General features: G+C 41.7%; 1 protein-coding gene and 424 non-coding genes across 425 annotated transcripts; 241 read left to right on the forward strand and 184 right to left on the reverse strand.

The window, feature by feature from the left end:
- Positions 1-18,910: 18,910 nt before the first annotated feature.
- Positions 18,911-61,589, forward strand: LOC149073516 (neuropeptides capa receptor-like). Its single transcript, XM_089246580.1, has 5 exons — positions 18,911-19,024; positions 38,700-39,329; positions 53,913-54,443; positions 55,773-55,907; positions 59,662-61,589. The coding sequence occupies exons 2-5, from the start codon at positions 38,924-38,926 to the stop codon at positions 59,991-59,993; spliced, it is 1,404 nt and encodes a 467-aa protein (XP_089102706.1). The 5' UTR covers positions 18,911-19,024; positions 38,700-38,923; the 3' UTR covers positions 59,994-61,589.
- A 587-nt stretch (positions 61,590-62,176) lies between these two features.
- Positions 62,177-62,249, forward strand: TRNAR-UCU (transfer RNA arginine (anticodon UCU)). The gene has a single exon. It is a non-coding gene; the product is annotated as a tRNA-Arg (tRNA).
- A 90-nt stretch (positions 62,250-62,339) lies between these two features.
- TRNAR-UCU (transfer RNA arginine (anticodon UCU)) lies at positions 62,340-62,412 on the forward strand. Its single transcript has one exon. It is a non-coding gene; the product is annotated as a tRNA-Arg (tRNA).
- Positions 62,413-62,502: 90 nt separating this feature from the next.
- On the forward strand, positions 62,503-62,575 carry TRNAR-UCU (transfer RNA arginine (anticodon UCU)). The gene has a single exon. It is a non-coding gene; the product is annotated as a tRNA-Arg (tRNA).
- Positions 62,576-62,665: 90 nt separating this feature from the next.
- On the forward strand, positions 62,666-62,738 carry TRNAR-UCU (transfer RNA arginine (anticodon UCU)). The gene has a single exon. It is a non-coding gene; the product is annotated as a tRNA-Arg (tRNA).
- A 90-nt stretch (positions 62,739-62,828) lies between these two features.
- Positions 62,829-62,901, forward strand: TRNAR-UCU (transfer RNA arginine (anticodon UCU)). The gene has a single exon. It is a non-coding gene; the product is annotated as a tRNA-Arg (tRNA).
- Positions 62,902-62,991: 90 nt separating this feature from the next.
- TRNAR-UCU (transfer RNA arginine (anticodon UCU)) lies at positions 62,992-63,064 on the forward strand. The gene has a single exon. It is a non-coding gene; the product is annotated as a tRNA-Arg (tRNA).
- Positions 63,065-63,148: 84 nt separating this feature from the next.
- TRNAR-UCU (transfer RNA arginine (anticodon UCU)) lies at positions 63,149-63,221 on the forward strand. The gene has a single exon. It is a non-coding gene; the product is annotated as a tRNA-Arg (tRNA).
- Positions 63,222-63,305: 84 nt separating this feature from the next.
- Positions 63,306-63,378, forward strand: TRNAR-UCU (transfer RNA arginine (anticodon UCU)). Its single transcript has one exon. It is a non-coding gene; the product is annotated as a tRNA-Arg (tRNA).
- A 90-nt stretch (positions 63,379-63,468) lies between these two features.
- TRNAR-UCU (transfer RNA arginine (anticodon UCU)) lies at positions 63,469-63,541 on the forward strand. The gene has a single exon. It is a non-coding gene; the product is annotated as a tRNA-Arg (tRNA).
- A 90-nt stretch (positions 63,542-63,631) lies between these two features.
- Positions 63,632-63,704, forward strand: TRNAR-UCU (transfer RNA arginine (anticodon UCU)). Its single transcript has one exon. It is a non-coding gene; the product is annotated as a tRNA-Arg (tRNA).
- Positions 63,705-63,794: 90 nt separating this feature from the next.
- Positions 63,795-63,867, forward strand: TRNAR-UCU (transfer RNA arginine (anticodon UCU)). Its single transcript has one exon. It is a non-coding gene; the product is annotated as a tRNA-Arg (tRNA).
- Positions 63,868-63,957: 90 nt separating this feature from the next.
- TRNAR-UCU (transfer RNA arginine (anticodon UCU)) lies at positions 63,958-64,030 on the forward strand. The gene has a single exon. It is a non-coding gene; the product is annotated as a tRNA-Arg (tRNA).
- A 90-nt stretch (positions 64,031-64,120) lies between these two features.
- Positions 64,121-64,193, forward strand: TRNAR-UCU (transfer RNA arginine (anticodon UCU)). Its single transcript has one exon. It is a non-coding gene; the product is annotated as a tRNA-Arg (tRNA).
- Positions 64,194-64,283: 90 nt separating this feature from the next.
- TRNAR-UCU (transfer RNA arginine (anticodon UCU)) lies at positions 64,284-64,356 on the forward strand. Its single transcript has one exon. It is a non-coding gene; the product is annotated as a tRNA-Arg (tRNA).
- A 90-nt stretch (positions 64,357-64,446) lies between these two features.
- TRNAR-UCU (transfer RNA arginine (anticodon UCU)) lies at positions 64,447-64,519 on the forward strand. The gene has a single exon. It is a non-coding gene; the product is annotated as a tRNA-Arg (tRNA).
- A 90-nt stretch (positions 64,520-64,609) lies between these two features.
- Positions 64,610-64,682, forward strand: TRNAR-UCU (transfer RNA arginine (anticodon UCU)). Its single transcript has one exon. It is a non-coding gene; the product is annotated as a tRNA-Arg (tRNA).
- Positions 64,683-64,766: 84 nt separating this feature from the next.
- Positions 64,767-64,839, forward strand: TRNAR-UCU (transfer RNA arginine (anticodon UCU)). The gene has a single exon. It is a non-coding gene; the product is annotated as a tRNA-Arg (tRNA).
- Positions 64,840-64,923: 84 nt separating this feature from the next.
- On the forward strand, positions 64,924-64,996 carry TRNAR-UCU (transfer RNA arginine (anticodon UCU)). The gene has a single exon. It is a non-coding gene; the product is annotated as a tRNA-Arg (tRNA).
- Positions 64,997-65,086: 90 nt separating this feature from the next.
- Positions 65,087-65,159, forward strand: TRNAR-UCU (transfer RNA arginine (anticodon UCU)). Its single transcript has one exon. It is a non-coding gene; the product is annotated as a tRNA-Arg (tRNA).
- Positions 65,160-65,249: 90 nt separating this feature from the next.
- Positions 65,250-65,322, forward strand: TRNAR-UCU (transfer RNA arginine (anticodon UCU)). The gene has a single exon. It is a non-coding gene; the product is annotated as a tRNA-Arg (tRNA).
- A 90-nt stretch (positions 65,323-65,412) lies between these two features.
- Positions 65,413-65,485, forward strand: TRNAR-UCU (transfer RNA arginine (anticodon UCU)). The gene has a single exon. It is a non-coding gene; the product is annotated as a tRNA-Arg (tRNA).
- A 90-nt stretch (positions 65,486-65,575) lies between these two features.
- On the forward strand, positions 65,576-65,648 carry TRNAR-UCU (transfer RNA arginine (anticodon UCU)). Its single transcript has one exon. It is a non-coding gene; the product is annotated as a tRNA-Arg (tRNA).
- An 84-nt stretch (positions 65,649-65,732) lies between these two features.
- TRNAR-UCU (transfer RNA arginine (anticodon UCU)) lies at positions 65,733-65,805 on the forward strand. Its single transcript has one exon. It is a non-coding gene; the product is annotated as a tRNA-Arg (tRNA).
- An 85-nt stretch (positions 65,806-65,890) lies between these two features.
- Positions 65,891-65,963, forward strand: TRNAR-UCU (transfer RNA arginine (anticodon UCU)). Its single transcript has one exon. It is a non-coding gene; the product is annotated as a tRNA-Arg (tRNA).
- Positions 65,964-66,047: 84 nt separating this feature from the next.
- TRNAR-UCU (transfer RNA arginine (anticodon UCU)) lies at positions 66,048-66,120 on the forward strand. Its single transcript has one exon. It is a non-coding gene; the product is annotated as a tRNA-Arg (tRNA).
- A 90-nt stretch (positions 66,121-66,210) lies between these two features.
- TRNAR-UCU (transfer RNA arginine (anticodon UCU)) lies at positions 66,211-66,283 on the forward strand. The gene has a single exon. It is a non-coding gene; the product is annotated as a tRNA-Arg (tRNA).
- Positions 66,284-66,373: 90 nt separating this feature from the next.
- TRNAR-UCU (transfer RNA arginine (anticodon UCU)) lies at positions 66,374-66,446 on the forward strand. Its single transcript has one exon. It is a non-coding gene; the product is annotated as a tRNA-Arg (tRNA).
- A 90-nt stretch (positions 66,447-66,536) lies between these two features.
- Positions 66,537-66,609, forward strand: TRNAR-UCU (transfer RNA arginine (anticodon UCU)). The gene has a single exon. It is a non-coding gene; the product is annotated as a tRNA-Arg (tRNA).
- A 90-nt stretch (positions 66,610-66,699) lies between these two features.
- On the forward strand, positions 66,700-66,772 carry TRNAR-UCU (transfer RNA arginine (anticodon UCU)). The gene has a single exon. It is a non-coding gene; the product is annotated as a tRNA-Arg (tRNA).
- Positions 66,773-66,862: 90 nt separating this feature from the next.
- TRNAR-UCU (transfer RNA arginine (anticodon UCU)) lies at positions 66,863-66,935 on the forward strand. The gene has a single exon. It is a non-coding gene; the product is annotated as a tRNA-Arg (tRNA).
- Positions 66,936-67,025: 90 nt separating this feature from the next.
- Positions 67,026-67,098, forward strand: TRNAR-UCU (transfer RNA arginine (anticodon UCU)). Its single transcript has one exon. It is a non-coding gene; the product is annotated as a tRNA-Arg (tRNA).
- A 90-nt stretch (positions 67,099-67,188) lies between these two features.
- TRNAR-UCU (transfer RNA arginine (anticodon UCU)) lies at positions 67,189-67,261 on the forward strand. Its single transcript has one exon. It is a non-coding gene; the product is annotated as a tRNA-Arg (tRNA).
- Positions 67,262-67,351: 90 nt separating this feature from the next.
- Positions 67,352-67,424, forward strand: TRNAR-UCU (transfer RNA arginine (anticodon UCU)). Its single transcript has one exon. It is a non-coding gene; the product is annotated as a tRNA-Arg (tRNA).
- Positions 67,425-67,514: 90 nt separating this feature from the next.
- On the forward strand, positions 67,515-67,587 carry TRNAR-UCU (transfer RNA arginine (anticodon UCU)). Its single transcript has one exon. It is a non-coding gene; the product is annotated as a tRNA-Arg (tRNA).
- A 90-nt stretch (positions 67,588-67,677) lies between these two features.
- TRNAR-UCU (transfer RNA arginine (anticodon UCU)) lies at positions 67,678-67,750 on the forward strand. The gene has a single exon. It is a non-coding gene; the product is annotated as a tRNA-Arg (tRNA).
- An 84-nt stretch (positions 67,751-67,834) lies between these two features.
- Positions 67,835-67,907, forward strand: TRNAR-UCU (transfer RNA arginine (anticodon UCU)). Its single transcript has one exon. It is a non-coding gene; the product is annotated as a tRNA-Arg (tRNA).
- Positions 67,908-67,997: 90 nt separating this feature from the next.
- On the forward strand, positions 67,998-68,070 carry TRNAR-UCU (transfer RNA arginine (anticodon UCU)). The gene has a single exon. It is a non-coding gene; the product is annotated as a tRNA-Arg (tRNA).
- Positions 68,071-68,154: 84 nt separating this feature from the next.
- On the forward strand, positions 68,155-68,227 carry TRNAR-UCU (transfer RNA arginine (anticodon UCU)). Its single transcript has one exon. It is a non-coding gene; the product is annotated as a tRNA-Arg (tRNA).
- A 90-nt stretch (positions 68,228-68,317) lies between these two features.
- Positions 68,318-68,390, forward strand: TRNAR-UCU (transfer RNA arginine (anticodon UCU)). Its single transcript has one exon. It is a non-coding gene; the product is annotated as a tRNA-Arg (tRNA).
- An 84-nt stretch (positions 68,391-68,474) lies between these two features.
- Positions 68,475-68,547, forward strand: TRNAR-UCU (transfer RNA arginine (anticodon UCU)). Its single transcript has one exon. It is a non-coding gene; the product is annotated as a tRNA-Arg (tRNA).
- A 90-nt stretch (positions 68,548-68,637) lies between these two features.
- TRNAR-UCU (transfer RNA arginine (anticodon UCU)) lies at positions 68,638-68,710 on the forward strand. The gene has a single exon. It is a non-coding gene; the product is annotated as a tRNA-Arg (tRNA).
- Positions 68,711-68,800: 90 nt separating this feature from the next.
- Positions 68,801-68,873, forward strand: TRNAR-UCU (transfer RNA arginine (anticodon UCU)). The gene has a single exon. It is a non-coding gene; the product is annotated as a tRNA-Arg (tRNA).
- A 90-nt stretch (positions 68,874-68,963) lies between these two features.
- TRNAR-UCU (transfer RNA arginine (anticodon UCU)) lies at positions 68,964-69,036 on the forward strand. Its single transcript has one exon. It is a non-coding gene; the product is annotated as a tRNA-Arg (tRNA).
- Positions 69,037-69,126: 90 nt separating this feature from the next.
- Positions 69,127-69,199, forward strand: TRNAR-UCU (transfer RNA arginine (anticodon UCU)). Its single transcript has one exon. It is a non-coding gene; the product is annotated as a tRNA-Arg (tRNA).
- Positions 69,200-69,289: 90 nt separating this feature from the next.
- On the forward strand, positions 69,290-69,362 carry TRNAR-UCU (transfer RNA arginine (anticodon UCU)). The gene has a single exon. It is a non-coding gene; the product is annotated as a tRNA-Arg (tRNA).
- A 90-nt stretch (positions 69,363-69,452) lies between these two features.
- TRNAR-UCU (transfer RNA arginine (anticodon UCU)) lies at positions 69,453-69,525 on the forward strand. Its single transcript has one exon. It is a non-coding gene; the product is annotated as a tRNA-Arg (tRNA).
- A 90-nt stretch (positions 69,526-69,615) lies between these two features.
- TRNAR-UCU (transfer RNA arginine (anticodon UCU)) lies at positions 69,616-69,688 on the forward strand. The gene has a single exon. It is a non-coding gene; the product is annotated as a tRNA-Arg (tRNA).
- Positions 69,689-69,778: 90 nt separating this feature from the next.
- TRNAR-UCU (transfer RNA arginine (anticodon UCU)) lies at positions 69,779-69,851 on the forward strand. The gene has a single exon. It is a non-coding gene; the product is annotated as a tRNA-Arg (tRNA).
- Positions 69,852-69,941: 90 nt separating this feature from the next.
- On the forward strand, positions 69,942-70,014 carry TRNAR-UCU (transfer RNA arginine (anticodon UCU)). Its single transcript has one exon. It is a non-coding gene; the product is annotated as a tRNA-Arg (tRNA).
- Positions 70,015-70,104: 90 nt separating this feature from the next.
- On the forward strand, positions 70,105-70,177 carry TRNAR-UCU (transfer RNA arginine (anticodon UCU)). Its single transcript has one exon. It is a non-coding gene; the product is annotated as a tRNA-Arg (tRNA).
- Positions 70,178-70,261: 84 nt separating this feature from the next.
- Positions 70,262-70,334, forward strand: TRNAR-UCU (transfer RNA arginine (anticodon UCU)). Its single transcript has one exon. It is a non-coding gene; the product is annotated as a tRNA-Arg (tRNA).
- Positions 70,335-70,424: 90 nt separating this feature from the next.
- On the forward strand, positions 70,425-70,497 carry TRNAT-UGU (transfer RNA threonine (anticodon UGU)). The gene has a single exon. It is a non-coding gene; the product is annotated as a tRNA-Thr (tRNA).
- A 90-nt stretch (positions 70,498-70,587) lies between these two features.
- On the forward strand, positions 70,588-70,660 carry TRNAR-UCU (transfer RNA arginine (anticodon UCU)). Its single transcript has one exon. It is a non-coding gene; the product is annotated as a tRNA-Arg (tRNA).
- A 90-nt stretch (positions 70,661-70,750) lies between these two features.
- TRNAR-CCU (transfer RNA arginine (anticodon CCU)) lies at positions 70,751-70,823 on the forward strand. The gene has a single exon. It is a non-coding gene; the product is annotated as a tRNA-Arg (tRNA).
- A 90-nt stretch (positions 70,824-70,913) lies between these two features.
- TRNAT-UGU (transfer RNA threonine (anticodon UGU)) lies at positions 70,914-70,986 on the forward strand. The gene has a single exon. It is a non-coding gene; the product is annotated as a tRNA-Thr (tRNA).
- Positions 70,987-71,076: 90 nt separating this feature from the next.
- On the forward strand, positions 71,077-71,149 carry TRNAR-UCU (transfer RNA arginine (anticodon UCU)). Its single transcript has one exon. It is a non-coding gene; the product is annotated as a tRNA-Arg (tRNA).
- A 90-nt stretch (positions 71,150-71,239) lies between these two features.
- TRNAR-UCU (transfer RNA arginine (anticodon UCU)) lies at positions 71,240-71,312 on the forward strand. The gene has a single exon. It is a non-coding gene; the product is annotated as a tRNA-Arg (tRNA).
- A 90-nt stretch (positions 71,313-71,402) lies between these two features.
- TRNAR-UCU (transfer RNA arginine (anticodon UCU)) lies at positions 71,403-71,475 on the forward strand. Its single transcript has one exon. It is a non-coding gene; the product is annotated as a tRNA-Arg (tRNA).
- A 90-nt stretch (positions 71,476-71,565) lies between these two features.
- TRNAR-UCU (transfer RNA arginine (anticodon UCU)) lies at positions 71,566-71,638 on the forward strand. Its single transcript has one exon. It is a non-coding gene; the product is annotated as a tRNA-Arg (tRNA).
- A 79-nt stretch (positions 71,639-71,717) lies between these two features.
- On the forward strand, positions 71,718-71,790 carry TRNAR-UCU (transfer RNA arginine (anticodon UCU)). Its single transcript has one exon. It is a non-coding gene; the product is annotated as a tRNA-Arg (tRNA).
- Positions 71,791-71,874: 84 nt separating this feature from the next.
- TRNAR-UCU (transfer RNA arginine (anticodon UCU)) lies at positions 71,875-71,947 on the forward strand. The gene has a single exon. It is a non-coding gene; the product is annotated as a tRNA-Arg (tRNA).
- Positions 71,948-72,026: 79 nt separating this feature from the next.
- TRNAR-UCU (transfer RNA arginine (anticodon UCU)) lies at positions 72,027-72,099 on the forward strand. The gene has a single exon. It is a non-coding gene; the product is annotated as a tRNA-Arg (tRNA).
- Positions 72,100-72,339: 240 nt separating this feature from the next.
- Positions 72,340-72,412, forward strand: TRNAR-UCU (transfer RNA arginine (anticodon UCU)). Its single transcript has one exon. It is a non-coding gene; the product is annotated as a tRNA-Arg (tRNA).
- A 90-nt stretch (positions 72,413-72,502) lies between these two features.
- TRNAR-UCU (transfer RNA arginine (anticodon UCU)) lies at positions 72,503-72,575 on the forward strand. The gene has a single exon. It is a non-coding gene; the product is annotated as a tRNA-Arg (tRNA).
- A 90-nt stretch (positions 72,576-72,665) lies between these two features.
- TRNAR-UCU (transfer RNA arginine (anticodon UCU)) lies at positions 72,666-72,738 on the forward strand. Its single transcript has one exon. It is a non-coding gene; the product is annotated as a tRNA-Arg (tRNA).
- An 84-nt stretch (positions 72,739-72,822) lies between these two features.
- TRNAR-UCU (transfer RNA arginine (anticodon UCU)) lies at positions 72,823-72,895 on the forward strand. The gene has a single exon. It is a non-coding gene; the product is annotated as a tRNA-Arg (tRNA).
- A 93-nt stretch (positions 72,896-72,988) lies between these two features.
- Positions 72,989-73,061, forward strand: TRNAR-UCU (transfer RNA arginine (anticodon UCU)). The gene has a single exon. It is a non-coding gene; the product is annotated as a tRNA-Arg (tRNA).
- A 90-nt stretch (positions 73,062-73,151) lies between these two features.
- On the forward strand, positions 73,152-73,224 carry TRNAR-UCU (transfer RNA arginine (anticodon UCU)). Its single transcript has one exon. It is a non-coding gene; the product is annotated as a tRNA-Arg (tRNA).
- Positions 73,225-73,314: 90 nt separating this feature from the next.
- On the forward strand, positions 73,315-73,387 carry TRNAR-UCU (transfer RNA arginine (anticodon UCU)). Its single transcript has one exon. It is a non-coding gene; the product is annotated as a tRNA-Arg (tRNA).
- Positions 73,388-73,471: 84 nt separating this feature from the next.
- Positions 73,472-73,544, forward strand: TRNAR-UCU (transfer RNA arginine (anticodon UCU)). The gene has a single exon. It is a non-coding gene; the product is annotated as a tRNA-Arg (tRNA).
- A 90-nt stretch (positions 73,545-73,634) lies between these two features.
- TRNAR-UCU (transfer RNA arginine (anticodon UCU)) lies at positions 73,635-73,707 on the forward strand. The gene has a single exon. It is a non-coding gene; the product is annotated as a tRNA-Arg (tRNA).
- An 84-nt stretch (positions 73,708-73,791) lies between these two features.
- TRNAR-UCU (transfer RNA arginine (anticodon UCU)) lies at positions 73,792-73,864 on the forward strand. Its single transcript has one exon. It is a non-coding gene; the product is annotated as a tRNA-Arg (tRNA).
- An 85-nt stretch (positions 73,865-73,949) lies between these two features.
- Positions 73,950-74,022, forward strand: TRNAR-UCU (transfer RNA arginine (anticodon UCU)). The gene has a single exon. It is a non-coding gene; the product is annotated as a tRNA-Arg (tRNA).
- An 84-nt stretch (positions 74,023-74,106) lies between these two features.
- On the forward strand, positions 74,107-74,179 carry TRNAR-UCU (transfer RNA arginine (anticodon UCU)). The gene has a single exon. It is a non-coding gene; the product is annotated as a tRNA-Arg (tRNA).
- A 90-nt stretch (positions 74,180-74,269) lies between these two features.
- TRNAR-UCU (transfer RNA arginine (anticodon UCU)) lies at positions 74,270-74,342 on the forward strand. Its single transcript has one exon. It is a non-coding gene; the product is annotated as a tRNA-Arg (tRNA).
- Positions 74,343-74,432: 90 nt separating this feature from the next.
- Positions 74,433-74,505, forward strand: TRNAR-UCU (transfer RNA arginine (anticodon UCU)). The gene has a single exon. It is a non-coding gene; the product is annotated as a tRNA-Arg (tRNA).
- A 90-nt stretch (positions 74,506-74,595) lies between these two features.
- TRNAR-UCU (transfer RNA arginine (anticodon UCU)) lies at positions 74,596-74,668 on the forward strand. Its single transcript has one exon. It is a non-coding gene; the product is annotated as a tRNA-Arg (tRNA).
- Positions 74,669-74,758: 90 nt separating this feature from the next.
- On the forward strand, positions 74,759-74,831 carry TRNAR-UCU (transfer RNA arginine (anticodon UCU)). The gene has a single exon. It is a non-coding gene; the product is annotated as a tRNA-Arg (tRNA).
- Positions 74,832-74,921: 90 nt separating this feature from the next.
- TRNAR-UCU (transfer RNA arginine (anticodon UCU)) lies at positions 74,922-74,994 on the forward strand. Its single transcript has one exon. It is a non-coding gene; the product is annotated as a tRNA-Arg (tRNA).
- A 93-nt stretch (positions 74,995-75,087) lies between these two features.
- Positions 75,088-75,160, forward strand: TRNAR-UCU (transfer RNA arginine (anticodon UCU)). Its single transcript has one exon. It is a non-coding gene; the product is annotated as a tRNA-Arg (tRNA).
- A 90-nt stretch (positions 75,161-75,250) lies between these two features.
- Positions 75,251-75,323, forward strand: TRNAR-UCU (transfer RNA arginine (anticodon UCU)). The gene has a single exon. It is a non-coding gene; the product is annotated as a tRNA-Arg (tRNA).
- A 90-nt stretch (positions 75,324-75,413) lies between these two features.
- TRNAR-UCU (transfer RNA arginine (anticodon UCU)) lies at positions 75,414-75,486 on the forward strand. The gene has a single exon. It is a non-coding gene; the product is annotated as a tRNA-Arg (tRNA).
- Positions 75,487-75,570: 84 nt separating this feature from the next.
- TRNAR-UCU (transfer RNA arginine (anticodon UCU)) lies at positions 75,571-75,643 on the forward strand. Its single transcript has one exon. It is a non-coding gene; the product is annotated as a tRNA-Arg (tRNA).
- Positions 75,644-75,733: 90 nt separating this feature from the next.
- Positions 75,734-75,806, forward strand: TRNAR-UCU (transfer RNA arginine (anticodon UCU)). The gene has a single exon. It is a non-coding gene; the product is annotated as a tRNA-Arg (tRNA).
- Positions 75,807-75,890: 84 nt separating this feature from the next.
- On the forward strand, positions 75,891-75,963 carry TRNAR-UCU (transfer RNA arginine (anticodon UCU)). The gene has a single exon. It is a non-coding gene; the product is annotated as a tRNA-Arg (tRNA).
- Positions 75,964-76,048: 85 nt separating this feature from the next.
- On the forward strand, positions 76,049-76,121 carry TRNAR-UCU (transfer RNA arginine (anticodon UCU)). The gene has a single exon. It is a non-coding gene; the product is annotated as a tRNA-Arg (tRNA).
- An 84-nt stretch (positions 76,122-76,205) lies between these two features.
- Positions 76,206-76,278, forward strand: TRNAR-UCU (transfer RNA arginine (anticodon UCU)). Its single transcript has one exon. It is a non-coding gene; the product is annotated as a tRNA-Arg (tRNA).
- Positions 76,279-76,368: 90 nt separating this feature from the next.
- Positions 76,369-76,441, forward strand: TRNAR-UCU (transfer RNA arginine (anticodon UCU)). Its single transcript has one exon. It is a non-coding gene; the product is annotated as a tRNA-Arg (tRNA).
- A 90-nt stretch (positions 76,442-76,531) lies between these two features.
- TRNAR-UCU (transfer RNA arginine (anticodon UCU)) lies at positions 76,532-76,604 on the forward strand. The gene has a single exon. It is a non-coding gene; the product is annotated as a tRNA-Arg (tRNA).
- A 90-nt stretch (positions 76,605-76,694) lies between these two features.
- TRNAR-UCU (transfer RNA arginine (anticodon UCU)) lies at positions 76,695-76,767 on the forward strand. Its single transcript has one exon. It is a non-coding gene; the product is annotated as a tRNA-Arg (tRNA).
- Positions 76,768-76,857: 90 nt separating this feature from the next.
- On the forward strand, positions 76,858-76,930 carry TRNAR-UCU (transfer RNA arginine (anticodon UCU)). Its single transcript has one exon. It is a non-coding gene; the product is annotated as a tRNA-Arg (tRNA).
- A 90-nt stretch (positions 76,931-77,020) lies between these two features.
- On the forward strand, positions 77,021-77,093 carry TRNAR-UCU (transfer RNA arginine (anticodon UCU)). Its single transcript has one exon. It is a non-coding gene; the product is annotated as a tRNA-Arg (tRNA).
- A 90-nt stretch (positions 77,094-77,183) lies between these two features.
- Positions 77,184-77,256, forward strand: TRNAR-UCU (transfer RNA arginine (anticodon UCU)). The gene has a single exon. It is a non-coding gene; the product is annotated as a tRNA-Arg (tRNA).
- A 90-nt stretch (positions 77,257-77,346) lies between these two features.
- Positions 77,347-77,419, forward strand: TRNAR-UCU (transfer RNA arginine (anticodon UCU)). Its single transcript has one exon. It is a non-coding gene; the product is annotated as a tRNA-Arg (tRNA).
- Positions 77,420-77,509: 90 nt separating this feature from the next.
- Positions 77,510-77,582, forward strand: TRNAR-UCU (transfer RNA arginine (anticodon UCU)). The gene has a single exon. It is a non-coding gene; the product is annotated as a tRNA-Arg (tRNA).
- Positions 77,583-77,672: 90 nt separating this feature from the next.
- Positions 77,673-77,745, forward strand: TRNAR-UCU (transfer RNA arginine (anticodon UCU)). Its single transcript has one exon. It is a non-coding gene; the product is annotated as a tRNA-Arg (tRNA).
- Positions 77,746-77,835: 90 nt separating this feature from the next.
- Positions 77,836-77,908, forward strand: TRNAR-UCU (transfer RNA arginine (anticodon UCU)). The gene has a single exon. It is a non-coding gene; the product is annotated as a tRNA-Arg (tRNA).
- Positions 77,909-77,998: 90 nt separating this feature from the next.
- Positions 77,999-78,071, forward strand: TRNAR-UCU (transfer RNA arginine (anticodon UCU)). The gene has a single exon. It is a non-coding gene; the product is annotated as a tRNA-Arg (tRNA).
- Positions 78,072-78,155: 84 nt separating this feature from the next.
- On the forward strand, positions 78,156-78,228 carry TRNAR-UCU (transfer RNA arginine (anticodon UCU)). Its single transcript has one exon. It is a non-coding gene; the product is annotated as a tRNA-Arg (tRNA).
- A 90-nt stretch (positions 78,229-78,318) lies between these two features.
- On the forward strand, positions 78,319-78,391 carry TRNAR-UCU (transfer RNA arginine (anticodon UCU)). Its single transcript has one exon. It is a non-coding gene; the product is annotated as a tRNA-Arg (tRNA).
- Positions 78,392-78,475: 84 nt separating this feature from the next.
- Positions 78,476-78,548, forward strand: TRNAR-UCU (transfer RNA arginine (anticodon UCU)). The gene has a single exon. It is a non-coding gene; the product is annotated as a tRNA-Arg (tRNA).
- Positions 78,549-78,638: 90 nt separating this feature from the next.
- On the forward strand, positions 78,639-78,711 carry TRNAR-UCU (transfer RNA arginine (anticodon UCU)). Its single transcript has one exon. It is a non-coding gene; the product is annotated as a tRNA-Arg (tRNA).
- Positions 78,712-78,795: 84 nt separating this feature from the next.
- Positions 78,796-78,868, forward strand: TRNAR-UCU (transfer RNA arginine (anticodon UCU)). Its single transcript has one exon. It is a non-coding gene; the product is annotated as a tRNA-Arg (tRNA).
- A 90-nt stretch (positions 78,869-78,958) lies between these two features.
- Positions 78,959-79,031, forward strand: TRNAR-UCU (transfer RNA arginine (anticodon UCU)). Its single transcript has one exon. It is a non-coding gene; the product is annotated as a tRNA-Arg (tRNA).
- Positions 79,032-79,121: 90 nt separating this feature from the next.
- Positions 79,122-79,194, forward strand: TRNAR-UCU (transfer RNA arginine (anticodon UCU)). Its single transcript has one exon. It is a non-coding gene; the product is annotated as a tRNA-Arg (tRNA).
- Positions 79,195-79,284: 90 nt separating this feature from the next.
- Positions 79,285-79,357, forward strand: TRNAR-UCU (transfer RNA arginine (anticodon UCU)). Its single transcript has one exon. It is a non-coding gene; the product is annotated as a tRNA-Arg (tRNA).
- Positions 79,358-79,447: 90 nt separating this feature from the next.
- TRNAR-UCU (transfer RNA arginine (anticodon UCU)) lies at positions 79,448-79,520 on the forward strand. The gene has a single exon. It is a non-coding gene; the product is annotated as a tRNA-Arg (tRNA).
- Positions 79,521-79,610: 90 nt separating this feature from the next.
- TRNAR-UCU (transfer RNA arginine (anticodon UCU)) lies at positions 79,611-79,683 on the forward strand. The gene has a single exon. It is a non-coding gene; the product is annotated as a tRNA-Arg (tRNA).
- An 82-nt stretch (positions 79,684-79,765) lies between these two features.
- On the forward strand, positions 79,766-79,838 carry TRNAR-UCU (transfer RNA arginine (anticodon UCU)). Its single transcript has one exon. It is a non-coding gene; the product is annotated as a tRNA-Arg (tRNA).
- Positions 79,839-79,928: 90 nt separating this feature from the next.
- TRNAR-UCU (transfer RNA arginine (anticodon UCU)) lies at positions 79,929-80,001 on the forward strand. Its single transcript has one exon. It is a non-coding gene; the product is annotated as a tRNA-Arg (tRNA).
- Positions 80,002-80,091: 90 nt separating this feature from the next.
- Positions 80,092-80,164, forward strand: TRNAR-UCU (transfer RNA arginine (anticodon UCU)). The gene has a single exon. It is a non-coding gene; the product is annotated as a tRNA-Arg (tRNA).
- Positions 80,165-80,254: 90 nt separating this feature from the next.
- Positions 80,255-80,327, forward strand: TRNAR-UCU (transfer RNA arginine (anticodon UCU)). Its single transcript has one exon. It is a non-coding gene; the product is annotated as a tRNA-Arg (tRNA).
- A 90-nt stretch (positions 80,328-80,417) lies between these two features.
- On the forward strand, positions 80,418-80,490 carry TRNAR-UCU (transfer RNA arginine (anticodon UCU)). Its single transcript has one exon. It is a non-coding gene; the product is annotated as a tRNA-Arg (tRNA).
- Positions 80,491-80,574: 84 nt separating this feature from the next.
- On the forward strand, positions 80,575-80,647 carry TRNAR-UCU (transfer RNA arginine (anticodon UCU)). Its single transcript has one exon. It is a non-coding gene; the product is annotated as a tRNA-Arg (tRNA).
- Positions 80,648-80,737: 90 nt separating this feature from the next.
- TRNAT-UGU (transfer RNA threonine (anticodon UGU)) lies at positions 80,738-80,810 on the forward strand. Its single transcript has one exon. It is a non-coding gene; the product is annotated as a tRNA-Thr (tRNA).
- A 90-nt stretch (positions 80,811-80,900) lies between these two features.
- Positions 80,901-80,973, forward strand: TRNAR-UCU (transfer RNA arginine (anticodon UCU)). The gene has a single exon. It is a non-coding gene; the product is annotated as a tRNA-Arg (tRNA).
- Positions 80,974-81,063: 90 nt separating this feature from the next.
- Positions 81,064-81,136, forward strand: TRNAR-CCU (transfer RNA arginine (anticodon CCU)). Its single transcript has one exon. It is a non-coding gene; the product is annotated as a tRNA-Arg (tRNA).
- Positions 81,137-81,226: 90 nt separating this feature from the next.
- TRNAT-UGU (transfer RNA threonine (anticodon UGU)) lies at positions 81,227-81,299 on the forward strand. Its single transcript has one exon. It is a non-coding gene; the product is annotated as a tRNA-Thr (tRNA).
- A 90-nt stretch (positions 81,300-81,389) lies between these two features.
- Positions 81,390-81,462, forward strand: TRNAR-UCU (transfer RNA arginine (anticodon UCU)). The gene has a single exon. It is a non-coding gene; the product is annotated as a tRNA-Arg (tRNA).
- A 90-nt stretch (positions 81,463-81,552) lies between these two features.
- Positions 81,553-81,625, forward strand: TRNAR-UCU (transfer RNA arginine (anticodon UCU)). Its single transcript has one exon. It is a non-coding gene; the product is annotated as a tRNA-Arg (tRNA).
- A 90-nt stretch (positions 81,626-81,715) lies between these two features.
- On the forward strand, positions 81,716-81,788 carry TRNAR-UCU (transfer RNA arginine (anticodon UCU)). The gene has a single exon. It is a non-coding gene; the product is annotated as a tRNA-Arg (tRNA).
- Positions 81,789-81,878: 90 nt separating this feature from the next.
- TRNAR-UCU (transfer RNA arginine (anticodon UCU)) lies at positions 81,879-81,951 on the forward strand. The gene has a single exon. It is a non-coding gene; the product is annotated as a tRNA-Arg (tRNA).
- Positions 81,952-82,030: 79 nt separating this feature from the next.
- On the forward strand, positions 82,031-82,103 carry TRNAR-UCU (transfer RNA arginine (anticodon UCU)). Its single transcript has one exon. It is a non-coding gene; the product is annotated as a tRNA-Arg (tRNA).
- An 84-nt stretch (positions 82,104-82,187) lies between these two features.
- Positions 82,188-82,260, forward strand: TRNAR-UCU (transfer RNA arginine (anticodon UCU)). Its single transcript has one exon. It is a non-coding gene; the product is annotated as a tRNA-Arg (tRNA).
- Positions 82,261-82,339: 79 nt separating this feature from the next.
- Positions 82,340-82,412, forward strand: TRNAR-UCU (transfer RNA arginine (anticodon UCU)). The gene has a single exon. It is a non-coding gene; the product is annotated as a tRNA-Arg (tRNA).
- A 240-nt stretch (positions 82,413-82,652) lies between these two features.
- On the forward strand, positions 82,653-82,725 carry TRNAR-UCU (transfer RNA arginine (anticodon UCU)). Its single transcript has one exon. It is a non-coding gene; the product is annotated as a tRNA-Arg (tRNA).
- A 90-nt stretch (positions 82,726-82,815) lies between these two features.
- TRNAR-UCU (transfer RNA arginine (anticodon UCU)) lies at positions 82,816-82,888 on the forward strand. Its single transcript has one exon. It is a non-coding gene; the product is annotated as a tRNA-Arg (tRNA).
- A 90-nt stretch (positions 82,889-82,978) lies between these two features.
- TRNAR-UCU (transfer RNA arginine (anticodon UCU)) lies at positions 82,979-83,051 on the forward strand. Its single transcript has one exon. It is a non-coding gene; the product is annotated as a tRNA-Arg (tRNA).
- Positions 83,052-83,135: 84 nt separating this feature from the next.
- TRNAR-UCU (transfer RNA arginine (anticodon UCU)) lies at positions 83,136-83,208 on the forward strand. Its single transcript has one exon. It is a non-coding gene; the product is annotated as a tRNA-Arg (tRNA).
- A 93-nt stretch (positions 83,209-83,301) lies between these two features.
- TRNAR-UCU (transfer RNA arginine (anticodon UCU)) lies at positions 83,302-83,374 on the forward strand. Its single transcript has one exon. It is a non-coding gene; the product is annotated as a tRNA-Arg (tRNA).
- Positions 83,375-83,464: 90 nt separating this feature from the next.
- On the forward strand, positions 83,465-83,537 carry TRNAR-UCU (transfer RNA arginine (anticodon UCU)). The gene has a single exon. It is a non-coding gene; the product is annotated as a tRNA-Arg (tRNA).
- A 90-nt stretch (positions 83,538-83,627) lies between these two features.
- TRNAR-UCU (transfer RNA arginine (anticodon UCU)) lies at positions 83,628-83,700 on the forward strand. The gene has a single exon. It is a non-coding gene; the product is annotated as a tRNA-Arg (tRNA).
- An 84-nt stretch (positions 83,701-83,784) lies between these two features.
- On the forward strand, positions 83,785-83,857 carry TRNAR-UCU (transfer RNA arginine (anticodon UCU)). Its single transcript has one exon. It is a non-coding gene; the product is annotated as a tRNA-Arg (tRNA).
- A 90-nt stretch (positions 83,858-83,947) lies between these two features.
- On the forward strand, positions 83,948-84,020 carry TRNAR-UCU (transfer RNA arginine (anticodon UCU)). Its single transcript has one exon. It is a non-coding gene; the product is annotated as a tRNA-Arg (tRNA).
- Positions 84,021-84,104: 84 nt separating this feature from the next.
- Positions 84,105-84,177, forward strand: TRNAR-UCU (transfer RNA arginine (anticodon UCU)). The gene has a single exon. It is a non-coding gene; the product is annotated as a tRNA-Arg (tRNA).
- An 84-nt stretch (positions 84,178-84,261) lies between these two features.
- TRNAR-UCU (transfer RNA arginine (anticodon UCU)) lies at positions 84,262-84,334 on the forward strand. The gene has a single exon. It is a non-coding gene; the product is annotated as a tRNA-Arg (tRNA).
- Positions 84,335-84,413: 79 nt separating this feature from the next.
- Positions 84,414-84,486, forward strand: TRNAR-UCU (transfer RNA arginine (anticodon UCU)). Its single transcript has one exon. It is a non-coding gene; the product is annotated as a tRNA-Arg (tRNA).
- Positions 84,487-84,576: 90 nt separating this feature from the next.
- TRNAR-UCU (transfer RNA arginine (anticodon UCU)) lies at positions 84,577-84,649 on the forward strand. Its single transcript has one exon. It is a non-coding gene; the product is annotated as a tRNA-Arg (tRNA).
- A 93-nt stretch (positions 84,650-84,742) lies between these two features.
- Positions 84,743-84,815, forward strand: TRNAR-UCU (transfer RNA arginine (anticodon UCU)). The gene has a single exon. It is a non-coding gene; the product is annotated as a tRNA-Arg (tRNA).
- Positions 84,816-84,905: 90 nt separating this feature from the next.
- On the forward strand, positions 84,906-84,978 carry TRNAR-UCU (transfer RNA arginine (anticodon UCU)). Its single transcript has one exon. It is a non-coding gene; the product is annotated as a tRNA-Arg (tRNA).
- Positions 84,979-85,068: 90 nt separating this feature from the next.
- On the forward strand, positions 85,069-85,141 carry TRNAR-UCU (transfer RNA arginine (anticodon UCU)). Its single transcript has one exon. It is a non-coding gene; the product is annotated as a tRNA-Arg (tRNA).
- A 90-nt stretch (positions 85,142-85,231) lies between these two features.
- On the forward strand, positions 85,232-85,304 carry TRNAR-UCU (transfer RNA arginine (anticodon UCU)). The gene has a single exon. It is a non-coding gene; the product is annotated as a tRNA-Arg (tRNA).
- A 90-nt stretch (positions 85,305-85,394) lies between these two features.
- TRNAR-UCU (transfer RNA arginine (anticodon UCU)) lies at positions 85,395-85,467 on the forward strand. The gene has a single exon. It is a non-coding gene; the product is annotated as a tRNA-Arg (tRNA).
- A 90-nt stretch (positions 85,468-85,557) lies between these two features.
- Positions 85,558-85,630, forward strand: TRNAR-UCU (transfer RNA arginine (anticodon UCU)). The gene has a single exon. It is a non-coding gene; the product is annotated as a tRNA-Arg (tRNA).
- A 90-nt stretch (positions 85,631-85,720) lies between these two features.
- On the forward strand, positions 85,721-85,793 carry TRNAR-UCU (transfer RNA arginine (anticodon UCU)). Its single transcript has one exon. It is a non-coding gene; the product is annotated as a tRNA-Arg (tRNA).
- A 90-nt stretch (positions 85,794-85,883) lies between these two features.
- TRNAR-UCU (transfer RNA arginine (anticodon UCU)) lies at positions 85,884-85,956 on the forward strand. Its single transcript has one exon. It is a non-coding gene; the product is annotated as a tRNA-Arg (tRNA).
- A 90-nt stretch (positions 85,957-86,046) lies between these two features.
- Positions 86,047-86,119, forward strand: TRNAR-UCU (transfer RNA arginine (anticodon UCU)). Its single transcript has one exon. It is a non-coding gene; the product is annotated as a tRNA-Arg (tRNA).
- Positions 86,120-86,209: 90 nt separating this feature from the next.
- TRNAR-UCU (transfer RNA arginine (anticodon UCU)) lies at positions 86,210-86,282 on the forward strand. The gene has a single exon. It is a non-coding gene; the product is annotated as a tRNA-Arg (tRNA).
- Positions 86,283-86,361: 79 nt separating this feature from the next.
- Positions 86,362-86,434, forward strand: TRNAR-UCU (transfer RNA arginine (anticodon UCU)). The gene has a single exon. It is a non-coding gene; the product is annotated as a tRNA-Arg (tRNA).
- Positions 86,435-86,518: 84 nt separating this feature from the next.
- TRNAR-UCU (transfer RNA arginine (anticodon UCU)) lies at positions 86,519-86,591 on the forward strand. Its single transcript has one exon. It is a non-coding gene; the product is annotated as a tRNA-Arg (tRNA).
- A 90-nt stretch (positions 86,592-86,681) lies between these two features.
- Positions 86,682-86,754, forward strand: TRNAR-UCU (transfer RNA arginine (anticodon UCU)). The gene has a single exon. It is a non-coding gene; the product is annotated as a tRNA-Arg (tRNA).
- Positions 86,755-86,994: 240 nt separating this feature from the next.
- TRNAR-UCU (transfer RNA arginine (anticodon UCU)) lies at positions 86,995-87,067 on the forward strand. Its single transcript has one exon. It is a non-coding gene; the product is annotated as a tRNA-Arg (tRNA).
- Positions 87,068-87,157: 90 nt separating this feature from the next.
- Positions 87,158-87,230, forward strand: TRNAR-UCU (transfer RNA arginine (anticodon UCU)). Its single transcript has one exon. It is a non-coding gene; the product is annotated as a tRNA-Arg (tRNA).
- A 90-nt stretch (positions 87,231-87,320) lies between these two features.
- Positions 87,321-87,393, forward strand: TRNAR-UCU (transfer RNA arginine (anticodon UCU)). Its single transcript has one exon. It is a non-coding gene; the product is annotated as a tRNA-Arg (tRNA).
- A 90-nt stretch (positions 87,394-87,483) lies between these two features.
- Positions 87,484-87,556, forward strand: TRNAR-UCU (transfer RNA arginine (anticodon UCU)). The gene has a single exon. It is a non-coding gene; the product is annotated as a tRNA-Arg (tRNA).
- Positions 87,557-87,646: 90 nt separating this feature from the next.
- On the forward strand, positions 87,647-87,719 carry TRNAR-UCU (transfer RNA arginine (anticodon UCU)). The gene has a single exon. It is a non-coding gene; the product is annotated as a tRNA-Arg (tRNA).
- Positions 87,720-87,803: 84 nt separating this feature from the next.
- On the forward strand, positions 87,804-87,876 carry TRNAR-UCU (transfer RNA arginine (anticodon UCU)). The gene has a single exon. It is a non-coding gene; the product is annotated as a tRNA-Arg (tRNA).
- Positions 87,877-87,966: 90 nt separating this feature from the next.
- On the forward strand, positions 87,967-88,039 carry TRNAR-UCU (transfer RNA arginine (anticodon UCU)). Its single transcript has one exon. It is a non-coding gene; the product is annotated as a tRNA-Arg (tRNA).
- A 90-nt stretch (positions 88,040-88,129) lies between these two features.
- TRNAR-UCU (transfer RNA arginine (anticodon UCU)) lies at positions 88,130-88,202 on the forward strand. Its single transcript has one exon. It is a non-coding gene; the product is annotated as a tRNA-Arg (tRNA).
- A 79-nt stretch (positions 88,203-88,281) lies between these two features.
- On the forward strand, positions 88,282-88,354 carry TRNAR-UCU (transfer RNA arginine (anticodon UCU)). The gene has a single exon. It is a non-coding gene; the product is annotated as a tRNA-Arg (tRNA).
- Positions 88,355-88,438: 84 nt separating this feature from the next.
- TRNAR-UCU (transfer RNA arginine (anticodon UCU)) lies at positions 88,439-88,511 on the forward strand. The gene has a single exon. It is a non-coding gene; the product is annotated as a tRNA-Arg (tRNA).
- Positions 88,512-88,601: 90 nt separating this feature from the next.
- TRNAR-UCU (transfer RNA arginine (anticodon UCU)) lies at positions 88,602-88,674 on the forward strand. The gene has a single exon. It is a non-coding gene; the product is annotated as a tRNA-Arg (tRNA).
- Positions 88,675-88,914: 240 nt separating this feature from the next.
- Positions 88,915-88,987, forward strand: TRNAR-UCU (transfer RNA arginine (anticodon UCU)). The gene has a single exon. It is a non-coding gene; the product is annotated as a tRNA-Arg (tRNA).
- A 90-nt stretch (positions 88,988-89,077) lies between these two features.
- TRNAR-UCU (transfer RNA arginine (anticodon UCU)) lies at positions 89,078-89,150 on the forward strand. Its single transcript has one exon. It is a non-coding gene; the product is annotated as a tRNA-Arg (tRNA).
- A 90-nt stretch (positions 89,151-89,240) lies between these two features.
- On the forward strand, positions 89,241-89,313 carry TRNAR-UCU (transfer RNA arginine (anticodon UCU)). The gene has a single exon. It is a non-coding gene; the product is annotated as a tRNA-Arg (tRNA).
- A 240-nt stretch (positions 89,314-89,553) lies between these two features.
- Positions 89,554-89,626, forward strand: TRNAR-UCU (transfer RNA arginine (anticodon UCU)). The gene has a single exon. It is a non-coding gene; the product is annotated as a tRNA-Arg (tRNA).
- A 90-nt stretch (positions 89,627-89,716) lies between these two features.
- TRNAR-UCU (transfer RNA arginine (anticodon UCU)) lies at positions 89,717-89,789 on the forward strand. Its single transcript has one exon. It is a non-coding gene; the product is annotated as a tRNA-Arg (tRNA).
- Positions 89,790-89,879: 90 nt separating this feature from the next.
- Positions 89,880-89,952, forward strand: TRNAR-UCU (transfer RNA arginine (anticodon UCU)). Its single transcript has one exon. It is a non-coding gene; the product is annotated as a tRNA-Arg (tRNA).
- Positions 89,953-90,042: 90 nt separating this feature from the next.
- Positions 90,043-90,115, forward strand: TRNAR-UCU (transfer RNA arginine (anticodon UCU)). Its single transcript has one exon. It is a non-coding gene; the product is annotated as a tRNA-Arg (tRNA).
- A 90-nt stretch (positions 90,116-90,205) lies between these two features.
- Positions 90,206-90,278, forward strand: TRNAT-UGU (transfer RNA threonine (anticodon UGU)). The gene has a single exon. It is a non-coding gene; the product is annotated as a tRNA-Thr (tRNA).
- Positions 90,279-90,368: 90 nt separating this feature from the next.
- TRNAR-UCU (transfer RNA arginine (anticodon UCU)) lies at positions 90,369-90,441 on the forward strand. The gene has a single exon. It is a non-coding gene; the product is annotated as a tRNA-Arg (tRNA).
- A 90-nt stretch (positions 90,442-90,531) lies between these two features.
- TRNAR-UCU (transfer RNA arginine (anticodon UCU)) lies at positions 90,532-90,604 on the forward strand. Its single transcript has one exon. It is a non-coding gene; the product is annotated as a tRNA-Arg (tRNA).
- Positions 90,605-90,694: 90 nt separating this feature from the next.
- Positions 90,695-90,767, forward strand: TRNAR-UCU (transfer RNA arginine (anticodon UCU)). Its single transcript has one exon. It is a non-coding gene; the product is annotated as a tRNA-Arg (tRNA).
- A 90-nt stretch (positions 90,768-90,857) lies between these two features.
- Positions 90,858-90,930, forward strand: TRNAR-UCU (transfer RNA arginine (anticodon UCU)). The gene has a single exon. It is a non-coding gene; the product is annotated as a tRNA-Arg (tRNA).
- A 90-nt stretch (positions 90,931-91,020) lies between these two features.
- Positions 91,021-91,093, forward strand: TRNAR-UCU (transfer RNA arginine (anticodon UCU)). The gene has a single exon. It is a non-coding gene; the product is annotated as a tRNA-Arg (tRNA).
- Positions 91,094-91,183: 90 nt separating this feature from the next.
- Positions 91,184-91,256, forward strand: TRNAR-UCU (transfer RNA arginine (anticodon UCU)). The gene has a single exon. It is a non-coding gene; the product is annotated as a tRNA-Arg (tRNA).
- Positions 91,257-91,349: 93 nt separating this feature from the next.
- TRNAR-UCU (transfer RNA arginine (anticodon UCU)) lies at positions 91,350-91,422 on the forward strand. Its single transcript has one exon. It is a non-coding gene; the product is annotated as a tRNA-Arg (tRNA).
- Positions 91,423-91,512: 90 nt separating this feature from the next.
- TRNAR-UCU (transfer RNA arginine (anticodon UCU)) lies at positions 91,513-91,585 on the forward strand. The gene has a single exon. It is a non-coding gene; the product is annotated as a tRNA-Arg (tRNA).
- Positions 91,586-91,675: 90 nt separating this feature from the next.
- On the forward strand, positions 91,676-91,748 carry TRNAR-UCU (transfer RNA arginine (anticodon UCU)). Its single transcript has one exon. It is a non-coding gene; the product is annotated as a tRNA-Arg (tRNA).
- A 90-nt stretch (positions 91,749-91,838) lies between these two features.
- TRNAR-UCU (transfer RNA arginine (anticodon UCU)) lies at positions 91,839-91,911 on the forward strand. The gene has a single exon. It is a non-coding gene; the product is annotated as a tRNA-Arg (tRNA).
- A 90-nt stretch (positions 91,912-92,001) lies between these two features.
- On the forward strand, positions 92,002-92,074 carry TRNAR-UCU (transfer RNA arginine (anticodon UCU)). Its single transcript has one exon. It is a non-coding gene; the product is annotated as a tRNA-Arg (tRNA).
- An 84-nt stretch (positions 92,075-92,158) lies between these two features.
- TRNAR-UCU (transfer RNA arginine (anticodon UCU)) lies at positions 92,159-92,231 on the forward strand. The gene has a single exon. It is a non-coding gene; the product is annotated as a tRNA-Arg (tRNA).
- Positions 92,232-92,318: 87 nt separating this feature from the next.
- Positions 92,319-92,391, forward strand: TRNAR-UCU (transfer RNA arginine (anticodon UCU)). The gene has a single exon. It is a non-coding gene; the product is annotated as a tRNA-Arg (tRNA).
- An 84-nt stretch (positions 92,392-92,475) lies between these two features.
- On the forward strand, positions 92,476-92,548 carry TRNAR-UCU (transfer RNA arginine (anticodon UCU)). The gene has a single exon. It is a non-coding gene; the product is annotated as a tRNA-Arg (tRNA).
- An 89-nt stretch (positions 92,549-92,637) lies between these two features.
- TRNAR-UCU (transfer RNA arginine (anticodon UCU)) lies at positions 92,638-92,710 on the forward strand. The gene has a single exon. It is a non-coding gene; the product is annotated as a tRNA-Arg (tRNA).
- Positions 92,711-92,794: 84 nt separating this feature from the next.
- Positions 92,795-92,867, forward strand: TRNAR-UCU (transfer RNA arginine (anticodon UCU)). Its single transcript has one exon. It is a non-coding gene; the product is annotated as a tRNA-Arg (tRNA).
- Positions 92,868-92,957: 90 nt separating this feature from the next.
- TRNAR-UCU (transfer RNA arginine (anticodon UCU)) lies at positions 92,958-93,030 on the forward strand. Its single transcript has one exon. It is a non-coding gene; the product is annotated as a tRNA-Arg (tRNA).
- A 90-nt stretch (positions 93,031-93,120) lies between these two features.
- On the forward strand, positions 93,121-93,193 carry TRNAR-UCU (transfer RNA arginine (anticodon UCU)). Its single transcript has one exon. It is a non-coding gene; the product is annotated as a tRNA-Arg (tRNA).
- A 90-nt stretch (positions 93,194-93,283) lies between these two features.
- Positions 93,284-93,356, forward strand: TRNAR-UCU (transfer RNA arginine (anticodon UCU)). The gene has a single exon. It is a non-coding gene; the product is annotated as a tRNA-Arg (tRNA).
- An 84-nt stretch (positions 93,357-93,440) lies between these two features.
- TRNAR-UCU (transfer RNA arginine (anticodon UCU)) lies at positions 93,441-93,513 on the forward strand. Its single transcript has one exon. It is a non-coding gene; the product is annotated as a tRNA-Arg (tRNA).
- Positions 93,514-93,603: 90 nt separating this feature from the next.
- TRNAR-UCU (transfer RNA arginine (anticodon UCU)) lies at positions 93,604-93,676 on the forward strand. Its single transcript has one exon. It is a non-coding gene; the product is annotated as a tRNA-Arg (tRNA).
- An 84-nt stretch (positions 93,677-93,760) lies between these two features.
- On the forward strand, positions 93,761-93,833 carry TRNAR-UCU (transfer RNA arginine (anticodon UCU)). Its single transcript has one exon. It is a non-coding gene; the product is annotated as a tRNA-Arg (tRNA).
- A 90-nt stretch (positions 93,834-93,923) lies between these two features.
- TRNAR-UCU (transfer RNA arginine (anticodon UCU)) lies at positions 93,924-93,996 on the forward strand. The gene has a single exon. It is a non-coding gene; the product is annotated as a tRNA-Arg (tRNA).
- Positions 93,997-94,080: 84 nt separating this feature from the next.
- Positions 94,081-94,153, forward strand: TRNAR-UCU (transfer RNA arginine (anticodon UCU)). Its single transcript has one exon. It is a non-coding gene; the product is annotated as a tRNA-Arg (tRNA).
- Positions 94,154-94,243: 90 nt separating this feature from the next.
- On the forward strand, positions 94,244-94,316 carry TRNAR-UCU (transfer RNA arginine (anticodon UCU)). The gene has a single exon. It is a non-coding gene; the product is annotated as a tRNA-Arg (tRNA).
- Positions 94,317-94,400: 84 nt separating this feature from the next.
- On the forward strand, positions 94,401-94,473 carry TRNAR-UCU (transfer RNA arginine (anticodon UCU)). The gene has a single exon. It is a non-coding gene; the product is annotated as a tRNA-Arg (tRNA).
- A 90-nt stretch (positions 94,474-94,563) lies between these two features.
- Positions 94,564-94,636, forward strand: TRNAR-UCU (transfer RNA arginine (anticodon UCU)). The gene has a single exon. It is a non-coding gene; the product is annotated as a tRNA-Arg (tRNA).
- Positions 94,637-94,890: 254 nt separating this feature from the next.
- Positions 94,891-94,964, forward strand: TRNAR-UCU (transfer RNA arginine (anticodon UCU)). Its single transcript has one exon. It is a non-coding gene; the product is annotated as a tRNA-Arg (tRNA).
- A 90-nt stretch (positions 94,965-95,054) lies between these two features.
- Positions 95,055-95,127, forward strand: TRNAR-UCU (transfer RNA arginine (anticodon UCU)). The gene has a single exon. It is a non-coding gene; the product is annotated as a tRNA-Arg (tRNA).
- Positions 95,128-95,209: 82 nt separating this feature from the next.
- TRNAR-UCU (transfer RNA arginine (anticodon UCU)) lies at positions 95,210-95,282 on the forward strand. The gene has a single exon. It is a non-coding gene; the product is annotated as a tRNA-Arg (tRNA).
- An 82-nt stretch (positions 95,283-95,364) lies between these two features.
- Positions 95,365-95,437, forward strand: TRNAR-UCU (transfer RNA arginine (anticodon UCU)). Its single transcript has one exon. It is a non-coding gene; the product is annotated as a tRNA-Arg (tRNA).
- Positions 95,438-95,521: 84 nt separating this feature from the next.
- On the forward strand, positions 95,522-95,594 carry TRNAR-UCU (transfer RNA arginine (anticodon UCU)). The gene has a single exon. It is a non-coding gene; the product is annotated as a tRNA-Arg (tRNA).
- Positions 95,595-95,684: 90 nt separating this feature from the next.
- Positions 95,685-95,757, forward strand: TRNAR-UCU (transfer RNA arginine (anticodon UCU)). Its single transcript has one exon. It is a non-coding gene; the product is annotated as a tRNA-Arg (tRNA).
- A 93-nt stretch (positions 95,758-95,850) lies between these two features.
- On the forward strand, positions 95,851-95,924 carry TRNAR-UCU (transfer RNA arginine (anticodon UCU)). Its single transcript has one exon. It is a non-coding gene; the product is annotated as a tRNA-Arg (tRNA).
- A 90-nt stretch (positions 95,925-96,014) lies between these two features.
- Positions 96,015-96,087, forward strand: TRNAR-UCU (transfer RNA arginine (anticodon UCU)). The gene has a single exon. It is a non-coding gene; the product is annotated as a tRNA-Arg (tRNA).
- A 90-nt stretch (positions 96,088-96,177) lies between these two features.
- TRNAR-UCU (transfer RNA arginine (anticodon UCU)) lies at positions 96,178-96,250 on the forward strand. Its single transcript has one exon. It is a non-coding gene; the product is annotated as a tRNA-Arg (tRNA).
- Positions 96,251-96,334: 84 nt separating this feature from the next.
- TRNAR-UCU (transfer RNA arginine (anticodon UCU)) lies at positions 96,335-96,413 on the forward strand. Its single transcript has one exon. It is a non-coding gene; the product is annotated as a tRNA-Arg (tRNA).
- Positions 96,414-96,504: 91 nt separating this feature from the next.
- Positions 96,505-96,577, forward strand: TRNAT-UGU (transfer RNA threonine (anticodon UGU)). Its single transcript has one exon. It is a non-coding gene; the product is annotated as a tRNA-Thr (tRNA).
- An 84-nt stretch (positions 96,578-96,661) lies between these two features.
- TRNAR-UCU (transfer RNA arginine (anticodon UCU)) lies at positions 96,662-96,740 on the forward strand. Its single transcript has one exon. It is a non-coding gene; the product is annotated as a tRNA-Arg (tRNA).
- A 91-nt stretch (positions 96,741-96,831) lies between these two features.
- TRNAT-UGU (transfer RNA threonine (anticodon UGU)) lies at positions 96,832-96,904 on the forward strand. The gene has a single exon. It is a non-coding gene; the product is annotated as a tRNA-Thr (tRNA).
- An 84-nt stretch (positions 96,905-96,988) lies between these two features.
- Positions 96,989-97,067, forward strand: TRNAR-UCU (transfer RNA arginine (anticodon UCU)). Its single transcript has one exon. It is a non-coding gene; the product is annotated as a tRNA-Arg (tRNA).
- A 91-nt stretch (positions 97,068-97,158) lies between these two features.
- On the forward strand, positions 97,159-97,232 carry TRNAR-UCU (transfer RNA arginine (anticodon UCU)). Its single transcript has one exon. It is a non-coding gene; the product is annotated as a tRNA-Arg (tRNA).
- A 90-nt stretch (positions 97,233-97,322) lies between these two features.
- TRNAR-UCU (transfer RNA arginine (anticodon UCU)) lies at positions 97,323-97,395 on the forward strand. Its single transcript has one exon. It is a non-coding gene; the product is annotated as a tRNA-Arg (tRNA).
- An 82-nt stretch (positions 97,396-97,477) lies between these two features.
- TRNAR-UCU (transfer RNA arginine (anticodon UCU)) lies at positions 97,478-97,550 on the forward strand. The gene has a single exon. It is a non-coding gene; the product is annotated as a tRNA-Arg (tRNA).
- An 82-nt stretch (positions 97,551-97,632) lies between these two features.
- On the forward strand, positions 97,633-97,705 carry TRNAR-UCU (transfer RNA arginine (anticodon UCU)). Its single transcript has one exon. It is a non-coding gene; the product is annotated as a tRNA-Arg (tRNA).
- An 84-nt stretch (positions 97,706-97,789) lies between these two features.
- On the forward strand, positions 97,790-97,862 carry TRNAR-UCU (transfer RNA arginine (anticodon UCU)). Its single transcript has one exon. It is a non-coding gene; the product is annotated as a tRNA-Arg (tRNA).
- Positions 97,863-97,952: 90 nt separating this feature from the next.
- Positions 97,953-98,025, forward strand: TRNAR-UCU (transfer RNA arginine (anticodon UCU)). Its single transcript has one exon. It is a non-coding gene; the product is annotated as a tRNA-Arg (tRNA).
- Positions 98,026-98,115: 90 nt separating this feature from the next.
- Positions 98,116-98,188, forward strand: TRNAR-UCU (transfer RNA arginine (anticodon UCU)). Its single transcript has one exon. It is a non-coding gene; the product is annotated as a tRNA-Arg (tRNA).
- A 93-nt stretch (positions 98,189-98,281) lies between these two features.
- On the forward strand, positions 98,282-98,355 carry TRNAR-UCU (transfer RNA arginine (anticodon UCU)). Its single transcript has one exon. It is a non-coding gene; the product is annotated as a tRNA-Arg (tRNA).
- Positions 98,356-98,445: 90 nt separating this feature from the next.
- TRNAR-UCU (transfer RNA arginine (anticodon UCU)) lies at positions 98,446-98,518 on the forward strand. The gene has a single exon. It is a non-coding gene; the product is annotated as a tRNA-Arg (tRNA).
- A 90-nt stretch (positions 98,519-98,608) lies between these two features.
- Positions 98,609-98,681, forward strand: TRNAR-UCU (transfer RNA arginine (anticodon UCU)). Its single transcript has one exon. It is a non-coding gene; the product is annotated as a tRNA-Arg (tRNA).
- Positions 98,682-98,765: 84 nt separating this feature from the next.
- TRNAR-UCU (transfer RNA arginine (anticodon UCU)) lies at positions 98,766-98,844 on the forward strand. The gene has a single exon. It is a non-coding gene; the product is annotated as a tRNA-Arg (tRNA).
- Positions 98,845-98,935: 91 nt separating this feature from the next.
- TRNAT-UGU (transfer RNA threonine (anticodon UGU)) lies at positions 98,936-99,008 on the forward strand. The gene has a single exon. It is a non-coding gene; the product is annotated as a tRNA-Thr (tRNA).
- A 90-nt stretch (positions 99,009-99,098) lies between these two features.
- On the forward strand, positions 99,099-99,172 carry TRNAR-UCU (transfer RNA arginine (anticodon UCU)). The gene has a single exon. It is a non-coding gene; the product is annotated as a tRNA-Arg (tRNA).
- A 90-nt stretch (positions 99,173-99,262) lies between these two features.
- Positions 99,263-99,335, forward strand: TRNAR-UCU (transfer RNA arginine (anticodon UCU)). Its single transcript has one exon. It is a non-coding gene; the product is annotated as a tRNA-Arg (tRNA).
- Positions 99,336-99,417: 82 nt separating this feature from the next.
- On the forward strand, positions 99,418-99,490 carry TRNAR-UCU (transfer RNA arginine (anticodon UCU)). The gene has a single exon. It is a non-coding gene; the product is annotated as a tRNA-Arg (tRNA).
- An 82-nt stretch (positions 99,491-99,572) lies between these two features.
- Positions 99,573-99,645, forward strand: TRNAR-UCU (transfer RNA arginine (anticodon UCU)). The gene has a single exon. It is a non-coding gene; the product is annotated as a tRNA-Arg (tRNA).
- Positions 99,646-99,729: 84 nt separating this feature from the next.
- On the forward strand, positions 99,730-99,802 carry TRNAR-UCU (transfer RNA arginine (anticodon UCU)). Its single transcript has one exon. It is a non-coding gene; the product is annotated as a tRNA-Arg (tRNA).
- Positions 99,803-99,892: 90 nt separating this feature from the next.
- TRNAR-UCU (transfer RNA arginine (anticodon UCU)) lies at positions 99,893-99,965 on the forward strand. Its single transcript has one exon. It is a non-coding gene; the product is annotated as a tRNA-Arg (tRNA).
- Positions 99,966-100,049: 84 nt separating this feature from the next.
- TRNAR-UCU (transfer RNA arginine (anticodon UCU)) lies at positions 100,050-100,122 on the forward strand. The gene has a single exon. It is a non-coding gene; the product is annotated as a tRNA-Arg (tRNA).
- Positions 100,123-100,204: 82 nt separating this feature from the next.
- TRNAR-UCU (transfer RNA arginine (anticodon UCU)) lies at positions 100,205-100,277 on the forward strand. Its single transcript has one exon. It is a non-coding gene; the product is annotated as a tRNA-Arg (tRNA).
- Positions 100,278-100,367: 90 nt separating this feature from the next.
- Positions 100,368-100,441, forward strand: TRNAR-UCU (transfer RNA arginine (anticodon UCU)). The gene has a single exon. It is a non-coding gene; the product is annotated as a tRNA-Arg (tRNA).
- Positions 100,442-100,531: 90 nt separating this feature from the next.
- Positions 100,532-100,604, forward strand: TRNAR-UCU (transfer RNA arginine (anticodon UCU)). The gene has a single exon. It is a non-coding gene; the product is annotated as a tRNA-Arg (tRNA).
- A 254-nt stretch (positions 100,605-100,858) lies between these two features.
- TRNAR-UCU (transfer RNA arginine (anticodon UCU)) lies at positions 100,859-100,932 on the forward strand. The gene has a single exon. It is a non-coding gene; the product is annotated as a tRNA-Arg (tRNA).
- A 90-nt stretch (positions 100,933-101,022) lies between these two features.
- Positions 101,023-101,095, forward strand: TRNAR-UCU (transfer RNA arginine (anticodon UCU)). The gene has a single exon. It is a non-coding gene; the product is annotated as a tRNA-Arg (tRNA).
- A 90-nt stretch (positions 101,096-101,185) lies between these two features.
- TRNAR-UCU (transfer RNA arginine (anticodon UCU)) lies at positions 101,186-101,259 on the forward strand. The gene has a single exon. It is a non-coding gene; the product is annotated as a tRNA-Arg (tRNA).
- Positions 101,260-101,349: 90 nt separating this feature from the next.
- TRNAR-UCU (transfer RNA arginine (anticodon UCU)) lies at positions 101,350-101,422 on the forward strand. Its single transcript has one exon. It is a non-coding gene; the product is annotated as a tRNA-Arg (tRNA).
- Positions 101,423-101,504: 82 nt separating this feature from the next.
- TRNAR-UCU (transfer RNA arginine (anticodon UCU)) lies at positions 101,505-101,577 on the forward strand. Its single transcript has one exon. It is a non-coding gene; the product is annotated as a tRNA-Arg (tRNA).
- A 390-nt stretch (positions 101,578-101,967) lies between these two features.
- TRNAR-UCU (transfer RNA arginine (anticodon UCU)) lies at positions 101,968-102,040 on the forward strand. The gene has a single exon. It is a non-coding gene; the product is annotated as a tRNA-Arg (tRNA).
- Positions 102,041-102,130: 90 nt separating this feature from the next.
- Positions 102,131-102,203, forward strand: TRNAR-UCU (transfer RNA arginine (anticodon UCU)). Its single transcript has one exon. It is a non-coding gene; the product is annotated as a tRNA-Arg (tRNA).
- A 96,665-nt stretch (positions 102,204-198,868) lies between these two features.
- TRNAN-GUU (transfer RNA asparagine (anticodon GUU)) lies at positions 198,869-198,942 on the reverse strand. The gene has a single exon. It is a non-coding gene; the product is annotated as a tRNA-Asn (tRNA).
- A 524-nt stretch (positions 198,943-199,466) lies between these two features.
- Positions 199,467-199,540, reverse strand: TRNAN-GUU (transfer RNA asparagine (anticodon GUU)). Its single transcript has one exon. It is a non-coding gene; the product is annotated as a tRNA-Asn (tRNA).
- Positions 199,541-199,618: 78 nt separating this feature from the next.
- On the reverse strand, positions 199,619-199,699 carry TRNAN-GUU (transfer RNA asparagine (anticodon GUU)). Its single transcript has one exon. It is a non-coding gene; the product is annotated as a tRNA-Asn (tRNA).
- A 534-nt stretch (positions 199,700-200,233) lies between these two features.
- Positions 200,234-200,307, reverse strand: TRNAN-GUU (transfer RNA asparagine (anticodon GUU)). Its single transcript has one exon. It is a non-coding gene; the product is annotated as a tRNA-Asn (tRNA).
- A 78-nt stretch (positions 200,308-200,385) lies between these two features.
- Positions 200,386-200,459, reverse strand: TRNAN-GUU (transfer RNA asparagine (anticodon GUU)). Its single transcript has one exon. It is a non-coding gene; the product is annotated as a tRNA-Asn (tRNA).
- Positions 200,460-200,537: 78 nt separating this feature from the next.
- Positions 200,538-200,611, reverse strand: TRNAN-GUU (transfer RNA asparagine (anticodon GUU)). Its single transcript has one exon. It is a non-coding gene; the product is annotated as a tRNA-Asn (tRNA).
- Positions 200,612-200,689: 78 nt separating this feature from the next.
- TRNAN-GUU (transfer RNA asparagine (anticodon GUU)) lies at positions 200,690-200,763 on the reverse strand. Its single transcript has one exon. It is a non-coding gene; the product is annotated as a tRNA-Asn (tRNA).
- A 68-nt stretch (positions 200,764-200,831) lies between these two features.
- Positions 200,832-200,905, reverse strand: TRNAN-GUU (transfer RNA asparagine (anticodon GUU)). Its single transcript has one exon. It is a non-coding gene; the product is annotated as a tRNA-Asn (tRNA).
- A 78-nt stretch (positions 200,906-200,983) lies between these two features.
- On the reverse strand, positions 200,984-201,057 carry TRNAN-GUU (transfer RNA asparagine (anticodon GUU)). The gene has a single exon. It is a non-coding gene; the product is annotated as a tRNA-Asn (tRNA).
- A 78-nt stretch (positions 201,058-201,135) lies between these two features.
- On the reverse strand, positions 201,136-201,209 carry TRNAN-GUU (transfer RNA asparagine (anticodon GUU)). Its single transcript has one exon. It is a non-coding gene; the product is annotated as a tRNA-Asn (tRNA).
- Positions 201,210-201,439: 230 nt separating this feature from the next.
- On the reverse strand, positions 201,440-201,513 carry TRNAN-GUU (transfer RNA asparagine (anticodon GUU)). Its single transcript has one exon. It is a non-coding gene; the product is annotated as a tRNA-Asn (tRNA).
- Positions 201,514-201,591: 78 nt separating this feature from the next.
- On the reverse strand, positions 201,592-201,665 carry TRNAN-GUU (transfer RNA asparagine (anticodon GUU)). The gene has a single exon. It is a non-coding gene; the product is annotated as a tRNA-Asn (tRNA).
- Positions 201,666-201,743: 78 nt separating this feature from the next.
- Positions 201,744-201,817, reverse strand: TRNAN-GUU (transfer RNA asparagine (anticodon GUU)). The gene has a single exon. It is a non-coding gene; the product is annotated as a tRNA-Asn (tRNA).
- Positions 201,818-201,895: 78 nt separating this feature from the next.
- TRNAN-GUU (transfer RNA asparagine (anticodon GUU)) lies at positions 201,896-201,969 on the reverse strand. Its single transcript has one exon. It is a non-coding gene; the product is annotated as a tRNA-Asn (tRNA).
- Positions 201,970-202,047: 78 nt separating this feature from the next.
- On the reverse strand, positions 202,048-202,121 carry TRNAN-GUU (transfer RNA asparagine (anticodon GUU)). Its single transcript has one exon. It is a non-coding gene; the product is annotated as a tRNA-Asn (tRNA).
- A 230-nt stretch (positions 202,122-202,351) lies between these two features.
- TRNAN-GUU (transfer RNA asparagine (anticodon GUU)) lies at positions 202,352-202,425 on the reverse strand. The gene has a single exon. It is a non-coding gene; the product is annotated as a tRNA-Asn (tRNA).
- Positions 202,426-202,503: 78 nt separating this feature from the next.
- Positions 202,504-202,577, reverse strand: TRNAN-GUU (transfer RNA asparagine (anticodon GUU)). Its single transcript has one exon. It is a non-coding gene; the product is annotated as a tRNA-Asn (tRNA).
- Positions 202,578-202,655: 78 nt separating this feature from the next.
- TRNAN-GUU (transfer RNA asparagine (anticodon GUU)) lies at positions 202,656-202,729 on the reverse strand. Its single transcript has one exon. It is a non-coding gene; the product is annotated as a tRNA-Asn (tRNA).
- A 78-nt stretch (positions 202,730-202,807) lies between these two features.
- On the reverse strand, positions 202,808-202,881 carry TRNAT-GGU (transfer RNA threonine (anticodon GGU)). The gene has a single exon. It is a non-coding gene; the product is annotated as a tRNA-Thr (tRNA).
- Positions 202,882-202,959: 78 nt separating this feature from the next.
- On the reverse strand, positions 202,960-203,033 carry TRNAN-GUU (transfer RNA asparagine (anticodon GUU)). Its single transcript has one exon. It is a non-coding gene; the product is annotated as a tRNA-Asn (tRNA).
- A 78-nt stretch (positions 203,034-203,111) lies between these two features.
- Positions 203,112-203,185, reverse strand: TRNAN-GUU (transfer RNA asparagine (anticodon GUU)). The gene has a single exon. It is a non-coding gene; the product is annotated as a tRNA-Asn (tRNA).
- A 78-nt stretch (positions 203,186-203,263) lies between these two features.
- TRNAN-GUU (transfer RNA asparagine (anticodon GUU)) lies at positions 203,264-203,337 on the reverse strand. The gene has a single exon. It is a non-coding gene; the product is annotated as a tRNA-Asn (tRNA).
- A 78-nt stretch (positions 203,338-203,415) lies between these two features.
- Positions 203,416-203,489, reverse strand: TRNAT-GGU (transfer RNA threonine (anticodon GGU)). Its single transcript has one exon. It is a non-coding gene; the product is annotated as a tRNA-Thr (tRNA).
- Positions 203,490-203,567: 78 nt separating this feature from the next.
- Positions 203,568-203,641, reverse strand: TRNAN-GUU (transfer RNA asparagine (anticodon GUU)). Its single transcript has one exon. It is a non-coding gene; the product is annotated as a tRNA-Asn (tRNA).
- Positions 203,642-203,719: 78 nt separating this feature from the next.
- On the reverse strand, positions 203,720-203,793 carry TRNAN-GUU (transfer RNA asparagine (anticodon GUU)). The gene has a single exon. It is a non-coding gene; the product is annotated as a tRNA-Asn (tRNA).
- A 78-nt stretch (positions 203,794-203,871) lies between these two features.
- Positions 203,872-203,945, reverse strand: TRNAN-GUU (transfer RNA asparagine (anticodon GUU)). Its single transcript has one exon. It is a non-coding gene; the product is annotated as a tRNA-Asn (tRNA).
- A 78-nt stretch (positions 203,946-204,023) lies between these two features.
- Positions 204,024-204,097, reverse strand: TRNAN-GUU (transfer RNA asparagine (anticodon GUU)). Its single transcript has one exon. It is a non-coding gene; the product is annotated as a tRNA-Asn (tRNA).
- Positions 204,098-204,175: 78 nt separating this feature from the next.
- TRNAN-GUU (transfer RNA asparagine (anticodon GUU)) lies at positions 204,176-204,249 on the reverse strand. Its single transcript has one exon. It is a non-coding gene; the product is annotated as a tRNA-Asn (tRNA).
- Positions 204,250-204,327: 78 nt separating this feature from the next.
- TRNAN-GUU (transfer RNA asparagine (anticodon GUU)) lies at positions 204,328-204,401 on the reverse strand. Its single transcript has one exon. It is a non-coding gene; the product is annotated as a tRNA-Asn (tRNA).
- Positions 204,402-204,479: 78 nt separating this feature from the next.
- On the reverse strand, positions 204,480-204,553 carry TRNAN-GUU (transfer RNA asparagine (anticodon GUU)). The gene has a single exon. It is a non-coding gene; the product is annotated as a tRNA-Asn (tRNA).
- Positions 204,554-204,783: 230 nt separating this feature from the next.
- On the reverse strand, positions 204,784-204,857 carry TRNAN-GUU (transfer RNA asparagine (anticodon GUU)). Its single transcript has one exon. It is a non-coding gene; the product is annotated as a tRNA-Asn (tRNA).
- Positions 204,858-204,935: 78 nt separating this feature from the next.
- On the reverse strand, positions 204,936-205,009 carry TRNAN-GUU (transfer RNA asparagine (anticodon GUU)). Its single transcript has one exon. It is a non-coding gene; the product is annotated as a tRNA-Asn (tRNA).
- A 382-nt stretch (positions 205,010-205,391) lies between these two features.
- On the reverse strand, positions 205,392-205,465 carry TRNAN-GUU (transfer RNA asparagine (anticodon GUU)). The gene has a single exon. It is a non-coding gene; the product is annotated as a tRNA-Asn (tRNA).
- Positions 205,466-205,543: 78 nt separating this feature from the next.
- TRNAN-GUU (transfer RNA asparagine (anticodon GUU)) lies at positions 205,544-205,617 on the reverse strand. Its single transcript has one exon. It is a non-coding gene; the product is annotated as a tRNA-Asn (tRNA).
- Positions 205,618-205,695: 78 nt separating this feature from the next.
- TRNAN-GUU (transfer RNA asparagine (anticodon GUU)) lies at positions 205,696-205,769 on the reverse strand. The gene has a single exon. It is a non-coding gene; the product is annotated as a tRNA-Asn (tRNA).
- A 78-nt stretch (positions 205,770-205,847) lies between these two features.
- On the reverse strand, positions 205,848-205,921 carry TRNAT-GGU (transfer RNA threonine (anticodon GGU)). The gene has a single exon. It is a non-coding gene; the product is annotated as a tRNA-Thr (tRNA).
- A 78-nt stretch (positions 205,922-205,999) lies between these two features.
- On the reverse strand, positions 206,000-206,073 carry TRNAN-GUU (transfer RNA asparagine (anticodon GUU)). The gene has a single exon. It is a non-coding gene; the product is annotated as a tRNA-Asn (tRNA).
- Positions 206,074-206,151: 78 nt separating this feature from the next.
- TRNAN-GUU (transfer RNA asparagine (anticodon GUU)) lies at positions 206,152-206,225 on the reverse strand. The gene has a single exon. It is a non-coding gene; the product is annotated as a tRNA-Asn (tRNA).
- A 78-nt stretch (positions 206,226-206,303) lies between these two features.
- Positions 206,304-206,377, reverse strand: TRNAN-GUU (transfer RNA asparagine (anticodon GUU)). Its single transcript has one exon. It is a non-coding gene; the product is annotated as a tRNA-Asn (tRNA).
- A 230-nt stretch (positions 206,378-206,607) lies between these two features.
- Positions 206,608-206,681, reverse strand: TRNAN-GUU (transfer RNA asparagine (anticodon GUU)). The gene has a single exon. It is a non-coding gene; the product is annotated as a tRNA-Asn (tRNA).
- A 78-nt stretch (positions 206,682-206,759) lies between these two features.
- On the reverse strand, positions 206,760-206,833 carry TRNAN-GUU (transfer RNA asparagine (anticodon GUU)). Its single transcript has one exon. It is a non-coding gene; the product is annotated as a tRNA-Asn (tRNA).
- Positions 206,834-207,215: 382 nt separating this feature from the next.
- Positions 207,216-207,289, reverse strand: TRNAN-GUU (transfer RNA asparagine (anticodon GUU)). Its single transcript has one exon. It is a non-coding gene; the product is annotated as a tRNA-Asn (tRNA).
- Positions 207,290-207,367: 78 nt separating this feature from the next.
- On the reverse strand, positions 207,368-207,441 carry TRNAN-GUU (transfer RNA asparagine (anticodon GUU)). Its single transcript has one exon. It is a non-coding gene; the product is annotated as a tRNA-Asn (tRNA).
- Positions 207,442-207,519: 78 nt separating this feature from the next.
- Positions 207,520-207,593, reverse strand: TRNAN-GUU (transfer RNA asparagine (anticodon GUU)). The gene has a single exon. It is a non-coding gene; the product is annotated as a tRNA-Asn (tRNA).
- A 78-nt stretch (positions 207,594-207,671) lies between these two features.
- On the reverse strand, positions 207,672-207,745 carry TRNAT-GGU (transfer RNA threonine (anticodon GGU)). Its single transcript has one exon. It is a non-coding gene; the product is annotated as a tRNA-Thr (tRNA).
- A 78-nt stretch (positions 207,746-207,823) lies between these two features.
- Positions 207,824-207,897, reverse strand: TRNAN-GUU (transfer RNA asparagine (anticodon GUU)). The gene has a single exon. It is a non-coding gene; the product is annotated as a tRNA-Asn (tRNA).
- Positions 207,898-207,975: 78 nt separating this feature from the next.
- TRNAN-GUU (transfer RNA asparagine (anticodon GUU)) lies at positions 207,976-208,049 on the reverse strand. Its single transcript has one exon. It is a non-coding gene; the product is annotated as a tRNA-Asn (tRNA).
- A 78-nt stretch (positions 208,050-208,127) lies between these two features.
- TRNAN-GUU (transfer RNA asparagine (anticodon GUU)) lies at positions 208,128-208,201 on the reverse strand. Its single transcript has one exon. It is a non-coding gene; the product is annotated as a tRNA-Asn (tRNA).
- A 78-nt stretch (positions 208,202-208,279) lies between these two features.
- On the reverse strand, positions 208,280-208,353 carry TRNAN-GUU (transfer RNA asparagine (anticodon GUU)). Its single transcript has one exon. It is a non-coding gene; the product is annotated as a tRNA-Asn (tRNA).
- A 78-nt stretch (positions 208,354-208,431) lies between these two features.
- Positions 208,432-208,505, reverse strand: TRNAN-GUU (transfer RNA asparagine (anticodon GUU)). The gene has a single exon. It is a non-coding gene; the product is annotated as a tRNA-Asn (tRNA).
- A 230-nt stretch (positions 208,506-208,735) lies between these two features.
- Positions 208,736-208,809, reverse strand: TRNAN-GUU (transfer RNA asparagine (anticodon GUU)). Its single transcript has one exon. It is a non-coding gene; the product is annotated as a tRNA-Asn (tRNA).
- A 78-nt stretch (positions 208,810-208,887) lies between these two features.
- On the reverse strand, positions 208,888-208,961 carry TRNAN-GUU (transfer RNA asparagine (anticodon GUU)). The gene has a single exon. It is a non-coding gene; the product is annotated as a tRNA-Asn (tRNA).
- Positions 208,962-209,191: 230 nt separating this feature from the next.
- Positions 209,192-209,265, reverse strand: TRNAN-GUU (transfer RNA asparagine (anticodon GUU)). The gene has a single exon. It is a non-coding gene; the product is annotated as a tRNA-Asn (tRNA).
- Positions 209,266-209,343: 78 nt separating this feature from the next.
- On the reverse strand, positions 209,344-209,417 carry TRNAN-GUU (transfer RNA asparagine (anticodon GUU)). Its single transcript has one exon. It is a non-coding gene; the product is annotated as a tRNA-Asn (tRNA).
- Positions 209,418-209,495: 78 nt separating this feature from the next.
- TRNAN-GUU (transfer RNA asparagine (anticodon GUU)) lies at positions 209,496-209,569 on the reverse strand. The gene has a single exon. It is a non-coding gene; the product is annotated as a tRNA-Asn (tRNA).
- A 78-nt stretch (positions 209,570-209,647) lies between these two features.
- Positions 209,648-209,721, reverse strand: TRNAN-GUU (transfer RNA asparagine (anticodon GUU)). Its single transcript has one exon. It is a non-coding gene; the product is annotated as a tRNA-Asn (tRNA).
- A 78-nt stretch (positions 209,722-209,799) lies between these two features.
- Positions 209,800-209,873, reverse strand: TRNAN-GUU (transfer RNA asparagine (anticodon GUU)). Its single transcript has one exon. It is a non-coding gene; the product is annotated as a tRNA-Asn (tRNA).
- A 78-nt stretch (positions 209,874-209,951) lies between these two features.
- TRNAN-GUU (transfer RNA asparagine (anticodon GUU)) lies at positions 209,952-210,025 on the reverse strand. Its single transcript has one exon. It is a non-coding gene; the product is annotated as a tRNA-Asn (tRNA).
- Positions 210,026-210,103: 78 nt separating this feature from the next.
- On the reverse strand, positions 210,104-210,177 carry TRNAT-GGU (transfer RNA threonine (anticodon GGU)). The gene has a single exon. It is a non-coding gene; the product is annotated as a tRNA-Thr (tRNA).
- A 78-nt stretch (positions 210,178-210,255) lies between these two features.
- TRNAN-GUU (transfer RNA asparagine (anticodon GUU)) lies at positions 210,256-210,329 on the reverse strand. The gene has a single exon. It is a non-coding gene; the product is annotated as a tRNA-Asn (tRNA).
- A 78-nt stretch (positions 210,330-210,407) lies between these two features.
- Positions 210,408-210,481, reverse strand: TRNAN-GUU (transfer RNA asparagine (anticodon GUU)). The gene has a single exon. It is a non-coding gene; the product is annotated as a tRNA-Asn (tRNA).
- Positions 210,482-210,559: 78 nt separating this feature from the next.
- On the reverse strand, positions 210,560-210,633 carry TRNAN-GUU (transfer RNA asparagine (anticodon GUU)). The gene has a single exon. It is a non-coding gene; the product is annotated as a tRNA-Asn (tRNA).
- Positions 210,634-210,711: 78 nt separating this feature from the next.
- Positions 210,712-210,785, reverse strand: TRNAN-GUU (transfer RNA asparagine (anticodon GUU)). Its single transcript has one exon. It is a non-coding gene; the product is annotated as a tRNA-Asn (tRNA).
- Positions 210,786-210,863: 78 nt separating this feature from the next.
- Positions 210,864-210,937, reverse strand: TRNAN-GUU (transfer RNA asparagine (anticodon GUU)). Its single transcript has one exon. It is a non-coding gene; the product is annotated as a tRNA-Asn (tRNA).
- Positions 210,938-211,015: 78 nt separating this feature from the next.
- On the reverse strand, positions 211,016-211,089 carry TRNAN-GUU (transfer RNA asparagine (anticodon GUU)). The gene has a single exon. It is a non-coding gene; the product is annotated as a tRNA-Asn (tRNA).
- Positions 211,090-211,167: 78 nt separating this feature from the next.
- TRNAN-GUU (transfer RNA asparagine (anticodon GUU)) lies at positions 211,168-211,241 on the reverse strand. The gene has a single exon. It is a non-coding gene; the product is annotated as a tRNA-Asn (tRNA).
- A 78-nt stretch (positions 211,242-211,319) lies between these two features.
- On the reverse strand, positions 211,320-211,393 carry TRNAN-GUU (transfer RNA asparagine (anticodon GUU)). The gene has a single exon. It is a non-coding gene; the product is annotated as a tRNA-Asn (tRNA).
- Positions 211,394-211,623: 230 nt separating this feature from the next.
- TRNAN-GUU (transfer RNA asparagine (anticodon GUU)) lies at positions 211,624-211,697 on the reverse strand. Its single transcript has one exon. It is a non-coding gene; the product is annotated as a tRNA-Asn (tRNA).
- A 78-nt stretch (positions 211,698-211,775) lies between these two features.
- TRNAN-GUU (transfer RNA asparagine (anticodon GUU)) lies at positions 211,776-211,849 on the reverse strand. The gene has a single exon. It is a non-coding gene; the product is annotated as a tRNA-Asn (tRNA).
- A 78-nt stretch (positions 211,850-211,927) lies between these two features.
- On the reverse strand, positions 211,928-212,001 carry TRNAN-GUU (transfer RNA asparagine (anticodon GUU)). Its single transcript has one exon. It is a non-coding gene; the product is annotated as a tRNA-Asn (tRNA).
- A 78-nt stretch (positions 212,002-212,079) lies between these two features.
- Positions 212,080-212,153, reverse strand: TRNAN-GUU (transfer RNA asparagine (anticodon GUU)). The gene has a single exon. It is a non-coding gene; the product is annotated as a tRNA-Asn (tRNA).
- A 230-nt stretch (positions 212,154-212,383) lies between these two features.
- TRNAN-GUU (transfer RNA asparagine (anticodon GUU)) lies at positions 212,384-212,457 on the reverse strand. The gene has a single exon. It is a non-coding gene; the product is annotated as a tRNA-Asn (tRNA).
- A 78-nt stretch (positions 212,458-212,535) lies between these two features.
- On the reverse strand, positions 212,536-212,609 carry TRNAN-GUU (transfer RNA asparagine (anticodon GUU)). The gene has a single exon. It is a non-coding gene; the product is annotated as a tRNA-Asn (tRNA).
- A 78-nt stretch (positions 212,610-212,687) lies between these two features.
- Positions 212,688-212,761, reverse strand: TRNAN-GUU (transfer RNA asparagine (anticodon GUU)). Its single transcript has one exon. It is a non-coding gene; the product is annotated as a tRNA-Asn (tRNA).
- Positions 212,762-212,839: 78 nt separating this feature from the next.
- TRNAN-GUU (transfer RNA asparagine (anticodon GUU)) lies at positions 212,840-212,913 on the reverse strand. Its single transcript has one exon. It is a non-coding gene; the product is annotated as a tRNA-Asn (tRNA).
- Positions 212,914-212,991: 78 nt separating this feature from the next.
- Positions 212,992-213,065, reverse strand: TRNAN-GUU (transfer RNA asparagine (anticodon GUU)). Its single transcript has one exon. It is a non-coding gene; the product is annotated as a tRNA-Asn (tRNA).
- Positions 213,066-213,143: 78 nt separating this feature from the next.
- TRNAN-GUU (transfer RNA asparagine (anticodon GUU)) lies at positions 213,144-213,217 on the reverse strand. Its single transcript has one exon. It is a non-coding gene; the product is annotated as a tRNA-Asn (tRNA).
- Positions 213,218-213,295: 78 nt separating this feature from the next.
- TRNAN-GUU (transfer RNA asparagine (anticodon GUU)) lies at positions 213,296-213,369 on the reverse strand. The gene has a single exon. It is a non-coding gene; the product is annotated as a tRNA-Asn (tRNA).
- Positions 213,370-213,741: 372 nt separating this feature from the next.
- On the reverse strand, positions 213,742-213,815 carry TRNAN-GUU (transfer RNA asparagine (anticodon GUU)). The gene has a single exon. It is a non-coding gene; the product is annotated as a tRNA-Asn (tRNA).
- A 78-nt stretch (positions 213,816-213,893) lies between these two features.
- On the reverse strand, positions 213,894-213,967 carry TRNAN-GUU (transfer RNA asparagine (anticodon GUU)). The gene has a single exon. It is a non-coding gene; the product is annotated as a tRNA-Asn (tRNA).
- A 78-nt stretch (positions 213,968-214,045) lies between these two features.
- On the reverse strand, positions 214,046-214,119 carry TRNAN-GUU (transfer RNA asparagine (anticodon GUU)). The gene has a single exon. It is a non-coding gene; the product is annotated as a tRNA-Asn (tRNA).
- Positions 214,120-215,403: 1,284 nt separating this feature from the next.
- TRNAN-GUU (transfer RNA asparagine (anticodon GUU)) lies at positions 215,404-215,477 on the reverse strand. The gene has a single exon. It is a non-coding gene; the product is annotated as a tRNA-Asn (tRNA).
- A 68-nt stretch (positions 215,478-215,545) lies between these two features.
- Positions 215,546-215,619, reverse strand: TRNAI-GAU (transfer RNA isoleucine (anticodon GAU)). Its single transcript has one exon. It is a non-coding gene; the product is annotated as a tRNA-Ile (tRNA).
- Positions 215,620-215,697: 78 nt separating this feature from the next.
- TRNAN-GUU (transfer RNA asparagine (anticodon GUU)) lies at positions 215,698-215,771 on the reverse strand. Its single transcript has one exon. It is a non-coding gene; the product is annotated as a tRNA-Asn (tRNA).
- A 220-nt stretch (positions 215,772-215,991) lies between these two features.
- On the reverse strand, positions 215,992-216,065 carry TRNAN-GUU (transfer RNA asparagine (anticodon GUU)). Its single transcript has one exon. It is a non-coding gene; the product is annotated as a tRNA-Asn (tRNA).
- A 68-nt stretch (positions 216,066-216,133) lies between these two features.
- Positions 216,134-216,207, reverse strand: TRNAN-GUU (transfer RNA asparagine (anticodon GUU)). Its single transcript has one exon. It is a non-coding gene; the product is annotated as a tRNA-Asn (tRNA).
- A 78-nt stretch (positions 216,208-216,285) lies between these two features.
- TRNAN-GUU (transfer RNA asparagine (anticodon GUU)) lies at positions 216,286-216,359 on the reverse strand. Its single transcript has one exon. It is a non-coding gene; the product is annotated as a tRNA-Asn (tRNA).
- A 78-nt stretch (positions 216,360-216,437) lies between these two features.
- Positions 216,438-216,511, reverse strand: TRNAN-GUU (transfer RNA asparagine (anticodon GUU)). The gene has a single exon. It is a non-coding gene; the product is annotated as a tRNA-Asn (tRNA).
- Positions 216,512-216,741: 230 nt separating this feature from the next.
- Positions 216,742-216,815, reverse strand: TRNAN-GUU (transfer RNA asparagine (anticodon GUU)). Its single transcript has one exon. It is a non-coding gene; the product is annotated as a tRNA-Asn (tRNA).
- A 231-nt stretch (positions 216,816-217,046) lies between these two features.
- On the reverse strand, positions 217,047-217,120 carry TRNAN-GUU (transfer RNA asparagine (anticodon GUU)). Its single transcript has one exon. It is a non-coding gene; the product is annotated as a tRNA-Asn (tRNA).
- Positions 217,121-217,198: 78 nt separating this feature from the next.
- On the reverse strand, positions 217,199-217,272 carry TRNAN-GUU (transfer RNA asparagine (anticodon GUU)). The gene has a single exon. It is a non-coding gene; the product is annotated as a tRNA-Asn (tRNA).
- A 220-nt stretch (positions 217,273-217,492) lies between these two features.
- Positions 217,493-217,566, reverse strand: TRNAN-GUU (transfer RNA asparagine (anticodon GUU)). Its single transcript has one exon. It is a non-coding gene; the product is annotated as a tRNA-Asn (tRNA).
- A 68-nt stretch (positions 217,567-217,634) lies between these two features.
- On the reverse strand, positions 217,635-217,708 carry TRNAN-GUU (transfer RNA asparagine (anticodon GUU)). Its single transcript has one exon. It is a non-coding gene; the product is annotated as a tRNA-Asn (tRNA).
- Positions 217,709-217,938: 230 nt separating this feature from the next.
- Positions 217,939-218,012, reverse strand: TRNAN-GUU (transfer RNA asparagine (anticodon GUU)). The gene has a single exon. It is a non-coding gene; the product is annotated as a tRNA-Asn (tRNA).
- Positions 218,013-218,090: 78 nt separating this feature from the next.
- Positions 218,091-218,164, reverse strand: TRNAN-GUU (transfer RNA asparagine (anticodon GUU)). The gene has a single exon. It is a non-coding gene; the product is annotated as a tRNA-Asn (tRNA).
- Positions 218,165-218,242: 78 nt separating this feature from the next.
- TRNAN-GUU (transfer RNA asparagine (anticodon GUU)) lies at positions 218,243-218,316 on the reverse strand. The gene has a single exon. It is a non-coding gene; the product is annotated as a tRNA-Asn (tRNA).
- Positions 218,317-218,394: 78 nt separating this feature from the next.
- TRNAN-GUU (transfer RNA asparagine (anticodon GUU)) lies at positions 218,395-218,468 on the reverse strand. The gene has a single exon. It is a non-coding gene; the product is annotated as a tRNA-Asn (tRNA).
- Positions 218,469-218,698: 230 nt separating this feature from the next.
- TRNAN-GUU (transfer RNA asparagine (anticodon GUU)) lies at positions 218,699-218,772 on the reverse strand. The gene has a single exon. It is a non-coding gene; the product is annotated as a tRNA-Asn (tRNA).
- Positions 218,773-218,995: 223 nt separating this feature from the next.
- Positions 218,996-219,069, reverse strand: TRNAN-GUU (transfer RNA asparagine (anticodon GUU)). The gene has a single exon. It is a non-coding gene; the product is annotated as a tRNA-Asn (tRNA).
- Positions 219,070-219,147: 78 nt separating this feature from the next.
- Positions 219,148-219,221, reverse strand: TRNAN-GUU (transfer RNA asparagine (anticodon GUU)). The gene has a single exon. It is a non-coding gene; the product is annotated as a tRNA-Asn (tRNA).
- Positions 219,222-219,298: 77 nt separating this feature from the next.
- Positions 219,299-219,372, reverse strand: TRNAN-GUU (transfer RNA asparagine (anticodon GUU)). The gene has a single exon. It is a non-coding gene; the product is annotated as a tRNA-Asn (tRNA).
- A 78-nt stretch (positions 219,373-219,450) lies between these two features.
- Positions 219,451-219,524, reverse strand: TRNAN-GUU (transfer RNA asparagine (anticodon GUU)). Its single transcript has one exon. It is a non-coding gene; the product is annotated as a tRNA-Asn (tRNA).
- A 230-nt stretch (positions 219,525-219,754) lies between these two features.
- Positions 219,755-219,828, reverse strand: TRNAN-GUU (transfer RNA asparagine (anticodon GUU)). Its single transcript has one exon. It is a non-coding gene; the product is annotated as a tRNA-Asn (tRNA).
- A 78-nt stretch (positions 219,829-219,906) lies between these two features.
- On the reverse strand, positions 219,907-219,980 carry TRNAN-GUU (transfer RNA asparagine (anticodon GUU)). Its single transcript has one exon. It is a non-coding gene; the product is annotated as a tRNA-Asn (tRNA).
- Positions 219,981-220,058: 78 nt separating this feature from the next.
- Positions 220,059-220,132, reverse strand: TRNAN-GUU (transfer RNA asparagine (anticodon GUU)). Its single transcript has one exon. It is a non-coding gene; the product is annotated as a tRNA-Asn (tRNA).
- A 78-nt stretch (positions 220,133-220,210) lies between these two features.
- On the reverse strand, positions 220,211-220,284 carry TRNAN-GUU (transfer RNA asparagine (anticodon GUU)). The gene has a single exon. It is a non-coding gene; the product is annotated as a tRNA-Asn (tRNA).
- Positions 220,285-220,514: 230 nt separating this feature from the next.
- Positions 220,515-220,588, reverse strand: TRNAN-GUU (transfer RNA asparagine (anticodon GUU)). The gene has a single exon. It is a non-coding gene; the product is annotated as a tRNA-Asn (tRNA).
- Positions 220,589-220,811: 223 nt separating this feature from the next.
- TRNAN-GUU (transfer RNA asparagine (anticodon GUU)) lies at positions 220,812-220,885 on the reverse strand. Its single transcript has one exon. It is a non-coding gene; the product is annotated as a tRNA-Asn (tRNA).
- A 77-nt stretch (positions 220,886-220,962) lies between these two features.
- Positions 220,963-221,036, reverse strand: TRNAN-GUU (transfer RNA asparagine (anticodon GUU)). Its single transcript has one exon. It is a non-coding gene; the product is annotated as a tRNA-Asn (tRNA).
- A 78-nt stretch (positions 221,037-221,114) lies between these two features.
- TRNAN-GUU (transfer RNA asparagine (anticodon GUU)) lies at positions 221,115-221,188 on the reverse strand. Its single transcript has one exon. It is a non-coding gene; the product is annotated as a tRNA-Asn (tRNA).
- Positions 221,189-221,266: 78 nt separating this feature from the next.
- TRNAN-GUU (transfer RNA asparagine (anticodon GUU)) lies at positions 221,267-221,340 on the reverse strand. The gene has a single exon. It is a non-coding gene; the product is annotated as a tRNA-Asn (tRNA).
- A 78-nt stretch (positions 221,341-221,418) lies between these two features.
- On the reverse strand, positions 221,419-221,492 carry TRNAN-GUU (transfer RNA asparagine (anticodon GUU)). Its single transcript has one exon. It is a non-coding gene; the product is annotated as a tRNA-Asn (tRNA).
- A 78-nt stretch (positions 221,493-221,570) lies between these two features.
- On the reverse strand, positions 221,571-221,644 carry TRNAN-GUU (transfer RNA asparagine (anticodon GUU)). The gene has a single exon. It is a non-coding gene; the product is annotated as a tRNA-Asn (tRNA).
- A 78-nt stretch (positions 221,645-221,722) lies between these two features.
- Positions 221,723-221,796, reverse strand: TRNAN-GUU (transfer RNA asparagine (anticodon GUU)). Its single transcript has one exon. It is a non-coding gene; the product is annotated as a tRNA-Asn (tRNA).
- A 229-nt stretch (positions 221,797-222,025) lies between these two features.
- On the reverse strand, positions 222,026-222,099 carry TRNAN-GUU (transfer RNA asparagine (anticodon GUU)). Its single transcript has one exon. It is a non-coding gene; the product is annotated as a tRNA-Asn (tRNA).
- Positions 222,100-222,329: 230 nt separating this feature from the next.
- On the reverse strand, positions 222,330-222,403 carry TRNAN-GUU (transfer RNA asparagine (anticodon GUU)). The gene has a single exon. It is a non-coding gene; the product is annotated as a tRNA-Asn (tRNA).
- Positions 222,404-222,785: 382 nt separating this feature from the next.
- On the reverse strand, positions 222,786-222,859 carry TRNAN-GUU (transfer RNA asparagine (anticodon GUU)). The gene has a single exon. It is a non-coding gene; the product is annotated as a tRNA-Asn (tRNA).
- A 223-nt stretch (positions 222,860-223,082) lies between these two features.
- Positions 223,083-223,156, reverse strand: TRNAN-GUU (transfer RNA asparagine (anticodon GUU)). The gene has a single exon. It is a non-coding gene; the product is annotated as a tRNA-Asn (tRNA).
- A 78-nt stretch (positions 223,157-223,234) lies between these two features.
- TRNAN-GUU (transfer RNA asparagine (anticodon GUU)) lies at positions 223,235-223,308 on the reverse strand. Its single transcript has one exon. It is a non-coding gene; the product is annotated as a tRNA-Asn (tRNA).
- A 78-nt stretch (positions 223,309-223,386) lies between these two features.
- Positions 223,387-223,460, reverse strand: TRNAN-GUU (transfer RNA asparagine (anticodon GUU)). Its single transcript has one exon. It is a non-coding gene; the product is annotated as a tRNA-Asn (tRNA).
- A 230-nt stretch (positions 223,461-223,690) lies between these two features.
- On the reverse strand, positions 223,691-223,764 carry TRNAN-GUU (transfer RNA asparagine (anticodon GUU)). Its single transcript has one exon. It is a non-coding gene; the product is annotated as a tRNA-Asn (tRNA).
- Positions 223,765-223,842: 78 nt separating this feature from the next.
- Positions 223,843-223,916, reverse strand: TRNAN-GUU (transfer RNA asparagine (anticodon GUU)). Its single transcript has one exon. It is a non-coding gene; the product is annotated as a tRNA-Asn (tRNA).
- A 78-nt stretch (positions 223,917-223,994) lies between these two features.
- TRNAN-GUU (transfer RNA asparagine (anticodon GUU)) lies at positions 223,995-224,068 on the reverse strand. The gene has a single exon. It is a non-coding gene; the product is annotated as a tRNA-Asn (tRNA).
- A 78-nt stretch (positions 224,069-224,146) lies between these two features.
- On the reverse strand, positions 224,147-224,220 carry TRNAN-GUU (transfer RNA asparagine (anticodon GUU)). The gene has a single exon. It is a non-coding gene; the product is annotated as a tRNA-Asn (tRNA).
- Positions 224,221-224,298: 78 nt separating this feature from the next.
- On the reverse strand, positions 224,299-224,372 carry TRNAN-GUU (transfer RNA asparagine (anticodon GUU)). The gene has a single exon. It is a non-coding gene; the product is annotated as a tRNA-Asn (tRNA).
- A 223-nt stretch (positions 224,373-224,595) lies between these two features.
- Positions 224,596-224,669, reverse strand: TRNAN-GUU (transfer RNA asparagine (anticodon GUU)). Its single transcript has one exon. It is a non-coding gene; the product is annotated as a tRNA-Asn (tRNA).
- Positions 224,670-224,747: 78 nt separating this feature from the next.
- TRNAN-GUU (transfer RNA asparagine (anticodon GUU)) lies at positions 224,748-224,821 on the reverse strand. The gene has a single exon. It is a non-coding gene; the product is annotated as a tRNA-Asn (tRNA).
- Positions 224,822-224,899: 78 nt separating this feature from the next.
- Positions 224,900-224,973, reverse strand: TRNAN-GUU (transfer RNA asparagine (anticodon GUU)). Its single transcript has one exon. It is a non-coding gene; the product is annotated as a tRNA-Asn (tRNA).
- Positions 224,974-225,196: 223 nt separating this feature from the next.
- Positions 225,197-225,270, reverse strand: TRNAN-GUU (transfer RNA asparagine (anticodon GUU)). Its single transcript has one exon. It is a non-coding gene; the product is annotated as a tRNA-Asn (tRNA).
- A 374-nt stretch (positions 225,271-225,644) lies between these two features.
- On the reverse strand, positions 225,645-225,718 carry TRNAN-GUU (transfer RNA asparagine (anticodon GUU)). The gene has a single exon. It is a non-coding gene; the product is annotated as a tRNA-Asn (tRNA).
- A 223-nt stretch (positions 225,719-225,941) lies between these two features.
- TRNAN-GUU (transfer RNA asparagine (anticodon GUU)) lies at positions 225,942-226,015 on the reverse strand. Its single transcript has one exon. It is a non-coding gene; the product is annotated as a tRNA-Asn (tRNA).
- A 521-nt stretch (positions 226,016-226,536) lies between these two features.
- TRNAN-GUU (transfer RNA asparagine (anticodon GUU)) lies at positions 226,537-226,610 on the reverse strand. Its single transcript has one exon. It is a non-coding gene; the product is annotated as a tRNA-Asn (tRNA).
- Positions 226,611-226,688: 78 nt separating this feature from the next.
- TRNAN-GUU (transfer RNA asparagine (anticodon GUU)) lies at positions 226,689-226,762 on the reverse strand. Its single transcript has one exon. It is a non-coding gene; the product is annotated as a tRNA-Asn (tRNA).
- Positions 226,763-226,840: 78 nt separating this feature from the next.
- TRNAN-GUU (transfer RNA asparagine (anticodon GUU)) lies at positions 226,841-226,914 on the reverse strand. The gene has a single exon. It is a non-coding gene; the product is annotated as a tRNA-Asn (tRNA).
- A 78-nt stretch (positions 226,915-226,992) lies between these two features.
- On the reverse strand, positions 226,993-227,066 carry TRNAN-GUU (transfer RNA asparagine (anticodon GUU)). The gene has a single exon. It is a non-coding gene; the product is annotated as a tRNA-Asn (tRNA).
- Positions 227,067-227,144: 78 nt separating this feature from the next.
- TRNAN-GUU (transfer RNA asparagine (anticodon GUU)) lies at positions 227,145-227,218 on the reverse strand. Its single transcript has one exon. It is a non-coding gene; the product is annotated as a tRNA-Asn (tRNA).
- Positions 227,219-227,296: 78 nt separating this feature from the next.
- TRNAN-GUU (transfer RNA asparagine (anticodon GUU)) lies at positions 227,297-227,370 on the reverse strand. Its single transcript has one exon. It is a non-coding gene; the product is annotated as a tRNA-Asn (tRNA).
- A 78-nt stretch (positions 227,371-227,448) lies between these two features.
- On the reverse strand, positions 227,449-227,522 carry TRNAN-GUU (transfer RNA asparagine (anticodon GUU)). The gene has a single exon. It is a non-coding gene; the product is annotated as a tRNA-Asn (tRNA).
- A 223-nt stretch (positions 227,523-227,745) lies between these two features.
- Positions 227,746-227,819, reverse strand: TRNAN-GUU (transfer RNA asparagine (anticodon GUU)). Its single transcript has one exon. It is a non-coding gene; the product is annotated as a tRNA-Asn (tRNA).
- Positions 227,820-227,897: 78 nt separating this feature from the next.
- Positions 227,898-227,971, reverse strand: TRNAN-GUU (transfer RNA asparagine (anticodon GUU)). The gene has a single exon. It is a non-coding gene; the product is annotated as a tRNA-Asn (tRNA).
- A 223-nt stretch (positions 227,972-228,194) lies between these two features.
- TRNAN-GUU (transfer RNA asparagine (anticodon GUU)) lies at positions 228,195-228,268 on the reverse strand. Its single transcript has one exon. It is a non-coding gene; the product is annotated as a tRNA-Asn (tRNA).
- A 78-nt stretch (positions 228,269-228,346) lies between these two features.
- TRNAN-GUU (transfer RNA asparagine (anticodon GUU)) lies at positions 228,347-228,420 on the reverse strand. Its single transcript has one exon. It is a non-coding gene; the product is annotated as a tRNA-Asn (tRNA).
- A 223-nt stretch (positions 228,421-228,643) lies between these two features.
- TRNAN-GUU (transfer RNA asparagine (anticodon GUU)) lies at positions 228,644-228,717 on the reverse strand. The gene has a single exon. It is a non-coding gene; the product is annotated as a tRNA-Asn (tRNA).
- Positions 228,718-228,795: 78 nt separating this feature from the next.
- Positions 228,796-228,869, reverse strand: TRNAN-GUU (transfer RNA asparagine (anticodon GUU)). Its single transcript has one exon. It is a non-coding gene; the product is annotated as a tRNA-Asn (tRNA).
- A 78-nt stretch (positions 228,870-228,947) lies between these two features.
- Positions 228,948-229,021, reverse strand: TRNAN-GUU (transfer RNA asparagine (anticodon GUU)). Its single transcript has one exon. It is a non-coding gene; the product is annotated as a tRNA-Asn (tRNA).
- A 78-nt stretch (positions 229,022-229,099) lies between these two features.
- On the reverse strand, positions 229,100-229,173 carry TRNAN-GUU (transfer RNA asparagine (anticodon GUU)). Its single transcript has one exon. It is a non-coding gene; the product is annotated as a tRNA-Asn (tRNA).
- A 78-nt stretch (positions 229,174-229,251) lies between these two features.
- TRNAN-GUU (transfer RNA asparagine (anticodon GUU)) lies at positions 229,252-229,325 on the reverse strand. Its single transcript has one exon. It is a non-coding gene; the product is annotated as a tRNA-Asn (tRNA).
- Positions 229,326-229,403: 78 nt separating this feature from the next.
- On the reverse strand, positions 229,404-229,477 carry TRNAN-GUU (transfer RNA asparagine (anticodon GUU)). The gene has a single exon. It is a non-coding gene; the product is annotated as a tRNA-Asn (tRNA).
- A 78-nt stretch (positions 229,478-229,555) lies between these two features.
- On the reverse strand, positions 229,556-229,629 carry TRNAN-GUU (transfer RNA asparagine (anticodon GUU)). The gene has a single exon. It is a non-coding gene; the product is annotated as a tRNA-Asn (tRNA).
- Positions 229,630-229,707: 78 nt separating this feature from the next.
- Positions 229,708-229,781, reverse strand: TRNAN-GUU (transfer RNA asparagine (anticodon GUU)). The gene has a single exon. It is a non-coding gene; the product is annotated as a tRNA-Asn (tRNA).
- A 78-nt stretch (positions 229,782-229,859) lies between these two features.
- On the reverse strand, positions 229,860-229,933 carry TRNAN-GUU (transfer RNA asparagine (anticodon GUU)). The gene has a single exon. It is a non-coding gene; the product is annotated as a tRNA-Asn (tRNA).
- A 223-nt stretch (positions 229,934-230,156) lies between these two features.
- On the reverse strand, positions 230,157-230,230 carry TRNAN-GUU (transfer RNA asparagine (anticodon GUU)). The gene has a single exon. It is a non-coding gene; the product is annotated as a tRNA-Asn (tRNA).
- Positions 230,231-230,460: 230 nt separating this feature from the next.
- Positions 230,461-230,534, reverse strand: TRNAN-GUU (transfer RNA asparagine (anticodon GUU)). Its single transcript has one exon. It is a non-coding gene; the product is annotated as a tRNA-Asn (tRNA).
- A 78-nt stretch (positions 230,535-230,612) lies between these two features.
- On the reverse strand, positions 230,613-230,686 carry TRNAN-GUU (transfer RNA asparagine (anticodon GUU)). Its single transcript has one exon. It is a non-coding gene; the product is annotated as a tRNA-Asn (tRNA).
- Positions 230,687-230,764: 78 nt separating this feature from the next.
- On the reverse strand, positions 230,765-230,838 carry TRNAN-GUU (transfer RNA asparagine (anticodon GUU)). Its single transcript has one exon. It is a non-coding gene; the product is annotated as a tRNA-Asn (tRNA).
- A 223-nt stretch (positions 230,839-231,061) lies between these two features.
- On the reverse strand, positions 231,062-231,135 carry TRNAN-GUU (transfer RNA asparagine (anticodon GUU)). The gene has a single exon. It is a non-coding gene; the product is annotated as a tRNA-Asn (tRNA).
- A 374-nt stretch (positions 231,136-231,509) lies between these two features.
- On the reverse strand, positions 231,510-231,583 carry TRNAN-GUU (transfer RNA asparagine (anticodon GUU)). The gene has a single exon. It is a non-coding gene; the product is annotated as a tRNA-Asn (tRNA).
- A 223-nt stretch (positions 231,584-231,806) lies between these two features.
- Positions 231,807-231,880, reverse strand: TRNAN-GUU (transfer RNA asparagine (anticodon GUU)). Its single transcript has one exon. It is a non-coding gene; the product is annotated as a tRNA-Asn (tRNA).
- A 521-nt stretch (positions 231,881-232,401) lies between these two features.
- Positions 232,402-232,475, reverse strand: TRNAN-GUU (transfer RNA asparagine (anticodon GUU)). Its single transcript has one exon. It is a non-coding gene; the product is annotated as a tRNA-Asn (tRNA).
- Positions 232,476-232,553: 78 nt separating this feature from the next.
- Positions 232,554-232,627, reverse strand: TRNAN-GUU (transfer RNA asparagine (anticodon GUU)). The gene has a single exon. It is a non-coding gene; the product is annotated as a tRNA-Asn (tRNA).
- A 78-nt stretch (positions 232,628-232,705) lies between these two features.
- TRNAN-GUU (transfer RNA asparagine (anticodon GUU)) lies at positions 232,706-232,779 on the reverse strand. The gene has a single exon. It is a non-coding gene; the product is annotated as a tRNA-Asn (tRNA).
- Positions 232,780-232,857: 78 nt separating this feature from the next.
- Positions 232,858-232,931, reverse strand: TRNAN-GUU (transfer RNA asparagine (anticodon GUU)). The gene has a single exon. It is a non-coding gene; the product is annotated as a tRNA-Asn (tRNA).
- A 78-nt stretch (positions 232,932-233,009) lies between these two features.
- TRNAN-GUU (transfer RNA asparagine (anticodon GUU)) lies at positions 233,010-233,083 on the reverse strand. Its single transcript has one exon. It is a non-coding gene; the product is annotated as a tRNA-Asn (tRNA).
- A 78-nt stretch (positions 233,084-233,161) lies between these two features.
- TRNAN-GUU (transfer RNA asparagine (anticodon GUU)) lies at positions 233,162-233,235 on the reverse strand. The gene has a single exon. It is a non-coding gene; the product is annotated as a tRNA-Asn (tRNA).
- A 78-nt stretch (positions 233,236-233,313) lies between these two features.
- TRNAN-GUU (transfer RNA asparagine (anticodon GUU)) lies at positions 233,314-233,387 on the reverse strand. The gene has a single exon. It is a non-coding gene; the product is annotated as a tRNA-Asn (tRNA).
- Positions 233,388-233,610: 223 nt separating this feature from the next.
- TRNAN-GUU (transfer RNA asparagine (anticodon GUU)) lies at positions 233,611-233,684 on the reverse strand. The gene has a single exon. It is a non-coding gene; the product is annotated as a tRNA-Asn (tRNA).
- Positions 233,685-233,762: 78 nt separating this feature from the next.
- Positions 233,763-233,836, reverse strand: TRNAN-GUU (transfer RNA asparagine (anticodon GUU)). The gene has a single exon. It is a non-coding gene; the product is annotated as a tRNA-Asn (tRNA).
- A 223-nt stretch (positions 233,837-234,059) lies between these two features.
- On the reverse strand, positions 234,060-234,133 carry TRNAN-GUU (transfer RNA asparagine (anticodon GUU)). Its single transcript has one exon. It is a non-coding gene; the product is annotated as a tRNA-Asn (tRNA).
- A 78-nt stretch (positions 234,134-234,211) lies between these two features.
- On the reverse strand, positions 234,212-234,285 carry TRNAN-GUU (transfer RNA asparagine (anticodon GUU)). Its single transcript has one exon. It is a non-coding gene; the product is annotated as a tRNA-Asn (tRNA).
- Positions 234,286-234,508: 223 nt separating this feature from the next.
- Positions 234,509-234,582, reverse strand: TRNAN-GUU (transfer RNA asparagine (anticodon GUU)). Its single transcript has one exon. It is a non-coding gene; the product is annotated as a tRNA-Asn (tRNA).
- Positions 234,583-234,660: 78 nt separating this feature from the next.
- TRNAN-GUU (transfer RNA asparagine (anticodon GUU)) lies at positions 234,661-234,734 on the reverse strand. Its single transcript has one exon. It is a non-coding gene; the product is annotated as a tRNA-Asn (tRNA).
- Positions 234,735-234,812: 78 nt separating this feature from the next.
- Positions 234,813-234,886, reverse strand: TRNAN-GUU (transfer RNA asparagine (anticodon GUU)). Its single transcript has one exon. It is a non-coding gene; the product is annotated as a tRNA-Asn (tRNA).
- A 78-nt stretch (positions 234,887-234,964) lies between these two features.
- On the reverse strand, positions 234,965-235,038 carry TRNAN-GUU (transfer RNA asparagine (anticodon GUU)). The gene has a single exon. It is a non-coding gene; the product is annotated as a tRNA-Asn (tRNA).
- A 78-nt stretch (positions 235,039-235,116) lies between these two features.
- TRNAN-GUU (transfer RNA asparagine (anticodon GUU)) lies at positions 235,117-235,190 on the reverse strand. The gene has a single exon. It is a non-coding gene; the product is annotated as a tRNA-Asn (tRNA).
- A 78-nt stretch (positions 235,191-235,268) lies between these two features.
- On the reverse strand, positions 235,269-235,342 carry TRNAN-GUU (transfer RNA asparagine (anticodon GUU)). Its single transcript has one exon. It is a non-coding gene; the product is annotated as a tRNA-Asn (tRNA).
- A 78-nt stretch (positions 235,343-235,420) lies between these two features.
- Positions 235,421-235,494, reverse strand: TRNAN-GUU (transfer RNA asparagine (anticodon GUU)). Its single transcript has one exon. It is a non-coding gene; the product is annotated as a tRNA-Asn (tRNA).
- A 78-nt stretch (positions 235,495-235,572) lies between these two features.
- TRNAN-GUU (transfer RNA asparagine (anticodon GUU)) lies at positions 235,573-235,646 on the reverse strand. Its single transcript has one exon. It is a non-coding gene; the product is annotated as a tRNA-Asn (tRNA).
- A 78-nt stretch (positions 235,647-235,724) lies between these two features.
- On the reverse strand, positions 235,725-235,798 carry TRNAN-GUU (transfer RNA asparagine (anticodon GUU)). The gene has a single exon. It is a non-coding gene; the product is annotated as a tRNA-Asn (tRNA).
- Positions 235,799-235,876: 78 nt separating this feature from the next.
- Positions 235,877-235,950, reverse strand: TRNAN-GUU (transfer RNA asparagine (anticodon GUU)). Its single transcript has one exon. It is a non-coding gene; the product is annotated as a tRNA-Asn (tRNA).
- Positions 235,951-236,028: 78 nt separating this feature from the next.
- TRNAN-GUU (transfer RNA asparagine (anticodon GUU)) lies at positions 236,029-236,102 on the reverse strand. The gene has a single exon. It is a non-coding gene; the product is annotated as a tRNA-Asn (tRNA).
- Positions 236,103-236,180: 78 nt separating this feature from the next.
- TRNAN-GUU (transfer RNA asparagine (anticodon GUU)) lies at positions 236,181-236,254 on the reverse strand. Its single transcript has one exon. It is a non-coding gene; the product is annotated as a tRNA-Asn (tRNA).
- Positions 236,255-236,332: 78 nt separating this feature from the next.
- On the reverse strand, positions 236,333-236,406 carry TRNAN-GUU (transfer RNA asparagine (anticodon GUU)). Its single transcript has one exon. It is a non-coding gene; the product is annotated as a tRNA-Asn (tRNA).
- Positions 236,407-236,484: 78 nt separating this feature from the next.
- Positions 236,485-236,558, reverse strand: TRNAN-GUU (transfer RNA asparagine (anticodon GUU)). Its single transcript has one exon. It is a non-coding gene; the product is annotated as a tRNA-Asn (tRNA).
- A 78-nt stretch (positions 236,559-236,636) lies between these two features.
- Positions 236,637-236,710, reverse strand: TRNAN-GUU (transfer RNA asparagine (anticodon GUU)). The gene has a single exon. It is a non-coding gene; the product is annotated as a tRNA-Asn (tRNA).
- Between the last annotated feature and the right edge of the window lie 15 nt (positions 236,711-236,725).

A 236,725-nucleotide genomic window follows, 5' to 3' on the forward strand; every position in this document is an offset into this window, starting at 1 on the left:
ATTCACTGCAAAATCAAGGATTAAAAACATTTTCTTAAGTTTTTACGAATTACTTAATGATAATTACGACTGTGATGAATGGTTATCTCATATGTTTATCCATGGTGAAGAGTTTTTTTTATAATTGCGTTCATTTCAATCCTTGTTTGGGGGATGATTTGCAGTAGTTCAATGTTTCCCATTATTGGCAATTTCAAAGTGGTTTTATCAATAATTGGCAACTTATCTCATCTTTGGCATTATTTTTTATGACGATTGGTGATTTCTCGTATTTGGGGCATCCCAATTTCCCATATTTTTCCCTGGGAAACATGGTCAGCCTGAAGATAAGAAAAATTACAAAAGTCAGCAAACCACAAACCACGTTGTTGCACCGTACCGAGAGAAAAAATATGTGTTTATATTGAAAGGGGACTGGAGTTTTCGTACATCCTCCCACACGCACGTGTGTACCCGACATTCCAGTTGAGGGGAGATAATGGAGGCCTGCATCAGGGAGAATTTCTTTTAAAAATACACCCCTTAAATCTCCAACGCGTGGTCACCCCATCGAGCAAGCTAACTGTCGAAAATATGAAGGAATTCTAGACGGTTGCGGAACAAATGTTGGCGTTCGACTAGCACGCGAGTCGCCATGTGACTCCATTGCGTAGGATATTTTGTCGCCAATACAGTAATATCCTCGTGTGAGGAACTCTGTAGAAATGTACGAGTTGATCCACTGGATATACACTGCTCAAAACAATTAGAGGAGCACATGGTTTTAACAAAATTACGCAAAGATGTATACCGATAAGTAACATAAAATGAATCATCCATAATTTAAAGCCGAGCAGAAAACGAAAGAAGAAAACTTCATATGCAAATCAAAGTTCATCACGTCAAAAACCAGAAAAAGGAGATAAGGCCAGAAATCGGGATGTTGCAGAAACGTCTGTTTTACTGCCGTAACTGTGAAATTCGATTGCGCAGTATTTTTTTTTGAGACAAGGTGACTTGAGGATGTCTCAACAACGTGATTTACCGGAATCCATGGCATGGCGTGTTATAGGCAGACTGGAATCCGGGCAAACACAACGTAGTGTCGCGGACACTGTTGGAGTCGCCAGAAGTGTTGTTGCAAGGCTGTGGAATCGATTCCAAGAAACAGGAAATGTTAGACGTCGACCAGGGCAAGGTCGGCCACGCGCCACTACAGCAACTGATGACCGGTATATACGGTTAACAGCCCGTCGAAACAGAACAGAGAATGCCACGCAGCTGCAAAGACGGTTGCTCTTGGCAACAGGTGTGTCCAGTCAAACAGTACGTAATCGGCTTCATGAGGGAGGGCTCTATGCACGTAGGCCAATGGTCTGCATTCCGTTGACCCCACGCCACCGTGCGGCCCGAAGAAGATGGGCTGCTGAACATCGAGATTGGGAGCAACATGATTGGATCCAAGTGCTGTTTACAGACGAGTCCCGATTCAGTCTGGAGTGTGACACCCGACGTGTTATGGTGTGGAGGGACAGGGGCACTCGAAATAACCCCGCATTCGTTCGTGAAAGGTCACAATACAGACGAGCTGGTTGGATGGTATGGGGTGGAATCAGCATAGGCGGACGTACGGACCTGTATATCATTCGGAATGACACTTTGACGGCCCGAAGGTATGCAGACGAGATACTGCGACCTCATGTCATCCCTTACGCTGGAGCCATTGGAGATTCCTTTGTTTTCCAGGATGATAATGCCCGACCGCATAGAGCTCGTCTGGTGGAGAACATGCTTGAAGCTGAAACAATACAGCGTATGGAATGGTCAGCGTGCTGTCCTGACCTGAATCCAATCGAGCATGTTTAATCGAGCATGTTTGGGACATGCTCGGACGACGCATTGCTGCGTGACCAAGGCCGCCTGTTACTGTCCGAGACTTGCAGATTGCACTTCTTGAGGAGTGGAACAGTATTCCCCAAAGTCTGATCGATAACCTCATCGCATCCATGGCAAACAGGTGTGCAGCAGTCTTAGCTGTTCGAGGAGACCACACGCCCTATTAAAACTCATGCATCATGTCTAAACAGTACTTTTTTTTTATCATTTACATGTAACCAAATTGTTGCCCTAAATCATCTTTTCATGTTTTTTCCATATTTTCAAAGAATTAAAGCTTAATTCCAAATTTTTTTACGTCTTTTTTCTGTATTGCGCATTGATACGCGTGTACTATCCATTGTATGCCAATACGTGGCTGTCTCGCACGGTTTTCTTCACTTTTTTGCTTGCTCCCCTATTTGTTTTGAGCAGTGTATATACGGTGTCTCCTATCAGTTTCCAAACTTTTGTATCCCCGTGTGAGGAGGCCCTGTATAGGCGATAAATGTGGAAGACGTGTTCCACGTAAAAAAAAGGAAGAAAGGGAATTAAGTTGTTTTGTAGAAAAGCCTGAATATGTCACAAGTTTCACATGCATGAACAACTCCAGTACGGAGATATGGGGTCTTAGAAGAGTATCTCGAGTTGTTTTCAGAAAAGGATGTTACGGAGGTGATCGTTTTGCTCGATTTGGCAGGAGCACTACCGTGCTCTCCAGATCTTCGACCAACAAAAAAATAAAACAAAAAATTGGGGTAGGCTGTGCCACTTACACTGCCGTAAATTTTGCCGTGAATACGTTCTTTGTTCCTACTTTTCCTTGGTAGGTACTGACATAATGAAACTGATATCATCGGATTTGTCTTTGGAATATTTAACAGACGGTACCATTGTCTTTTATTTTCGTTGTGAGTCTCGCGAGATATAGCATAAAACAATTTCGGTACGAAAGCAGGCCGCGAGCGCGGTGCCCAGACCGGAAGAGGTATTAAAACCAGAGTAGTATCATTGGGGGATTTGTCTTAAAGAAATCTCTCCACCCATAGACATCAGAAACACTGACGTATTCTGAAAAATTCCCGAGATAATGAGCATTTAAAGAATTTCATTAAGCAACTTTTTTTGAATGTATCCAGTATCGTCATATGATTTAAAAAACGTATTCATGTCAAAAAATGTTGAAATACACATGTTAACATTATGAACAATGAAAATTTATTAATTGGTCAATACCTGAGCAATTTCGGAAAATTTTTAGTGGTAACAGAGTACACGTCGTAGTCGACTTAAGCGGGATTAGCCATCTTGTGTTGAGTTAGAGAGGTTTCTCCCCATTGAATAGTAATGTGCCAACCTCGGGAATGATAAATTTCGATTTACCGAGGTAGTCGAGTTATCCAAGTTCTACTGTATTCACTATGCAAGGTCCAGCCTCAAGTATATTTAAGCTATGCAAATTGTTCACATTTTAATTCCCTTGGTAGAGGAGAGAGATGGATTTTTGTCTCTCATCTCATTCTTGAGTGCATACTTTGAAACACCTATATCACGAATTGCATTAGTTGATTTTTCCGGCCGCTGGGGACTCGTATATCGGCAAAGTTATTTTATGATCACCCTGTATATACAAGTTTCTGGCCCGTGAGTGGCCACATATCTGGCCCGCGGACTAAGAAAATTGTGCATCCCTTCCATAGAGCATTGACCATCATGAAAATTTTAATTCTGGTTTGTTCACACATACAATGATATTCCCTAGAAAATCAACAGGTGACTTGTGCAAGAAATTGGCCTATAGATTGTTTTTGTTCCACTCATTAGGCGGGAAATTAAATTATTACTATTAAAATGATTGGTATTGATAAGCAACATCTGCACATGGGAGGGATGCCGAGGAACCTCACTTCCTCTTAATTTCTCATTCCTTTTAAGCAAGACCAAAACCTACAGGGTGTCCAAACATTCCGGTATAATCAATTATCTTCACATTTATGAGAATTTTTTTTTTTAAATTTATTGTTTTTAATAACCAACATATCTAGTTAGTATTCATTGCCACCTCAGCACTATTTCAAAAGTGAAACTTTCTTTATTTTCAAAGATTTACTCAGGTATATTCCACGTTAATTTTTATAGCCTCCAAGAAAATACTACAGAAAAGACGCAAAAAAAGTGTTAATATAAATTTTATATTCCTCCATCTGCATACGGTCTGCAGTCATGCATAAGTCATGAAGATTGGCTTCTCTAGGTTCCGTGGGGGCCATAAAAGAAGCCTTTTTCTACTCCGGATCTTTAGTTGCCTAGAACTTTCAATTCAGGCAAAATTTTACGTCCTATACATTTTCTTCAAGATATTTACTGGAATAAATACACTCTAAGTGATTAAGATAATTGAACAAAACGTACCAAGTCTTCCTAGAAGAGTCCGACACGTTTGCAGTATCAATGTTAAATTAAATGCGACCAAAACGTTGAATCATTCATGGATACCATCTTATCTCTAGGGAAGTATAAATTACTCCCAATCATGAGGCGTTCTCTACTCGTATCTTCGAACCTACGTTGGATTACTGATCAACAAATTAATGTCCGGGTGTCTTTTTCGCTATGGATACTGAAAAAGAGAAATTGGGAAATGTATAAGGCGCTATATGAATATATAACGCGTTTTACCACTAGTACGAGGAATGTTTCCTGTTTAAGATATCGCCAAAGATTGGTAAGTCTCATTTGATAAATACAAATACAAATACACAATCCGTAACAGCCAAATTGCCCAACGAGGTGGCTGAAAAAAGATGCCCGTAAAAAATATGGATGCCAAATACAATGAAACCTGGATATAACGATACTCTGCGGACCAAGAAAAAATATCGTTGTAGGGAGATTAACGTTATATCGAGAGACAGTAGTTTAACATTAGAGTATAGACATTTCCAAACAAGACGAAAAAATATCATGGTAGAGAGATTTATCGTTACTTCGAGAATCGTTCTAGCGAGGTTCCACTGTATAACCAAAATACAGCAACTCAATATAAAAGCATATATCACGAAAAACGAATAATTAATACTATATAATACACTGCCCATAAAATAGGTTATGGTTTTTTATATAAGTATGGACAACTTTTCAATTTTACCTACTAACTTTATCGCACTTCTTTTTAAAAGTGTCAATTGTGTTAGAATTCGCGACCACCGGAGGTAAGCTCTATTCCATTCATTAACAACCCTATTAGAGAAAAACTCCCTGCGACATCACAACCTGGAGTTGTCGCTTACTAAATGATAGTGGTGTCTCCTCGTCGAATCAGTTGGTTGACAGTGTATTTATTAATAACTCATGGCCCATCCTATCCATCCAGTTGAAAATTTCTTCGATCATATCCTCTCGACACCTACGCTCTTCCAATGTAAACATACTCAAGAAATCAAGTCTCTCTTCATAGCCCGTCTCGTGTACCAACAAGAGCATGCGTAGCTCTTCTCCGCACCCGTTCAACCAAGTCTATGCCCCTCTGTAGCTTTGGTCTCCAAAACCTTATGGCATACTCTAGCCCAGGACAAACTAAACCACGAAAAAGTGAAAGAATGACTTCGGAAGAACGCGAAGAGACCTTCTTTTTAAGAATGAAACTGAGCATTCTATTTGTTTTTCTGACCACCGCTAAAGAATCTTCAGAAAACCTAAGCCACTCGTCAATATTGGTGACCCTAGTTGCATCCGGGATAGTATATAATACCATTCAACTCACACGTAAGTGAAACGTGGGTTGTTCGAAATGTTTTCACATGCTATACGTTTTAGACGCTACGATATTTTCCATAGGGTATGAATGCAAAAACTGAAAGCCTCACTCTTTTGTGTTTTAAAATGTCAGCTTATCTTCATTCCGGCTCATTACAGAACTCGAGCGTCGTCTCGATAAGGTTAAATCAACCTAAATAATCGAAAGATGTTTATTAGTTGGAACCATGTTGAAAGCATGTGCTTATGACTCCGAATCTTCCACTGATAAATATAGTCTAGAGAAAACGTATTAGTACGAATTCGAACCTCAAAGTTTTGCAGCAGCGAATACATAAAATTGAAATATATGATGTTTAGCTATTGCTGGTGGTCGGGGTCAATTAATAGGTTGATCGGTTAAACAGTAACACGTCAATTTGAATAATGGCTTTTTCCTGATTAGAGTTTTCGCCGTTGGGTTTATAGCTAAATGGCGAAGAGGAGAATGGTATCCGTTTCTGGTAAAATGAGGAAACCCTTTCATTAGGTTATCACATTCTGAGAAAATCTAGTTTGAGAAAGATTTAAATTAGAATGATAAATATATGAATCATGTGTTTCATTGCTTATAGGGCGCCAAGATTCGATAATTTAACCACTTATCGCACTTGTTGTTGATTTCATTGTTCCCAATTCCTATCCTATTGAATTCGATTACTTTAGATACAGTAATGATCAAAATTAAAAGTATGAACTGAATATTTTCGAGTATCTGAGAAAATAACGGATAGAACTAATGAAATTCGTTATCGATCCAGTATAAAAATTGATTATACCATTTCATAGTGAAAGAATCCGGTCGTTATCGGAAGAATTGCCCATAAGAGCAATATTGTCCAATACAAGATAGCACCTGAAATGTAGGTAATAGAATGTACGGTCACCTTGAGAAGAGATACTATATAAACCTCTGATCTGTTGATCAAATGCATTGATGAATGGTCCACTCACACAAAATTAAAATATTACCTTGAGCTTAAAAGTACTAAATTTCATTGAAATATAGAAACGTTTCTTAAGTCACCTTTTAGAAAATTGAAAATCATGCAACAAGACCCTATAACGTGTTTCCAAGAAAGGAATTTGTCACGATCACAAGAAAATGCATTGCTTAGATTAATTTTAAAATGGAAGACTCGACAATTTTGTTTTTGTAAATTTTAAATTTGTAGAAAAATTAATTTAAAAGAATAAAAGAAAATATATTTTATATACCTTTATATACCTCTCAACAGGGCCATCCTAACACATAGGTGCAGTCGGTGAATGCCTCGGAGCAGTCGTGAAACGAACGACTCCACGATAACCTTGAAATGGAACTGGCATCGATGGTATCGGGCTTTGAAAGGAACCACGTACATTCATACTATTAAAAAATGGCACTGTTTCCCACCCTAATCTCCTCAGTAGAAGGTTTCCTGAAACTTGTCTCCGAATATTTCTGCAGCGTTGGCCACAAGAGAGCACCCTTCATCGTCGAGCATAAGCCTTTCCCAGTTACCAACTGCAAACACTGGACGAGCGGAATAACGACGAGTGATGGGGCAGCCTCCCTGCTGGTTAGACCGGGTTCGGGCCCCTGTACTTCTCGTCTCTCTCTGGTACCCACCACTACAGATGTCCTCTGAGACTTCATTCAACCTCCCAGAGATTTCCCAAAGAAGCTAGATTTGCTTGCATATGCGTATCCAACGCATAGAATGGACAAGCCTCCATAGCATGGTTTAATATGCTAAGGTTCATAGAGCTTCTTTCCCAACCCCATTGATCTTATCTACAACAGTATTCGTCATACTCTATGTATACGATCACCCAACCCAGTATAAGAATTGCTTCTTTAACCTGCAAGTGTATCTAACCTCTAATGAATCGGAAAGTTCCAATGACGAATTGGAGATGAACTCAAGGATGCACGTCTATTTATACTTTTCCCTGATGTCGATAACAATGAAGTAAGTCATTGTTGCTACTTCCTCCCATTATTGTCGCTCGCTCTATTCTGATTGGTTCATCCAACAAACGATTGCAACAATGAAATAGAAAAATGAAAGAAGTATATAAACGAGTGTTTTCCATTGTTGTCGTTCATTTGTGTTCTGTCCGAACTGTGAGGACCTCTTCAGCCAACACCACACCACAAATATGTCTTTAGTGTGATGTTGCTTCAGCTCCCCTTGTGAGGAAGGCGCTACTTTTGCATTCCGTGTTCGATTCCCCCGCAAGGGCAGTTTTGAATTTTGTTTCTTTCCTAAATTCATCTTCGTATCAGCCAGCTGTTAAAATCCTTCGTATGGATAGTGGAGAGTGACGTTATCCTCGGAGAAGTTGAACATGTCGCCTGGTTTCCTCACTAATGAGGTATAAACATAACTGAACTTTTATGGAGTATTTTGGAGACCAGAGTGTGTATTTCCCGTGCATGAACAATATCTGAACTACAGTAAAACCAGCTCTGCTAAATATGGGGGCGTATTCCCTCGAACGCGCAAGACCTGCTTCCACTTGACGGGACTGGTTTGAACTCGAAGTGACTGAGACGCGCGGCCTGCGTTAATGCAATATCGGCATGTTCCCCTAAAGCAGCGGTTCTCAACCGGTGCTCCGCGGAGCCCTTAGGGCTCCGTGTGAACTCCCATGGGCTCCGCGGCCGCTCGAGGAAAATAAAAAACCCAGTAAATTTGAAAAAAAAAATGATTATTAATATTTTTGAATGATAAAAATAAGTCAGAAACTTTGATGAATAAATAAAAAACAGGCGTCCGGTTCTCCGCCATAGAAATTGCATACCGAAAAGGGCTCCGTGGGTCGAAAAAGGTTGAGAACCGCTGCCCTAAAACAAAAGAAGGCGGGCATGGATTTTTTTGTTGACACAGTTAGACCAAGACCATCTGTAGCAGGCCTCCGAACGAAGTTCGTGACGTCACTTAAGTAGGCCATTTCCCCTGTAGCCATTGGATATATCAGGCCGACGTATGCGCTATCTTTACCTTTTTTGCAGTATATCCAATGGCTACAGGTGAAATAGCCTACTTCGGTGACGGCACGAACTTCGCTCGGAGGCCTTCCGCCATAGATGATGTTGGTTAGACGCACACTTACGACGTGATTACTTTACCACACAATTCCCGCCATATCGCTGTTTACTATCATTTACGAGTTGGGTAGGAAATGAAGTTGTCATTTTTATCGGAGGCCGCCTCAAGTTAGTTAGGGAAAATATCTTATCTATATTCTTCCCCTGGGATCTGACGGTGATAGACATCTTGAACACCACGCCACTCTGGAACACACTTGACGCGACTACTTTACACACACCAACTCCAGTCATATATCGCCATATGGCAATTTCCAACTAGTGTCGTTGGGTGGGAAATGGAGGTGCTGTCTGTCGGTGGTCGCCCCAGGTTCGATAGGTAAAGAACTTTTTCTGATGTTCTTTTGGCTGGATTCGAACTTATGGACCTTGACGACAACGTTCATAGTGGAAGACGAGCATCTTACCACTGCGCCACTCGGGCGCACTTGACGTGACTGGACGTATCTGGTGTGAAAGCACCCTCAGTCACTTCCGATTTAAACCAGTTCCGGTTTGATTTTAATGTGTGAGTTAACTCATTCCCGTCACTTCCAGTTGGCAGAAAGAAAACTGACTTCTATCAAACCCAAAAGCGTACAAAGGAGGCTCTTGCCCCCCTTCCCCCAATTTAGAGGAAACCTACAATTTAGAGAAAAGCCTACCAAAAATTAGAGGGAAAAAAAAATATATTGGTGAAAAAATTGACATATCGAAAGAAATTACCCTTCATATGCTATATTAACCAATTTCTGTGAAGTCAAACGCCTTTTGTGAAAGGTGGTAAATCAAAATTTATCGGGATGAAAATTTTTGCGCCCCCCCCCCTAAGCCTTTTGTGTCCCCCTTCAAAGGTCGATCCTGCGTACGCCCCGATTCATCCCCCTTCCTTTCTCCAGGGGACTTGACTGGACTGGGCGGGCTGTGTGTGACTCTTGCAACTTGAACCTGGGATGTCTTGCCTCCAATTCACCAACGATTCTCCACTCCATTCGTCATCTGAACATTGGTAGCTAGTCATTCCTAATAATCTACCACACTGTTTAGGAAATTTAAAAAAATTGCACACATCATGAAACTGGTATTGCCACGAAAGGCTCACTAATAGTTTTCGCGTTCATCTTGTTTCAACGCCAATCTCATCTCCATGATCTCTGGAGCATTCTAATCGTATAACCATCGAGAAAACATGCAAGTCCGGGTACACACTGGACCGACACGATAAACGATATTAACTGCAACTGTACACGGATAAGTTAAAAAACCGGAATTTCGCTTTTTGACGCCCCCTTTTAATGTAGAAAGAGAGGTTTCAGAATGAAATTTTTGCACCCGCGGGGCACGAGAACCGCCTGTTCCCCCTAGCTGCAGCGCTGGAGAAAACTATTCGTATCGGTGAAAGAGGTCCCGCGTCTGATCTATGCGGCTACGAATAGCGCAAGAATTTGAAAGCTCTTATCAAAACTACCTGATCAAAATAAATCTACACTTTTCAGTAAAAAAATCGCATAAATGGTACATAAATATTCATCCCTTGAACATCAGGTCTTGATTACAAGTCCCTACTGAGAGCGTATTATTCTTACAAAGGTTTTTAACAGCTGGCTGGAAAATTCAACTGCCCCTGCGGGGAATCGAACCTACGTCCTTTCACTTTCCGGGTAAACGCCCTAGACTACAGAGGCAACGAATATTTCAATCTTTCCTTGGAGCCCGCGTGCACTGAACGGGACCGTACATGGACGGTGGGACATTACTCGGGCCAAAGCTCACAATTGCTGACAATGTCACCAGATCCCACCGGACGAGAGAGCACTCGTCCGGCAAACGAGAGACCGGGGTTTGCTTCCAGAACACTCTCCGTATTGTGACTGTTGGCGTTCTTCGACTAATGTGTGGCCAGACGGATTGGAAGATCGGGAAGGACGGTGACACACCTTTTACTTAGGTTAGAAGACGGAAGGTACTGGTCGTTGTGTTCGACCAAGCATTCCAATATCTTCCAGCCTCCAACATATTTGGGTTCGCACCCCAACATCGTGACAGTGGTGGTCTGCTGAGGATGGTTTTCTGTGGTTTCCAACTTCAGGGCGGGAATGCGAGCTGATCTCCCCGTTAAAAAGCCCAGAGAGCTACAGTCCTAAAACGATACAATTATTTAATGATAACACTTAACTCACAGTTGGAAAAATTGATGGCAGATGGCAGCACTACATATAATAAGCACTACACAAAAACAAACTTCACTAAAATAAATTCTTAAATAATTTCTTACATTTGTTCTGAATTTCCATGATTTTCATTCTCTGAATATTTTCGATTCCCCTCTCTCACAGAAGAAGAAAAAAAAAAAAATCGAGCTATAAGGGGCCCCGCTATAAAATTTCCGCAACGGGCCGCGCGTCTGGAAAGGGTGGGCCCTGGCGCTCATCGTATCGATCCAATGTGAACTCTTGCCTTAAGAAACAATCACTGACTGATATTCGACTTCGAACAAAAGTGATATTTTCGATTTAAATGCTGTCAAACATGATAAAATAAGATCATGATATTTTTTTTCAATCTTTAAGCATAGGAACATAAAACCAAAAAGGAAACACGAACTGAACCGTAACCATGTTTTATAAAACGCATTTTTGGAGATATAAGTTGGAAGCCAAATAAAATATCAACCATTCTGGTTCCGGGAAGAAAAAGACATTGAAGCAGATGGTGGACAAATTGAACATAAAACAAAAAAGAATTTAGGATCGGTATCCGGGAAAAGTGATAAAGCTTTATGCAAATTCAAATCTCGATGCATTATTTAATATCGGTTCCATCAAAAGACATAAAATTTTTTGATTTTTTATCGATCCTAATAAAAATAAAAATAATCAAAATAAGTGAAAAGAAACGAAACTTTTTACGTGGAAATTTCATTGACTACAGTCTTTTATAGTCATTTTCATTTCAATATCGAAACATTTGAAGATAATCGGATTCGATGATATTTTGGTTTTTTTTTCCCGTTTTTTATCAATTTTTTTCCCGAAAGGAAAAAGGCGAGCTGTAAGACGAACAGGAATTCTGTCTAATTTAGACATTCAATGGAGGCGACGATGGCTTTTAATTTTTGTTGTGATTGTTTCTGTCAGGTTGTTTACGCCGTGATGCCGGCTGACGTTCCGACAGTAACTGCGGCAACGACGGCATTAGTTATACCAAGGTGCTCAACCTTTTGGAGACTGCGGGCCACTGCTTTGGTTTGAGAACGTGCCGCGGGTCACTGAAGTGATCTGGAAATGTGCCACGGGGTATGCATGCATTGGTGACGTTCGAGCGAATGTAATCAATAGGTTTATTGGTTTTTTTTCTTCAAGTTTTGTAAAAGATCTGTTACCAAACTTTTATAGTGTGATCTTGGCCTAAGAAGCGATGATTTCGTTACCAATTACCCACACTGGCTTTTGTCTTTCCGTTGGAAGGTAGAGTTTTACTGGATCTTTAGATGGCTTAATTAGTACCTGTACATGAAGGAACACTACTCAAGAAATATTCAAGTTTATGTGTGTATGTGTGTGTGTGATATTGAACTCCACATATGGAATATTTAAGCGGCACAGCAAAAATCACTAAACCCCCTTTGAAATGCTGTATGTTTTCAATGAAGTAGGATTTCTTCCGATTTTCAGCAGGTGCAAACTAAGGCATGTAGGGAAAAGTGTTCCATCGAGAAATCAATTTTACAAAATATCTGGGCTTGCCAATGCTAAAATAAGAGGTTTTTAAGGAGGCGTGATATCTCGTCAATGCCGCTTAAATGGTTAAACGTCAAAGTGCTGAAATCCTAGTTTTTTGTCTGGTAAAATGTATTCAAGATTCAAGTCTCTAGCATTATTGTTCGTACATTTTGGAATATCAATGCATAGCCTAGTGACATTTCTCACCATGTTCAAACGAGGTTCATAGGCTTGTTTACTTCTAGAAAAAAAAATTAGGTTGAATTACGGATGCGGACATTGGTGAAGAAGTAGAGAATAAAGTAAGTCATATATATATATATATATTGAATCTTCTCATTAAAAAGACGAACGAATCTAAGAAAGCAACAGAAAAGTCCCTTTTCCGAAACGTGCATAGGCTACGGACATGTAAGAAAATAAAAAGGCCGTTGAAGTTTTTAAGTCGCTTCTTTCATTCTCTAAATCATGCATGCTCAATCCGTGGTCCTCCGAGTCATCTGATGTGACACACAGCACATTTCCAGATCATTTAAGCTACCAACGGCACATATCCGGATCACTTAAGCGACCGGCTGCACACGTCCAGTTAACTTAAGTGACTCGTGGTACATTTGCGGATTACTTGAGTGGCTGGCGGCATTTGCACATCACTTAAGCTGCCCGTGACACATTCACAGTTCACATAAGCTATCCGCGACACATTCACAGTTCACATAAGCTATCCGCGACACATTCACAGTTCACTTGAGCGGCTCGAGGGGTTGTTATAGATCACCTAAGCGACCCGAGGTATTGTTATTGATCATTTAAGTGGTTCCTTTTATATTCCTACATCATTTAAGTTGCTCTTAGCGCATTTCCAAGTCACTTAAATTGCCCGCGGCACATTTACAACTCACTGAAGCTGCCACACTAAAGCGGCACACTTTCATATCACCTGAGTGACTCGAAGTGCATTTCCAAATAACTCAAGTGCCGTGGCCGGCTGCACGTTTCCAAACCAATGAAGTGGCCCACACTCTCCAAAAGGTTGAGCACCCTTGCTCTAAATAAACTTTGAAGATTTTATACAATGTTTAAGAGCATCCAAATGAAAATTACAAACAAAAAATACGAATGAAATAGTTTTTGTGATCGTTTACGTTTTATACAAACACTAGTTGCTACAGTGAAGAAACTGCATGGTAAAAAAGTGATACCATTCAACACATTTTTTTCATTATCAAGAGTTTTTGCCTTTTCATGAAAGTTTTGTTATCCTATATTGATGAATTGGATAACTCGAATTTTGGATAATTTGAAATTTTCTGCTGTCCCCTTCAGCTTCGAATTATCCAAGTTCTACTATATATACAGTAAAGAATATCGTTGTAGAGGGATCATTGTTATATTGAGAGGCAACATTACCATCATGTCCCACCAAATTTATGCTCTTGTGGTAATCTTCCTCAAATCCGCATTGTAAGTACCACTAGAAAATGCGCTTTCGAGTGTTTATTCGCAGCGAAAAATTGCAATCGATAAGTTGAGCATTGTTATTATACAAATACAAATACAAATACAAATACAACGCCACAACAGGCAAAATGCCCAACGAGGTGGCTGATAAAAAGATGCCCATAAAAATATGGTTGTCATATGTTTCAAAAATACAGCAACCCAATTAAAAATGCAATTAACACAAATTACAAACAATATATACACATGATAAAATATTATACAATGCCCATAAAGAATACTTATGGTTGTCTTATTCTAAGAATGGATAGCTTCTCGATTTACCCCAACATGTTTATCGTATTTCTTTTTAAACGTGTCAATTGTGTTACAATTTACTACCTCCGGGGGTAAGCTATTCCATTTATTAACAACCCTATTGGAGAAAAATTCCCTGCGACACCATAACCTTGCATTGTCCCTCACCAATCGATACTGGTGTCCCCTTGTAAAAGCAGTCGATTGGCGGTGTACTAAAAGTTCATGGTCCATCCTATCCATCCCATTGAAAATTTTGAACACTTCGATCATATCTCCTCGACACCTGCGTTCATCCAATGTAAACATATTCAAAAAATGAAGTCTTTCTTCATAACTCAAGCCCTGTGTGCCAATAAGGACACGCGTAGCTCTTCTCTGCACCCCTTCAACCAAGTCTATGTCCCTCTGTAGGTATGGTCTCCAAAACCTTACAGCATACTCCAGTCCAGGACGAACTAAGCCTCGAAAAAGCGGAAGAATGACTTTAGGAGAACGCGAAGAGACCTTTTTGAAAATGAGACCAAGCATTCTATTCGCTTTTTTGACAACCGCTGAACAATGTTCAGAAAACTTAAGTCACTCGTCAATGAGAATTCCCAAATCGGTGACTCTAGTTGCATGCGGGATAGTGACACCATTCAACTCGTAAGAGAACCGTGGGTTGTTCGAACCAAAATGAGCGACCATGCACTTATCTACGCTAAACGTCATGCTCCATTCATTTGCCCATGCTGCAATCTTGTTTAAGTTGGTCTGGAGCAACTCCCTATCGCTTTCATTTCCGATTACCCCATTAGCTTCACATCATCTGCGAATTTGCTAGTAATTCCATCGATACCCTGATCGAGTTTGTCGATAAAAAGTGAAAAAAGTATGGGGCCAAGGACACTGGCCCCCCCCCCCTGGTTGGACAGACGTCCAGAGAATTCCCCGTTCACCATAACTCGTTGCGACCTATCTCTTAACCACGATTCTATCCAACTCAGCAAGTTGCCCCCTATTCCAATCTCGTGTAAACGCTTCAAGAGTTTGCCATGTTGGACCCGATCGAATGCCTTCTGGAAATCAAGGTAAACAACGTCGACATTTTTGCTCTTACCCAAAGTCTTAGTCACGTAATCATAGAAGCAAAGGAGGTTAGTTACACATGACTTCCCCTTCCTGAACCCATGCTGATTATCCGACAATACATTATTCTCGTCTATCCACTTCACAAACTGCCTTTTGATGATAATTTCCAAAATTTTCGAGAGGGAGCTCGTCAAACTCACTGGACGATAATTAGACACCACTTCTCTACTACCCTTCTTAAATATCGGAACAACGTTAGCCAGTTTCCAATCTCTCGGGACGATACCCTCAGCAACACTACTCCTGTATATCTGTGCGACTGGCCCCAACAATTCATTAGCACCTTCCCTGAGAACCCTGGGATAGATATCATCTGGTCCTGGTGCTTTGCTTGCACATACATTTCTTAGAAGATTTAGGACCTCCACGTCTTCCACTTGAATATCGTTGAGCGTTTTATTACCCCATGCAACACCCGTATATCGAATATCATTATCTCCATTAAAAACCGACGCGAAAAAGTCATTGAAAGCACTACACATGCCTACATTGCTCTCTACTTTTGAGCCTCCTATCGAGAGGGGGCCAACTGTCCCCTTACATCCATTATTGACGTATCGAAAAAATGATTTTGGGTCAGAGCCAATGTTATCTGCCAACCTAGATTCAACTTGCTTTTTACTATCCCTTATCGCTTTCTTCAACAGTCTTCTTTTATCAGTAAACAATGATAGGTCACCTCGTCCACTTTTATACTCCCTGAATGCTCTTTTCTTTTCAAGATAAAGGTTCCGCACGCTATCCGTGAACCATAGAGGGTGTGATGTACAAACACGCTTTTTTCGAACAAAGGGTATGACGTCGTGCAAAACAGAGGACAGCTTCGTACTAAATTCTTCCCATTGACTTACCACCCCTACTGATTCCAACCGGTCTTTGAAAACTTCCGCTAACCTTCTTCGCAAAACATCAAAGTTAGTTCTCCGAAAACAAGGAACCAGTCTTTTGTTATCAACCTTACCCGAGGAAAAGTTACAGTGAAATCTGACGATACGATGATCACTGGAAGACAACTCTTCCCCCACCGAAACATGTTCAACTAGATCCTCAGAACTAGTAAGAACTAAATCCAAAATAGCAGTACCCCTAGTGGCTTCTGATACATGCTGATACAAAAAATTTTCGAGCACCAACTTAAGAAAGTCTCTTTCATACTGATTTCCAGATGAAAGGTTCTCCCAATCAATACCCGGGTAATTGAAATCCCCTAGTATGAGGACCCTCTTTCGCTTACACATGTAGGAAATTTCATCATGCATTTTGGCGATGTAGTTTTGATCCCTATTCGGTGGATTGTAACAAACCCCAACAATAAGCTTATGACGTCTTTTGTTCTCAAGTTCAACCCATATGGTTTCAATATCACTTCTCTGCACGTTACACTCTCTAGCCTTCAAATTAAAGCCTTCAATGCATCAAATTAAATTCAATTAGATGCATTGCCCCTGTAATGAGGTTTATCGAATTTCACTTTTGTGTCTTACACGGAAAGTAGCAACACTAACATCTTCAACAACACTTTTGGTGATCATGCGGTGAGAAATAGCGATGTTATTAGAAAAACAGAGGAAGAGGTTAAAAATTATTTAAAGTGATTTTGAGCAAGATTTAAAAAAAATCGTTGTAGCGGTTTCAAAATTTCTTCAAAAAATATCGTTATATATAGAGAGAGGTTTATCGTAGCGAAGAGCATCGTTGTACCGAAAGAAGTTTAACACCAGAATATAGGTAATTCCAAACAAAATTCGAAAAAAATATCGTTGTAGACGGATTTATCGTTATATCGAGTACCGTTGTAGGGAGGCTTCACTGTACTATTAAGATTATACTTTTTTCTTTCTATATTTACGAAAATTACGAACTAGACACTCTCATAAAACTTGTGAAAATGATATTTTGCGTCATTTTATATAATTTATGTTTCGGGGTCACGTAATCTTACTTGAATAGCTCCGAAAGTAGATAGTTGTTTGAACGAAATTGAGTAATTTTAATTAGTTGTTACTAGTCTACAAATTTAATTTGTATTTCTTGCATTAAGGATGGTCTTGAACTATTATTTTATTATTAATTACTGAAGTCGTTTTTAGCCTAAAATCCATAAAAAAATTTCTCAAAGAGTAAAAATGACTATCTTGGGCTTTTATGGCTAATAAACTATAATGTAAAAGTTTATTGTCGCGGGATGAATGGAAAATCACGATAAATAACACAAATTAATTAAAAAAACTTAGAAAATTAAAATTTTTTTTTTTCAGAAACCTTATCTATTGAGTCTGAACAACTATTTAAAAATTTTATTCAAACTTGAGAAAGCTCAAATATATACTCTACAACAGCGTTTATCAACCTATGGTCAACTGCGATGGATTAGTGATCCGCAGGCAGACTTGATAAAAATTATTCACCAGTTGTAATTAATATTAGTAATATCCATATTTGGGTTCAAATAAAATTATACCTTCATACTTAGGTACACCACCGCTGTATGTCTCTAGGGGCGGGACAGCAATATATATGATTGATGATTGATACTTAGGTACACCAGTCATCATCGAAGACAATGCAGAAAATCACGATCCTAAATGCGGAATGTCCCTAAGTTTTGTGAAAAACTGCAATTTATTGTTTTAAATGCAGTTTGCTAATTACTGCTAAAATTGTTAAAGATTGTGGAAATAAAGGGCTGCTACAAATCGCAGTAAACAAAAATGTATTTCACGAAAAAAATATTTAAATGATCTGATGAACATATTTGATTGAGAAAAATATGGTAAACTGGGATCTTAAATAATAATCCGTAAAATACGGGACATCCGCAATTGCCATCAAAAACATTGTAAGAAGTAGACATAATCACTAATCGTAATTAAAAATGCAAAAAAAATTGAAAACAAAACTTTGAACCTACAAATATGAGTCCGACTTTACAAATTCATATAAGTATCGTTAAAGAGAGAAAACGGGACAGATGTATAGAAAAAAATCGAAACAACGAAAATTACAGGAATGTCCCATAATACGGGACACAAGTGGTCCGTCAAATCATTTCAAGCATTTTAATGGTGCTTGTTTTCAGAAAGATTGAGAAACACTGTTCTACAATACACACACAACTTATTCCTAACTTCATCGATAACCACAAGTACGACAAAAGTTCCCACCGATATCATACTTGCAAATAGTACGCAATATACACGGACATCTAATTTACGGGCCATCTTATGAATACATCCGGACATTGAATAACCCCCCCCCCCCCACACTCTCACACACGACAGAACGCAAAGTTCATTCCGGCTGTTGAGAAGCACGTGCTTTGGATTGGATGATTCCAGAGGCATCCGAAGCGAAGAATCTGTCACTTGAAGATGCGCAGATAACTTTTGTGCAATCAATATCTGAAGAGTTTTGTGCTTTCTCTTTGGATATATATATATATTTTTCGCGGAATAGATGGGAGGAAAGAGGATTCATGTCATCATGGCGCATGCGTCTAGGATGTTGCATGCTTCCGAGCTTCAAATGAAAAGCTTCTCCACAGCATCCGAACCGAGCAGAGCAACTACAACTCTGATCGGATCAACACAATAGAACAAACAAATATCGCCAACTTTTAGTCCAAGTCCCCGCTCTTCAGGGAACGGCCACCGCACAAGTTGGACTTTCTATATAATATTATCCAGTAAGTAATGAATGAATTTTAGTTACTTGTTGAGAATTTATTCCTTAATTAGTTAATTAATTAGTTGATTAAATAGTTTTCGTTAAACTTTGACTGCGAGATTTCTTGGAATGCGTTTGGTTTTCCTTTGATTTCTAAAATTTTTGGTTCTCGAAAAAATTTAATTATTTTTTTCCATTGTATTGTGCGTATTTTATTAAAAATGTTATTTAATTAATAGATAATTTCAATTGGTTTTTGGTATTATTATAATTATTTTTGAAATTATGTTGTACTTGGAATATATACGCTCGTTAAAAAGTTTGATTTTATCTTCATTATATCAAGATTTCTCAACGTAAAATTTGCTGCTTATAAAATATTTACTTCATACTAATTATTATTGTAATTAAAAATACAGTCGACGCTCGTTATAACGATTCCTATCGTTCCGTCGAAAACAGACGTCATATTGGGTGGTCGTTATATAGAAAGGGAAAATAAATAGGTACTACAGGAAATTACAGGAAAAACATGTGGGACTTATCCTACCGGACGTTGTAATGAAATGGTCGCTATAACGTGGGGTTGTCATTGTAACGAGCGTCGACTGTAATTGCAAATTAACTGATAAGAGTTTATTTATATCTGGTGAGTTTTTTAAATTGTTCAGGTATGAATTTTTTTACCACCCTAATGCGCTATAGGATGTTTCTAGAGTAGATGTGTTAATGAGTTTAGAAATCTAGGGCTCAAAAATTACTGGGATACTCGAGCCTAATTTATTGAGAAACTTTTATATAGATTTATATGTAATTTACATTCATTTTTATGGGCACTATTTTTCATTTTTTTCAACCATCTCGTTCAAGGTTCTCTTTTTCGGTTGGGGGGGGGGCCTTCAATTTTGTATTTATAAAAATCTAAAATAAATTAGGAACCCCTGGGTCCCGGCACCGTTGTCACGTTTAGATACTACTGTTGTGATTTCAGGGAACCGGTCAACCCATTTACCTAAGAGGTACTAGTTACACTCGAGGAAAAAAGATGGCGCTAAACGATTCTTTAACAAATGGCTACTGTGCCAACCTCATAGAGACTTGAAAGACTAGGGATATAAAAAATGTAGGTCCCGGTTGAATCAGCTCTGATGTGTATAAACTGATGCGACAAAATGATCACAGACTACTATTCAGAAAATATAAACGTGACTTACTCTGTATTTTCCTGCGTGTAACCCGTAGGTTACACGTTAAAAACATCGAAACTTCTTAATGCGGATTATATTATACCATTCGTCTTATACGTGCAGATTTTTTTCTCTGTTTTCTGAGAGGATGAAATAGAAATGAATGTCTTCAAAATATAAATTTGTGAAAAATAATTTTTTAAAGATTTATAGATAGGGTGTAATGTACTTATAGATATGCGAGTAGAAAAAAAAATATATGCATATTTTCAACACAAAAACATTACATGGTGGTATGGTATTTTGTTGAAACTAGATATATAGGATATATGGGCCATGGGCAAAAGAAGGATTCAATAAAAAAAGAGTTAAATTTTTGATCTCAAGGTGAAAAAGTGGCGCTTTTTTTTATCATATCTTTTCTCCATAGTCCAAATAACGTATATACCAAGTTTCAATGAAATACGTTCACCACAACGGGCGCTACATAGGTCGGAGTAGTGTCGGTATAATTCAACTGCCAACTACTCAGATTAATTATACTGAAACTTGGTTTTTACGTTATTTGGACCATGGAAAAAAGGTAACTGCGATAAAAAAGGAGCCCCTTTTTTCTCCATACGTCTGAGTAGTGTCAGTTTATAACCACCCTGTACAACACTGAGGACTATACGATGATATTTCTTCTCAAAGAAGCGAATTTCGCATCCACAGATTATACGCAGGAAAATACGGTACGCCCACTGCACTCAGGGGCTATTATCATAACGAAGTAAGCGAGTGTGTACTCGAGATAACATTTTTGGTGCTCGGAATATTTCGTATTTTTGCATATTCATTACATTAGAGCTTCAAGTCCCGGAAGAGAATGAACAATGATAAGCCATGCAATGATACAACTTTTTCAAATCAGCAATCACGTCGTAATATATTCCACAGAATGTTACGCACAGTCGCTATTTTTAGACTCGAATATGCGGGGGAAATTGTTTACGGCACAATACGCAAATATCTCGTTCAAACACTGACTTGTTGAATTAATTGTAAAAATATAAATTTCCGCGGAAACAGCCATTGCTTGGACGAGCATTCTTATATATTCCAATTACCGTAATTTCCGGTGATAAGCCACATATATGTATAAATCGCTCATAGAAAAATAATAGGAAAAAATTATTTATTCATCTCTGAGGGCTTATACTTTTTTTCCTGCATAGAAATATAGAGGCTTCGATCAATGTTCTTCGAAATCTGCGTATGCACTAAACAAGATCTGACATTGCCCTCTAGGCAGGGCAGTCTCTCGATACCCTAGAGATGACTATACAGTGATACCTAGGCTAACGAAGATGCTAACGTTCCTAAACACGTTCGTTAGCCGAAACGCGATTTGCCATAGGTTTCTTTGGAAAATCGTTTAGCTCGTTCCAGACATGGCCCAAAATTTATAGCTACGTTTTTTAAAACACCAAAAGAGCGATATAAAAGGACAAAAACCGACCGAAGGCTTAAAACTTCAAAACTAAATAAATGGGAATTAACAGGAAGATGAGGTACTGAAATCATTTTATTTTGCACCATGCGCACAACCAACACCAGGTTAGTCTACAAATATCATATACCCAGGGGCGTCGGAAGTGTTTCGAAACTGTGGGTGCTCGTCTTTAGTTTTATATCGGAAATTTTAATTTCTGAATCAATTCTGGGGGTGCTCGGATGCATGACACAAATTATCGTGGGTGCTTGAGCACCCACAGCACCCCCGGCTCCGACGCCACTGCATATACCTTCAGTTTACTGAAGCTGGTCGCACAACCCAGTCGTAGTTGTGGAACACCATTTGTATTCCCACCCATTTGTGATTTGTTCAGCTCATTTCTTGGTCTGATACATGCAGATGGAAGAGACAAGCCCTTAGAATGTCCAGACTGTTTCAGTTTTAATCTTGCACTGAAAGAACGCGTGTTCTGAAAACATAAGCTCATTTTTTTCTAATGCATTTTCTGTTAGCTGAATCTTAATTTTCCTGAAATGATTCAAAAACGTTCAGAAAGAGAAGTGGAGGTACATCTGGGAAAAAGATTCCGAGGTGGACGTAAGTTAATCGGGCTCGAGTGACAGTAATTCTGATGATCATTGCGCTAAAATTCAGCTCACGACGCGACTGTTTTATGTTGGTGCGTGTATCTGCATCAGCTAAAATGTCCGTTAGCCGAATCCGTATTCGTTAAACGAGGAAGAAAAATCACTAAAAAAAATCTTCGTTAGCCGAAAAATTCGTAAGTCGAGGTATTAGTTAGCTGAGGTATCACTGTATTTTGCATATTTACAAGGGAGAATTATTTCAAATAGTTATTATTATTATTATTATCATCATCATCATACAAATACAATATGAGAAAAGGGAGAAAAAAAAATTAAAAAGGGGTCAAGAAAGATGACCCATTCTGGTAAATGCTAATTAAATTGGTAATGGACAAAAAAAAATGATGAACGGGGAAAAAAATTGAAAATATACAGGGTGATTCAGAAAAGATGGGAAAAACTTTAAGATGTGATAGTACACACCAATACAAAGAATTGTCATCAAAGAATACATGGTCTAACATGAAACGGAAACGCGCAAGCACGTTTCGAAACGGCCGCTCCACAAACGTTAAAACGGCATTGCTGTTGAAATTTATCGTTAGAAAAAGAACACCACGCATGCAAATGCAACCTGGGGAAGAAGAAGAAGAAACCGTATGCATCCGTTCTGGCAGTCCTTTTACGACCTGCATCAGATCCGGAAGCAAGAAAGGATCGCGTTTTGCACAGCTGCCGATGCAAACGCGCAAATGTTTTCGGATTGCGCAACCACCTGGGGGAAAATTCTCACCGTACATTCGTGGTGCCTCTGTGGTACTTCCGTTTGTGGCTCCGCAAATGTCTGCTTTTTCAGTATTACTGAAGTCCGCCATTATCAAGTACGTTAGAATGCTGGAATAACTTCACAGGGCTGGCGTCCGCACCTTTTATTCACTGTGATGCAGATTTGCATACGGTTTCTTCTTCTTTTCCAGGTTACATTTGCATGCTTGGTGTTCTTTTTCTAACGATAAATTTCAACAGCAATGCCGTTTTAACGTTTGTGGAGCGGCCGTTTCGAAACGTGCTTGCGCGTTTACGTTTCATGTTAGACCATGCATTTTTTGATGACAAACGTTTGTATTGGTGTGTACAATCACCTCTTGAAGTTTTTCCCATCTTTTCTGAATCACCCTGCATAATACTGAATACATAGGAAATTTATGGCAACAGAGGAGTGCAATTTATATAGTAACAAATTCACATATTACATCAAATATAATTTTAAACATTTGGTATGCTAAAAATATTAAAACAACAAGATGCGGCATGCAAATAAATTCAATTATTACGTTCAGTGTTCGCTAATACGCATCTACACTGGTGTAAGAAATTAAGAGAATTTGCAGACTTGGTCGATTATCTCTAGAACTACTGTACCCATTTTAATGAAATTTGATATGTACATACATTGATACAATACAAAACAAATAACCATTCAATAATTGTAATACACACGCATGATCGTGCGTAACACTCGTTGGAGTCGGAAGGTATGAAACAGCGGTTGCAGAATAAACAAAAAAATGGGTTAATAGATGGGTTAATAGGGGGTATGGTCCCCTCTTACAGATATACAGGTCTCGCAGCGTGATTTCATACTTGAAATAAGGCAGTTTATCATTTCCTGTGGCAATTGGTCCCACTCGTTCAGCAACGCTGTTTTCATTCCCTGGATGGTTCCCGGAGGGGGGTTGCGAGTTGCAATTGCCTTCCCTAGAGCGTCCCAGACATGCTCTTTAGGATTAAGGTCTGGACCTCTGGCTGGCCAATCCATCCGGCGAATATCCTTATTCTCTAGAAAATCGTCAAGCAGAAGAGCTCTATGTGGCCTCACGTTATCGTCCATTAAAATGAACTCAGGGCCAACTGCACCCCTGAAAAGGCAAACATAGGGCTCCAAGACCTCATCCCTATACCTCACACCAGTCACAGTGCCTCTTTCAAAGACATGGAGAGGTGTGCGGCCATCCAACATGATGCCTGCCTAGACCATTAAACCTCCTCCGCCATAATGGTCGATTTCGCGGACATTGGAGGGTAGGTAGCGGGTCCCTGGTTCTCTCCATATGAACGTACGGCGAGAATCGGTGCTTAGGCTGAACCGGGACTCATCAGTGAAGAAAACGGTCGCCCATTGATCCATACTCCAATCTCTATGCTCTCTGCACCATGATAAACGGATTCTCCTGTCCCTAGAAGTGAGCGGGACGCAAACAGCAGGTCTTCTTGCAAACAACCCTCTCTCATGAAGTCTTTTGGAAACAGTCACCCTTGATACACGGGTTCCTGTGGCTGCATACAAGTCACGAGAGAGCTGAGAAGCTGTAGCACTCCTGTTACGCTTCGCTATAATCGACAAATGGCGATCTTCTCTGGCCGTCGTGGCTCTTGGACGACCTTGCCCAGGCTTTCTCTCGATGGATCCGGTATCCTGGAACTGTTTCCATAAGTTACACACGACGCTGGGCGTTAAATTGAACTCTCTACAAATCTGGACTTGAGATTGGCCTGCTTCTAGCCTCCCCACAATTCGCCACCTCATTCCATCACCTAAACGTTGGTGGTTACTCATTTTTACTGTTAAAATTTGAAATTAAGCGATTGCCGCAAAATAACACCAAGAAATTCGCCGAGGTGTGCTAGCGAACGAAATGCGTCTTAACTTACGCGCGCTTATAAAGCCTGTTTCTCTACTGGCTCCGCCTACACACACGTGTACGCTTACGTATTTGACGTACAAGATTTGCATTTTTGTCTAGAAGCACTGGCTATTCAGTTCAGTTCTTTTCATGAAATTCGATAAAATATGCAAATTCTCTTAATTTATTTCACCAGTGTAGATGCATCTAGAATCACGCATCAAAATTCAATTTTACTCCTCCAAATTTCGTTGAGGAGTGAAAATACTCCTTCAAATTTTAGGTAATTGTTTTAATAGACTTACATATTCCTCACTGATAAATAAAAAATACCCCTTAAAATTTTGGAGAGGAGTGAAATTACTCTTCAAATTTATATTTTCGGGTAACACTGATTACGTTAGAAAAAAATCTGTATGAGCAACAGAGAAACATTAAAACAAATTTTTTACACCATCAAGTGAGATTAAGTAGTGTTTGATAAGTTTTTAAAGGATGATAAATTTTAGTATTGTCAGTGATTTCTTGTATTGCAGAGTTTTGGGATGAGATAAGTAAAATGTATTTTCAAAACTGTTTTATGAACTAATGGTAGTGAAAACGAATTATTTAGTCCATTTGAAGGCTGAGAAGTATTTAGATGTAATGAGAATATTGACCTCCGAAGAGTAGGAAGATAGATTTGAAGAAATATAACTGACGTAAAGTAAGTATTCCAAGACATTGGGAGAAGTGTAATTTACGATTACTATTTAACACTAAATGATGAAACTTCCTACCGTGCTTCAGGCGAAGTATGTTGAAACACCCAGCTTACATCAAGCTCTAAGAGACAAATTATAATTTTTCATTTACCGTGCCATTCGAAACTTTCATTAGTCTTTCATCATAGAAACTTGCGTCAAATAGTTTGATTCCCTACACAAAAGGTCTAGTGCAGATGCAGACAAAACGTCGAGAGATGTTTGCTTCCCCACAAATCAGAGTGATGTGTTTGAAGAGGCTATACCTGTTGACTAAGAACTTTCTCTAATCCTCCGCCGCTACTAAGTAAAAGTTCACCAATTTCTCTGCACGAACGGAAATACTCAGAAAATCACCAACGAATAAAGCAAATATAAGGAAAATACAAAACTCCTAATTGGGGGATGGTCCGAATAATCGCTTCGGTTAATCCATCAATTGCCAATCGCAGTTAAAAATTTTACTTGAGTTAATCGACTCGATCAATCCGATCAAAAATCGATTAAAATTTAACTTGATTTATTTTTACGTTCCTATACAAAATATTTCAGATAAATGTATTTAAATAAATATTTAAATCAATATTTTGATCAAATTTTTCGACATGGAGGAAACACAAGTCGATTCAACGAAAACTAGTGTTGATTTCTAAAATTACCAAATTAAAAAAAAAGACAAGATATATGACAAGAATGTGCAGCATATCGTCTCCCTTATGCCAGAGTAATGAATGCGCAAAAATTTAGGAGGAGAACATCCATAGAGTAACATGGGTAGAGTAAAAATTCAAAAGTCGTTTTGCAGGTTTTAGAAATTTGTACATTCATGTTTCTGGTAAAGGGGGAATGATATTAAATAGCTTCAAGAAGGCGGCCTTTATTTCTTAATCTATTTCTATATTTGTTTACATCCATTCAGTGGACACATGCGTGAAATGAATAGAATATATTTTTATAGCATCAATTAATATTACGTAGTTACTAACACTACGTTTGCTAATGAATAGCATTTGAAAATATTCGATTAAAATTCGTTGTTGCCTAGAAATAGTTATTGCCCTGTCTCTCCTGAGGCAAAAAAAAAAAAAAATCCACGTTTCTAAGTGCAATATTCGACTACTGGTTTGAATCGACGGCAAAAGAGCAAAAAAATTAACCTTTTAAAAGTGTATAAGTTGCATCTTCATTGCGAGAAATTACGGTAAATATTCAATATAATATTAATGTAAAATATTCAGCACTGTTGATGTGATAATCGGATTATTGACGAGAGAATGTTTACGAGACCTCCAGAAAACAATTATCTCCATAATTTGAGTTTCCAAGGACACACTCCTACGCAACTTTTTCAATGCGTTTAGATTACGGATCTCGACATTATTCTATGTCGTTGCTAGAAATAAATACGGTAGTTATTTCTGGAATGTCCATGACCATTATGGTCCAGTCGATTGTCAGATGATTAACACAAGGTTTCTCTGTAATTAGTCTTTTCCTTTTTTCTATAATCTACTCTCAGCTTTCAATGACATAATAACGACATCTGTTCAACGTCTGATAATGTTTGGGCTAGAATTAGGAAAATTGGGATGCGTGTGGGTGCGTTTACATGATTATTAATCCATATTATTATTACTCGAAACCAAAAATCAATGACCCGATGAATGGTAAATTTGATTATTTATTCGTTGGATTGTTGTTTTGATTGGAGAGGGAACTTTCTGCCGTAGGCTTATAAATCAGGGCTACACTCGTGCCAAGCCTGGCCCAACAGTCATTCGCAAACATTTGCATTTCCCCTGATGCAAAGAAGCAGCAGCGGCATAGGCTGGCTACACACTGGCCCAGCTTGACCCAATATTCTTTGACGAATATTTGCTAAAAACAAGAACAAAACCGGTTTTTCCAGAACACTCACGAGCCCCGTTCACATAGGAAATAGAAAACCCGCTTCAAGAATTTTCACCAATGACTGCTCTCCATTTCTCTCCTTACGAAGGAAAAAAGTCGTCAAGCGGGTGGTAGAACTGCCAATGCTACCGCAATATTTGCACGTGTGAACGGGGCTTTGGTGTCGCGGTTGTGGACGTTTTTCGACCAATGTGTGGCCCAGTGGGATTGACAGATCGGGAAAGAAGGAGGATCTCTTTTTTTTAAATACATCAGATTTGATAACGGTTTTCAAATTTATTAAAGGTTAAATTTATTATATATATAAAGGTTTCCTACGGATATGAGGCGCGGCATGAGTTAAGATGTCCTCTGGTTCTACGGACAGCTCCGCTGGATTCCGAAAGTAGTCACATTTTCCTCACCATATTTAACGTGAAAACACTATATATATTTCTCACATCTCTTTCCTTCATCATTTATCGTGGCTACCCTTTCATCTCACCTGTGGCTACCCTTTCATCTCACCTGTGGCCCCCCTTAGAATATTCCAGGACCACAAAGGGGTCATAGGTGAGGACAACTGGGTTTGGGCCATCTTTCTTCCTTAAGTGGAAGTAGTTATTCTGAGTTGAAGAAGATTCTTAAAAAAGTTGAATCGATGTTTCATACTTATACTCTGGTACATTAGACCCAGGAGTTTCCAACGTAAAAATTTTCGAGGAACCCTTGATGATAATGAGTCCGTTCTACGGAACTCAAACAAATTTTTGAATATTTAATTCCAAAAGGAATGTGTGTAGCTACTTCCACCTCAACAGCATCATAGCTCCAGGGCAAAATGAAAGAGGGCTTAGGCACCACCTCCTAATTTACATATTTATTAGTCATAAATCATGGGCCAAATCTTATCGTGGAAGCCCCTATGGAAATGAGATCTCCGTGCCATGCCCGTGTGGGACTCGTATGTTATAATGACAATGCTTATCCCGTAAAATATATATATAATTTCTGCAATTCAATAATCCTCACTTCTCTAGCGGATAGAAAAATTCCAAAAAAACATTTTTTTTCAACTTACAATTTCCTGATAAAACGAAAAATGACATTCATAAACTTTTGGAGCTTCTGGTTTGAACATTAGATGTGGAAAAATGTAATGTCACTGTTTTTTGAAGTTGAGCCATCCAAGTGGTCTGATCTTTTTCAAGCGACACTATCTCATTAAATTCAAAATAAATAACACTTTTTCGAGTATTGGTAACAAGAAAGTTTTCTTCTTTGAAAGCCCTCTGGGTTCCGGAATTTTTGAGGGTTCCGTGGCGTTTGATATTGTGGATCCTAAAAAAAGCTGTCACGGAACAGCAGTTGGAAACCCATGAATTAGACTAAGGGTCCTCAACCTTTTGGAGAATGCGGGCCATTTCATTGGTTTTGAAACGTGGTCACTTGAGTTATCTGGAAATGTGCCGCTAGTAACTAAAGTGATCTGAAAGTGTGCCGCCAATAACTAAAGTGATTTGAAAATGTGCCAAAAGTAATGCAAGTAATCTATAAAAATGCCACGGTCCACTTAAGTGAAGTGTACATGTGTCGGGGGCAGCTTAATTGATCTGTAATTGCACTGAGAGCCACTCAAATGATCTCGAAGCGTGCCGCTCTGGCCACATAAGTGAACTGGAAGTGTGCCGTGGGCCGCTCAAGTGATTTAAGCATTTGGGAAATGTGTTTGAGGTCACTTGAGTGATCTGGATATGCACTTAATGATTAATATAAATAATTATAAATATAATAAGATCACAAAAATGATTTAAAAGTGAGCCGCGAGCCACTTAAGTGATTTGATAATCTATCGTAGATCACTTGAGTTGTTTGGCTCATTTGTCGTGGGCCACATCAGATGATTCCGAGGGCCACATTTAGCTCGCGCGTCATGGGTTTAGCATATTATGCATTAGACAGATGCTCTTTAAACCTAAATTTATTCGAATGTTAGAAACCTACTGTTTCGCCTAAGGTTTCCGAATCCATTTTGAAAAAAATTTCTCGGAAAAAATTGTTTGTTTTTCTCTCGAATTTTCCTATAAAATTTGATTTGCATGTTACCGAATTCTTCCAATGTATACTTACTTACTCTTTCATGGCGCGTGTGCATATGTGTCGCACATATATCCTTAATTCAATAAGAAAAGTTTATACTCTCGTCTTGTTTCCTCTTATTTTTTGCCTTCTGTGTTCGAGAATTCCAATTTACCACTCGATTGGTGGGAGAAAAACTACAAGAAGACGAGTTTGAGTTTAGTTTGGATCCCCGGAAGAGATCGGGAATTGAATTTTGCCGAGTGAAAATTTGCGGAATTCCGAGTCGGGTTGTGTGAAGAGAAATTTAGGCTCGATGTTGGGGTTGTATAAGAGGCATAAATAGGAGGTACTTCTTCGTAGAGAAAATATTGACAAAACTCTTTTTCGCAGTATTTTACGGGTTAGACTATATTAAATTTTAAGAGCGTCATCTGTTTAGAGTAACTCAGAGATAGAAAAGTTTGGCTCTTTTATTTATTTATTTGGCTCCGTCATCGTGAGATGGTATACGATTATCTTTTATACATCGTAAAAGGATCAAGAGAATCACTTAAGAAAGAGAACTCGAGTGAAACAACTCTTCATTCGAGATGCATACAAATAAAGCGTCCCGCTTTTGAACGCTTTCAAAACTCGAGAGCGGAGCTTTTTTTTCCTTTTCTTGTGTAAGATAACATATTCAATTCCAAGAAAAACGAGAATTCGAATTTCACAGAATTAAAATTGTTATTATTGTAAGTCTCTGCGAGGAGTAGTTTCACTTTTCATTTTCCTGATGGTCCTTCACGGTTTTTCGAGTGAATGGCGGCGAATGTAAATATAACAATATTGTTAAAAGCAAAACGCTATTGGAAATTCCTGGAAGCAAAAAAAAAAAATCCCTTTGTGTTTGTTTCATCAACAATTCGAGAAGAATTCCTATCACTGAAGATTGATAATAAAACTAATAGGAAACTGAAGTGCTTTCAGACTTAATTTTAAAAACGTCATTATATTTATTCATTTAACCGTTTCACTGCGAATCTCTCTTTTCGGTTGGGATAACCTTCTCGGAAAGTTTCATGTCCAGCAGATTCCTAACAAAGGCGTTGTCAATACCTTAGCGACAAAAAAACGTCACTGAAAAGATACTTTTTAGAGACATTTGAAAGCCTTTTCGGCTAGTTTTAAGGCGATGGATGGACCTACATCTACAGACACTCTCCGTGTCGCGTTAAACACGGCAATCATTCTTTAAAATAAAAAGTTCTGTCTGCGTCTGCGCAGTCACGATACGATAGATATGAATACGGTCATTAATTTATGGTAAAGCATGTTTAACGTGTCTGACACGACACGGTAAGTGTCTGTAGATGTAAATCCACCTTAAGGCGTCAGTAATAAAAAGCATTGTTCAAGCTTTGGTTGCAATATCCCATTAGGAAAACCTGTTCTCTAGTTTTGCAGTTAATGCGTTACTAACAGAGGCATTATCACCACTTCGATTACAAAAAACAGTCACAAAAAGAAAATTTATGATACCCTACCAGGAAAACTTTTCGGTTAATTTGAAGCCTAACGTATAGGGTCGACTGATGTCTGGTATTGTACATGGCAGTGGTTCTCAAAGTGTGCGTCGCAGCTCTTTACGGCATAGCGAATAGCTGGTGTATTGATGTAAGTCCATTCCGTGCTTCTGAGATGCCACGGATTAACGATGAAAAGGCCACCAAGAGAGTCGCGGGTAAGAAAAGTTTGGGAGCCCCTGATAATAGGATTGGCCCGTATTCCAAAGAAATATCCTAATGTTTTATGTACGTTTTAATTTGATGCAAGAATGTAAATTACTGTTCGCAAAATGTTAATGGTGCTTCCTGGAGAAAGATGTATTTTTTTTTGAAAGAAATAAAACCCTTTTGGGAATTCCGTATGAAGAATCATATTCGCGAGGCCGAGGTTAAGTATCTCATCCTAATGTCCAAAAAAATTATTCGGCAGCACAGCACTTGTTTACGCCACATCTTAGTTTTTCTAGAAAGACGCATTTCGAATTACTCATAGCAGCTTAAAGAAGTTCAAAGCCCTTTTATGCTACTTATATACAAAAATTTAGAGGTGGCCCCCTAAGTGAGACAAATTTTACTTAACTGGAGGATCAGTGAAAATTTGGTTATTGTGAGCTTTACACAATTTCCAACCACGGCCATGGTCTGGGAAATTCACTTCCTGAAGTCTCATCCATCGAGGGGTTAGCGCACCAACCTCTCGATGAGCATAAAAAACAAGCCTGCCGTTCGGAATCAGCAATAAATTGTAGGTCTCGGTTTAATTAGCCCTCGTGTGCAGAAATTGGCCGTGATGCGACAAAAATGATCAATGATCAAATGAAGTCTCATCCACATCTAGACATCTTCAGTCCAGTTACGCCAAGGCCGTAGGGGGTTCGATCCGGGAGTTAGCCTCCCGAAATGTTAGAAAATGACAGATACTGTATGCCATTTAGTGCTGTAGTGGTGGGTTGGTAAGATGCGGATTTAGAGATGGGAAGAGTTCAGGGTATATGAGTTCAAACCCACCCACCTCCAGAAAACTTTTTGCCGCTGTGGTGGTCGAGTAGTTATAGTGCCGGACTCGTGATGCGAGGATCCGGATTCGAACCCCACAGTGGTGGTCGGCTGAAGTTGGTTTTCTGTGGTTCCCAACTTCAAGGCGCAAATGCGAGCCGATCTCCCCGTTAAAAAGTCTCGCCACAGAGAGCAACAGTCCTACAACGGTAAATCATTCAACCATAACACTTCACTCATAGTTAGTAAAACTGGGGGCAGATGACAGCACTACACATAACAAGCATTACACAGAAACAAACTTTACGTCAGGTTGCACTACACGTGCACGCACATTCCCGCATGTACCTATTCGTTGGGAGGTTCCGCGTGGGGGGGGGGGTGCATGTGTGGTGTAGCAGTAGTAGGTAGAGGCTCGAGGATCCATGATGTTCTTAAGTCAGCCACCTCGTTGGGCAATTTGCCTGTTGTGGCGTTGTATTTGTATTTGTATATATATGGAATAACGTCTACGTGTCAATTTTTACATCACTTTTAACTCCTACTCCCCTCTTCCTAACCAAATCATGGCCAGCCGCTCTGTCTTAATGAAGAGATATAAGCAAGTGATCGAAGACCGGGTCATACTAGAAAATGCGCGTGTACGTGTTGTTAACCTAAAGTGAAGTTTGTTTATGTATAATGCTTGTTACAGTACTACCATCTGCCATCAATTTTTGTAACTATGAGCGAAGTGTAATGATTAGATATTTGTACCGTTGTAGGCCTATTGCTCTCTGTGGCGAGACATTTTAACGGGAAGATCGGTTCGCATCCACACCTCGAAGTTGGAAACCACAAAAAACCAACTTCAACTCCTACCCCACCCGCCGAAATGCTAGTCGTCCCTCTCCGAAATAAATTTTTGGCTACGGCCCTGAGTTACTCGTGGATCTATGCAGCAAGCGAGAAGAGCATCTGTGCAGAGCTTGTTACAGAAACCCACGTGTAACTACGTGACATCTCAGAAGATGCCTGCCACAGACGAGAGTGAAACGTCAGAAAGTGACTTTTCCATACCACAACCAGATCGCCCGAAAGTTTCTTCAGTTCACCAAACATCGTCCAAAGTCGCCCCAAGACACCATATTTGGTTGCTGTAGTGGTGCCATCTGCTGAAGACAGAGAAGCAAGGATATTTCGCCAAATTTGCCAACTAATGAGCTTGAGTAGATATATTTGTCACTACCATATTTCTGCAACTATCTACATATATTTCAAGTTAAGAGCTCTCCGAGTAACATGTGTCCCGTATTTAAGTTTTTGATTTCCGGCAACAATGAGCAATTCTTTCATAACGTAGGTGTTGTCAGCACATTGATTGCTAATAAAGAAATAAATACAGTCAACCGTCGGTTCACGAACTTTAGTCGATGACCTGCTGATCCATGGGCTGGATGAGAGAAGTCGTATTTGGTGGCAGGAATTTTATTCTGATGAAAGATAATTCTTCCACAAAATTCTATCTAAAAAGAAATTGTCATCTCAAACTTGTGAAATATATGCTTTTCCCGGGATTTAGACCGTTTGGCGTGTTCGTAAACCAGGATTAATTCGTAAGCCGAATCAATTTTTGTTGTTCATAAATCGAATTGTTCCCAAACCGAGGGTCGACTGTATACTGTATGATACTCGATGAAGAAAACCCTATCGGCTAGTTTTAAGAATAATGCATCCCTAAAAAAATGCGTTATCGCCGATTTGGCGATGGAACGATCACCAAAAAGGAAAAGCAATTGCTCACATTAAGAGAAATACATACTGAGAAATCTTGAAGAAGAGAACATACTGTGGATCGTAATGCATAACCACACAAAGCCGTGTTAAAAAACATCAAGAATTTCACAGAGACGGAACGAGTTAATAAAATGATAAACACACATACGCGGCATCATTTTCTTTATCAGATTTCAGGGAAATTTCTGGAATTCCTTACACTAACTAATGGTTGGTTATAGTTAATTACGACGCTGAAATTTCAAGCACGTAGAAAAACTATCAACGACGTAAAAAATGAATGAGCCGTAGAGAAGAGAGAAATTTAACATATACAAGCAGCGTGTTTTTGCTCATTTCATCAGCATAACCATCAGAAAAAGAGAGACTACGATCTCTGTTTAATTTCTCCTTGGAGAGTTTCATCATAAAAAGAATAAGGAATTGATGGTAAGAATCTTGAGTGAGTATTTGCCTAAAAAAAAAGGATCTTCTCCAGAAAAGTTTCATCAAATCGATTTCGAGAGATCATTATTAGCATTTTCTTCATTTTATTCTCGCACCTTATTAAAATTCATGAGTCCTAGTATATATTCACTATTGCGCCAGCAAAGAAAACACAATTAGGAATCTCTAATCTGCATCCAAGTACGAAATTCTTCCGCATATCCGGATATTCTCTCATGGTTGTCAACGATTTGAACTGTCCTAATATACGGAAAATATTAAATTATTTAGATAATATACGATTGATCCGTTATGTTATTTTTTATGGTTCACGTTATACTGCATGGAGGTAGGAGGAATAAAAACCAGAGAGAGTGAAACTACACGGGCTATCGCATCAGGCAGCCATTTTGTTGCTTGCCCAAGACGCCATCTTAATTTGATGTCCTTTTTTTAGTTGTTAGTCTAGCGATTTTATCGGAAATATACGCTATTTTATCGAAAGTATCTGAGAGTTTGAGTTCTTCTGCATTTGGGTAAAAAGTTATTATATAGATGGTTCCGACTTTTTATGTAATAGCAGCCGTCTCTCTATCAGGAAGGTCATAAATTTTTGGTATGTTGATGATGGAATCGTTTGTAGTTTCGGCAAAAAAGTTGTGGTCAGTTGATTTAATGATGGTGTGGCCTTGTTCGCAGCCGGCACTTTGATTCATCTTATTGGTGTTCCACAGGACCGTCATTTCAACTTTTTCCGGGGAGGGGGGAAAGAACATATACTCTCAATGTGTGTGTATATATATATATCCGGGTCGTAACTAGGCTGGGGAAACCGGGACACTGCCCCTGGGCCCCTAGCCGAATGGAGGTCCCACAAACGTTTACAGTGGCTTTGCATAATAATAATAATAACCCTTTCAAGCGGGGCCCCAAGGAAAAGTCTGCCCCTCGCCACGATAAGGCACACTACGGCCCTGATATATATACCATTTGTAGTGTATTTTTAAAGCCGGGGGACCCCCCCCCCCCTCCTCCCCAAATGACAAGCCTAGTGTTCCATGGGATTGAGATCCACAATCTGAGCAGGAAAAGCCAATTTCTCAATATCGTCATCACCAAACTAGCTGTGCACTGCCCAAACTGTATGGACAGAAGCTCGTATAAGAGTACGAATAAGCTCACACCATAGCTGTTGTTAGAATGTGCAGTGCCGTCTTAACGCATGGGTCCACCCGGGTACGGCCCGGGGGCTTCAAGAGAGGGGGCTCAGAAAAATGAAAAGTAGTTGAATTTTTCGAGAATTTGCCAGGTAGGGCCTCAGAAAAATCACTTGGCCTGGTGACCCATGATGCTCTTAAGACGGCCCTGAGAATGTGGGCATTGGAATTGTTTAAAACATCCAGATAATCTTTAGTGTTTCCACACAGAATTCAATGAGTCAATCCCGACTACTGAAGCATTGGGCTCAATCGGAAGTCATTTGTTTTCGAGATTCACATCACAGTAAGCAGCACTTGGCATTGGAAGCGGTAGTTTTCGGTCTTAATGCCGTAAGTTGGTCATGAAAACCAGTAGGTCGAAGCTCAAAGTCTATGAAGTCTTCTGACAAAGCAGGAAAAAGTATACAATTCAGATGAAATTAAAACACCATCATTTCATGCTTTGTTTGAGACTATAATAATTAGTCTTATTATTAGGTCTGTGATATTGACAGGATAGTAAGGACTCTCATCGAACTGATATATGACAAAAATCAAACAAATTGCACTAAAGCAGTGCTTCCCAAAGAGGGAAATATCGCCCCCGGGGACGATAATAATTACGGATGAAATATAGGATCTTATGGGATCGCTCAAGAAGGGGGACGACGAGAAAAAAAATTCTGAGATGGGGCGATGAACAGAAAAGTTTGGGAAACTATGCACTAAAGCAAGATTGGGAAGAACTCATTAGTTCCACAAATTGTCAATCTTCAACAAAATAGATATAAGACATCCACCCCATCCTTTGTCATTCATTCATCATCATTTATTTACAACAATGTAAAAAATACTGAAACGTAACAGTAAATCAATTTCGAAGAAACGACACCCAAACTTGGTAGAACGGAAAGTCCATTAAACCGTCCTCGTATCAATTTTCTCCCATGTCTTTTTACGGAAAACGACCACGAAACCCATTGAATTGATGAATCTTCGATGAAACGTCATCGTCACTGTATTGCAGCTTCCTAACAGTCAGTTCATTGTCACAACAATGGAAAAGGAGATGCCTTTTGTACAACTTTCCTTACACTAAATTGCTCAGGCAGACGCAATACCACGTGGTATCGCAAACAAAAGATTAAGTGGAGGTTAACAAAAATGTCATTTTCCTCGCCGGAATGAAGACTTCACAACAAAAGGAGGCGGCCAACAATAGATTTACTCGCACCCATTCCTCTTTACGTTTACTATAAATCTTTTGGACAGCTAAGTCAATAATAATTCATTGAAACAGCGGCAAGGTAATCGCTAAAAGCCATGTACATAGGCATCCACCAAAGCGAAAGATACTGAGGTTTATTTTTTCATATATAAATAGCTTAACGCTTTATTACGTTGCGATTTTCTTGCATTAATTGACTTAATTATCATCCCATGTTCTTTAATTTTGTAAATTGAATGCTAGCGATTATAATTAGTGAGGCTCCAAATGGAAATTGCACTCCTTACGTAACGTGATGTGTTCTTTTACTGGCTTTTGACGGGCTTTTAAGGTTAATTAACTGTTTTTCATGGCATCGCTTTCAATCTGGGCTGGAGCATCACGTGATGAATAATTATAGGTTCCACGAGAAATTTGCATATATACTCGTACATGCAAATCAAGTTTTTAAGCCATCGGCGGTCGTGTTAATTCATGACAATTCTTGAATCAATGTCCTTTGCAACGTTATCAAACAGAAATTTGCTTCTAATTTTATTCACAACGAATTTATGCGTGAAAAGCAAACTACATACTGTCTATATTCATGTACATTTTATGGTTAGGACTTTTTCTTATTGTGTCATTGCCTTTCCCGACACGTCTGACACGGATTTCGGACTCGCTACTGAAAAATATATACGTATTTTGTATTTGTGTGTTAGTCTTCTCTCTCTGTTCTTATTATAAAATAACAAAAATTTATATTGCAACGTGCCCTGATTTTTGTTTAGTACATAAAATACATCGTGAAATTCGCCAAAACGTATCAAAACTTCACAACACGTACACATCAGTATTAATAAATTTTTATTTCTCATTGATTTTATGTCCATTCAAACATTATATGAGTATTTCGACCGAAAGTAAAAACTCTGAATGAAAAAGGAAAAGGAAAATAACGCCCTCACTTTTTTTGGGTGGCGTTATCATCATTTGGCTACAAAATATCTCATCGCCAAAATCAGACTTTAGTTAGTCATGCAAGACTTAAAACTAATCTGAAAGAATCGAGTTTGAAAGTAATTTTCCTATACGGAACTGAAAATTTTCTTCAAAAACATTTGATTATTTTTTACCATATTTTTCTCGTATCACAGTTACTTTACGCATAACCGGGATTTTCATCTAGGCGCTTCTTCCCTTGTTTCCCATCTACCGGTAACACACCAGTTTTTACAGCAATATTGCGGTCATCTTGGCACCATCTCTCATCTGCAACTAGAAACAGTATCTCTGACCAGAAAATATTCCAACAAGAATTTTCGAACTCACTTAAAACTGTCCTGATTTTGTACTCTTTCTCGTCCTCTTTTGGACTATATTCTTCTTTGTTGTACATGATATACAGGAGAGTTCCTTGTAGAAAAAAACGCGATGCTTCTCTCCACGGTTCATAAGAAGTACGAAAGACTGGATACCAAGTGGTTTTTCGAACCTTGTAAAGTTCTTTTAACCTGAAATAACTAGCGAACTGAGAGAGAGTTAGTCTTTGCAACTTAGATAACGGTATTATACCCGATGAGATTCAACAAGTAGATTGAGAGAAATATAAAAATTAAAATGTTCATAAAACACGCCCTCAATCAAACAAATTGCAATTAATAAAATTAGTGACTCTCTTTAATATACCGAATGAAATTTCATCTGAAGAAAAATTCACCGAGATATCGATGATTGAAATTCTTGATTTTTTTGCCCTTTTTTTGTAATAGTTTAGTACTTAAGTCTAGACAGGAATACGGAGATTGTTATAAAATGTGGAATTGAAAGTTTTAACAGTGTTTTTATACGAGAAATGTCGTATTTTAGGTTCAGCTGGATCACCGTCGTTTGCAAAAATTCCATGCAAGCACCCTTTCGCGTCCTACATCATGGAAGTAGTTTACATGTGATGCAAGAGTACACAGCACACTGCAATAAGGGTTTCTCACCAAAGTTCCGTTTTAATTAAATTATTAGATGTTGCCAATGTTACAGAAAACGGAAAACGAGCTTGGTGATCATTCAATTGCCCGTCATTAACGTCCAATGATATGATAATGATCGCCATGGAATCAGCTTCAAATACTTCACTCTACATGGAGGATTACATAACAGCCTATTCCCTAGGAAACGGCTCAAGAACGAATTCCACATCTCCTCTGTTGCAGATCGCACCGATAATTTCGCAACTTGGAAGTCAAGAGCCACCAGACCTTTCGGACTTCGTCCTGAATGCTACTCTAATATCCGAATATCTGGAAGCGATGCTCGGCCCACAGAGACTAAGAATGACGACGTTATTGCCAATTACGGTAGTCTACGCCGTAATACTCATCATCGGCCTGGTTGGCAACCTCTGTACATGCTACATAATCCTACGGAGTCCTCACATGCAAACGGCCACTAATTTCTACTTGTTCAGCCTATCTGTTGCTGATATCGTCAGCCTCATTTTAGGTAAGTGATTGCATCTAGTTTTCCTTTAATTGATTTCAATTTAAATTTTGAATCTCGAGTGAATCTAATATTATTACGTACTCTTTTTTTCTACAAAATTCTGCGCAATCTAAAAATAATTAGAAATGTCTTCAATTTTGATCCGGATTACGATTTTAATTATTGATGACGAAAACCAACAACTAATTAACGTTTGATAATTAGTGTATTTTTCTTTTTAAATTCAATAGGACGCTTTTTTTAGGTACACGCAGCCGAAATTAAATGAACAGAGTTGACGCAAGACAACGGAAGAGAACCCTGATTAACATCAAGAACTACAAAAACGCTAAAAATTAACATTTTACCTCCTCAAGGGAAATTTCCTCACTTTTAAGGAAAAAAAAAAAACTTAAACTTATATTCAAAATAGACTTTTATAAAGGTCTAACAAAAAAAAAAAAATTACCCGGATGAACTAAAAATGACGGATTATATTGGCACGAAATTATTTGCATTTTAATGACAGAAAATATTAGCATTTTTGTTATTTGAAAATAGTTACAACTTTAATTTAATGTTCAAAATATAAAAAAATAATTGATTCGGTAATTGAGCCGTCTAATTTCAAAACCAGAGAGATCTATTATTTTCAATTTTCAGATTTATGCCATTTATTTATAGTTTTCCTACAGATCTATCGGTAGGAGAAATCATAGCATTCGAAATCAGCTAGATGCTATTCGTTTTGCCGTGTGAAGGTAGCGGTTGGTTGTAAAACCAGAGTAAAGAAATTACTTTCAAAAGCGGGGGTAGATCAAGATGCGCGTAAGCATAGATAGATCGCATGGCTTGGTTGCCAAACCAGATAGATCCCAAAACTTGGTTGCCGAACCAGATAGATCCCAAAACTTGGTTGCCGAACCAGATAGATCCCAAAACTTGGTTGCCGAACCAGATAGATCCCAAAACTTGGTTGCCGAACCAGATAGATCCCAAAACTTGGTTGCAAAACCTGCAATGTTGCCAATTTAGTTATATTTCCCAAATCTTGTCTTTTTTTCGGCAATTTTAGTTGGAAAAAATTTCCATCTATTTGTTTTTCTAGTCTGTTTCAAAAAGTTTTCCCGAGCAGTAGTAGTTTATTATTAAATTACGTGAAAATACGGGATGTTATGATCATCTAAATAATGACTAAAATTAAATTAATTCTGGTTTTTTTAGCCCGGTATCTAGTTGTTTTCGATGAATAATCTAATTGGAAAATTTTCTGACTGTTGGCAACACTGAAAACCAGGTAAAGATCCAAAAGAATTTTTTTTTCTCTCAAATATATGAGCCGTCTAGTTTCAAAACCAGATAGATTCATTATTTTTCGATTTTCAGATTATGACATTTATTTTTATTTTTCCTACAGATCCATCAGTAGGCGAAGTCATAACATTAAAGAAGTGGCTATATGCTATTCATTCCGCAGTGTGAAAGTAGCAGTTGTTTGCCGAACCAGATTCACACACAGGGGTTGGACAAAATAATATGAACACTTGTGAAATGAGACAAAATCTTTATTAATAGGCTGTTGGCCTTCCTTTTGCATTAATTACAGCTTGTATCCGTCGTGGGATGGACAAATACAAGTCATGCACCACAATCACGGGGACACGTAGCCACTCGTCCTGCAAAAAGGTCACTAATTGGGAACGTGTCTTTGGAGGTGGAAACCTACTGCACTTTGGCCTCCGAAATACCCCACTAAGGTTCAATTATATTAAGATCAGGGGACTCAGCGGGCCACACAAGGTGTTGCAGTTCATCACCGTGTTCATCAAGCCAGTCTCCGACAATTCCAGCAGTGTAAACGGGTGAATTATCATATTGGAAGGATGACCTAATATTGCACCATTGGATGAAGATGGTCGGCCAGAATACTGACATAAACCGATGCATTAACCCGCCCATCCAGGACAACAAGTGGGCCCCACAGCATCACTGATCCCCCTCCATGCATGCTTAACACTAGGAAGGAGACAATCAACGTCATAGGCTTGTGCTGGCGTTCTCCAAACGTAAACGCGTCCGTTAGTCTGGAATAATGTGAATGACGATTCGTCTGACCAGATGACATTCTCCCATTGTTGTTGTGTCCAGTTCTTATGTTCGTCGTTTTAAGGCATTGCATGGTGTCACCAATGGTTTTGGAATAGCCGCTCTACCGTGTATGTTTGCTGCATGCAGTTCACGGCGGATAGTTTTTGTCGATACACCTTCCTGTAGATGTGTGTTCATCTCAGATGTTATCTGGGATGCGGTTATCTTGTGCTTTCTGGCCACAATCCGTTTCAAAACCCTTCTGTCTCTATCAGCCATCTTCGACTTTCGGCCTCTGTTATGCTTGGTAGATGATGTCTTACCCTGTTTGCAATAGGCTGTCATTACCGTCGACACGGTACTTCTACCGACACCAATAAGGATGGCCGCTTTCGTTACTGTGGCCCCGGCAGGACGGGCTCCAACAATCATGCCTCTTTTGAAATCTGTGAGGTCAGCCATAACGAAGTTTTAACGCCTCAATATCATTGCATCCGAACGCTATCACTGCTACGACTAGACTGATGTGTGCACATTCTCGCCCGCTAGGTGGCACTTTTCCACACTAGAGGGCCGGAGTATACGACAGGTTCCCTCGAGTGTTGTTTTTTTCACAGGTGTTCATATTATTTTGTCCACCGCCTGCAATTAAAGAAATCAGTTTCAAAAGCAGATCAAGATGTGCGTAGGCACCGATAGACCCCCCATAACTTGGTTCAAGGCCGTAGCGAAGGGGGGACGGGGACTTGGGGGGTCTGTCTCTCCCCCGCAATGTGAGAAAATGATCGAAAAAAAGGAAAAAGTGGGTCAAATCTATTGTTCTATCACTTTGCCCCCCCCCCTGGAATGGAAGTGGTCCCCCTCGGAACGAAATTTCTGGCTACGGGTCTGACTTGGTTGCAAAACCAGATAGATCCCATAACTTGGTTCGCAAAACCAGAGATAGATCCAAAAGAAAACAAAATTTTCTCTCATAGTAATATTTATACAGAGCTAAAATGCGGTGAAGACCTCTGTCTATCTAATAGCAATTTGTAAAAGAAAAAGAAGACAAAATTATTCCAAAAAAAATTTCAGTTAATTAAAATTTTGTTTCTCTTGAAAAATTTGTCAAAAGTGATCTATATCTGGTTTTGAAACTAGACGGCTCAATTTAAGAATGCGCTTAATTACACAATAATTGATTTACTTCATTAATCGGAAAGTTTTTATCAGCTAAAAGCATTTTTATGAATAATAAATAACCACAGGCAGCAAAGATTAACTCCACGTGGATGTAAAGGAATATAAAGTCATTTAAAAAGCCTTTAAAATTTTACGATGGAGTCAATAAGAAGGATATGTATATGATAATACTTCATAAAAGTCACGGTTTCATAGCCCTAAAAATGGATGGATCATTTCCTATATTACTATATTGAAAGACACAGAATATAGAGAGCATTTGGCTCTACTTCAAAATAAGTCATATATCAGGAGACGAAAGCCATATTTGATGGCAAAGAATAGCTTAAAAGAGAGAGAGAAATGAATGGTATTCGATTGGGAACGAAGGACAAAGATGGCTTCCACGCGAGTTATGGGTGAAAAAAAAGAGCATTTACCATTGTTAGAAGATGATAGAATTTTTTCAATTCTTCATCGCTATATACTTTATTTAAGACTTGATTTTTTGGAGAGATATTCATTTTTTTTTTTGCTTTTATTGTCCAAATGCTGCCATTTATCCATATATAAGAAGCATTCAGATGTAAGTGAGAAAAATCTCGAAAAAAAGACCATTTTTTTGCCGAAAAAGTTCCGTAAAAAAGCCATTTTTTTTTGGCTTCATGCCAGATATTTTTTTTTTTGTGGGAGTTTATTGATGTTTTTTTACTTACGATGTGTTTTGCATTTTTTTTTTCATTGAAATATACGATTAGAATGCGAGAAATGGTTGATGTTTGATTATTTTAGCTTTGGCTGTATGGAAATGTGTAAGAGTTGTTGCTATCTATGGCAGTTATTTAAAGGTTAGCGTGTTTGGTTTGGGTCATCGTGTGTCCTCCTGGGAGGTCGTGTAGTTAGTTGGCCGTCGACCTTCTGTTGGTGATTTTGCCATTCGGATAATTTATTTTCGGTCGGGATTTCCATGGAATGTCCTACTGGATGCATCCCTTGGGCCCCGTTTTCGTCACTGATACCGATTTCATGGTGACGTAGCCATTAATGATTCCAGCACTTCTGATGTCTGAAGACGAGACAGATATATTTTTGTATTTTATTCGTATCAGATTGATGTTATATTTCACAGATGAACTGTGGAAGCTGGATATTATAGACATGCGACGAATATTAACTAACAGAGAGGTAAGTGAACTTCTCATTGATTCACAAATGGTGTGTGGAAATATTCATTTCAACTAAAGTAAGTCTTTTACGAAAACTTATGAGCAATGTTATTAAACACAAATATAAATTTAATAAATTTAATATATTATATATTTTAACACATATAAAAAGAAATGTTTCTTGTTTATCCTTTTTGTTCACGTTCGACAACGGCACCCATTAGGTGACCGCAACGCGTCAGGTGTTACATATTCTTGTATTAGCTGTCTTTAACAGCGTTGTGAATAAATTTTTCATATATTAAGAGTGAGTGTTGCCATTTTTCAAGTTGCTTTTGTCCATGCATGAAGACATAAATGGAGTGTTGTATTTCTCTGGAGGAATTCCGATGATATTTCGTTTGAGGAAAGTATTTCTCCATCAACTTGTGAATGTTTTTTAGACTTCCCATAACATACAGGTAAGATTCAGATGTTAACACTGAAGTAACTGTCGTACGAAATCCAATCCAGATGAGTCGCTACAAAAGTTTATATCAAATCGAATTGGTATAAAAGTGTATCGAAAGAATATACAGTTGGAAAAAAAGTAATGGCTAGCGCATACGTCGGACCCGAATCTTATTGATCATGCTTTTGGGTGCCTTAGTCAGTCGCCTTACAGGATACCAGACTCCTACTGGAATCCTTCAGGAAATCAGATTAGCTATCTAAGAGGGGGAATATGAGATAATTTAATGGACAGTTCCATCAACAGCTAAGAAGACAATACTGTATTTCAGTCCATCAATCGTAATGACTATTTCTTTCAGGCAATAGGGGAGGGGGGTAACTTTTATTTTACCAATTTACCAAGCGATAGTTCATGAGTTCAAATAGCCGAATTCCTTGGGTATTTCTTTTAGACATGAAAGATGCGGATAGCATTCGATACAGTTTCAATGTGTAAATAAAAACAGCAAAAGAGAGAGAGAGAGAGAGAGAGAAATGAGAACACTTTGGCTTAAGGCCGGGATTACACTATAAAAGTTTTATAAAAGTTCGTTTATAAAACCTGAAACATGCAACCAATAGGCGGATCAGTTAAGTTTGCTCGAATGTAACAGATGTGTTTATTGGTTAAATTTTTCAAGTTTTATAAAAGAATTTTTGTCAAAGTTTTACAGTGTAATACCAGCCTAAGACCTACTTTTTTGGGACGTTTCAAGAAAATACGTCAAAAAACTTTGCTTAAGCTCCTTAGCAAACCTACAAAAATAAAGGCGAGTTTTCATAAAATATTTGTCGTGTTTATGTTTATGCTAAGGGAAATTGTGCGAATATAGGGGAATACAAGGGAAATATCCAAAATGCATTCCATCACAAAGTGTAAAAACATCCATATTTCGCGAAATATATTAGGTATACAAGCACTCATTTAAGCTTTCACAATCTTATTTCGCTCTTAACCCATTAACGCCAGTTGGTAAGAAAATTTGCCATTCGAAATTTTAATTTTTTTTCTTTGCCAATAAATGGTGGAAGAGTAGTTGCACTCAGTATTTTTGTCTTTCAAAAAAATCAAAGTTGGCTTTAATGGGTTAACAATGGAAACTATACTTATAAAGGTTCTTAAAAATCATACTTTCAATTTGTCTTTATAAATGATTGTTGACACATTTACCAATCTCATACATGATTCGATCGTTAATATAGGTTGACCTTATCTTAATCATAACTAGACGGCATTGACCAAGTAGGGCTAAATTTCCCATTTGCATGAACATCCGACTAAAAATAGAAATACGAAGGTTTTTAACAGCTGGCTGATGCGAAGGTATATTTAGGAAAAAGAGAAAATTCAACTGCCCTTGTGGGCAATCGAACCCACGTCCTTTCAGTGAACCAGCCAGCTGTTAAAAACCTTCGTGTGGAAAGCGGAGAGTGACATTATCCTCGGATAAAATTCGAAATGCCTGCCAGGTTCGTAAGTACGTAACTCGAACTTTATCCCACGAAGAAGGAAACAGGGAACCATTTTTTTGATTGATGTAGCCCACAGAGTAATAATACTTATATTATATTTATATCTTAAGTCTATGATGTAGCCCTAGCATCTTTCTAGTTACCCACTCGTTGTGATTTACGCTGACATTGGCGTTCAACAGGCTAAGTATTTATGTTACCGTCTTCCTTTAAAACGTCATTTTGGAAAAAAATATCGATTTTTTAATTTTTTTAAAATTTTTTTATGAAAGCTTTATTTTTTGTTATTCCAAAACGGGCCTTGTTTCCTTTATAAGACGCATAGAACTGAAGTTACGTTCGATTTAGGGTCGAGTTTTCACATACAAGTGAATCGTGAACAAAAAACTTTGAACGCGTTTTACAAAGGATGCTATTTTTGACATTTTACTTGAATTTGAAACATGATTTCTAAATATCTAATGATTGTATGATTACAAAGTTTTAATATGATATTTTGCCATGTATTGTTAATGTTTTGCACTAAAATCTAACGTCTATTAAACACATTTGTTAATTACATTGTTTTATACACGATAGGTAGAATGAAGTTTACAAAAATTCACGTCATTAAATCAACAGATTTGGGTATAACTTATGAGCATACCGCATAATCCTTTAAAATTTAATACCACAAATCTGCATCATTACTAGCTAAATCTTACTGTGAAAAAAAACAAAACATTTCATTCATAGAATTTTTTGCAAGCGTGTTTCGGATATTACATGACTTTTGCTTAAAATTTGACATAAACATGAGATTTTGATCAAAAATGACATAGATAGTGCAAAATTTGTTGTTGCTTTCACCATTTTGAGACACTTTCTATCAAAAAATTCTATTAAAGTTCACTCCAGTACCATTTTATAGAAAAGTGACAAGAAAGGTAGTCAAATACCTCAAAGGATTATAATTAGGTTTGTGCAATCAACATTTTTTTACTCATTTAAAACCACATCATTGTAAAAGAATAAATATTTTCGATTTAAATCTTCCATTTAAGAACAAAAATTTGGCCTGATTTCAAATTTAATTGCAATCTAACTCCACATTCTTACACGCATGCATATTATTCCGTTTAAATTTGAAAATATCAATGATAAAGAAAATTTTTAGAGGAAGGAACAACAAACGATTTTTATCCACATTTATCAACGACTACAAACAAACTAACCACAAGTCCATGCTAATTAATATTTTTGCTTGTTTGTTCCAGGAAGGCGACGACGCAATAAATTCTCCTTTAAAAATGCCATTTATTTGAAAAGGAGTATTTTAAAAAAAAATTAACGATTAAGATTTTCGTTTCTACTAAATAAAAATGACACGAAATTTAATTACTATTTCGTCAACGGGGTTTGAAGATATTTAATATTTCTACCAATAAATTGAACTGTCAAAAATTCAGAGAATGATTGGAAAGAAAGAGCGCGAGAGAGAGGATTAAGATTCCTATTGGGAATCTTAATAATATCATTGCTACAGTTTTCTAAATGAAAAACAGGAAAAAAGTTTAAAAAAAATGTGGAATTTTAGCATAAGAATTAGTAACGGGAGAGGATATTTCTTCCCGATTGCATTGTGATGAAATATTATTGGATGTTCGTGAAATTTCTTCCTTTTATTAGGCAGAGAAAAAAATTATTTCTTAGAAATTGAATATAAAAATTTGCTGAGACATTATTGATTGAAATCTTTGTTGGTTTTTGCCACTTTTTGAAGACCTTAAATTTTGTGAAACTTCGTAAAATGCGACAAAGATTGAGAATTTCAATCGCTGATGGTTCAGCGAATTTTCATCCAATTGTTAGGGGCAATATTTTTTACATTATAATTGAGAAATGTGTATTTTTTTTGTTTCTGTTATTTTTGGTTGATAAGATAATGGGGTATCAAAGAAAACTTAAAAGGTAAGTCAAACGTACAAAATTTAATTTCTTTCAATTTTAGTGTTTTTCGCTCCGTTATTAAATGAAAAGCATTTACGGCTATCAGACATAAATTTGGAGTAGGAATTCGATTTTTAGTTCCATTTTACAAGAAAATGCACGAAACAAATGTTGATGAAAATGCATAAAAATCCCTCGAAATCAGAAAAAAGTTATTGGATAGACTACGGCTATGAATTAGCCGCACAAGAGCTAAAAACGAACTTTTAAATCTATATGAAAAAAAATTTCGAAACTGTGTGTGACATTTTTACAATTGACATTTGCACAAAAATTTAATCTTGGTGTTTTCGCCATATTAATCATTTTGGAAGGGGATTCAACTCTCACAGAATAATTTTGCTCTCTATCTGCCGATCATTTTTCATAGTTTCCTTAAATTTTGTAATGATAAAAATAGAATTTTTGTATTCTTCTCGAACGCTTCTGGTGAAAAAAATCCGTCAATATTTCATTAATTTATTTATTTGAAAAGATAATGCAACAGGTTGAAACCCAATTACAATTTGCAGTACAAATAAAAATTAGCACGACTGCAATAAATCATAAAAATGCACAAAATACGTATAAAGTAACAAAAAATTTACCAGTTAATAATTAGCGTCAATAATCAATCAAAAACTTACGTCAATTATTTACGTCAGCAATCCGTCAATAATCCGTCAGTAATTTATGTCAATTAAAATACATTTATTTGCAGAAAAAAACATAAGGTATTGACCATTGTTATACCCAAAAAAAGTCATTTGTTGCATTGATGAATTTGCTTCCAGCCGGAAACGCTATCAAAGTAATTTGCGAGACAAAATAATCTGGTGTTTCAGTGTCAGCCTAAATACGGACGCAATTAAAATTTATCAGCTAACACTGAGCACATAATTTCACTTTATCCTCCGGTGTAGTAAATTGCTGTCCGTACGTAAATGCCGGAAGTAGAGCTTCCAACAACTTCCTTATTGAACAACCAACACGTCAATTGGAAAGCCGGAGAAGAGAGATATCGATGTTCTCTATCTTCCTTGCTGCCGTATCCCAAGAAAAGAGATTCCCCACACAGAAAACCATTAGATCCATAATTTTCTCGTGTCGTTTTTATGCCGAGAGTATCCAATACAGGTATCCCTCACTTTAAGCGGTTTCGCTTTACTCGATTTCACTATAACGCGATTTTGAACAGTTAATTTTAGAAATTGCGAACCGCAAAATTTGGTTTGCAGTTGGATTTTATCCAAGGGTGATGTCATTCTCCACTATCCATACGAAGGTTTTCAACAGCTGGTTGATGCGAAGATGAATTTAGGAAATTTTTGTGAACTTTGACCAGAGTTAAATCCGACAGTCCCGTTCAGAGCACACGACCTCTAAGGAAAGATGGAGATTCGTTGCTTTTGTAGTCTAGTGGTCATTCACCCGGCAAATGAGAGGACGTCGGTTCGATTTCCCGCAATGGCAGTTGAATTTTCTTTCTTTCCTAAATTCATCTTGGCATCAGCCAGCTGTTGAAAATATTCGTATAGTTAGATTTTAATCCTAAAATTGGACTTGTGCAAATTTTTAGGATTAAAATATAACTACGAAGGTTTTCAACAGTGGAGTGCCGAGATATATGACATACCGCATATACTCGTGTCTAAGCCGAGTTTACTTGTTCAGAAAATCTTTCATTTTGCAAAGATCAGCTTATACACGGGTCATCAGCTTATCACGTAGTAATGAGGATCATGGCACAATTCTAATGATGACTATAGAACCACCGGGAAACCTAAGGCAGACAATTGTATAAACATAGCCCTAAGTAGGATTGCTAGCTCGGCGTCTGATTGACAAAAACAAACTCACATGGCTTTATGGCTGGAACGAGTAATTTATGAGTATATACACGGGTGTGTTTTTGAGGAAAAATATTCAGCCCAAATTTTACCCCGCTCCGCCTTACCCTATAACGAAGTGCACTAATTCTGGCCCGCCAAGCGGGGTCAACCAACACCAGCTGTCTCAAAACCAGCAGTAATAGACAGCAGCTGGTGTTTGGTTCATCTCAGCCCACGAAAACAAACCCACGTTTCAGCATCATGGGGGAAAAAGGGGTTGCCCTCTATCCTAGCGATACACTGAGACTCCTACCAATCGGACACAATTTATGATAACTGCTATGGAAGGTCTCTCTCTCTCTCTCTCTCTCTCACCAATCCTGTTGAAATTTATCGAGAGAAAAAGAACACCACAAGCATGCAAATGTGACCTGGGGAAGAAGAAGACACCGTATGCAAATCTGAGTCGCAGTGAATAAAAGGCGCGGACGCCATCCCTGTGAAGTTATTCCAGCGTGCAACCGTTCTAACAGTTATAACGTACGGGATAATGGCGCACTTTAGTAATACCGAGTTCAGGTCTTTTATTCATTGTGACGTAGATTTGAATACGGTTTCTTCTTTCTCAGGATAGATTTACATGCATGGTGTTCTTTTTTCTCTCGATAAATTTCAACAGGAATGCCGTTTTAACGTTTGCGGAGAGGGCGTTTCGAAACGTGCTGGCGCGTTTGCGTTTCATGTTAGACCATGCATTCTTCCATGACAACTGTTTGTATTGGTGTGTACTATCACCTATTAAAGTTTTTCCCATCTTTTGTGACTCACCCTGTATGTTACTGCCAAAGCCGGAAGTGCGGCCAATGCGTGACGGGGCCACTTTGTGGATTGGCCAAGAGTTGCCAAGCCGAATTGCAGAAATGATTCGGACTTTCGCCGGCCATTTCACGAAGCGGCCGGAGATCCCTGGCCAAAGCTCGATGTGCTGATGTAAGACGGCCCGGTAGGAGCCAAAAATTTATTTTTTTAATCGCCAATTTGTGATACATGTTTATATATAGCGGCTGTATTTAGCTCCATGAGACGAGAGGAAAAAAAAGGGAAATTTGTGAGAAAAACGATAAAGATAATTATGCAAACACAGTTTTTTCTTTCTGCCAAATTTTGGAGAAAAAAATTAATACCGCATGTGGTTTGATGGGTTGCCATAACTAACGTGGACAACGAGGATCCGGGTTCGAACCCCACAGTGGTGGTCGGCTGAAGTTGGTTTTCTGTGGTTCCCAACTTCAAGGCGCAAATGCGAGCCGATCTCCCCGTTAAAAAGTCTCGCCACAGAGAGCAACAGTCCTACAACGGTAAATCATTCAACCATAACACTTCACTCATAGTTAGTAAAACTGGGGGCAGATGACAGCACTACACATAACAAGCATTACACACAAACAAACTTTACGGTAGGTTGCACTACACGTACACGCACATTCCCGTATGTACCGATTCGTTGGGGGGTTCCGCGGGGGGGGATGCATGTGTGGTGTAACAGTAGTAGGTAGGGGCTCGGGGATCCATGATGTTCTTAAGTCAGCCACCTCGTTGGGCAATTTGCCTGTTGTGGCGTTGTATTTGTATTTGTATAATTATCACAAAAAAACGCCAATTTGACGATGATCCCGAATCATGTCTTTTGTTATCGGACTTTGGCTAGAGATCACCGGCCACTTCGCGAAATGGTCGGCCCCGTTGCCAATTAGCCAATTTCGAGCTTTGGCAGTAACATATACATATGTGGGGATATTTTTTTGTAAATGAATATACACTAAAAAATAGAAAATATGCATTTTAAAACAAATCTGCTTTTTTTGCATGGGGATTTTTTTAACGCAAATTTTCTCCTTTTTGGTGCAAATTTTAGAGGTTTCAACCTTTTCAGGAAGTTAGTGCATATTTTCGGTTTTTATATATATTTTGGCACTTTAAGTGCATATTTTGACAATTTAAGTGCATATTTTGACAATTTAAGTGCATATTTGCATAGTTTGAGAGCATATTTCGCCACTTTTTAGTACAAATATTCCGAATTCCGAACTCTAGTTATCAGCCCATCATATCAGGCTCTTCAAGAAAGGAAACATCCACACTCACACTACAATCAATATAAAGTAGCGAAGACAGAAGCAAAAAGTATTACTCAAATTTATTCAAATAGCCTAAATTGACGAGATTTATTGACATAAGTTTGAATAAAATTAATTCATTCAAAAAATTTTATTTTGCTGCTGGAAGTTAGGTTTACTTTTTCTTATTGTTCTGAAGAAAATCCCTATCTTACCCTCGTTAAATTTTACTCATTTTACGCGATTCCGTGTGTTACGCGAATTATTTTGTTTAACCAATCAATCGCGTAAAGCGAGGGCCGCCTGTACTACGACAAAAATCATCAATATTTTTTGATATTAAGTGCTTCACAACATTCAATAACATTGCATTCTCTTCATCGCTAACAGAAAGACAGAGAGAGAGAGAGAGAAAGTGAGTCAAGTATATTTCCCTAATTGTCAAATCGATTGTCAACTCTCCGAACGGAGGCAAAGAGAATGTTTATTCAACAACTCGTTAAACTGAAATAGATGACCCATCCTCTCCATCTGTTGTCACCTCTTTGTTAATGCAACGAAAAAGAATGTCCTTGCTCTACTACGAATCCCGGAATCTTGGACGTTCACCTCAATGAAATGCTATTTCTTCAACCAAATGGAATTTTCTATCATTACCAAAAAAAATGTTTTTTTCCGTAATTGATATTTAATTATGTCAATGAATTTCAAGGTGGTAATGAAAAATTAATGAAAGTTTGTTAAATATATTATTAGATTGACAAATATTCATTGTGTTTATACCTTCCCGTTGATAGAATTCAGTTGCTTTCGCCCCGGGTTCTCCAACCTGGGGTAGACCTAATCAGGGATGGTTAAAAGAAAACCCCAATAAGTGTAAAACTAAAAGTAAAACCCAAAAGGGGACAGAAGCAAACGTCAAGGCACAATGTAAAAAGTTCTACGCAAGCTTTCTATGCATTTCTAGAGCAGCTTCTTACGTATTTTTAGAGATACGTCATCTCTTACGTATTACTCGAAATACGCGGTCTTCTTACCAAGGGATACGCATAACCTTGGCGCATTTTTAGGGATTTGCAAGACCTCTACGCATTTCTATGGATTTTCACGCGTCCTGCGTATTTATAAGATTTCAATTGCTCTTCACACATTTATATGGGTACGCAACCTACTCTTAAGCATTTCTGGGATAGACAAGCTTTACTCATAGCTTCCATGCATTTCCAAGAATTTAGACGGCGCCGACGTATGTCTAAGTATTTGAACGCTTCTTACGCATTCCTAAGGCTGCGGTTATAGTAGAGCGAAGAGATAAGCTGTACGAGAATTGCAACTAAGAAGAAAAAATTCATAGAGGTAGAGGAAGAGACGTCCGTGCATAGTAAAAGAGGAAGAACATAGAGGAAATGACCGGAGGGGTTCGGAAATGTAAGGGTGTGATGATGATGATGCTTCTGCCGAAGAGAGAGAGAGAGAGAGAGAGAGGGAAAAAAAGGAGAGAAACGAACCAATCGGCAGATAGCGAAAATCAGCACTTCGAGGAGAAAACAAACATCGTTGTTCGAATCTCGGACCTCTCGTTGTGAGTGCTTCTTTCTCTTAATCTCGGGTATGTGCGGTTTTGAACAAAACAATAGAATTGTTTTTGTCGGTAGTTTTCATTATGCTCTTCCGTACCTCGTAATCGTTTCACTATGAGTTCGGCCTAAGTATTTGAACGCTCTTACGCATTTCTAAGTATTTGAACGCTTCTTACGCACTTCTAAGGATGAAATTGCTTTTCACGCATTCTATGGGTAAGCCACCAACTTTAATGCATGTCTAAAATACATAAACGTCCTACGCTTCTCAAAAGGCGTGCACGCAGCTTACGCATTTCTAGGGTTAACCAAGCTTCCTACTATTCATCCTAATAAGGCATAAGCACGTATTCTACACATTTCTTGCGATTCACACACTTTCTGCGTATTTCTAGAGGTTCACATCACATACGACTTTGTTACTGTACACAAGTTTCCCACACCCTAGGGATCCATATCTCTGGGGATAGCAAGCTTTCTGCACATTTTTAGGAATGGAAAATCTTCTACGCACTACAGATTCACACGCCTTCTACGCATTCCTGAGGATGAACAATGCTCTTAAACATTTTTAAAAAGTACTTGAAGCATGAAACATTGTAAATGTCTGTTTTAATCGAACAACACGTTAATCAGAGCCATCGACCAAATTGCTTTTTTGTTTTGATTCCATGGTATGACACGGCTCGAATGTCTCTAGTTATGGTAATCGTTTTATTTTCAGGTCTGCCAAATGATTTGACTGTGTATTGGCGCCAGTACCCTTACATGTTTGGCCCTGTGATTTGCTCATTGAGGGCATTGGTTTCGGAAATGACTAACAACGCATCGGTACTTACGATAGTAGCTTTCACCATCGAGAGATGGTTGGCGATTTGCTACCCTCTACAGAAGAAGAAGATGTCAAATCTGTCTAGAGTGGTGAAGATTATCGCCATGTTATGGGTGATAGCTTTCTCAAGTGCTATACCATTCGCAATCTTCACAAGAATCCGATACATCGACTTCCCACCGGGATCTGGGAAAAACATAGAAGAGTCGGCATTTTGCGCCATGACCGCCGAAAACAATCACCACAACATGCCACTGCTGTTATTCTCGTCTTTCGTGTTCTTCGTCATTCCGCTACTTTTCATTGCTTTCCTGTACTGCCTCATCGGATTGAAACTAAGAAAGGCTCGCATGTCCAGACTGGCATCAGAGTCATATCAAGGAAACAGTAGGCAACATTCGAAGAAAGTTTTGAAGATATTAGGTTAGTAAGAATAATGTATTGGTGATAATTTCATTGTATGAAATGCATTTGTATGTAGCGATGCATAAACAGGGTATTTTACCATATCTCTCGGTCCCAGATTTTTGCTTGTATAAATCAAACTGTTAATCATAATGTAACGAAATTCACCACTGACGTATCATGGTGTATGAAAAACATGATGACATCACAGCAATTGTTGAAAGTAGTAGCCTTTAAGCATCGATGCATGCCTTCACACGCTCTTATATGTTGCAGAAAGCACCCGCCCCCAATACATCAGGAGTAACAGTAACAATCTCCCACTTAATGCTGCCTTGCTGTTCAATGATAGTCAATAGCTTATTGCAATAAATTTCCTCTTTGCTCCACAGCATAGTATGTTCCATGGGAAATCCGGTGAGGTAAGGCCTGATCTCGATGACTAAATATGGAAAAGACAAATCTCTAATGAAGGGCATAATTTGCTTCATGCTGGTGTCGGAAGTGTATCAAGTGGTGGCGATGCTGCTAAAAACGGCCAATATAAAGTTATTCGTTATTCATTTGCTTTATAAACTCTTGAAATATTCCCTGTTAGACTTCGGCATTCACTGTTGTGCCAGAAAAGATAGAACTAACAATATTTTCATAAATTGAACCTGAGTTTTTTCATCATGAATAATTGTTAAATGCATGGTGTAAGATGGATATTCTGATAATCCATGGTCTCACGTAGATGGAACCATGATCTAGCAAAAAACCACGTGAAGACAAGAATCACCGTTCGAAAAGTCTATCGAAACAACCCAAGGACTATCGTGAAACTGTAAGACCGCATTTGGTATAGGCACATATGTGCAGGTGTGAATTGATATACTGATGGTGACCGTTTCCACATTTGCCGCAATGCCACCACATTTTTCACATACCATGATACGTCCGTAACGAATTCCATCACATTATGATTAATAGGTTTGATTTTTATAAGTAAGAATCTAGAGCGAGTGAAATATCCTGCAGAAAACAACGGTGGGGCGTCAAATGGCACCCGAGGTAGCGATACAGTGCAGACATTTCTCAAGATAGATGAATGTGAAAGAGGATGATTGCTCTCAGAAATAGAGCATTTCCTTCATCTTCAGCTATAGACAATGGCATCTGCATCCTTAATGACCGTCTGAATGACTTAAATGCTCAGTCTGATTAGAGTTCATACTATTAAACGTAGATTTATTACCGAATTTCTCTCTTGGATATGGCTAGAAGCGTTTCAGAGAGATTTATCTCTAACTAGTATATCTATTATATAATCTTATATTGTATAGCGCTATTGTATTCTGTTTCCAGTGTCGGTGGTGGTGGCATTCTTCGTTTGCTGGGCACCATTTCATGCTCAAAGGCTGATGTTTGTATACCTCGATGAAGAAGATTGGGAAGATGCTACTCTAAGAGATGTCAATGAGAAACTCTATTACGTTGCTGGTATGTCTCGTATTAAGTAATGAATCTCATGTTCTATATGTGGGGAGACACACACCACATATACACAGAACATAGCATATATAGTAATTTATTTATTTTTTCTTTGTGGCAACACAACAGAAATCAAAAAGTCAAAGCCGTCCGGCTCTATGCTGTTGTTTACATTTGTTCAACACATGTATGCACACATGTCCCTGCTCTCCTCTAAATCTTGGTTCATTGTACTTTGTTAATATTGTAAATAAATAATTGTTATGTTGCTCAATTAAACGTTTCGTATATTATAGTTTATATTTTAAAACCAGCTCCCTTTAACTATAATATATACTCTACCTACTTTTTTTTTTACCGCATACCAACTCCAGTCTTATATCGCCATATGGCAATTTCCAACTAGTGGAGTTGGGTGGAAAATGAAGGCGCCATCTATCGGTGGTCGCCCCAGGCTCGATCGGTAAAGAATATATATATATACTACCTGGCAATGAAAGATAATTTTCATCATGGAATACTAGGAAATTCGAAGCACGGACCAACATGTTCTAAGCATGTGATCTTTATTTTGGAATCTTAGAAAATGAATAACAAGTGAGTAAGACATCACCACAATGTGTTATAGATCCAGCTAACGTTGATATTGGATGAGAGAGAGAGAGAGCTTTGCTGATCACACACATTTAGTATATAAACGATATTCTGCAATTTGTCCCATTCGATATGGGGCCGTTCGAGTATTACGTCAGCAAATTTTTAGCCATTTCTGACCCCCTACCCACCCTTTTCAGCAAGATTTCGTCAGCTCTGCTCCTACCTCCAAACGCATATTGGTGGGATCAGAGACGTATGCGGGGGGAAGGGGGGAAACGAGCCCCCCCCCAGACGATCAAAAATTTATTTTTTTAATGCAAAAAATATTTAAAAAATTAAAATTTCGAAAAAAATGAAATATCGTTATACGTCATTATAATCAATTTGTTAATTTCAATGCTATTTGAAGGCAAAGAACTCAAAATTTCTTTTTACGAAATACATTGCGACCTACCCTTGCGTTATACGGTAAACCATTGGTCCGCGGACCAAATGTGAACCCGGGGGTTATGATGTGGCCCCTGAAACCAAATTTTGTAAAAATGAACTAAACGACATATTTTTTTACAGATCCCCGTGTCACGATTCCAGACCATTTAAGCGGCCCGTGGCACATTTTCAGATCACTTAAGTGAGCTGCGGCAGTTCCAGAACATTTAAGCGATCCGTGCACATTTGGAGATCCCTTGAGTGACATGTGGCACATAGTTTTAGAGCACAGTGCGGTTCTACATCACTCAAGTTACCCGCGGCACACTCCCAGATTACTTAAGTGGTCCGCGACATAATCACGGATCACTTGTATGACGCGCGGCACAGGTCCAGAGCACTCAAGAGGCCCGCGACACTTTTCCAGATCACTTGGACCCGCGAAACATTTAGAGATCAATAGGGGAAATGTTAGTTCAGGTGTCCACAAACTAGTGAAAGGTTTTACTCGTTTTTGGCGCTATTAAGATGCTATTAAGAATATATATTTCATATTTTCATAAAGGGTGGTTGATGACGTAAGCATTATCCAACCCCCCACCTCGTCATCAAAAGTCAGAAAATCGGAAACCCCCTCCCTCCATCGATTCTGACGTAATACTTGAATGACCCCTATGGTATTGTGTCTTATAGATTCTCGTTTAGGGAGGAATCTGGGCTCCAACTGGCCAAGGATAAGAACGTATCTGTTGATGTTTGCTGTGCGGAGTTTCCAATCTTGTTAAGAGTAGCTTTTTAAGGCCCATGGTCCACTGGAAGCAACTACGAGTGAAAACAAGTCGCGTGTTTGCGCGAAACCGCTACAGCAGTGTTGAGCATACACGCGACTTGTTCGCTCGTAGTACGAGCTTCCAGTGGATGACTAGCTTAACACAGTATAAAGATAGGGTAGTGTGACTATATAGTGTCACTGCACTCGTTTGGACGGGTTGAAGTTACAGTGGTATAAGTCAATAATCCTCATTTGAAGAAAAAGAAGGTTTTACTATAGAATTTTGTTGCGTGTACGTAATTTCACAATCTAGTGGCGAACTATTGAAGATGCGACTTGGCTTATTTTTTTCTTCAACAGTTTAGCACTTCTGTACGTTGATTGCATTTCTATACGTGATCAGAATTGTTGAAAAAATGTGACTTACAACGCTGCAATTTTTTAACCTGTCCCTTATATACGTACCAGAAAGTATCTGCTATTCATGCTGATGACTAGAGTCCGGATTATATGCACTAAAAAAGTGGTAAAATATGCTCTAAAAATATGCAAATATGCACTTATAAATGAAAAAATATGCACTTAAAAATGCAAAAATATGCACTTATGAATGAAAAAATATGCACTTAAAAATGCAAAAATATGCACTTATAAATGAAAAAATATGCACTTAAAAATGCAAAAATATGCACTTATAAATGAAAAAATATGCACTTAAAAATGCAAAAATATGCACTTACAAATGAAAAACATGCACTTAAAAATGCAAAAATATGCACTTATAAATGAAAAAATATGCACTTAAAAATGCCAAAATATGCACTTAAAAATACCAAAATATGCATTGAAAATGCCAAAATATGCATTAAACACCCCAGAATATGGGGAAATCTTGAAAAACTCAAAAGTTCCGAAATAATTATGTACAAAAAATGAGAAAATATGCATTAAAAAAAATCACCATGCAATAAAAAAGCAGATGTGTTTTTAAAATGCATCTTTTCCATTTCTTAGTGCATAAATAGTCGTTTACAGAAAAATATCTCCTCTTATATATATATACCGCATATGCAAATAACTTCTACATATTTTTTATTCAGGCATTTTTAATTTTCAGTTTGTTTTAGTTGCTCAATAACGAAAATACCAGTAAGAAAAGAATTTTGACACTATTTCTAAAAAAAAAAATTAACACTTTGACATATCTCTAGAAATAGCCTTACAATAAAACAATTAGTATTCGTAAAATACTTTATAAATATGTGCAAATTCACTAAATTTCACCTGCGGGAAAAAACCGATGTTATGGAAATATTATGAACAATATTTATTTGAAAAATTATAAAAAAAATTGAGTGAGCTTAAATAAACCTTCAAAAATATGCACTTATACTGAAAATCCTTTGATTTTATGCATTTATATGCATTAATACTAAAAAAGGAAAAAATATGCAAATGCATATATACATTTGCGCATATGCATTTGCATATCCGGGCTCTACTGATGACAATCCAACCCACGCGTCGGTTCGTCAACGTGGCCACAGTACGACGTTGAACAGTACCTAAAGAAATAGCTCGTTTTCCACAGCAGAAAAGATTGCATTAGTGTCGAGCTAGAGCACATGGCGAGCAGTATGGTTTGTAGTTGCATTAGTGTCGAGCTAGAGCACATGGCGAGCGGTATGGTTTGTAGTTCGACCACACCTAAACACTCATCCAATCTTTACCGTGCGGAGTAGCTGCGTCCATAGCACATTATAGTGCTTATCGTTCTGTAGAGCCAAGAGAGATTTTTCAAAATAAAGACCACCTGCTCTGAATATGTTACTCTATCTTCGAGATTTCTTCATATTCCATGCATTGCTTCACGGTATTGCATATTTCTCTTCCACAGGTAGCATTTTTAAACAAAAATTTTATAGTGTCTTAAATGCCGCTGACATTTCTATTATTTCTTTGCAGGTTGCTTTTATTATTTCAACTGCATCATCAACCCGATCTTATACAATTTGATTTCGGACAAGTACCGGCGAGCGTTCCGAGACACGTTGTGTTGCTGTTGTTACAGAACGTCAGCCGTTCCTGTGAGACAGAGGACTCCAGTTCAACAGCAATGTTACAACAACCATTCCGGACATCAACAAGCTTTCGGTGTCAGGCGATTAGCACCAATATCTACAGACGAACCAACTGACGCACCAGTCAGGGCGTATTCTGGTAAAAAGGACGGAATGAGGATCATCTACAAAGCACACCAACATCCTATACAGAAAGGCGATAGTTGGGAAGATTAATGGACTTTTTTCATTTCAAACACGTAAAGAGAGAGAGAGAATCTCGCTTTAAAATCCTTCATATTTCGAACAATATATTGTGAATATTCCTCATGATTTAATGCATGCTCAAATTTTGTCAAGTGTGAGTGTGCAACACGTAACGTACAAGAAATCTACACTTGAAGAACTAAATAGTGAACAGACACTCAAGTATTTTACCGACTAATGATAATGCATTGCTGAAGGATTTTGCATGAACATTCCTGAAAATTTAACAAATTTCGAACAATCTGGAAAAAAGAAATGGTATGAAAACTAGATGATTACGGGCGAAAGAGCTTCGTCCCAAAGGAATTTCGACTTCCAAACGCATCGTCAAATGTTGAGGTTGTTTTTTTTAAGTAGACATGCGATCATGGGAGTGGAGAGCTAACTTACACTGAGCTCGAACTCAGACGATATTTCTTAAGCCCTCCTCATACAGGATACTCATGTTGCCTAGATACCAGAAGACTCGGTATCCAGGTGACCCAACACATTTCTACGTTGTCACTCAGACGATGATGTTGGAGTTATTAGTGCTGACGTTTAGAATATGAGTTCAATGGGCTAGTCTCCTAACTACTCCCCAATATCGCAAATCAGAAATATTTCTTTTTATTTGCAGTGTGCCTCTCTAACATATAAAAAGCGTACTTTCTCTCACCAGCTCGTTTTTAATAAGCTGATCGTTCACCGTTCTTGTGTCAGGATTTATCGTTGTGTCTTCACCAACACTAATAAATGATTGTTTTTATCTGCGTGTTTCACATCTATGTTCTAACCACGTAGTATTGGCAAATGTTCTTGTGATTGTGTGATGGTAGGCAGAGGCGTACACGGGGGGGGGGGGGCATAAGAGGCCCGTGTCCCCCTTTCAAGCCGGCAAAAAATTGAAAAAAAGTTTTATATTTTCGAAAAAAAAAATATCGAAAGAAAATATACCCTATATGATATTTTAACCAATTACTGTTTTTTTAATACTTTTTTTGAAGGGTGTTAACTCAAAATTTCTAGGAAAGAAAATTCTTATGCCCCCCCCCCCTCCAAAGGTCGATCCTGCTTACGCCTCTGATGGCAAGAAACTAAAAACCGCAAAATTTTTCGTCATTCCCCTGGGTTTTCTCGGAGTGAATTCAGAAGCGCCGTGTGAGGGAGAACTGGCAACTCGAGTCTTTCAGTCAACCAGACTCTTGGTATCCGGGCTACTCCAGATCGCTTTGAGATTCCCCATGTGAGAATGGTTTTAGACTTACTGTCCAGACAGTCGTCTTTGGACACAGACAGATATACATAACATCCAATCCATCCTCATCTCTACTGTAAATGCCTACTACAACAGTGTGTAGACGTCGAAATTCTGGAACACTGCTCTTAATCCCGGAATCGTCTTACCTTGAGACTAGTCGTGGAAGCTTAACTTCTGAAACATCTTGAGAATTTACATAAATTTCGCATGTTTTATCTATATCAAATGGCAGTACGATCTGATAAAATCGATGATTTCTGAATGATGATAAATATATGTACTCGTAATTATACACAAAATCAATGACTTTTACATGGATTTTATGACTCGGAAATGTTTGATTGATGTTTGTTATTGATTGATTGTTGTTCTCATACAATAAATACCAATCAGAGAATGCTCCGTATTTTATTTTTTAGAATTTCAAACGTATCAGAGAGATAAACAAATATTTTGTGAGGAAAAAATTCATTCCTAATTAAGGAGGTTGGTCAGGACCGGATTAACCATAAAGCAAAATAATCACGTACTTAGGGCCTCAGGAGGGAGGGCTTCATCACAAAAAATGATCAAATAGTACATTGTTTTTAAATATACCATTTTTTCCCCCCAGCATCAACCATCCAGTGAGCATCATAAAAACTTAAGAGTACTTGATTGCACAATTGAACATTTTTATCGAAAGGTTGACCACAAGGGCCGCAACTGAAGCTGCCCTGGGGATGGGTTTCCCAGACGCTGGACCAGGAAGGACGTCGAGTTCTGTCTGAACGATTCGTCGACGAGGACGTCGAATTCTGTTGGCTGGCTACACGAATTTTCCGCCCTCCTCCCATTCCAGTCGAATTTTTTTTACTACTCTTTCCTCGAACCAGGGTCGTAGTGTGCCTTTTCGGCAGTTAGTTGCGTTAGTGTCTCTGTAGCGCAGTGGATAGCGCGTTGCACTTCTAATCCAAAGGTCCCGGGTTCGAACCCCGGCAGAGATGTTAGAGTTGATAGCAAAGTGTAATTCGTTGCGTTGTTGTTGTTTTGTTGTGGGCCTTTCCAAGAAATTACGGAAAAAACGTTGCGTTAGTGTCTCTGTAGCGCAGTGGATAACGCGTTGGACTTCTAATCCAAAGGTCCCGGGTTCGAATCCCGGCAGTGATGGTAGAGTTGATAGCGAAGTGTAATTCGTTGCAATGTTGTTGTTTTGTTGTGGGCCTTTCCAAGAAATTACGGAAAAAACGTTGCGTTAGTGTCTCTGTAGCGCAGTGGATAACGCGTTGGACTTCTAATCCAAAGGTCCCGGGTTCGAATCCTGGCAGAGATGTTAGAGTTGATAGCAAAGTGTAATTCGTTGCGTTGTTGTTGTTTTGTTGTGGGCCTTTCCAAGAAATTACGGAAAAAAGGTTGCGTTAGTGTCTCTGTAGCGCAGTGGATAACGCGTTGGACTTCTAATCCAAAGGTCCCGGGTTCGAATCCCGGCAGTGATGGTAGAGTTGATAGCGAAGTGTAATTCGTTGCAATGTTGTTGTTTTGTTGTGGGCCTTTCCAAGAAATTACGGAAAAAACGCTGCGTTAGTGTCTCTGTAGCGCAGTGGATAGCGCGTTGGACTTCTAATCCAAAGGTCCCGGGTTCGAATCCCGGCAGAGATGTTAGAGTTGATAGCAAAGTGTAATTCGTTGCAATGTTGTTGTTTTGTTGTGGGCCTTTCCAAGAAATTACGGAAAAAACGTTGCGTTAGTGTCTCTGTAGCGCAGTGGATAACGCGTTGGACTTCTAATCCAAAGGTCCCGGGTTCGAATCCCGGCAGAGATGTTAGAGTTGATAGCAAAGTGTAATTCGTTGTATTGTTTTGTTGTGGGCCTTCCCAAGAAATTACGGAAAAAACGATGCATTAGTGTCTCTGTAGCACAGTGGATAGCGCGTTGGACTTCTAATCTAAAGGTCCTGGGTTCGAATCCCGGCAGAGATGTTAGAGTTGATAGCAAAGTGTAATTCGTTGTAGTGTTTTGTTGTGGGCCTTTCCAAGAAATTACGGAAAAAACGTTGCGTTAGTGTCTCTGTAGCGCAGTGGATAGCGCGTTGGACTTCTAATCCAAAGGTCCCGGGTTCGAATCCCGGCAGAGATGTTAGAGATGATAGCAAAGTGTAATTCGTTGCGTTGTTGTTGTTTTGTTGTGGGCCTTTCCAAGAAATTACGGAAAAAACGTTGCGTTAGTGTCTCTGTAGCGCAGTGGATAACGCGTTGGACTTCTAATCCAAAGGTCCCGGGTTCGAACCCCGGCAGAGATGTTAGAGTTGATAGCAAAGTGTAATTCGTTGCGTTGTTGTTGTTTTGTTGTGGGCCTTTCCAAGAAATTACGGAAAAAACGTTGCGTTAGTGTCTCTGTAGCGCAGTGGATAACGCGTTGGACTTCTAATCCAAAGGTCCCGGGTTCGAATCCTGGCAGAGATGTTAGAGTTGATAGCAAAGTGTAATTCGTTGCGTTGTTGTTGTTTTGTTGTGGGCCTTTCCAAGAAATTACGGAAAAAAGGTTGCGTTAGTGTCTCTGTAGCGCAGTGGATAACGCGTTGGACTTCTAATCCAAAGGTCCCGGGTTCGAATCCCGGCAGTGATGGTAGAGTTGATAGCGAAGTGTAATTCGTTGCAATGTTGTTGTTTTGTTGTGGGCCTTTCCAAGAAATTACGGAAAAAACGCTGCGTTAGTGTCTCTGTAGCGCAGTGGATAGCGCGTTGGACTTCTAATCCAAAGGTCCCGGGTTCGAATCCCGGCAGAGATGTTAGAGTTGATAGCAAAGTGTAATTCGTTGCAATGTTGTTGTTTTGTTGTGGGCCTTTCCAAGAAATTACGGAAAAAAGGTTGCGTTAGTGTCTCTGTAGCGCAGTGGATAACGCGTTGGACTTCTAATCCAAAGGTCCCGGGTTCGAATCCCGGCAGTGATGGTAGAGTTGATAGCGAAGTGTAATTCGTTGCAATGTTGTTGTTTTGTTGTGGGCCTTTCCAAGAAATTACGGAAAAAAGGTTGCGTTAGTGTCTCTGTAGCGCAGTGGATAACGCGTTGGACTTCTAATCCAAAGGTCCCGGGTTCGAATCCCGGCAGTGATGGTAGAGTTGATAGCGAAGTGTAATTCGTTGCAATGTTGTTGTTTTGTTGTGGGCCTTTCCAAGAAATTACGGAAAAAACGCTGCGTTAGTGTCTCTGTAGCGCAGTGGATAGCGCGTTGGACTTCTAATCCAAAGGTCCCGGGTTCGAATCCCGGCAGAGATGTTAGAGTTGATAGCAAAGTGTAATTCGTTGCAATGTTGTTGTTTTGTTGTGGGCCTTTCCAAGAAATTACGGAAAAAACGTTGCGTTAGTGTCTCTGTAGCGCAGTGGATAACGCGTTGGACTTCTAATCCAAAGGTCCCGGGTTCGAATCCCGGCAGAGATGTTAGAGTTGATAGCAAAGTGTAATTCGTTGTATTGTTTTGTTGTGGGCCTTCCCAAGAAATTACGGAAAAAACGATGCATTAGTGTCTCTGTAGCACAGTGGATAGCGCGTTGGACTTCTAATCTAAAGGTCCTGGGTTCGAATCCCGGCAGAGATGTTAGAGTTGATAGCAAAGTGTAATTCGTTGTATTGTTTTGTTGTGGGCCTTTCCAAGAAATTACGGAAAAAACGTTGCGTTAGTGTCTCTGTAGCGCAGTGGATAGCGCGTTGGACTTCTAATCCAAAGGTCCCGGGTTCGAATCCCGGCAGAGATGTTAGAGTTGATAGCAAAGTGTAATTCGTTGCGTTGTTGTTGTTTTGTTGTGGGCCTTTCCAAGAAATTACGGAAAAAACGTTGCGTTAGTGTCTCTGTAGCGCAGTGGATAACGCGTTGGACTTCTAATCCAAAGGTCCCGGGTTCGAACCCCGGCAGAGATGTTAGAGTTGATAGCAAAGTGTAATTCGTTGCGTTGTTGTTGTTTTGTTGTGGGCCTTTCCAAGAAATTACGGAAAAAACGTTGCGTTAGTGTCTCTGTAGCGCAGTGGATAACGCGTTGGACTTCTAATCCAAAGGTCCCGGGTTCGAATCCTGGCAGAGATGTTAGAGTTGATAGCAAAGTGTAATTCGTTGCGTTGTTGTTGTTTTGTTGTGGGCCTTTCCAAGAAATTACGGAAAAAAGGTTGCGTTAGTGTCTCTGTAGCGCAGTGGATAACGCGTTGGACTTCTAATCCAAAGGTCCCGGGTTCGAATCCCGGCAGTGATGGTAGAGTTGATAGCGAAGTGTAATTCGTTGCAATGTTGTTGTTTTGATGTGGGCCTTTCCAAGAAATTACGGAAAAAACGCTGCGTTAGTGTCTCTGTAGCGCAGTGGATAACGCGTTGGACTTCTAATCCAAAGGTCCCGGGTTCGAATCCCGGCAGAGATGTTAGAGTTGATAGCAAAGTGTAATTCGTTGTATTGTTTTGTTGTGGGCCTTCCCAAGAAATTACGGAAAAAACGATGCATTAGTGTCTCTGTAGCACAGTGGATAGCGCGTTGGACTTCTAATCTAAAGGTCCTGGGTTCGAATCCCGGCAGAGATGTTAGAGTTGATAGCAAAGTGTAATTCGTTGTAGTGTTTTGTTGTGGGCCTTTCCAAGAAATTACGGAAAAAAACGATGCATTAGTGTCTCTGTAGCGCAGTGGATAACGCGTTGGACTTCTAATCCAAAGGTTCCGGGTTCGAACCCCGGCAGAGATGTTAGAGTTGATAGCAAAGTGTAATTCGTTGTAGTGTTTTGTTGTGGGCCTTTCCAAGAAATTACGGAAAAAACGTTGCGTTAGTGTCTCTGTAGCGCAGTGGATAACGCGTTGGACTTCTAATCCAAAGGTCCCGGGTTCGAATCCCGGCAGAGATGTTAGAGTTGATAGCAAAGTGTAATTCGTTGCGTTGTTGTTGTTTTGTTGTGGGCCTTTCCAAGAAATTACGGAAAAAACGTTGCGTAAGTATCTCTGTAGCGTAGTGGATAGCGCGTTGGACTTCTAATCCAAAGGTCCCGGGTTCGAATCGCGGCAGAGATGTTAGAGTTGATAGCAAAGTGTAATTCGTTGCGTTGTTGTTGTTTTGTTGTGGGCCTTTCCAAGAAATTACGGAAAAAACGTTGCGTAAGTGTCTCTGTAGCGCAACGGATAGCGCGTTGGACTTCTAATCCAAAGGTCCCGGGTTCGAATCCCGGCAGAGATGTTAGAGTTGATAGCAAAGTGTAATTCGTTGCGTTGTTGTTGTTTTGTTGTGGGCCTTTCCAAGAAATTACGGAAAAAACGTTGCGTTAGTGTCTCTGTAGCGCAGTGGATAACGCGTTGGACTTCTAATCCAAAGGTCCCGGGTTCGAATCCCGGCAGAGATGTTAAAGTTGATAGCAAAGTGTAATTCGTTGCGTTGTTGTTGTTTTGTTGTGGGCCTTTCCAAGAAATTACGGAAAAAACGTTGCGTTAGTGTCTCTGTAGCGCAGTGGATAACGCGTTGGACTTCTAATCCAAAGGTCCCGGGTTCGAATCCCGGCTGAGATGTTAGAGTTGATAGCAAAGTGTAATTCGTTGCGTTGTTGTTGTTTTGTTGTGGGCCTTTCCAAGAAATTACGGAAAAAACGTTGCGTTAGTGTCTCTGTATCGCAGTGGATAGCGCGTTGGACTTCTAATCCAAAGGTCCCGGGTTCGATTCCCGGCTGAGATGTTAGAGTTGATAGCAAAGTGTAATTCGTTGCGTTGTTGTTGTTTTGTTGTGGGCCTTTCCAAGAAATTACGGAAAAAACGTTGCGTTAGTGTCTCTGTAGCGCAGTGGATAACGCGTTGGACTTCTAATCCAATGGTCCCGGGTTCGAATCCCGGCGGAGATGTTAGAGTTGATAGCAAAGTGTAATTCGTTGCGTTGTTGTTGTTTTGTTGTGGGCCTTTCCAAGAAATTACGGAAAAAACGTTGCGTTAGTGTCTCTGTAGCGCAGTGGATAACGCGTTGGACTTCTAATCCAAAGGTCCCGGGTTCGAATCCCGGCAGAGATGTTAGAGTTGATAGCAAAGTGTAATTCGTTGCGTTGTTGTTGTTTTGTTGTGGGCCTTTCCAAGAAATTACGGAAAAAACGTTGCGTTAGTGTCTCTGTAGCGCAGTGGATAGCGCGTTGGACTTCTAATCCAAAGGTCCCGGGTTCGAATCCCGGCAGAGATGTTAGAGTTGATAGCAAAGTGTAATTCGTTGCGTTGTTGTTGTTTTGTTGTGGGCCTTTCCAAGAAATTACGGAAAAAACGTTGCATTAGTGTCTCTGTAGCGCAGTGGATAACGCGTTGGACTTCTAATCCAAAGGTCCCGGGTTCGAATCCCGGCAGAGATGTTAGAGTTGATAGCAAAGTGTAATTCGTTGCGTTGTTGTTGTTTTGTTGTGGGCCTTTCCAAGAAATTACGGAAAAAACGTTGCGTTAGTGTCTCTGTAGCGCAGTGGATAGCGCGTTGGACTTCTAATCCAAAGGTCCCGGGTTCGAATCCCGGCAGTGATGGTAGAGTTGATAGCGAAGTGTAATTCGTTGTAGTGTTTTGTTGTGGGCCTTTCCAAGAAATTACGGAAAAAACGATGCATTAGTGTCTCTGTAACGCAGTGGATAGCGCGTTGGACTTCTAATCCAAAGGTCACGGGTTCGAATCCCGGCAGAGATGTTAGAGTTGATAGCAAAGTGTAATTCGTTGCGTTGTTGTTGTTTTGTTGTGGGCCTTTCCAAGAAATTACGGAAAAAACGATGCATTAGTGTCTCTGTAGCGCAGTGGATAGCGCGTTGGACTTCTAATCCAAAGGTCCCGGGTTCGAATCCCGGCAGTGATGGTAGAGTTGATAGCAAAGTGTAATTCGTTGTAGTGTTTTGTTGTGGGCCATTCCAAGAAATTACGGAAAAAACGATGCATTAGTGTCTCTGTAGCGCAGTGGATAGCGCGTTGGACTTCTAATCCAAAGGTCACGGGTTCGAATCCCGGCAGAGATGTTAGAGTTGATAGCAAAGTGTAATTCGTTGGGTTGTTGTTGTTTTGTTGTGGGCCTTTCCAAGAAATTACGGAAAAAACGATGCATTAGTGTCTCTGTAGCGCAGTGGATAGCGCGTTGGACTTCTAATCCAAAGGTCCCGGGTTCGAATCCCGGCAGTGATGGTAGAGTTGATAGCAAAGTGTAATTCGTTGTAGTGTTTTGTTGTGGGCCTTTCCAAGAAATTACGGAAAAAACGATGCATTAGTGTCTCTGTAGCGCAGTGGATAACGCGTTGGACTTCTAATCCAAAGGTCCCGGGTTCGAACCCCGGCAGAGATGTTAGAGTTGATAGCAAAGTGTAATTCGTTGCAATGTTGTTGTTTTGTTGTGGGCCTTTCCAAGAAATTACGGAAAAAATGTTGCGCTAGTGTCTCTGTAGCGCAGTGGATAGCGCGTTGGACTTCTAATCCAAAGGTCCCGGGTTCGAATCCCGGCAGAGATGTTAGAGTTGATAGCAAAGTGTAATTCGTTGCGTTGTTGTTGTTTTGTTGTGGGCCTTTCCAAGAAATTACGGAAAAAACGCTACGTTTGTGTCTCTGTAGCGCAGTGGATAGCGCGTTGGACTTCTAATCTAAAGGTCCTGGGTTCGAATCCCGGCACTGATGTTAGAGTTAATAGCAAAGTGTAATTCGTTGCGTTGTTGTTGTTTTGTTGTGGGCCTTTCCAAGAAATTACGAGAAAAACGCTACGTTAGTGTCTATGTAGCGCAGTGGATAGCGCGTTGGACTTCTAATGCAAAGGTCCCGGGTTCGAATCCCGGCAGAGATGTTAGAGTTGATAGCAAAGAGTAATTCGTTGCGCTGTTGTTGTTTTGTTGTGGGCCTTTCCAAGAAATTACGGAAAAAACGCTGCGTTAGTGTCTCTGTAGCGCAGTGGATAGCGCGTTGGACTTCTAATGCAAAGGTCCCGGGTTCGAATCCCGGCAGAGATGTTAGAGTTGATAGCAAAGAGTAATTCGTTGCGTTGTTGTTGTTTTGTTGTGGGCCTTTCCAAGAAATTACGGAAAAAACGCTGCGTTAGTGTCTCTGTAGCGCAGTGGATATCGCGTTGGACTTCTAATCCAAAGGTCCTGGGTTCGAATCGCGGCGGAGATGCTAGAGTTGATAGCAAAGTGTAAGTCGTTGCGTTGTTGTTGTTTTGTTGTGGGCCTTTCCAAGAAATTACGGAAAAAACGTTGCGTTAGTGTCTCTGTAGCGCAGTGGATAGCGCGTTGGACTTCTAATCCAAAGGTCCCGGGTTCGAATCCCGGCAGAGATGTTAGAGTTGATAGCAAAGTGTAATTCGTTGCGTTGTTGTTGTTTTGTTGTGGGCCTTTCCAAGAAATTACGGAAAAAACGTTGCATTAGTGTCTCTGTAGCGCAGTGGATAACGCGTTGGACTTCTAATCCAAAGGTCCCGGGTTCGAATCCCGGCAGAGATGTTAGAGTTGATAGCAAAGTGTAATTCGTTGCGTTGTTGTTGTTTTGTTGTGGGCCTTTCCAAGAAATTACGGAAAAAACGTTGCGTTAGTGTCTCTGTAGCGCAGTGGATAGCGCGTTGGACTTCTAATCCAAAGGTCCCGGGTTCGAATCCCGGCAGAGATGTTAGAGTTGATAGCAAAGTGTAATTCGTTGCGTTGTTGTTGTTTTGTTGTGGGCCTCTCCAAGAAATTACGGAAAAAACGTTGCGTTAGTGTCTCTGTAGCGCAGTGGATAACGCGTTGGACTTCTAATCCAAAGGTCCCGGGTTCGAATCCCGGCAGTGATGGTAGAGTTGATAGCGAAGTGTAATTCGTTGCAATGTTGTTGTTTTGTTGTGGGCCTTTCCAAGAAATTACGGAAAAAACGTTGCGTTAGTGTCTCTGTAGCGCAGTGGATAGCGCGTTGGACTTCTAATCCAAAGGTCCCGGGTTCGAATCCCGGCAGTGATGGTAGAGTTGATAGCGAAGTGTAATTCGTTGTAGTGTTTTGTTGTGGGCCTTTCCAAGAAATTACGGAAAAAACGATGCATTAGTGTCTCTGTAACGCAGTGGATAGCGCGTTGGACTTCTAATCCAAAGGTCACGGGTTCGAATCCCGGCAGAGATGTTAGAGTTGATAGCAAAGTGTAATTCGTTGCGTTGTTGTTGTTTTGTTGTGGGCCTTTCCAAGAAATTACGAGAAAAACGCTACGTTAGTGTCTCTGTAGCGCAGCGGATAGCGCGTTAGACTTGTAATTCAAAGGTCCCGGGTTCGAATCCCGGCAGAGATGTTAGAGTTGATGGCAAAGTGTAATTCGTTGCGTTGTTGTTGTTTTGTTGTGGGTCTTTCCAAGAAATTACGGAAAAAACGCTGTGTTAGTGTCTATGTAGCGCAGTGGATAGCGCGTTGGACTTCTAATGCAAAGGTCCCGGGTTCGAATCCCGGCAGAGATGTTAGAGTTGATAGCAAAGAGTAATTCGTTGCGCTGATGTTGTTTTGTTGTGGGCCTTTCCAAGAAATTACGGAAAAAACGCTGCGTTAGTGTCTCTGTAGCGCAGTGGATATCGCGTTGGACTCCTAATCCAAAGGTCCTGGGTTCGAATCGCGGCGGAGATGCTAGAGTTGATAGCAAAGTGTAATTCGTTGCGTTGTTGTTGTTTTGTTGTGGGCCTTTCCAAGAAATTACGGAAAAAACGGTGCGTTAGTGTCTCTGTAGCGCAGCGGATAGCGCGTTGGACTTGTAATTCAAAGGTCCCGGGTTCGAATCCCGGCAGAGATGTTAGAGTTGATAGCAAAGTGTAATTCGTTACGTTGTTGTTGTTTTGTTGTGGGCCTTTCCAAGAAATTACGGAAAAAACGATGCATTAGTGTCTCTGTAGCGCAACGGATAGCGCGTTGGACTTCTAATCCAAAGGTCCCGGGTTCGAATCCCGGCAGAGATGTTAGAGTTGATAGCAAAGTGTAATTCGTTGCGTTGTTGTTGTTTTGTTGTGGGCCTTTCCAAGAAATTACGGAAAAAACGTTGCGTTAGTGTCTCTGTAACGCAGTGGATAGCGCGTTGGACTTCTAATCCAAAGGTCCCGGGTTCGAATCCCGGCAGTGATGGTAGAGTTGATAGCGAAGTGTAATTCGTTGCAATGTTGTTGTTTTGTTGTGGGCCTTTCCAAGAAATTACGGAACAAACGTTGCGTTAGTGTCTCTGTAGCGCAGTGGATAGCGCGTTGGACTTCTAATCCAAAGGTCCCGGGTTCGAATCCCGGCAGAGATGTTAGAGTTGATAGCAAAGTGTAATTCGTTGCGTTGTTGTTGTTTTGTTGTGGGCCTTTCCAAGAAATTACGGAAAAAACGTTGCGTTAGTGTCTCTGTAGCGCAGTGGATAATGCGTTGGACTTCTAATCCAAAGGTCCCGGGTTCGAATCCCGGCAGAGATGTTAGAGTTGATAGCAAAGTGTAATTCGTTGTTTTGTTGTGGGCCTTTCCAAGAAATTACGGAAAAAACGATGCATTGTTGTCTCTGTAGCGCAGTGGATAGCGCGTTGGACTTCTAATCCAAAGGTCCCGGGTTCGAATCCCGGCAGAGATGTTAGAGTTGATAGCAAAGTGTAATTCGTTGTGTTGTTTTGTTGTGGGCCTTTCCAAGAAATTACGGAAAAAACGTTGCGTTAGTGTCTCTGTAGCGCAGTGGATAACGCGTTGGACTTCTAATCCAAAGGTCCCGGGTTCGAATCCCGGCAGAGATGTTAGAGTTGATAGCAAAGTGTAATTCGTTGTTTTGTTGTGGGCCTTTCCAAGAAATTACGGAAAAAACGATGCATTGTTGTCTCTGTAGCGCAGTGGATAGCGCGTTGGACTTCTAATCCAAAGGTCCCGGGTTCGAATCCCGGCAGAGATGTTAGAGTTGATAGCAAAGTGTAATTCGTTGCGCTGTTGTTGTTTTGTTGTGGGCCTTTCCAAGAAATTACGGAAAAAACGCTGCGTTAGTGTCTCTGTAGCGCAGTGGATAGCGCGTTGGACTTCTAATCCAAAGGTCCCGGCAGAGATGTTAGAGTTGATAGCAAAGTGTAATTCGTTGCGTTGTTGTTGTTTTGTTGTGGGCCTTTCCAAGAAATTACGGAAAAAACGCTGCGTTAGTGTCTCTGTAGCGCAGTGGATATCGCGTTGGACTTCTAATCCAAAGGTCCTGGGTTCGAATCGCGGCGGAGATGCTAGAGTTGATAGCAAAGTGTAATTCGTTGCGTTGTTGTTGTTTTGTTGTGGGCCTTTCCAAGAAATTACGGAAAAAACGTTGCGTTAGTGTCTCTGTAGCGCAGTGGATAACGCGTTGGACTTCTAATCCAAAGGTCCCGGGTTCGAACCCCGGCAGAGATGTTAGAGTTGATAGCAAAGTGTAATTCGTTGCAATGTTGTTGTTTTGTTGTGGGCCTTTCCAAGAAATTACGGAAAAAACGATGCATTAGTGTCTCTGTAGCGCAGTGGATAGCGCGTTGGACTTCTAATCCAAAGGTCCCGGGTTCGAATCCCGGCAGTGATGGTAGAGTTGATAGCAAAGTGTAATTCGTTGTAGTGTTTTGTTGTGGGCCTTTCCAAGAAATTACGGAAAAAACGATGCGTTAGTGTCTCTGTAGCGCAGTGGATAACGCGTTGGACTTCTAATCCAAAGGTCCCGGGTTCGAATCCCGGCAGAGATGTTAGAGTTGATAGCAAAGTGTAATTCGTTGCGTTGTTGTTGTTGTTTTGTTGTGGGCCTTTCCAAGAAATTACGGAAAAAACGTTGCGTTAGTGTCTCTGTAGCGCAGTGGATAACGCGTTGGACTTCTAATCCAAAGGTCCCGGGTTCGAATCCCGGCAGAGATGTTAGAGTTGATAGCAAAGTGTAATTCGTTGCGTTGTTGTTGTTTTGTTGTGGGCCTTTCCAAGAAATTACGGAAAAAACGCTACGTTTGTGTCTCTGTAGCGCAGTGGATAGCGCGTTGGACTTCTAATCCAAAGGTCCCGGGTTCGAATCCCGGCAGAGATGTTAGAGTTGATAGCAAAGTGTAATTCGTTGCGTTGTTGTTGTTTTGTTGTGGGCCTTTCCAAGAAATTACGGAAAAAACGATGCATTAGTGTCTCTGTAGCGCAGTGGATAGCGCGTTGGACTTCTAATCCAAAGGTCCCGGGTTCGAATCCCGGCAGTGATGGTAGAGTTGATAGCAAAGTGTAATTCGTTGTAGTGTTTTGTTGTGGGCCTTTCCAAGAAATTACGGAAAAAACGATGCATTAGTGTCTCTGTAGCGCAGTGGATAACGCGTTGGACTTCTAATCCAAAGGTCCCGGGTTCGAACCCCGGCAGAGATGTTAGAGTTGATAGCAAAGTGTAATTCGTTGCAATGTTGTTGTTTTGTTGTGGGCCTTTCCAAGAAATTACGGAAAAAACGATGCATTAGTGTCTCTGTAGCGCAGTGGATAGCGCGTTGGACTTCTAATCCAAAGGTCCCGGGTTCGAATCCCGGCAGTGATGGTAGAGTTGATAGCAAAGTGTAATTCGTTGTAGTGTTTTGTTGTGGGCCTTTCCAAGAAATTACGGAAAAAACGATGCATTAGTGTCTCTGTAGCGCAGTGGATAGCGCGTTGGACTTCTAATCCAAAGGTCCCGGGTTCGAATCCCGGCAGTGATGGTAGAGTTGATAGCAAAGTGTAATTCGTTGTAGTGTTTTGTTGTGGGCCTTCCCAAGAAATTACGGAAAAAAACGATGCATTAGTGTCTCTGTAGCGCAGTGGATAACGCGTTGGACTTCTAATCCAAAGGTTCCGGGTTCGAACCCCGGCAGAGATGTTAGAGTTGATAGCAAAGTGTAATTCGTTGTAGTGTTTTGTTGTGGGCCTTTCCAAGAAATTACGGAAAAAACGTTGCGTTAGTGTCTCTGTAGCGCAGTGGATAACGCGTTGGACTTCTAATCCAAAGGTCCCGGGTTCGAATCCCGGCAGAGATGTTAGAGTTGATAGCAAAGTGTAATTCGTTGCGTTGTTGTTGTTTTGTTGTGGGCCTTTCCAAGAAATTACGGAAAAAACGTTGCGTTAGTGTCTCTGTAGCGCAGTGGATAACGCGTTGGACTTCTAATCCAAAGGTCCCGGGTTCGAATCCCGGCAGAGATGTTAGAGTTGATAGCAAAGTGTAATTCGTTGCGTTGTTGTTGTTTTGTTGTGGGCCTTTCCAAGAAATTACGGAAAAAACGTTGCGTAAGTATCTCTGTAGCGTAGTGGATAGCGCGTTGGACTTCTAATCCAAAGGTCCCGGGTTCGAATCGCGGCAGAGATGTTAGAGTTGATAGCAAAGTGTAATTCGTTGCGTTGTTGTTGTTTTGTTGTGGGCCTTTCCAAGAAATTACGGAAAAAACGTTGCGTAAGTGTCTCTGTAGCGCAACGGATAGCGCGTTGGACTTCTAATCGAAAGGTCCCGGGTTCGAATCCCGGCAGAGATGTTAGAGTTGATAGCAAAGTGTAATTCGTTGCGTTGTTGTTGTTTTGTTGTGGGCCTTTCCAAGAAATTACGGAAAAAACGTTGCGTTAGTGTCTCTGTAGCGCAGTGGATAACGCGTTGGACTTCTAATCCAAAGGTCCCGGGTTCGAATCCCGGCAGAGATGTTAAAGTTGATAGCAAAGTGTAATTCGTTGCGTTGTTGTTGTTTTGTTGTGGGCCTTTCCAAGAAATTACGGAAAAAACGTTGCGTTAGTGTCTCTGTAGCGCAGTGGATAACGCGTTGGACTTCTAATCCAAAGGTCCCGGGTTCGAATCCCGGCAGAGATGTTAGAGTTGATAGCAAAGTGTAATTCGTTGCGTTGTTGTTGTTGTTTTGTTGTGGGCCTTTCCAAGAAATTACGGAAAAAACGTTGCGTTAGTGTCTCTGTAGCGCAGTGGATAACGCGTTGGACTTCTAATCCAAAGGTCCCGGGTTCGAATCCCGGCAGAGATGTTAGAGTTGATAGCAAAGTGTAATTCGTTGCGTTGTTGTTGTTTTGTTGTGGGCCTTTCCAAGAAATTACGGAAAAAACGCTACGTTTGTGTCTCTGTAGCGCAGTGGATAGCGCGTTGGACTTCTAATCCAAAGGTCCCGGGTTCGAATCCCGGCAGAGATGTTAGAGTTGATAGCAAAGTGTAATTCGTTGCGTTGTTGTTGTTTTGTTGTGGGCCTTTCCAAGAAATTACGGAAAAAACGATGCATTAGTGTCTCTGTAGCGCAGTGGATAGCGCGTTGGACTTCTAATCCAAAGGTCCCGGGTTCGAATCCCGGCAGTGATGGTAGAGTTGATAGCAAAGTGTAATTCGTTGTAGTGTTTTGTTGTGGGCCTTTCCAAGAAATTACGGAAAAAACGATGCATTAGTGTCTCTGTAGCGCAGTGGATAACGCGTTGGACTTCTAATCCAAAGGTCCCGGGTTCGAACCCCGGCAGAGATGTTAGAGTTGATAGCAAAGTGTAATTCGTTGCAATGTTGTTGTTTTGTTGTGGGCCTTTCCAAGAAATTACGGAAAAAACGATGCATTAGTGTCTCTGTAGCGCAGTGGATAGCGCGTTGGACTTCTAATCCAAAGGTCCCGGGTTCGAATCCCGGCAGTGATGGTAGAGTTGATAGCAAAGTGTAATTCGTTGTAGTGTTTTGTTGTGGGCCTTTCCAAGAAATTACGGAAAAAACGATGCATTAGTGTCTCTGTAGCGCAGTGGATAGCGCGTTGGACTTCTAATCCAAAGGTCCCGGGTTCGAATCCCGGCAGTGATGGTAGAGTTGATAGCAAAGTGTAATTCGTTGTAGTGTTTTGTTGTGGGCCTTCCCAAGAAATTACGGAAAAAAACGATGCATTAGTGTCTCTGTAGCGCAGTGGATAACGCGTTGGACTTCTAATCCAAAGGTTCCGGGTTCGAACCCCGGCAGAGATGTTAGAGTTGATAGCAAAGTGTAATTCGTTGTAGTGTTTTGTTGTGGGCCTTTCCAAGAAATTACGGAAAAAACGTTGCGTTAGTGTCTCTGTAGCGCAGTGGATAACGCGTTGGACTTCTAATCCAAAGGTCCCGGGTTCGAATCCCGGCAGAGATGTTAGAGTTGATAGCAAAGTGTAATTCGTTGCGTTGTTGTTGTTTTGTTGTGGGCCTTTCCAAGAAATTACGGAAAAAACGTTGCGTTAGTGTCTCTGTAGCGCAGTGGATAACGCGTTGGACTTCTAATCCAAAGGTCCCGGGTTCGAATCCCGGCAGAGATGTTAGAGTTGATAGCAAAGTGTAATTCGTTGCGTTGTTGTTGTTTTGTTGTGGGCCTTTCCAAGAAATTACGGAAAAAACGTTGCGTAAGTATCTCTGTAGCGTAGTGGATAGCGCGTTGGACTTCTAATCCAAAGGTCCCGGGTTCGAATCGCGGCAGAGATGTTAGAGTTGATAGCAAAGTGTAATTCGTTGCGTTGTTGTTGTTTTGTTGTGGGCCTTTCCAAGAAATTACGGAAAAAACGTTGCGTAAGTGTCTCTGTAGCGCAACGGATAGCGCGTTGGACTTCTAATCGAAAGGTCCCGGGTTCGAATCCCGGCAGAGATGTTAGAGTTGATAGCAAAGTGTAATTCGTTGCGTTGTTGTTGTTTTGTTGTGGGCCTTTCCAAGAAATTACGGAAAAAACGTTGCGTTAGTGTCTCTGTAGCGCAGTGGATAACGCGTTGGACTTCTAATCCAAAGGTCCCGGGTTCGAATCCCGGCAGAGATGTTAAAGTTGATAGCAAAGTGTAATTCGTTGCGTTGTTGTTGTTTTGTTGTGGGCCTTTCCAAGAAATTACGGAAAAAACGTTGCGTTAGTGTCTCTGTAGCGCAGTGGATAACGCGTTGGACTTCTAATCCAAAGGTCCCGGGTTCGAATCCCGGCTGAGATGTTAGAGTTGATAGCAAAGTGTAATTCGTTGCGTTGTTGTTGTTTTGTTGTGGGCCTTTCCAAGAAATTACGGAAAAAACGTTGCGTTAGTGTCTCTGTATCGCAGTGGATAGCGCGTTGGACTTCTAATCCAAAGGTCCCGGGTTCGATTCCCGGCAGAGATGTTAGAGTTGATAGCAAAGTGTAATTCGTTGCGTTGTTGTTGTTTTGTTGTGGGCCTTTCCAAGAAATTACGGAAAAAACGTTGCGTTAGTGTCTCTGTAGCGCAGTGGATAACGCGTTGGACTTCTAATCCAATGGTCCCGGATTCGAATCCCGGCGGAGATGTTAGAGTTGATAGCAAAGTGTAATTCGTTGCGTTGTTGTTGTTTTGTTGTGGGCCTTTCCAAGATATTACGGAAAAAACGTTGCGTTAGTGTCTCTGTAGCGCAGTGGATAACGCGTTGGACTTCTAATCCAAAGGTCCCGGGTTCGAATCCCGGCAGAGATGTTAGAGTTGATAGCAAAGTGTAATTCGTTGCGTTGTTGTTGTTTTGTTGTGGGCCTTTCCAAGAAATTACGGAAAAAACGTTGCGTTAGTGTCTCTGTAGCGCAGTGGATAGCGCGTTGGACTTCTAATCCAAAGGTCCCGGGTTCGAATCCCGGCAGAGATGTTAGAGTTGATAGCAAAGTGTAATTCGTTGCGTTGTTGTTGTTTTGTTGTGGGCCTTTCCAAGAAATTACGGAAAAAACGTTGCATTAGTGTCTCTGTAGCGCAGTGGATAACGCGTTGGACTTCTAATCCAAAGGTCCCGGGTTCGAATCCCGGCAGAGATGTTAGAGTTGATAGCAAAGTGTAATTCGTTGCGTTGTTGTTGTTTTGTTGTGGGCCTTTCCAAGAAATTACGGAAAAAACGTTGCGTTAGTGTCTCTGTAGCGCAGTGGATAGCGCGTTGGACTTCTAATCCAAAGGTCCCGGGTTCGAATCCCGGCAGTGATGGTAGAGTTGATAGCGAAGTGTAATTCGTTGTAGTGTTTTGTTGTGGGCCTTTCCAAGAAATTACGGAAAAAACGATGCATTAGTGTCTCTGTAACGCAGTGGATAGCGCGTTGGACTTCTAATCCAAAGGTCACGGGTTCGAATCCCGGCAGAGATGTTAGAGTTGATAGCAAAGTGTAATTCGTTGCGTTGTTGTTGTTTTGTTGTGGGCCTTTCCAAGAAATTACGGAAAAAACGATGCATTAGTGTCTCTGTAGCGCAGTGGATAGCGCGTTGGACTTCTAATCCATAGGTCCCGGGTTCGAATCCCGGCAGTGATGGTAGAGTTGATAGCAAAGTGTAATTCGTTGTAGTGTTTTGTTGTGGGCCTTTCCAAGAAATTACGGAAAAAACGATGCATTAGTGTCTCTGTAGCGCAGTGGATAGCGCGTTGGACTTCTAATCCAAAGGTCACGGGTTCGAATCCCGGCAGAGATGTTAGAGTTGATAGCAAAGTGTAATTCGTTGGGTTGTTGTTGTTTTGTTGTGGGCCTTTCCAAGAAATTACGGAAAAAACGATGCATTAGTGTCTCTGTAGCGCAGTGGATAGCGCGTTGGACTTCTAATCCAAAGGTCCCGGGTTCGAATCCCGGCAGTGATGGTAGAGTTGATAGCAAAGTGTAATTCGTTGTAGTGTTTTGTTGTGGGCCTTTCCAAGAAATTACGGAAAAAACGATGCATTAGTGTCTCTGTAGCGCAGTGGATAACGCGTTGGACTTCTAATCCAAAGGTCCCGGGTTCGAACCCCGGCAGAGATGTTAGAGTTGATAGCAAAGTGTAATTCGTTGCAATGTTGTTGTTTTGTTGTGGGCCTTTCCAAGAAATTACGGAAAAAATGTTGCGCTAGTGTCTCTGTAGCGCAGTGGATAGCGCGTTGGACTTCTAATCCAAAGGTCCCGGGTTCGAATCCCGGCAGAGATGTTAGAGTTGATAGCAAAGTGTAATTCGTTGCGTTGTTGTTGTTTTGTTGTGGGCCTTTCCAAGAAATTACGGAAAAAACGCTACGTTTGTGTCTCTGTAGCGCAGTGGATAGCGCGTTGGACTTCTAATCTAAAGGTCCTGGGTTCGAATCCCGGCACTGATGTTAGAGTTAATAGCAAAGTGTAATTCGTTGCGTTGTTGTTGTTTTGTTGTGGGCCTTTCCAAGAAATTACGAGAAAAACGCTACGTTAGTGTCTATGTAGCGCAGTGGATAGCGCGTTGGACTTCTAATGCAAAGGTCCCGGGTTCGAATCCCGGCAGAGATGTTAGAGTTGATAGCAAAGAGTAATTCGTTGCGCTGTTGTTGTTTTGTTGTGGGCCTTTCCAAGAAATTACGGAAAAAACGCTGCGTTAGTGTCTCTGTAGCGCAGTGGATAGCGCGTTGGACTTCTAATGCAAAGGTCCCGGGTTCGAATCCCGGCAGAGATGTTAGAGTTGATAGCAAAGAGTAGTTCGTTGCGTTGTTGTTGTTTTGTTGTGGGCCTTTCCAAGAAATTACGGAAAAAACGCTGCGTTAGTGTCTCTGTAGCGCAGTGGATATCGCGTTGGACTTCTAATCCAAAGGTCCTGGGTTCGAATCGCGGCGGAGATGCTAGAGTTGATAGCAAAGTGTAAGTCGTTGCGTTGTTGTTGTGGGCCTTTCCAAGAAATTACGGAAAAAACGTTGCGTTAGTGTCTCTGTAGCGCAGTGGATAGCGCGTTGGACTTCTAATCCAAAGGTCCCGGGTTCGAATCCCGGCAGAGATGTTAGAGTTGATAGCAAAGTGTAATTCGTTGCGTTGTTGTTGTTTTGTTGTGGGCCTTTCCAAGAAATTACGGAAAAAACGTTGCATTAGTGTCTCTGTAGCGCAGTGGATAACGCGTTGGACTTCTAATCCAAAGGTCCCGGGTTCGAATCCCGGCAGAGATGTTAGAGTTGATAGCAAAGTGTAATTCGTTGCGTTGTTGTTGTTTTGTTGTGGGCCTTTCCAAGAAATTACGGAAAAAACGTTGCGTTAGTGTCTCTGTAGCGCAGTGGATAGCGCGTTGGACTTCTAATCCAAAGGTCCCGGGTTCGAATCCCGGCAGAGATGTTAGAGTTGATAGCAAAGTGTAATTCGTTGCGTTGTTGTTGTTTTGTTGTGGGCCTCTCCAAGAAATTACGGAAAAAACGTTGCGTTAGTGTCTCTGTAGCGCAGTGGATAACGCGTTGGACTTCTAATCCAAAGGTCCCGGGTTCGAATCCCGGCAGTGATGGTAGAGTTGATAGCGAAGTGTAATTCGTTGCAATGTTGTTGTTTTGTTGTGGGCCTTTCCAAGAAATTACGGAAAAAACGTTGCGTTAGTGTCTCTGTAGCGCAGTGGATAGCGCGTTGGACTTCTAATCCAAAGGTCCCGGGTTCGAATCCCGGCAGTGATGGTAGAGTTGATAGCGAAGTGTAATTCGTTGTAGTGTTTTGTTGTGGGCCTTTCCAAGAAATTACGGAAAAAACGATGCATTAGTGTCTCTGTAACGCAGTGGATAGCGCGTTGGACTTCTAATCCAAAGGTCACGGGTTCGAATCCCGGCAGAGATGTTAGAGTTGATAGCAAAGTGTAATTCGTTGCGTTGTTGTTGTTTTGTTGTGGGCCTTTCCAAGAAATTACGAGAAAAACGCTACGTTAGTGTCTCTGTAGCGCAGCGGATAGCGCGTTAGACTTGTAATTCAAAGGTCCCGGGTTCGAATCCCGGCAGAGATGTTAGAGTTGATGGCAAAGTGTAATTCGTTGCGTTGTTGTTGTTTTGTTGTGGGTCTTTCCAAGAAATTACGGAAAAAACGCTGTGTTAGTGTCTATGTAGCGCAGTGGATAGCGCGTTGGACTTCTAATGCAAAGGTCCCGGGTTCGAATCCCGGCAGAGATGTTAGAGTTGATAGCAAAGAGTAATTCGTTGCGCTGTTGTTGTTTTGTTGTGGGCCTTTCCAAGAAATTACGGAAAAAACGCTGCGTTAGTGTCTCTGTAGCGCAGTGGATATCGCGTTGGACTCCTAATCCAAAGGTCCTGGGTTCGAATCGCGGCGGAGATGCTAGAGTTGATAGCAAAGTGTAATTCGTTGCGTTGTTGTTGTTTTGTTGTGGGCCTTTCCAAGAAATTACGGAAAAAACGGTGCGTTAGTGTCTCTGTAGCGCAGCGGATAGCGCGTTGGACTTGTAATTCAAAGGTCCCGGGTTCGAATCCCGGCAGAGATGTTAGAGTTGATAGCAAAGTGTAATTCGTTACGTTGTTGTTGTTTTGTTGTGGGCCTTTCCAAGAAATTACGGAAAAAACGATGCATTAGTGTCTCTGTAGCGCAACGGATAGCGCGTTGGACTTCTAATCCAAAGGTCCCGGGTTCGAATCCCGGCAGAGATGTTAGAGTTGATAGCAAAGTGTAATTCGTTGCGTTGTTGTTGTTTTGTTGTGGGCCTTTCCAAGAAATTACGGAAAAAACGTTGCGTTAGTGTCTCTGTAACGCAGTGGATAACGCGTTGGACTTCTAATCCAAAGGTCCCGGGTTCGAATCCCGGCAGTGATGGTAGAGTTGATAGCGAAGTGTAATTCGTTGCAATGTTGTTGTTTTGTTGTGGGCCTTTCCAAGAAATTACGGAACAAACGTTGCGTTACTGTCTCTGTAGCGCAGTGGATAGCGCGTTGGACTTCTAATCCAAAGGTCCCGGGTTCGAATCCCGGCAGAGATGTTAGAGTTGATAGCAAAGTGTAATTCGTTGCGTTGTTGTTGTTTTGTTGTGGGCCTTTCCAAGAAATTACGGAAAAAACGTTGCGTTAGTGTCTCTGTAGCGCAGTGGATAACGCGTTGGACTTCTAATCCAAAGGTCCCGGGTTCGAATCCCGGCAGAGATGTTAGAGTTGATAGCAAAGTGTAATTCGTTGTTTTGTTGTGGGCCTTTCCAAGAAATTACGGAAAAAACGATGCATTGTTGTCTCTGTAGCGCAGTGGATAGCGCGTTGGACTTCTAATCCAAAGGTCCCGGGTTCGAATCCCGGCAGAGATGTTAGAGTTGATAGCAAAGTGTAATTCGTTGTGTTGTTTTGTTGTGGGCCTTTCCAAGAAATTACGGAAAAAACGTTGCGTTAGTGTCTCTGTAGCGCAGTGGATAACGCGTTGGACTTCTAATCCAAAGGTCCCGGGTTCGAATCCCGGCAGAGATGTTAGAGTTGATAGCAAAGTGTAATTCGTTGTTTTGTTGTGGGCCTTTCCAAGAAATTACGGAAAAAACGATGCATTGTTGTCTCTGTAGCGCAGTGGATAGCGCGTTGGACTTCTAATCCAAAGGTCCCGGGTTCGAATCCCGGCAGAGATGTTAGAGTTGATAGCAAAGTGTAATTCGTTGCGCTGTTGTTGTTTTGTTGTGGGCCTTTCCAAGAAATTACGGAAAAAACGCTGCGTTAGTGTCTCTGTAGCGCAGTGGATAGCGCGTTGGACTTCTAATCCAAAGGTCCCGGCAGAGATGTTAGAGTTGATAGCAAAGTGTAATTCGTTGCGTTGTTGTTGTTTTGTTGTGGGCCTTTCCAAGAAATTACGGAAAAAACGCTGCGTTAGTGTCTCTGTAGCGCAGTGGATATCGCGTTGGACTTCTAATCCAAAGGTCCTGGGTTCGAATCGCGGCGGAGATGCTAGAGTTGATAGCAAAGTGTAATTCGTTGCGTTGTTGTTGTTTTGTTGTGGGCCTTTCCAAGAAATTACGGAAAAAACGTTGCGTTAGTGTCTCTGTAGCGCAGTGGATAACGCGTTGGACTTCTAATCCAAAGGTCCCGGGTTCGAACCCCGGCAGAGATGTTAGAGTTGATAGCAAAGTGTAATTCGTTGCAATGTTGTTGTTTTGTTGTGGGCCTTTCCAAGAAATTACGGAAAAAACGATGCATTAGTGTCTCTGTAGCGCAGTGGATAGCGCGTTGGACTTCTAATCCAAAGGTCCCGGGTTCGAATCCCGGCAGTGATGGTAGAGTTGATAGCAAAGTGTAATTCGTTGTAGTGTTTTGTTGTGGGCCTTTCCAAGAAATTACGGAAAAAACGATGCGTTAGTGTCTCTGTAGCGCAGTGGATAACGCGTTGGACTTCTAATCCAAAGGTCCCGGGTTCGAATCCCGGCAGAGATGTTAGAGTTGATAGCAAAGTGTAATTCGTTGCGTTGTTGTTGTTGTTTTGTTGTGGGCCTTTCCAAGAAATTACGGAAAAAACGTTGCGTTAGTGTCTCTGTAGCGCAGTGGATAACGCGTTGGACTTCTAATCCAAAGGTCCCGGGTTCGAATCCCGGCAGAGATGTTAGAGTTGATAGCAAAGTGTAATTCGTTGCGTTGTTGTTGTTTTGTTGTGGGCCTTTCCAAGAAATTACGGAAAAAACGCTACGTTTGTGTCTCTGTAGCGCAGTGGATAGCGCGTTGGACTTCTAATCCAAAGGTCCCGGGTTCGAATCCCGGCAGAGATGTTAGAGTTGATAGCAAAGTGTAATTCGTTGCGTTGTTGTTGTTTTGTTGTGGGCCTTTCCAAGAAATTACGGAAAAAACGATGCATTAGTGTCTCTGTAGCGCAGTGGATAGCGCGTTGGACTTCTAATCCAAAGGTCCCGGGTTCGAATCCCGGCAGTGATGGTAGAGTTGATAGCAAAGTGTAATTCGTTGTAGTGTTTTGTTGTGGGCCTTTCCAAGAAATTACGGAAAAAACGATGCATTAGTGTCTCTGTAGCGCAGTGGATAACGCGTTGGACTTCTAATCCAAAGGTCCCGGGTTCGAACCCCGGCAGAGATGTTAGAGTTGATAGCAAAGTGTAATTCGTTGCAATGTTGTTGTTTTGTTGTGGGCCTTTCCAAGAAATTACGGAAAAAACGATGCATTAGTGTCTCTGTAGCGCAGTGGATAGCGCGTTGGACTTCTAATCCAAAGGTCCCGGGTTCGAATCCCGGCAGTGATGGTAGAGTTGATAGCAAAGTGTAATTCGTTGTAGTGTTTTGTTGTGGGCCTTTCCAAGAAATTACGGAAAAAACGATGCATTAGTGTCTCTGTAGCGCAGTGGATAGCGCGTTGGACTTCTAATCCAAAGGTCCCGGGTTCGAATCCCGGCAGTGATGGTAGAGTTGATAGCAAAGTGTAATTCGTTGTAGTGTTTTGTTGTGGGCCTTTCCAAGAAATTACGGAAAAAACGATGCATTAGTGTCTCTGTAGCGCAGTGGATAGCGCGTTGGACTTCTAATCCAAAGGTCCCGGGTTCGAACCCCGGCAGAGATGTTAGAGTTGATAGCAAAGTGTAATTCGTTGTTTTGTTGTGGGCCTTTCCAAGAAATTACGGAAAAAACGATGCATTGTTGTCTCTGTAGCGCAGTGGATAGCGCGTTGGACTTCTAATCCAAAGGTCCCGGGTTCGAATCCCGGCAGAGATGTTAGAGTTGATAGCAAAGAGTAATTCGTTGCGCTGTTGTTGTTTTGTTGTGGGCCTTTCCAAGAAATTACGGAAAAAACGCTGCGTTAGTGTCTTTGTAGCGCAGTGGATATCGCGTTGGACTTCTAATCCAAAGGTCCCGGGTTCGAATCCCGGCAGAGATGTTAGAGTTGATAGCAAAGTGTAATTCGTTGCGTTGTTGTTGTTGTTTTGTTGTGGGCCTTTCCAAGAAATTACGGAAAAAACGTTGCGTTAGTGTCTCTGTAGCGCAGTGGATAACGCGTTGGACTTCTAATCCAAAGGTCCCGGGTTCGAATCCCGGCAGAGATGTTAGAGTTGATAGCAAAGTGTAATTCGTTGCGTTGTTGTTGTTTTGTTGTGGGCCTTTCCAAGAAATTACGGAAAAAACGCTACGTTTGTGTCTCTGTAGCGCAGTGGATAGCGCGTTGGACTTCTAATCCAAAGGTCCCGGGTTCGAATCCCGGCAGAGATGTTAGAGTTGATAGCAAAGTGTAATTCGTTGCGTTGTTGTTGTTTTGTTGTGGGCCTTTCCAAGAAATTACGGAAAAAACGTTGCATTAGTGTCTCTGTAGCGCAGTGGATAACGCGTTGGACTTCTAATCCAAAGGTCCCGGGTTCGAATCCCGGCAGAGATGTTAGAGTTGATAGCAAAGTGTAATTCGTTGCGTTGTTGTTGTTTTGTTGTGGGCCATTCCAAGAAATTACGGAAAAAACGTTGCGTTAGTGTCTCTGTAGCGCAGTGGATAGCGCGTTGGACTTCTAATCCAAAGGTCCCGGGTTCGAATCCCGGCAGAGATGTTAGAGTTGATAGCAAAGTGTAATTCGTTACGTTGTTGTTGTTTTGTTGTGGGCCTTTCCAAGAAATTACGGAAAAAACGATGCATTAGTGTCTCAGTAGCGCAACGGATAGCGCGTTGGACTTCTAATCCAAAGGTCCCGGGTTCGAATCCCGGCAGAGATGTTAGAGTTGATAGCAAAGTGTAATTCGTTGCGTTGTTGTTGTTTTGTTGTGGGCCTTTCCAAGAAATTACGGAAAAAACGTTGCGTCAGTGTCTCTGTAACGCAGTGGATAGCGCGTTGGACTTCTAATCCAAAGGTCCCGGGTTCGAATCCCGGCAGTGATGGTAGAGTTGATAGCGAAGTGTAATTCGTTGCAATGTTGTTGTTTTGTTGTGGGCCTTTCCAAGAAATTACGGAACAAACGTTGCGTTAGTGTCTCTGTAACGCAGTGGATAGCGCGTTGGACTTCTAATCCAAAGGTCCCGGGTTCGAATCCCGGCAGTGATGTTAGAGTTGATAGCAAAGTGTAATTCGTTGCGTTGTTGTTGTTTTGTTGTGGGCCTTTCCAAGAAATTACGGAAAAAACGTTGCGTCAGTGTCTCTGTAACGCAGTGGATAGCGCGTTGGACTTCTAATCCAAAGGTCCCGGGTTCGAATCCCGGCAGTGATGGTAGAGTTGATAGCGAAGTGTAATTCGTTGCAATGTTGTTGTTTTGTTGTGGGCCTTTCCAAGAAATTACGGAAAAAACGTTGCGTCAGTGTCTCTGTAACGCAGTGGATAGCGCGTTGGACTTCTAATCCAAAGGTCCCGGGTTCGAATCCCGGCAGAGATGTTAGAGTTGATAGCAAAGTGTAATTCGTTGCGTTGTTGTTGTTTTGTTGTGGGCCTTTCCAAGAAATTACGGAAAAAACGTTGCGTTAGTGTCTCTGTAGCGCAGTGGATAACGCGTTGGACTTCTAATCCAAAGGTCCCGGGTTCGAATCCCGGCAGAGATGTTAGAGTTGATAGCAAAGTGTAATTCGTTGTTTTGTTGTGGGCCTTTCCAAGAAATTACGGAAAAAACGATGCATTATTGTCTCTGTAGCGCAGTGGATAGCGCGTTGGACTTCTAATCCAAAGGTCCCGGGTTCGAATCCCGGCAGAGATGTTAGAGTTGATAGCAAAGTGTAATTCGTTGTGTTGTTTTGTTGTGGGCCTTTCCAAGAAATTACGGAAAAAACGTTGCGTTAGTGTCTCTGTAGCGCAGTGGATAACGCGTTGGACTTCTAATCCAAAGGTCCCGGGTTCGAACCCCGGCAGAGATGTTAGAGTTGATAGCAAAGTGTAATTCGTTGCAATGTTGTTGTTTTGTTGTGGGCCTTTCCAAGAAATTACGGAAAAAACGCTACGTTAGTGTCTTTATAGCGCAGTGGATAGCGCGTTGGACTTCTAATGCAAAGGTCCCGGGTTCGAATCCCGGCAGAGATGTTAGAGTTGATAGCAAAGTGTAATTCGTTGCGCTGTTGTTGTTTTGTTGTGGGCCTTTCCAAGAAATTACGGAAAAAACGCTGCGTTAGTGTCTCTGTAGCGCAGTGGATAGCGCGTTGGACTTCTAATCCAAAGGTCCCGGCAGAGATGTTAGAGTTGATAGCAAAGTGTAATTCGTTACGTTGTTGTTGTTTTGTTGTGGGCCTTTCCAAGAAATTACGGAAAAAACGCTGCGTTAGTGTCTCTGTAGCGCAGTGGATATCGCGTTGGACTTCTAATGCAAAGGTCCCGGGTTCGAATCCCGGCAGAGATGTTAGAGTTGATAGCAAAGTGTAATTCGTTGCAATGTTGTTGTTTTGTTGTGGGCCTTTCCAAGAAATTACGGAAAAAACGCTGCGTTAGTGTCTTTATAGCGCAGTGGATAGCGCGTTGGACTTCTAATGCAAAGGTCCCGGGTTCGAATCCCGGCAGAGATGTTAGAGTTGATAGCAAAGTGTAATTCGTTACGTTGTTGTTGTTTTATTTTGGGCCTTTCCAAGAAATTACGGAAAAAACGCTGCGTTAGTGTCTCTGTAGCGCAGTGGATATCGCGTTGGACTTCTAATCCAAAGGTCCTGGGTTCGAATCGCGGCGGAGATGCTAGAGTTGATAGCAAAGTGTAATTCGTTGCGTTGTTGTTGTTTTGTTGTGGGCCTTTCCAAGAAATTACGGAAAAAACGGTGCGTTAGTGTCTCTGTAGCGCAGTGGATAGCGCGTTGGACTTCTAATCCAAAGGTCCCGGGTTCGAATCCCGGCAGTGATGGTAGAGTTGATAGAGAAGTGTAATTCGTTGCAATGTTGTTGTTTTGTTGTGGGCCTTTCCAAGAAATTACGGAACAAACGTTGCGTTAGTGTCTCTGTAGCGCAGTGGATAGCGCGTTGGACTTCTAATCCAAAGGTCCCGGGTTCGAATCCCGGCAGAGATGTTAGAGTTGATAGCAAAGTGTAATTCGTTGTGTTGTTTTGTTGTGGGCCTTTCCAAGAAATTACGGAAAAAACGTTGCGTTAGTGTCTCTGTAACGCAGTGGATAGCGCGTTGGACTTCTAATCCAAAGGTCCCGGGTTCGAATCCCGGCAGTGATGGTAGAGTTGATAGAGAAGTGTAATTCGTTGCAATGTTGTTGTTTTGTTGTGGGCCTTTCCAAGAAATTACGGAACAAACGTTGCGTTAGTGTCTCTGTAGCGCAGTGGATAGCGCGTTGGACTTCTAATCCAAAGGTCCCGGGTTCGAATCCCGGCAGAGATGTTAGAGTTGATAGCAAAGTGTAATTCGTTGCGTTGTTGTTGTTTTGTTGTGGGCCTTTCCAAGAAATTACGGAAAAAACGTTGCGTTAGTGTCTCTGTAGCGCAGTGGATAACGCGTTGAACTTCTAATCCAAAGGTCCCGGGTTCGAATCCCGGCAGAGATGTTAGAGTTGATAGCAACGTGTAATTCGTTGTTTTGTTGTGGGCCTTTCCAAGAAATTACGGAAAAAACGATGCATTATTGTCTCTGTAGCGCAGTGGATAGCGCGTTGGACTTCTAATCCAAAGGTCCCGGGTTCGAATCCCGGCAGAGATGTTAGAGTTGATAGCAAAGTGTAATTCGTTGTGTTGTTTTGTTGTGGGCCTTTCCAAGAAATTACGGAAAAAACGTTGCGTTAGTGTCTCTGTAGCGCAGTGGATAACGCGTTGGACTTCTAATCCAAAGGTCCCGGGTTCGAACCCCGGCAGAGATGTTAGAGTTGATAGCAAAGTGTAATTCGTTGCAATGTTGTTGTTTTGTTGTGGGCCTTTCCAAGAAATTACGGAAAAAACGCTACGTTAGTGTCTTTATAGCGCAGTGGATAGCGCGTTGGACTTCTAATGCAAAGGTCCCGGGTTCGAATCCCGGCAGAGATGTTAGAGTTGATAGCAAAGTGTAATTCGTTGCGCTGTTGTTGTTTTGTTGTGGGCCTTTCCAAGAAATTACGGAAAAAACGCTGCGTTAGTGTCTCTGTAGCGCAGTGGATAGCGCGTTGGACTTCTAATCCAAAGGTCCCGGCAGAGATGTTAGAGTTGATAGCAAAGTGTAATTCGTTACGTTGTTGTTGTTTTGTTGTGGGCCTTTCCAAGAAATTACGGAAAAAACGCTGCGTTAGTGTCTCTGTAGCGCAGTGGATATCGCGTTGGACTTCTAATCCAAAGGTCCTGGGTTCGAATCGCGGCGGAGATGCTAGAGTTGATAGCAAAGTGTAATTCGTTGCGTTGTTGTTGTTTTGTTGTGGGCCTTTCCAAGAAATTACGGAAAAAACGGTGCGTTAGTGTCTCTGTAGCGCAGTGGATAGCGCGTTGGACTTCTAATGCAAAGGTCCCGGGTTCGAATCCCGGCAGAGATGTTAGAGTTGATAGCAAAGTGTAATTCGTTGCAATGTTGTTGTTTTGTTGTGGGCCTTTCCAAGAAATTACGGAAAAAACGCTACGTTAGTGTCTTTATAGCGCAGTGGATAGCGCGTTGGACTTCTAATGCAAAGGTCCCGGGTTCGAATCCCGGCAGAGATGTTAGAGTTGATAGCAAAGTGTAATTCGTTGCGCTGTTGTTGTTTTGTTGTGGGCCTTTCCAAGAAATTACGGAAAAAACGCTGCGTTAGTGTCTCTGTAGCGCAGTGGATAGCGCGTTGGACTTCTAATCCAAAGGTCCCGGCAGAGATGTTAGAGTTGATAGCAAAGTGTAATTCGTTACGTTGTTGTTGTTTTGTTTTGGGCCTTTCCAAGAAATTACGGAAAAAACGCTGCGTTAGTGTCTCTGTAGCGCAGTGGATATCGCGTTGGACTTCTAATCCAAAGGTCCTGGGTTCGAATCGCGGCGGAGATGCTAGAGTTGATAGCAAAGTGTAATTCGTTGCGTTGTTGTTGTTTTGTTGTGGGCCTTTCCAAGAAATTACGGAAAAAACGGTGCGTTAGTGTCTCTGTAGCGCAGTGGATAGCGCGTTGGACTTCTAATCCAAAGGTCCCGGGTTCGAATCCCGGCAGAGATGTTAGAGTTGATAGCAAAGTGTAATTCGTTGCGTTGTTGTTGTTTCGTTGTGAGCATTTCCAAGAAATTACGGAAAAAACGCTGCGTTAGTGTCTCTGTAGCGCAGTGGATAGCGCGTTGGACTTCTAATCCAAAGGTCCCGGGTTCGAACCCCGGCAGAGATGTTAGAGCTGATAGCAAAGTGTTATTCGTTGCAATGTTGTTGTTTTGTTGTGGGCCTTTCCAAGAAATTACGGAAAAAACGCTACGTTAGTGTCTTTGTAGCGCAGTGGATAGCGCGTTGGACTTCTCATCTAAAGGTCCTGGGTTCGAATCCCGGCACTGATGTTAGAGTTGATAGCAAAGTGTAATTCGTTGCGTTGTTGTTGTTTTGTTGTGGGCCTTTCCAAGAAATTACGGAAAAAACGGTGCGTTAGTGTCTCTGTAGCGCAGTGGATAGCGCGTTGGACTTGTAATTCAAAGGTCCCGGGTTCGAATCCCGGCAGAGATGTTAGAGTTGATAGCAAAGTGTAATTCGTTGCGTTGTTGTTGTTTTGTTGTGGGCCTTTCCAAGAAATTACGGAAAAAACGTTGCGTTAGTGTCTGTGTAGCGCAGTGGATAGCGCGTTGGACTTCTAATCCAAAGGTCCCGGGTTCGAATCGCGGCAGAGATGTTAGAGTTGATAGCAAAGTGTAATACGTTGCGTTGTTGTTGTTTTGTGGTGGGCCTTTCCAAGAAATTACGGAAAAAACGTTGCGTAAGTGTCTCTGTAGCGCAACGGATAGCGCGTTGGACTTCTAATCCAAAGGTCCCGGGTTCGAATCCCGGCAGAGATGTTAGAGTTGATAGCAAATTGTAATTCGTTGCGTTGTTGTTGTTTTGTTGTGGGCCTTTCCAAGAAATTACGGAAAAAACGTTGCGTTAGTGTCTCTGTAGCGCAGTGGATAACGCGTTGGACTTCTAATCCAAAGGTCCCGGGTTCGAATCCCGGCAGAGATGTTAGAGTTGATAGCAAAGTGTAATTCGTTGCGTTGTTGTTGTTTTGTTGTGGGCCTTTCCAAGAAATTACGGAAAAAACGTTGCGTTAGTGTCTCTGTAGCGCAGTGGATAACGCGTTGGACATCTAATCCAAAGGTCCCGGGTTCGAATGCCGGGTGAGATGTTAGAGTTGATAGCAAAGTGTAATTCGTTGCGTTGTTGTTGTTTTGTTGTGGGCCTTTCCAAGAAATTACGGAAAAAACGTTGCGTTAGTGTCTCTGTAGCGCAGTGGATAGCGCGTTGGACTTCTAATCCAAAGGTCCCGGGTTCGAATCCCGGCAGAGATGTTAGAGTTGATAGCAAAGTGTAATTCGTTGCGTTGTTGTTGTTTAGTTGTGGGCCTTTCCAAGAAATTACGGAAAAAACGTTGCGTTAGTGTCTGTGTAGCGCAGTGGATAACGCGTTGGACTTCTAATCCAAAGGTCCCGGGTTCGAATCCCGGCAGAGATGTTAGAGTTGATAGCAAAGTGTAATTCGTTGCGTTGTTGTTGTTGTTTTGTTGTGGGCCTTTCCAAGAAATTACGGAAAAAACGTTGCGTTAGTGTCTCTGTAGCGCAGTGGATAACGCGTTGGACTTCTAATCCAAAGGTCCCGGGTTCGAATCCCGGCAGAGATGTTAGAGTTGATAGCAAAGTGTAATTCGTTGCGTTGTTGTTGTTTTGTTGTGGGCCTTTCCAAGAAATTACGGAAAAAACGTTGCGTTAGTGTCTCTGTAGCGCAGTGGATAGCGCGTTGGACTTCTAATCCAAAGGTCCCGGGTTCGAATCCCGGCAGAGATGTTAGTGTTGATAGCAAAGTGTAATTCGTTGCGTTGTTGTTGTTTTGTTGTGGGCCTTTCCAAGAAATTACGGAAAAAACGTTGCATTAGTGTCTCTGTAGCGCAGTGGATAGCGCGTTGGACTTCTAATCCAAAGGTCCCGGGTTCGAATCCCGGCAGAGATGTTAGAGTTGATAGCAAAGTGTAATTCGTTGCGTTGTTGTTGTTTTGTTGTGGGCCTTTCCAAGAAATTACGGAAAAAACGTTGCGTTAGTGTCTCTGTAGCGCAGTGGATAACGCGTTGGACTTCTAATCCAAAGGTCCCGGGTTCGAATCCCGGCAGTGATGGTAGAGTTGATAGCGAAGTGTAATTCGTTGCAATGTTGTAGTTTTGTTGTGGGCCTTTCCAAGAAATTACGGAAAAAACGTTGCGTTAGTGTCTCTGTAGCGCAGTGGATAGCGCGTTGGACTTCTAATCCAAAGGTCCCGGGTTCGAATCCCGGCAGTGATGGTAGAGTTGATAGCGAAGTGTAATTCGTTGTAGTGTTTTGTTGTGGGCCTTTCCAAGAAATTACGGAAAAAACGATGCATTAGTGTCTCTGTAGCGCAGTGGATAGCGCGTTGGACTTCTAATCCAAAGGTCACGGGTTCGAATCCCGGCAGAGATGTTAGAGTTGACAGCAAATAGTAATTCGTTGCGTTGTTGTTTTGTTGTGGGCCTTTCCAAGAAATTACGGAAAAAACGATGCATTAGTGTCTCTGTAGCGCAGTGGATAGCGCGTTGGACTTCTAATCCAAAGGTCCCGGGTTCGAATCCCGGCAGTGATGGTACAGTTGATAGCAAAGTGTAATTCGTTGTAGTGTTTTGTTGTGGGCCTTTCCAAGAAATTACGGAAAAAACGATGCATTAGTGTCTCTGTAGCGCAGTGGATAGCGCGTTGGACTTCTAATCCAAAGGTCACGGGTTCGAATCCCGGCAGAGATGTTAGAGTTGATAGCAAAGTGTAATCCGTTCGTTGTTGTTGTTTTGTTGTGGGCCTTTCCAAGAAATTACGGAAAAAACGATGCATTAGTGTCTCTGTAGCGCAGTGGATAGCGCGTTGGACTTCTAATCCAAAGGTCCCGGGTTCGAATCCCGGCAGTGATGGTAGAGTTGATAGCAAAGTGTAATTCGTTGTAGTGTTTTGTTGTGGGCCTTTCCAAGAAATTACGGAAAAAATGTTGCGTTAGTGTCTCTGTAGCGCAGTGGATAACGCGTTGGACTTCTAATCCAAAGGTCCCGGGTTCGAATCCCGGCAGAGATGTTAGAGTTGATAGCAAAGTGTAATTCGTTGCGTTGTTGTTGTTTTGTTGTGGGCCTTTCCAAGAAATTACGGAAAAAACGTTGCGTTAGTGTCTCTGTAGCGCAGTGGATAGCGCGTTGGACTTCTAATCCAAAGATCCCGGGTTCGAATCCCGGCAGAGATGTTCGAGTTGATAGCAAAGTGTAATTCGTTGCGTTGTTGTTGTTTTGTTGTGGGCCTTTCCAAGAAATTACGGAAAAAACGTTGCGTTAGTGTCTCTGTAGCGCAGTGGATAACGCGTTGGACTTCTAATCCAAAGGTCCCGTGTTCGAATCCCGGCAGTGATGGTAGAGTTGATAGCGAAGTGTAATTCGTTGCAATGTTGTTGTTTTGTTGTGGGCCTTTCCAAGAAATTACGGAAAAAACGTTGCGTTAGTGTCTCTGTAGCGCAGTGGATAGCGCGTTGGACTTCTAATCCAAAGGTCCCGGGTTCGAATCCCGGCAGTGATGGTAGAGTTGATAGCGAAGTGTAATTCGTTGTAGTGTTTTGTTGTGGGCCTTTCCAAGAAATTACGGAAAAAACGTTGCGTTAGTGTCTCTGTAGCGCAGTGGATAACGCGTTGGACTTCTAATCCAAAGGTCCCGGGTTCGAATCCCGGCAGTGATGGTAGAGTTGATAGCGAAGTGTAATTCGTTGCAATGTTGTTGTTTTGTTGTGGGCCTTTCCAAGAAATTACGGAAAAAACGTTGCGTTAGTGTCTCTGTAGCGCAGTGGATAGCGCGTTGGACTTCTAATCCAAAGGTCCCGGGTTCGAATCCCGGCAGTGATGGTAGAGTTGATAGCGAAGTGTAATTCGTTGTAGTGTTTTGTTGTGGGCCTTTCCAAGAAATTACGGAAAAAACGATGCATTAGTGTCTCTGTAGCGCAGTGGATAGCGCGTTGGACTTCTAATCCAAAGGTCACGGGTTCGAATCCCGGCAGAGATGTTAGAGGTGATAGCAAATAGTAATTCGTTGCGTTGTTGTTGTTTTGTTGTGGGCCTTTCCAAGAAATTACGGAAAAAACGATGCATTAGTGTCTCTGTAGCGCAGTGGATAGCGCGTTGGACTTCTAATCCAAAGGTCCCGGGTTCGAATCCCGGCAGTGATGGTAGAGTTGATAGCAAAGTGTAATTCGTTGTAGTGTTTTGTTGTGGGCCTTTCCAAGAAATTACGGAAAAAACGATGCATTAGTGTCTCTGTAGCGCAGTGGATAGCGCGTTGGACTTCTAATCCAAAGGTCACGGGTTCGAATCCCGGCAGAGATGTTAGAGTTGATAGCAAAGTGTAATTCGTTGCGTTGTTGTTGTTTTGTTGTGGGCCTTTCCAAGAAATTACGGAAAAAACGATGCATTAGTGTCTCTGTAGCGCAGTGGATAGCGCGTTGGACTTCTAATCCAAAGGTCCCGGGTTCGAATCCCGGCAGTGATGGTAGAGTTGATAGCAAAGTGTAATTCGTTGTAGTGTTTTGTTGTGGGCCTTTCCAAGAAATTACGGAAAAAACGTTGCATTAGTGTCTCTGTAGCGCAGTGGATAACGCGTTGGACTTCTAATCCAAAGGTCCCGGGTTCGAACCCCGGCAGAGATGTTAGAGTTGATAGCAAAGTGTAATTCGTTGCGATGTTGTTGTTTTGTTGTGGGCCTTTCCAAGAAATTACGGAAAAAATGTTGCGCTAGTGTCTCTGTAGCGCAGTGGATAGCGCGTTGGACTTCTAATCCAAAGGTCCCGGGTTCGAATCCCGGCAGAGATGTTAGAGTTGATAGCAAAGTGTAATTCGTTGCGTTGTTGTTGTTTTGTTGTGGGCCTTTCCAAGAAATTACGAAAAAAAACGCTACGTTAGTGTCTCTGTAGCGCAGCGGATAGCGCGTTAGACTTGTAATTCAAAGGTCCCGCGTTCGAATCCCGGCAGAGATGTTAGAGTTGATAGCAAAGTGTAATTCGTTGCGTTGTTGCTTTTTTGTTGTGGGCCTTTCCAAGAAATTACGGAAAAAACGCTACGTTAGTGTCTCTGTAGCACAGTGGATAACGCGTTGGACTTCTAATCCAAAAGGTCCCGGGTTCGAATCCCGGCAGAGATGTTAGAGTTGATAGCAAAGTGTAATTCGTTGGGTTGTTGTTGTTTTGTTGTGGGCCTTTCCAAGTAATTACGGAAAAAACGCTGCGTTAGTGTCTCTGTAGCGCAGTGGATAGCGCGTTGGACTTCTAATGCAAAGGTCCAGGGTTCGAATCCCGGCGGAGATGTTAGAGTTGATAGCAAAGTGTAATTTGTTGTTGTTTTGTTGTGGGCCTTTCCAAGAAATTACGGAAAAAACGCTGTGTTAGTGTCTCTGTAGCGCAGTGGATAGCGCGTTGGACTTCTAATCCAAAGGTCCAGGGTTCGAATCCCGGCAGAGATGTTAGAATTGATAGCAAAGTGTAATTTGTTGTTGTTTTGTTGTGGGCCTTTCCAAGAAATTACGGAAAAAACGCTGCGTTAGTGTCTCTGTAGCGCAGTGGATAGCGCATTGGACTTCTAATCCAAAGGTCCCGGGTTCGAATCCCGGCAGAGATGTTAGAGTTGATGGCAAAGTGTAATTCGTCGTGTTGTTTTGTTGTGGGCATTTCCAAGAAATTACGGAAAAAACGCTGCGTTAGTGTCTCTGTAGCGCAGTGGATAGCGCGTTGGACTTCTAATCCAAAGGTCCCGGGTTCGAATCCCGGCAGAGATGTTAGAGTTGATAGCAAAGTGTAATTCGTTGCAATGTTGTTGTTTTGTTGTGGGCCTTTCCAATAAATTACGGAAAAAACGCCGCGTTAGTGTCTCTGTAGCGCAGTGGATAGCACGTTGGACTTCTAATCCAAAGGTCCCGGGTTCGAATCCCGGCAGAGATGTTAGAGTTGATAGCAAAGTGTAATTCGTTGCGTTGTTGTTGTTGTTTTGTTGTGGGCCTTTCCAAGAAATTACGGAAAAAACGCTACGTTAGTGTCTCTGTAGCACAGTGGATAACGCGTTGGTCTTCTAATCCGAAAGGTCCCGGGTTCGAATCCCGGCAGAGATGTTAGAGTTGATAGCAAAGTGTAATTCGTTGGGTTGTTGTTGTTTTGTTGTGGGCCTTTCCAAGTAATTACGGAAAAAACGCTGCGTTAGTGTCTCTGTAGCGCAGTGGATAGCGCGTTGGACTTCTAATCCAAAGGTCCTGGGTTCGAATCCCGGCAGAGATGTTAGAGTTGATAGCAAAGTGTAATTCGTTGCAATGTTGTTGTTTTGTTGTGGGCCTTTCCAAGAAATTACGGAAAAAATGTTGCGCTAGTGTCTCTGTAGCGCAGTGGATAGCGCGTTGGACTTCTAATCCAAAGGTCCCGGGTTCGAATCCCGGCAGAGATGTTAGAGTTGATAGCAAAGTGTAATTCGTTGCGTTGTTGTTGTTTTGTTGTGGGCCTTTCCAAGAAATTACGGAAAAAACGCTACGTTAGTGTCTCTGTAGCGCAGTGGATAACGCGTTGGACTTCTAATCTAAAGGTCCTGGGTTCGAATCCCGGCACTGATGTTAGAGTTGATAGCAAAGTGTAATTCGTTGCGTTGTTGTTGTTTTGTTGTGGGCCTTTCCAAGAAATTACGAAAAAAAACGCTACGTTAGTGTCTCTGTAGCGCAGCGGATAGCGCGTTAGACTTGTAATTCAAAGGTCCCGGGTTCGAATCCCGGCAGAGATGTTAGAGTTGATAGCAAAGTGTAATTCGTTGGGTTGTTGTTGTTTTGTTGGGGGCCTTTCCAAGAAATTACGGAAAAAACGCTACGTTAGTGTCTCTGTAGCGCAGTGGATAACGCGTTGGACTTCTAATCTAAAGGTCCTGGGTTCGAATCCCGGCACTGATGTTAGAGTTGATAGCAAAGTGTAATTCGTTGCGTTGTTGTTGTTTTGTTGTGGGCCTTTCCAAGAAATTACGAAAAAAAACGCTACGTTAGTGTCTCTGTAGCGCAGCGGATAGCGCGTTAGACTTGTAATTCAAAGGTCCCGGGTTCGAATCCCGGCAGAGATGTTAGAGTTGATAGCAAAGTGTAATTCGTTGCGTTGTTGTTGTTTTGTTGGGGGCCTTTCCAAGAAATTACGGAAAAAACGCTACGTTAGTGTCTCTGTAGCGCAGTGGATAACGCGTTGGACTTCTAATCTAAAGGTCCTGGGTTCGAATCCCGGCACTGATGTTAGAGTTGATAGCAAAGTGTAATTCGTTGCGTTGTTGTTGTTTTGTTGTGGGCCTTTCCAAGAAATTACGAAAAAAAACGCTACGTTAGTGTCTCTGTAGCACAGTGGATAACGCGTTGGACTTCTAATCCAAAAGGTCCCGGGTTCGAATCCCGGCAGAGATGTTAGAGTTGATAGCAAAGTGTAATTCGTTGGGTTGTTGTTGTTTTGTTGTGGGCCTTTCCAAGTAATTACGGAAAAAACGCTGCGTTAGTGTCTCTGTAGCGCAGTGGATAGCGCGTTGGACTTCTAATGCAAAGGTCCAGGGTTCGAATCCCGGCAGAGATGTTAGAGTTGATAGCAAAGTGTAATTTGTTGTTGTTTTGTTGTGGGCCTTTCCAAGAAATTACGGAAAAAACGCTGTGTTAGTGTCTCTGTAGCGCAGTGGATAGCGCGTTGGACTTCTAATCCAAAGGTCCAGGGTTCGAATCCCGGCAGAGATGTTAGAATTGATAGCAAAGTGTAATTTGTTGTTGTTTTGTTGTGGGCCTTTCCAAGAAATTACGGAAAAAACGCTGCGTTAGTGTCTCTGTAGCGCAGTGGATAGCGCATTGGACTTCTAATCCAAAGGTCCCGGGTTCGAATCCCGGCAGAGATGTTAGAGTTGATGGCAAAGTGTAATTCGTCGTGTTGTTTTGTTGTGGGCATTTCCAAGAAATTACGGAAAAAACGCTGCGTTAGTGTCTCTGTAGCGCAGTGGATAGCGCGTTGGACTTCTAATCCAAAGGTCCCGGGTTCGAATCCCGGCAGAGATGTTAGAGTTGATAGCAAAGTGTAATTCGTTGCGTTGTTGTTGTTTTGTTGTGGGCCTTTCCAAGAAATTACGGAAAAAACGCTACGTTAGTGTCTCTGTAGCACAGTGGATAGCGCATTGGACTTCTAATCCAAAGGTCCCGGGTTCGAATCCCGGCAGAGATGTTAGAGTTGATAGCAAAGTGTAATTCGTTGCAATGTTGTTGTTTTGTTGTGGGCCTTTCCAATAAATTACGGAAAAAACGCCGCGTTAGTGTCTCTGTAGCGCAGTGGATAGCACGTTGGACTTCTAATCCAAAGGTCCCGGGTTCGAATCCCGGCAGAGATGTTAGAGTTGATAGCAAAGTGTAATTCGTTGCGTTGTTGTTGTTGTTTTGTTGTGGGCCTTTCCAAGAAATTACGGAAAAAACGCTACGTTAGTGTCTCTGTAGCACAGTGGATAACGCGTTGGTCTTCTAATCCGAAAGGTCCCGGGTTCGAATCCCGGCAGAGATGTTAGAGTTGATAGCAAAGTGTAATTCGTTGGGTTGTTGTTGTTTTGTTGTGGGCCTTTCCAAGTAATTACGGAAAAAACGCTGCGTTAGTGTCTCTGTAGCGCAGTGGATAGCGCGTTGGACTTCTAATCCAAAGGTCCTGGGTTCGAATCCCGGCAGAGATGTTAGAGTTGATAGCAAAGTGTAATTCGTTGCAATGTTGTTGTTTTGTTGTGGGCCTTTCCAAGAAATTACGGAAAAAATGTTGCGCTAGTGTCTCTGTAGCGCAGTGGATAGCGCGTTGGACTTCTAATCCAAAGGTCCCGGGTTCGAATCCCGGCAGAGATGTTAGAGTTGATAGCAAAGTGTAATTCGTTGCGTTGTTGTTGTTTTGTTGTGGGCCTTTCCAAGAAATTACGGAAAAAACGCTACGTTAGTGTCTCTGTAGCGCAGTGGATAACGCGTTGGACTTCTAATCTAAAGGTCCTGGGTTCGAATCCCGGCACTGATGTTAGAGTTGATAGCAAAGTGTAATTCGTTGCGTTGTTGTTGTTTTGTTGTGGGCCTTTCCAAGAAATTACGAAAAAAAACGCTATGTTAGTGTCTCTGTAGCGCAGCGGATAGCGCGTTAGACTTGTAATTCAAAGGTCCCGGGTTCGAATCCCGGCAGAGATGTTAGAGTTGATAGCAAAGTGTAATTCGTTGCGTTGTTGCTGTTTTGTTGTGGGCCTTTCCAAGAAATTACGGAAAAAACGCTACGTTAGTGTCTCTGTAGCACAGTGGATAACGCGTTGGACTTCTAATCCAAAAGGTCCCGGGTTCGAATCCCGGCAGAGATGTTAGAGTTGATAGCAAAGTGTAATTCGTTGGGTTGTTGTTGTTTTGTTGTGGGCCTTTCCAAGTAATTACGGAAAAAACGCTGCGTTAGTGTCTCTGTAGCGCAGTGGATAGCGCGTTGGACTTCTAATGCAAAGGTCCAGGGTTCGAATCCCGGCAGAGATGTTAGAGTTGATAGCAAAGTGTAATTTGTTGTTGTTTTGTTGTGGGCCTTTCCAAGAAATTACGGAAAAAACGCTGTGTTAGTGTCTCTGTAGCGCAGTGGATAGCGCGTTGGACTTCTAATCCAAAGGTCCAGGGTTCGAATCCCGGCAGAGATGTTAGAATTGATAGCAAAGTGTAATTTGTTGTTGTTTTGTTGTGGGCCTTTCCAAGAAATTACGGAAAAAACGCTGCGTTAGTGTCTCTGTAGCGCAGTGGATAGCGCATTGGACTTCTAATCCAAAGGTCCCGGGTTCGAATCCCGGCAGAGATGTTAGAGTTGATGGCAAAGTGTAATTCGTCGTGTTGTTTTGTTGTGGGCATTTCCAAGAAATTACGGAAAAAACGCTGCGTTAGTGTCTCTGTAGCGCAGTGGATAGCGCGTTGGACTTCTAATCCAAAGGTCCCGGGTTCGAATCCCGGCAGAGATGTTAGAGTTGATAGCAAAGTGTAATTCGTTGGGTTGTTGTTGTTTTGTTGTGGGCCTTTCGAAGAAATTACGGAAAAAACGCTACGTTAGTGTCTCTGTAGCACAGTGGATAGCGCATTGGACTTCTAATCCAAAGGTCCCGGGTTCGAATCCCGGCAGAGATGTTAGAGTTGATGGCAAAGTGTAATTCGTCGTGTTGTTTTGTTGTGGGCCTTTCCAAGAAATTACGGAAAAAACGCTGTGTTAGTGTCTCTGTAGCGCAGTGGATAGCGCGTTGGACTTCTAATCCAAAGGTCCAGGGTTCGAATCCCGGCAGAGATGTTAGAATTGATAGCAAAGTGTAATTTGTTGTTGTTTTGTTGTGGGCATTTCCAAGAAATTACGGAAAAAACGCTGCGTTAGTGTCTCTGTAGCGCAGTGGATAGCGCGTTGGACTTCTAATCCAAAGGTCCCGGGTTCGAATCCCGGCAGAGATGTTAGAGTTGATAGCAAAGTGTAATTCGTTGCAATGTTGTTGTTTTGTTGTGGGCCTTTCCAATAAATTACGGAAAAAACGCTACGTTAGTGTCTCTGTAGCACAGTGGATAACGCGTTGGACTTCTAATCCGAAAGGTCCCGGGTTCGAATCCCGGCAGAGATGTTAGAGTTGATAGCAAAGTGTAATTCGTTGGGTTGTTGTTGTTTTGTTGTGGGCCTTTCCAAGTAATTACGGAAAAAACGCTGCGTTAGTGTCTCTGTAGCGCAGTGGATAGCGCGTTGGACTTCTAATCCAAAGGTCCTGGGTTCGAATCCCGGCAGAGATGCTAGAGTTGATAGCAAAGTGTAATTAGTTACATTGGTGTTCTTTTGTTGTGGGCCTTTCCGAGAAATTACGGAAAAACCGCTGCGTTAGTGTATCTGTAGCGCAGCGAATAGCGCGTTAGACTTCTAAATTCTAATGTCCCGGGTTCGAATCCCGGCAGAGATGCTAGAGTTGATAGCAAAGTGTAATTCGTTGCGTTGTTGTTGTTTTGTTGTGGGTCTTTCCAAGAAATTACGGAAAAAACGATGCGTTAGTGTCTCTGTAGCGCAACGGGTAGCGCGTTGGACTTCTAATCCAAAAGGTCCAGGGTTCGAATGCCGGCAGAGATGGTAGAGTTGATAGCGAAGTGTAATTCGTTGCAATGTTGTTGTTTTGTTGTGGGCCTTTCCAATAAATTACGGAAAAAACGCCGCGTTAGTGTCTCTGTAGCGCAGTGGATAGCGCGTTGGACTTCTAATCCAAAGGTCCCGGGTTCGAATCCCGGCAGAGATGTTAGAGTTGATAGCAAAGTGTAATTCGTTGCGTTGTTGCTGTTTTGTTGTGGGCCTTTCCAAGAAATTACGGAAAAAACGCTACGTTAGTGTCTCTGTAGCACAGTGGATAACGCGTTGGACTTCTAATCCAAAAGGTCCCGGGTTCGAATCCCGGCAGAGATGTTAGAGTTGATAGCAAAGTGTAATTCGTTGGGTTGTTGTTGTTTTGTTGTGGGCCTTTCCAAGTAATTACGGAAAAAACGCTGCGTTAGTGTCTCTGTAGCGCAGTGGATAGCGCGTTGGACTTCTAATGCAAAGGTCCAGGGTTCGAATCCCGGCGGAGATGTTAGAGTTGATAGCAAAGTGTAATTTGTTGTTGTTTTGTTGTGGGCCTTTCCAAGAAATTACGGAAAAAACGCTGTGTTAGTGTCTCTGTAGCGCAGTGGATAGCGCGTTGGACTTCTAATCCAAAGGTCCCGGGTTCGAATCCCGGCAGAGATGCTGGAGTTGATAGCAAAGTGTAATTCGTTGCGTTGTTGCTGTTTTGTTGTGGGCCTTTCCAAGAAATTACGGAAAAAACGCTGCGTTAGTGTCTCTGTAGCGCAGTGGATAGCGCGTTGGACTTCTAATCCAAAGGTCCCGGCAGAGATGCTGGAGTTGATAGCAAAGTGTAATTCGTTGCGTTGTTGTTGTTTTGTTGTGGGCCTTTCCAAGAAATTACGGAAAAAACGCTGCGTTAGTGTCTCTGTAGCGCAGTGGATAGCGCGTTGGACTTCTAATCCAAAGGTCCCGGCAGAGATGCTGGAGTTGATAGCAAAGTGTAATTCGTTGCAATGTTGTTGTTTTGTTTTGGGCCTTTCCAAGAAATTATGAAAAAAACACGGCGAAAGCGTCTCTGTAGCGCAGCGGATAGCACGTTGGTCTTCTAATTCAAAGGTCCCGGGTTCGAACCCCGGCGGAGATGTTAGAGTTGATAGCAAAGCGTAATTCGTTACATTGTTGTTGTTTTGTTGTGGGCCTTTCCAAGAAATTACGGAAAAAACTCGGCGTTAGTGTCTCTGTAGCGCAGTGGATAGCGCGTTGGACTTCTACTGCAAAGGTCCCGGGTTCGAATCCCGGTAGAGGTGTTAGAGTTGATAGCAAAGTGTAATTCGTTATATTGTTGTTGTTTTGAAGTGGGTCTTTTGATAAAGTTATGAAAAAACGTTGCGAAAACATCTGTGTAAGGGTACGTCCATAGTGCACCGCTTCCCGCTTCTCGCTTTATTGCTTAAACCGCGGCAGTTGTAGAAGGCGAGATGAACTCGCGCGATTCTAGCCGGTGGTGGTTATAGTGCACCGCTCGCGGGAGCGTCTGCTTGCATGAGCAGTTGGCATCATGGAGCTATCACGTGGGGATATATTGTGTTTTTGTTGACAACAAAAAATATGTACATGAAATGAATAGGACTCACCTTGAAGTTGCAATAGGTTTAGTGTAATCGCTAATTATAGTTAATTAATTAATTGATGATAAATCAGCGATTTCGCTTTTAGTGCCACAACAAATTTTCGATTAGAAAAACGAGAATTAATCGTTACAAAATTTCGTTTGATTTAGTTTTATCGTTAATTAGTTTATATTAATGATAAAACTAAATCATGATCGATAATTAACTAATCAACTAATAACGATAAAACTAAACTGGCCGATAACTAGTTAATTAACGGCAAAATCCGTTGGATTTCGTTTTATCGTTAATTAGTTAATCAACTTAATTAGTTAATTAACGAATTAACGCTAAAATGAAATCCAACGGTATTTTGATTAATTAACGATATCGTTTTTATTACGTCAACTAATTAACGATTAGTATTAACAATAATTAGGCGTCATAAAAACTCCGTTGGATTTAGTATGATCATTAATGATTCTTAATTAATTAACGATTTCGCTTATTATGTCATAACTAATTAATGATTAGTATTAGCAACAATTATCCGTCACAAAAACTCCGTTGGATTCAGTATAATCGTTAATTAACCTTAATTAATGATTAATCACCGATATCACTTTTAGTGTCATATCTAGTTAACGATTAGTATTAACAATAATTATTCGTCATAAAAACTCCGTTAGATTCAGTATTACCATTGATGATCCTTAATTAATAACCGATTTCGCTTATATTATGCCATAACTAGTTAACGATTAGTATTGACAATAATTAATTCTCACAATAGGATTCACTATAATTGTTAATTTTCCTTAATTACTTGATGATTAACGATTTTGCTTTTATTATGTCATAATTAATCAACGATTAGTCAATCAACTCCGTCGATTTACTATTCCACTATAAAACGAACACTTACAGGAAAGTATCCGTTTTAAAGTGCAAGCGGTGAGCCGGTCAAGCGAGAAAAAGAAATAACAATTCATTCCGGTTAAAGCGGGTAAAAGCAGTTTCAGCCGGTAAAAGCAGGTAGGCGGGCGCACTATGGCCGCCCCAATGAGTGTTCACGATCTTTTTTCAGCCGCGATGAAGCGAGTAGCGAGAAGCGGTTCACTATGGACGTACCCTAACGCAGTGGGTAACGCGTTGGACTTCTAATCCAAAGGTCCCGGCAGTGATGTTAGATTTGATAGCATATCACCGTGTTCAGCCTAACTACTAATATCCTTGCCCGTTTAAAGTGTTTTTGTTTGCAAAAAATAACGGAAGGAACGCTGTAAAAATCGTCTCTGCAGCATAGTGAATAGCGCGTTGGACTTCTAGGCGCCGGTTTCGAATCCCGGCGTCGATGTTACTGTTTTTTGTAAATCCCTTACGTTCAGCGTTTTGCCTATATCATTACTGTTTCGTGACGACGTCCTTTTTCGAATGTACCAATCAGCAGGCCATTCTTGTTTTCGCTTGGAAAATCCACCAGTCGAAGCTGAAAGTCTTCGGCCGTCCCAGCTGTGCCGTGAATGATGCTGTCCATTCTTGGCGGAATCGTGAAGTCCCGAACAGAGAATATCTTTCTGGGCAGGATTTCTTAGTTGTCACATCCGAATAGGGCGACGTTCTCATTTGGCGTACGGAGCCGGTTATTTTATGTCCAGAGAGATTCCGTATTTTCTGAGAAAGTCCAATCCGATAATGCATGGGTCCTGAATGTCTGCCACGAAGACGGTGTGACGATAGGGAATCGCAGCGAGTTTCGCAGAGACTTCTATCTTCCCGTGTACAGTCATTTTGTCCCCGTCTGTAGCGTTAATGAAGGTGCCACGTACAGGAGTCGTTGTCGGAATTTCTGAGCCACATCGGTCCGGACGATGCTCATGTTGGCTCCGATGTCGATGACGTGTCCGTGACATCCGTAACTTTCACCTTCCACGTACATTCCATGGTCTCCGCCGCTCAGCTGTGAGATATGGTAGACACTTCATTCGGCATATAAGCACTTGAGCGTCTGAAGCACTTCGGCAGCATCTTCTCGGTGAGCGGCGGCTAGGTGGAAGCCCTTGAGAACACAGTCCCATCCGGACGCAGAGGCGGTCATCTCGAACTGGGTCCTGAAGATCGACCACGATGTCCTTTCGTCATACGTCGAGGGCTTGATATTCGGCCGGTTGACGTCAACTATGGCTGGCAGGACCTGGTAAGCGTCCGCGGAAAATGTAGGCTCTTGAATCGACCGCGTTCACTGCTCCCTCCACCACGCTCACCCTTTCGGTGACGGAGTTCATCTCCTGAGAAAAAGCTCTTCTTTTACTTCAGCGACGGCAGTGGCGATGACGTCCTTTACTCCAGCGACGGCAGTGGCGATGACGTCCTTTACTCCAGCGATGGCAATAGCGATGTCTCCCTTCATGCCGGCGACATCTCTTACTTCAGCGATAAAGTTTTGGTGACATCTTTCACTTCAGCGATGGAGGTGGTGACATCATCGTGTACTTCAGCAATGGAGGTGGTGACATCTTTCACGGCAGCAATAGATGTGTTGACCGTGGCGGCAGATTTGTTAATTTCTTCCACGAGGCCCAACTTCATTTGGCCCATCACAGACAACAACTGGTTCAGCTGTTCTCACATTTCGTCCATCTCCACTCCTCTTGTTTTTACCATTCAATTCCTTGAATTATCCCACTTCTGACACCAAATTGTTCCGGATAATTTTTCACAAGTCCTTGAAATAAGCAGAAGAAGGAAAACACTTTGCAGAACGTTACAAATTTATTCACAGAACAACAATTTTTACATGTGTTTGCAAGCAGAGATACACGCTAAACAGATCAGAGTTCCCTTATTGAGCGTAAAGTTCAACAACTCTCTCTCTCTCTCTCTCTTGTGATCGCCTCACTATAGGTACGGTCGAATCTTCGAAAAAAAACGAATGTTCCAGAAAACCAAGTTGGCGGTGCCACCGGAAGGACAGAAAATCAATGTTCCAGAAAAATCTGGATGTTTTGCGCCGTATCTTCGCATTTTTCGTTTGGCAACAGGACATCGGCAAGTTTGAGGGCATCTTAACAAATTGTGCTACGGTATTTTTCGTAACACTAGTTATGCCACTAGGATGGACGATTCGCCAGTAAAATACCATATGCCCCGTTACCAGTGCACCCTGCTTATATGTATCACGGGGCTGGAATTGGCGTGATCCGACGATTATATTCAACTTTTATATTCAACATCAATTTATCTACACGCCATTTAAAGAATTTCATCTTGAAAGAAAAAAATGCAATCATCCCTGGATGATTGAGAGCGCGGTGATGTTAATAAAACCTGAGATTGTTGCTAAAAATCTAAGTTGCTGTCGTATCGCTTTAGTGTATACCACGTTTAAGGCACCCATATAACCGGACGACTGATCGTCCTCCATCTCGGTGATGCAAAACCAGTTTTTTGTTCAAAGTTAAAAAAAGTACGATAGTTAAAAAAGTGGCTGGATAGTGAGCATCGACTGGTTATAGAGATAACCAATACCTGCCGAACCTAGGGCGATCATCGAGTGATTGTGACTTCACTTCCCACCCAACTGGTTGGAAATTACCGTAAGGCGATATGTGACCGGAGTTGTGTGAGGTGAAGTAGTTATCATATGAAGATCAAAGGGAGTTGGAATTTCACACATTCATTTGCAAGTAGTTTCACTGCACTGTTATATATATAGGCCGGGATTACACTATAAAAGTTTTATAAATGAACTTTTATAGTGTAATCCCGCACCTAGACCGAAATTACACTAAAAAATGTTTGATTAATATTCTTTTATGAAAGAACTTTCAAAAACTTTTATAGTGTGATGCGGGCCTTAGGCCGGAATTACACTGTAAAAGTTCGATAAATGTTCTTTTATAAAACTTGAAAAAAAAACAACCAACCAATGAATTGATTACATTTGCTAGAATGTAAACGATAGGCTTGATGGTTGCATTTTTCAAGTATTATACTGTATATGAGAGAAATTTTTAAAAACTTTTATAGTATAATGCGGGCCGGGATTACACTATAAAAGCTTGATAGAAGCTCTTTTATAAAACTCAAAAACAACTCTTTAAAAAAACAACCAATAAGACTATTGGTTACGTTCTCTCGAATGTAACCGATAAGCTTATTGTCATTCCACCAGGCTGACTTTTACTTAATTAACTAAGTATTTAATCAATTATTAATTCTCAAGATTCGATAAACATGTTTACATACATTGCGTTGTGTCAGACCTATAAAAACAAAATTTTCGTAACCCAGGGATAAAACGCACGGAGGCAAGTTAAAGTATAAAAACATTTCTTTAATTTATAAATATCAATTACAATCATTAACCTTGAGAAAGATGCATCCTATATCTATTTAAGAATATGTACGTATATTACAATACCCGACAGGTGAGTCAAGGTATTACCTTATGCATCTGAGAACATGTAACATCCTGATTATTTACTGGACATTCAGGTCAGTAGATAAGCGTACTCACCCCAGTCATCGTTGGTGATTTCCTTAACATCCTAAGTGCAGCTGCTTCCCGCACACTACGGCACTTCCTTCACTAGGCACTTCTTACACAATACACTCCGGCAATCCGGCACTTCTTCCATATTTCGCAACTCAAACTTCGGGGAACCTCAACTCTCCATTAGAATCTCACTCTTACATATCACCTTATATTCTCCCGTTCTCCAAAACCAATTTTTCCATTACATCTCACTTTCTATCCTTTCATCCTCGGGCCTCCTGATTTTACATCCTCTTCGGCTCCTCCCTAGAAACCAGGATTCGCTCCGTCTTGTAATTTTTCTTTCCGTGCTACATTTTAATTTGAGGCCTCAAGCAAGGGGCAGTTCGATTGGACTTTCGCGTGACCATTCTGGAGAAGATCTGTGCTATTCATCCCTAATAAATTTCGCCCCTTCCTAAATACTCAGAACGCCTACGTGCACCGGTCACCTTCATATCAATACCTAAGGCGACTCCCATGTTACAATCAGAGCAGAGGTGCTCTAATGGGCTATGTCGCTTTGTATTTATGTTTCCTCTCTTACATCCATTTCTAAAAGCGAGCAATTCATTAATTTTAACATTTCATTATTCTCGCTCTCCATAACTTCTCCACACCTACGCCTCAAGAATCGAATCTCATTCCGTGACAGCTCCTATTCACGTATTTTAGAAAAACACCTTTCTCCTGTCACCAAGCCTTGAGCATGCCAGGTGACGGTTATACACCCGTGTGAAAGTCACACCGACAGTTTGCTTAAGGGTAACCTATGCACGACGATTCGATCTCTTTCTAATATTCTCACTCTTCGATACCCTCTTTCTTTTCAAGTTACGTTCAAATTGCATCTTCTTTTCAGTGAAGGTCCCGAATCTATTGACATCCACTATTCATGAATTTTCCATCTTACATTGACATCCCTATTCATGTATTTTCCATCTTACATTGACATCCCTATTCATGTATTTTCCATCTTACATTGACATCCCTATTCATGTATTTTCCATCTTACATTGACATCCCTATTCATGTATTTTCCGTCTTACATTGACATCCCTATTCATGTATTTTCCATCTTACATTCTTATTTCGTAGCTTCATACCTTGCCAGATGAATTGTGCTTCATCGGCAGTTGGCCTAAAGCACGTTCTTCCTTTCTTACATAATCTTTTATGACTCGTGGCCGCCCTGCACGTGTTCTTTACAACTACCCAAAGTCAAGCCTCAATTAATACGACACCTGTTACCCAGTCACCTTTCAAATAATCTTTAAATAGAAAATAATCCTTAAACAATTAATCATTTAAATAAATTAACAATTTTAACTAATTACCTTTATATTCAAATAATTACGAATAATTATGAGCGGAACGGACCCGCTCATATTATTGCTCTTGAAGTTGTATAAAATAAGTTTTATAGTGTAACTTTGGCACTGGGCCGTTTTTTCCTTCAAGTTTTGTAAAAGATCTTTTATAAAACTTTTACCGTACTGATATAAAATCTCGGCGTTAGAAACGTTGTTATAAAATCTTTTGAGTATGCGAAATTCGTTTCAAAATCGACTTCGCGACTCCGGCAAACAAGATTCTGTAGCTCTCAAGTTTCCCGATGTGTATAGAATAGGAAATAAGAAATTCAACTAGTTGTAAATCTTGGAGAACTGAAATGGTTTGAGAAGCGCCATAACATTTTCGAAATCCCCGGATCTTCACTCGAATCGGGTATCATTTTTCTTCGCTCACATAAAATTTCACGGAAAGAATTCAATTTCATCGTAATGCGATGTGACATTTCTCAACGAAACCCTATTTATGAAACCTTGAGGCTTTATAGCACGAAAAAAATTCCCATTCCGAACATTCAAATTTTTTCTGTGACATTTCACAATGTTCTTAATTTGATTCTGTAAGTTTCAAAATTGGTAGATCAGTGGGAAAACCTACCAGAAAAAAAAAGTTTTGGTATATACATACGTACATGTATATTTGTCGATCAATAAGAAAACGAATATTTCTTTTGGTTCTGTAACTTAATCACTACGTTGAATGAAGTAATTCCAAATATGTGACATATAGAAATAATTTGATATAATTTGTTATTTAATATCAGCCAAGAAGGTGATATATTGCGCTTTAAGCGGTAAGGATGACAAATCCGGTTATTATACATAATAACCAGTTATTATGCATAATCGTCGAGCATTTTGGCAAATTTGATAAATTTTCCTAAATTAATCACTTTTACCGATGGTTATGTGTTCTGTGTATCTTTTGGTTCACCATAGTACCCAAGTGTCGTTGGTGAATTTAATAAGTAATGAAAAAATTTTACCGGTAATTTTGCATAGTACCCAAGAGTCGTTGGTATAAATTTGATAAATTTTCCTAAATTAATCACCTTTACCGGTGATTTTGCATAGTACCCAAGCGTCGCGTCGTTGGTAAACATGATAAATAGTACTTATGATATTTAATTTAACTTATTTATTTAGTATACAAACCTGTGAAAGGCCAAAACATAATACATGATAGTTCATACATGAATTGCAACTTTATATCGGGGTCCGACTAAATTCATCACATATGCTAGGCACATTTGGAATTTTTTTTCATATTTATCAAATTCACCAATTACACTAAGTATTGTGCATAATCACAGATAAAAGCGATAAATTTCACGTATTTTTTAAGTTTTGTGTGGAGTCATGATGAACGAAACATAAGCTTGCAAAATAACAAACGGCTTAATATAACGTAATAGGTTAAAACTACATGTAGGCTGATCGGCACCGCCGCGCCGGTGGAATATGTCGCCGCATCAATAGCTTTCGCATTTACACAATGATCAAGACATGCGCGATAACATTATACATGATTTACATACGAGATGCAGTCTTGACGTCACAGATCGATAACAACACTCCTTCCTCTTTGATCACACTATATCATCGATACCTAGGCGTCTTGGCTTGATGACATTCCGCCTTGGCCTGGATGAAGCAATCGATGTTTCTGCCGGAAGGTCTGGAACTCGACGTTTCGCAAGAGAAACTGGAACTGGCACCTTCTGTTGAATTGACACCGACTTGTCCAATTGCTGTGGAAGGGAATTTTCTGCAACTGGAACATTTTCGCCCTTGGCGATCATGCTAGGGGGTTGAAGTGCTGCTACTACATCAGAAACTCTTTTTCTCATCTGGTCTGTGGCATCTTCTCACATTACCAGACTCGGTCATCACTTGATAGGACACAGGACCTGAAGGTTTCAGGATCATTGCGGGAACCCAGCTCGGACCTTGAGAATAATTGTTTACATAGACTGGATCATCAGCAGAGAATCGACGAAGTGTGCGATTATGCTTCTGGAAGGTCAGTTCCTTCTTTTCCCGTTGATCCTTCAGGAAATCTGGATGGAGTCTGTCCAGACACACTCGGCTGGACTAAACCCTGTAGTTGTAGATGGCGTGATGTGTTGGTGTAGAAGATATTGAGTTATCCTCTTCTGCCACGATCCATGCACAATTCTTTTCAGAGCGTGTTTAGTCCACTGGACAACACGTTCAGCCTGACCATTTCCTGCTGCTCTACGAGGAGAAACTAAAATGATACGAATAGCATTAGTGTCAAGGAATGATTTATATTCTATTGTATTGAAAGGAGGACCATTATCGGACACCACGCTGTCAGGAATGCACCCATGGAAAGCGTTAGCTCGCTCTTATGTGTGGTGGCCAGGATTGGACTCGGACATTTACAAATTTGTGTCCACCTGTTCGAAGTGCCAAGAAAGTAGACATGATCCTCCTGTCTACTTTCTTGGCACTTCAAACAGGTGGACACAAATTTGTAAATATCCGAGTCCAATCCTAGCCACCACACATAAGAGCGAGCTAACGCTTTCATTCGCTCGATTCCAGGGTGAGCAATATGCAGTTCTCACAAAACGAGTGAACGGCCTATCTCAGGTATTATTACCCTGCTGCCCCAAAGTATTCAATTCTTATGAACGGATGTTTCGTTCTTTTTAGAAAGAATGCATTAAATCTCGAATCAAGTCCACGCTCCGGCCAGCCTCTTAAAACGAAATTTAAGATACGTGAAAGTACGGAATCACGTAAGGTCATCCCAGAAATCTCCCTCGCACTTAGGGGAAGCATACCCCAATTCTCACACAAAAAAAACTTCCAGGGGAGGAGGAACGGCTGCATCTCCGACAGAAACAGGAAGCCTACTGAGCGCGTCAGCGTGGCCTATCTTCTTGCCAACACGATGAATTAATTACGGGATGAAAATTCAGAATTTATGAAAGAAATAGTTCCACGATAATAGTTGATAAAAATAATTTCTTTCATGAATTCAACTCACTCCTAAGAGCGACTCTGTTGGTAAGTATGACTCGGTTATTGTACATAACCTATTTATCACATCTACCTTACTGTAATAGATACACCACAGACATTTCGGATTTTTTTTTTTTAATTCAATTCAAAACAGCACACATAAATACATGAATACAAAATACAAATGTACAAAATAAAATAAAGGCAACAGAACAAAAGACAAAACATACACTATGCAGCCCTTAGGGACCCATTTGGTCCGTCCTAGAGCTTAATAGATACTATATATAATAAACGGCACGCTCGATTTATATTTATTTCATTTTATTCATTTATTATTATTATTTTTTTTATTAGATATTTCAAATTTTTCCTTGGTTACCTATTTATATTTTCAATAAACCTTTCAAAATTCGTTATAGAGTTTGAGAATGTGAAAATTTCTTTCTTGAGATGTTTATTTATTCTAAGGTCTGATAATTTTTTTCCGAATTTGTTACAAATAGTTGGCCCTAGGTAATTTATACTTTTTTGAACAAGGTATTTATTTGTTTTTGGAGTTAAATACAAGTATCTATTTGAGGTTCTATCGTTATTAGTTTTAAGAAATAAATTATGGTTTTTAGTCATAAAAATTATCATTTTATACACATAAATTTGCCTTAGATCAAATATTAAAATTTCTGATTTCAGTAGATCTGGATTATTAAATGACATTACCTTACGTTTTATGCGATTAAAGATGTTATTTAAGTTCTTAATATTATCGTGATAGGTACCTCCCCACACTGTAATAGCATAAGTTACTCTTGATTGGATCCAAGCATAGAAAATTGTTTTAAGGAGTTCCGGACTTACAATGTTTCTTAATCTATATAAAGCTGCAATTTGTTTTCTTATCGTATTACAGACATTGTTAGAATGGCCATTCCATTTTAGGTCGTCTTGTATAACTATACCTAAATAACTATATTCTCTTACTCTTTCTATGTGACTGCAAGAACAGATTTGAGAGGGGTATTTACAAACGTGCAATCTTGGTGATATTGGAGTTTCTGGTTTAATATCTCTCATTTTTAGACAGATGAATTTTGTTTTTTCTACGTTTGGAAGTAATTTATTTTTTGTTAGCCATGTGTTAATCTGTCTAAGGTCATTTTCAACTTCAGTTATCAAATGAGAAATATTTTTACCTTCAACATATAATACGGTGTCATCCGCGAAAGACACTATTCTACCATGCAATTTTAGAAGGCATAATTCATTTATATATATCAGAAAAAGTGTGGGGCCAAGTACTGTTCCCTGAGGTATTCCTTTTTTATTTCAAGGTAATCACTTTTTTCATTTTCTATATGGACTGCCTGTATTTGTCCATAACAGTACATCTCAAACCACCGCAATAGTTTACCACGAATTCCGGCATTCTCCATCTTATGTAATAACAGAGATGGATCTACATTATCAAAAGCTCTTTTTAAAGCAATAAAAACTAATTATTGTTGTTGAAGCTCTGGTTTAGGTATTCAAGTGCGGTGCAACCGCACCTGTCTCACTCCTAAGAGCGACTCTGTTGGTAAGTATGCATAAAAAGTAAGTATGACTCGGTTATTGTACTTAATAACATATTTATCACATCTACCGTAACATAATAGATGCACCACAGATATTTCGGATTTTTACGTGCATTATACCAAGTTCACACCATTCCGGCATTACTCGCATAACATATTCGGGAAGTAAAGTGGTGGTGATTGAACAACAATGACGATAGATCAAGTTTGTAGACCAGTGGTTTCTAACTTTTTTTCGGGCCATGGTCCGCAAAAGCATCTCTGAAATCCTAATATCCCCGTGAGGGCCGTAACTAGAATTTACTAATATAAATGCAAGGCCACAATACAGGCAAAATGCCCAACGAGGTGGCTGCGAAAAAGATGCTCTATGCCTTAATGCTTTGTCAGGATTGGTACCTATGCGAGATAACAGTATACAGCAGAACTTCGGTTAACGAATAACTCGGTTAGCTATCGATTTTCAAAAAGGGCAAAATTTCGCTCAATCAGACGCAACAAATAACAGCTCCCTATATAACCGAGCTGACTCAATCTCAGTGCGGCAAAACCTGTTTTTTGTTCAAAGTGACGCCTACTAGTTAAAAAGAGACAATTAATTACTACTAGTTACAGAGATAATACTGACGCCACAGTTTACTTAAAGATGGCGAATAAATCAACCTAAGATGTCAAGGAGTCCTGCCTAAACTTAAACAGGAAAGTATGGTTATATATGGAAGAGTAGATGGACAGAGAGATATACCTACAGAGAGATACCTATACGCTAGTAAGCTTCATTTTTTTGTGTTTGATGGTATGTGTAGTCAGTTTATTTAAACTCTTCTCTACTGCTGCGTCTTCAGCATAATAGTATGCTTTTCACTAATTCCACCATTCTCATTTGTTACTTTTTTACTTGAAAACACCCTTGAAATTGCCACTCAAGAGAAGTTCAAGTCTACTAACATACTCCACAAAACCTGCGCGAATGGATAGCTTGATCCTTCCAAATTGCCGATTAGTTCCATAATTTTCCTACAGAACACGGAAATGAAAGTCAACTGAAAAATGAAATTTGAAGAGCTAAAATTTAATTATCCAATTTTCTTTTAAGCGACTTATCCTGGAGTCTTCATATTCATTGAGAAAAGCAGCACTATGTTTTATATATAGAAAAGAGGTAAAAAGAAACGGGAAAAGCTGGATTGAATTTCTTGCATTTGCTTTTGGCCGAGAGTCCCTTATCGTTAAGGTGTTAAACCATGTTCTACAACTTTGTTCGCAAAAATGTTGGTATATTTTCGTTCGTTTTTCACCAACTGAATTCCAAAATTAACAACTAAAATTTGTTAATAATTTGTTGAAAACCTGAATTTCAGGTTTTTCAACCAATCCTTGTCGATATTACAGATCGTATCGTTGTAGTATCGATCCAGTGTGAACCCGGCCTCAAGAGAGAGAGAGAGAGTTTAGGTGTAATAGAAACTTTAATTGAAACAAAAGCACTAGATCGGTTAAATCTCAACATCTGATTCATTCCGTTCTTTAACGTTTCCTCCCAATGTAACCAATAACAAAATATAGCAGCGTCGCAGGTAATTTCACACGTGTTTCCATCTTTGTAAGAGAAACAACGAACCATGAAGAACAATACACGATAACAAAAATAACAATAAAAAACACCCAAGCATCGAAACACCCAACAACTTCTAAACTAAGATAAGCCTCCAATTTGGCAGTTTTCCCAGTTTCCTTGCTAACCAACCGTCAATATTTGATTGTGTACAGTACGTTTAACCATTAAGTACATTTATATCTATACAGTAGCCTGCTAGCCTCTTCATTCCCGAGGACAATTCACTTTTAAAAATATACGGTGAGTATTATTCAATTCACAGAACTTATTTTCTGGCGCCATCGTTAAAGTTCAGGCTTCGAGATGATACCAATAGACGATAGCTTCATCATCATTTTTCAAGGTCAAATAAACAAAAACAAATTCATATTTAACCTTAAAGCTCTCTTCAGTAATATTTTCATTACTTTTCAATTATTTTGAATTTTTTACAAGATGATAAGTTTGAGATATTTAAATTCAGATGTGGTTTGTTTAGTTGATTATGACTTTTATAAGAGTAGTACATTGAGTTTTAAGGATGTCCTCATATATATACATTTCGTCAATAGTATAAAAACATTTTCCTATTAGTTTTTCCTTAGGCCGGGATTAAACTACAAACGTTTTGTAAAAGTTTTATAAAAACTTGAAAATCTAACTAATAAGCGCATCGGTTACATTCAAGCCAATGTAACTAATAGGATTATTGTTTTTTTTTCAAGTTTTGCAAAAGATATTTTTATCAAACTTTTATAACGTAATTTATAAAAGGTAATTTTTAACGTAATTTTAATCCTGGACTTACAAGGAAAGGGTCTCAAGGTGTCGTTCTCAAAAATGTTATGAAAAAATTCAAGTACATTCCCCTCACCCAGAAACACATGAAAACAAAAAAAATTAGCGAAAGAAAGCAATTTATTAAAGCCGCAAAAAATTATTAAAAACGACACCAGAGTTGGCTTTTCATCGCCTCTCGTGCTTCCTGGCGATATCTATAAAAAATTTCTTTTCACACATACTAGCTTTCTGTTCAATACTAAGCAAGGGGAAAAAAGTTTTTTGTTTGGTCTGTGCTATGTCTGGTGTTGGCTGTGTACCTCTTCATCATGTGTTGTTTGAATGACGTCACTCTAACACTAGGGTTGCGGGACTTTTAAATTCAATTTTGGCCTCTATTGGCGTTCAAAATATTAATATTTACAATTTTTTTTATGAGTGATGCATTATAATTCCGCTGGATTTTCTTATAGTTTTTTTGCATATTTAAATGAGTAGAATCAGTGGTAATTTTTCAAAACTTTTCGAAGACGTCACATTGGGACCCATTTCTTGTTAGTTTGGTTTCATTCAAGGCCGGCGTTACACTATAACAGTTTTAAAGATTTTTACAAAACTGGAAAATTATCGATATATCAAAGTTTTGATATAGCTCGATATAATTAAAAAATTCTGACAAGGCAACTGCAAACACTCGTTTGGATACATGATAAGCAAAGATTGAACTTGGAAAAAGAGTTTTACAGGGTGATACTATTTCACCAAAGCTACTGTATTTACTGCTATTACAGAAAAAATATTCAGGAAACTGGATTGGGATGGAAGGAATTGCACTAAATCTCTAAACCATTTACGTTTTGCCTACGACATTGTTATTATCAGCAATAATCTAGATGAATTAGAATAAATGATACAAAAACTGTCGAGTTCAAGTATTCAGGTGGGTTTGAAAATGACTGTAAAAGATTCAACTTACGTTCAACTCGTTTGCTTCGAAGAAGATTTTGCTCAACAATATAGAGGGGTTTAAGAATTACAAAACTATGTGTACCTTGGACAAGAAATAACCATGAACAGCAGCATCATCCATGAAATAAACAGAAGAATCCGGACTGGATGGAGCACTTTTGGTAAAAACTGTGTGATTCTGAATAACAACATGCCATTATGCTGGAAAAGTATTGAAATTTTGTGTGTGTTACCAGCATTGATATATGGAGCTGAAACATGGACACTCACAAGCAAAACGATACAAAAACTATAGATAGCACAAAAGAGCATGGAAAGATGTGTGCTAGGCATCAGAAGGAGAGAAAAAAAATGAATTCATTGTATAAGAAGCCAAACAAAAGTATATGATGTCTTGGAAAGAACTAAACGTTCTCGAAATGAAAATGGACTGATTATATTGCAAGAAGACAAGACAACAGATGGAACCACAAATGTAGTGCCCACTGCCCATTAAAATGACTTTTATCCTGATGATTTTGATTTTAATTACTCGGCAGATTTTTATAACCTTCGAATCAAAAATCAAAGTTTGAAAAAATATATTTTTGGAGGAAAACTATATATATATAAAGAAAAAATATGATATACATTCTACACTGGTTGATTAACACTTGTATTAATAAGTTTTCAATTACTCATTTAACTAATTAAAAAATAGTACATATACATTACTCTTTTTTTTTAGAGTGGTAGCCCCGTGGTGTTAAACGTCCGAGAAGGCGTCCCCACGCAAGATGGATTGACGAGATCAGGAAAGTGGCAGGAGTCAACTGGATGGCTAAAGCATCAGACAGAGCAGAATGGAAAAATTTAGAGGAGACCTTCATCCAGCAGTGAATTGAAAATGGTTGATGATGATGATGATGACGATACATTACTCTACACCATAGTTTCCAAAACTTTTCATTCCATCACCTCTTTTTCAAAAAAAGTTTCTTCTCATCGCCCCCACCTTAGACCAACCCATATGATCCTATACAAAACCGAAAGCTTCTACCATCCCCTGGATTTTTTCATCGCCCCCAGGGGGTAATATCACTCACTTTGGGAAGCACTGCTCTACACGAAAATAGCTCTGTCACAAAACATAGTATACTGCATAAAATAATGTTCAAAAAAAATTATGCTTACATTTTCTTGGAGTATTGGCATAGATTTATAGGTATTGTATTTAGGCCTTTGTAAAAACCAACAGCATTGCATAAATAAATAAACAGATTATTCGGTTTTATGGAGTTTATTATTATTTTCTCAATATAATTTTAGAATTTATAGAAAGTTTCTACATGCTTAAAACTATTCGGGGACATGCATTATTTATCTTAAATTTATTAAATTTATTTATTTAAATTTTTATTAAAATTTTGTTGATCAACTCTTGTGACACAACTCTTTGTGAATACCTGACAATGTTCTTTGTTAATATTTTATCAATTAAAATGTTTAAAAATCATAATTAAATAAAAACTACATTTCCTCTATTTGTTTTGAGCAGTGTATTAGACAACCATATTTTTATGGGCATATTTTTTTAGCCACCTCGTTGGGCATTTTTCTCTTACAACGCTCCAACGTTTGTTTAAGAATAAGGCAGAGCTAGTAGAAAGAGAAGGGACAATCAAGTAACCTGCAGCATTCGATCAATACAGAAAAGACAGCTTCATAATTTATCCCTTCGAAAAATCTTGATGGATCGAAGCTTCTACCTAACAAAAAGATTGGTGCATTTCAGATCACTGAAAACAGAGTCCAGGAAGAAACGACCTCTACGAACTCTCCAAATAACGATCTCGGAAATGGAGAGTTAGACACTTCAGCAAATGCTTAAGCAGGGTCGTCTGATGCAACTGTTGTATAACAACGCAAACACAGAACTCCCTCCCAAGAAGTCGATAAAATGGAATCAACAGGTTGAATTCAATGGGATTTCTTTCAATCAGGCTACTGGGACTCTCAAGACTAAGCCAAGCAGCATTTAAGAACGTCTTATTCAACTTGCAGCTCCTAGATGAATTAGTACAGAGAGTAGAATTTCCTCTGCAGCTGCTTTGGATGGCGATAATATCTTCACAATTCTTCTTTTCCCTAACTATCCAGAGGACAAAGAACTTATACCGAATGCCCTAATAAAACATCTGAATAAACTCTGCTTAAATGGGAATACAAAGGAAATTAGACCAGCACAAAAAGGGGATACGTAGTAGACCCAGAACGAGCGAATGATGCTCCAATCCTCGTAGATGAAGTTCAGCAATAAAAAGTCTTAAATGAAGTAATGATAGCTCGTCCACCCCAAAACTCAGAACATACCGATTTCAATTTCCCCGGCGGACTTGTGGACTCAGCTGGCAGAGCCGTTGAATATCGAGGGATATAATATCTAAATCACAGCTAAAGACATTTGACAATACTAAGTTCCATTGGATAATAGAATTTGCTGACAATAAAAATATTTACGAAGCAGTTGTTCGAGGATGGATTGATTCGCTTCATCACCAATTTTATATAAAGACATTTGCACCCCCCCCTCCGTTGCTTCAGATGTCAAATTATGGGACATCATACACGGTGATGCCTAAGCAAAGTTGTTTACTGTGCCAAATGTGCTGGAAGACCCGGTACGACAAATTATAATTACACCAAGTGACTGGACATTAACTGCATACGTTATAACACTAACAATGGGACGAGATACCCCATCAATCATCCAACACATAGCACACGCTGCCATATATAGGCCTACATATGGGCAACAAAAAGATCCACGGGGAAAAAATCGCAAAAGGATCAACTTCCCCGCATCACAATTTAGAATGGTGGCAGAATCACCTATTAACGAGATGTCTGAATTCATAAACAAAATACGACAACAAGGACCCACAAGTAGAAGAAACTATCCTTGCCCTTCTACTGGCAGGAAACAACAATCAGTATGCACCTCCAATCAAGAACATGATATAGAACAGGAGAATAGGAGGATCTCATCGCATCAATCAGAGCAAGCATATATGCAGCAAAGAGAAACCCAAGATGTCAAAAGAGTTTCCTTCAAAATCTACCCAACACGTAAATTTGTATGTACAGAACAACATTTCAACCAGGTTGAAGTTGAGGCTGCGTTTCAATCGACTCAGGTCACTTCAGAAGCAAGGTCTGTCGCCCTTAAAGAGAGAAGCACATGACTCCTCTTCGAATAATCAAAACTGTAGACGGCAGAACAGTCGAATTGCTCACACGATTTTCTCTCATGTTGCCTTCTATGAATACAAGTGCATCAGTTCATTTGGATACAGCCACAGAAACTCATTCAAAGGTATGCCGATTCAAGTCAAGATAAGCATTAACCAAGTTTAATAATTTTGTCTGCTTTGAACTCAAAGAAAAAAACGAATAATGGTCTCTTTAATGCATCCATGGAGATTATTACAATTTAATGTTAAGAAGAGCAAGACTGCAACTGATCTCCCGATTAAAACAATACAAGAACAAAGAATTGATGCCGCACTTCTCCAGGAAGCAAGATATCTACACGATAGACTTCCAGCATCCCAAAGAATTGGCATCGATGGCTATCGTTCAACTAGAAAGCGGCAATAAACAAAGCTATAAACACTGCGCAACACTGATTTTGGTGCCAGGGTTTTATATCTGACTTTATGAGAGCTGAAAACGAATATGACATTAGTTTTCGCCCATCAGCTCTTGTTTGTGAGGTATGAAAATAGCGTTATTCACGTTAACACATTAAATTAGGCTTAGGGTATAGGCATTAAATTATAAAAAAATTGCTGAATTAATTTTTATCACTTCAATTGATTGAGAATAACACGGCGACACTCCTCAAATCTAAATAGCTTAATTAAAAATCAGAAGTGAAAAGAATCATATAAAAACAAAAGGAAAAGTTATTCTTTTCCACTCCGAAAGCTTCTTTTGTTTGAAATTCTTGAGTGAACTTTGTTTACACGGTCTCTTTGCAGATTCCAACAGTAACCCACGTACTATCCAATCGGTCCTCCATTGTCTTTATGTGCTGGTGAAATCGTTCACCTTGTTCCTTACTCTAGTATCACTTAGATTTTCTCGAGGAAACGGCCCAGGTGGCTGTGCAAGTAATGAACCTTTACGCTCATATTACAACCAAGGTCTCTAAAGTTGTTGAGCATGCTGTTAGCTAGTTCAACATAGTTTTCAGCCTTGTGGTTGCCAAGAAATTTCTTGACAACGAGGACAAATGAGATCCATGCTGTCTCATTCATAGAATCTGTGAAATGAGGATCATTTATGAGTTGTCTGATTTGAGAATCATAAAAAATTCCAGCTTTAAGCTTTTCTGTGCTTATTCCATGGATGACATAAGATTCAGACAAAAATGGAAGAATTCAGAGGAGACCTACATCCAGCAGTAGATTGGAAATGGTTTATGATATCTTAAAAAAAATATTGATTAAAAACGTTTCGAATTTTCTTTCCGAGTTCACCTAGGCATAAAATCGAAAAAGAAAAATATTTTCTTCATACACTGGGCTGTGAAAAAAAATACAAATCGTCTCAATTTCGCTACTACCGCCACCTGGGTGCCATTCGCTGAAGTTAGGACGAGGGGGAGCTACTATGCCCCTACTTCAGTGCGTCACGCTACAGATCATAAACAAGGAAGGAATGGCCATGTCTCCTGCGGTGTATATGGATCGCGGGATTGCAGGAGGACTGGGTTCTAATCCGATGGAAAATAGTAGACTTTTCTTTTCGAGTTCACATCGGCATAAAATCCAGAGAAAATAGTCTTTCCTTCATGTATTGGGCTCAGAAAATATCAGAATCATCTCAACCTGAAAACATTTTATTTATGAATGCAGAAGAAAATCGTTTCTTCATCCTATGACTTACTTCCATACAGAACAGATGAAACGTGTGTTCTAGAACAATACATGCTCGAAAAATACTATACGCGTTTCAGAATTTTTATAAGTAAGGTTGTTTTGGTCCTTCTAAATATAACGTACCATTTCTTGTATCGAAACTCATATCCTTTCGAAATGGGATATTTGCACAAGTTGGACCGTGAAATCATTCTTCTTGCTCGATAGTGGCTCGTGTACAAAATATTGGTACTAAACACATACCTCTACACGAATCGGAGTCTCTACATGTTTTATTCATTTCTCAAGACGTATATATATATATATATATATATATACATAGTATCTAGTTCTACAACAGAATATTCAAGGTTTAAAATGAACATTAGCCTCGGGTTGAAAATATATTAGATTCAAAGATTGCTGTGTTTTTGTGAAATCGGAGGAAAAATAATAAAAAACCAATAAATACTTTTAAATAATATCTAAAAACAACGAATACTGCATTAAGTATAATTATCTTCGAGATAATTAATTATACTCTCAGATTATTTATGATGTATGCAATGGAATTATATTATGTGTCTTTTTAAAGAGATATGGAAACTGACCAAAAAAGGGATGAACGAAGAAAGAAAAAATTACTAAAAAGGAAAGCGGAAAATAAAAAAAAATCAAAGCGTTTTCTATTGAAATTAATAGGCTTTTATTTTTAAATGGAACGAAATAATTGATATGGAAATAAAAATATGAGAAATTGGCATGAAATTATTATTTTTGTCATTTCAAGGATTCATTAGTATTGATATGTTTTTTTTTTTTTTTGGCAACGATGCCAAAAGCTTTTTCTATTATTACGAAGTGTTTCCAAGAAAGAAATGCATAATGAATGTTTTCTCATTATTTTTAATGTTCGTTTTTTTGCTAAAAATAAAAATATTTCTTACGCACGAATAATGCCTGAAATAGCGGAAAAGCAATAAATTATATATATTTATTTTTGTTTTTTGGCTCCTTCTCAATAGTAAGTAAAAAAAAAAGAGGACAATACTGATTGAACTCAAGTATTACACAGCATTTAACAACACACACTATTTGGAGTAATGTTCACTGTTGGTGTTTACTAGACGGTTGTATTTAGCACGGCCACACCAACTTTTTTTTTTTTTTATAAAAAATGTCCCGTTTTTTTCTTTATTTTGAACGAGACTTTACTTGAATTTTTGAGATCAGGAATTAAGATTATTTTCATGACTTATACTATTTAATTATGACTCCATCGTAATTAATCATAGTAACATAAATATATTCATATGATATATTTGTCAAACATATACGTTTAGTTTGGTGACAATTATTTTGGCTATAATTATCATCTTCACTCTCCTCTGATCTTTTTCTGCTGTAGATGGCAACTTTACTTGCCTTAGACAATTTTTTGGCAGTACCCCGTATTTTTATGAAATGGTCAGCCTAGGTATTTATCGTGTTATATATATTAATACTCTTCTCCCGGAACAACTTTCACGGGATGGATGGATCACTTTGGCGGCCGTATCTGGCCCGTGGGCCAGAGGTTGCGCATCCCTGGTTTATATATTGAAGGTCTTGTCTCTAGTTCTACACACAGTAATAAGCAGAGCTCGGAAGTTTGGGCACTAAAAATGATCGAAATAGGCAGGCAAAAAGGCACTAAAAATGTCTAAAATAGGCACTAAAAAAGCAATAATTTATTTAAGGAAGAAAACATAACTAAAAGCTTAGGTTATAGGCTTATTAAGAGGCCAAAAACAAGTTGAAAAATTGGTTGCACTTTCTCCGTCTACTGTTTTAATTAGACTATGGTTTATAATAACTGCATTTTTGTTCAAGTTAAATCGATTTCAATCCCAAAATAAAATGTTGGTAGACCCTCAGAATTAAGTCAGTTCCAGAGCCACCATTAACAGACGCGGCACCCGAAGAAAAAATATGTGGGGTTCCTTCGATTCCGAATAATTCCTGTTTATTTGTTGTATATTTATTTGGAATAAAATCATTATCATTTCTATCGTTGAAAAAATAGCTACCTTGTCTACTATTGTTCTAAAAGAATTTAGCTTTTTTGTATATCACCACGTATACGGAACTCCCTTAAGCGTGGGGGTGGCCGTATCCGTCACACATCCCTGAGGGTGGCTCAAGTCAATTTAATCGAATAGAAAATATGTATGTAAAATAAATAGCCATGGTTGTTTTCAGTGCATTCGTGGTGTAAAAATAAAATCGAAACAACATGGGAGCCCCAGAACCCTGTCTGCTCCTACCCCAACTTGACGTCAACTGATGACCTCTTGGGACATCCATCGGTCATCTATACATATACAATGAAGTCCAATGCCTGTTATGTGAAACGCATGTAGAGAAATAAATTTCTAATATATACAGGGTGTCCTGTAAGTCCTAATGCGGGCTTTATTTCATGAACTGGTCGTCGTAGAGGTTCTAACATGAAGAAATGCTCAAAATATGCTCAGGAATCACTCTGTACCCGTTTCAAGAATGAAAATACAGTGTGTCATGAAATAAAAAAATCTAAATTTTTATACGTTCTCCTGTCCTTTAATTTCCAATGAAAAAGTTGTTGCCCTGTCTCTCCTGAGATAAAAAATATATTACCTACATAAAAAATTCCACGTCCAACATTCAAAATTCTTGTTTGAATTCAAAAGTGGGAGAAAAGTTGGGAAAGAACAACAAAAACTAACGGACAACGCTTTCCCCTCTCATTAAATGACTTTTTATTGAGCTCAATAACTTTCTCTAATTTTCTAATACAAATATCTCAGCGAGTATTGCTCTTAAAAACATGGAGATTTTTTCAGATTCCGATCGTCCACGAACGGTCCCGTTCAGCCAATACAAGCTATAGCAGTGTTGCTGTAGAGCGCATAGTACAGCTATAGCAGCGCACACGAGCTCAAAGGAAAGATTGAGAATAGTTGCCTTTGTAGTCTAGTAGCCTCGGGCGCTCAACGGCAAGCGAGAGGACGTGGGTTCGATTCCCCGCAAGGGCAGTTGACGGTAACTTTAAAGGCGGAAACACTGCACTGACGTGACACGTTACTACGCTACGTCAGATGGCACAGGATCATATTAGACATTCTAATTACATTTTTGATTGGGTTGCTTTATTTTTGAAATATATGATATCCATATTTGTTATGGGCATCTTTTTCTCAGCCACTTCGTTGGGCATTTTGCCTGTTGTGGCAAGGGTGTAGCCAGGGGGGGGGGGACTTGGGGGGTCTGGTCCCCCCCCCCCCCGAAATGTGAGAAAATGACCGAAAAAAGGGAAAAAGATGGCCAAATCCATTGTTCTGTCACTTTGGTCCCCCCCCCCCGAAATGAAAGTGGTCCCCCCCGAACGAAATTTCTGGCTACGCCCCTGTGTTGTGGTGTAGTATTTGTATTATATGGTGTGCACAACACTGGACTGACGTTTTAAGAGATGCATTAAGGCATGATGGCGAATTTGTGAAATCTTATTCGTGGAAATTCTGTGACGTACAAATTATGTGACGTGGAATTCCAACGTCACAGAATTTCCACGAATCAGAATTTGCCACCTCTCTGGCATGACGGGAATTCACGTCACGTCAGTGTAGGGTTTTTCAGCCTTTACGCCATCAGTCGAAGTGAAGCCAATGTGTTTGTTGGTCGTGATGTTTTGACTTAATGAAAAACCGGTTTTTTTCAACACCAATGGATGTGAGACGTGTTTTTGGATGACCTTGATGAGGAAAGAAATGACTGCACTTATCATTGCAGTAAAGTGCTCGAGAAGAATGTGCATGCATCCCATAGAGGGCCGCCTTTACCATCATGCAATGGGGCCCGTCGTGAAAATAATAGCGCTGGGTCCCTTCTCCCTCTGTGAGAAAAAAGAATAGAAAATTCAGAAAATGAAAATCATGAAAATTCGAAATACATGCAAGGAGAACTTTTTTTTTTCAGAATTGGTGAAAATATAGAATAATAGAAATATAGTGAAACCTCGCTACAGCGTTACTCGATACATCCCTTTACAACGATATTTTTTCAAGTCTTGCTCAGAAATGTCTATATTCGAATGTTAAACTGCTGCCTCTCGATATTTTAATAATCCCTCTACAGCGATATTTTTCCCAGGTCCGCAGAATATCGTTTTATCGAGTTTTCATGGGCGCGGTAGCCCAGGTCGATAAGATACTCGCCTAAAGTACCAAAACAAGTTTAGAGGTGTCGCGAGTTCGATACCCGGTTTGTCCTTGTCAGAAAACTTTCCTGACACAGGGGTACAACAGAAACGGCGACATATGACCGCAATGAATGAATGAACGCCAGGGGCTCTGCCACCGGACTTATCCCTTTGCCGAGATCTCTTTCAGCCCAGCTTCGTGGCAAAGGCTGGGACAAAGTGAGTGCACCTAACAGTTTGAGTGTGTAGCTAGTGTTGTGTTTGATATTTCAGTGCTGCCATCTATACTTCAAATTGCGAGTGAAGTGTAGTGATTGAATATTTGTAACGTTGTAGGGGCCTGTTGCTCTCTGTGGCGAGACTTTTCGACGGGGAGATCGGCTCGCATTCGCGCCTTGAAATTGGAAACCACAGAAAACCAACTTCAGCCGACCACAACTGTGGCGCCGGTGGGGTTCGAACCCGGATCCTCACGATGCGAGTCCGTCACTATGACCACTCAACCACCACAGCGGCGACATATGACCGCAGAAAAATTTGCTACCGCAGGGAGTCCCTCATCGAGGGGTTCTTTCATACATCCACGACTGACAGTTGATGAGATAAAGGCCACGCTAGCACTTACAGGATACTGTATATAGACATAGATAACAAACACACTGGTATCGCATGTATGCCGATTTGTATCTTGTGCAAACTCCATGTCAAAACTAAAAAGACCAGCGTAGTACACCATGTCATCCTCATTCCACTTGAAGTAGTCGTGTGATTGTTGAGAAACGGTTTTAAAAATTCAAAAATTTAGTCGATACAGCAGATGATTGAACAAATAAAATTGTAAAAAATAATTTAATTCATTTAACAGTATTTTGACTACCTGAACATTAAATATTCATCCTTGCTGCACCAAAAATTTTCTCTAGTTGCAATAAAGCCAGGATTGCACTATAAAAAGTTTGATAAAAGATCTTCTACAAAACTTGAAAAAAAACAACCAATAAGCCTATTAGTTAGATTCGCTTAAATGTAATTGATAAGATTATTGATTGGTTTTTCAAGTTTTATAAAAAAAACTTTTATAAAACATTTATAGTGTAATCCTGGCCTGATTCCAACTATTTTCCTTCGTAAATCGGTTACAAGCATATATATCACGATTCATTCACATCGGCCCATCAGAACAGACAATACTTCTGTAAGCACTGTCAGTTAAATAATGTATCACCCTGTATTTTATTTTAGGTTGACTTTTCGACTGCTTTTAAAAAGACTTATTTTCGTAAAAAAAAAAGGTTGACGTAGTTCTATTCCAGGTGTTTTAATAAAAGCCCGTTGCAGAATGTAACATTGACTTAATCAAAACTCTATCTCGATCAATGAATCCTACTTTTATGGTCAATATCAAGAAAGTTACGTGACAATGGCTTCTACATTCTCCATAGTGATTGTAGGATATCGAATTGCCATTCTCGAACTGTCGGTAACGTCGGCAAATCCGACGAAGTCGACTCCATAACAACCGTTCTGGAGTACGTATAATTGACCATTAACCTGTCATTTACCGGGTAATATTCGACAAACGAATTCCAAACAAAGCGAATTCCTTTTCCTTTCACTAACTTAACCTTTTCATTTTCACTCTTTACTTTCTTAAAACCCTATTTTAAACCAAATTCAGCCATTTTTATTTCTTATCAATTATTAGCTGGAAGGAGCTAATTGACATGCCATTATAAATAAGCAATACGTTAATTACTTACATTAAATATTTATTTAAAAAAATAATAATTTTTCTTTTTCAAAATATATTAATGCTTTCTAATCGCTAAATTAGATTCTTTGATAAAGAAAACGATAAATTAATAATAAAAAATGAATTTGATTTATAAGGGAATGATTCCGATGAAATAATCTGATTAGTTTTATGGCGGTAAAAATAAAAATAAATTCATATATATTTTGAATAATAATGTCGCCAGAGAGATGTCTAACCCATTTAATGTCTAATAAGATTTAGAATGCTATTTTTTTGTCTTAATTTATTCATGGAATCAGTAATTACGATTCTGAAAAGATTAGTTAGAAACGCTGAGCGAAATAAAAGAGATCGATATGCTGACGAGTGGAGACATGAGGGTTATTGTCGTAAGGCATGTTTGGTGTGTACAGTCGACCCTTACTATTCACGGATTTTGTATTCCTGGTCTACTTCCCAGTTTTCTGGAAAACACCATTGCAATGCTAAGGGTGGATTAGCATCTACAGACGCTCACCGCGTCGTGTCAGTCGCGGCAACCATTCTTTAACATGAAATGCCTGTCTACGTCTGCGAAGCCACGATACGATAGATATAAATGCGTTCATTGGTTTTATGTTTAAGAATGTTTGCCGTGTCTGACACGACACGGCGAGTGTCTGCAGATGTAAATACACCCTAATTATTGTATTTTCGTATCGGAACAAAACATAAATTGTACGCGTTAAATAAAAATTCCAAAAATTCCTCGCCTGAAATTTTTTCTAGTGCATAAGTCTCCTCTATATCAGTGTTTTTCAACCACCGAGTCCTGACATAAAACCGAGCCGTGAGTGAGATTCGCCGTTTCATTTTCCCCCATTTATTTTCCTATTAGTCGTGTTTATGGCCAGTTTTTCCACTCACTAAGAGAAATCAACCGGGCCGCGGGCTTCCAAAGGTTGAGAATCACTTCTCTATATGCCTTCTAACGCAACGTCTAGTATTCAGCTGCTTGATCGGATGTTATGTGAACATTTATGGCTTGCTATACACATTACTCAATGATGATTTTTTATAATCAGTCGAAGATGATGATCAATCGAAAAACACGCAAGTGCAGGAAACGGCTCCAAGTCATTGATGAATGCCACTGATGCCATTAATGTCATTGCTGGAAGCTATAAAAAGATGGCAACAGTCATCTCGTGTTGGAAGAAACAACTTTTGGACACAATGTGTGCCAAGACACATCCATTTCTACGGAGCCAGCTGAAAAGTTTATGAAAGATATATATTGTCACGCTGAAAAAAAGACTTGGTTTCATGGATACGTTTACATTAGAGGAGCGCAGGTATCGGGGGGATATGATCGAAGTGTTTGAAATTTTGAACGGGATGGATAGGATGGACCATGAGCTATAAATACACCGTCCATCAACTGCTTCGTTAAGGGGACACCAGTATCGTTTAGTAAGGGACAATTCCAGGTTGTGGTGTCGCACAGGGAGTTTTTATCTCTAAAATGGTTGTTAATAAATGGAATAGCTTACTATCGGGGGTCGTGAATTTCATGCGCAGTGCATTATATATCATTAATTATTATTATTTTTTGGTTGATATAATATGCTTTTATTTTTGGTATTTTGGTGATATTTGACATCCATATTTTTTATGGGCATAATTTTTCTTCTCGTTGGGCAATTTGACTGTTGTGGCCTTTGTATTTGTTTGCAAAGCAGGTGCGCACATGGAGAAGTGTTCAATGATCTGGACATAGAAGAAATCGCAGAATTAATCAACAGCAGTTCAGGAATCGACAAGGACGGATTACTCGAACTGACCGCTCTTTAAGCCGAAGCGATAATGCGTGACGATCAAGATTAAGAAGTAGAAGACAAGTTCCTTATGAGCACCATAGCGCAAGGGCTTCGTAAGTTTAAGTCGGCAACGGATTGTTTCCATGAGATAAACCCATCTATGGTACATTTTTCTTCTGTAGGAAAATTGGAAGAAGAGAAGTCTCGTTACCATACTCTTTCTTTCAAACCGAACATGGACCAGGCTCTACTAACTTTAACTAATTTTAGCCATTAGCCAATTTTAGATGGCAAAAAAACACAAACATTATAAAATTCGTTCAGAAAACAATAGCCGAGAATTATTGAACATTAAGCCGCATAAAGCAGATGTAAACGAGACGTCTAAAAAATAAAAGATTTTTGGTTTGTGTTATTCGCTGATGTTCCGTATTCGCGGTTGCTCTTGGAACGTAACCCCGGCGAATACCGAGGGACGACTGTATTGCGCATTTTTTTGTTCATGTTTTTAAGTACAGTAAAAATCCCTCTTTTGCTGATCATTTTTGTCGCACCACGGTCATTTTCTGCACACGAGGGCTAATTAGACCGGGACCTATAACTTATTGCCGATTCCGAACGGCAGGCTTGTTTTTTATGCTCGTCGACGGGTTGGTGCGCTAACCCCTCGATGGGGGACTCCTTGCGGTAGAATTTTTTCCTGCGGTCATGTCGCCGTTTTTTTGTTGTACCCCTGTGTCAGGAAAGTTTTCTCACAAAGACGAACCGGGTATCGAACTCGCGACAACTCTAAACATCCTTTGGTATTTTAGGCGAGTATCTTATCGACCTGGGCTACCGCGTCCCGTATCAACAATAACTGAAATGGTTCATTATTTGAAAATGATCGCAATTTTGACAATATAAGATCATGGGCGGAGATACGAGGGGGCATTGCCCCCCTGCATCAAAGTGGAGTCGACTCGTCAAATGTATATGTATATATGAAATGACATCATCATTATCGTGCCCCCCCCCAGCAATAATGACCGTGCCCCCACCCCCAGACTTCCAAATCTATCTCCGCCTATGTATAAGATGCGTTTAAAGTCACGAAAGTACATAATTATTACAATGACGTGCAATTGAGATTAAAAAACAAATACAGTATTATACAGAAAAAGGTTTAACCGGACCAATTCCTTGGACAGATCTTTTGGGAATAAACGTGACGATCACGTTAAAGTAAAACTTCGATTAACCGCCACTTGTTCAACCGTCAGTTTCTGTTATCTGTCGTCGTCTAAAAAAATTCATATTATAAACGAACAGACATATTTAAAATTGCCCACGGATTACTTTTACACCCTACTGCATAAAGCTGGAAATGTCGCTGCAGTGGTGCTCGGCTGAAGTTGGTTTTCTGCGGTTTCCAACTTTGAGGCGCGAATGCGAGCCGATCTCCCAGTTAAAAAGTCTCGCCGCAGAGAGCAACATTACACTTCACTCACTCTGAGTTGAGAAAAAACTCATAGTTTAAAAAATTGATTGCAGATGGCAGCCAGCACTACATATAACAAGCATTACACAGAAACAAACTTCACGGAAGGTTCACTAAACATACACACACATTCCAACACGTACCAATTCGTTAGAAGTTCTGCAGAGGAATACGGACGAGATGCATGTCTGGTTTAGCAGTAGTAGTGCTGTACTATATGATGACGGAAGTTGGCGGAGGAAGTGAGCTCGCAGTCGCTATTATTTTGCATAGTGGTCTCAGTCAACACCTTCTATAGCAGAAAGCCTCCTGACGTCACTGAAGTCGGAGGCTTCTGCAAACGCAACGAATCTCTCAATCTTTTCTTGCAGCTCGTGTACACTGAAAGGGACCATACATGGACGGCCGGACCTGACTCAGACCAAGCAGGGAAAGTGAAAGGACGTGGGTTCGATTCTCGGCAAAAAAAAGGCAGTTGAATTTTCTCTCTTTCCAAAAATTCATCTTCGAAACAGCCAGTTGTTAAAAAACCTTCGAAAAGAAGGCTTGCAATCCGCGTTTACATCTATACATGAAAGATGGAAAAAAAAGATGCATAATTACACAGGGTTGTTATTACGAAGGACACACCAAATAAACAGGTTCTATCTGGATTCATTCCTCCGTACTATATAAAATGAGTTCCGGAACTTTTTGAACGTAGTGCTTTAAACAGCTTAATATTGTTACCTGGAATATATCGCAGCCTCCTTCAACTCATCAAATTCATTTCCGAATGAATTTATAGTGTGGAAAAACTTCATGTATTTCATCTGTAAATAAATCCAGTGTAAAATATATACTCAAATAATGTCAAACAAAATACTTTGTCAACAATAATTGAAACAGTATGCATAGATATATTTGTTCAATGTTTTCGGATAAAGAAAATAACAAAACCAACAAACAAAAACGCCATCAATTGAGAATGTTTTGCATTGATTAGATTGCTGAAGGCATTGAAAAGTGAATAGAATGTGTTTTCGGGGCAACATAAAAAGATATACTTAAATGCATCTTCATTAGTAAAGATCGGATGAAGATAATTAGCGTTCCGGGGACAGACCCATCACCAGATTCGTAATTAGATGGCAACACAAAAATGCATAAAAAAAAGAAAAAAAATTCCCAAGCAAAGAACCTCCCAGAAAATGACAAAAGCCATTTCCCGAAAAAGCTCCGGGTTTTTTTTCCCTCCTTTGAATCGGGATATATATTGATTCTTTTTAATTCTTTTACGAAGCGGTTCCTTTTAATGCATTTGTTTACTGATTTATTTCTCTACGACAAAAAGAAGTGACCCTTGATAATTGATCCTATCATTTATGTCGTAAAGTATCTATATTCCCGCAACACCCATCTATTCTGTTTTATATAATTAAGGTGGTTTTTCAAGCTTCGAGACGGTTTCTCTAGTTATGAAAGTCTCGGAAAAATATTTGTGGAACGAAAATTCTGAAAATTTATATTCATTCCAACATTACAGTCAAGCGCGGATCCAGAATCGGCAGAGAGAGGCGATCGCCTCTCCTAACAACCGAATAATATCGGGGAAATATTTGTCTGTCCCGTAAAATACGGGGTGATGCAACTATACAATAAGTCACTTATCCCTAACAATACGTCAACTTCTCTCTGAGAGAAAAGTTGGGAAAGAGCAGCATAAACGAATGGATAACGCTTCTTTTTCTCGTTTATGCTGTTATATCACAATTTTTGGACTCAAATATCTCAGCGAATATGGCATTTAAAAAAGTGAATTTCTTTTGTTGGGCTCAGGAGAGACAGAGAAACAACTTTTTAGGTACGAAGTACAGATGACTGGATACCAAGCGAAGATAATTGGAAAGAAAAGCCACATCCCTCTGTCGGAAATCGAGCCATTAACCTCGCACTTCCCGGGAGTGTGTTCTATCATTAAACTACAGAGGATAGGCTTTCCTTTGCTAAGAACACTGTGTTCCTTTGGGCTGAACGAGACTGCGTAATAGGCAGCCTCCTAACTCAGCAACAGCTCGAAACAAAATTAGCCTCCAGATGGAGACATAGAATGATTCATAGGAACGAACATAGATTCTTAGGAAAGAAAATGTCTGTCTTCTGTAATTTAACACGCGCCCGGAAAGTTGGTGGTTCGATTCCCCACAGAGGAATGCGGATTTTCTTTCCAATTATCTTTACTTGGTATCCAGTCATTTGCACTTCGTACAATTAGCGGAGAGGTTCATCGTTTTGTTCTACCTTTTCAGGTAATTGCGTTTTTGAGGACAAAGCGTGCGTATATAAAAAATTAATTTCTATTTTATTTTAATAACTATACAAGCTCTCATCGTTTAGTAAGGGATTATTCCATGTTGTGGTATAGCAGGGAGAATTTCTCTAATAGGGTTGTTAACAAATGGAATAGCTTACCTCCGGGGACGTGAATTGTAACACAATTGACACGTTTAAAAAGATAAACATAGTGGCATAAATCGAGATGCTATCCTTACTTAGATAACACAATCATAATCTTTTTCATGGGCAGTGCATTATATAATATTAATTGTTCGTTTTTTTCTTTCGTGATATATGTTTATATTGGGCTGCTGTATTTTGGTTATATTTGACATCCATATTTTTTATAGGCGTCTTTTTTCAGCCACCTCGCTGGGCAATTTGCCTGTTGTGGCCTTTGTGTTGGCATTTGTATTTGTAATACAAAATACAAATAGCGTATCTGCGGTATACACGTTATTTGGATACTTTTTATGATTGAAGTGTGCCTCTACGATCGACTGTTAACGAGTAATTTGAGGCGAGAGAAGTTAGATATGCACCCTGTATATGTACATGTTATGGCAATGTCCCAAATCTGGGTGCAACGTATACTTTACAGTAAGCAGATGTGTCCAGTTTCTTCACTTCATTCGAATTCCATTTTCACTCAGTATAGGCCAGGTGCTACATATACTGGCCAGATCTCAGTCATTGGCCGTGCCATATGTACACATAACAATCTTTCATAGTAATCAATCATCGAGATTCCACCGTACGTGAGATATTGAAGGAAATTTATAAATGTCCATATTTGGATGGAGTATTATTAATATTATCACCAAAGCGACCCCCAATCTTACACATGCGAACGGGGCGTTAGGGTTCGAATTTTGAAAAACCCCTTCTTAGTGAGTCTTTCCGTCATGGAACAAAATCACTGATCCAATTTCTTGAATAGCTTCTGGGGTTTTGGCTTGGCGTGATTTCTCTGTATAACCTTTGAACCTCCTTGTGACCCACTTACGGGGGTCGAATTTTGGAAAACCTCTGCTCAGCGAGCCTTTACATCATAAAATAAAACTAATGATTAAATTTCATACATATTGCTCCAGCGGTTTCGGCTCGGCATGATTTCTCTATGTAACCTTTGAACCTCCTTAGGGGGTCGATTTTCGAAAAACACTTTCTCTTAATGGGTGTTTACTTCATGAAATAAAATTACTGACCAAATTTCATGAATATATCTTCAGAAATTTCAGATTGGCGTGATTTCTCTGTTACCTTTGAACCTTCTTTCGACCCCCCCCCCCCCTGTGGGCTCAATTTCGGAAAACCCTTTCTTTTGCTTTTTCCTTACGTCATGAAATAACATTTCTGAACAAATTTCATGTGTAGCTTCCGTGGTTTTGGTTCGTGATGACTTCAATATGTTACCTTTGAACCCCCTTTTGACCCCCCTTAGCGTTCGAATTTCGAAAAACCACTTCTTAGTGAGCATTTACGCCATGAAACAGAACTATTGACCAAATTTGATATTTATAGCTTCAGTGGTTCCGGCTCAGTGATGATGAATCAGTCAGTCTGGACATGTTATTATATATATATATATATATGTATATATTATATTTTATATTAAATATTATATATAATATTTATATAATATATTATATATAATATTTATATAATATTATATATAATATTTATATAATATATTATATATAATATTTATGTATCAATAAAAAAAATCCAGCGTATACCCCGAGGGGCGGAAGGCTAAGACTTTGCAATAGAAATGAACCATAGAAATGAATTAGTCTTGCGTACCCTTCAGCCAGGTTCACACTGGACCGATACGATAAGCGATACGACAGCGACATCGACACGGTCAAGTTGTAAAAACCTGAATCCGGTCTTAGAATAGGCACCTTTAGAGACAAGTAACAGTCTTTACCCTCAGAAATGCATGTCTTGTGTGCCGTAAGGCTGAGATCCCACCGAAGTTTTTCGCCGCACGTCGATTTGCCGCGAGATAAGGAAATTCATGGTGAACACCCATCGCTTTCCCCCCCCCCCTTCAAAACATTGATATCTGTACCTGTCCCCCTCCCTTCTCGCCGTCTTCCATACGCCAAAATGTAAATTTTCGCGGCAGAAAACTCGTCGCTTCCGCCGCCAGCGGCAGAGGCGGCGTATCGGTGCGCGTATAGTATAAATCTATATCTTTTCCATTCCCCCTCTAGTGCTGTCGCGTCTGCCGCGACGCAGTGGGATCTGGGCCTAAGGGTCTCTGAAGGGGATACTGAAGTCATGCGACTGATACTCGGTATCCAGAAGATCGAACACGTGTATTTCTATGGAGCTCCTCACACGAGAATATTGGCGTATTGGTGACGAAAAATCCCCGACGCGACGGAGTCACTGGCAACATTGTGTGCTAGTCGAACACAACAAAAGTAACGCGAATCTTGAAATATTTCTTCATATTTTCGTCGGTCGAGGTTGAGCCGACGCTAAATTTTGTAAGATAAACGGCAACTATAATTGTATATATTATATATATATTTATTTATATATACGGCAAATTGTATTTTCTACGTATGAATTTTCGCTGGTGCAACCCTAAAACTCCAAATCCCTATCGAATGCAATGCGTGTAATATAAATGTAGGTCACACACGTGCGTATGGGAGTATATATATATGGGATAACATCGTACCCCTCCAAGATAAGCACATTTATTTTTTCTCTTGGTATGGTATATAGCAACGGTTCTCAACATTTTTTGACTCGCAGGGTCTTTTTTAGTGTTAGGGAGAAGGGGAAAAATGGAAGGTGTAGTGTTATTATTTTTATGATTATTATTTATTATACTCATTCTTCATACACATACACACACACACACACACACGTAAATACTCCCTATTCATATGTGGCCCACACGTAAAAACAAACACTACACAGTCACTAATTACTCTTATTAATTATTATATGTTTCAGCGAGGCTGAAAATTGTATTATTTTTTTATATATTTTAAAATTGTTAAATCCCTCTTTTGTCCCACTTGACCCTGTTCGTCGACGCAGCGATTGGTCTCGTTCGACGGGGAATAAAATCAAGAAATCGAATTCAAGATCTCAGAACTCTCAACTCTTAATTTCAGCAGATTCCAGATTTCTATCGTGATCGTGTTTCGACATGAAACTTTGCTTGCTCTCTCTTCCCTGGTCCCTCCTCCTCTTCCCCCCCAGGGGTGAGTCACCATTTTCGCGCGTTTTCATCGAGAGGACATGACGCGGCTATCTGGTGACCCCTCCGCCTCCAATCGGAAGGCCGGGAAGTTGAAGGTCCAGAGAAGAGTTGACGAAAACGAGGCTTCCGGTTTTTTTTTTGGGGGACTGAGAGATGTTGAGGTAGGACGTGCACTCCTGAAGCTGCGTGGCCCCCTCGCCACCTACTCCCCCGTTAGTCCGGACAATCCTCCTGTCCACGACTGAAAAAAAGCTCCCCTCCCTCAACCATCCGGGAGGAAGTTGCGAAAGCCGGTATCGCCATGGGCCAGCGACAGGGCCGTGGTCTTACTACCTGCTAAGATGCCGAGCTCCAGTTCCAGACATTACCAGTAAACGACTGAAAAGAGCGACACATCCCGACGAACGGTATCAGCCAGCCACCGGGACATCAGCATGGATCAACAACCAGTGCCGAGCTCTAGTTTCTAGATGTCACCAGTGAAGACGGAAAATTCGGCACTTCATCTATGAGCGACCTGTCAGCCACCACCTTGGATCCGTCCGTACCGCTCCAGTGAGTGACACCTGCCTTCCGTCTTCCTGAGACAATTCGCATTCCACCCGAGAACGAGCCGAGGTCTTCATCCTCCGAGGGACAGTTCGGTAAAGTACTCTAAATTTACCTATCTTTCGGATACCCCCCCCCTTTTTGTTGGCTCCGTCATCTGACAATAATGTCCAATCCTGGATCTTCGCTCAGGGATGCCGCCGTTCGCGGTGTGTCCATGTACGGAAATTAATATCTCTGTAATATTCATATTATTCGTTCCATAAGGGGCCCCTAGAACCAATGTTTCATTTTTTGAAAATTAAATTCTTAATTATTGAAATGTTGTCTTGCTTGATTCACTGTATCCTGTCAATTGTTGGGATAGCTTTTCTTTTTTCTTTTTTGGTAATAATATAATCTCAGAAACTATAAAAGAACCTGGGTGGTTATTCACCCCTTTCCCCCTCTTATCACGGCATTTCTCTATTTAAATTTGGTAATGGTAAAATTAATGCACTAAGAGTTAATCTAAAGGAACTATATAACATTAGTAAGAAAATTCTATGGCGGAACCCGTCGGCAAATTTTTAATTATTCATCGAAGTTACTGATTTATTTTTACCATTTAAAAAATTTGTTAACTTTTTTTTAATTTTGCTGTTCTTAAAATTTTCCACGAGCAGCCGAGGAGCCCCTGGGGAGTTCACTATACATAACAAGCATTACACCGAAACAAACTTCACAGAAGTCGTTACACTTAGAAATGTGAGTTTTTACCCTAAGCAATGCTTTGGAGAGTTTCGTATAAACTTAGAGATGGGTTAGAGATTACTGTACTGTTAGAAAAGCGTAAGAGTCTACCCCAAGAAATCCGTGAGAGTTTACCCCAAGAAATGCGAAAGAATTTTCGAGCACTCTTAGAAATGCCAGAGATACTTGTGAATCCTTAGAAATGCGTTAGAGGTTAGTCTACCCCTTGACATGCGTTAGGCTGGTCTACTATAGAAATGCATGGGAGCAGTTAATGTCAGAAAAGCATCAAAGTGTTTTGTGTGGTTAGAAATGCGAAAGATCATTGTGTATCCTTCGAAATTCGTTAGAGGTTTGTGTACCTTTTGCAATGCGTTAGCGCGGCACCTTTAGAAATGTGTGGGGGGAGGGGTCTTCATCCTTAGAAATGCGAGAGATCCTAGCATATCACTTTGAAAGGCAAGATATCGTTGTGTACATTTTGGAATATTTTAGATGTTTGTGTATCCTTTGAAATGCATTAGCGTACGCACCTTTAGAAATGTGTAAGAGGCTTTATATCAATAAAAGAAATGCATTAGACTCGTGAATGCTGTCAGAAATACGTGCGATTCTTGTGTATTTTCGTTCCAGATACTTTCCCAAAAAGGAAGATTTGCCTGGATAGGTTTGTTCACCGGAAGAAATGGAAGGGACACGTACGGGCCACGCGCACGCACTCACATATACAAACACAAACACACACACTCACAGGCACGCACGCGCACCGTTGTACCTCTCAACAGGGCCATTCTAACAAATAGGTGCAATCGGTTAATGCCTCAGAGCAGTCGTGAAACGAACGACTCCACGATAACCTTGAAATGCAACTGGCATCAATGCTATCGGGCTTTGAAAGGAACCGAGTACATTCATACTGTTAAAAAATGGCACTGTTTCCCACCCTAATCTCCTGAGTAGAAGGTTTCCTGAAACTTGTCTCCAAATATTTCTGCAGCGTTGGCCACAAGAGAGCACCCTTCATCGTCGAGCATAAACCTTTCTCAGTTACCGTCTGCAAACACTGGACGAGCGGAATAACGACGAGTGATGGGGCAGCCTCCCTGTTGGTTAGACCGGGTTCGGGCCCCTGTACTTCTCGTCTCTCTCTGGTACCCACCACTACAGATGTCCTCTGAGACTTCATTCAACCTCCCAGAGATTTCCCAAAGAAGGTAGATTTGCTTGAATATGCGTATCCAACGCATAGAACAGACAAGCCTCCATAGCATGGTTTAATATGCTAAGGTTCATAGAGCTTCTTTCCCAACCCCATTGATCTTATCTACAACAGTATTCATCATACTCTATGTATACGATCACCCAACCCAGTATAAGAATTGCTTCTTTAACCTGCAAGTGTATCTAACCTCTAATGAATCGGAAAGTTCCAAAGACGAATTGGAGATGAACTCAAGGATGCACGTCTATTTATACTTTTCCCTGATGTCGATAACAATGAAGTAAGTCATTGTTGCTACTTCACATCCCATTATTGTCGCTCGCTCTATTCTGATTGGTTCATCCAACAAACGATTGCAACAATCAAAAAGAAGAAAAGAAAGAAGTATATAAACGAGTGTCTTCCATTGCTGTCGTTCATTTGTGTTCTGGACGCCGAACTGTGAGGACCTCTTCAGCTCCCCTTGTGGAAAGGTCCTGCTCCTATGTATGAGCGTACTGTATATATACTATTCTGTGCCTTGTGCTTTATATTGTTCTGTATTGCATATAGTGCTTTGTCACGTAATAGGGTATATCATGTTATCTTTTTGTATGTGTACTACGTTGGCCGAAAGTTTCTTCAGCATATGCAGTTAGAGGTAAAAAATTTCAAGTACCTGCCTTACTTGCTCTATGGCCCAAACCCTCTGGGTAACCAGCTTATATGGGGATGGCATAGTGACGAATTCGTATCGCGAGGATCCGGGTTCAAACCCCACCGTCGCCGCAGTTGTGGTCGGCTGATGTTTATTTTCTGCGGTTCCCAACTTCGAGGCGGGAATGCGAGCCGATCTCCCCGTTAAAAAGACGCGCCGCAGAGAGCAACAGGCCTACAACGTTACAATTATTCATTCATTACACTTCACTCACTGTGACTCGAGAAAAAACTCATAGTTAAAGAAATAGATTGCAGATGGCAGCACTGTACATAACAAGCATTACACAGAAAGATACTCACGGAAGGTTCACTATACACACACACACATTCTAACATGTACCAATCCGGTAGAAGTTCCGCAGAGGAATATAGACGAGGTGCATGTCTGGTTTAGTAGTAGCCTATATGGGGGAAGCCCCTGGAGAGTTCACAAGGGGCCCCAAGGGCTCCGCGGAGCACCGGCTGAGAACTACTGGTATATAGCAGCATATTCACCTTCCAAAGGGAAATATATTTTCTTCATCTTATAAGACTAAACTCACTTCAAATAATGGATATTTACAACATGAACTTGACGTATTTTACGAATTATTAACAGTCACTCATCAGGGCTCACAGGTCATCAGAAGATTTATTAATTATATTTAAATCTCTTTATCTCTTTTGTAATTCCCCGTGGAATGCAAGGAACCCGATTCCCATTGTCCGTAACGAACAGTATATGATGAATGTTATTTTTAATATAGGGAGCGATGTACCCATAATTTTCTTATATTTATTCGTTTTCTCGCGGAAATAATAGTGTAGGATGTGATAGTTATTTATAATTATGATAAAATATCAACTTCATCGCTATTAGAATCGCTAAAAAATTGATTTTTTTCCTATCCCGGTTCATAATGCACAAGGAAATGAGGAAGTGAATTAAACACTGCATCGTTTTTACTCATTTTCCTGATCTTTGAATTTTTTTTTTTTAGCGCCATGTGAGGGAGAACGGGCAACTCTCGACTCGTTCAAATCAACTTAACTCTCACGTTGAGGCCACTCGAGTTCGATTTGAGTATCCCTGTGTAAGGAGGCCCTTAAAAATGCAAGATGCTAGTATACCCTTAAAAATGCTCGAAAGGCTTGTGCACTCTTTAAAAAAAGTTAGTCCAGGCACTTTTAGGAACTCGCGAGACCCTTTACCCTCAAAAAAGCATTAGTCTTTAATTAGAAATGTGTGAGATCCTTGTGTACATTAAAAATACGCGAGATCCTTGTGTACCTTCAGTAATGTGTTAGACTCTTGTGTGTGCAATCTTAGAAATGCGTTAGACTCTTGTGCACCTTCAGAAATGAATTAGAGTATTGTTCAGCCTTAGTTGCAGCAGTTTTCGATTGCGTTACTGGCTTTACCATTAGAAAGGCGTGAGAGTCTTCACCCTCAGCATTGTTTTAGTGCTTGGTGCACCCTTCGAAATGTGCAACAACCTTCACCCTGAGGAATGCGTGTGAGTCTAATATTTACCCTCAAAAATGCTTGTGAGTCTAGTATTTACCTTCAGAAATGCTTGTGAGTCTAGTATTTATCTTCAGAAATGCGTTAGAGACATGTGTGCCGTTAGAAATTCATCAGTCTTGCGCAATCTTAGAAATACACCAGAGTCTCGTGCACTCTTAGCAATACAACAGAGCCTTATGCAATCTTAGAAATACGTGAGGTGCTTGTGTACCCTCAGGAATACGTGAGGTGCTTGTGTACCCTCAGGAATACGCGAGGTCCTTGTGCACCCTCAGCAATGCATGAGAGTCGTTACACTTAGAAATGTGAGTTTTTACCCTAAGCAATGCTTTGGAGAGTTTCGTATAAACTTAGAGATGGGTTAGAGATTACTGTACTGTTAGAAAAGCGTAAGAGTCTACCCCAAGAAATCCGTGAGAGTTTACCCCAAGAAATGCGAAAGAATTTTCGAGCACTCTTAGAAATGCCAGAGATACTTGTGAATCCTTAGAAATGCGTTAGAGGTTAGTCTACCCCTTGACATGCGTTAGGCTGGTCTACTATAGAAATGCATGGGAGCAGTTAATGTCAGAAAAGCATCAAAGTGTTTTGTGTGGTTAGAAATGCGAAAGATCATTGTGTATCCTTCGAAATTCGTTAGAGGTTTGTGTACCTTTTGCAATGCGTTAGCGCGGCACCTTTAGAAATGTGTGGGGGGAGGGGTCTTCATCCTTAGAAATGCGAGAGATCCTAGCATATCACTTTGAAAGGCAAGATATCGTTGTGTACATTTTGGAATATTTTAGATGTTTGTGTATCCTTTGAAATGCATTAGCGTACGCACCTTTAGAAATGTGTAAGAGGCTTTATATCAATAAAAGAAATGCATTAGACTCGTGAATGCTGTCAGAAATACGTGCGATTCTTGTGTATTTTCGTTCCAGATACTTTCCCAAAAAGGAAGATTTGCCTGGATAGGTTTGTTCACCGGAAGAAATGGAAGGGACACGTACGGGCCACGCGCACGCACTCACATATACAAACACAAACACACACACTCACAGGCACGCACGCGCACCGTTGTACCTCTCAACAGGGCCATTCTAACAAATAGGTGCAATCGGTTAATGCCTCAGAGCAGTCGTGAAACGAACGACTCCACGATAACCTTGAAATGCAACTGGCATCAATGCTATCGGGCTTTGAAAGGAACCGAGTACATTCATACTGTTAAAAAATGGCACTGTTTCCCACCCTAATCTCCTGAGTAGAAGGTTTCCTGAAACTTGTCTCCAAATATTTCTGCAGCGTTGGCCACAAGAGAGCACCCTTCATCGTCGAGCATAAACCTTTCTCAGTTACCGTCTGCAAACACTGGACGAGCGGAATAACGACGAGTGATGGGGCAGCCTCCCTGTTGGTTAGACCGGGTTCGGGCCCCTGTACTTCTCGTCTCTCTCTGGTACCCACCACTACAGATGTCCTCTGAGACTTCATTCAACCTCCCAGAGATTTCCCAAAGAAGGTAGATTTGCTTGAATATGCGTATCCAACGCATAGAACAGACAAGCCTCCATAGCATGGTTTAATATGCTAAGGTTCATAGAGCTTCTTTCCCAACCCCATTGATCTTATCTACAACAGTATTCATCATACTCTATGTATACGATCACCCAACCCAGTATAAGAATTGCTTCTTTAACCTGCAAGTGTATCTAACCTCTAATGAATCGGAAAGTTCCAAAGACGAATTGGAGATGAACTCAAGGATGCACGTCTATTTATACTTTTCCCTGATGTCGATAACAATGAAGTAAGTCATTGTTGCTACTTCACATCCCATTATTGTCGCTCGCTCTATTCTGATTGGTTCATCCAACAAACGATTGCAACAATCAAAAAGAAGAAAAGAAAGAAGTATATAAACGAGTGTCTTCCATTGTTGTCGTTCATTTGTGTTCTGGACGCCGAACTGTGAGGACCTCTTCAGCTCCCCTTGTGGAAAGGTCCTGCTCCTATGTATGAGCGTACTGTATATACGCTATTCTGTGCCTTGTGCTTTATATTGTTCTGTATTGCATATAGTGCTTTGTCACGTAATAGGGTATATCATGTTATCGTTTTGTATGTGTACTACGTTGGCCGAAAGTTTCTTCAGCATATGCAGTTAGAGGTAAAAAATTTCAAGTACCTGCCTTACTTGCTCTATGGCCCAAACCCTCTGGGTAACCAGCTTATATGGGGATGGCATAGTGACGAATTCGTATCGCGAGGATCCGGGTTCAAACCCCACCGTCGCCGCAGTTGTGGTCGGCTGATGTTTATTTTCTGCGGTTCCCAACTTCGAGGCGGGAATGCGAGCCGATCTCCCCGTTAAAAAGACGCGCCGCAGAGAGCAACAGGCCTACAACGTTACAATTATTCATTCATTACACTTCACTCACTGTGACTCGAGAAAAAACTCATAGTTAAAGAAATAGATTGCAGATGGCAGCACTGTACATAACAAGCATTACACAGAAAGATACTCACGGAAGGTTCACTATACACACACACACATTCTAACATGTACCAATCCGGTAGAAGTTCCGCAGAGGAATATAGACGAGGTGCATGTCTGGTTTAGTAGTAGCCTATATGGGGGAAGCCCCTGGAGAGTTCACAAGGGGCCCCAAGGGCTCCGCGGAGCACCGGCTGAGAACTACTGGTATATAGCAGCATATTCACCTTCCAAAGGGAAATATATTTTCTTCATCTTATAAGACTAAACTCACTTCAAATAATGGATATTTACAACATGAACTTGACGTATTTTACGAATTATTAACAGTCACTCATCAGGGCTCACAGGTCATCAGAAGATTTATTAATTATATTTAAATCTCTTTATCTCTTTTGTAATTCCCCGTGGAATGCAAGGAACCCGATTCCCATTGTCCGTAACGAACAGTATATGATGAATGTTATTTTTAATATAGGGAGCGATGTACCCATAAGTTTCTTATATTTATTCGTTTTCTCGCGGAAATAATAGTGTAGGATGTGATAGTTATTTATAATTATGATAAAATATCAACTTCATCGCTATTAGAATCGCTAAAAAATTGATTTTTTTGCTATCCCGGTTCATAATGCACAAGGAAATGAGGAAGTGAATTAAACACTGCATCGTTTTTACTCATTTTCCTGATCTTTGAATTTTTTTTTTTTAGCGCCATGTGAGGGAGAACGGGCAACTCTCGACTCGTTCAAATCAACTTAACTCTCACGTTGAGGCCACTCGAGTTCGATTTGAGTATCCCTGTGTAAGGAGGCCCTTAAAAATGCAAGATGCTAGTATACCCTTAAAAATGCTCGAAAGGCTTGTGCACTCTTTAAAAAAAGTTAGTCCAGGCACTTTTAGGAACTCGCGAGACCCTTTACCCTCAAAAAAGCATTAGTCTTTAATTAGAAATGTGTGAGATCCTTGTGTACATTAAAAATACGCGAGATCCTTGTGTACCTTCAGTAATGTGTTAGACTCTTGTGTGTGCAATCTTAGAAATGCGTTAGACTCTTGTGCACCTTCAGAAATGAATTAGAGTATTGTTCAGCCTTAGTTGCAGCAGTTTTCGATTGCGTTACTGGCTTTACCATTAGAAAGGCGTGAGAGTCTTCACCCTCAGCATTGTTTTAGTGCTTGGTGCACCCTTCGAAATGTGCAACAACCTTCACCCTGAGGAATGCGTGTGAGTCTAATATTTACCCTCAAAAATGCTTGTGAGTCTAGTATTTACCTTCAGAAATGCTTGTGAGTCTAGTATTTATCTTCAGAAATGCGTTAGAGACATGTGTGCCGTTAGAAATTCATCAGTCTTGCGCAATCTTAGAAATACACCAGAGTCTCGTGCACTCTTAGCAATACAACAGAGCCTTATGCAATCTTAGAAATACGTGAGGTGCTTGTGTACCCTCAGAAATACGTGAGGTGCTTGTGTACCCTCAGAAATACGTGAGGTGCTTGTGTACCCTCAGGAATACGTGAGGTGCTTGTGTACCCTCAGGAATACGCGAGGTCCTTGTGCACCCTCAGCAATGCATGAGAGTCGTTACACTTAGAAATGTGAGTTTTTACCCTAAGCAATGCTTTGGAGAGTTTCGTATAAACTTAGAGATGGGTTAGAGATTACTGTACTGTTAGAAAAGCGTAAGAGTCTACCCCAAGAAATCCGTGAGAGTTTACCCCAAGAAATGCGAAAGAATTTTCGAGCACTCTTAGAAATGCCAGAGATACTTGTGAATCCTTAGAAATGCGTTAGAGGTTAATCTACCCCTTGACATGCGTTAGGCTGGTCTACTATAGAAATGCATGGGAGCAGTTAATGTCAGAAAAGCATCAAAGTGTTTTGTGTGGTTAGAAATGCGAAAGATCATTGTGTATCCTTCGAAATTCGTTAGAGGTTTGTGTACCTTTTGCAATGCGTTAGCGCGGCACCTTTAGAAATGTGTGGGGGGAGGGGTCTTCATCCTTAGAAATGCGAGAGATCCTAGCATATCACTTTGAAAGGCAAGATATCGTTGTGTACATTTTGGAATATTTTAGATGTTTGTGTATCCTTTGAAATGCATTAGCGTACGCACCTTTAGAAATGTGTAAGAGGCTTTATATCAATAAAAGAAATGCATTAGACTCGTGAATGCTGTCAGAAATACGTGCGATTCTTGTGTATTTTCGTTCCAGATACTTTCCCAAAAAGGAAGATTTGCCTGGATAGGTTTGTTCACCGGAAGAAATGGAAGGGACACGTACGGGCCACGCGCACGCACTCACATATACAAACACAAACACACACACTCACAGGCACGCACGCGCACCGTTGTACCTCTCAACAGGGCCATTCTAACAAATAGGTGCAATCGGTTAATGCCTCAGAGCAGTCGTGAAACGAACGACTCCACGATAACCTTGAAATGCAACTGGCATCAATGCTATCGGGCTTTGAAAGGAACCGAGTACATTCATACTGTTAAAAAATGGCACTGTTTCCCACCCTAATCTCCTGAGTAGAAGGTTTCCTGAAACTTGTCTCCAAATATTTCTGCAGCGTTGGCCACAAGAGAGCACCCTTCATCGTCGAGCATAAACCTTTCTCAGTTACCGTCTGCAAACACTGGACGAGCGGAATAACGACGAGTGATGGGGCAGCCTCCCTGTTGGTTAGACCGGGTTCGGGCCCCTGTACTTCTCGTCTCTCTCTGGTACCCACCACTACAGATGTCCTCTGAGACTTCATTCAACCTCCCAGAGATTTCCCAAAGAAGGTAGATTTGCTTGAATATGCGTATCCAACGCATAGAACAGACAAGCCTCCATAGCATGGTTTAATATGCTAAGGTTCATAGAGCTTCTTTCCCAACCCCATTGATCTTATCTACAACAGTATTCATCATACTCTATGTATACGATCACCCATCCCAGTATAAGAATTGCTTCTTTAACCTGCAAGTGTATCTAACCTCTAATGAATCGGAAAGTTCCAAAGACGAATTGGAGATGAACTCAAGGATGCACGTCTATTTATACTTTTCCCTGATGTCGATAACAATGAAGTAAGTCATTGTTGCTACTTCACATCCCATTATTGTCGCTCGCTCTATTCTGATTGGTTCATCCAACAAACGATTGCAACAATCAAAAAGAAGAAAAGAAAGAAGTATATAAACGAGTGTCTTCCATTGTTGTCGTTCATTTGTGTTCTGGACGCCGAACTGTGAGGACCTCTTCAGCTCCCCTTGTGGAAAGGTCCTGCTCCTATGTATGAGCGTACTGTATATACGCTATTCTGTGCCTTGTGCTTTATATTGTTCTGTATTGCATATAGTGCTTTGTCACGTAATAGGGTATATCATGTTATCGTTTTGTATGTGTACTACGTTGGCCGAAAGTTTCTTCAGCATATGCAGTTAGAGGTAAAAAATTTCAAGTACCTGCCTTACTTGCTCTATGGCCCAAACCCTCTGGGTAACCAGCTTATATGGGGATGGCATAGTGACGAATTCGTATCGCGAGGATCCGGGTTCAAACCCCACCGTCGCCGCAGTTGTGGTCGGCTGATGTTTATTTTCTGCGGTTCCCAACTTCGAGGCGGGAATGCGAGCCGATCTCCCCGTTAAAAAGACGCGCCGCAGAGAGCAACAGGCCTACAACGTTACAATTATTCATTCATTACACTTCACTCACTGTGACTCGAGAAAAAACTCATAGTTAAAGAAATAGATTGCAGATGGCAGCACTGTACATAACAAGCATTACACAGAAAGATACTCACGGAAGGTTCACTATACACACACACACATTCTAACATGTACCAATCCGGTAGAAGTTCCGCAGAGGAATATAGACGAGGTGCATGTCTGGTTTAGTAGTAGCCTATATGGGGGAAGCCCCTGGAGAGTTCACGAGGGGCCCCAAGGGCTCCGCGGAGCACCGGCTGAGAACTACTGGTATATAGCAGCATATTCACCTTCCAAAGGGAAATATATTTTCTTCATCTTATAAGACTAAACTCACTTCAAATAATGGATATTTACAACATGAACTTGACGTATTTTACGAATTATTAACAGTCACTCATCAGGGCTCACAGGTCATCAGAAGATTTATTAATTATATTTAAATCTCTTTATCTCTTTTGTAATTCCCCGTGGAATGCAAGGAACCCGATTCCCATTGTCCGTAACGAACAGTATATGATGAATGTTATTTTTAATATAGGGAGCGATGTACCCATAATTTTCTTATATTTATTCGTTTTCTCGCGGAAATAATAGTGTAGGATGTGATAGTTATTTATAATTATGATAAAATATCAACTTCATCGCTATTAGAATCGCTAAAAAATTGATTTTTTTCCTATCCCGGTTCATAATGCACAAGGAAATGAGGAAGTGAATTAAACACTGCATCGTTTTTACTCATTTTCCTGATCTTTGAATTTTTTTTTTTTAGCGCCATGTGAGGGAGAACGGGCAACTCTCGACTCGTTCAAATCAACTTAACTCTCACGTTGAGGCTACTCGAGTTCGATTTGAGTATCCCTGTGTAAGGAGGCCCTTAAAAATGCAAGATGCTAGTATACCCTTAAAAATGCTCGAAAGGCTTGTGCACTCTTTAAAAAAAGTTAGTCCAGGCACTTTTAGGAACTCGCGAGACCCTTTACCCTCAAAAAAGCATTAGTCTTTAATTAGAAATGTGTGAGATCCTTGTGTACATTAAAAATACGCGAGATCCTTGTGTACCTTCAGTAATGTGTTAGACTCTTGTGTGTGCAATCTTAGAAATGCGTTAGACTCTTGTGCACCTTCAGAAATGAATTAGAGTATTGTTCAGCCTTAGTTGCAGCAGTTTTCGATTGCGTTACTGGCTTTACCATTAGAAAGGCGTGAGAGTCTTCACCCTCAGCATTGTTTTAGTGCTTGGTGCACCCTTCGAAATGTGCAACAACCTTCACCCTGAGGAATGCGTGTGAGTCTAATATTTACCCTCAAAAATGCTTGTGAGTCTAGTATTTACCTTCAGAAATGCTTGTGAGTCTAGTATTTATCTTCAGAAATGCGTTAGAGACATGTGTGCCGTTAGAAATTCATCAGTCTTGCGCAATCTTAGAAATACACCAGAGTCTCGTGCACTCTTAGCAATACAACAGAGCCTTATGCAATCTTAGAAATACGTGAGGTGCTTGTGTACCCTCAGAAATACGTGAGGTGCTTGTGTACCCTCAGGAATACGTGAGGTGCTTGTGTACCCTCAGGAATACGCGAGGTCCTTGTGCACCCTCAGCAATGCATGAGAGTCGTTACACTTAGAAATGTGAGTTTTTACCCTAAGCAATGCTTTGGAGAGTTTCGTATAAACTTAGAGATGGGTTAGAGATTACTGTACTGTTAGAAAAGCGTAAGAGTCTACCCCAAGAAATCCGTGAGAGTTTACCCCAAGAAATGCGAAAGAATTTTCGAGCACTCTTAGAAATGCCAGAGATACTTGTGAATCCTTAGAAATGCGTTAGAGGTTAGTCTACCCCTTGACATGCGTTAGGCTGGTCTACTATAGAAATGCATGGGAGCAGTTAATGTCAGAAAAGCATCAAAGTGTTTTGTGTGGTTAGAAATGCGAAAGATCATTGTGTATCCTTCGAAATTCGTTAGAGGTTTGTGTACCTTTTGCAATGCGTTAGCGCGGCACCTTTAGAAATGTGTGGGGGGAGGGGTCTTCATCCTTAGAAATGCGAGAGATCCTAGCATATCACTTTGAAAGGCAAGATATCGTTGTGTACATTTTGGAATATTTTAGATGTTTGTGTATCCTTTGAAATGCATTAGCGTACGCACCTTTAGAAATGTGTAAGAGGCTTTATATCAATAAAAGAAATGCATTAGACTCGTGAATGCTGTCAGAAATACGTGCGATTCTTGTGTATTTTCGTTCCAGATACTTTCCCAAAAAGGAAGATTTGCCTGGATAGGTTTGTTCACCGGAAGAAATGGAAGGGACACGTACGGGCCACGCGCACGCACTCACATATACAAACACAAACACACACACTCACAGGCACGCACGCGCACCGTTGTACCTCTCAACAGGGCCATTCTAACAAATAGGTGCAATCGGTTAATGCCTCAGAGCAGTCGTGAAACGAACGACTCCACGATAACCTTGAAATGCAACTGGCATCAATGCTATCGGGCTTTGAAAGGAACCGAGTACATTCATACTGTTAAAAAATGGCACTGTTTCCCACCCTAATCTCCTGAGTAGAAGGTTTCCTGAAACTTGTCTCCAAATATTTCTGCAGCGTTGGCCACAAGAGAGCACCCTTCATCGTCGAGCATAAACCTTTCTCAGTTACCGTCTGCAAACACTGGACGAGCGGAATAACGACGAGTGATGGGGCAGCCTCCCTGTTGGTTAGACCGGGTTCGGGCCCCTGTACTTCTCGTCTCTCTCTGGTACCCACCACTACAGATGTCCTCTGAGACTTCATTCAACCTCCCAGAGATTTCCCAAAGAAGGTAGATTTGCTTGAATATGCGTATCCAACGCATAGAACAGACAAGCCTCCATAGCATGGTTTAATATGCTAAGGTTCATAGAGCTTCTTTCCCAACCCCATTGATCTTATCTACAACAGTATTCATCATACTCTATGTATACGATCACCCATCCCAGTATAAGAATTGCTTCTTTAACCTGCAAGTGTATCTAACCTCTAATGAATCGGAAAGTTCCAAAGACGAATTGGAGATGAACTCAAGGATGCACGTCTATTTATACTTTTCCCTGATGTCGATAACAATGAAGTAAGTCATTGTTGCTACTTCACATCCCATTATTGTCGCTCGCTCTATTCTGATTGGTTCATCCAACAAACGATTGCAACAATCAAAAAGAAGAAAAGAAAGAAGTATATAAACGAGTGTCTTCCATTGTTGTCGTTCATTTGTGTTCTGGACGCCGAACTGTGAGGACCTCTTCAGCTCCCCTTGTGGAAAGGTCCTGCTCCTATGTATGAGCGTACTGTATATACGCTATTCTGTGCCTTGTGCTTTATATTGTTCTGTATTGCATATAGTGCTTTGTCACGTAATAGGGTATATCATGTTATCGTTTTGTATGTGTACTACGTTGGCCGAAAGTTTCTTCAGCATATGCAGTTAGAGGTAAAAAATTTCAAGTACCTGCCTTACTTGCTCTATGGCCCAAACCCTCTGGGTAACCAGCTTATATGGGGATGGCATAGTGACGAATTCGTATCGCGAGGATCCGGGTTCAAACCCCACCGTCGCCGCAGTTGTGGTCGGCTGATGTTTATTTTCTGCGGTTCCCAACTTCGAGGCGGGAATGCGAGCCGATCTCCCCGTTAAAAAGACGCGCCGCAGAGAGCAACAGGCCTACAACGTTACAATTATTCATTCATTACACTTCACTCACTGTGACTCGAGAAAAAACTCATAGTTAAAGAAATAGATTGCAGATGGCAGCACTGTACATAACAAGCATTACACAGAAAGATACTCACGGAAGGTTCACTATACACACACACACATTCTAACATGTACCAATCCGGTAGAAGTTCCGCAGAGGAATATAGACGAGGTGCATGTCTGGTTTAGTAGTAGCCTATATGGGGGAAGCCCCTGGAGAGTTCACGAGGGGTCCCAAGGGCTCCGCGGAGCACCGGCTGAGAACTACTGGTATATAGCAGCATATTCACCTTCCAAAGGGAAATATATTTTCTTCATCTTATAAGACTAAACTCACTTCAAATAATGGATATTTACAACATGAACTTGACGTATTTTACGAATTATTAACAGTCACTCATCAGGGCTCACAGGTCATCAGAAGATTTATTAATTATATTTAAATCTCTTTATCTCTTTTGTAATTCCCCGTGGAATGCAAGGAACCCGATTCCCATTGTCCGTAACGAACAGTATATGATGAATGTTATTTTTAATATAGGGAGCGATGTACCCATAATTTTCTTATATTTATTCGTTTTCTCGCGGAAATAATAGTGTAGGATGTGATAGTTATTTATAATTATGATAAAATATCAACTTCATCGCTATTAGAATCGCTAAAAAATTGATTTTTTTCCTATCCCGGTTCATAATGCACAAGGAAATGAGGAAGTGAATTAAACACTGCATCGTTTTTACTCATTTTCCTGATCTTTGAATTTTTTTTTTTTAGCGCCATGTGAGGGAGAACGGGCAACTCTCGACTCGTTCAAATCAACTTAACTCTCACGTTGAGGCTACTCGAGTTCGATTTGAGTATCCCTGTGTAAGGAGGCCCTTAAAAATGCAAGATGCTAGTATACCCTTAAAAATGCTCGAAAGGCTTGTGCACTCTTTAAAAAAAGTTAGTCCAGGCACTTTTAGGAACTCGCGAGACCCTTTACCCTCAAAAAAGCATTAGTCTTTAATTAGAAATGTGTGAGATCCTTGTGTACATTAAAAATACGCGAGATCCTTGTGTACCTTCAGTAATGTGTTAGACTCTTGTGTGTGCAATCTTAGAAATGCGTTAGACTCTTGTGTGTGCAATCTTAGAAATGCGTTAGACTCTTGTGTGTGCAATCTTAGAAATGCGTTAGACTCTTGTGCACCTTCAGAAATGAATTAGAGTATTGTTCAGCCTTAGTTGCAGCAGTTTTCGATTGCGTTACTGGCTTTACCATTAGAAAGGCGTGAGAGTCTTCACCCTCAGCATTGTTTTAGTGCTTGGTGCACCCTTCGAAATGTGCAACAACCTTCACCCTGAGGAATGCGTGTGAGTCTAATATTTACCCTCAAAAATGCTTGTGAGTCTAGTATTTACCTTCAGAAATGCTTGTGAGTCTAGTATTTATCTTCAGAAATGCGTTAGAGACATGTGTGCCGTTAGAAATTCATCAGTCTTGCGCAATCTTAGAAATACACCAGAGTCTCGTGCACTCTTAGCAATACAACAGAGCCTTATGCAATCTTAGAAATACGTGAGGTGCTTGTGTACCCTCAGAAATACGTGAGGTGCTTGTGTACCCTCAGAAATACGTGAGGTGCTTGTGTACCCTCAGGAATACGTGAGGTGCTTGTGTACCCTCAGGAATACGCGAGGTCCTTGTGCACCCTCAGCAATGCATGAGAGTCGTTACACTTAGAAATGTGAGTTTTTACCCTAAGCAATGCTTTGGAGAGTTTCGTATAAACTTAGAGATGGGTTAGAGATTACTGTACTGTTAGAAAAGCGTAAGAGTCTACCCCAAGAAATCCGTGAGAGTTTACCCCAAGAAATGCGAAAGAATTTTCGAGCACTCTTAGAAATGCCAGAGATACTTGTGAATCCTTAGAAATGCGTTAGAGGTTAATCTACCCCTTGACATGCGTTAGGCTGGTCTACTATAGAAATGCATGGGAGCAGTTAATGTCAGAAAAGCATCAAAGTGTTTTGTGTGGTTAGAAATGCGAAAGATCATTGTGTATCCTTCGAAATTCGTTAGAGGTTTGTGTACCTTTTGCAATGCGTTAGCGCGGCACCTTTAGAAATGTGTGGGGGGAGGGGTCTTCATCCTTAGAAATGCGAGAGATCCTAGCATATCACTTTGAAAGGCAAGATATCGTTGTGTACATTTTGGAATATTTTAGATGTTTGTGTATCCTTTGAAATGCATTAGCGTACGCACCTTTAGAAATGTGTAAGAGGCTTTATATCAATAAAAGAAATGCATTAGACTCGTGAATGCTGTCAGAAATACGTGCGATTCTTGTGTATTTTCGTTCCAGATACTTTCCCAAAAAGGAAGATTTGCCTGGATAGGTTTGTTCACCGGAAGAAATGGAAGGGACACGTACGGGCCACGCGCACGCACTCACATATACAAACACAAACACACACACTCACAGGCACGCACGCGCACCGTTGTACCTCTCAACAGGGCCATTCTAACAAATAGGTGCAATCGGTTAATGCCTCAGAGCAGTCGTGAAACGAACGACTCCACGATAACCTTGAAATGCAACTGGCATCAATGCTATCGGGCTTTGAAAGGAACCGAGTACATTCATACTGTTAAAAAATGGCACTGTTTCCCACCCTAATCTCCTGAGTAGAAGGTTTCCTGAAACTTGTCTCCAAATATTTCTGCAGCGTTGGCCACAAGAGAGCACCCTTCATCGTCGAGCATAAACCTTTCTCAGTTACCGTCTGCAAACACTGGACGAGCGGAATAACGACGAGTGATGGGGCAGCCTCCCTGTTGGTTAGACCGGGTTCGGGCCCCTGTACTTCTCGTCTCTCTCTGGTACCCACCACTACAGATGTCCTCTGAGACTTCATTCAACCTCCCAGAGATTTCCCAAAGAAGGTAGATTTGCTTGAATATGCGTATCCAACGCATAGAACAGACAAGCCTCCATAGCATGGTTTAATATGCTAAGGTTCATAGAGCTTCTTTCCCAACCCCATTGATCTTATCTACAACAGTATTCATCATACTCTATGTATACGATCACCCATCCCAGTATAAGAATTGCTTCTTTAACCTGCAAGTGTATCTAACCTCTAATGAATCGGAAAGTTCCAAAGACGAATTGGAGATGAACTCAAGGATGCACGTCTATTTATACTTTTCCCTGATGTCGATAACAATGAAGTAAGTCATTGTTGCTACTTCACATCCCATTATTGTCGCTCGCTCTATTCTGATTGGTTCATCCAACAAACGATTGCAACAATCAAAAAGAAGAAAAGAAAGAAGTATATAAACGAGTGTCTTCCATTGTTGTCGTTCATTTGTGTTCTGGACGCCGAACTGTGAGGACCTCTTCAGCTCCCCTTGTGGAAAGGTCCTGCTCCTATGTATGAGCGTACTGTATATACGCTATTCTGTGCCTTGTGCTTTATATTGTTCTGTATTGCATATAGTGCTTTGTCACGTAATAGGGTATATCATGTTATCGTTTTGTATGTGTACTACGTTGGCCGAAAGTTTCTTCAGCATATGCAGTTAGAGGTAAAAAATTTCAAGTACCTGCCTTACTTGCTCTATGGCCCAAACCCTCTGGGTAACCAGCTTATATGGGGATGGCATAGTGACGAATTCGTATCGCGAGGATCCGGGTTCAAACCCCACCGTCGCCGCAGTTGTGGTAGGCTGATGTTGATTTTCTGCGGTTCCCAACTTCGAGGCGGGAATGCGAGCCGATCTCCCCGTTAAAAAGACGCGCCGCAGAGAGCAACAGGCCTACAACGTTACAATTATTCATTCATTACACTTCACTCACTGTGACTCGAGAAAAAACTCATAGTTAAAGAAATAGATTGCAGATGGCAGCACTGTACATAACAAGCATTACACAGAAAGATACTCACGGAAGGTTCACTATACACACACACACATTCTAACATGTACCAATCCGGTAGAAGTTCCGCAGAGGAATATAGACGAGGTGCATGTCTGGTTTAGTAGTAGCCTATATGGGGGAAGCCCCTGGAGAGTTCACGAGGGGCCCCAAGGGCTCCGCGGAGCACCGGCTGAGAACTACTGGTATATAGCAGCATATTCACCTTCCAAAGGGAAATATATTTTCTTCATCTTATAAGACTAAACTCACTTCAAATAATGGATATTTACAACATGAACTTGACGTATTTTACGAATTATTAACAGTCACTCATCAGGGCTCACAGGTCATCAGAAGATTTATTAATTATATTTAAATCTCTTTATCTCTTTTGTAATTCCCCGTGGAATGCAAGGAACCCGATTCCCATTGTCCGTAACGAACAGTATATGATGAATGTTATTTTTAATATAGGGAGCGATGTACCCATAATTTTCTTATATTTATTCGTTTTCTCGCGGAAATAATAGTGTAGGATGTGATAGTTATTTATAATTATGATAAAATATCAACTTCATCGCTATTAGAATCGCTAAAAAATTGATTTTTTTCCTATCCCGGTTCATAATGCACAAGGAAATGAGGAAGTGAATTAAACACTGCATCGTTTTTACTCATTTTCCTGATCTTTGAATTTTTTTTTTTTAGCGCCATGTGAGGGAGAACGGGCAACTCTCGACTCGTTCAAATCAACTTAACTCTCACGTTGAGGCTACTCGAGTTCGATTTGAGTATCCCTGTGTAAGGAGGCCCTTAAAAATGCAAGATGCTAGTATACCCTTAAAAATGCTCGAAAGGCTTGTGCACTCTTTAAAAAAAGTTAGTCCAGGCACTTTTAGGAACTCGCGAGACCCTTTACCCTCAAAAAAGCATTAGTCTTTAATTAGAAATGTGTGAGATCCTTGTGTACATTAAAAATACGCGAGATCCTTGTGTACCTTCAGTAATGTGTTAGACTCTTGTGTGTGCAATCTTAGAAATGCGTTAGACTCTTGTGTGTGCAATCTTAGAAATGCGTTAGACTCTTGTGTGTGCAATCTTAGAAATGCGTTAGACTCTTGTGCACCTTCAGAAATGAATTAGAGTATTGTTCAGCCTTAGTTGCAGCAGTTTTCGATTGCGTTACTGGCTTTACCATTAGAAAGGCGTGAGAGTCTTCACCCTCAGCATTGTTTTAGTGCTTGGTGCACCCTTCGAAATGTGCAACAACCTTCACCCTGAGGAATGCGTGTGAGTCTAATATTTACCCTCAAAAATGCTTGTGAGTCTAGTATTTACCTTCAGAAATGCTTGTGAGTCTAGTATTTATCTTCAGAAATGCGTTAGAGACATGTGTGCCGTTAGAAATTCATCAGTCTTGCGCAATCTTAGAAATACACCAGAGTCTCGTGCACTCTTAGCAATACAACAGAGCCTTATGCAATCTTAGAAATACGTGAGGTGCTTGTGTACCCTCAGAAATACGTGAGGTGCTTGTGTACCCTCAGAAATACGTGAGGTGCTTGTGTACCCTCAGGAATACGTGAGGTGCTTGTGTACCCTCAGGAATACGCGAGGTCCTTGTGCACCCTCAGCAATGCATGAGAGTCGTTACACTTAGAAATGTGAGTTTTTACCCTAAGCAATGCTTTGGAGAGTTTCGTATAAACTTAGAGATGGGTTAGAGATTACTGTACTGTTAGAAAAGCGTAAGAGTCTACCCCAAGAAATCCGTGAGAGTTTACCCCAAGAAATGCGAAAGAATTTTCGAGCACTCTTAGAAATGCCAGAGATACTTGTGAATCCTTAGAAATGCGTTAGAGGTTAATCTACCCCTTGACATGCGTTAGGCTGGTCTACTATAGAAATGCATGGGAGCAGTTAATGTCAGAAAAGCATCAAAGTGTTTTGTGTGGTTAGAAATGCGAAAGATCATTGTGTATCCTTCGAAATTCGTTAGAGGTTTGTGTACCTTTTGCAATGCGTTAGCGCGGCACCTTTAGAAATGTGTGGGGGGAGGGGTCTTCATCCTTAGAAATGCGAGAGATCCTAGCATATCACTTTGAAAGGCAAGATATCGTTGTGTACATTTTGGAATATTTTAGATGTTTGTGTATCCTTTGAAATGCATTAGCGTACGCACCTTTAGAAATGTGTAAGAGGCTTTATATCAATAAAAGAAATGCATTAGACTCGTGAATGCTGTCAGAAATACGTGCGATTCTTGTGTATTTTCGTTCCAGATACTTTCCCAAAAAGGAAGATTTGCCTGGATAGGTTTGTTCACCGGAAGAAATGGAAGGGACACGTACGGGCCACGCGCACGCACTCACATATACAAACACAAACACACACACTCACAGGCACGCACGCGCACCGTTGTACCTCTCAACAGGGCCATTCTAACAAATAGGTGCAATCGGTTAATGCCTCAGAGCAGTCGTGAAACGAACGACTCCACGATAACCTTGAAATGCAACTGGCATCAATGCTATCGGGCTTTGAAAGGAACCGAGTACATTCATACTGTTAAAAAATGGCACTGTTTCCCACCCTAATCTCCTGAGTAGAAGGTTTCCTGAAACTTGTCTCCAAATATTTCTGCAGCGTTGGCCACAAGAGAGCACCCTTCATCGTCGAGCATAAACCTTTCTCAGTTACCGTCTGCAAACACTGGACGAGCGGAATAACGACGAGTGATGGGGCAGCCTCCCTGTTGGTTAGACCGGGTTCGGGCCCCTGTACTTCTCGTCTCTCTCTGGTACCCACCACTACAGATGTCCTCTGAGACTTCATTCAACCTCCCAGAGATTTCCCAAAGAAGGTAGATTTGCTTGAATATGCGTATCCAACGCATAGAACAGACAAGCCTCCATAGCATGGTTTAATATGCTAAGGTTCATAGAGCTTCTTTCCCAACCCCATTGATCTTATCTACAACAGTATTCATCATACTCTATGTATACGATCACCCATCCCAGTATAAGAATTGCTTCTTTAACCTGCAAGTGTATCTAACCTCTAATGAATCGGAAAGTTCCAAAGACGAATTGGAGATGAACTCAAGGATGCACGTCTATTTATACTTTTCCCTGATGTCGATAACAATGAAGTAAGTCATTGTTGCTACTTCACATCCCATTATTGTCGCTCGCTCTATTCTGATTGGTTCATCCAACAAACGATTGCAACAATCAAAAAGAAGAAAAGAAAGAAGTATATAAACGAGTGTCTTCCATTGTTGTCGTTCATTTGTGTTCTGGACGCCGAACTGTGAGGACCTCTTCAGCTCCCCTTGTGGAAAGGTCCTGCTCCTATGTATGAGCGTACTGTATATACGCTATTCTGTGCCTTGTGCTTTATATTGTTCTGTATTGCATATAGTGCTTTGTCACGTAATAGGGTATATCATGTTATCGTTTTGTATGTGTACTACGTTGGCCGAAAGTTTCTTCAGCATATGCAGTTAGAGGTAAAAAATTTCAAGTACCTGCCTTACTTGCTCTATGGCCCAAACCCTCTGGGTAACCAGCTTATATGGGGATGGCATAGTGACGAATTCGTATCGCGAGGATCCGGGTTCAAACCCCACCGTCGCCGCAGTTGTGGTCGGCTGATGTTTATTTTCTGCGGTTCCCAACTTCGAGGCGGGAATGCGAGCCGATCTCCCCGTTAAAAAGACGCGCCGCAGAGAGCAACAGGCCTACAACGTTACAATTATTCATTCATTACACTTCACTCACTGTGACTCGAGAAAAAACTCATAGTTAAAGAAATAGATTGCAGATGGCAGCACTGTACATAACAAGCATTACACAGAAAGATACTCACGGAAGGTTCACTATACACACACACACATTCTAACATGTACCAATCCGGTAGAAGTTCCGCAGAGGAATATAGACGAGGTGCATGTCTGGTTTAGTAGTAGCCTATATGGGGGAAGCCCCTGGAGAGTTCACAAGGGGCCCCAAGGGCTCCGCGGAGCACCGGCTGAGAACTACTGGTATATAGCAGCATATTCACCTTCCAAAGGGAAATATATTTTCTTCATCTTATAAGACTAAACTCACTTCAAATAATGGATATTTACAACATGAACTTGACGTATTTTACGAATTATTAACAGTCACTCATCAGGGCTCACAGGTCATCAGAAGATTTATTAATTATATTTAAATCTCTTTATCTCTTTTGTAATTCCCCGTGGAATGCAAGGAACCCGATTCCCATTGTCCGTAACGAACAGTATATGATGAATGTTATTTTTAATATAGGGAGCGATGTACCCATAATTTTCTTATATTTATTCGTTTTCTCGCGGAAATAATAGTGTAGGATGTGATAGTTATTTATAATTATGATAAAATATCAACTTCATCGCTATTAGAATCGCTAAAAAATTGATTTTTTTCCTATCCCGGTTCATAATGCACAAGGAAATGAGGAAGTGAATTAAACACTGCATCGTTTTTACTCATTTTCCTGATCTTTGAATTTTTTTTTTTTAGCGCCATGTGAGGGAGAACGGGCAACTCTCGACTCGTTCAAATCAACTTAACTCTCACGTTGAGGCTACTCGAGTTCGATTTGAGTATCCCTGTGTAAGGAGGCCCTTAAAAATGCAAGATGCTAGTATACCCTTAAAAATGCTCGAAAGGCTTGTGCACTCTTTAAAAAAAGTTAGTCCAGGCACTTTTAGGAACTCGCGAGACCCTTTACCCTCAAAAAAGCATTAGTCTTTAATTAGAAATGTGTGAGATCCTTGTGTACATTAAAAATACGCGAGATCCTTGTGTACCTTCAGTAATGTGTTAGACTCTTGTGTGTGCAATCTTAGAAATGCGTTAGACTCTTGTGCACCTTCAGAAATGAATTAGAGTATTGTTCAGCCTTAGTTGCAGCAGTTTTCGATTGCGTTACTGGCTTTACCATTAGAAAGGCGTGAGAGTCTTCACCCTCAGCATTGTTTTAGTGCTTGGTGCACCCTTCGAAATGTGCAACAACCTTCACCCTGAGGAATGCGTGTGAGTCTAATATTTACCCTCAAAAATGCTTGTGAGTCTAGTATTTACCTTCAGAAATGCTTGTGAGTCTAGTATTTATCTTCAGAAATGCGTTAGAGACATGTGTGCCGTTAGAAATTCATCAGTCTTGCGCAATCTTAGAAATACACCAGAGTCTCGTGCACTCTTAGCAATACAACAGAGCCTTATGCAATCTTAGAAATACGTGAGGTGCTTGTGTACCCTCAGAAATACGTGAGGTGCTTGTGTACCCTCAGGAATACGTGAGGTGCTTGTGTACCCTCAGGAATACGCGAGGTCCTTGTGCACCCTCAGCAATGCATGAGAGTCGTTACACTTAGAAATGTGAGTTTTTACCCTAAGCAATGCTTTGGAGAGTTTCGTATAAACTTAGAGATGGGTTAGAGATTACTGTACTGTTAGAAAAGCGTAAGAGTCTACCCCAAGAAATCCGTGAGAGTTTACCCCAAGAAATGCGAAAGAATTTTCGAGCACTCTTAGAAATGCCAGAGATACTTGTGAATCCTTAGAAATGCGTTAGAGGTTAATCTACCCCTTGACATGCGTTAGGCTGGTCTACTATAGAAATGCATGGGAGCAGTTAATGTCAGAAAAGCATCAAAGTGTTTTGTGTGGTTAGAAATGCGAAAGATCATTGTGTATCCTTCGAAATTCGTTAGAGGTTTGTGTACCTTTTGCAATGCGTTAGCGCGGCACCTTTAGAAATGTGTGGGGGGAGGGGTCTTCATCCTTAGAAATGCGAGAGATCCTAGCATATCACTTTGAAAGGCAAGATATCGTTGTGTACATTTTGGAATATTTTAGATGTTTGTGTATCCTTTGAAATGCATTAGCGTACGCACCTTTAGAAATGTGTAAGAGGCTTTATATCAATAAAAGAAATGCATTAGACTCGTGAATGCTGTCAGAAATACGTGCGATTCTTGTGTATTTTCGTTCCAGATACTTTCCCAAAAAGGAAGATTTGCCTGGATAGGTTTGTTCACCGGAAGAAATGGAAGGGACACGTATGGGCCACGCGCACGCACTCACATATACAAACACAAACACACACACTCACAGGCACGCACGCGCACCGTTGTACCTCTCAACAGGGCCATTCTAACAAATAGGTGCAATCGGTTAATGCCTCAGAGCAGTCGTGAAACGAACGACTCCACGATAACCTTGAAATGCAACTGGCATCAATGCTATCGGGCTTTGAAAGGAACCGAGTACATTCATACTGTTAAAAAATGGCACTGTTTCCCACCCTAATCTCCTGAGTAGAAGGTTTCCTGAAACTTGTCTCCAAATATTTCTGCAGCGTTGGCCACAAGAGAGCACCCTTCATCGTCGAGCATAAACCTTTCTCAGTTACCGTCTGCAAACACTGGACGAGCGGAATAACGACGAGTGATGGGGCAGCCTCCCTGTTGGTTAGACCGGGTTCGGGCCCCTGTACTTCTCGTCTCTCTCTGGTACCCACCACTACAGATGTCCTCTGAGACTTCATTCAACCTCCCAGAGATTTCCCAAAGAAGGTAGATTTGCTTGAATATGCGTATCCAACGCATAGAACAGACAAGCCTCCATAGCATGGTTTAATATGCTAAGGTTCATAGAGCTTCTTTCCCAACCCCATTGATCTTATCTACAACAGTATTCATCATACTCTATGTATACGATCACCCAACCCAGTATAAGAATTGCTTCTTTAACCTGCAAGTGTATCTAACCTCTAATGAATCGGAAAGTTCCAAAGACGAATTGGAGATGAACTCAAGGATGCACGTCTATTTATACTTTTCCCTGATGTCGATAACAATGAAGTAAGTCATTGTTGCTACTTCACATCCCATTATTGTCGCTCGCTCTATTCTGATTGGTTCATCCAACAAACGATTGCAACAATCAAAAAGAAGAAAAGAAAGAAGTATATAAACGAGTGTCTTCCATTGTTGTCGTTCATTTGTGTTCTGGACGCCGAACTGTGAGGACCTCTTCAGCTCCCCTTGTGGAAAGGTCCTGCTCCTATGTATGAGCGTACTGTATATACGCTATTCTGTGCCTTGTGCTTTATATTGTTCTGTATTGCATATAGTGCTTTGTCACGTAATAGGGTATATCATGTTATCGTTTTGTATGTGTACTACGTTGGCCGAAAGTTTCTTCAGCATATGCAGTTAGAGGTAAAAAATTTCAAGTACCTGCCTTACTTGCTCTATGGCCCAAACCCTCTGGGTAACCAGCTTATATGGGGATGGCATAGTGACGAATTCGTATCGCGAGGATCCGGGTTCAAACCCCACCGTCGCCGCAGTTGTGGTCGGCTGATGTTTATTTTCTGCGGTTCCCAACTTCGAGGCGGGAATGCGAGCCGATCTCCCCGTTAAAAAGACGCGCCGCAGAGAGCAACAGGCCTACAACGTTACAATTATTCATTCATTACACTTCACTCACTGTGACTCGCGAAAAAACTCATAGTTAAAGAAATAGATTGCAGATGGCAGCACTGTACATAACAAGCATTACACAGAAAGATACTCACGGAAGGTTCACTATACACACACACACATTCTAACATGTACCAATCCGGTAGAAGTTCCGCAGAGGAATATAGACGAGGTGCATGTCTGGTTTAGTAGTAGCCTATATGGGGGAAGCCCCTGGAGAGTTCACGAGGGGCCCCAAGGGCTCCGCGGAGCACCGGCTGAGAACTACTGGTATATAGCAGCATATTCACCTTCCAAAGGGAAATATATTTTCTTCATCTTATAAGACTAAACTCACTTCAAATAATGGATATTTACAACATGAACTTGACGTATTTTACGAATTATTAACAGTCACTCATCAGGGCTCACAGGTCATCAGAAGATTTATTAATTATATTTAAATCTCTTTATCTCTTTTGTAATTCCCCGTGGAATGCAAGGAACCCGATTCCCATTGTCCGTAACGAACAGTATATGATGAATGTTATTTTTAATATAGGGAGCGATGTACCCATAATTTTCTTATATTTATTCGTTTTCTCGCGGAAATAATAGTGTAGGATGTGATAGTTATTTATAATTATGATAAAATATCAACTTCATCGCTATTAGAATCGCTAAAAAATTGATTTTTTTCCTATCCCGGTTCATAATGCACAAGGAAATGAGGAAGTGAATTAAACACTGCATCGTTTTTACTCATTTTCCTGATCTTTGAATTTTTTTTTTTTAGCGCCATGTGAGGGAGAACGGGCAACTCTCGACTCGTTCAAATCAACTTAACTCTCACGTTGAGGCTACTCGAGTTCGATTTGAGTATCCCTGTGTAAGGAGGCCCTTAAAAATGCAAGATGCTAGTATACCCTTAAAAATGCTCGAAAGGCTTGTGCACTCTTTAAAAAAAGTTAGTCCAGGCACTTTTAGGAACTCGCGAGACCCTTTACCCTCAAAAAAGCATTAGTCTTTAATTAGAAATGTGTGAGATCCTTGTGTACATTAAAAATACGCGAGATCCTTGTGTACCTTCAGTAATGTGTTAGACTCTTGTGTGTGCAATCTTAGAAATGCGTTAGACTCTTGTGCACCTTCAGAAATGAATTAGAGTATTGTTCAGCCTTAGTTGCAGCAGTTTTCGATTGCGTTACTGGCTTTACCATTAGAAAGGCGTGAGAGTCTTCACCCTCAGCATTGTTTTAGTGCTTGGTGCACCCTTCGAAATGTGCAACAACCTTCACCCTGAGGAATGCGTGTGAGTCTAATATTTACCCTCAAAAATGCTTGTGAGTCTAGTATTTACCTTCAGAAATGCTTGTGAGTCTAGTATTTATCTTCAGAAATGCGTTAGAGACATGTGTGCCGTTAGAAATTCATCAGTCTTGCGCAATCTTAGAAATACACCAGAGTCTCGTGCACTCTTAGCAATACAACAGAGCCTTATGCAATCTTAGAAATACGTGAGGTGCTTGTGTACCCTCAGAAATACGTGAGGTGCTTGTGTACCCTCAGGAATACGTGAGGTGCTTGTGTACCCTCAGGAATACGCGAGGTCCTTGTGCACCCTCAGCAATGCATGAGAGTCGTTACACTTAGAAATGTGAGTTTTTACCCTAAGCAATGCTTTGGAGAGTTTCGTATAAACTTAGAGATGGGTTAGAGATTACTGTACTGTTAGAAAAGCGTAAGAGTCTACCCCAAGAAATCCGTGAGAGTTTACCCCAAGAAATGCGAAAGAATTTTCGAGCACTCTTAGAAATGCCAGAGATACTTGTGAATCCTTAGAAATGCGTTAGAGGTTAGTCTACCCCTTGACATGCGTTAGGCTGGTCTACTATAGAAATGCATGGGAGCAGTTAATGTCAGAAAAGCATCAAAGTGTTTTGTGTGGTTAGAAATGCGAAAGATCATTGTGTATCCTTCGAAATTCGTTAGAGGTTTGTGTACCTTTTGCAATGCGTTAGCGCGGCACCTTTAGAAATGTGTGGGGGGAGGGGTCTTCATCCTTAGAAATGCGAGAGATCCTAGCATATCACTTTGAAAGGCAAGATATCGTTGTGTACATTTTGGAATATTTTAGATGTTTGTGTATCCTTTGAAATGCATTAGCGTACGCACCTTTAGAAATGTGTAAGAGGCTTTATACCAATAAAAGAAATGCATTAGACTCGTGAATGCTGTCAGAAATACGTGCGATTCTTGTGTATTTTCGTTCCAGATACTTTCCCAAAAAGGAAGATTTGCCTGGATAGGTTTGTTCACCGGAAGAAATGGAAGGGACACGTACGGGCCACGCGCACGCACTCACATATACAAACACAAACACACACACTCACAGGCACGCACGCGCACCGTTGTACCTCTCAACAGGGCCATTCTAACAAATAGGTGCAATCGGTTAATGCCTCAGAGCAGTCGTGAAACGAACGACTCCACGATAACCTTGAAATGCAACTGGCATCAATGCTATCGGGCTTTGAAAGGAACCGAGTACATTCATACTGTTAAAAAATGGCACTGTTTCCCACCCTAATCTCCTGAGTAGAAGGTTTCCTGAAACTTGTCTCCAAATATTTCTGCAGCGTTGGCCACAAGAGAGCACCCTTCATCGTCGAGCATAAACCTTTCTCAGTTACCGTCTGCAAACACTGGACGAGCGGAATAACGACGAGTGATGGGGCAGCCTCCCTGTTGGTTAGACCGGGTTCGGGCCCCTGTACTTCTCGTCTCTCTCTGGTACCCACCACTACAGATGTCCTCTGAGACTTCATTCAACCTCCCAGAGATTTCCCAAAGAAGGTAGATTTGCTTGAATATGCGTATCCAACGCATAGAACAGACAAGCCTCCATAGCATGGTTTAATATGCTAAGGTTCATAGAGCTTCTTTCCCAACCCATTGATCTTATCTACAACAGTATTCATCATACTCTATGTATACGATCACCCAACCCAGTATAAGAATTGCTTCTTTAACCTGCAAGTGTATCTAACCTCTAATGAATCGGAAAGTTCCAAAGACGAATTGGAGATGAACTCAAGGATGCACGTCTATTTATACTTTTCCCTGATGTCGATAACAATGAAGTAAGTCATTGTTGCTACTTCACATCCCATTATTGTCGCTCGCTCTATTCTGATTGGTTCATCCAACAAACGATGGCAACAATCAAAAAGAAGAAAAGAAAGAAGTATATAAACGAGTGTCTTCCAATGGTTGTCGTTCATTTGTGTTCTGATGATGTTGATTTTCTGCGGTTCACAACTTCGAGGCGGGAATGCGAGCCGATCTCCCCGTTAAAAAGAAGCGCCGCAGAGAGCAGCAGGCCTACAACGTTACAATTATTCATTCATTACACTTCACTCACTGTGACTCGAGAAAAAACTCATAGTTAAAGAAATAGATTGCAGATGGCAGCACTGTACATAACAAGCATTACACAGAAAGATACTCTGGGAAGGTTCACTATACACACACACACATTCTAACATGTACCAATCCGGTAGAAGTTCCGCAGAGGAATATAGACGAGGTGCATGTCTGGTTTAGTAGTAGCCTATATGGGGGAAGCCCCTGGAGAGTTCACAAGGGGCCCCAAGGGCTCCGCGGAGCACCGGCTGAGAACTACTGGTATATAGCAGCATATTCACCTTCCAAAGGGAAATATATTTTCTTCATCTTATAAGACTAAACTCACTTCAAATAATGGATATTTACAACATGAACTTGACGTATTTTACGAATTATTAACAGTCACTCATCAGGGCTCACAGGTCATCAGAAGATTTATTAATTATATTTAAATCTCTTTATCTCTTTTGTAATTCCCCGTGGAATGCAAGGAACCCGATTCCCATTGTCTGTAACGAACAGTATATGATGAATGTTATTTTTAATATAGGGAGCGATGTACCCATAATTTTCTTATATTTATTCGTTTTCTCGCGGAAATAATAGTGTAGGATGTGATAGTTATTTATAATTATGATAAAATATCAACTTCATCGCTATTAGAATCGCTAAAAAATTGATTTTTTTCCTATCCCGGTTCATAATGCACAAGGAAATGAGGAAGTGAATTAAACACTGCATCGTTTTTACTCATTTTCCTGATCTTTGAATTTTTTTTTTTTAGCGCCATGTGAGGGAGAACGGGCAACTCTCGACTCGTTCAAATCAACTTAACTCTCACGTTGAGGCTACTCGAGTTCGATTTGAGTATCCCTGTGTAAGGAGGCCCTTAAAAATGCAAGATGCTAGTATACCCTTAAAAATGCTCGAAAGGCTTGTGCACTCTTTAAAAAAAGTTAGTCCAGGCACTTTTAGGAACTCGCGAGACCCTTTACCCTCAAAAAAGCATTAGTCTTTAATTAGAAATGTGTGAGATCCTTGTGTACATTAAAAATACGCGAGATCCTTGTGTACCTTCAGTAATGTGTTAGACTCTTGTGTGTGCAATCTTGGAAATGCGTTAGACTCTTGTGCACCTTCAGAAATGAATTAGAGTATTGTTCAGCCTTAGTTGCAGCAGTTTTCGATTGCGTTACTGGCTTTACCATTAGAAAGGCGTGAGAGTCTTCACCCTCAGCATTGTTTTAGTGCTTGGTGCACCCTTCGAAATGTGCAACAACCTTCACCCTGAGGAATGCGTGTGAGTCTAATATTTACCCTCAAAAATGCTTGTGAGTCTAGTATTTACCTTCAGAAATGCTTGTGAGTCTAGTATTTATCTTCAGAAATGCGTTAGAGACATGTGTGCCGTTAGAAATTCATCAGTCTTGCGCAATCTTAGAAATACACCAGAGTCTCGTGCACTCTTAGCAATACAACAGAGCCTTATGCAATCTTAGAAATACGTGAGGTGCTTGTGTACCCTCAGAAATACGTGAGGTGCTTGTGTACCCTCAGGAATACGTGAGGTGCTTGTGTACCCTCAGGAATACGCGAGGTCCTTGTGCACCCTCAGCAATGCATGAGAGTCGTTACACTTAGAAATGTGAGTTTTTACCCTAAGCAATGCTTTGGAGAGTTTCGTATAAACTTAGAGATGGGTTAGAGATTACTGTACTGTTAGAAAAGCGTAAGAGTCTACCCCAAGAAATCCGTGAGAGTTTACCCCAAGAAATGCGAAAGAATTTTCGAGCACTCTTAGAAATGCCAGAGATACTTGTGAATCCTTAGAAATGCGTTAGAGGTTAATCTACCCCTTGACATGCGTTAGGCTGGTCTACTATAGAAATGCATGGGAGCAGTTAATGTCAGAAAAGCATCAAAGTGTTTTGTGTGGTTAGAAATGCGAAAGATCATTGTGTATCCTTCGAAATTCGTTAGAGGTTTGTGTACCTTTTGCAATGCGTTAGCGCGGCACCTTTAGAAATGTGTGGGGGGAGGGGTCTTCATCCTTAGAAATGCGAGAGATCCTAGCATATCACTTTGAAAGGCAAGATATCGTTGTGTACATTTTGGAATATTTTAGATGTTTGTGTATCCTTTGAAATGCATTAGCGTACGCACCTTTAGAAATGTGTAAGAGGCTTTATATCAATAAAAGAAATGCATTAGACTCGTGAATGCTGTCAGAAATACGTGCGATTCTTGTGTATTTTCGTTCCAGATACTTTCCCAAAAAGGAAGATTTGCCTGGATAGGTTTGTTCACCGGAAGAAATGGAAGGGACACGTACGGGCCACGCGCACGCACTCACATATACAAACACAAACACACACACTCACAGGCACGCACGCGCACCGTTGTACCTCTCAACAGGGCCATTCTAACAAATAGGTGCAATCGGTTAATGCCTCAGAGCAGTCGTGAAACGAACGACTCCACGATAACCTTGAAATGCAACTGGCATCAATGCTATCGGGCTTTGAAAGGAACCGAGTACATTCATACTGTTAAAAAATGGCACTGTTTCCCACCCTAATCTCCTGAGTAGAAGGTTTCCTGAAACTTGTCTCCAAATATTTCTGCAGCGTTGGCCACAAGAGAGCACCCTTCATCGTCGAGCATAAACCTTTCTCAGTTACCGTCTGCAAACACTGGACGAGCGGAATAACGACGAGTGATGGGGCAGCCTCCCTGTTGGTTAGACCGGGTTCGGGCCCCTGTACTTCTCGTCTCTCTCTGGTACCCACCACTACAGATGTCCTCTGAGACTTCATTCAACCTCCCAGAGATTTCCCAAAGAAGGTAGATTTGCTTGAATATGCGTATCCAACGCATAGAACAGACAAGCCTCCATAGCATGGTTTAATATGCTAAGGTTCATAGAGCTTCTTTCCCAACCCCATTGATCTTATCTACAACAGTATTCATCATACTCTATGTATACGATCACCCAACCCAGTATAAGAATTGCTTCTTTAACCTGCAAGTGTATCTAACCTCTAATGAATCGGAAAGTTCCAAAGACGAATTGGAGATGAACTCAAGGATGCACGTCTATTTATACTTTTCCCTGATGTCGATAACAATGAAGTAAGTCATTGTTGCTACTTCACATCCCATTATTGTCGCTCGCTCTATTCTGATTGGTTCATCCAACAAACGATTGCAACAATCAAAAAGAAGAAAAGAAAGAAGTATATAAACGAGTGTCTTCCATTGTTGTCGTTCATTTGTGTTCTGGACGCCGAACTGTGAGGACCTCTTCAGCTCCCCTTGTGGAAAGGTCCTGCTCCTATGTATGAGCGTACTGTATATACGCTATTCTGTGCCTTGTGCTTTATATTGTTCTGTATTGCATATAGTGCTTTGTCACGTAATAGGGTATATCATGTTATCGTTTTGTATGTGTACTACGTTGGCCGAAAGTTTCTTCAGCATATGCAGTTAGAGGTAAAAAATTTCAAGTACCTGCCTTACTTGCTCTATGGCCCAAACCCTCTGGGTAACCAGCTTATATGGGGATGGCATAGTGACGAATTCGTATCGCGAGGATCCGGGTTCAAACCCCACCGTCGCCGCAGTTGTGGTAGGCTGATGTTGATTTTCTGCGGTTCCCAACTTCGAGGCGGGAATGCGAGCCGATCTCCCCGTTAAAAAGACGCGCCGCAGAGAGCAACAGGCCTACAACGTTACAATTATTCATTCATTACACTTCACTCACTGTGACTCGAGAAAAAACTCATAGTTAAAGAAATAGATTGCAGATGGCAGCACTGTACATAACAAGCATTACACAGAAAGATACTCACGGAAGGTTCACTATACACACACACACATTCTAACATGTACCAATCCGGTAGAAGTTCCGCAGAGGAATATAGACGAGGTGCATGTCTGGTTTAGTAGTAGCCTATATGGGGGAAGCCCCTGAAGAGTTCACAAGGGGCCCCAAGGGCTCCGCGGAGCACCGGCTGAGAACTACTGGTATATAGCAGCATATTCACCTTCCAAAGGGAAATATATTTTCTTCATCTTATAAGACTAAACTCACTTCAAATAATGGATATTTACAACATGAACTTGACGTATTTTACGAATTATTAACAGTCACTCATCAGGGCTCACAGGTCATCAGAAGATTTATTAATTATATTTAAATCTCTTTATCTCTTTTGTAATTCCCCGTGGAATGCAAGGAACCCGATTCCCATTGTCCGTAACGAACAGTATATGATGAATGTTATTTTTAATATAGGGAGCGATGTACCCATAATTTTCTTATATTTATTCGTTTTCTCGCGGAAATAATAGTGTAGGATGTGATAGTTATTTATAATTATGATAAAATATCAACTTCATCGCTATTAGAATCGCTAAAAAATTGATTTTTTTCCTATCCCGGTTCATAATGCACAAGGAAATGAGGAAGTGAATTAAACACTGCATCGTTTTTACTCATTTTCCTGATCTTTGAATTTTTTTTTTTTAGCGCCATGTGAGGGAGAACGGGCAACTCTCGACTCGTTCAAATCAACTTAACTCTCACGTTGAGGCTACTCGAGTTCGATTTGAGTATCCCTGTGTAAGGAGGCCCTTAAAAATGCAAGATGCTAGTATACCCTTAAAAATGCTCGAAAGGCTTGTGCACTCTTTAAAAAAAGTTAGTCCAGGCACTTTTAGGAACTCGCGAGACCCTTTACCCTCAAAAAAGCATTAGTCTTTAATTAGAAATGTGTGAGATCCTTGTGTACATTAAAAATACGCGAGATCCTTGTGTACCTTCAGTAATGTGTTAGACTCTTGTGTGTGCAATCTTAGAAATGCGTTAGACTCTTGTGCACCTTCAGAAATGAATTAGAGTATTGTTCAGCCTTAGTTGCAGCAGTTTTCGATTGCGTTACTGGCTTTACCATTAGAAAGGCGTGAGAGTCTTCACCCTCAGCATTGTTTTAGTGCTTGGTGCACCCTTCGAAATGTGCAACAACCTTCACCCTGAGGAATGCGTGTGAGTCTAATATTTACCCTCAAAAATGCTTGTGAGTCTAGTATTTACCTTCAGAAATGCTTGTGAGTCTAGTATTTATCTTCAGAAATGCGTTAGAGACATGTGTGCCGTTAGAAATTCATCAGTCTTGCGCAATCTTAGAAATACACCAGAGTCTCGTGCACTCTTAGCAATACAACAGAGCCTTATGCAATCTTAGAAATACGTGAGGTGCTTGTGTACCCTCAGAAATACGTGAGGTGCTTGTGTACCCTCAGGAATACGTGAGGTGCTTGTGTACCCTCAGGAATACGCGAGGTCCTTGTGCACCCTCAGCAATGCATGAGAGTCGTTACACTTAGAAATGTGAGTTTTTACCCTAAGCAATGCTTTGGAGAGTTTCGTATAAACTTAGAGATGGGTTAGAGATTACTGTACTGTTAGAAAAGCGTAAGAGTCTACCCCAAGAAATCCGTGAGAGTTTACCCCAAGAAATGCGAAAGAATTTTCGAGCACTCTTAGAAATGCCAGAGATACTTGTGAATCCTTAGAAATGCGTTAGAGGTTAATCTACCCCTTGACATGCGTTAGGCTGGTCTACTATAGAAATGCATGGGAGCAGTTAATGTCAGAAAAGCATCAAAGTGTTTTGTGTGGTTAGAAATGCGAAAGATCATTGTGTATCCTTCGAAATTCGTTAGAGGTTTGTGTACCTTTTGCAATGCGTTAGCGCGGCACCTTTAGAAATGTGTGGGGGGAGGGGTCTTCATCCTTAGAAATGCGAGAGATCCTAGCATATCACTTTGAAAGGCAAGATATCGTTGTGTACATTTTGGAATATTTTAGATGTTTGTGTATCCTTTGAAATGCATTAGCGTACGCACCTTTAGAAATGTGTAAGAGGCTTTATATCAATAAAAGAAATGCATTAGACTCGTGAATGCTGTCAGAAATACGTGCGATTCTTGTGTATTTTCGTTCCAGATACTTTCCCAAAAAGGAAGATTTGCCTGGATAGGTTTGTTCACCGGAAGAAATGGAAGGGACACGTACGGGCCACGCGCACGCACTCACATATACAAACACAAACACACACACTCACAGGCACGCACGCGCACCGTTGTACCTCTCAACAGGGCCATTCTAACAAATAGGTGCAATCGGTTAATGCCTCAGAGCAGTCGTGAAACGAACGACTCCACGATAACCTTGAAATGCAACTGGCATCAATGCTATCGGGCTTTGAAAGGAACCGAGTACATTCATACTGTTAAAAAATGGCACTGTTTCCCACCCTAATCTCCTGAGTAGAAGGTTTCCTGAAACTTGTCTCCAAATATTTCTGCAGCGTTGGCCACAAGAGAGCACCCTTCATCGTCGAGCATAAACCTTTCTCAGTTACCGTCTGCAAACACTGGACGAGCGGAATAACGACGAGTGATGGGGCAGCCTCCCTGTTGGTTAGACCGGGTTCGGGCCCCTGTACTTCTCGTCTCTCTCTGGTACCCACCACTACAGATGTCCTCTGAGACTTCATTCAACCTCCCAGAGATTTCCCAAAGAAGGTAGATTTGCTTGAATATGCGTATCCAACGCATAGAACAGACAAGCCTCCATAGCATGGTTTAATATGCTAAGGTTCATAGAGCTTCTTTCCCAACCCCATTGATCTTATCTACAACAGTATTCATCATACTCTATGTATACGATCACCCAACCCAGTATAAGAATTGCTTCTTTAACCTGCAAGTGTATCTAACCTCTAATGAATCGGAAAGTTCCAAAGACGAATTGGAGATGAACTCAAGGATGCACGTCTATTTATACTTTTCCCTGATGTCGATAACAATGAAGTAAGTCATTGTTGCTACTTCACATCCCATTATTGTCGCTCGCTCTATTCTGATTGGTTCATCCAACAAACGATTGCAACAATCAAAAAGAAGAAAAGAAAGAAGTATATAAACGAGTGTCTTCCATTGTTGTCGTTCATTTGTGTTCTGGACGCCGAACTGTGAGGACCTCTTCAGCTCCCCTTGTGGAAAGGTCCTGCTCCTATGTATGAGCGTACTGTATATACGCTATTCTGTGCCTTGTGCTTTATATTGTTCTGTATTGCATATAGTGCTTTGTCACGTAATAGGGTATATCATGTTATCGTTTTGTATGTGTACTACGTTGGCCGAAAGTTTCTTCAGCATATGCAGTTAGAGGTAAAAAATTTCAAGTACCTGCCTTACTTGCTCTATGGCCCAAACCCTCTGGGTAACCAGCTTATATGGGGATGGCATAGTGACGAATTCGTATCGCGAGGATCCGGGTTCAAACCCCACCGTCGCCGCAGTTGTGGTAGGCTGATGTTGATTTTCTGCGGTTCCCAACTTCGAGGCGGGAATGCGAGCCGATCTCCCCGTTAAAAAGACGCGCCGCAGAGAGCAACAGGCCTACAACGTTACAATTATTCATTCATTACACTTCACTCACTGTGACTCGAGAAAAAACTCATAGTTAAAGAAATAGATTGCAGATGGCAGCACTGTACATAACAAGCATTACACAGAAAGATACTCACGGAAGGTTCACTATACACACACACACATTCTAACATGTACCAATCCGGTAGAAGTTCCGCAGAGGAATATAGACGAGGTGCATGTCTGGTTTAGTAGTAGCCTATATGGGGGAAGCCCCTGAAGAGTTCACAAGGGGCCCCAAGGGCTCCGCGGAGCACCGGCTGAGAACTACTGGTATATAGCAGCATATTCACCTTCCAAAGGGAAATATATTTTCTTCATCTTATAAGACTAAACTCACTTCAAATAATGGATATTTACAACATGAACTTGACGTATTTTACGAATTATTAACAGTCACTCATCAGGGCTCACAGGTCATCAGAAGATTTATTAATTATATTTAAATCTCTTTATCTCTTTTGTAATTCCCCGTGGAATGCAAGGAACCCGATTCCCATTGTCCGTAACGAACAGTATATGATGAATGTTATTTTTAATATAGGGAGCGATGTACCCATAATTTTCTTATATTTATTCGTTTTCTCGCGGAAATAATAGTGTAGGATGTGATAGTTATTTATAATTATGATAAAATATCAACTTCATCGCTATTAGAATCGCTAAAAAATTGATTTTTTTCCTATCCCGGTTCATAATGCACAAGGAAATGAGGAAGTGAATTAAACACTGCATCGTTTTTACTCATTTTCCTGATCTTTGAATTTTTTTTTTTTAGCGCCATGTGAGGGAGAACGGGCAACTCTCGACTCGTTCAAATCAACTTAACTCTCACGTTGAGGCTACTCGAGTTCGATTTGAGTATCCCTGTGTAAGGAGGCCCTTAAAAATGCAAGATGCTAGTATACCCTTAAAAATGCTCGAAAGGCTTGTGCACTCTTTAAAAAAAGTTAGTCCAGGCACTTTTAGGAACTCGCGAGACCCTTTACCCTCAAAAAAGCATTAGTCTTTAATTAGAAATGTGTGAGATCCTTGTGTACATTAAAAATACGCGAGATCCTTGTGTACCTTCAGTAATGTGTTAGACTCTTGTGTGTGCAATCTTAGAAATGCGTTAGACTCTTGTGCACCTTCAGAAATGAATTAGAGTATTGTTCAGCCTTAGTTGCAGCAGTTTTCGATTGCGTTACTGGCTTTACCATTAGAAAGGCGTGAGAGTCTTCACCCTCAGCATTGTTTTAGTGCTTGGTGCACCCTTCGAAATGTGCAACAACCTTCACCCTGAGGAATGCGTGTGAGTCTAATATTTACCCTCAAAAATGCTTGTGAGTCTAGTATTTACCTTCAGAAATGCTTGTGAGTCTAGTATTTATCTTCAGAAATGCGTTAGAGACATGTGTGCCGTTAGAAATTCATCAGTCTTGCGCAATCTTAGAAATACACCAGAGTCTCGTGCACTCTTAGCAATACAACAGAGCCTTATGCAATCTTAGAAATACGTGAGGTGCTTGTGTACCCTCAGAAATACGTGAGGTGCTTGTGTACCCTCAGGAATACGTGAGGTGCTTGTGTACCCTCAGGAATACGCGAGGTCCTTGTGCACCCTCAGCAATGCATGAGAGTCGTTACACTTAGAAATGTGAGTTTTTACCCTAAGCAATGCTTTGGAGAGTTTCGTATAAACTTAGAGATGGGTTAGAGATTACTGTACTGTTAGAAAAGCGTAAGAGTCTACCCCAAGAAATCCGTGAGAGTTTACCCCAAGAAATGCGAAAGAATTTTCGAGCACTCTTAGAAATGCCAGAGATACTTGTGAATCCTTAGAAATGCGTTAGAGGTTAATCTACCCCTTGACATGCGTTAGGCTGGTCTACTATAGAAATGCATGGGAGCAGTTAATGTCAGAAAAGCATCAAAGTGTTTTGTGTGGTTAGAAATGCGAAAGATCATTGTGTATCCTTCGAAATTCGTTAGAGGTTTGTGTACCTTTTGCAATGCGTTAGCGCGGCACCTTTAGAAATGTGTGGGGGGAGGGGTCTTCATCCTTAGAAATGCGAGAGATCCTAGCATATCACTTTGAAAGGCAAGATATCGTTGTGTACATTTTGGAATATTTTAGATGTTTGTGTATCCTTTGAAATGCATTAGCGTACGCACCTTTAGAAATGTGTAAGAGGCTTTATATCAATAAAAGAAATGCATTAGACTCGTGAATGCTGTCAGAAATACGTGCGATTCTTGTGTATTTTCGTTCCAGATACTTTCCCAAAAAGGAAGATTTGCCTGGATAGGTTTGTTCACCGGAAGAAATGGAAGGGACACGTACGGGCCACGCGCACGCACTCACATATACAAACACAAACACACACACTCACAGGCACGCACGCGCACCGTTGTACCTCTCAACAGGGCCATTCTAACAAATAGGTGCAATCGGTTAATGCCTCAGAGCAGTCGTGAAACGAACGACTCCACGATAACCTTGAAATGCAACTGGCATCAATGCTATCGGGCTTTGAAAGGAACCGAGTACATTCATACTGTTAAAAAATGGCACTGTTTCCCACCCTAATCTCCTGAGTAGAAGGTTTCCTGAAACTTGTCTCCAAATATTTCTGCAGCGTTGGCCACAAGAGAGCACCCTTCATCGTCGAGCATAAACCTTTCTCAGTTACCGTCTGCAAACACTGGACGAGCGGAATAACGACGAGTGATGGGGCAGCCTCCCTGTTGGTTAGACCGGGTTCGGGCCCCTGTACTTCTCGTCTCTCTCTGGTACCCACCACTACAGATGTCCTCTGAGACTTCATTCAACCTCCCAGAGATTTCCCAAAGAAGGTAGATTTGCTTGAATATGCGTATCCAACGCATAGAACAGACAAGCCTCCATAGCATGGTTTAATATGCTAAGGTTCATAGAGCTTCTTTCCCAACCCCATTGATCTTATCTACAACAGTATTCATCATACTCTATGTATACGATCACCCAACCCAGTATAAGAATTGCTTCTTTAACCTGCAAGTGTATCTAACCTCTAATGAATCGGAAAGTTCCAAAGACGAATTGGAGATGAACTCAAGGATGCACGTCTATTTATACTTTTCCCTGATGTCGATAACAATGAAGTAAGTCATTGTTGCTACTTCACATCCCATTATTGTCGCTCGCTCTATTCTGATTGGTTCATCCAACAAACGATTGCAACAATCAAAAAGAAGAAAAGAAAGAAGTATATAAACGAGTGTCTTCCATTGTTGTCGTTCATTTGTGTTCTGGACGCCGAACTGTGAGGACCTCTTCAGCTCCCCTTGTGGAAAGGTCCTGCTCCTATGTATGAGCGTACTGTATATACGCTATTCTGTGCCTTGTGCTTTATATTGTTCTGTATTGCATATAGTGCTTTGTCACGTAATAGGGTATATCATGTTATCGTTTTGTATGTGTACTACGTTGGCCGAAAGTTTCTTCAGCATATGCAGTTAGAGGTAAAAAATTTCAAGTACCTGCCTTACTTGCTCTATGGCCCAAACCCTCTGGGTAACCAGCTTATATGGGGATGGCATAGTGACGAATTCGTATCGCGAGGATCCGGGTTCAAACCCCACCGTCGCCGCAGTTGTGGTAGGCTGATGTTGATTTTCTGCGGTTCCCAACTTCGAGGCGGGAATGCGAGCCGATCTCCCCGTTAAAAAGACGCGCCGCAGAGAGCAACAGGCCTACAACGTTACAATTATTCATTCATTACACTTCACTCACTGTGACTCGAGAAAAAACTCATAGTTAAAGAAATAGATTGCAGATGGCAGCACTGTACATAACAAGCATTACACAGAAAGATACTCACGGAAGGTTCACTATACACACACACACATTCTAACATGTACCAATCCGGTAGAAGTTCCGCAGAGGAATATAGACGAGGTGCATGTCTGGTTTAGTAGTAGCCTATATGGGGGAAGCCCCTGAAGAGTTCACAAGGGGCCCCAAGGGCTCCGCGGAGCACCGGCTGAGAACTACTGGTATATAGCAGCATATTCACCTTCCAAAGGGAAATATATTTTCTTCATCTTATAAGACTAAACTCACTTCAAATAATGGATATTTACAACATGAACTTGACGTATTTTACGAATTATTAACAGTCACTCATCAGGGCTCACAGGTCATCAGAAGATTTATTAATTATATTTAAATCTCTTTATCTCTTTTGTAATTCCCCGTGGAATGCAAGGAACCCGATTCCCATTGTCCGTAACGAACAGTATATGATGAATGTTATTTTTAATATAGGGAGCGATGTACCCATAATTTTCTTATATTTATTCGTTTTCTCGCGGAAATAATAGTGTAGGATGTGATAGTTATTTATAATTATGATAAAATATCAACTTCATCGCTATTAGAATCGCTAAAAAATTGATTTTTTTCCTATCCCGGTTCATAATGCACAAGGAAATGAGGAAGTGAATTAAACACTGCATCGTTTTTACTCATTTTCCTGATCTTTGAATTTTTTTTTTTTTAGCGCCATGTGAGGGAGAACGGGCAACTCTCGACTCGTTCAAATCAACTTAACTCTCACGTTGAGGCTACTCGAGTTCGATTTGAGTATCCCTGTGTAAGGAGGCCCTTAAAAATGCAAGATGCTAGTATACCCTTAAAAATGCTCGAAAGGCTTGTGCACTCTTTAAAAAAAGTTAGTCCAGGCACTTTTAGGAACTCGCGAGACCCTTTACCCTCAAAAAAGCATTAGTCTTTAATTAGAAATGTGTGAGATCCTTGTGTACATTAAAAATACGCGAGATCCTTGTGTACCTTCAGTAATGTGTTAGACTCTTGTGTGTGCAATCTTAGAAATGCGTTAGACTCTTGTGCACCTTCAGAAATGAATTAGAGTATTGTTCAGCCTTAGTTGCAGCAGTTTTCGATTGCGTTACTGGCTTTACCATTAGAAAGGCGTGAGAGTCTTCACCCTCAGCATTGTTTTAGTGCTTGGTGCACCCTTCGAAATGTGCAACAACCTTCACCCTGAGGAATGCGTGTGAGTCTAATATTTACCCTCAAAAATGCTTGTGAGTCTAGTATTTACCTTCAGAAATGCTTGTGAGTCTAGTATTTATCTTCAGAAATGCGTTAGAGACATGTGTGCCGTTAGAAATTCATCAGTCTTGCGCAATCTTAGAAATACACCAGAGTCTCGTGCACTCTTAGCAATACAACAGAGCCTTATGCAATCTTAGAAATACGTGAGGTGCTTGTGTACCCTCAGAAATACGTGAGGTGCTTGTGTACCCTCAGGAATACGCGAGGTCCTTGTGCACCCTCAGCAATGCATGAGAGTCGTTACACTTAGAAATGTGAGTTTTTACCCTAAGCAATGCTTTGGAGAGTTTCGTATAAACTTAGAGATGGGTTAGAGATTACTGTACTGTTAGAAAAGCGTAAGAGTCTACCCCAAGAAATCCGTGAGAGTTTACCCCAAGAAATGCGAAAGAATTTTCGAGCACTCTTAGAAATGCCAGAGATACTTGTGAATCCTTAGAAATGCGTTAGAGGTTAATCTACCCCTTGACATGCGTTAGGCTGGTCTACTATAGAAATGCATGGGAGCAGTTAATGTCAGAAAAGCATCAAAGTGTTTTGTGTGGTTAGAAATGCGAAAGATCATTGTGTATCCTTCGAAATTCGTTAGAGGTTTGTGTACCTTTTGCAATGCGTTAGCGCGGCACCTTTAGAAATGTGTGGGGGGAGGGGTCTTCATCCTTAGAAATGCGAGAGATCCTAGCATATCACTTTGAAAGGCAAGATATCGTTGTGTACATTTTGGAATATTTTAGATGTTTGTGTATCCTTTGAAATGCATTAGCGTACGCACCTTTAGAAATGTGTAAGAGGCTTTATATCAATAAAAGAAATGCATTAGACTCGTGAATGCTGTCAGAAATACGTGAGATTCTTGTGTATTTTCGTTCCAGATACTTTCCCAAAAAGGAAGATTTGCCTGGATAGGTTTGTTCACCGGAAGAAATGGAAGGGACACGTACGGGCCACGCGCACGCACTCACATATACAAACACAAACACACACACTCACAGGCACGCACGCGCACCGTTGTACCTCTCAACAGGGCCATTCTAACAAATAGGTGCAATCGGTTAATGCCTCAGAGCAGTCGTGAAACGAACGACTCCACGATAACCTTGAAATGCAACTGGCATCAATGCTATCGGGCTTTGAAAGGAACCGAGTACATTCATACTGTTAAAAAATGGCACTGTTTCCCACCCTAATCTCCTGAGTAGAAGGTTTCCTGAAACTTGTCTCCAAATATTTCTGCAGCGTTGGCCACAAGAGAGCACCCTTCATCGTCGAGCATAAACCTTTCTCAGTTACCGTCTGCAAACACTGGACGAGCGGAATAACGACGAGTGATGGGGCAGCCTCCCTGTTGGTTAGACCGGGTTCGGGCCCCTGTACTTCTCGTCTCTCTCTGGTACCCACCACTACAGATGTCCTCTGAGACTTCATTCAACCTCCCAGAGATTTCCCAAAGAAGGTAGATTTGCTTGAATATGCGTATCCAACGCATAGAACAGACAAGCCTCCATAGCATGGTTTAATATGCTAAGGTTCATAGAGCTTCTTTCCCAACCCCATTGATCTTATCTACAACAGTATTCATCATACTCTATGTATACGATCACCCAACCCAGTATAAGAATTGCTTCTTTAACCTGCAAGTGTATCTAACCTCTAATGAATCGGAAAGTTCCAAAGACGAATTGGAGATGAACTCAAGGATGCACGTCTATTTATACTTTTCCCTGATGTCGATAACAATGAAGTAAGTCATTGTTGCTACTTCACATCCCATTATTGTCGCTCGCTCTATTCTGATTGGTTCATCCAACAAACGATTGCAACAATCAAAAAGAAGAAAAGAAAGAAGTATATAAACGAGTGTCTTCCATTGTTGTCGTTCATTTGTGTTCTGGACGCCGAACTGTGAGGACCTCTTCAGCTCCCCTTGTGGAAAGGTCCTGCTCCTATGTATGAGCGTACTGTATATACGCTATTCTGTGCCTTGTGCTTTATATTGTTCTGTATTGCATATAGTGCTTTGTCACGTAATAGGGTATATCATGTTATCGTTTTGTATGTGTACTACGTTGGCCGAAAGTTTCTTCAGCATATGCAGTTAGAGGTAAAAAATTTCAAGTACCTGCCTTACTTGCTCTATGGCCCAAACCCTCTGGGTAACCAGCTTATATGGGGATGGCATAGTGACGAATTCGTATCGCGAGGATCCGGGTTCAAACCCCACCGTCGCCGCAGTTGTGGTAGGCTGATGTTGATTTTCTGCGGTTCCCAACTTCGAGGCGGGAATGCGAGCCGATCTCCCCGTTAAAAAGACGCGCCGCAGAGAGCAACAGGCCTACAACGTTACAATTATTCATTCATTACACTTCACTCACTGTGACTCGAGAAAAAACTCATAGTTAAAGAAATAGATTGCAGATGGCAGCACTGTACATAACAAGCATTACACAGAAAGATACTCACGGAAGGTTCACTATACACACACACACATTCTAACATGTACCAATCCGGTAGAAGTTCCGCAGAGGAATATAGACGAGGTGCATGTCTGGTTTAGTAGTAGCCTATATGGGGGAAGCCCCTGGAGAGTTCACAAGGGGCCCCAAGGGCTCCGCGGAGCACCGGCTGAGAACTACTGGTATATAGCAGCATATTCACCTTCCAAAGGGAAATATATTTTCTTCATCTTATAAGACTAAACTCACTTCAAATAATGGATATTTACAACATGAACTTGACGTATTTTACGAATTATTAACAGTCACTCATCAGGGCTCACAGGTCATCAGAAGATTTATTAATTATATTTAAATCTCTTTATCTCTTTTGTAATTCCCCGTGGAATGCAAGGAACCCGATTCCCATTGTCCGTAACGAACAGTATATGATGAATGTTATTTTTAATATAGGGAGCGATGTACCCATAATTTTCTTATATTTATTCGTTTTCTCGCGGAAATAATAGTGTAGGATGTGATAGTTATTTATAATTATGATAAAATATCAACTTCATCGCTATTAGAATCGCTAAAAAATTGATTTTTTTCCTATCCCGGTTCATAATGCACAAGGAAATGAGGAAGTGAATTAAACACTGCATCGTTTTTACTCATTTTCCTGATCTTTGAATTTTTTTTTTTTAGCGCCATGTGAGGGAGAACGGGCAACTCTCGACTCGTTCAAATCAACTTAACTCTCACGTTGAGGCTACTCGAGTTCGATTTGAGTATCCCTGTGTAAGGAGGCCCTTAAAAATGCAAGATGCTAGTATACCCTTAAAAATGCTCGAAAGGCTTGTGCACTCTTTAAAAAAAGTTAGTCCAGGCACTTTTAGGAACTCGCGAGACCCTTTACCCTCAAAAAAGCATTAGTCTTTAATTAGAAATGTGTGAGATCCTTGTGTACATTAAAAATACGCGAGATCCTTGTGTACCTTCAGTAATGTGTTAGACTCTTGTGTGTGCAATCTTAGAAATGCGTTAGACTCTTGTGTGTGCAATCTTAGAAACGCGTTAGACTCTTGTGTGTGCAATCTTAGAAATGCGTTAGACTCTTGTGCACCTTCAGAAATGAATTAGAGTATTGTTCAGCCTTAGTTGCAGCAGTTTTCGATTGCGTTACTGGCTTTACCATTAGAAAGGCGTGAGAGTCTTCACCCTCAGCATTGTTTTAGTGCTTGGTGCACCCTTCGAAATGTGCAACAACCTTCACCCTGAGGAATGCGTGTGAGTCTAATATTTACCCTCAAAAATGCTTGTGAGTCTAGTATTTACCTTCAGAAATGCTTGTGAGTCTAGTATTTATCTTCAGAAATGCGTTAGAGACATGTGTGCCGTTAGAAATTCATCAGTCTTGCGCACTCTTAGAAATACACCATAGCCTCGTGCACTCTTAGCAATACAACAGAGCCTTATGCAATCTTAGAAATACGTGAGGTGCTTGTGTACCCTCAGAAATACGTGAGATGCTTGTGTACCCTCAGAAATACGTGAGGTGCTTGTGTACCCTCAGGAATACGTGAGGTGCTTGTGTACCCTCAGGAATACGCGAGGTCCTTGTGCACCCTCAGCAATGCATGAGAGTCGTTACACTTAGAAATGTGAGTTTTTACCCTAAGCAATGCTTTGGAGAGTTTCGTATAAACTTAGAGATGGGTTAGAGATTACTGTGCTGTTAGAAAAGCGTAAGAGTCTACCCCAAGAAATCCGTGAGAGTTTACCCCAAGAAATGCGAAAGAATTTTCGAGCACTCTTAGAAATGCCAGAGATACTTGTGAATCCTTAGAAATGCGTTAGAGGTTAGTCTACCCCTTGACATGCGTTAGGCTGGTCTACTATAGAAATGCATGGGAGCAGTTAATGTCAGAAAAGCATCAAAGTGTTTTGTGTGGTTAGAAATGCGTTAGAGGTTAGTCTACCCCTTGACATGCGTTAGGCTGGTCTACTATAGAAATGCATGGGAGCAGTTAATGTCAGAAAAGCATCAAAGTGTTTTGTGTGGTTAGAAATGCGAAAGATCATTGTGTATCCTTCGAAGTTCGTTAGAGGTTTGTGTACCTTTTGCAATGCGTTAGCGCGGCACCTTTAGAAATGTGTGGGGGGAGGGGTCTTCATCCTTAGAAATGCGAGAGATCCTAGCATATCACTTTGAAAGGCAAGATATCGTTGTGTACATTTTGGAATATTTTAGATGTTTGTGTATCCTTTGAAATGCATTAGCGTACGCACTTTTAGAAATGTGTAAGAGGCTTTATACCAATAAAAGAAATGCATTAGACTCGTGAATGCTGTCAGAAATACGTGCGATTCTTGTGTATTTTCGTTCCAGATACTTTCCCAAAAAGGAAGATTTGCCTGGATAGGTTTGTTCACCGGAAGAAATGGAAGGGACACGTACGGGCCACGCGCACGCACTCACATATACAAACACAAACACACACACTCACAGGCACGAACGCGCACCGTTGTACCTCTCAACAGGGCCATTCTAACAAATAGGTGCAATCGGTTAATGCCTCAGAGCAGTCGTGGAACGAACGACTCCACGATAACCTTGAAATGCAACTGGCATCAATGCTATCGGGCTTTGAAAGGAACCGAGTACATTCATACTGTTAAAAAATGGCACTGTTTCCCACCCTAATCTCCTGAGTAGAAGGTTTCCTGAAACTTGTCTCCAAATATTTCTGCAGCGTTGGCCACAAGAGAGCACCCTTCATCGTCGAGCATAAACCTTTCTCAGTTACCGTCTGCAAACACTGGACGAGCGGAATAACGACGAGTGATGGGGCAGCCTCCCTGTTGGTTAGACCGGGTTCGGGCCCCTGTACTTCTCGTCTCTCTCTGGTACCCACCACTACAGATGTCCTCTGAGACTTCATTCAACCTCCCAGAGATTTCCCAAAGAAGGTAGATTTGCTTGAATATGCGTATCCAACGCATAGAACAGACAAGCCTCCATAGCATGGTTTAATATGCTAAGGTTCATAGAGCTTCTTTCCCAACCCCATTGATCTTATCTACAACAGTATTCATCATACTCTATGTATACGATCACCCAACCCAGTATAAGAATTGCTTCTTTAACCTGCAAGTGTATCTAACCTCTAATGAATCGGAAAGTTCCAAAGACGAATTGGAGATGAACTCAAGGATGCACGTCTATTTATACTTTTCCCTGATGTCGATAACAATGAAGTAAGTCATTGTTGCTACTTCACATCCCATTATTGTCGCTCGCTCTATTCTGATTGGTTCATCCAACAAACGATTGCAACAATCAAAAAGAAGAAAAGAAAGAAGTATATAAACGAGTGTCTTCCATTGTTGTCGTTCATTTGTGTTCTGGACGCCGAACTGTGAGGACCTCTTCAGCTCCCCTTGTGGGAAGGTCCTGCTCCTATGTATGAGCGTACTGTATATACGCTATTCTGTGCCTTGTGCTTTATATTGTTCTGTATTGCATATAGTGCTTTGTCACGTAATAGGGTATATCATGTTATCGTTTTGTATGTGTACTACGTTGGCCGAAAGTTTCTTCAGCATATGCAGTTAGAGGTAAAAAGTTTCAAGTACCTGCCTTACTTGCTCTATGGCCCAAACCCTCTGGGTAACCAGCTTATATGGGGATGGCATAGTGACGAATTCGTATCGCGAGGATCCGGGTTCAAACCCCACCGTCACCGCAGTTGTGGTAGGCTGATGTTGATTTTCTGCGGTTCCCAACTTCGAGGCGGGAATGCCTCGAAGGTTGTGGGGGAGGATGTCAATTTATACAAACACATATTCGGCCGTGTAAGAAAATATAGTTGGGTGAGGGGATGGGTAGTAGTGGCTATGGGTCGAGATACGGAGCAATGAATATCCTAAAGCGTATGGCGAAGCAAACTACTCTCTCTCGGGACCTCTATTGGTGCTATTAAATTAATATATTAGTATATTTCGCACGCGAATCAGGACCGTCTTAAAAGCATCATGGGCCCCCGAGCCAAGTGATGTTTTTGAGGCCCTACGTGGAACATTCTTGAAGATTTCAACCACTTCTCATTTTTGTGAGGCCCCTCTCCTTTCGAGGCCCCCCGGGTCGTGCCCGGGTGGGCCCATGCGTTAAGACGGCACTGACGCGAATGCGAGTTTTGTGACATCACAGCGATAGCTGCTAATTGGCTGCGCTGTGTTATAACGCTATACATCTAGAACACTTCACTTTTTCCTTTTTTTTCTTACTTTTCTCATTCCTGTACTAATCCCCCTGTACTAGACTTCAGTCCCGATGAAAACCCTCCTTCTGATTTAAAGCCAACCACTCTTATTGCCAGAAATTTTTAGTGAACAAATGTGCCACATGAGATTTACAGTGGGTTCAATAATGATTCCATATGAAACCACACTCCTTAGAACGCTACGGGCGGATTTTGTCTTGGGGTTTAAGGGGTCAATTAGATCAAATAAGTCAAGTTTAAGGGGGGGGGGGGATTTAAGAAAAATAAGGGGTCAGTCTTATTTAAAATTGAATTAAAAATTTCTAAATTCAATTTTAAATAATTAAAGTTAAGTTTGAGGTGAATCTAGTTATGTCAAACCTAGAAGTTTCACTTCTATCGCACGAGATTCTCACGCAGATTTTTTTTTATTTTAATAACTATACAACGCCTTGCAACATGATTGGTCTATGTGATTACTACACATTATTTGGCAACTTTCTCTAATTGAAAGTATGCCTCTACAACGGCTCGCCAGTGAAATACCATACGCCCTGGTACCCATGCACCTTGTATAATAAAATATTATTCGTTCTGAATGTGGGGGGGGGGAGGGAGGATATATTATTATTTTTAGTACAACTAATCAAAGATACAACAAATTCTGGTAATAACTGAGAAAAATTAATGATATAATGTAATTTTTGCTTAAAAATAGAGAACGTGATAATCGTGTTGAAAAAAATTTGAGAATTACCGAATGGTAATTGTTTTTTTATACTTCTCGGCATGTGCGGATCTATATTTCTGGCATGGATAAAAAAAAATTCAAAAAATATCATTAGTTTTTGAGAAAATATTTTTCCTCCTAATTTTTGCTAAATGAACCACTGTGCGCCGGCCACAGCAAAATAGACGTCACTTCTTCCCTAGTAGTCATATACTTGCTGGTCATCTTCCCCTGTAATGTTCCCTTGTAACAGATTTATCTGGGGATTCCTTACCAAGAAATCATTTACTTGCAGGTAGCTTACCCTAGAAATCAATCTAGGTACACGTGAATTCGATTACCCTAGTGATCGTCTATCGTAATGTTTCTCCACCTTTTGATGTCGCGGTCCCCCTGCATTGAAGGTCAATGCACCACGGACCCACGGACCCTCTGTAGGGACTGTGAATGCTTTGTTGACTCCCTGTGGTACAGGCCAACTTCGAGCTCTCCTTCCACCTCCATAAAATCCAAAATATCATACACCTTAAAGTGAAAAAGTTTTGTAAGCTAGTGTTTTTGAGAGTGCAAAGAGTTCCATCCCAAGGGCGGCAGACTTGTGCCTCGCCGCTGTGCAGTCGTTTGGCCATAGTGATGGACTTGCATTGCGAGGTCCCGGGGGCCATCTCCACAGGCGGTGCAGTGGTGGTGGGCGTGAATGCGAGCCGGTGTCCCATTTAAAAAAGTCTCTCCGCAGAGAACATGCAGACCTACAACACGATACTGATATAGCATGAAAATTCAAGCATTTACCATCTTTACATCAAAATATGGAAGCCAGACGGCAGCACCAGCAAGAACAAAAAACAAGGACGATTCTGACAACATAAATACGTTAGGGCCACACATACACCCAGAGCACACATTCCGCATGTATAAAATCATTAGAAGTTCCGTTGAAGAATGTGTACGAGGTGCTTCCAAAAGTTTAACGTACGAGACTCCGGAATGCGAACAACTGAATTTTTTGGAGAAACTGACTTGTAACATTTTGCCATCTGAACACAGATTTATTCCATGCAAATTTCGTCTTTATAAGATAGACGGCAGCACTTAGGCCAGAATTAGACTATAAAAGTTTGATAACAGTTCTTTAATAAAACTTGAAAAATGCAACCAATAACCGTACCAGTTACATTCGCGCAAATGCAACCGATAGGCTAATTGGTTGTATTTTTCAAGTTTTGCAAAAAAGGACTTTTATCAAACTTTTATAGTGTAATCCCGGCCTTAATTGCACACATTTAATTTACATTTTGCAATTAACACATTTAATGGCACAGTTAGGTTCCATAACAATTAATACTCTACAAAACTTCTCTCTTCGGAGGTAAAATGGTAGTTAATTACCCCGGGATAGATCAGGGCCGTGCCGTTTGAAAGAAAAACCGTAACTCAAGAAAGATACTGCACAATTGCTCAATACCAATTTCTTGCAGCTAAGTTAGATGGAAGCACGCTTTGAATAAACATATAACGCTCCCACGCACAGTGTAATTCTCTCTTAACTGAATATTCCGACCCAACACATCACTTTGAAGATGATGTGACATTGAATTGCTTCGTTGGCGACAAACAGGAGTTGAGGGATAGTCAGAAAACAAAGAAAAGTATTAACACATTGAGTGCATAAAATGGTCTTGGCGAGACAAAATGATCGACTCGTCATGTAGTAAACAGGAACACAAAAATCAATTTTCATTTACTTGAAAAAAAAAAAAAAGACTCGTTATTCACAACATGAATGACCACTTGGATGAATTCGATGGACATTGGGTAGCTCGTCCTTGTTCGAAAACAAGAACGTAATTAGCAAGCATCCGAGCAGCATTCGCATTCAATGGATCCAATCAACGGGCAGTTGTCGGGGCATGTGTTGATTATGCATCTGAACATATCACAGGCAATTGATGCGTTCGCAGAGCTGTAAAGCAGTAACGTTCCAATAACGAGGGATCCTGAAAGCTGATCAAAATATTCTCATAAGACATACGTTTTGATTACATTTTTTTAGCTGCATTAAAATATGGCCGTAAACATAATTGAAACTACGTCAAAAAGACAAGTTCGATCAAAACATGAACAATAAATTTTTTTATGGATAATATTTTAAAAATTCATCGTTTTCCCCGTACATTTTAACCCTTTCAGCGGCAATTCCGAGATATCTCGTCAAACTTGATCTGCTTTATTTCTGTCACCCCGAGATATGCCGTCTTCTATAAACGCTTTTTTTACAATAAAACATGTTTTCCATTCCCTCCTCCAACCAATCAACTGCAGTGGGCGGAGTCAGCTCTTGTTCAAGCTTAGATAAGAAGAAGCAGCGAGAAAAATAGAGAAAGAAATATATATATATATATGCTCAGTATATAAATATATATTTCCCAAACTTTTTGTTCCCCCCATCGCTCACAATTCAAGTGAACCCATAGGCCCCTATGTTATATTTGCAGTTTATATCGTCCCCCTGGACCATTCCATCACCCACCAGGGGGCGATATTGCCCACTTTGGGAAACACTGGTATAAATGATGCAAAAAAAAGTATTTCTCTTCCTAGAAAGCCACAACACATGGCAGGCGTTTTTGTATGATAGTCAGGGAAATAAAAGCGATAAGCGGAGTAAATTTTCTTGTTGGGGGAAAAGCAATTATCAGCTTGCCAACAGGAAAAAAAATCCTCTTAAAATACGTGGCAATTTGGCAAGGTTTCGCTATTTCAAATGTGGCAGTTATAACGCTGATCAGAAAAATTTTAAAAACCACTTAAAGGGTTATATGTCGTATATATTGCATTCAGATCTTAAACAAAGCATTTATTTCGGAAACCCCATAACCGACAAAAAATTCCAAATTCGAAAATTGATTGATAGTCACTTCGATTGGTGGAGAAACCCACTGAAAAACATTTTGTAAACCCCAATTTTGCGTCCCTGAAATATTCGTTTAGTGGAGAAACCCCCACAAGCGACATCACTTATGGGATTTCTGCGCTAAAAATTTGTAAGATGTAGCGGTACTGACGTCATTGGCGGATTATATCAGATGGTAAAAAGATCGAACAGGTCGTTTTCTGATTATATTCGGTGTTTTGAAATTTTGTTTTGAGGATTCTAGTGATTATTTTTCGTTGTATGTTTACAAAGTTTGAGTGTTTGAGAAAAGTGTCTAGTGAATCGCACTCAGACGTGGAAACTGAAGAAAAGGAGAAAAGATTCCGTTAATCCAGGCACGTACAAACGTAATATAATATACAAATCACGAGTTTAGAGCAAAGAATATGCCACTTACTAAAGTAAGGCCGGTATTAGGCCGGCATTACACTATAAAAATTTTTTAAAAGTACTTTTATAAAAGTTAAAAAATTCAACCAATCAGAGCATTGGTAACATTCTAGCAAATGCAATCAATCACCTTATTGGTTGTATTTTTCGAATTTTATAAATGAACTTTTATGAAACTTTTATAGTGTAATCCCAGCCTAAGACAATCGCTCAGAAAACTCTTCCTGACAAAACCAATTGCAAATGTTCTGCCAAGTGTTTCAAACTTGACACCAAAGTAGTTCTCAGAATAGAACCGTTCTTCACATTCATGATTTTTTTCGTAAAAAAAATATCGACTCTTAGTTAAGTTAGAAGGTTTTTATTGATTATCTTAAAATTAGAAATTCTGCACTTATGGGATTTCTGAAATAAATACTTCAAATGATTTCTTCCAGAATTTTCGAAAAAAAAATAATGTATAGGAACACGATAGAAAAGTAACCACATCACTTCATATTAATAAACTGAGAAAAATAAATATCTTTATCACGCAAAAGTCGTAGGTAAAAAAAAATGATTGCGTATAAATAAACCATGGCAATCAAAAAATTTTACTAATAATCGTTTTATCAAAAACTATGGAAGAAATCCGTAGTAAAAGAATGTCTGGAATAGAGTCTAAACAGTAGTTAAGATCGCAAAGGCTAAGTTTCCGTCTTCTCTCGACATGTAGACATCTGGAGTGGAAGAATGTTTTTACAACAGAGCCTAGAAAATCAAAAATACCGCAAAGACTCAGCTTCCATCTGCCCTCGAGATATAGACATTTGAAGTAAAAGAATGTTTTTGGAATAGTTGCTAGGAAATCAAAAATACCCCCAAAGACTCAGCTTCCGTCTGGATTCTAGATATTTCTAGTTCTTTGCAACATCTGCTATTCAGAATAGAGGCTGGGCCAGTGTTTCTCAACCTTTTTAAGCCCATGGTTCCCTTTGTACCATATTTTTTTCTCGTGGCCGCCCTGTCTTATCCAGGGCCCTCCACCCTCATCCAGAAGTGACACCCTTTCTGCTTATTGAATTGAATTTAGTCAAAACTAAATTTATGACGAACAAGAACTTTATAAATAAGATTGGCCTGGCACGGATCCAGAAGGGCGGGAGAATGTTCATGATGATGAACCAACAAAAAGAATCACCCCTCCTGACACATCAACCAGGGTCCACTACTTTGGGCACAGCCCCCGACATCCTGGAGTAGGGCCCTAGGATAAGACCTTTGGTGGGCCCCCATGCCAGCCTTTTCACGCCCCCCCCCCCGTGGCTATATATAATTTTTAGTGTGAAAAACACAGAAAACGATGACAACCGTCCCCGGCACCAGGGGGCGAGCCCTGTGAGCCCCACCTTTGTGGGGGGAGGGGGGATGGGGGTCATGACTTTGGGCTAGAGTTCAGTGAACTTCGGATTCTATATGCATGGCAGTCTCACCATCACGGGTCCCCGGACAAAGTAGGGCTCTGAGGCCGTGTACTTGGATAAAAGTAACAGATTACATATTTACACTCGAAATCATAGTACCAGATCTCCTCTTGTAGACCCCCCCCCCCCATGGACATGAGGCCCCGGGCCATGTCTATTTAGGTGAAGATGGCCCTAGTTTTTGGACATCTCTGCTGGATTCCGAAAGCAGTTACATTCTTCCCACTATACTTCACTTGAAAGCTTTATATCTTCACAGCTCTGTGGCTCCCTTCACCACTTGTCATAGCTCCCCTTTAATCTGATTTTCACCTGTAACAAGCATTTTTCGTCAAAGAATATGCTGTTGAAGATGAAAGATTGAGGTGCAAATTCTTTGATAAAACACATTGGTGACACACTAATGACGCTAATTTTGGCGATGAGATTCTCAAAAGTGTCAAATCTAAATTCAGTAGAAATCACGTACACCCATAGGCGTACACGAGGGGGGGGGGGGTCTCTGTGCCCCCAAGCCGACCAAAAATTGGGCAAAAATTAAAATATCAAAAGAAAATACCCTTTATATGCTATATTAACCAATTTCTGTCAGTTTAAATGCTTTTTGAAGGGTGGTAACTCAAAATTTCTCGGGAAGAAAATTTTTGTGCCCCCTCTCTAAAGGTCGATCCTGCGTACACCATAGCCAGGAGATGGACCCACAAAAAGAAGTCGACGGAGAGGAGATATATGGTGGGAGACGGGTGCGCGCCATGTAAAATAAGCTCACCGTATCCAATCCGTTGAAACAGCGACGTAATCTTCGAGTAGCTCAGAATTTCCAAGCAAAAATAGGTCTACTTCATTATGTTGGAAACATATGCACCTTCGAATGTCTGATAACGCATGTCGAGTAAATCCGTATAGGAAAAATATAATATTCGCTACAGTGAAGTGCTGTTTTGCAGTCTCTAAAAGTACCTCTAACGTCTTTGCTATTGCGATTTGACCACACATTTTATGACCGAAAATGCTCATTTAGGTGTCTTATGTCATTTCTTTTAAAGTTTGTCCCATGAATTTAGAATCACCCTGTACAACAGTAGTCAAAATGATTGAAAGAAATTGAAAACTTCTTACCACTTTCCGCAAAAAACCCGGCGCCATTCTTTCGAGTGTATGGTATCTATCGATGCAACAGCGACAAAATACACCCTTGGTGTAATTTAACGGTGAGAAAAAAAAATAGACAGGTGCGTAAACTGTGTGTTATAGTGAGTGTCTCCACAAATAAGGTCGGTGTCTGAATGGACAATGACGTACCGTGAATAAAAAATAACTCGCAACAAAAGGAAAAAAAATACTATCCCATAATTCCTTCCACGTTGTCTCACGAAAATGAAACTCATCAAGGACGACAACAATGTGACATGAAACACGCAACTACAAGCTCAATGTCAACTCGATGTTTACATTTCTTTACCGAAAACGAGATATTACAGATTGTACAGGGTGTTCCTAAACTAATACGAGATATGTGAGAAACGTAGCGAAACAAACATCTTTTTTCCACCCTAGAAAGTATTGTTACACATGAGCGGTTGGATACTAGTGTGCATTTTCAATTTCGGCACAAACACACGGTCCGACTAAGTTGAAAAAGGGGGGGAGGCACGAAACATGGAAAAATGCTTTATTGAAGGAAATTAAAAATCAATAACTGCGTGACATGACAAAGTAATACAATAAGATCTACATAAATTAAATATTGATACAGAACTAAAGCTGAATATAAAACGACATGCACAGGCATCAGTCACTACCAAGCGTGGATCCAGATGAGGGCGATGGGGCGATCGCTCCTCCCAAGAGTCGAATTATATGGGGAAAATTTGCATGTCCCGTAAAATGCGGGCTAACCCGATACACCTTCACAATTAGACTTCTCCGACACATCGTCTTGGATCCGCTTGTGTCCACTCGATTCGCAGCTGAAGATGTCTGCCTAAGCTGTAATTCGCAGCTGAAGATGTTCGCTTAAGCTCTAATTCGCAGTTTAACCCATTAACGCCGGTTGGTAAGAAAATTTGCCATTCTAAATTTTAAGTTTTTTCTTTGCTAATAAATAGTGGAAGTGGCCCAACTCATTATTTTTTGTTTTAAAAAAAATCAAAAGTCGTCGTTAAAATGGCTTAAAATGTCCGCATTCGCTTCATTCCAAGATGAAGATGTCTACTCGTGTCAACATTTTTGATGAAAATAGCGAATAAGCATTCAAGTAAACTCTGTTTAAAAAACGGGAAAAAACCGGGACTGTTCCGGGAAATATGGGACATATGGTCACCCTAATGCATAAAACAGCAAGTGAAAGGAAGGATACGGACGAGGAAAGAACATGTAATTATATTGGTGACTTCATCCCAGATCATTCGTGTGTTCCAAATAAGGCGGAAGTTGAAGTGAAGAAAATTTTATTCAATTGTAAGAAGAGAATTTGAGACCTTTCGCTCCCTGTCAGCGCGATATATGAAGAAGAAGTTTCACAACTGTATGAAAAAAGGCTATGAGTTAGTGACAGAAATTCCAAAATATGAAAAAAAAGTGGATGAAAATTACTCACCGTAAAAGAGTAATTTTGTGGGAAGCGAAATAGTCTAGTTGATCTATCACAAAAGAAATGAAATGTCAAATTTATGGATTCATTTTTTTTTTATTGCGTGAAGAGTTCGTTTTTCAGATCTGGAATTTTGTGAAGTCCGGGAAACAGATCCAAATTTTGGCTGGAGAGACTTCTGGTAAGTGTAAATTATTGTGGGCCCCACTCGCGGCTCGGAGCCCCCCGGTTGCCCCATCCATTACGTTCCTGATTTTCTATCATATTTATTGTGTTGAAAACATGTTTTTAATCCGAGAAATACAACACCGGAAGAACCATCTTTTTTTTTTCTCCCCATTGTTGAAAGAATAGGTTTTAGAAGAGTTAATACGTCACAGTGTGTCATGTACTTGAAACTGCAGGATAGGAAGCGCATCAGCATAACTCTTTTATCAAACATTGATGAGGAGGCAATGTTTGATAAAAGATTTCCCACCTGATATAATGTATTGGCTCAATGTCAACCATCTCAGATGATAATGAAATTAATGTATCATCAATATAAACCAACAAATCCAGTAATGTGTCATGTATAAACAGTCGAGCCCGGATATAACGATGTGGCAAGTGAACAACGTTCGACATATCCGATATTCGTGAAAACCGATAAACCATAAATATTTGAGTTTAATGAGAAAAACTCACTTCTCAACCTGTTCGCGATGATGGAACAGGCGGTCCTCGAACAGACATAAATTTAAGAAAATTAAAATGAAAATTATTTACGTATTTTTCACAAACATTAAAGATATTCACGTTGCTCTCTTGTATAAAAGTACCCGTGTACTGCAAGTCAGTGGTTCTCAGAGTGTGAGTCGCAGCTTCTAGGGGTGACTCACCAACCTTTATCCGAGGCGAGCTTTTATACTAATGTGCAACTGTTCAGTGATTTGAAGTAGTACTTCAAGTATTCTGGGGAGCCGTGGGCAAACGTTGAATGAGACACGGGAGCAATAGAGGGCAAAATTATGACTGTACGTGGTCGGTTGAATTGTTATCGATATTTCAATGGTTGTAACGATTACAAAAAGTTTCTTTCAAACTCAGCACAAATCCGGTCTATCATCAATTTACTACCGAATGAGTTGTGCCGGAAATGTGGGTGCGCGCGCGCCTAACAACAGAGGCGGATTAAACAGCGGGTGCACCGGGCGCGCAACAGTGGCCCCGATTTCTAAAGGGCCCCCGAAGAACACAAACTCCACACTTTTTTCTAATTTAGGGGCCCAATATCTTCTTTTGCTCCCGGAGTCCTCCTGACCGACTTTAATCCACCACTACCTAACAGTCTGAGTGCCGATCTAGCGTTTTGTGTCTGATTTTCCAGTGCAGCCATAAATATTTTAAATAGTGAGTGAAGCGTAATGAGATTGAATATTTGTAACGTTGTAGGCCTGTTGCTCTCAGTGGCGAGACTTTTTAATGTTATGTTGAGTTATTTTTAATTTATATTTAATCTATTCCTCAATTTATTTTATTTATTTAAGACTTCGTACTAGGGGCGGCCGTGATGAGAAGGGGAAATTTTCCCTACCAAAATGAAAGAGGTCGTACAACCCAGAGTCCGACATTTATCATTATCAACTATAGATCTCAATAAACACTAGACACAAAGAGTCAAGTCCACACTGACGAAATTTAAATCCAGACATTTTAATAACAGAAAAACATTATTCAGAGAATTTAATGGGGATCCCCGTAATAAAATTAACATCAATTAGGGGGTAGAACACCCCATCACCTTTGTCGACATGAAAAATTTGGGGCGTGAGCGGTTAAATATGTTAAGGGGAAAAGGCCTCGATTTGAAATCAATTATATCGCGAGAGAGACCTTAAGATAACAGGGGAGGTGCTTTCGGGGAAAGATAGAAAAGGGATCTGTAAATGGGGCCCCAGGAGGATAGATCATAGGATCTACTTACGTTTACGACAATGTCAGTCTCTGGAATCCGGTGGTAAGATGCTCGTCTACCATCGTGAAGGTTGTTGTCAGGGTCCCGGGTTCGAACCCAAGGGAGGATATAGATAAGATATTTTCCCTAACGAACTCGAGGTGACCACCGATAGACAGCGCCTTCATTTCCAACCCATCTCACTAATGGCAGTAAATTGCGATATAGCGATATGGCCGGAGTTGGTGTTTGGTGAAGTAGTAGTCTCTGGAATCCGGGAGAAAGCACTACACTGACGGACGGTTCTCCGGACGAACTGATGGGGGCAAAGCCGCTTGAAATGCAGTTTCTTAATGCAGCTTTCAAGCGACTCTTAATGCAGCTTTGGATGGGGGCGAGAGGTTGCCCTGTCGGACCAGTTTCTCAGGTGAGCCCCTTTTCGGCATCTGAAGTGGCACTGAAGGATTGCGCAGGACGGATGACGGCGATATTCTCATTAGGATAGTTGACATTGGAGGAGTGGTCCATCGGATGAATAGATGTGGACAAGAGGTGGCTCTGTCGGACCAGTTTCTCAGGTGAGCATCTTTTCGGAGCGGAGGAGGGGATGCGGCGCAAGCGCCACGCAGTAAAGAAGGGATAGAGAGAGAGAGCAAAATGGCACCGGAAAGCACGATCCAACACGTTTAACATAGGATAAAAGAATTCCAAACTATTGAATTTTCGGTTGAATTCCCCGGTCGATTGGCTTGCATTTCTGAATTTATGTACCGACGAAAAAATATCCTATCTATTGATGTCAGTCTTGTGTTGAGGAACAAGTTGAAACGCCGAATGTTGAAGTTTTAATTATTGTCCATGGTCGTACTACCCCGGTGCTAATTAAGCCAATTAATTAATTTGAAAGGTGTTCTACGGCGAAGAATTACGTACGTAAGCGGGGAAAATTAAGGGATACATATGTGTGGATTTGATCCAAGACAGAGATGTTTCACATTCCACTACTTCCGTGGGATATATGTATATAAAAAACATAATAATAATAATTTCTAACAATAATTAATAATTATGTGTAGTGTTTTTAATGTGAAATTTTGTGTGTGAGAGTGTAGGTGTACAAATGGTATTACAAAATCACATAACTTTCAAAATACTAATAATAATAATTGCCACCTTACATCACATTTATCCCATTCTCCATAACATTAACGTGAGATCGACTCGAATTCAGGGCTTGAAGTAGAAAACCAACTTCAGCCGGCCAGCACTGTGGCGCATTGTTTACAAAGACTGAGTAACTCTGACACAAAACTGTAGTTATATCCATCCTTCTTTGAGTAGTTATATGGGAATGAACAGAACCAGTGTGTTATCTAAAGCTAGAGATCGCCATCTGGCTATCACGTTGACAGAACACACCCGAAGCTGATTCTCGCAATAGTTCGGTAGTACTTCAGAGATTCGAGCTTTCTTCTCGAAATACAACTTCTGATTTTATGGAACTTAATCCATTGTGTGAAAAAAAAATCGACCCACCAGTTTTTTGGCCTCCCAAAGAAAACCTTGGAAACAACTCCTCTTCTAGAATTTGCGGACTCCTAGATTATCACCCACGACATGTCACCTTCAATGCCCCATCCCACTCCGATCTTGCTATAACAAATGTCTATAAAACTTAAAAGCGTCATGAGGCCCCCCTCGCTACCTGATTGCAAGTACCACAAGTATAAGTCCTAATTTACATACTGTACTTTCGGAAATTGTATATACCATATATAATTATATATTTCATATATACCAACCAAATACTCAACATACAACCCAATTTTACATTTTCGGAGCTCTACTGCTCACACAATCATCATTCGCACACATTGAAAGTCAGCAACTGGGAACCTCTTCCCCCCCCCTCCAACGTGGTGACGTAATTACTTGAAAATACGCAACCCTTATATCTCATATATATAAATATTGTATACCCATGCGTTACAACGATAATTTCAACAACATTATTTTATTATTATATTTCAGGTTCACAGGACGGAATTAAATTCGTTATAACCGATAAACATCCAACCGTTTGTTCCTGTTTTTGTAGTCAGCTAGAGAAATTCAGATCTCTGATGTTCACATACGGTATTGAGATCTTTGTAGCTCCCACTAACTACGTACAACTCATTTTCTAATTACTTTTATCCAATCACAAAGTATAAATGTTAACTTCAGCAATTGAAACTCAGTACAGAAAACACACAGACACAAACCTTGACGAAGAGCAACTTTTACCAAAGTTGCCCATTACACTATCAAATTTTTTGGTCAAACGTATATTATATAAACTGAAGAGCCAAAAAAACTGGTATAGGCATGCGTATGCAAATAAAGAGATATGGAACCAATCAGAGTACGGCGCTGCGGTCGGCAACGCCTATACAACACAACAAGTGTCTGGCATAGTTGTTAGATCGGTTACTGCTGCTACAATGGCAGGTTGTCGAGATTTAAGTGGGTTTGAACGTGGTGTTATAGTCGGCGCACGAGAGATGGGACATAGCATCTCCGAGGTAGCGATGAAATTTGGATTTTCACGTACGACCATTTCACGAGTGTACCGTGAATATCGGGAATCCGGTAAAAAATTAAATCTACGACATCGTTGCGGCCGGAAAAAGATCATGCAAGAACGGGACTGACGAGAATCATTAAACGTGACAGACGTGCAACCCTTCCGCAAATTGCTGCAGATTTCAATGCTGGGCCATTCAACGAAACATCATCGATATGGGCCTTCGGCTCCGAAAGCCCACTCGTGTACCCTTGATGACTGCACGACACAAAGCTTTACGCCTCGCCTGGGCCCGAAAATACCGACATTGGACTGTTGAGGACTGGAAACGTGTTGCCTGGTCTGACGAGTCTCGGTTCCAATTGCTTCGAGCTGATGGACGTGTACGGGTATGGAGACAACCTCATGAATCCATGGACCCTACATGTCAACAGGGGACTGTTCAAGCTGGTGGAGGCTCTGTGATGGTATAGGGCGTGTGCAGTTGGCGTGATATGGGACCCCTGATACGTCTAGATACGACTCTGACAGGTGACAGGTACGTAAGCATCCTGTCTGATCACCTGCACCCATTCATGTCCATTGTGCATTCCGACGGACTTGGACAATTTCAGCAGGACAATGCGACACCCCACACATCCAAAATTGCTACAAATTGGCTCCAGGAACACTCTTCTTACTTTAGACACTTCCGCTGGCCACCAAAATCCCCAGACATGAACATTATTGAACATATCTGGGATGCCTTGCAACGTGCTGTTCAGAAGAGATCTCCACCCCCTCTTATTCCTACAGATTTATGGACAGCCCTGCAGTATTCATGGTGTCAATTACCTCCAGCACTACTTCAGACATTAGTCGAGTCCATGCCACGTCGTGTTGCGGCACTTCTGCGGCCTCGCAGGGGCCTACACGATATTAGGCAGGTTAACCAGTTTTTTTTCCTCTTCAGTGTATATACGAGATCTTTGACAAAGAACTTTTATAGTGTATTTACACCCGGAGACGCGCGTTCGGCGTGCTTATAACAAACATTTTGTCAAGTGAGAAACCCAGTAATGCACCAGTTACATATCAACCCCAAGGCACAATCGGCTAGCGCGTTTGGCTGTTAACGAAACGTTTCGTGGTTCGATCCCACTCTGGGGCGCGTTTTATGTCTTTATAACATAGTTTGTCAAAGTGAGAATACCAGCGATGAAACAGCTGGTTGTCATCTTTCGTAATGCAATCGGGTGGACCGTTCGGCTGATAATTGAAAGATTGGTAGTTCGCTCCCATCGGGGGCATGTGTTTTATATACAGGAAACTTCGTTAAGTCGTCACCCTAATAAGACGTCGTTTTTCTTAAGGCCCTTCCAGCTTTCATAGACAACAATGTTATTAAACCCTCGTTTTCTCGTCGCAGGCTGACTTACCGCTGTTTCATCATGCTAAAATGTTTGTTATAAAGATTAATAAATATAAAGCACACGCCCCCGTGTGGGCTCGAACCACCAACCTTTCGGTTAACAGCCGAACGCGCTATCCGATTGCGCCACGGAGGCTGACTTACCGCGGTTTCATCACTGGTATTCTCACTTTGCAAAAATGTTTGTTATAAAGATTTATAAATGTAAAGCACACGCCCCCGTGTGGGCTCGAACCACCAATCTTTCGGTTAACAGCCGAACGCGCTATCCTATTAGGCCAGGAAGACTAACTTACCGCTGTTTCATCACTGGTATTCTCACTTTGCAAAAATGTTTGTTATAAAGATTAATAAATACAAAGCACACGCCCCTGGGTGGACTCGAACCACCAACCTTTCGGTTAACAGCCGAAGGCGCTATCTGATTGCGCCACGGAGGCTGACTTACCGCTGTTTCATCACTGGCATTCTCACTTTCCAAAAATGTTTGTTATAAAGATATAGCACACGCCCCCGGGTGGGCTCGAACCACCAACCTTTCGGTTAACAGCCGAACGCGCTATACGATTGCGCCACGAAGCCCGACTTGCAACTGTTTCATCACTGGTATTCTCACTTTGCAAAAATGTTTGTTATAAAGATTAATAAATACAAAGCACACGCCCCCGGGTGAGCTCGAACCACCAACCTTTCGGTTAACAGCCGAACGCGCTATCCGATTGCGCCACGGAGGCTGATTTACCGCTGTTTCATCACTGGCATTCTCACTTTGCAAAAATGTTTGTTATAAAGATTAATAAAAATATAGCACACGCCCCCGGGTGGGCTCGAACCACCAACCACCAACCTTTCGGTTAACAGCCGAACGCGCTATCCGATTGCGCCACGGAGGCTGACTTACCGCTGTTTCATCACTGGTATTCTCACTTTGCAAAAATGTTTGTTATAAAGATTAATAAATACAAAGCACACGCCCCTGGGTGGACTCGAACCACCAACCTTTCGGTTAACAGCCGAAGGCGCTATCTGATTGCGCCACGGAGGCTGACTTACCGCTGTTTCATCACTGGCATTCTCACTTTGCAAAAATGTTTGTTATAAAGATTAATAAATACAAAGCGCACGCCCCTGGGTGGACACGAACCACCAACCTTTCGGTTAACAGCCGAAGGCGCTATCTGATTGCGCCACGGAGGGTGACTTACCGCTGTTTCATCACTGGTATTCTCACTTTGCAAAAATGTTTGTTATAAATATTAATAAAGATATAGCACACGCCCCCGGGTGGGCTCGAACAACCAACCTTTCGGTTAACAGCCGAACGCGCTATACGATTGCGCCACGAAGCCTGACTTGCAACTGTTTCATCACTGGTATTCTCAATTTGCAAAAATGTTTGTTATAAAGATTAATAAATACAAAGCACACGCCCCCGGGTGAGCTCGAACCACCAACCTTTCGGTTAACAGCCGAACGCGCTATCCGATTGCGCCACGGAGGCTGACTTACCGCTGTTTCATCACTGGCATTCTCACTTTGCAAAAATGTTTGTTATAAAGATTAATAAAAATATAGCACACTCCCCCGGGTGGGCTCGAACCACCAACCTTTCGGTTAACAGCCGAACGCGCTATCCGATTGCGCCACGGAGGCTGACTTACCGCTGTTTCATCACTGGTATTCTCACTTTGCAAAAATGTTTGTTATAAAGATTAATAAATGCAAAGCACACGCCCCTGGGTGGACTCGAACCACCAACCTTTCGGTTAACAGCCGAAGGCGCTACCTGATTGCGCCACGGAGGCTGACTTACCGCTGTTTCATCACTGGTATTCTCACTTTGCAAAAATGTTTGTTATAAAGATTAATAAAAACATAGCACACGCCCCCGGGTGGGCTCGAACCACTAACCTTTCGGTTAACAGCCGAAAGCGCTATCCGATTGCGCCACGGAGGCTGACTTACCGCTGTTTCATCACTGGCATTCTCACTTTGCAAAAACGTTTGTTATAAAGATATAGCACACGCCCCCGGATGGGCTCAAACCACCAACCTTTCGGTTAACAGCCGAACGCGCTATCCGATTGCGCCACGGAGGCTGACATGCAACTGTTTCATCACTGGCATTCTCACTTTGCAAAAATGTTTGTTATAAAGATTAATAAAAATATAGCACACGCCCCCGGGTGGGCTCGAACCACTAACCTTTCGGTTAACAGCCGAAAGCGCTATCCGATTGCGCCACGGAGGCTGACTTACCGCCGTTTCATCACTGGTATTCTCACTTTGCAAAAATGTTTGTTATAAAGATTAATAAAAATATAGCACACGCCCCCGGGTGGGCTCGAACCACTAACCTTTCGGTTAACAGCCGAAAGCGCTATCCGATTGCGCCACGGAGGCTGACTTACCGCTGTTTCATCACTGGTATTCTCACTTTGCAAAAATGTTTGCTATAAAGATTAATAAAAACATAGCACACGCCCCCGGGTGGGCTCGAACCACCAACATTTCGTTTAACAGCCGAACGCGCTATCCGATTGCGCCACGGAGGCTGACGTACCGCTGTTTCATCACTGGTATTCTCACTTTGCAAAAATGTTTGTTATAAAGATTAATAAAAATACAGCACACGCCCCCGGGTGGGCTCGAACCACCAACCTTTCGGTTAACAGCCGAACGCGCTATCCGATTGCGCCACGGAGGCTGACTTACCGCTGTTTCATCACTGGTATTCTCACTTTGCAAAAATGTTTGTTATAAAGATTAATAAATACAAAGCACACGCCCCCGGGTGGGCTCAAACCACCAACCTTTCGGTTAACAGCCGAACGCGCTATCCGATTGCGCCACGGAGGTTGACATGCAGCTGTTTCATCACTGGTATTCTCACTTTGCAAAAATGTTTGTTATAAAGATTAATAAAAATATAGCCCACGCCCCCGGGTGGGCTCGAACCACCAACCTTTCGGTTAACAGCCGAACGCGCTATCCGATTGCGCCACGGAGTCTGACTTACCGCTGTTTCATCACTGGTATTCTCACTTTGCAAAAATGTTTGTTATAAAGATTAATAAAAATATAGCACACGCCCCCGTGTGGGCTCGAACCACCAACCTTTCGGTTAACAGCCGAACGCGCTATCCGATTGCGCCACGGAGGCTGACATGCAACTGTTTCATCACTGGTATTCTCACTTTGCAAAAATGTTTGTTATAAAGATTAATAAATATAAAGCGCACGCCCCCGGGTGGGCTCGAACCACCAACTTTTCGGTTAACAGCCGAACGCGCTATCCGATTGCGCCACGGAGGCTGACGTACCGCTGTTTCATCACTGGTATTCTCACTTTGCAAAAATGTTTGTTATAAAGATTAATAAAAATACAGCACACGCCCCCGGATGGGCCCGAACCACCAACCTTTCGGTTAACAGCCAAACGCGCTATCCGATTGCGCCGCGGAGGCTGACTTACCGCTGTTTCATCACTGGTATTCTCACTTTGCAAAAATGTTTGTTATAAAGATTAATAAATATAAAGCGCACGCCCTCGGGTGGGCTCGAACCACCAACCTTTCGGTTAACAGCCGAACGCGCTATCCGATTGCGCCACGGAGGCTGACGTACCGCTGTTTCATCACTGGTATTCTCACTTTGCAAAAATGTTTGTTATAAAGATTAATAAAAATATAGCACACGCCCCCGGGTGGGCTCGAACCACCAACCTTTCGGTTAACAGCCAAACGCGCTATCCGATTGCGCCACGGAGGCTGACTTACCGCTGTTTCATCACTGGTATTCTCACTTTGCAAAAATGTTTGTTATAAAGATTAATAAAAATATAGCACACGCCCCCGGGTGGGCTCGAACCACCAACCTTTCGGTTAACAGCCGAACGCGCTATCCGATTGCGCCACGGAGGCTGACGTACCGCTGTTTCATCACTGGTATTCTCACTTTGCAAAAATGTTTGTTATAAAGATTAATAAAAATATAGCCCACGCCCCCGGGTGGGCTCGAACCACCAACCTTTCGGTTACCAGGCGAACGCGCTATCCGATTGCGCCACGGAGGCTGACTTACCGCTGTTTCATCACTGGTATTCTCACTTTGCAAAAATGTTTGTTATAAAGATTAATAAATATAAAGCGCACGCCCTCGGGTGGGCTCGAACCACCAACCTTTCGGTTAACAGCCGAACGCGCTATCCGATTGCGCCACGGAGGCTGACGTACCGCTGTTTCATCACTGGTATTCTCACTTTGCAAAAATGTTTGTTATAAAGATTAATAAATATAAAGCGCACGCCCCCGGGTGGGCTCGAACCACCAACCTTTCGGTTAACAGCCGAACGCGCTATCCGATTGCGCCACGGAGGCTGACGTACCGCTGTTTCATCACTGGTATTCTCACTTTGCAAAAATGTTTGTTATAAAGATTAATAAAAATATAGCACACGCCCCCGGGTGGGCTCGAACCACCAACCTTTCGGTTAACAGCCGAACGCGCTATCCGATTGCGCCACAGAGGCTGACGTACCGCTGTTTCATCACTGGTATTCTCACTTTGCAAAAATGTTTGTTATAAAGATTAATAAAAATATAGCCCACGCCCCCGGGTGGGCTCGAACCACCAACCTTTCGGTTACCAGGCGAACGCGCTATCCGATTGCGCCACGGAGGCTGACTTACCGCTGTTTCATCACTGGTATTCTCACTTTGCAAAAATGTTTGTTATAAAGATTAATAAAAATATAGCACACGCCCCCGTGTGGGCTCGAACCACCAACCTTTCGGTTAACAGCCGAACGCGCTATCCGATTGCGCCACGGAAGCTGACATGCAACTGTTTCATCACTGGTATTCTCACTTTGCAAAAATGTTTGTTATAAAGATTAATAAATATAAAGCGCACGCCCCCGGGTGGGCTCGAACCACCAACCTTTCGGTTAACAGCCGAACGCGCTATCCGATTGCGCCACGGAGGCTGACGTACCACTGTGTCATCACTGGTATTCTCACTTTGCAAAAATGTTTGTTATAAAGATTAATAAAAATATAGCACACGCCCCCGGGTGGGCTCGAACCACTAACCTTTCGGTTAACAGCCGAACGCGCTATCCGATTGCGCCACGGAGGCTGACGTACCGCTGTTTCATCACTGGTATTCTCACTTTGCAAAAATGTTTGTTATAAAGATTAATAAAAATATAGCACACGCCCCCGGGTGGGCTCGAACCACCAACCTTTCGGTTAACAGCCGAACGCGCTATCCGATTGCGCCACGGAGGCTGACTTACCGCTGTTTCATCACTGGTATTCTCACTTTGCAAAAATGTTTGTTATAAAGATTAATAAATACAAAGCACACGCCCCCGGGTGGGCTCGAACCACCAACCTTTCGGTTAACAGCCGAACGCGCTATCCGATTGTGCCACGGAGGCTGACATGCAACTGTTTCATCACTGGTATTCTCACTTTGCAAAAATGTTTGTTATAAAGATTAATAAAAATATAGCACACGCCCCCGGGTGGGTTCGAACCACCAACCTTTCGGTTAACAGCCGAACGCGCTATCCGATTGCGCCACGCAGGCTGATATGCAACTGTTTCATCACTGGTATTCTCACTTTGCAAAAATGTTTGTTATAAAGATTAATAAATACAAAGCACACGCCCCCGGGTGGGCTCAAACCACCAACCTTTCGGTTAACAGCCGAACGCGCTATCCGATTGCGCCACGGAGGCTGACATGCAACTGTTTCATCACTGGTATTCTCACTTTGCAAAAATGTTTGTTATAAAGATTAATAAATATAAAGCGCACGCCCACGGGTGGGCACGAACCACCAACTTTTCGGTTAACAGCCGAACGCGCTATCCGATTGCGCCACGGAGGCTGACTTACCGCTGTTTCATCACTGGTATTCTCACTTTGCAAAAATGTTTGTTATAAAGATTAATAAAAATATAGCACACGCCCCCGTGTGGGCTCGAACCACCAACCTTTCGGTTAACAGCCGAACGCGCTATCCGATTGCGCCACGGAGGCTGACATGCAACTGTTTCATCACTGGTATTCTCACTTTGCAAAAATGTTTGTTATAAAGATTAATAAATATAAAGCGCACGCCCCCGGGTGGGCTCGAACCACCAACTTTTCGGTTAACAGCCGAACGCGCTATCCGATTGCGCCACGGAGGCTGACGTACCGCTGTTTCATCACTGGTATTCTCACTTTGCAAAAATGTTTGTTATAAAGATTAATAAAAATACAGCACACGCCCCCGGGTGGGCCCGAACCACCAACCTTTCGGTTAACAGCCAAACGCGCTATCCGATTGCGCCGCGGAGGCTGACTTACCGCTGTTTCATCACTGGTATTCTCACTTTGCAAAAATGTTTGTTATAAAGATTAATAAATATAAAGCGCACGCCCTCGGGTGGGCTCGAACCACCAACCTTTCGGTTAACAGCCGAACGCGCTATCCGATTGCGCCAAGGAGGCTGACGTATCGCTGTTTCATCACTGGTATTCTCACTTTGCAAAAATGTTTGTTATAAAGATTAATAAATATAAAGCGCACGCCCCCGGGTGGGCTCGAACCACCAACCTTTCGGTTAACAGCCGAACGCGCTATCCGATTGCGCCACGGAGGCTGACGTACCGCTATTTCATCACTGGTATTCTCATATTGCAAAAATGTTTGTTATAAAGATTAATAAAAATATAGCACACGCCCCCGGGTGGGCTCGAACCACCAACCTTTCGGTTAACAGCCAAACGCGCTATCCGATTGCGCCACGGAGGCTGACTTACCGCTGTTTCATCACTGGTATTCTCACTTTGCAAAAATGTTTGTTATAAAGATTAATAAAAATATAGCACACGCCCCCGGGTGGGCTCGAACCACCAACCTTTCGGTTAACAGCCGAACGCGCTATCCGATTGCGCCACGGAGGCTGACGTACCGCTGTTTCATCACTGGTATTCTCACTTTGCAAAAATGTTTGTTATAAAGATTAATAAAAATATAGCCCACGCCCCCGGGTGGGCTCAAACCACCAACCTTTCGGTTACCAGGCGAACGCGCTATCCGATTGCGCCACGGAGGCTGACTTACCGCTGTTTCATCACTGGTATTCTCACTTTGCAAAAATGTTTGTTATAAAGATTAATAAAAATATAGCACACGCCCCCGTGTGGGCTCGAACCACCAACCTTTCGGTTAACAGCCGAACGCGCTATCCGATTGCGCCACGGAAGCTGACATGCAACTGTTTCATCACTGGTATTCTCACTTTGCAAAAATGTTTGTTATAAAGATTAATAAATATAAAGCGCACGCCCCCGGGTGGGCTCGAACCACCAACCTTTCGGTTAACAGCCGAACGCGCTATCCGATTGCGCCACGCAGGCTGATATGCAACTGTTTCATCACTGGTATTCTCACTTTGCAAAAATGTTTGTTATAAAGATTAATAAATACAAAGCACACGCCCCCGGGTGGGCTCAAACCACCAACCTTTCGGTTAACAGCCGAACGCGCTATCCGATTGCGCCACGGAGGCTGACATGCAACTGTTTCATCACTGGTATTCTCACTTTGCAAAAATGTTTGTTATAAAGATTAATAAATATAAAGCGCACGCCCACGGGTGGGCACGAACCACCAACTTTTCGGTTAACAGCCGAACGCGCTATCCGATTGCGCCACGGAGGCTGACTTACCGCTGTTTCATCACTGGTATTCTCACTTTGCAAAAATGTTTGTTATAAAGATTAATAAAAATATAGCACACGCCCCCGTGTGGGCTCGAACCACCAACCTTTCGGTTAACAGCCGAACGCGCTATCCGATTGCGCCACGGAGGCTGACATGCAACTGTTTCATCACTGGTATTCTCACTTTGCAAAAATGTTTGTTATAAAGATTAATAAATATAAAGCGCACGCCCCCGGGTGGGCTCGAACCACCAACTTTTCGGTTAACAGCCGAACGCGCTATCCGATTGCGCCACGGAGGCTGACGTACCGCTGTTTCATCACTGGTATTCTCACTTTGCAAAAATGTTTGTTATAAAGATTAATAAAAATACAGCACACGCCCCCGTGTGGGCTCGAACCACCAACCTTTCGGTTAACAGCCAAACGCGCTATCCGATTGCGCCGCGGAGGCTGACTTACCGCTGTTTCATCACTGGTATTCTCACTTTGCAAAAATGTTTGTTATAAAGATTAATAAATATAAAGCGCACGCCCTCGGGTGGGCTCGAACCACCAACCTTTCGGTTAACAGCCGAACGCGCTATCCGATTGCGCCAAGGAGGCTGACGTATCGCTGTTTCATCACTGGTATTCTCACTTTGCAAAAATGTTTGTTATAAAGATTAATAAATATAAAGCGCACGCCCCCGGGTGGGCTCGAACCACCAACCTTTCGGTTAACAGCCGAACGCGCTATCCGATTGCGCCACGGAGGCTGACGTACCGCTATTTCATCACTGGTATTCTCATATTGCAAAAATGTTTGTTATAAAGATTAATAAAAATATAGCACACGCCCCCGGGTGGGCTCGAACCACCAACCTTTCGGTTAACAGCCAAACGCGCTATCCGATTGCGCCACGGAGGCTGACTTACCGCTGTTTCATCACTGGTATTCTCACTTTGCAAAAATGTTTGTTATAAAGATTAATAAAAATATAGCACACGCCCCCGGGTGGGCTCGAACCACCAACCTTTCGGTTAACAGCCGAACGCGCTATCCGATTGCGCCACGGAGGCTGACGTACCGCTGTTTCATCACTGGTATTCTCACTTTGCAAAAATGTTTGTTATAAAGATTAATAAAAATATAGCCCACGCCCCCGGGTGGGCTCAAACCACCAACCTTTCGGTTACCAGGCGAACGCGCTATCCGATTGCGCCACGGAGGCTGACTTACCGCTGTTTCATCACTGGTATTCTCACTTTGCAAAAATGTTTGTTATAAAGATTAATAAAAATATAGCACACGCCCCCGTGTGGGCTCGAACCACCAACCTTTCGGTTAACAGCCGAACGCGCTATCCGATTGCGCCACGGAAGCTGACATGCAACTGTTTCATCACTGGTATTCTCACTTTGCAAAAATGTTTGTTATAAAGATTAATAAATATAAAGCGCACGCCCCCGGGTGGGCTCGAACCACCAACCTTTCGGTTAACAGCCGAACGCGCTATCCGATTGCGCCACGGAGGCTGACGTACCACTGTGTCATCACTGGTATTCTCACTTTGCAAAAATGTTTGTTATAAAGATTAATAAAAATATAGCACACGCCCCCGGGTGGGCTCGAACCACTAACCTTTCGGTTAACAGCCGAACGCGCTATCCGATTGCGCCACGGAGGCTGACGTACCGCTGTTTCATCACTGGTATTCTCACTTTGCAAAAATGTTTGTTATAAAGATTAATAAAAATATAGCACACGCCCCCGGGTGGGCTCGAACCACCAACCTTTCGGTTAACAGCCGAACGCGCTATCCGATTGCGCCACGGAGGCTGACTTACCGCTGTTTCATCACTGGTATTCTCACTTTGCAAAAATGTTTGTTATAAAGATTAATAAATACAAAGCACACGCCCCCGGGTGGGCTCAAACCACCAACCTTTCGGTTAACAGCCGAACGCGCTATCCGATTGCGCCACGGAGGCTGACATGCAACTGTTTCATCACTGGTATTCTCACTTTGCAAAAATGTTTGTTATAAAGATTAATAAATATAAAGCGCACGCCCCCGGGTGGGCTCGAACCACCATCTTTTCGGTTAACAGCCGACCGCGCTATCCGATTGCGCCACGGAGGCTGACTTACCGCTGTTTCATCACTGGTATTCTCACTTTGCAAAAATGTTTGTTATAAAGATTAATAAAAATATAGCACACGCCCCCGTGTGGGCTCGAACCACCAACCTTTCGGTTAACAGCCGAACGCGCTATCCGATTGCGCCACGGAGGCTGACATGCAACTGTTTCATCACTGGTATTCTCACTTTGCAAAAATGTTTGTTATAAAGATTAATAAATATAAAGCGCACGCCCCCGGGTGGGCTCGAACCACCAACTTTTCGGTTAACAGCCGAACGCGCTATCCGATTGCGCCACGGAGGCTGACGTACCGCTGTTTCATCACTGGTATTCTCACTTTGCAAAAATGTTTGTTATAAAGATTAATAAAAATACAGCACACGCCCCCGGGTGGGCCCGAACCACCAACCTTTCGGTTAACAGCCAAACGCGCTATCCGATTGCGCCGCGGAGGCTGACTTACCGCTGTTTCATCACTGGTATTCTCACTTTGCAAAAATGTTTGTTATAAAGATTAATAAATATAAAGCGCACGCCCTCGGGTGGGCTCGAACCACCAACCTTCCGGTTAACAGCCGAACGCGCTATCCGATTGCGCCACGGAGGCTGACGTACCGCTGTTTCATCACTGGTATTCTCACTTTGCAAAAATGTTTGTTATAAAGATTAATAAATATAAAGCGCACGCCCCCGGGTGGGCTCGAACCACCAACCTTTCGGTTAACAGCCGAACGCGCTATCCGATTGCGCCACGGAGGCTGACGTACCGCTGTTTCATCACTGGTATTCTCACTTTGCAAAAATGTTTGTTATAAAGATTAATAAAAATAAAGCGCACGCCCCCGGGTGGGCTCGAACCACCAACCTTTCGGTTAACAGCCGAACGCGCTATCCGATTGCGCCACGGAGGCTGACGTACCACTGTGTCATCACTGGTATTCTCACTTTGCAAAAATGTTTGTTATAAAGATTAATAAAAATATAGCACACGCCCCCGGGTGGGCTCGAACCACTAACCTTTCGGTTAACAGCCGAACGCGCTATCCGATTGCGCCACGGAGGCTGACGTACCGCTGTTTCATCACTGGTATTCTCACTTTGCAAAAATGTTTGTTATAAAGATTAATAAAAATATAGCACACGCCCCCGGGTGGGCTCGAACCACCAACCTTTCGGTTAACAGCCAAACGCGCTATCCGATTGCGCCACGGAGGCTGACTTACCGCTGTTTCATCACTGGTATTCTCACTTTGCAAAAATGTTTGTTATAAAGATTAATAAAAATATAGCACACGCCCCCGGGTGGGCTCGAACCACCAACCTTTCGGTTAACAGCCGAACGCGCTATCCGATTGCGCCACGGAGGCTGACGTACCGCTGTTTCATCACTGGTATTCTCACTTTGCAAAAATGTTTGTTATAAAGATTAATAAAAATATAGCCCACGCCCCCGGGTGGGCTCAAACCACCAACCTTTCGGTTACCAGGCGAACGCGCTATCCGATTGCGCCACGGAGGCTGACTTACCGCTGTTTCATCACTGGTATTCTCACTTTGCAAAAATGTTTGTTATAAAGATTAATAAAAATATAGCACACGCCCCCGTGTGGGCTCGAACCACCAACCTTTCGGTTAACAGCCGAACGCGCTATCCGATTGCGCCACGGAAGCTGACATGCAACTGTTTCATCACTGGTATTCTCACTTTGCAAAAATGTTTGTTATAAAGATTAATAAATATAAAGCGCACGCCCCCGGGTGGGCTCGAACCACCAACCTTTCGGTTAACAGCCGAACGCGCTATCCGATTGCGCCACGGAGGCTGACGTACCACTGTGTCATCACTGGTATTCTCACTTTGCAAAAATGTTTGTTATAAAGATTAATAAAAATATAGCACACGCCCCCGGGTGGGCTCGAACCACTAACCTTTCGGTTAACAGCCGAACGCGCTATCCGATTGCGCCACGGAGGCTGACGTACCGCTGTTTCATCACTGGTATTCTCACTTTGCAAAAATGTTTGTTATAAAGATTAATAAAAATATAGCACACGCCCCCGGGTGGGCTCGAACAACCAACCTTTCGGTTAACAGCCGAACGCGCTATCCGATTGCGCCACGGAGGCTGACTTACCGCTGTTTCATCACTGGTATTCTCACTTTGCAAAAATGTTTGTTATAAAGATTAATAAATACAAAGCACACGCCCCCGGGTGGGCTCAAACCACCAACCTTTCGGTTAACAGCCGAACGCGCTATCCGATTGCGCCACGGAGGCTGACATGCAACTGTTTCATCACTGGTATTCTCACTTTGCAAAAATGTTTGTTATAAAGATTAATAAATATAAAGCGCACGCCCCCGGGTGGGCTCGAACCACCAACTTTTCGGTTAACAGCCGAACGCGCTATCCGATTGCGCCACGGAGGCTGACTTACCGCTGTTTCATCACTGGTATTCTCACTTTGCAAAAATGTTTGTTATAAAGATTAATAAAAATATAGCACACGCCCCCGTGTGGGCTCGAACCACCAACCTTTCGGTTAACAGCCGAACGCGCTATCCGATTGCGCCACGGAGGCTGACATGCAACTGTTTCATCACTGGTATTCTCACTTTGCAAAAATGTTTGTTATAAAGATTAATAAATATAAAGCGCACGCCCCCGGGTGGGCTCGAACCACCAACTTTTCGGTTAACAGCCGAACGCGCTATCCGATTGCGCCACGGAGGCTGACGTACCGCTGTTTCATCACTGGTATTCTCACTTTGCAAAAATGTTTGTTATAAAGATTAATAAAAATACAGCACACGCCCCCGGGTGGGCCCGAACCACCAACCTTTCGGTTAACAGCCAAACGCGCTATCCGATTGCGCCGCGGAGGCTGACTTACCGCTGTTTCATCACTGGTATTCTCACTTTGCAAAAATGTTTGTTATAAAGATTAATAAATATAAAGCGCACGCCCTCGGGTGGGCTCGAACCACCAACCTTCCGGTTAACAGCCGAACGCGCTATCCGATTGCGCCACGGAGGCTGACGTACCGCTGTTTCATCACTGGTATTCTCACTTTGCAAAAATGTTTGTTATAAAGATTAATAAATATAAAGCGCACGCCCCCGGGTGGGCTCGAACCACCAACCTTTCGGTTAACAGCCGAACGCGCTATCCGATTGCGCCACGGAGGCTGACGTACCGCTGTTTCATCACTGGTATTCTCACTTTGCAAAAATGTTTGTTATAAAGATTAATAAAAATAAAGCGCACGCCCCCGGGTGGGCTCGAACCACCAACCTTTCGGTTAACAGCCGAACGCGCTATCCGATTGCGCCACGGAGGCTGACGTACCACTGTGTCATCACTGGTATTCTCACTTTGCAAAAATGTTTGTTATAAAGATTAATAAAAATATAGCACACGCCCCCGGGTGGGCTCGAACCACCAACCTTTCGGTTAACAGCCGAACGCGCTATCCGATTGCGCCACGGAGGCTGACTTACCGCTGTTTCATCACTGGTATTCTCACTTTGCAAAAATGTTTGTTATAAAGATTAATAAATATAAAGCGCACGCCCCCGCGTGGGCTCGAACCACCAACATTTCGTTTAACAGCCGAACGCGCTATCCGATTGCGCCACGGAGGTTGACATGCAGCTGTTTCATCACTGGTATTCTCACTTTGCAAAAATGTTTGTTATAAAGATTAATAAAAATATGGCCCACGCCCCCGGGTGGGCTCGAACCACCAACCTTTCGGTTAACAGCCGAACGCGCTATCCGATTGCGCCACGGAGGCTGACTTACCGCTGTTTCATCACTGGTATTCTCACTTTGCAAAAATGTTTGTTATAAAGATTAATAAAAACATAGCACACGCCCCCGTGTGGGCTCGAACCACCAACCTTTCGGTTAACAGCCGAACGCGCTATCCGATTGCGCCACGGAGGCTGACATGCAACTGTTTCATCACTGGTATTCTCACTTTGCAAAAATGTTTGTTATAAAGATTAATAAATATAAAGCGCACGCCCCCGGGTGGGCTCGAACCACCAACCTTTCGGTTAACAGCCGAACGCGCTATCCGATTGCGCCACGGAGGCTGACATACCGCTGTTTCATCACTGGTATTCTCACTTTGCAAAAATGTTTGTTATAAAGATTAATAAAAATATAACACACGCCCCCGGGTGGGCTCGAACCACCAACCTTTCGGTTAACAGCCGAACGCGCTATCCGATTGCGCCACGGAGGCTGACTTACCGCTGTTTCATCACTGGTATTCTCACTTTGCAAAAATGTTTGTTATAAAGATTAATAAAAATATAGCACACGCCCCCGTGTGGGCTCGAACCACCAACCTTTCGGTTAACAGCCGAACGCGCTATCCGATTGCGCCACGGAGGCTGACATGCAACTGTTTCATCACTGGTATTCTCACTTTGCAAAAATGTTTGTTATAAAGATTAATAAATATAAAGCGCACGCCCCCGGGTGGGCTCGAACCACCAACCTTTCGGTTAACAGCCGAACGCGCTATCCGATTGCGCCACGGAGGCTGACATACCGCTGTTTCATCACTGGTATTCTCACTTTGCAAAAATGTTTGTTATAAAGATTAATAAAAATATAGCACACGCCCCCGGGTGGGCTCGAACCACCAACCTTTCGGTTAACAGCCGAACGCGCTATCCGATTGCGCCACGGAGGCTGACTTACCGTTGTTTCATCACTGGTATTCTCACTTTGCAAAAATGTTTGTTATAAAGATTAATAAATACAAAGCACACGCCCCTGGGTGGACTCGAACCACCAACCTTTCGGTTAACAGCCGAAGGCGCTATCTGATTGCGCCACGGAGGATGACTTACCGCTGTTTCATCACTGGCATTCTCACTTTCCAAAAATGTTTGTTATAAAGATACAGCACACGCCCCCGGGTGGGCTCGAACCACCAACCTTTCGGTTAACAGCCGAACGCGCTATACGATTGCGCCACGAAGCCTGACTTGCAACTGTTTCATCACTGGTATTCTCACTTTGCAAAAATGTTTGTTATAAAGATTAATAAATACAAAGCACACGCCCCCGGGTGAGCTCGAACCACCAACCTTTCGGTTAACAGCCGAACGCGCTATCCGATTGCGCCACGGAGGCTGATTTGCCGCTGTTTCATCACTGGTATTCTCACTTTGCAAAAATGTTTGTTATAAAGATTAATAAAGATACAGCACACGCACCCGGGTGGGCTCGAACCACCAACCTTTCGGTTAACAGCCGAACGCGCTATCCGATTGCGCCACGGAGGCTGACTTACCGCTGTTTCATCACTGGCATTCTCACTTTGCAAAAATGTTTGTTACAAAGATTAATAAAAATATAGCACACGCCCCCGGGTGGGCTCGAACCACCAACCTTTCGGTTAACAGCCGAACGCGCTATCCGATTGCGCCACGGAGGCTGACTTACCGCTGTTTCATCACTGGTATTCTCACTTTGCAAAAATGTTTGTTATAAAGATTAATAAATACAAAGCGCACGCCCCTGGGTGGACTCGAACCACCAACCTTTCGGTTAACAGCCGAAGGCGCTATCTGATTGCGCCACGGAGGGTGACTTACCGCTGTTTCATCACTGGTATTCTCACTTTGCAAAAATGTTTGTTATAAATATTAATAAAGATATAGCACACGCCCCCGGGTGGGCTCGAACAACCAATCTTTCGGTTAACAGCCGAACGCGCTATACGATTGCGCCACGAAGCCTGACTTGCAACTGTTTCATCACTGGTATTCTCAATTTGCAAAAATGTTTGTTATAAAGATTAATAAATACAAAGCACACTCCCCCGGGTGGGCTCGAACCACCAACCTTTCGGTTAACAGTCGAACGCGCTATCCGATTGCGCCACGGAGGCCTACTTACCGCTGTTTCATCACTGGTATTCTCACTTTGCAAAAATGTTTGTTATAAAGATTAATAAAAATATAGCACACTCCCCAGGGTGGGCTCGAACCACCAACCTTTCGGTTAACAGTCGAACGCGCTATGCGATTGCGCCACGGAGGCCTACTTACCGCTGTTTCATCACTGGTATTCTCACTTTGCAAAAATGTTTGTTATAAAGATTAATAAATACAAAGCACACGCCCCTGGGTGGACTCGAACCACCAACCTTTCGGTTAACAGCCGAAGGCGCAATCTGATTGCGCCACGGAGGCTGACTTACCGCTGTTTCATCACTGGCATTCTCACTTTGCAAAAATGTTTGTTATAAAGATTAATAAATACAAAGCGCACGCCCCTGGGTGGACTCGAACCACCAACCTTTCGGTTAACAGCCGAAGGCGCTATCTGATTGCGCCACGGAGGCTGACTTACCGCTGTTTCATCACTGGTATTCTCACTCTGCAAAAATGTTTGATATAAATATTAATAAAGATATAGCACACGCCCCCGGGTGGGTTCGAACAACCAACCTTTCGGTTAACAGCCGAACGCGCTATACGATTGCGCCACGAAGCCTGACTTACCGCTTTTTCATCACTGGTATTCTCACTTTGCAAAAATGTTTGTTATAAAGATATAGCACACGCCCCCGGGTGGGCTCGAACCACCAACCTTTCGGTTAACAACCGAACGCGCTATACGATTGCGCCACGAAGCCCGACTTGCAACTGTTTCATCACTGGTATTCTCACTTTGCAAAAATGTTTGTTATAAAGATTAATAAAAACATAGCACACGCCCCCGGGTGGGCTCGAACCACTAACCATTCGGTTAACAGCCGAAAGCGCTATCCGATTGCGCCACGGAGGCTGATTTACCGCTGTTTCATCACTGGTATTCTCACTTTGCAAAAATGTTTGTTATAAAGATATAGCACACGCCCCCGGGTGGGCTCGAACCACCAACCTTTCGGTTATCAACCGAACGCGCTATACGATTGCGCCACGAAGCCCGACTTGCAACTGTTTCATCACTGGTATTCTCACTTTGCAAAAATGTTTGTTATAAAGATTAATAAATACAAAGCACACGCCCCCGGGTGAGCTCGAACCACCAACCTTTCGGTTAACAGCCGAACGCGCTATCCGATTGCGCCACGGAGGCTGATTTACCGCTGTTTCATCACTGGTATTCTCACTTTGCAAAAATGTTTGTTATAAATATATAGCACACGCCCCCGGGTGGGCTCGAACCACCAACCTTTCGGTTAACAACCGAACGCGCTATACGATTGCGCCACGAAGCCCGACTTGCAACTGTTTCATCACTGGTATTCTCACTTTGCAAAAATGTTTGTTATAAAGATTAATAAAAACATAGCACACGCCCCCGGGTGGGCTCGAACCACTAACCATTCGGTTAACAGCCGAAAGCGCTATCCGATTGCGCCACGGAGGCTGACTTACCGCTGTTTCATCACTGGCATTCTCACTTTGCAAAAACGTTTGTTATAAAGATATAGCACACGCCCCCGGATGGGCTCGAACCACCAACCTTTCGGTTAACAGCCGAACGCGCTATCCGATTGCGCCACGGAGGCTGACATGCAACTGTTTCATCACTGGTATTCTCACTTTGCAAAAATGTTTGTTATAAAGATTAATAAATACAAAGCACACGCCCCCGGGTGGGCTCAAACCACCAACCTTTCGGTTAACAGCCGAACGCGCTATCCGATTGCGCCACGGAGGCTGACATGCAACTGTTTCATCACTGGTATTCTCACTTTGCAAAAATGTTTGTTATAAAGATTAATAAATATAAAGCGCACGCCCCCGGGTGGGCTCGAACCACCAACTTTTCGGTTAACAGCCGAACGCGCTATCCGATTGCGCCACGGAGGCTGACTTACCGCTGTTTCATCACTGGTATTCTCACTTTGCAAAAATGTTTGTTATAAAGATTAATAAAAATATAGCACACGCCCCCGTGTGGGCTCGAACCACCAACCTTTCGATTAACAGCCGAACGCGCTATCCGATTGCGCCACGGAGGCTGACATGCAACTGTTTCATCACTGGTATTCTCACTTTGCAAAAATGTTTGTTATAAAGATTAATAAATATAAAGCGCACGCCCCCGGGTAGGCTCGAACCACCAACTTTTCGGTTAACAGCCGAACGCGCTATCCGATTGCGCCACGGAGGCTGACGTACCGCTGTTTCATCACTGGTATTCTCACTTTGCAAAAATGTTTGTTATAAAGATTAATAAAAATACAGCACACGCCCCCGCGTGGGCCAGAACCACCAACCTTTCGGTTAACAGCCAAACGCGCTATCCGATTGCGCCGCGGAGGCTGACTTACCGCTGTTTCATCACTGGTATTCTCACTTTGCAAAAATGTTTGTTATAAAGATTAATAAATATAAAAACGCACGCCCTCGGGTGGGCTCGAACCACCAACCTTTCGGTTAACAGCCGAACGCGCTATCCGATTGCGCCACGGAGGCTGACTTACCGCTGTTTCATCACTGGTATTCTCACTTTGCAAAAATGTTTGTTATAAAGATTAATAAAAATATAGCACACGCCCCCGGGTGGGCTCGAACCACCAACCTTTCGGTTAACAGCCAAACGCGCTATCCGATTGCGCCACAGAGGCTGACTTACCGCTGTTTCATCACTGGTATTCTCACTTTGCAAAAATGTTTGTTATAAATATATAGCACACGCCCCCGGGTGGGCTCGAACCACCAACCTTTCGGTTAACAACCGAACGCGCTATACGATTGCGCCACGAAGCCCGACTTGCAACTGTTTCATCACTGGTATTCTCACTTTGCAAAAATGTTTGTTATAAAGATTAATAAAAACATAGCACACGCCCCCGGGTGGGCTCGAACCACTAACCATTCGGTTAACAGCCGAAAGCGCTATCCGATTGCGCCACGGAGGCTGACTTACCGCTGTTTCATCACTGGTATTCTCACTTTGCAAAAATGTTTGTTATAAATATATAGCATACGCCCCCGGGTGGGCTCGAACCACCAACCTTTCGGTTAACAACCGAACGCGCTATCCGATTGCGCCACGGAGGCTGACTTACGGCTGTTTCATCACTGGCATTCTCACTTTGTAAAAATGTTTGTTATAAAGATTAATAAATATAAAGCGCACGCCCCCGGGTGGGCTCGAACCACCAACCTTTCGTTTAACAGCCGAACGCGCTATCCGATAGCGCCACGGAGGCTGAGTTACCGCTGTTTCATCACTGGCATTCTCACTTTGTAAAAATGTTTGTTATAAAGATTAATAAATATAAAGCGCACGCCCCCGGGTGGGCTCGAACCACCAACCTTTCGGTTAACAGCCGAACGCGCTATCCGATAGCGCCACGGAGGCTGACTTACCGCTGTTTCATCACTAGTATTCTCACTTTGCAAAAATGTTTGTTATAAAGATTAATAAAAGTATAGCCCACGCCCCCGGGTGGGCTCGAACCACCAACCTTTCGGTTAACAGCCGAACGCGCTATCCGATTGCGCCACGGAGGCTGACTTACCGCTGTTTCATCACTGGTATTCTCACTTTGCAAAAATGTTTGTTATAAAGATTAATAAAAATATAGCACACGCCCCCGTGTGGGCTCGAACCACCAACCTTTCGGTTAACAGCCGAACGCGCTATCCGATTGCGCCACGGAGGCTGACATACTGCTGTTTCATCACTGGTATTCTCACATTGCAAAAATGTTTGTTATAAAGATTAATAAATATAAAGCGCACGCCCCCGGGTGGGCTCGAACCACCAACCTTTCGGTTAACAACCGAACGCGCTATCCGATTGCGCCACGGAGGCTGACATACTGCTGTTTCATCACTGGTATTCTCACATTGCAAAAATGTTTGTTATAAAGATTAATAAAAATATAGCACACGCCCCCGGGTGGGCTCGAACCACCAACCTTTCGGTTAACAGCCGAACGCGCTATCCGATTCCGCCACGGAGATTGACATGCAACTGTTTCATCACTGGTATTCTCACTTTGCAAAAATGTTTGTTATAAAGATTAATAAAAATATAGCACACGCCCCCGGGTGGGCTCGAACCACCAACCTTTCGGTTAACAGCCGAACGCGCTATCCGATTGCGCCACGGAGGCTGGCATACCACTGTTTCATCACTGATATTCTCACTTTGCAAAAATGTTTGTTATAAAGATTAATTAATATAAAGCGCACGCCCCCGGGTGGGCTCGAACCTTTCGGTTAACAGTCGAACGCGCTATCCGATTGCGCCACGGAGGCTTACATGCAGCTGTTTCATCACTGGTATTCTCACTTTGCAAAAATGTTTGTTATAAAGATTAATAAAAATATAGCACACGCCCCCGGGTGGGCTCGAACCACCAACCTTTCGGTTAACAGCCGAATGCGCTATCCGATTGCGCCACGGAGGCTGACATGCAGCTGTTTCATCAATGGTATTCTCACTTTGCAAAAATGTTTGTTATAAAGATTAATAAAAATATAGCACACGCCCCCGGGTGGGCTCGAACCACCAACCTTTCGGTTAACAGCCGAACGCGCTATCCGATTGCGCCACGGAGGCTAACATGCAGCTGTTTCATCACTGGTATTCTCACTTTGAAAAATGTTTGTTATAAAGATTAATAAAAATATAGCACACGCCCCCGGGTGGGCTCGAACCACCAACCTTTCGGTTAACAGCCGAACGCGCTATCCGACTGCGCCACGGAGGCTAACATGCAACTGTTTCATCACTGGTATTCTCACTTTGCAAAAATGTTTGTTATAAAGATTAATAAAAATATAGCACACGCCCCCGGGTGGGATCGAACCACCAACCTTTCGGTTAACAGCCGAACGCGCTATCCGATTGCGCCACGGAGGCTGACTTACGGCTGTTTCATCACTGGCATTCTCACTTTGTAAAAATGTTTGTTATAAAGATTAATAAATATAAAGCGCACGCCCCCGGGTGGGCTCGAACCACCAACCTTTCGTTTAACAGCCGAACGCGCTATCCGATAGCGCCACGGAGGCTGAGTTACCGCTGTTTCATCACTGGCATTCTCACTTTGTAAAAATGTTTGTTATAAAGATTAATAAATATAAAGCGCACGCCCCCGGGTGGGCTCGAACCACCAACCTTTCGGTTAACAGCCGAACGCGCTATCCGATAGCGCCACGGAGGCTGACTTACCGCTGTTTCATCACTAGTATTCTCACTTTGCAAAAATGTTTGTTATAAAGATTAATAAAAGTATAGCCCACGCCCCCGGGTGGGCTCGAACCACCAACCTTTCGGTTAACAGCCGAACGCGCTATCCGATTGCGCCACGGAGGCTGACTTACCGCTGTTTCATCACTGGTATTCTCACTTTGCAAAAATGTTTGTTATAAAGATTAATAAAAATATAGCACACGCCCCCGTGTGGGCTCGAACCACCAACCTTTCGGTTAACAGCCGAACGCGCTATCCGATTGCGCCACGGAGGCTGACATACTGCTGTTTCATCACTGGTATTCTCACATTGCAAAAATGTTTGTTATAAAGATTAATAAATATAAAGCGCACGCCCCCGGGTGGGATCGAACCACCAACCTTTCGGTTAACAACCGAACGCGCTATCCGATTGCGCCACGGAGGCTGACATACTGCTGTTTCATCACTGGTATTCTCACATTGCAAAAATGTTTGTTATAAAGATTAATAAAAATATAGCACACGCCCCCGGGTGGGCTCGAACCACCAACCTTTCGATTAACAGCCGAACGCGCTATCCGATTCCGCCACGGAGATTGACATGCAACTGTTTCATCACTGGTATTCTCACTTTGCAAAAATGTTTGTTATAAAGATTAATAAAAATATAGCACACGCCCCCGGGTGGGCTCGAACCACCAACCTTTCGGTTAACAGCCGAACGCGCTATCCGATTGCGCCACGGAGGCTGGCATACCACTGTTTCATCACTGATATTCTCACTTTGCAAAAATGTTTGTTATAAAGATTAATTAATATAAAGCGCACGCCCCCGGGTGGGCTCGAACCTTTCGGTTAACAGTCGAACGCGCTATCCGATTGCGCCACGGAGGCTTACATGCAGCTGTTTCATCACTGGTATTCTCACTTTGCAAAAATGTTTGTTATAAAGATTAATAAAAATATAGCACACGCCCCCGGGTGGGCTCGAACCACCAACCTTTCGGTTAACAGCCGAACGCGCTATCCGATTGCGCCACGGAGGCTAACATGCAGCTGTTTCATCACTGGTATTCTCACTTTGAAAAATGTTTGTTATAAAGATTAATAAAAATATAGCACACGCCCCCGGGTGGGCTCGAACCACCAACCTTTCGGTTAACAGCCGAACGCGCTATCCGACTGCGCCACGGAGGCTAACATGCAACTGTTTCATCACTGGTATTCTCACTTTGCAAAAATGTTTGTTATAAAGATTAATAAAAATATAGCACACGCCCCCGGGTGGGATCGAACCACCAACCTTTCGGTTAACAGCCGAACGCGCTATCCGATTGCGCCACGGAGGTTAACATGCAACTGTTTCATCACTGGTATTCTCACTTTGCAAAAATGTTTGTTATAAAGATTAATTAATATATAGCGCACGCCCCCGGGTGGGCTCGAACCACCAACCTTTCGGTTAACAGCCGAACGCGCTATCCGATTGCGCCACGGAGGCTGACATGCAACTGTTTCATCACTGGTATTCTCACTTTGCAAAAATGTTTGTTATAAAGATTAATAAAAATATGGCGCACGCCCCCGGGTGGGCTCGAACCACCAACCTTTCGGTTAACAGCAGAACGCGCTATCCGATTGCGCCACGGAGGCTAACATGCAACTGTTTCATCACTGGTATTCTCACTTTGCAAAAATGTTTGTTATAAAGATTAATTAATATATAGCGCACGCCCCCGGGTGGGCTCGAACCACCAACCTTTCGGTTAACAGCAGAACGCGCTATCCGATTGCGCCACGGAGGCTAACATACAACTGTTTCATCACTGGTATTCTCACTTTGCAAAAATGTTTGTTATAAAGATTAATAAAAATACAGCCCACGCCCCCGGGTGGGCTCGAACCACCAACCTTCCGGTTAACAGCCGAACGCGCTATCCTATTGCGCCACGGAAGCTGCCATGCAACTGTTTCATCACTGGTATTCTCACTTTGCAAAAATGTTTGTTATAAAGATTAATAAATATAAAGCCCACGCCCCCGGGTGGGCTCGAATCACCAACCTTTCGGTTAACAGCGAACGCGCTATCCGATTGCGCCACGGAGACTGAAACGCAACTGTTTCATCACTGGTATTCTCACTTTGCAAAAATGTTTGTTATAAAGATTAATAAAAATATAGCACACGCCCCCGGGTGGGCTCGAACCACCAACCTTTCGGTTAACAGCCGAACGCGCTATCCGATTGCGCCACGGAGGCTGACATACCACCGTTTCATCACTGGTATTCTCACTTTGCAAAAATGTTTGTTATAAAGATTAATTAATATAAAGCGCACGCACCCGGGTGGGCTCGAACCACCAACCTTTCGGTTAACAGTCGAACGCGCTATCCGATTGCGCCACGGAGGCTGACATGCAACTGTTTCATCCCTGGTATTCTCACTTTGCAAAAATGTTTGTTATAAAGATTAATAAAAATATAGCACACGCCCCCGGGTGGGCTCGAACCACCAACCTTTCGGTTAACAGCCGAACGCGCTATCCGATTGCGCCACGGAGGCTGACATACCACTGTTTCATCACTGGTATTCTCACTTTGCAAAAATGTTTGTTATAAAGATTAATAAAAATATAGCGCACGCACCCGGGTGGGCTCGAACCCCCAACCTTTCGGTTAACAGCCGAACGCGCTATCCGATTGCGCCACGAAGGCTCACATGCAACTGTTTCATCACTGGTATTCTCACTTTGCAAAAATGTTTGTTATAAAGATTAATAAAAATATAGCACACGCCCCCGGGTGGGCTCGACCCACCAACCTTTCGGTTAACAGCCGAACGCGCTATCCGATTCCGCCACGGAGATTGACATGCAACTGTTTCATCACTGGTATTCTCACTTTGCAAAAATGTTTGTTATAAATATTAATAAAAATATAGCACACGCCCCCGGGTGGGCTCGAAGCACCAACCTTTCGGTTAACAGCCGAACGCGCTATCCGATTGCGCCACGGAGGCTGACATACCACTGTTTCATCACTGGTATTCTCACTTTGCAAAAATGTTTGTTATAAAGATTAATTAATATAAAGCGCACGCCCCCGGGTGGGCTCGAACCTTTCGGTTAACAGTCGAACGCGCTATCCGATTGCGCCACGGAGGCTGACATGCAGCTGTTTCATCACTGGTATTCTCACTTTGCAAAAATGTTTGTTATAAAGATTAATAAAAATATAGCACACGCCCCCGGGTGGGCTCGAACCACCAACCTTTCGGTTAACAGCCGAATGCGCTATCCGATTGCGCCACGGAGGCTGACATGCAGCTGTTTCATCACTGGTATTCTCACTTTGCAAAAATGTTTGTTATAAAGATTAATAAAAATATAGCACACGCCCCCGGGTGGGCTCGAACCACCAACCTTTCGGTTAACAGCCGAACGCGCTATCCGATTGCGCCACGGAGGCTGACATGCAGCTGTTTCATCACTGGTATTCTCACTTTGCAAAAATGTTTGCTATAAAGATTAATTAATATAAAGCGCACGCCCCCGGGTGGGCTCGAACCACCAACCTTTCGGTTAACAGCCGAACGCGCTATCCGATTGCGCCACGGAGGCTGATATGCAACTGTTTCATCACTGGTATTCTCACTTTGCAAAAATGTTTGTTATAAAGATTAATAAAAATATGGCACACCCGCCCGGGTGGGCTCGAACCACCAACCTTTCGCTTATCAGCCGAAAGCGCTATCCGATTGCGCCACGGAGGCTAACATGCAACTGTTTCATCACTGGTATTGTCACTTTGCAAAAATGTTTGTTATAAAGATTAATTAATATAAATCGCACGCCCCCGGGTGGGCTCGAACCACCAACCTTTCGGTTAACAGCCGAACGCGCTATCCGATTGCGCCACGGAGGCTGACTTACCGCTGTTTCATCACTGGCATTCTCACTTTGTAAAAATGTTTGTTATAAAGATTAATAAATATAAAGCGCTCGCCCCCGGGTGGGCTCGAACCACCAACCTTTCGGTTAACAGCCGAACGCGCTATCCGATAGCGCCACGGAGGCTGAGTTACCGCTGTTTCATCACTGGCATTCTCACTTTGTAAAAATGTTTGTTATAAAGATTAATAAATATAAAGCGCACGCCCCCGGGTGGGCTCGAACCACCAACCTTTCGGTTAACAACCGAACGCGCTATCCGATAGCGCCACGGAGGCTGACTTACCGCTGTTTCATCACTGGTATTCTCACTTTGCAAAAATGTTTGTTATAAAGATTAATAAAAGTATAGCCCACGCCCCCGGGTGGGCTCGAACCACCAACCTTTCGGTTAACAGCCGAACGCGCTATCCGATTGCGCCACGGAGGCTGACTTACCGCTGTTTCATCACTGGTATTCTCACTTTGCAAAAATGTTTGTTATAAAGATTAATAAAAACATAGCACACGCCCCCGTGTGGGCTCGAACCACCAACCTTTCGGTTAACAGCCGAACGCGCTATCCGATTGCGCCACGGAGGCTGACATGCAACTGTTTCATCACTGGTATTCTCACTTTGCAAAAATGTTTGTTATAAAGATTAATTAATATAAAGCGCACGCCCCCGGGTGGGCTCGAATCTTTCGGTTAACAGTCGAACGCGCTATCCGATTGCGCCACGGAGGCTGACATGCAGCTGTTTCATCACTGGTATTCTCACTTTGCAAAAATGTTTGTTATAAAGATTAATAAAAATATAGCACACGCCCCCGGGTGGGCTCGAACCACCAACCTTTCGGTTAACAGCCGAATGCGCTATCCGATTGCGCCACGGAGGCTGACATGCAGCTGTTTCATCACTGGTATTCTCACTTTGCAAAAATGTTTGTTATAAAGATTAATAAAAATATAGCACACGCGCCCGGGTGGGCTCGAACCACCAACCTTTCGGTTAACAGCCGAATGCGCTATCCGATTGCGCCACGGAGGCTGACATGCAACTGTTTCATCACTGGTATTCTCACTTTGCAAAAATGTTTGTTATAAAGATTAATAAAAACATAGCACACGCCCCCGTGTGGGCTCGAACCACCAACCTTTCGGTTAACAGCCGAACGCGCTATCCGATTGCGCCACGGAGGCTGACATGCAACTGTTTCATCACTGGTATTCTCACTTTGCAAAAATGTTTGTTATAAAGATTAATTAATATAAAGCGCACGCCCCCGGGTGGGCTCGAACCTTTCGGTTAACAGTCGAACGCGCTATCCGATTGCGCCACGGAGGCTGACATGCAGCTGTTTCATCACTGGTATTCTCACTTTGCAAAAATGTTTGTTATAAAGATTAATAAAAATATAGCACACGCCCCCGGGTGGGCTCGAACCACCAACCTTTCGGTTAACAGCCGAACGCGCTATCCGATTGCGCCACGGAGGATGACATGCAGCTGTTTCATCACTGGTATTCTCACTTTGCAAAAATGTTTGTTATAAAGATTAATAAAAATATAGCACACGCCCCCGGGTGGGCTCGAACCACCAAACTTGCGGTTAACAGCCGAACGCGCTATCCGATAGCGCCACGGAGGCTGACTTACCGCTGTTTCATCACTGGTATTCTCACTTTGCAAAAATGTTTGTTATAAAGATTAATAAAAGTATAGCCCACGCCGGCTCGAACCACCAACCTTTCGGTTAACAGCCGAACGCGCTATCCGATTGCGCCACGGAGGCTGACTTACCGCTGTTTCATCACTGGTATTCTCACTTTGCAAAAATGTTTGTTATAAAGATTAATAAAAACATAGCACACGCCCCCGTGTGGGCTCGAACCACCAACCTTTCGGTTAACAGCCGAACGCGCTATCCGATTGCGCCACGGAGGCTGACATGCAACTGTTTCATCACTGGTATTCTCACTTTGCAAAAATGTTTGTTATAAAGATTAATTAATATAAAGCGCACGCCCCCGGGTGGGCTCGAACCTTTCGGTTAACAGTCGAACGCGCTATCCGATTGCGCCACGGAGGCTGACATGCAGCTGTTTCATCACTGGTATTCTCACTTTGCAAAAATGTTTGTTATAAAGATTAATAAAAATATAGCACACGCCCCCGGGTGGGCTCGAACCACCAACCTTTCGGTTAACAGCCGAATGCGCTATCCGATTGCGCCACGGAGGCTGACATGCAGCTGTTTCATCACTGGTATTCTCACTTTGCAAAAATGTTTGTTATAAAGATTAATAAAAATATAGCACACGCGCGGGCTCGAACCACCAACCTTTCGGTTAACAGCCGAATGCGCTATCCGATTGCGCCACGGAGGCTGACATGCAACTGTTTCATCACTGGTATTCTCACTTTGCAAAAATGTTTGTTATAAAGATTAATAAAAACATAGCACACGCCCCCGTGTGGGCTCGAACCACCAACCTTTCGGTTAACAGCCGAGCGCGCTATCCGATTGCGCCACGGAGGCTGACATGCAACTGTTTCATCACTGGTATTCTCACTTTGCAAAAATGTTTGTTATAAAGATTAATTAATATAAAGCGCACGCCCCCGGGTGGGCTCGAACCTTTCGGTTAACAGTCGAACGCGCTATCCGATTGCGCCACGGAGGCTGACATGCAGCTGTTTCATCACTGGTATTCTCACTTTGCAAAAATGTTTGTTATAAAGATTAATAAAAATATAGCACACGCCCCCGGGTGGGCTCGAACCACCAACCTTTCGGTTAACAGCCGAACGCGCTATCCGATTGCGCCACGGAGGATGACATGCAGCTGTTTCATCACTGGTATTCTCACTTTGCAAAAATGTTTGTTATAAAGATTAATAAAAATATAGCACACGCCCCCGGGTGGGCTCGAACCACCAACCTTTCGGTTAACAGCCGAACGCGCTATCCGATTGCGCCACGGAGGCTAACATGCAACTGTTTCATCACTGGTATTCTCACTTTGCAAAAATGTTTGTTATAAAGATTAATAAAAATATAGCACACGCCCCCGGGTGGGCTCGAACCACCAACCTTTCGGTTAACAGCCGAACGCGCTATCCGATTGCGCCACGGAGGTTAACATGCAACTGTTTCATCACTGGTATTCTCACTTTGCAAAAATGTTTGTTATAAAGATTAATTAATACATAGCGCACGCCCGCGGGTGGGCTCGAACCACCAACCTTTCGGTTAACAGCCGAACGCGCTATCCGATTGCGCCACGGAGGCTGACATGCAACTGTTTCATCACTGGTATTCTCACTTTGCAAAAATGTTTGTCATAAAGATTAATAAAAATATGGCACACGCCCCCGGGTGGGCTCGAACCACCAACCTTTCGGTTAACAGCCGAACGCGCTATCCGATTGCGCCACGGAGGATGACATGCAACTGTTTCATCACTGGTATTCTCACTTTGCAAAAATGTTTGTTATAAAGATTAATAAATATAAAGCCCACGCCCCCGGGTGGGCTCGAACCACCAACCTTTCGGTTAACAGCCGAACGCGCTATCCGATTGCGCCACGGAGACTGAAATGCAACTGTTTCATCACTGGTATTCTCACTTTGCAAAAATGTTTGTTATAAAGATTAATAAAAATATAGCACACGCCCCCGGGTGGGCTCGAACCACCGACCTTTCGGTTAACAGCCGAACGCGCTATCCGATTGCGCCACGGAGGCTGACATACCACCGTTTCATCACTGGTTTTCTCACTTTGCAAAAATGTTTGTTATAAAGATTAATTAATATAAAGCGCACGCCCCCGGGTGGGCTCGAACCTTTCGGTTAACAGTCGAACGCGCTATCCGATTGCGCCACGGAGGCTGACATGCAGCTGTTTCATCACTGGTATTCTCACTTTGCAAAAATGTTTGTTATAAAGATTAATAAAAGTATAGCCCACGCCCCCGGGTGGGCTCGAACCACCAACCTTTCGGTTAACAGCCGAACGCGCTATCCGATTGCGCCACGGAGGCTGACTTACCGCTGTTTCATCACTGGTATTCTCACTTTGCAAAAATGTTTGTTATAAAGATTAATAAAAACATAGCACACGCCCCCGTGTGGGCTCGAACCACCAACCTTTCGGTTAACAGCCGAACGCGCTATCCGATTGCGCCACGGAGGCTGACATGCAACTGTTTCATCACTGGTATTCTCACTTTGCAAAAATGTTTGTTATAAAGATTAATTAATATAAAGCGCACGCCCCCGGGTGGGCTCGAACCTTTCGGTTAACAGTCGAACGCGCTATCCGATTGCGCCACGGAGGCTGACATGCAGCTGTTTCATCACTGGTATTCTCACTTTGCAAAAATGTTTGTTATAAAGATTAATAAAAATATAGCACACGCCCCCGGGTGGGCTCGAACCACCAACCTTTCGGTTAACAGCCGAATGCGCTATCCGATTGCGCCACGGAGGCTGACATGCAGCTGTTTCATCACTGGTATTCTCACTTTGCAAAAATGTTTGTTATAAAGATTAATAAAAATATAGCACACGCGCCCGGGTGGGCTCGAACCACCAACCTTTCGGTTAACAGCCGAACGCGCTATCCGATTGCGCCACGGAGGCTGACATGCAACTGTTTCATCACTGGTATTCTCACTTTGCAAAAATGTTTGTTATAAAGATTAATTAATATAAAGCGCACGCCCCCGGGTGGGCTCGAACCTTTCGGTTAACAGTCGAACGCGCTATCCGATTGCGCCACGGAGGCTGACATGCAGCTGTTTCATCACTGGTATTCTCACTTTGCAAAAATGTTTGTTATAAAGATTAATAAAAATATAGCACACGCCCCCGGGTGGGCTCGAACCACCAACCTTTCGGTTAACAGCCGAATGCGCTATCCGATTGCGCCACGGAGGCTGACATGCAGCTGTTTCATCACTGGTATTCTCACTTTGCAAAAATGTTTGTTATAAAGATTAATAAAAATATAGCACACGCCCCCGGGTGGGCTCGAACCACCAACCTTTCGGTTAACAGCCGAACGCGCTATCCGATTGCGCCACGGAGGATAACATGCAGCTGTTTCATCACTGGTATTCTCACTTTGCAAAAATGTTTGTTATAAAGATTAATAAAAATATAGCACACGCCCCCGGGTGGGCTCGAACCACCAACCTTTCGGTTAACAGCCGAACGCGCTATCCGATTGCGCCACGGAGGGTAACATGCAACTGTTTCATCACTGGTATTCTCACTTTGCAAAAATGTTTGTTATAAAGATTAATAAAAATATAGCACACGCCCCCGGGTGGGCTCGAACCACCAACCTTTCGGTTAACAGCCGAACGCGCTATCCGATTGCGCCACGGAGGTTAACATGCAACTGTTTCATCACTGGTATTCTCACTTTGCAAAAATGTTTGTTATAAAGATTAATTAATATATAGCGCACGCCCCCGGGTGGGCTCGAACCACCAACCTTTCGGTTAACAGCCGAACGCGCTATCCGATTGCGCCACGGAGGCTGACATGCAACTGTTTCATCACTGGTATTCTCACTTTGCAAAAATGTTCGTTATAAAGATTAATAAAAATATGGCGCACGCCCCCGGGTGGGCTCGAACCACCAACCTTTCGGTTAACAGCAGAACGCGCTATCCGATTGCGCCACGGAGGCTAACATGCAACTGTTTCATCACTGGTATTCTCACTTTGCAAAAATGTTTGTTATAAAGATTAATTAATACATAGCGCACGCCCCCGGGTGGGCTCGAACCACCAACCTTTCGATTAACAGCCGAACGCGCTATCCGATTGCGCCACGGAGGCTGACATGCAACTGTTTCATCACTGGTATTCTCACTTTGCAAAAATGTTTGTCATAAAGATTAATAAAAATATGGCACACGCCCCCGGGTGGGCTCGAACCACCAACCTTTCGGTTAACAGCCGAATGCGCTATCCGATTGCGCCACGGAGGCTGACATGCAACTGTTTCATCACTGGTATTCTCACTTTGCAAAAATGTTTGTTATAAAGATTAATAAAAACATAGCACACGCCCCCGTGTGGGCTCGAACCACCAACCTTTCGGTTAACAGCCGAACGCGCTATCCGATTGCGCCACGGAGGCTGACATGCAACTGTTTCATCACTGGTATTCTCACTTTGCAAAAATGTTTGTTATAAAGATTAATTAATATAAAGCGCACGCCCCCGGGTGGGCTCGAACCTTTCGGTTAACAGTCGAACGCGCTATCCGATTGCGCCACGGAGGCTGACATGCAGCTGTTTCATCACTGGTATTCTCACTTTGCAAAAATGTTTGTTATAAAGATTAATAAAAATATAGCACACGCCCCCGGGTGGGCTCGAACCACCAACCTTTCGGTTAACAGCCGAACGCGCTATCCGATTGCGCCACGGAGGATGACATGCAGCTGTTTCATCACTGGTATTCTCACTTTGCAAAAATGTTTGTTATAAAGATTAATAAAAATATAGCACACGCCCCCGGGTGGGCTCGAACCACCAAACTTGCGGTTAACAGCCGAACGCGCTATCCGATAGCGCCACGGAGGCTGACTTACCGCTGTTTCATCACTGGTATTCTCACTTTGCAAAAATGTTTGTTATAAAGATTAATAAAAATATAGCACACGCCCCCGGGTGGGCTCGAACCACCAACCTTTCGATTAACAGCCGAACGCGCTATCCGATTGCGCCACGGAGGCTGACATGCAACTGTTTCATCACTGGTATTCTCACTTTGCAAAAATGTTTGTCATAAAGATTAATAAAAATATGGCACACGCCCCCGGGTGGGCTCGAACCACCAACCTTTCGGTTAACAGCCGAATGCGCTATCCGATTGCGCCACGGAGGCTGACATGCAACTGTTTCATCACTGGTATTCTCACTTTGCAAAAATGTTTGTTATAAAGATTAATAAAAACATAGCACACGCCCCCGTGTGGGCTCGAACCACCAACCTTTCGGTTAACAGCCGAACGCGCTATCCGATTGCGCCACGGAGGCTGACATGCAACTGTTTCATCACTGGTATTCTCACTTTGCAAAAATGTTTGTTATAAAGATTAATTAATATAAAGCGCACGCCCCCGGGTGGGCTCGAACCTTTCGGTTAACAGTCGAACGCGCTATCCGATTGCGCCACGGAGGCTGACATGCAGCTGTTTCATCACTGGTATTCTCACTTTGCAAAAATGTTTGTTATAAAGATTAATAAAAATATAGCACACGCCCCCGGGTGGGCTCGAACCACCAACCTTTCGGTTAACAGCCGAACGCGCTATCCGATTGCGCCACGGAGGATGACATGCAGCTGTTTCATCACTGGTATTCTCACTTTGCAAAAATGTTTGTTATAAAGATTAATAAAAATATAGCACACGCCCCCGGGTGGGCTCGAACCACCAAACTTGCGGTTAACAGCCGAACGCGCTATCCGATAGCGCCACGGAGGCTGACTTACCGCTGTTTCATCACTGGTATTCTCACTTTGCAAAAATGTTTGTTATAAAGATTAATAAAAGTATAGCCCACGCCGGCTCGAACCACCAACCTTTCGGTTAACAGCCGAACGCGCTATCCGATTGCGCCACGGAGGCTGACTTACCGCTGTTTCATCACTGGTATTCTCACTTTGCAAAAATGTTTGTTATAAAGATTAATAAAAACATAGCACACGCCCCCGTGTGGGCTCGAACCACCAACCTTTCGGTTAACAGCCGAACGCGCTATCCGATTGCGCCACGGAGGCTGACATGCAACTGTTTCATCACTGGTATTCTCACTTTGCAAAAATGTTTGTTATAAAGATTAATTAATATAAAGCGCACGCCCCCGGGTGGGCTCGAACCTTTCGGTTAACAGTCGAACGCGCTATCCGATTGCGCCACGGAGGCTGACATGCAGCTGTTTCATCACTGGTATTCTCACTTTGCAAAAATGTTTGTTATAAAGATTAATAAAAATATAGCACACGCCCCCGGGTGGGCTCGAACCACCAACCTTTCGGTTAACAGCCGAATGCGCTATCCGATTGCGCCACGGAGGCTGACATGCAGCTGTTTCATCACTGGTATTCTCACTTTGCAAAAATGTTTGTTATAAAGATTAATAAAAATATAGCACACGCGCGGGCTCGAACCACCAACCTTTCGGTTAACAGCCGAATGCGCTATCCGATTGCGCCACGGAGGCTGACATGCAACTGTTTCATCACTGGTATTCTCACTTTGCAAAAATGTTTGTTATAAAGATTAATAAAAACATAGCACACGCCCCCGTGTGGGCTCGAACCACCAACCTTTCGGTTAACAGCCGAGCGCGCTATCCGATTGCGCCACGGAGGCTGACATGCAACTGTTTCATCACTGGTATTCTCACTTTGCAAAAATGTTTGTTATAAAGATTAATTAATATAAAGCGCACGCCCCCGGGTGGGCTCGAACCTTTCGGTTAACAGTCGAACGCGCTATCCGATTGCGCCACGGAGGCTGACATGCAGCTGTTTCATCACTGGTATTCTCACTTTGCAAAAATGTTTGTTATAAAGATTAATAAAAATATAGCACACGCCCCCGGGTGGGCTCGAACCACCAACCTTTCGGTTAACAGCCGAACGCGCTATCCGATTGCGCCACGGAGGATGACATGCAGCTGTTTCATCACTGGTATTCTCACTTTGCAAAAATGTTTGTTATAAAGATTAATAAAAATATAGCACACGCCCCCGGGTGGGCTCGAACCACCAACCTTTCGGTTAACAGCCGAACGCGCTATCCGATTGCGCCACGGAGGCTAACATGCAACTGTTTCATCACTGGTATTCTCACTTTGCAAAAATGTTTGTTATAAAGATTAATAAAAATATAGCACACGCCCCCGGGTGGGCTCGAACCACCAACCTTTCGGTTAACAGCCGAACGCGCTATCCGATTGCGCCACGGAGGTTAACATGCAACTGTTTCATCACTGGTATTCTCACTTTGCAAAAATGTTTGTTATAAAGATTAATTAATACATAGCGCACGCCCGCGGGTGGGCTCGAACCACCAACCTTTCGGTTAACAGCCGAACGCGCTATCCGATTGCGCCACGGAGGCTGACATGCAACTGTTTCATCACTGGTATTCTCACTTTGCAAAAATGTTTGTCATAAAGATTAATAAAAATATGGCACACGCCCCCGGGTGGGCTCGAACCACCAACCTTTCGGTTAACAGCCGAACGCGCTATCCGATTGCGCCACGGAGGATGACATGCAACTGTTTCATCACTGGTATTCTCACTTTGCAAAAATGTTTGTTATAAAGATTAATAAATATAAAGCCCACGCCCCCGGGTGGGCTCGAACCACCAACCTTTCGGTTAACAGCCGAACGCGCTATCCGATTGCGCCACGGAGACTGAAATGCAACTGTTTCATCACTGGTATTCTCACTTTGCAAAAATGTTTGTTATAAAGATTAATAAAAATATAGCACACGCCCCCGGGTGGGCTCGAACCACCGACCTTTCGGTTAACAGCCGAACGCGCTATCCGATTGCGCCACGGAGGCTGACATACCACCGTTTCATCACTGGTTTTCTCACTTTGCAAAAATGTTTGTTATAAAGATTAATTAATATAAAGCGCACGCCCCCGGGTGGGCTCGAACCTTTCGGTTAACAGTCGAACGCGCTATCCGATTGCGCCACGGAGGCTGACATGCAGCTGTTTCATCACTGGTATTCTCACTTTGCAAAAATGTTTGTTATAAAGATTAATAAAAGTATAGCCCACGCCCCCGGGTGGGCTCGAACCACCAACCTTTCGGTTAACAGCCGAACGCGCTATCCGATTGCGCCACGGAGGCTGACTTACCGCTGTTTCATCACTGGTATTCTCACTTTGCAAAAATGTTTGTTATAAAGATTAATAAAAACATAGCACACGCCCCCGTGTGGGCTCGAACCACCAACCTTTCGGTTAACAGCCGAACGCGCTATCCGATTGCGCCACGGAGGCTGACATGCAACTGTTTCATCACTGGTATTCTCACTTTGCAAAAATGTTTGTTATAAAGATTAATTAATATAAAGCGCACGCCCCCGGGTGGGCTCGAACCTTTCGGTTAACAGTCGAACGCGCTATCCGATTGCGCCACGGAGGCTGACATGCAGCTGTTTCATCACTGGTATTCTCACTTTGCAAAAATGTTTGTTATAAAGATTAATAAAAATATAGCACACGCCCCCGGGTGGGCTCGAACCACCAACCTTTCGGTTAACAGCCGAATGCGCTATCCGATTGCGCCACGGAGGCTGACATGCAGCTGTTTCATCACTGGTATTCTCACTTTGCAAAAATGTTTGTTATAAAGATTAATAAAAATATAGCACACGCGCCCGGGTGGGCTCGAACCACCAACCTTTCGGTTAACAGCCGAACGCGCTATCCGATTGCGCCACGGAGGCTGACATGCAACTGTTTCATCACTGGTATTCTCACTTTGCAAAAATGTTTGTTATAAAGATTAATTAATATAAAGCGCACGCCCCCGGGTGGGCTCGAACCTTTCGGTTAACAGTCGAACGCGCTATCCGATTGCGCCACGGAGGCTGACATGCAGCTGTTTCATCACTGGTATTCTCACTTTGCAAAAATGTTTGTTATAAAGATTAATAAAAATATAGCACACGCCCCCGGGTGGGCTCGAACCACCAACCTTTCGGTTAACAGCCGAATGCGCTATCCGATTGCGCCACGGAGGCTGACATGCAGCTGTTTCATCACTGGTATTCTCACTTTGCAAAAATGTTTGTTATAAAGATTAATAAAAATATAGCACACGCCCCCGGGTGGGCTCGAACCACCAACCTTTCGGTTAACAGCCGAACGCGCTATCCGATTGCGCCACGGAGGATAACATGCAGCTGTTTCATCACTGGTATTCTCACTTTGCAAAAATGTTTGTTATAAAGATTAATAAAAATATAGCACACGCCCCCGGGTGGGCTCGAACCACCAACCTTTCGGTTAACAGCCGAACGCGCTATCCGATTGCGCCACGGAGGGTAACATGCAACTGTTTCATCACTGGTATTCTCACTTTGCAAAAATGTTTGCTATAAAGATTAATAAAAATATAGCACACGCCCCCGGGTGGGCTCGAACCACCAACCTTTCGGTTAACAGCCGAACGCGCTATCCGATTGCGCCACGGAGGTTAACATGCAACTGTTTCATCACTGGTATTCTCACTTTGCAAAAATGTTTGTTATAAAGATTAATTAATATATAGCGCACGCCCCCGGGTGGGCTCGAACCACCAACCTTTCGGTTAACAGCCGAACGCGCTATCCGATTGCGCCACGGAGGCTGACATGCAACTGTTTCATCACTGGTATTCTCACTTTGCAAAAATGTTCGTTATAAAGATTAATAAAAATATGGCGCACGCCCCCGGGTGGGCTCGAACCACCAACCTTTCGGTTAACAGCAGAACGCGCTATCCGATTGCGCCACGGAGGCTAACATGCAACTGTTTCATCACTGGTATTCTCACTTTGCAAAAATGTTTGTTATAAAGATTAATTAATACATAGCGCACGCCCCCGGGTGGGCTCGAACCACCAACCTTTCGATTAACAGCCGAACGCGCTATCCGATTGCGCCACGGAGGCTGACATGCAACTGTTTCATCACTGGTATTCTCACTTTGCAAAAATGTTTGTCATAAAGATTAATAAAAATATGGCACACGCCCCCGGGTGGGCTCGAACCACCAACCTTTCGGTTAACAGCCGAACGCGCTATCCGATTGCGCCACGGAGGCTGACATGCAACTGTTTCATCACTGGTATTCTCACTTTGCAAAAATGTTTGTTATAAAGATTAATAAATATAAAGCCCACGCCCCCGGGTGGGCTCGAACCACCAACCTTTCGGTTAACAGCCGAACGCGCTATCCGATTGCGCCACGGAGACTGAAATGCAACTGTTTCATCACTGGTATTCTCACTTTGCAAAAATGTTTGTTATAAAGATTAATAAAAATATAGCACACGCCCCCGGGTGGGCTCGAACCACCAACCTTTCGGTTAACAGCCGAACGCGCTATCCGATTGCGCCACGGAGGATAACATGCAGCTGTTTCATCACTGGTATTCTCACTTTGCAAAAATGTTTGTTATAAAGATTAATAAAAATATAGCACACGCCCCCGGGTGGGCTCGAACCACCAACCTTTCGGTTAACAGCCGAACGCGCTATCCGATTGCGCCACGGAGGGTAACATGCAACTGTTTCATCACTGGTATTCTCACTTTGCAAAAATGTTTGTTATAAAGATTAATAAAAATATAGCACACGCCCCCGGGTGGGCTCGAACCACCAACCTTTCGGTTAACAGCCGAACGCGCTATCCGATTGCGCCACGGAGGTTAACATGCAGCTGTTTCATCACTGGTATTCTCACTTTGCAAAAATGTTTGTTATAAAGATTAATTAATATATAGCGCACGCCCCCGGGTGGGCTCGAACCACCAACCTTTCGGTTAACAGCCGAACGCGCTATCCGATTGCGCCACGGAGGCTGACATGCAACTGTTTCATCACTGGTATTCTCACTTTGCAAAAATGTTCGTTATAAAGATTAATAAAAATATGGCGCACGCCCCCGGGTGGGCTCGAACCACCAACCTTTCGGTTAACAGCAGAACGCGCTATCCGATTGCGCCACGGAGGCTAACATGCAACTGTTTCATCACTGGTATTCTCACTTTGCAAAAATGTTTGTTATAAAGATTAATTAATACATAGCGCACGCCCCCGGGTGGGCTCGAACCACCAACCTTTCGGTTAACAGCCGAACGCGCTATCCGATTGCGCCACGGAGGCTGACATGCAACTGTT

This window comes from Pholcus phalangioides, unplaced genomic scaffold, assembly GCF_987345545.1.
Source record: "Pholcus phalangioides strain wild (caught in Gottingen) unplaced genomic scaffold, Ppha-v1.0 ptg000017l_1, whole genome shotgun sequence".
In the NCBI taxonomy this organism is placed as follows: domain Eukaryota; kingdom Metazoa; phylum Arthropoda; class Arachnida; order Araneae; family Pholcidae; genus Pholcus; species Pholcus phalangioides.

Bases quoted from the DNA above. Each gene is read 5' to 3' on its own strand.
- LOC149073516 (XM_089246580.1), top strand. From the start codon at position 38,924: ATGATAATGATCGCCATGGAATCAGCTTCAAATACTTCACTCTACATG. The intron at 39,330-53,912 runs GTAAGTGATTGC...TTTTATTTTCAG, and splicing joins TATCGTCAGCCTCATTTTAG to GTCTGCCAAATGATTTGACT. The intron at 54,444-55,772 runs GTTAGTAAGAAT...TTCTGTTTCCAG, and splicing joins GAAAGTTTTGAAGATATTAG to TGTCGGTGGTGGTGGCATTC.